This window comes from Euprymna scolopes, chromosome 27 (genome assembly GCF_053919585.1).
Source record: "Euprymna scolopes isolate OS-2025 chromosome 27, ASM5391958v1, whole genome shotgun sequence".
NCBI classification, from domain to species: Eukaryota; Metazoa; Mollusca; class Cephalopoda; order Sepiida; family Sepiolidae; genus Euprymna; species Euprymna scolopes.
In genome coordinates this window covers 51,402,496-51,690,853 of record NC_136508.1, presented here as the reverse complement: position 1 = coordinate 51,690,853, position 288,358 = coordinate 51,402,496, and the positions used below count along the sequence as shown (strand labels likewise).

General features: G+C 34.1%; 2 protein-coding genes across 2 annotated transcripts; both read right to left on the bottom strand.

Moving 5' to 3' along the window:
• Positions 1–4,997: 4,997 nt before the first annotated feature.
• On the bottom strand, positions 4,998–77,222 carry LOC145248857 (coiled-coil domain-containing protein 191-like). Its single transcript, XM_080110581.1, has 19 exons — positions 76,951–77,222; positions 71,715–71,753; positions 66,211–66,361; positions 59,304–59,426; positions 55,005–55,171; positions 51,897–52,001; positions 49,230–49,348; positions 37,506–37,680; positions 32,530–32,720; positions 30,476–30,701; positions 28,777–28,952; positions 27,764–28,093; positions 24,389–24,486; positions 21,618–21,700; positions 19,995–20,096; positions 17,838–18,016; positions 15,636–15,753; positions 7,935–8,089; positions 4,998–5,440 (listed from the first exon to the last, which is right to left on the bottom strand). The coding sequence occupies exons 1-19, from the start codon at positions 77,080–77,082 to the stop codon at positions 5,311–5,313; spliced, it is 2,799 nt and encodes a 932-aa protein (XP_079966707.1). The 5' UTR covers positions 77,083–77,222; the 3' UTR covers positions 4,998–5,310.
• Positions 77,223–86,288: 9,066 nt separating this feature from the next.
• LOC145248856 (DNA polymerase epsilon catalytic subunit A-like) lies at positions 86,289–278,012 on the bottom strand. The gene is made up of 53 exons (XM_080110580.1): positions 277,918–278,012; positions 264,385–264,511; positions 262,165–262,245; positions 256,695–256,832; positions 255,316–255,470; positions 254,402–254,476; positions 253,612–253,744; positions 245,833–245,940; positions 244,017–244,127; positions 240,677–240,762; positions 234,067–234,186; positions 229,788–229,848; positions 227,170–227,241; positions 223,406–223,519; positions 218,597–218,809; positions 216,282–216,518; positions 212,306–212,408; positions 211,103–211,249; positions 209,023–209,317; positions 207,233–207,325; positions 205,190–205,334; positions 200,271–200,471; positions 194,836–194,988; positions 190,094–190,219; positions 184,020–184,108; positions 180,220–180,319; positions 178,728–178,808; positions 175,939–176,061; positions 173,767–173,985; positions 168,054–168,248; positions 158,784–158,916; positions 157,132–157,228; positions 148,174–148,312; positions 144,771–144,877; positions 141,615–141,743; positions 138,853–139,022; positions 135,605–135,677; positions 130,957–131,220; positions 127,820–127,934; positions 126,117–126,265; positions 123,998–124,087; positions 122,440–122,524; positions 118,573–118,776; positions 115,565–115,729; positions 113,658–113,729; positions 108,801–108,908; positions 103,780–103,865; positions 101,252–101,384; positions 97,552–97,686; positions 95,949–96,025; positions 91,245–91,377; positions 88,177–88,286; positions 86,289–86,522 (listed from the first exon to the last, which is right to left on the bottom strand). Exons 1-53 carry the CDS (start codon positions 277,971–277,973, stop codon positions 86,462–86,464), a joined length of 6,792 nt encoding a protein of 2,263 aa, XP_079966706.1. The 5' UTR covers positions 277,974–278,012; the 3' UTR covers positions 86,289–86,461.
• Between the last annotated feature and the right edge of the window lie 10,346 nt (positions 278,013–288,358).

Sequence of the window (288,358 nt, the reverse complement as noted above, 5' to 3'; positions counted from 1 at the left end):
GATGTAAGTATTTTTATTATACACAATTTTTTTTACACACTGAAAAGGATCTCATTTTGAAATGAAGTGAACTTTAAATTCCAATCTTTTCCCTTTTTTTTTTTCTTCAATAAAATTGTAATTATTTTTCTTTAAATTGCATTGTTTTTATTTTTTATCCCTCGTTAAGCCGAGTTAAAGGCAAAAGTTTTACGTACGTCGATATTAGCTGTTACAAAGTTAATTTGCGACAGAATGTTTGTTGGGGGAATTTTTTGTGCTTTACAATCATCACAACAAGAGGGAGTAGAGGCTCTTTTTGCCATTTAGGAAAACAATTCTGCGCGGAAAGACTTGTATGTTAAGTCGAAGAATTGAGCATTTTACAACGTTGAAAATGTCTGATTTTATTTTTTTATAAAACTTTTATAGTTATTCAAATTTTTATCAATAAATACATCTTTGTTAACCGGCAGGATCAAGAACCGTCGGGAATATCAAAAAAAAAAATTATAATAACATTTATAATTTACATGGTTTTATATTTTGCATGAGGCTTCTTTTTTATTTATTTTTTTTTTTTTTTTTTTTTTTTTTGGATAAATGCAACAAAAAAAAAATCATTTTATGGCATATCAACCTTTTTTCAGGCTAATAATTTTGGAAAATAGTTTTCATTCTTCAAGTTCTTTATATCTTCAAATATTTATTCATGGTGGTTGATTGTTTTTGTCGGTTAAAATTGTTTTTGTTTTTGACTTTGCAAAACATGATTGAGTTTTGCAACAGGACAGGAAACAAAACTATAACATCAATATATATATATATGAGTCCATCTATGAATTCTGATGATGCTAGTTGGATTTTTCCTCTCTTTGAGGATTTTCCTCTAGTTGAAACAATTTGTAAACTCATTCTGGACTCACAGTAATAAATTTCCTATATATATATATATATATATATATATATATATATATATATATGCGTTTTATTTTTTATTACCGTATCTTTCTGTTAAGTTACATTATTGTTTCAGCTACCCGGCCGTTTTTTTTTTTTTTTTTGCCGTCTGTAGCTTCCTCAGACTTTTACAGAAATATTCGTTATTATGGGATGAAAGAGTGAAACCTTTCACTCTTTCATCCCATAATAACGAACATTTCTGTAAAAGTCTGAGGAAGCTACAGACGGCCAAAAAAAAACGGCCGGGTAACTGTAACTTATCAGAAAGATACGGTAATAAAAAATAAAACGCATATATATATATATATATATATATGAGTAGGTTGTAGTTTGCTTGAAGCATTGTTGAAGAAAATTATAAGGAAAAATTAAAAGCCAAGAACAATGCGAGATTTTTTTTTATAGAGTAAAATTAAATGAAAACAAAAGAAATAAATTTCTTTTTTTTTGTTTGTTTGTTTTTTCTTTTTCACACAAATTTTAACTCTAAACAACAGTACTTTTTTTTTTCTGTTGTATTCAATGGTGTTATAATCTCAATATATTTCAGACTTATTAGTCCTTTTTCAAGAGAAGACAGCGGGAGAGTGTTCAAAATTGAACACTCTTGTTGTTTAGAGTTAAAATTTGTGTGAAAAAGAAAAAACAAACAACAACAAAAAAAAGAAATTTATTTCTTTTGTTTTCATTTAATTTTACTCTATAAAAAAAAAATCTCGCATTGTTCTTGGCTTTTAATTTTCCTTATAATATATATATATATATATATATATATATATATATATATATATATATATATATATATATATATATATAAAGCTTTCGATTCCTCATCCAATCATGATCAGGTGAAAAAGTAAATAAAGAAAATAAAAAATAAATTTTTTTAAAATTAAAAAAAAAAAATTTTTAACTGGAGAAAGTAAAAACTGCAAAAAGCAGCAGAGAAATAAGTTCATTAAGACATACGACAGAAAACGTTTTTATTCTGTTCTCAGAAAGATTTTGAAAATTTTAAAATCCATGATGCCAGAATCAGCATCATGGGAAAAATTCGCGTTATGCCAACCATTTTAAGATATTATTATTGGTCTTGTATGCGATATTATTAACTGTTGGTCATTGGGTTTTCGTATTTTTAATTTTTTTGAATATGTTTCAAAATATTTTAGTTTTAGTTTTTTAACACAAAAAGATCGTTCTTGAATTGAAAAATACATTATTTTTGTAAAATTAAACAGAAAATTTCTCTTATTTTCAATAATATTTTCTTAAATATATATATATATATATATATATATATAAATATATATATATATATATATATATATATATATATATATATATATATATATATATATATATATAGACATAACAGAAAAGAATAGACACCCATCAAACAGTTTACTTTAGTAAACATATAATTTATAGAAAAAAATTAAAAATAAATGGTCACAAATTTAATAACTAATACTTGGTTGACATTCCCACTGCTATTTTTAATGCTAGGACCCATCTAGACATGGCATTGATCAGTTGACGAATATCATCTTGAGGAATTTCTTGTGATGTCTGATGCTATTAATGCTAAAAATTCAGACTTACAAGATGGCTTCCTTTTCTTTTTGTGAAGGTTCCTGTCTAATATGCCCCAAAGGTTTTCAATTGGGTTCATATCCGGGGACTGACTTGACCATGGAGTTTATTAGTCCCATTTTGGCTCAACCAATATTGTGTCGCCCTAGCAGAGTGACAAGGAGCTCCGTCCTCCATAAATAGGGAGTTAACTTGGTTCATTGTATCACTTGAGAATATTGGTAGGAGTCCTTCATCTAATTTTGAAGCATATTTAGCAGAAATTTTAAAATGAAATACGTATGATGTACGTTTCTAAGTAAAATTAAGCAATATTCTGATAAAGAATAATAATTGTTAGTCATGAATCAGTTTCAAAAGGATAAAACAAAACAAAATCAAATTGGGTGTATGATCGTTTTGAAAACGATATTCATTTTATTAATATTGACAAATAATATTGACAATATTAATATTGACAATATTAATGTTGACAAATAATATTGACAAATAATATTGACAATATTAATATTGACAAATAATATTGACAAATAATATTGACAATATATATATTGACAAATGATATTGACAAATAATATTGACAATATTAATATTGACAAATAATATTGACAAATAATATTGAGAATATTAATATTGACAAACAATATTGACAAATAATATTGACAATATTAATATTGACAAATAATATTGACAAATAATATTGACAATATATATACTGACAAATAATATTGACAATATTAATATTGACAAATAATATTGACAAATAATATTGACAAATAATATTGACAATATTAATATTGACAATATTAATATTGACAAATAATATTGACAAATAATATTGACAAATAATATTGACAATATTAATATTGCCAAATAATATTGACAATATTAATATTGACAATATTAATATTGACAATATTAATATTGACAAATAATATTGACAAACAATATTGACAAATAATATTGACAATATTAATATTGACAAATAATATTGACAAATAATATTGACAAATAATATTGACAAATAATATTGCAAATAATATTGACAATATTAATATTGACAAGTAATATTGACAAATAATATTGACAATATTAATATTGACAAATAATATTGACAAATAATATTGACAAATAATATTGACAATATTAATATTGACAAATAATATTGACAAATAATATTGACAATATTAATATTGACAATATTAATATTGACAAATAATATTGACAAATAATATTGACAAATAATATTGACAAATAATATTGACAATATTAATATTGACAAATAATATTGACAAATAATATTGACAAATAATATTGACAAATAATATTGCAAATAATATTGACAATATTAATATTGACAAGTAATATTGACAAATAATATTGACAAATAATATTAACAAATAATATTGACAATATTAATATTGACAAATAATATTGACAATATTAATATTGACAAATAATATTGACAAATAATATTGTCAAAGAATGTTTTTTGAATATTGTCTCCTCATCAGTACTAAAACATTTAAAAAAATAAACAATAATTATTTACTTCAATCATTTGTTGCCAAAAATACAAATATAATAACATGTCTATACATATATAGTGACAAACTTTAAGACAAATATCCATGTACTATTCAACAAAAAAAACTTATCCACCTTACTTATTACAGAAATGCTAGTTTATTTTGGTGACTTAACCTTTTCCTCACCCCACTCCGTTTGTGCTGATGAGGAGACAATATTAAAAAAAAACATTAATTGTCAATTATTGTCAATATTATTTGTCAATATTAATAAAATGAATAGCGTTTCCGAAACGACCGTACACCGAATTTGATTTTGTTTTTGCTTTCTCCGTAAGAAACTGATTCATAACTAACAATTATTAATTTTCATCCTCAATATTAATATAGCTCTAGAATAAATATACCTATTGAACTTACTATATATCTACAGTACAATGAGCACTATATATATATATATATATATATATATATATATATATATATATATATATATATATATATATATTGATAACCATTTTTCCCTCCAAACTTCTGAGATTATAGAAAAACGATGAGGCAATTCCTATGCAAATCTTCAGCACTAACCATTCCAAACTCATACTGTAGCAGTAAAATTTTGAAACATCGATATTATAAACATTGCCATTTTTTGCACTCAAATGTTAATATATCTATCATATATCACCATTTAGGCATCAAAATTTACATAGTTTCAAAGGAACTTAGAATTAATTAATTAACCAGTATCAAATCGTTGCAAATCTCGGAATTCCACTTTTCACTGTTAGTATACAGTTTGGGGGGAGGGGCTTAGGAAGGCCCTGAAACCATGCCTATTCTCTCCTGATGATCCGACATTATTTGGTTACCAGAATGAAATACCTTACAAGTGAAAATAGCCAATAAACACGATCATATACAAGTCTATAAGGTAAGCTGTTCTGTCAAAACAACAATATCTTCTGTTGATCGTTTGCTTTATTACAAGTTTCTGCTACTCTTCCGGTAGCAAATATCATTCTGTATTAATTCGGTGCTTTTCCAAATCATTAGAAAGGGTCAATAATCAATATTATCTCACCGAAGTCTCTGACAGCAGTCTTCATTATTAATGATAATAAGTGTCTATTTACTTCATTAATGTGCGTGTAAGATTTGAGATCTATTAAATCGTATAAGAAATTATTAAATACATTAAATAGGCACTATTCTCGTTGAAATCTGTCAGGAGATGGGGATCTTATTCAAAGTCCGGTAAAAGCATGGATACTTTCTGCCGCATTTTTTCTTTCCTTTGCTGGCGTTCCAATTCTTTCTTCTTCATTTCTGGAAATGTCCGCCATATGCAAAATATTCTTCGTTGCAGTTGCCTTTCGAAAAGAAAGAAATGGTGAGAAAAATGTTTGAATGAAGAAAGAACGAAAAGGCAGATAAATGCAAGAGAAAAATCAAGGAGAAAGAGAAACGGCGGAAAAAAGAAACTGTAACTGAAATAAAAAGAAACTGCAAGAAAAAATAAAAGAAAACTTGCATGAAAAAGGAAGAGACTCTATAAGGAAGAGAAAGAAAAAGAGTAAGAAAAGGAAGAAGAAACTGTAAGAAAAATGAAGAAGAGAAAAGAAAAATGAATAGAAAGAAAACAATAGTGGAACTTTGAAAAATATTAAAGGAAAGAAAAAGAAAAACATTTATATTTACGAGAAAAGAAGAAAAAAAGATAAATATTGGTATTTTTTATGTTTGCAAAAATATATGCACATATTACATGGGTTTTTATGGTAATCCGAAAAATAAAAATTAATAAAAGAAAACTACGCTCCAATGCCTCTATTCAATCTTGAAAAACAAAGGATACCCCCCAAAGGGGCATGTGCGTGTGTAATTATGTAGCAAGGGTTGCATAATCTCCAACCACATTTCTCCTGATTCGACACTGTCTGAGTCCAGTGGCAAGGAAAAGTCCAGGACGACTGAAAACAATGCCAAGATAAGTGGAGAGCACATACAGCACCTGAAAGTTCCAAATGGTCACCCATTTAGTACTGACCAGGTTCAACGTTGCTTTACTACGGTGGTCTAACAGGAACCGGTGTGTCAACGTGATTATGCCACTATAGCTAAATATTTATAGGGTTTAAAATAATCACACTCGGAGTCAATAATTTTTTGGAATCTGGAATTTAGAACAGAATTGATCATTGTATTGGAATAACACTATTTTTATGAACCGGGCAGTGCCAAATTACCTTGCTTATGGGCTAAGAGTTAGGTGTGGTTGGGAGTGTTGACACCAAAAATGTCTCATATGCTCAGAGAAAAGATAGAATGTGTTTTTGTTGAGCTATCATGGAGAAAAATTAATTCCTCAAAGTAAAATGACACAGTGTTTGGATTAACATACACAAAAATTTCGGCGGTAAGCCATGTTTTGAGTCAAGCGAAAAGACTACCAAAAAAGGCAGAAAATCTACTTATTCTGTAAAAAAAGAAACAAAATTAAAGGGAGATATGAATTTAGAGAGAGAGAGAGAGAGAAAGAAAGGATTTCAAAGGAAAGAAAGAAAAAGGGGAAAAGATTACGAAGAAAGAGAGGATAAAAGAGAATACAGAAGGTTCTGGTCTAATATGCTCCAAAGGTTTTTAATTGGGTTCATATCCGGGGACTGACTTGACCATGGAAGTTTATTAGTCCCATTTTGGGTCAATCAATATTGTGTCGCCCTAGCAGAGTGACAAGGAGCTTCGTCCTCCATAAATAGGGAGTTAACTTGGTTCATTGTATCACTTGAGAATATTGGTAGGAGTTCTTCATCTAATTTTGAAGCATATTTAGCAGAAATTTTAAAATGAAATACATATGATATACGTTTCTAAGTAAAATTACAAAGAAAGAGGACAAATCAGCTTTTCGAGCTGGAAGCTCTGAGACTGAGATAGCTCCCTGAAGTAGCTAAATGGAAAAACCCTTTCTGCCCCTTCCAACCGAGAAACCATCTGAAAGAATTTAAATTGAAAAATCCTGCATCTTGAAACAGTTTATGTTGATGAAGTCCAAAAAAAACCTGAGTAGTTTAACTTGCCGTCTTCAAGACCAACATAATTTTGATGAGCTGTCCTCTTACAATCAAACACATGAGGATATTTAAAATATCAACGATGGTGAATTTTTAATGCTGGAAAGTTGTCTCTCTTTGATCCTTATTTTCAATAATGTAGGCGGCTTGGAGTTGCCCCCCCCCACTTTGTCTGATTAACTGATGACATGTATCTTAAATCAGGTAACTCTGAGTTGTCTCCCCTTTATTGACAATTTTTGTATAAAAAGCATGTAATGCAACATGCATTTCTCTTTTCGTGTACAGATGTAAAAAATAAACAGATATGTCTTTATGCGTCTCTGTGTGTGCTGAGAAAATGTTATGTTGTTAATTGATTTGTTTCTTTTGTCATCATCGATATACCTTCCATGATGAATCTATTTAAAGAACAAAGATACGTTTTTCTTTATTCACTTTGTAATTAATTTAACTTTTTTAAGGTTATTAATTAGCATAACAAAGGGTATTAATCAAACCAACTGAGGAAGGGTAATAAAAACTGAAATATCATATAATACAGAACTTCCACCTGGCAATACTGACACAAGTAAGATCACGATGCAAGTATAAAATATGTATAAAAAAGTACATATTAATAAAAGGTGAATCTGCATAGCTTATTTCACCGTTATATGTATTGTTTTGTTTCATTTTGTGTTGATCCGTTACACTTTTGCATTTTATTGTCCTCTATGAATTTCCTTTGTAAATTCTGATAAAAAAGTTCATGTTTATTTTATTGTTGACAGTTAAAAACATAACAAACCTTGTGTAATGTTTCTCTGCAATTTCCTCTTTTTCCCAAGACGCCATTGTCTGTTCACTCGAATAACTCAGCCAAGCTTTAAAGAATTTCACACACAGGTTGCTGAGATAGAAACGGTCTGCTTTCTCCTCCAAAATCGTAGTATAATTTTTGTACTAAAATTAAAGAAATGAAACCATTATTTTCAAAAGACATGCAACACAACAAAAAAAATTTTCTAATGAACACAACATTAGCCTTTTGGCTAGGAACAAAGTGTAGTATCTGTTTGCTACTACACTTCACCTTTTTTGTCCTCGGTCAGTGGAGGAGAAATCCTTTCAGACTGAGACAATTTTTTTATTTTTTTCCTATCCAGAGTGCCCCTTTTTGGGAAGCTGGATTTACACTGCATTAAAAACCGACCTTGTATCTAACTCTGCCCTCGTGGGGAGGCAAGTAAATAGGAACATGTTTGTTTGTTTGTTTGTTTGTTTGTTTGTTTAACCAGCATATCAACCTTCTTTGGGTCATTTAATGCTGTATACAAGATTTAAAATTTTGATATTTTCAGAATCGACTTTCGCTGGGTATATTCGGCCAATGTTTTGGTGTAGTTTGTTATTTGATGGTTTTTATATTTTATGGTAAAGATTTGCTTGTTTTAAGAAATTTAGAATGGTTTTAGGATTTTCTTTATCAAAGAGTTCTTTTAAACTTGTAGCCTTGTAGTAGTGTTGACGAATTCGTGTGAGATCATGACAGTCAAGTAAAAAGTGTTTCACTGTGTAAGGTTCGTGACATGGTATACATTTGGGGGGTTCTTCACTTTCTAGTAGGTGGGAGTGAGTTATGTGTGTCCTATCCGGATACGTGATAAGACTACTTCTTCTTTACGTGATTTTCTGATATCTAGAGGGTTCATTTTAAGTATAGGAGTAATTTGGAAGAGTTTGTTGTTTTGGCAATTGTTCCAATTTTCTTGCCATTTCTTTGTGATAAAACTGTTTATTGAATGTTTGTAATCCGTATATGGGACCTTTATGTCGTTTATTTGTACCTATTTACTATGCCTCCCCACGGGACAGAGTTCGACACCAGGGTCGTTTTTTAACGTGGAGAAAAGGTACAAAAATAAAAATTGTCTCAGTCGTGAAGGATTTCTCCTCCACCGAAAGAGAACAAGAAATAGAAGTGCAGCATCTGAAGAACAGATACTACACTTTCTTTCTTGTCGTTTATTTGTAGCTTTAAGGAATTTTTGGCCACCATGTCAGCTTTATCATTTCCACGGAAACCGTAGTGACTGGGAATCCAACAAAAGAAGAAAGTTTTGTGTTGCAGGATAGAATGGATCTTTTGTAACAGTTTGATGAGTAGGGGATTGTTTAATTTTTTATTTTTTATTGCTTCTAATACTGATAATGAGTCTACAAATATTATAAATTTTTTTGAGTTTTGGTTGATGATAATATCTAGAGCCAGGTTTATGGCTGTAATTTCTGCACTATAGATAGAGGAGTTATTTGGTAACCTTTTCTGCTGAATAGTGTTTTCTGAAATAGCGGCACATCCCACTTTGTTTTGATCTTTGGAACCATCAGTGTAAATGTGTGTCCAATTTGGGTAAGTATCTAGAATGTTGCTTAGTTTTTCTCTATAGTCTGCAGGGTGAGTATAGGATATATTGTCAAGTCTAGTATGACTTTAGGTTGATTTAACAGCCAGGGTGGGAGTTCTGGGAGATTTTCCTCGTGGATTCTGGTTTGATCTATTGAGTTGTCTGTAAGTGGTTTTATTGTTTCTTCCATGTAGAGACCAAAGGGTTTAATTGCATTTTCTTTTTGTTTGAATAGATGTGTGTAGTTGGGATTGAAGGTGCATTGATAGGCAGAATTTTTGGGGTTTGATTTTAGTTTTAGATAATATTGTAAGCCTAATTTGTCACGTCTCAATTTTAGTGGAGGTTCATAGGCTTCAGCATATAAGCTTTCTGTCGGAGAGGTTTTGAATGCGCCCAGGGCAAGTCTTAATCCTTTGTGATGGATAGAATCTAGAGTTTTAAGGTAACTTTTTCTGGTTAAACCATATATGAAGCTTCCATAATCTAGTTTGGTTCTTATCAGAGTTCTTTATAATTTTAAGAGTGATGAGCAATCTGATCCCCACTCAGTATTTGCTATAACCCTTAATAGTTGTAGAGTCTTGAAACATTTTTGTTTTAAATATTTTAAGTGAGGGATGAAAGAGAGTTTTTTATCAAAAATAAGTCCCAAAAATTCATGTTGATCAGCTATTTCAATTTTTGATCCTTTTAGATTGAGAACAGGGTCATTGTGCATTTTTCTATGATTACAGAAATGGACACATTTAGTTTTAGTTGTTGAAAATTTAAAGCCATTTTCTGTCGTCCATTGTGTTAGTTTGTTTATGCACATTTGTAGTTGGCGTTCTGAAGTATGAATATTTTTGGATCTATGGCAGATTACAAGGTCATCCACACATAAGGAAGCATTTATCCCATTGTTTAGACAATTTACGATATTATTAATTTTTATATTAAATAGCGTAACTGATAAAATGCATCCTTGTGAGACTCCTTCTTCCTGTATTTTTGTGTCTGATAGGGTGGGTCCGATTCTTACTTTAAAACTTCTATCAGATAGAAAATCTTTTATCAGTATGGGTAGTCTGCCCTTTAATCCAAGGTTGTAAAGGTCTTTAATTATACCCTGTCGCCATGTTGTATCATATGCCTTTTCTAAATCAAAAAAGACAGCTATTGCATGTTCTTTTTTAATGAATGCTTCTTTGATAAAGGTCTCCAATCGGACTATGTTGTCCATTGTTCCTCTTTTGTTCCTAAAACCACTTTGTAGGTTGGCAATTGAGTCGTTCGTTTCCAGATACCAATTCAGTCGTTTATTTATCGTTCTTTCAAATGTTTTGCAGAGACAACTTGTCAATGCAATTGGTCTGAAATTTTGTGGATCTGAATTGTCTTTCTCTCGTTTAGGGATGGGGATCATGATAGCATGTTTCCAACTATTGGGTAGTTTTCCCTTGAACCATATTTTGTTGAGCATGTTTAAAAGATGTGTTATAGATTTGGAAGGAAGTTGTTTCAGAAACTCATAATGTATCTCATCCGCCCCAGTAGCTGTATTATGTGCTTCGTTTATGGCTTTTAAGAGTTCATTTTTAGTAAAAGGATAGCTGCATTCTTCTTTGTTGTTTGAGTTGAAATTAAATTTATTTATCTTTTTTTCTGTATCTTGTTTTATCTTTTGGAAGGATTGACTGTAATTTTTGCTGGAGAAATTGCTTTGAAAGGTTTCAGCAAGAAGATTCGCAATATTTTTTGTCTCCGTTATTTTGATGTTTTTTTTGTAGGAGATGATTTAGAGGGGAGGGTGAGTTTTTACCCGAAATTTTCCTTACCATGTTCCACACTTGTTTGGGGTTTGTATTCGAGTTTATTTTATTTATATAATCTTTCCATGATGTTCTTTTTGCTTCTCTAATAACTTTACGAGCCACTGCTTTTTTTTGCTTTTAGATTTGTTAAAATCACTGGAAAATGGTCTCTACCCCATGAATCTTCTAGAACCTTCCAGTTATAGTCCATGAGGATAGTATGGTCACACAAAGATAAATCTAATGCTGAGTAGGTGCCTGAAGCGGGATGAAGGTATGTGTTGGATTTATTGTTTAATATACACAAGTCATTGTTGTTAATAATTTTTTCAAGATTCTTCCCTTTCTTATCCAAGTATGCAGATCCCCATATATCGTTGTGACTATTGAAATCACCTAACAGTAAGAATGGTTTGGGTAACTGATTTATTATTTTGTTCATCTCTGCTTCGTCTATTGGATCTTGGGGGTGGAATGTAGATAGTGCAGATATTTATAGTTCTGTGTAGTGTGGCTGATGCAGCAATGGCTTGAATATTAGTGTTTAGATCTATTTTGCTTTGTGGGATATTATTTCTAATAAGTATAGATACTCCTACAGAGGCTCTCTGTTAGATATTGTGGATGTGGTTGTATTGTTTGTAGTTTTTTATATTTATTTTATCTTCAACTTTTAAAAATGTTTCTTGGAGACATATGATGGCTCGTTGATGGTTTGTTATAAGAAGTAATAAGTCATTTATGTTGGGTTTTAGGCCCCGGCAGTTCCATTGGATGATTTTTTGGGTCATGATTAGATTTTATGTATTTGTTTTTGACTTTTGTTAGTCGTTGGTGTCTGATCTTCAATCTTCCGTGTCCATTTTCTCAAATCTGTTTTGGATTGAGTCTCTTGGTCTGGAAGATGAACATGGTCTGTTTATTTTGGTTTTAGCTTCTTTGTTGGTTGGTGGTTTGTTTCCTTTTCCTTCATGGGCACTTTTTGGTGTCTGTTTTTTTTTTTCCAGTTAGAGGGGTTGTTTCTGTGGATGTTGTAGCACTTTGGAGTTTTGTGGGTCTTTTGGGTTGAGTTTTGGTTTGGGAGTTTTGTTCAGTTTTGTAATCTTTATTTTCATTGTTTATTTGTTTTATAGCTTTTTTGAATTCTTCCATTAGTTCCCTTACTTCATTGAGTAATTTAATGATGTCTTCTGGTTTGATGTTTAATAGGTTTGCTTTTGTTGTTTGGTTATTTGGTCCGGTGGTATGTTGTATGTTTTTTTGTTTATTTCTGAGTATTTTATATTTCCAGCTAGGTTACGAGCTTCTTGGAAGGTTATATTTTTTGTATATTTTATTTTAATTTATTTTTCTTACTTCCATTTGTCGCATTCTTTTGAATTTGCACTATGGCCTTTTTGGCAGTTAATACATTTTGGATCTTTTTGGCAATCTGTATGGATCTCGTTTTCTCCACACCTCACACCGGTCTCGATGATGTCCGTACCTTTGACAGTTGTAGCATCTGAGAGGGTTTGGTGTGTACGGTTCTATATTTATTTTTTCATATCCTATTTTGATGTTACTTGGGATTTGATGGGTATTAAAGGTTAGAATATAAGAGTTTGTATCAATGGTTTCACCATATTTTTTAATTTGGATCCTTTTTACATCGGTAACGTTTTGATTTTTTAGGTTAGTTTTAATTTCTTCCAAGGAGCACAGTGATAGTTCTGAACTCCTGATTACTCCTTTACTAGTATTCAACGTTTTATGGGGATAGATTTTTACTTTTTGGTTATTAAAAAGTCTCCATTTAAAGATTTCTGTTATTATCTTTTAGCTTTCTACTTCCACTAGTAGTGTGCCGTTATTTTAGGGGTTTTTTTTTTACCATTTTTGGTTTGATACTCGAGAAAATTTTCTCTATTTTTAAGGGGGAACACTTTTGTTATTGGTTCTCCTTCGGTTGCTTCAATGATTATAAAAAAAAAGGTAGATTTTGCACAAGATTTTGGTTTTATGATTCTGTTTCTGAATCTGAACTAGATTTGTCTGAAACTTCACAATGGTTTCTTTTCTGAGGCTTTTTATTTGCCATTTAAATATTTTGAATTTTTCATTTCTCCAGCTCCCCACTTGCCTTGGAGCCCTATTTGGGAAGTGTTGGGGGGGAAACCCATTCGCCCCAACACAACAAGGATACAGGAGAAGTATACTCTTCCTGCTGATGGACTCAAGCACCCGTGTTTCCTTCGTCCTTTCTAATGGCCTCATTTCTAGAAAAGATGTTGGTTTTCCAGCCGTGTTTTATCCATTCTTCAACAAGTTGATTGACCCTCCAGCCACCGCTTACTAAATCAGTTTTTGCCTAATGTGGGGAGTGTGAGCGTATTTTCTTGTTGTGTTTGTCTGATTTAGTGCTAGTCATGACCAACCGATTGATTGGATTGGGCCTATCCAACCACCTGTCTTAACCCAAGTAAGGGCCAAAGTGGTGTGTTGCACCTCATGTTCTAATAGGACCTTGAACATGATCTGCTCAACCACCAGGATCCCGTCCTTAGGCATTACAGGTTGCCACCCACGGTCAACAGGTTGCCCCATTGAGAGACTTTTACTCTCTGCAGGGGGGCAGTCGGTGTATTCTAATGCCCCACCGACAGGGCCGGTTGGGAAGTAGGGGAAGAAAAAAAAAGGCGGGGAGGGAAGGGAAAAGGGCTGTTGTTTTTGTTTTTGTTTTTGTAGAACACAATTAAGTTTTACAAAAGAGAATAGGAAACAAAAACGGAAAATCGATGTAGGTGCATTTCGTCTCAGGAAGCCAATAGATAGCCTGATCTGGTAGCACCAGTAAATAGGAACAGAAATACATTACACATAGACACATTACAACAATACCCGGCATGTTTTCAGTCACCTACAACCCTATCTGTGATCTCGTCTCAAGATAACAACGGGCACAAAAGTCAGGATTTATCAGGTTCTTGTTTAGATGATCCTTGTGTTTGGCTGCGAGCCCTTCGAGCCGATGAGAGCTGAGGATCTCAAAACGTTCATAGTGTTTGACACTATTTACTGGTCTGCTGGCACTATTTTGCCTCCAATATACAACTCTGAACGCAATGCAGAATCCTCCTCCTTAACCAAGTGCTTTTGAAGAGACCTTTTAAGTATAAATTGCGAGCGCAAAGAAAAAAAAGTGGTAGTAGGCAGGCAGGCTCAAATCCGTACCATGAAGGAGGAAAAGGAAGTGAAAAACAAAAAAAATGTGACGCGTTAACTGTTGTGTCCATCGCCAAACCAAAAGTGACGTAGGTTTAAATTAAGGCTAAACAATCGAAAAGAGGCAATGACTTTCGAAAAAAGTGACCCTCCCTGTAGAAAAGTGCCCACTCGAGGGTGAAGGCATTAATGTTTTTGGCCAATTTTTCGATATTTATCGTCCGAAGGATCGAGCTTCAAAATGATCCCTATCTTGTGAAAATCTATCGCCTCTGTCAAAAGTTTTAGGCAGACATACATACATACATACATACATGCATACATCCATGAATTAAAAAAGACAGGTGAGATTTATATTATAGACTAGCGGGGGGGTACCCGGCGTTGCCCGGATGTTTAGAGGTGTGTGTGCTCGGGCGGGGGGGGATGTTAATCAAAGCATAAGAATAAGCGAAGTAAATATTTAAGACAAAGTAAATGTTAAAACTTTAAAAAATCGAAAAAAAGCACAAAAAAAGACTAACGTAAGGCAAAAAAAATGATGTTAAATGTAAAAATGGGAAAAACAAAAAAGAAAACGCGAATGTGATGGAAAAATAAAACGGAAAAACGAACGCTAAAACTTCTTTAAAAAATCTGAAAAATAAAAACCAAACCCTGTTTCAATATTAAAATCTAAAAAATCGAAAAAAAAGACACCTTACACCACGATTCGAACCCAAAACCTTTAGATAATGAGGCCATGGTCTAAGCAACTGACCTAAGATGACGTTGACTAAATTGTGTTGGCTTTTTAAAGTATTTAAAATAAATCATGTTCCGACGTCATTTGCGCATGCGTAGAAGCGAACTTGTCATGAGAGGACGGTTTTTGCTGTCCCCTCCCTGTAGAAAACTGATGATTTTAGGGTGAAGAAATTAATGTTTTTTAGCCAATTTTTCGATATTTGTCGGGCGAAGGTTGGAACTTTAAAATGATACCAATCTCGTGAAAATCCGTGACCCGTGTCAAAAGTTTTTGCGAGACATACAAACACACATACATACATACAAACATACATACACATATTTTCGTTTTTATATATATAGAAGATGACTTACATTTTTCCAGCCGTTAAATAAACGTACAACTATGAGTTGTTTGTATTTAGTGTCAGCCATTTCATTCCTAGATTTATTCGTCTCCTGAACGTAAAGAGACCAGGCTGTCATATATTTCCTGAAAAGAAGATTTGAGAAAGAGAATTAATATTTTTCACAAAAAATAAATCCGATTTCAACGCAAGCTTCAAACCAAAAAATTCTAAAAAGTCTCTTTTGGATAATTTTATTAAATGAAAGAATGTTTAAAGGAAACAAATGTTATTCTTATAAATTTATTATTCTCTTAATTTTAAATTGATATTTGTAAAAATAAAATTATTTAGAATTTCAAATTGTACGATTTTACTCACTATATTGATATAAGTCAATGTAAGCCAAATGTTTAGACACAAATGCACTTACATAATTATAAATTCTTTGTTTTCTGAATTTATATATGACTATAACGCTCTCTATCTTGGGTTGAGCATCTTGGGAAGTGATATACAAATTACCATTAGCATATGAAGCGATGTTCTTTGTGTAAACGAATTGAGCTTAGGTATTTGGACAATGTCAGAACATTGTTAATTCACTGCCCACATAGCAGCAGCCGTATAGCGCAACAGTTAGAAGCTCCGAATGTCATATGGGTGGTCAGGTTTCAATCCTGGCTTGAGGTAGTTGCTTGTCTAGCCGCACTGATGAGCTGTGAAACAGCAAAACAGTACTGTATGTGGATGACTATATATATATATATATATATATATATATATATATATAGTCATCCACGTATATATATATATATATATATATTAGACTAGCAAGGAGTACCCGGCGTTGCCCGAGTGTTTGGAGGTGTGTGTGTGGGGGGGGAGTAAGTATGAGGATCGAACCCGTACTGTTGAGGGAAAGTTGTAAATTAAAGTGTGAAAAAAAAAAGTGCGACGTTAACCATTGCCTCACCGCGAGATGCTAATGGAAACACGTTTGAATTTATTTAATTACTTGGATTTAGCAGGTGCCCGTTTTAATGAGTTAATGAGGTCAAGTTTGACTGTGGGATTTCATTTACTGCTGAACGCTTTTTTTTTCCCCCAAGATGTTATAGGAAAAAGACTAACCCACATGTGGCGAGCGACAAATGTTGAATATTTATCTTCCCGAAATCGAGCAAATTAAATAGACAGGTGAGCTTCGTTGTTAACTGTGAGATATTACGATTTATATGTGATATAAACAGTTTTAAAAAGTTGTGAAGCGAGTGACCGCTTATCCGAAAGAAGCCTTTTGTAGACACACAGAAAAAACGAACATACATACATACATACATACATACATACATACATACATTTTCGCTTTTGTATTTATAGATGTTTCAGCCCATTAAAAATGAGCAAGAATTATAGCTGTTGGCTTAGAATGAGTACTTTATGCCAAACGTCGGAGTAAATGTGACATTGTGATGACTAATGTTTATTAATCCCAAACTGTGCATAGAATGGATGCCATAATATTTACTTTGCTGCATATAACAAAGATCCATACAAAGTTTCAACCAGATCGGTCCAGTAGTTTCTGAAAAAAAGTGGAATCTACAAACAGACTAAGAAAAATAGAATACAAATAAGCAATGTAAGATTTCACATTTTGTTAAATTTTTGCTCTCAAGTATCGTAATGACTCGTATCGTAATGGCTAGTATCGTAATGACTAGTATCGTAATGACTAGTATCGTAATGGCTAGTATCGTAATGGCTAGTATCGTAATGACTAGTATCGTAATGACTAGTATCGTAATGGCTAGTATCGTAATGGCTAGTATCGTAATGACTAGTATCGTAATGGCTAGTATCGTAATGACTAGTATCGTAATGGCTAGTATCGTAATGACTAGTATCGTAATGACTAGTATCGTAATGGCAGATATTTATGCAGGTGACTAGGAAATCTAGTATCGTAATGACTAGTATCGTAATGGCAGATATTTATGCAGGTGACTAGGAAATTTAGTATCGTAATGACTAGTATCGTAATGGCAGATATTTATGCAGGTGACTAGGAAATCTAGTATCGTAATGACTAGTATCGTAATGGAAGATATTTATGCAGACGACTAGGAAATTTGGCTGAAATTTTGTATGGAACTTTGTTATGATAAGGTCCAGCGAACTAAGTAGTGGGGGAGGGATAACAGGAAGTAAAAAAAACTGTTCTGACCTTAACAATGTTGATGTATGATGCTCTACAGCTCGGATGTGATTGTCACGATTAATAGCAACAAATTGTTTCCATGGGAGAATTCCTTGATATTTCAGCAGCAGATATTTGCGGAAATCATCTGCCTTTTCATTTTGCTTCTGCATTTCGGAAAGTTTCTGTTGACGTTCGGCTTCTCGCTGACAAATGAAATGACAAAATATGATCGTAGGTTTCAGATTACTAAATGCACATATAAAATGCATATATTTTATTGTGAAATGGTTTTTTTTTTTTCTTTTAAGAGGCACACTCTAAAGTTCATGTTGCATAGACAAGGATGAATTTTTGACCCTGCATGACATGAGAGTTCCCAACCAAAATTTCATGTTTAATGAGATTTGGAAGATAAATGCTTTTTTTCATTTTTTACCAAAGGGAGATCAATCTAGCTTAAAATACGAGTTTCTGCTCAAGGGAAATAACTCTGCTCTTGCTAAACCTTTTTCAACACTTCAAAATTTATTTATAAACTAGCAGGACCATGATGTGCGGCAACGTCGCGTAGACAGCAGTAGCCGCAATAAAATAGAGAGAGTAACAGGACTGATGACGTCCTGTTAAAAATAGCAGCAGTAGCAGGATGACAGAGTGAGTGGAGTGGGAAAGTCGCGATGGCATGAACAGAAGGAGAAAGAGAGCAGACGACAATGATTCCCCGCTAGCCAGTGACAGCTCGGTCAAAATTTGTTATGTATAATAGGAAGCACAGACAGGAAATAAAAATGTCTCTAAAAAAAAAAAAAAAAAAAGTGAGTTCAAAGTATTTCTTTTATTCGGCACTTTGATGGGGTCGACAGAAGAGAGGAAAAACGAAATGAGAACGCCTTCCATAACATTACACCATGGAAATTCTGCAGAATGAGAAATATATTTAATCAACAAATATGTTTTTGATGAAGCTGATCTTTTTCTGGAAAGCTAAAAAAAAAAAAATAGTTTTTTAGACAGAAAACCCAATAACACGCAGCAAATATGAGTTTATTAACATTTTTATGAAAATAATATCCATTTTATTTTAAATATAAAACTGGCTGCTTGGTTTGGTTTGGTTTGGTTTGGTTTGGTTTGGTTTTACGGCATATCAACCTTTTTTTTTGGGGGGGGGTTATTTAATGCCGAGTTCCAATTTTTTTTTTTTGTGGAATAGATATTTTAATTTAATCAGTGAGTCAAATCAGACTTTTTGTATCATTAGGTGATATGCTTCCTTTCTTTTTTTTAGGGGGGGTGTAAAGTTGGATTGAATTAAAGTTATATTCTTTTATATAAATTTACTTTTTTTCAGAAATGTTAGTATTTTGTTGGAGTTTATTTTTTTTTTAAATAGTTCTTTCATATTGTTGACATTGTAATAATTTTGCCGGATATGCGCGAGATCGCCACAATCCAAAAGAAAGTGTTTTACTGTAAAAGGTTCTTGGCATGCAAAACATTCTGGAAGGTCTTCTTTTTTTAGCAGGAAGGAGTGGGTTATGTGCGTGTGTCCTATGCGAATACGGGACAAAATCACTTCCTCTCTACGTGATCTTCTGGCATCTGGTAATCGTTCTTCTATTGTGGGTTTGATCTTGAAAACTGGCCCAAATGAGATAAATTAATAATTACTAATAAATACTCAGAAAGTAATATTGTGCTACATAGTTCAATATAAATAATAAAATCACATTGTATGAGACAATGTTTAAATTATTCCTTCACTCCAGCACCTCATGACAATGTTCGTCCTTTGTTTGGACCATTTTTTTTATTTTGGTGTTCTTTTTTTAATGTTCCCTTTTTTTACATAATACTTTGCTAATGTCTTTCTTCGGCGAAGAACCACAGCAAGTCGAAATTACTATAAGTTCCTTTCTCACACCATTGCAACAATGATCATATATTATTGTTATCATGATATTCGAAAATGAAGCTAGATCAAAGGGAAGTTACTCTCATATTCTTGTCCAAAGTTGCCATGTTAGCTTTTTTAAAATAAAATTTCGTGAATTTGGCTTGTTTTGAAGTAGTTTGACCTTCAGAAATTCTATTTGACCATTTCCAAAGTGTAACGTACGGACTAACTAAGGATGAAACAAACAAATTGTGAAAAGAAACAAAAGCTAAAATAGGATTTACCTGTTTTTCCAAACGCTTTTGTTCCTGGCGTGTTTTAATTCTTTCTTTTCTTTCTTCCTCTTCTTCTTTAAGACGTTGTTCCTCCGCTGCCTTCATAAAAGCCTGAAAACGTTTATGAGAATAACATTCATGATGAGGACTGTAGTCTGAATAATCCAAATAATCAATCTTCATCCAAGAAATTTTGAAAGATAATTTCATTTTGAGTTGCTTCTGCATTTACCGACCTGTGATTTCCACAAAGTTTGCTTAGGCTTGCTCAGCAGCTGATGAAAATAACTGGAAAAGGTCAGTCGAACATTTGAGGGAATTGAAATTCCCGGGCTAACTCGATTATCGCCCTTTAACACTGGTAACCAGAAAGAGATACAGCTACGTCACTTCCTGTTCTGTATATTTCTATCTCTTTTCGCAGAACTCTCGAGGAATCAAGATTTGACGAAAGCAAGCTCTGGTTGGCATGGCCAGTCAACCAGCCTCCTGACCTATCGTTAGCCTCTCACCAAATCTATATATCTATAAAAGTGAAAGTGTCTGTCTGTCGGTGTGTGTGTCTGTCTGTCTGTGTACATTTCCTACGCAATAACTCTGTCAATCTTCAGTCTACAGACTTGAAATTTGATATACAGGGTATGGAGATTTGGGAAAATCTTTGCAATCCGTTTTCGGCCAGAAATTTGTCTGTTAAGGGGTCCAAGTTCAACGATTTGACCTTTGAGAACTCTACCAAACTCATCCCACAATTTTTGGGTATAAACACTTGAAATTTTAGATATAGGTTCCTTGGACATGGATTAAACTTAATAACTTGATTTGAGCCCAGAACAATAAATGTTAAGGGGTTATAATAGGGGTTAAAGTTTTAAAAAATTGCCCTCTGCGGTCTCTACCAAATTACTCAGACAACTTCTAGTCTAAACATTTGAAGCCTGCCTTCCTACTACCACTTTTTATTTATTTATTTATTTTCTTTGCTCAACATACACCTCCGAACACCCGGGCAATGCTAAGCTGAAATGCTAGTTCTAAACACAAGTAACGTTACTTAATCCTCTCTTCTCAATGAACTCTTGTTCTTACTGTCTCATGTATTTATTCCTTCTCATGTATTTTTATGTAAATGAATCTACATTCTTTCACTATCATCTATTGGTATGTTTCGTCTCTTCCTTATGGGACCTTTGCTTCTCAATCACTTACCACCCATTAACCACAAAAGAGTATGGGATCACCAATTATATAACCAGAGCATCCTGTCCTCTACACATTCCTCAATTTTTCACATACATGCTGCGAATATAAATCTCTGAAGGCTACTTTTTACAAATTGAAAGAAATAAAAATTCAATTTTAAGCGTGCAAGTTAGGGTTTAGGATTAGGATTACGGTTAGGGTTAAATGCATCTTTGCAATTTTATTAATTGTATTTCCATATTTTTCTGTTTATCAATATAATTTTCTCGTAGCAGTTTAACATTTCACAATCGACCGCTTTCAGTTACTCCTGTCAGTGGCCAAGCACACTCGAAAAACTTTGTGGAAACGGCGCTTCGGTAAATGCAGAAGTCCCTCATTTTGTAGTTTTAAACAAAACAAAAATAAAAATCATATTCTTGTTCTTACCAATTTTTCGTCTTCTTTTTGTTGTTTTCGAATTTCTCTTTCTTCTTTTAGTCTTTTCCTTTCAGCAGCTCTTGCTTCCATATCTTAACAAAAAAGAAAATTCATTTAGCAATTGAACATGCAATTTTTTTTTTCCTTTGAGAAAAGGGGATCACATATTGTTTTATTGATTATCTATAATAAAAATCTCACCTGTTTGTTTAAATGTATGTATGTTTGTATGCATGTATATAGATATGTATGTATATATATATATGTCTACCTAAAACTTTCGACGGAGGCGACGGATTTTCATGAGATCGGTATCGTTTTGAAGCTCGACCTTTCGGACAACAAATATCAAAACATTGGTCAAAACCATTAATTCCTTCACCCTCAACTGGGCACTTTTCTACAAGGAGGGGTCGCTTTTTTCGCTCATATTTTCGAAAATCATCCCCTCTTTTTGATTGAGTAGCCTTAATTTAAAACTTTGCCACTTCCGGTTTGGCGATGGATGCAACGGTAAAGACGTCACATGTTTTTTTTTTTTTTTTCACGTTATTTTCCTCCTTCGCGGTACGGGTTTGAGCCTGCCTACTACCACTTTTTTTCTTTGCTTAACACACAGCTCCAAAACACCCGGGCAATGCCGGGCACCCAGGCTAATTAGTAAATAAACAGTGAATTTCCTTGCAAAAAAATAAGTAATCTTAAATGATCGTTATTACTTGACTTACGTGCAATAAAAGCTTCATGTTTCTCTGGTTTAATGGATAACGTCATCTTTTTGTTACTTCATCATTTATGACGTCATAAAGGATCACTCCCCTCCTCCTAATATCTTCCATCCTCTCTCTCTCTCTCTCTCTCTCTCTCTCTCTCTCTCTCTCTCTGTGTTTTACTGGATTACGTCACAAAACGATATCGTCATAAAGAATCTTCCCCATATATCTCATCCCTTCTTTTATGGATGACAGAACGAGTTTTCCACCTATTTTAGTGAATGACGTCATTTCTTTGTGACATCATAAAGCATACACAGAAACAAACAAAATATCACAACAAGCCCCACAGCAGTGATTCCCAACCTTTTTTACATGATGTGCATCACTAATCATCATCATCAAGTGGTGTCCTGCCTGATTCAACGGCTATGCTTCGCCATCTCTCTCTCTCGAGGCATTCATGAATTCATTGTTGCTCATCATTTTTTATGTTGCCTAGGTGTTCACAGTCAACTATTATTTCTCGCTGTTGTTCTCTGCTTCTTCTACCCATGAGCTTTCCTGTTAAGCTAATCTGTTCTATTCTGCTTTTTCCATAGATATGGCCCACGAATCTCCTTGGTCTTTTTCATACTTGTTCTTATTAGAGACCTTTCTGTGTTTGCAATTTCTAATACCTCTTGGTTTGTTTTCTTTTCTTCAAAATTCTCCTCAAGAACCAAGTTTCAATTGCCTCTAGTCTTTCCCCCGTGCTGTTAGTTATTGTCTAGCATTCACAACCATATAATAGAACAGACCATACATACTTTCGGAGTGTTCTGAATTTGGTGTCTGTTTTAATGTTTCTGTAGGTTATGACTGATGACAGTCTCTTGAAGATGACTTTGGCAGCGGCTATACGACTTTGTATTGCAATCATGTACCATCCATCAGATGTGATCCAGTATCACATATATTTGAATTTATCAACTTGTTTAACTGGTACATTGCGACACTAATATAAACCATAAAAAGGCTTGCCAATTAATGTGCGCAAAACGTTTATGTTTCAGAAATTTTGAATTGACCAATGTCATCAGGATTAGGAAATTAAAGGTATTTAAAAAAAAAAATGAAATTAAATGTATTAAAAAAAAATGAAATTAAATGTATTTAAAAAAAGTGAAATTAAATGTATTTAAAAAAATGAAATTAAATGTATTTTAAAAAAATGAAATTAAATGTATTTTACAAAAATGAAATTAAATGTATTTTACAAAAATTAAATTAAATGTATTTTACAAAAATGAAATTAAATGTATTTAAAAAAAATGAAATTAAATGTATTTAAAAAAAATGAAATTAAATGTATTAAAAAAAATGAAATTAAATGTATTTAAAAAAATGAAATTAAATGTATTTAAAAAAAATGAAATTAAATGTATTTTAAAAAAATTAAATTAAATGTATTTCAAAAAAATGAAATTAAATGTATTTCAAAAAAATGAAATTAAATGTATTTCAAAAAAATGAAATTAAATGTAATTAAACAAAAATGAAATTAAATGTATTTTAAAAAAAAATGAAATTAAATGTATTTAAAAAAAAATGAAATTAAATGTATTTTAAAAAAAAATGAAATTAAATGTATTTAAAAAAAAATGAAATTAAATGTATTTTAAAAAAAATGAAATTAAATAGCTTCTAGCTATTAGCTCTTCTAAGGGGTCCACTTTCTCAGGCTTTTCTTCTCTTTAATAGGAGATTAGATTATTGCTAATCACCTGAGGCGCCCCGACTGGGAAATGCTTTCCACTTCTCATCGTTCAACCGTGTTTAGTATATTCCCATTGTGGAAGAGAGGTAAATATCTATTATGCTTTTTCATTCACATATTCTCTGTTTTCCTTTACAAAACAACCAAACCAAACGCCATGAATAAATATTTAAAGATATAAAGAACTTGAAACATAAAAAATTTTTAAAAAATGGATTCAGCATTAAAAAACCCAAAAAGGCTTATATGCCACAAAACAACCTCATCTAAAAAAATATGCAAAACTTTTTGTAAAAATGTTAACTCACTTTTCAGGATCCTCTGATCTTTTGTGTGTATGAAGTCGACACTTTGAGAACGACGTAAGACAAAGGTTGTTTGCTGATCGCAGGTTTTTCTCTTGTTTCTGATTTACAAAGAAAAAGAAATGACAACTGTGACTGCTCATTCTCTTTATGTGTGATACTTAGGCACAACAAATTTAGGCACAACAAATTTAGGCACAACAAATTTAAGCACAACAAATTTAAATACAAGAAATTTAATCACAACAAATTTAAGCACAACAAATTTAGGCACAACAAATTTAGGCACAACAAATTTAGGAAAAAGAATTTAAGACAACAAATTTAGGAAAAAAAAATAAGGACAACAAATTTAGGCCAAATAAATTTAGGCAAAACAAATTTAAGCACAACAAAATTAGGAAAATAAAATTTAGGACAAATAAATTTACGCACAAAAAATTTAGGCAAAATAATTTAAAGCAAAACAATTTTAGACACAACAAATTTAAGCACAACAAATTTAAGCACAACAAATTTAGGCAAAACAAATTTAGGAAAAAAAATTTAAGACAACAAATTAAGGAAAAAAAAATAAGGACAACAAATTTAGGCCAAATAGATTTAGGCAAAACAAATTTAAGCGCAACAAAATTAGGAAAATAAAATTTAGGACAAATAAATTTAGGCACAAAAAATTTAGGCAAAATAATTTCAAGCAAAACAAATTTAGGCACAAAATGTTCAAGCATAAGAAATTTAAGCAGAACAAATTTAAGTACAACAAATTTAAGCACAACAAATTTAAGCACAACAAATTTAGGCACAACAAATTTAAGCATAACAATGTAAGTACAACAAATTTAAGTACAACAAATTTAGGCACAACAAATTTAAGCACAACAAATTTAGGCACAACAAATTTAGGCACAACAAATTTAGGAAAAAAAATTTAAGACAACAAATTAAGGAAAAAAAAAAGGATAACAAATTTAGGCCAAATAGATTTAGGCAAAACAAATTTAAGCACAACAAAATTAGGAAAATAAAATTTAGGACAAATAAATTTAGGCACAAAAAATTTAGGCAAAATAATTTCAAGCAAAACAAATTTAGGCACAAAATGTTTAAGCATAACAAATTTAAGCAGAACAAATGTAAGTACAACAAATTTAAGTACAACAAATTTAAGTGCAACAAATTTAAGCACAACAAATTTATGTACAACAAATTAAATCATATAAATTTAGGTATAAAAAATTTAGGTACAAAAAATTTAGGCACAAAAAATTTAGGCCCGAAAAATTTAAGCACAACAAATTTAGGTTCAATAAATTTAGGCAAAATGAATTTAGGTTCAATAAATTTAGGCAAAATGAATTGCTCTTGATGTTTTATTTTATTTTATTTACCTATTTTGGTTTCTGATTTACAAAGAAAAAAATTAAATTAAACAATGAAATCGTCCAAGAACACATTTTCATTTCCGAAACGGTTTTACTATTTATGCATGACAAAGCAAAGCATGACAAATGTACGACAACTTTTGATTCTCTGTTTGTGTAATATTTGAGCATAATTTTATTATTTTGTACTACTATTTCACCCGAGACAAGTCACGGTGTCACTTAGATGGAAGGGGTTACTATTTGAGACCATATCTACAGAGTTGTGACCCAACCAACTATGATGGTCGAAAACTGCCCAAGAGGGAGGGGGCTAGAGAGAGCTGAATTAGAGCTTTTTATTCATATGACGATTCCCGGGGTATTGCTAAGCAACCCTGCTAGTTGAAAAGGAAAGAGAAAACTACTTGAATGTTGACATGAAATACATTTTCTTTGTAAAGGAAAGAGAAATAATTTTACGAACTTTAACAATATTGTTTGAGAATGATGTTTTGAGTATTTAATATTATGTTTTGTCTAGGAGGTAAGCTTACAAGGACACAGCCGAGAGGTTGGTTGGTATGTGAGAAATAGTTGGTGGAAATGTTTGTTGCTAACGGAAAAATCATCTAATGAATATACGTAGGTGAGATAACCAATTATCCAATCAGAGCAAAGCAGAGTATGACATAGTGGCCACGTATTGGTTGGATAGAACCCCTAGACCGGCTAGACCTTACTCAAACCCTCCATTTAAAAGATACTGCAGAGCCAGGAAAAATCAGTTCAGTTTAGTTGAGTTGAGTTGTTGTGAGTTGGGAGTTGTTTTTGTTGATCATCGTTCTTGAGAACCCGTGTTACTATTCATCACCCACCCCCCTCCTGTGTAAGAACACCCGTTCACTGACTGACCGTAAGCAAGGAAAAATGGGTAATTGTTAAAAACAAAAAAGGCCCCATTTGAATGACTATCGAGAGACTGCCAGAACAAAAGAATATAACATATTACTTAATTTTCAATTCACCATTTTCAAAAGCAGGAAACTAATCAAATATTCCTTTCGGCACATGCCAAGTGCATTCCTGGACTTAAAAAAAACTAAAAAAAAAAAAAAACCGTTGAACAACACCAAATGGAGTTATCCCACCTAACAGTGTCACCATGCGGCATAAGAAGAAAAAAAAACTTGATAAAGGCGAGTTTCCACTAAAATATATTGATTAAAATTCGATAAACATTCTTTTGTATTGTTTATTTAATAATCTTTGCGTTGGATGGCTTCCTAAACGTATTTTACATACGTCTTTCTACTTATAACATATTTTTATTTTTATTTTTTTCTTGTTGAGAACTGTACCATTTCCTTCTTTGTATTCAGACTCGTTAACAATTAATATTTACAACGAAAATCAAAACTAACATTCGTGTCGATTATTCATCGTTGCCAAATTGCGAATTAACTACAGAGGCATGAAATTATATTGAAGTGATCTTTTTCAGCGAACAGTAAGCAAAAGAGAAGATCGCCAACCTACCACATCCAGCATCTGACTCGCAGCGTCATATCAACTCTGTCATCGTAGAAGCAGCTGAGACTGTGCCATTGGACTTCTATGCATGTTCGAATTGAACCACTTGTAACCGGTGGACATCACAGTATTCCTTGTGTTGTATATTCACTGAAGGAGGCCAGGCATCCCCCTCCCACTATGTTATAGGGATACTATGTAGGAAGTTCAGCAGTGAGATGTCTGTTCACATTACATTTAAACTTTTGCATGTCAGTACAGTCAGGTAAGGTGGATCCCAGGAAGGAGTTCTAAAGTCTAGTAGTTCAAGGGAAGAAACTATTAGAATAGAAGGCTTTTCAGCATCTATGGATTTCTACAATGTAGAGGTGGGATTTTGCTGCTTATTGAGTTAGTCAGGAGTATTCATGTCGAGGTGGTACACGCGAATAAAATGGTAAAAATGAAAGCAATAAAAAAAAAGAAGAAGAAAAATCCTAACCTTTTTGGAGATGACGGAGAAGAATTTGTTTCTGAGATACTGTGTCTTTTCTTAAATGGCTGGCTGTGATGATGAGGCCAGTCTTTTTCAGTCTTTTCTGGATTTGGATGGATGACTTCACTGTGTGGAAGTCTGCAGCTGTAAACTTCTTGCTGCCTTTTTAGTTGCTCTTTTAACTGCTGGCGCCGATGGTCAGACTGAAGCTGCTCAATCATTTTCCTTTGTTCTTTAAGCTGTTTCTGTTGGTCTTTCACTAACATCTTTTGCGATTGCAATTGCCGTTCAATTGTGTTCATTGCCACTGGAGTGACGCTTACGCTACGAGAAGAACTGAAAATAATAAAAGACAGAACCATATTGTAAACCTAAAATAGAAATAAGTCTAAAGAGAAACAACGATATGACTGACAAAATAATAAAATGAAGAAATTGTACGTGCTGGACTATCAGTGTGCCGCCATTACTGATCATAACGGTGTTGTCTCCCCTGATACTCATTAATCCTTTTCCTCGAATGGTCTTTGGGCTTTGATAAGCAGTGCTCCCCGATTATTAAACAAGCTGAGCCTGCAGAGTCCCTTTCCATGGTTGGTTGGTTATTTTTGTTTTACGGCATATCAACCCTTTCCAGGTTATTTAATGCAGAATCCGGTTATTTTGAAGAAATTTTTTTTAATAGAATATATTTGTTTTTTGCAAGTCGGTTTCTATTTAACCCATAGTTGGGACCCTAACAGGTATTACCACTCCGGGTCAGAGTGGACCTGGGAGCAATGGCAATTAAAGGGTGGCTCCACACTCTCCAAAGCCCACAAGCTGGGGCCTCACCATCGGATATAGTTTTAGGTCATATTCAGGACCCCCCTCCATGAGTGAAAAATTTACTTTCACCATGACTAATGTTTGTGCCAATTTTTGAGAAAAGTGCAAACAAACAAATGGAAGTGAATGAATAGGTCCAATCCCTCCTTTGTCGGGGATCAATAAAATGAATAAAAAGTATACGGATTTACCTTTTTTGAGAGTTTTTAGCAGTTGGATAATCAGCACGAAACATAGCAGCCATTCTCGATGGTTTCACGTGGACGACACTTTTTCTGATTTTCCAATGTTCAGTTAGCATTACATTTGGTTTCAATCCGTTGATAGAGTTTGCATTCGTTGGAGATTTTTCACACCTTGTTGAGTTCTAAAAAGCAAAAAAAAAAAACCCAGAAAATAATCTGTATTATCTTAAGTGTTATTCTCACAACGTTTCGGCTGATGAAACCTCCGACCTTCTTCGGGTGTGTCTTCGCAATAGATGTTATTTGTGAATGGTGGAAAGACTGTTTTTGTTCCTTTTTCTTTTTTCGATGAACCATAGTTGTTAGAATTTGAAATATGTGATGTGTTTATGAAATGGAATTTGGTACAGCAGAGCACGAACGTGCGTATGGCAGCTGGACACAAATGACCTAGCTGTGTGCGAGGTGATGACACGGAAAGGAAGAAGAAAAAAGAAAAATGTGTACACAGATCGAGAATCACATCACAGAATCATGTTATAGAAAGACGGAGATAGACGTGTTACACATGATGCTGTTTACATGTTAAAATGTATGTAAATCGTGTGTAACGTTACAACGGACCCAAATTAATACGAAAATGGAAACGACCCAACACTTTTTCCATTTCATAAACGCAACACACACTTTAAATTCCAACAATTATAGTTTGTTGAAAAAAAAAGAAGAAAGCCATTCTTCTCACCACTCAGCAATAAGAACCATCGTCAAGATATATGGAGGTCATTACACCTGGAGAAGGTTGGAGGTTACATCGGCTAAAACATTGTGATAATAACAACGAAGATAAGAACAGTAATCCAAAGAATTCAAATAATACAAACAATCAATCCTCATCTCAAAAATTACAAAACAACCAAACCAAACACTATGAATAAATATTTGAAGATACAAAGAACTTGAAACATAAAAACTTTTTCCCAAAATTACTGCATTCGGCATTAAGTAACCCTAAAACGGTTGATATACCATAAAACAGAACAACTACATCAAACTCTATGAATAAATATTCGAAGATATAAATAACTTGAAGCCAAAGTCGAATTACATCATAAATAATTGGAAAATATTCACAAATTGATGTTTTAATATTTTTACAAAAATTAACAGAATCAAATATCGACTAAATAAAAAAAAAGTAAATAACAGACAAATCTGTGACAAAAGAAAAAATACCAAGAGCATGATCAATCAGATAAGTGTTGATATCGGTATGCTGCTCCTGATAGCTGAAAAACTAGCTCAAAACCATAATGTGGTGGAATTATTGTTTCTAAGCATGTGGTGAAGCTCTCTAGCGTATGCACATGAGCTAATGTAAGTCAAATTATTTAATAAATTATCAGAAAATATTAAGGAATTGATGCAGTTAAAACTTTATATAGGGCCCGAAAAAGGTTGATATGTCATGAAACAAAACCACCAAACCAAACAACATGGATAAATATTTGAAGCATAAAAACTTTTTCCAAAATTAATGGATTCGACATTAAATAACCCTAAAACGGTTAATATGCCATAAAACAAAACAACTACATCAAACTTCATGAATAAATATTTGTAGATCTAAAAACTTGAAGCAGAAGCCAAATTACATCATAAATAATTAGAAAATATTCAGAAATTGATGCGTTAACATTTTTACCAAAATGTCTTCCTGTTTATCTGGTGCCTTTTCGACAGTGTTTTCAGGGGGAGGTAACTTTCTTGATAGAGCAGCATCCAAAAGATCCTGCATCTTTTTCTTCGTTGCTCGTTTTGATTCCTCCAGTTGACGTCGTTCTTTTTCTCCGTACACAAACAATTCCCATGCGAGAAAGTATTTTTGTAATAAATGCCCAGAATAATGGAGGCTGGCTTTTTTATCTTTCCTGAAATTATTATATAAAAAAGAATTATTTTAACTACAAACAAAAAATAAATAATAATAACAATAATCACGTTGACACACTGGTTCTCATTAAATCACCAAAGTTAAGCAATGTTGAATTTAGTCAGCACTAGATGGGTGATTATACCAGGCGCTGTATGTAGGAGAACGTTGACACCTCCATGTAAGCACTGCAAAAGCCTAATGTCGTGATCTCGCTTGACGGGGGATATAAAAACGACTGGAACTGCTTGTGAATTTAATAGTCCCATGAAACTTTCTCCTTTGGAGGAAGTAGTTTTGACCCAATTAGGATGAGTGACACTTCGGTATCAAAAAAATCAACAAAACATCTTGTTAAGCATAAATCTATACTGTCTAGATATAATCTTCCTCTGAGGGCATCAGATCTAAGCCTGTCTTTAAGACTCACATATACATCATATCATTCTCATATCATTTCTCTTCATGTAACGCATATCTTCAAACAACCCTCACTGGCCAGGTTTCCCTTCCATATCATTATTATCATTATACTATCATTCAAACACTACCGTGTTTGAATATATGGTTACGTGGCAGTTTTAGTAATTTAGAACTGCTTTAAAGCTTCACCGCCCACTCATTTTTTTTACCAAATTTCAAACAATTATTACCCTTTATTGATCACGTTCTCAGCTATATTGTGAAAAACAATATTTCAATTTTCGTTCAGTAAAACAAAAGTTAGGATGAATTTTCTGGTGTTCAAAATCGTAAAAATATGTAAGGAGGTGAGCGGCGCTTTTTATGACAGGTTTCCATGGCAACTACATTGCTCCAATGACTACTGTTGCTACTAATTCACTGCTGTTGCGGAAAGAGAAGTAACAAGTGAAACAGACAGAATGAAAGCATGAAAGGGAGATAATGGGGGGATTTTATTGAAAGCAGACGAGTGCCGTACATCTACCCCCCCCTCGCCAAACTTTCACAAGAAACACTCGTCTAGCTGAAAACACTATCAATAATTTCCCCTTCCCTTTATCTGTGCCTAAACCTAAACGTAGATTCCATGAACAAAGCTTCTTTCTTAGAACTGCACGCCTGTGGAACTGTCTCCCGTTTTCCTGCTTTCCAGCTAACTACAATATGGTTGTCTTCAAGTCCAATGTAAACAAGTTCTTGATGAGTCGTTCCCCTTAAGTTAACAAATTTACTGAATTTCCATTACTGACAATTACTATATTATTCAATTGACTACTGTACACTTTTTAACCCTTATCCTTGAGTGGCCCCTGTGCCTTGATAAGTGATGATGCCTATGTAAAAAAAAAAATGTATTTTGGGGGACAAAAAATAAGACTGAATTTAAACAATAAACAAGTGAATTTATTGGAAGCCTGGAAAAATCATGGATTACAATAGAAAAATATGAGCATGAAAAGGAATATGGTTAAGCTTAAACATGGAAAAGTAAAGGACTAGTTGCTAAACTAGTAAAGAAACGGACAAGATATTCTAGTAAAAATATAATAAATTTATAACTTAAAATATTGCAGTATTAAAAATTTTTTAAATTCAATGTAACACCATTAATCAATTCTTAATGCTGCAATATTTTAAGTTATAAATTTATTATATTTTTACTAGAATATCTTGTCCGTTTCTTTACTAGTTTAGCAACTAGTCCTTTACTTTTCCATGTTTAAGCTTAACCATATTACTTTTAATGCTCACATTTTTCTATCATAATGAACACATGCCTAATAGATTTTTCCTTTGGTCGACAGCGGTGCCAAACCGTTTTTTTTTTTTGTTGTTTTTTTTTTTTTTCCTATTGAAATCACCTTTGATTATCTTTCAAATCCTCATGATGTATTTGTAATTCTTTGTTAATTTGATTCCGGCTTGTTATAGACCTCCATGTGTTCCAACAGCGCATAAGTAGTTTCCAGTCAGCCAAAGCACAGGCTTTTCCAACTCGAAGTCGTTGTTGTAGCACCAAACCATACCAAGACGAAAAATGGCGGTGTAATGTCTACAAAAAAAAAAGAGAGAAAAAAGCATAAATAAGTCTCTAAATTTTTTATTTAATTTTTATTTTTACTTTTATTCTTGTATTTTTTTTTTTACTGTAGTTTATATGCATTTTTTTAATTTTTATATGTCTCTCCCTCTGCATCTTCCCTACTATTTTATATATATATATATATATATATATATATATATTACATAGTAGTTTATATATATTCAGTAGTTTATATATATCATTCATTGTAGTTTATATATATATATTACATTGTAGTTTATATATATATATTACATAGTAGTTTATATATATATTACATAGTTTATATATATATATATATATTACATAGTAGTTTATATCATTCATTGTTTATATATATATTACATAGTATTTTATATATATATATTACATAGTAGTTTATATATATATATTACATAGTAGTTTATATATATATATATTACATAGTAGTTTATATATATATATTACATAGTAGTTTATATATATATATTACATATTTATATATATATTACATAGTATTTTATATATATATATATTACATAGTAGTTTATATATATATTACATAGTAGTTTATATATATATATTACATAGTAGTTTATATATATATTACATAGTAGTTTATATATATATATTACATAGTTTATATATATATTACATAGTAGTTTATATATATATATTACATAGTTTATATATATATATTACATAGTAGTTTATGTATATATATTACATAGTAGTTTATATGCATTTTTTTTTAATTTTTATATGTCTCTCCCTCTGCATCTTCCCTATTATTTTATATATACATATATATATATATATATATATATTACCATATATGCTATATTTACTTTATCTATTAGCACCACCTTTCTTGCTTCTGTATACATATTGTATACCTTCCATTTATAAGCTAATGCCTTTAAGCCAGCTTTTTATTGCATGTTTAAACCTGGCTTTGTTTTTCCTCTTCTGATGAAAAGCATTAGGCTTCAAAATGCCACGGCCTAAAGAGGTTTTCTTCTTTTTTTCCTTATTGATTTGATGATGTAATAAAGTGTTATTAAAGTTTGAATTCTCATCCTTTATTTTTTATAAATTAATCTCTTTATATATTCATATAAAAGTCAAAAATTGTCTATAATATTTCTAAATTTTTTAGATGAGGATTGATAATATATATCCTTTGGATGCATACTATAAATCCTCATTTAAAAAAAAATCAGAAACATTATATCAAATCGTTACAGACCTGAATAATTAGGAAATGGAAATGTCTCGATGCTATTTCCATTTCGTAAAAACATCACACAATTTGAATTCTAACAACTATGATTTGTTGGAAATAATAACAAAGACATTCATTCCACCATTCAACAATAAAAAAAATATTGTCAAAATACACCTGAAGAAGGTCGGTGGTTGCATCGGCCAAAACTTTGTGAAAATAACACCTGTAATTAAAACAGTAGTCGAAACAATCCAAATAATACAAAAATTTTTTTCAGTTTTTCATGCTTTGCTTATCCTCTTTTCTATTTTCCACTTACAAATCGTTGTATAAATCGATTATTCATCGATTGTTGTGAAGCCAGGTTCTTTTTATCCCTTCCCTATATATATATATAAAATGAACTCATTTTTCCCTATGATTTTGACTTTAATAGGATTAAAAATCAAGATATTTCATGCAAATGTAATAGGCACAAACTGCAGCACAATATCTGAGGTGTGTTATAGGCATATTACCTCTCCACTTCCTCGATAATCATAGATTCCTATATTTTTTCTGCTGAAAGTTAACTGCCACAATCGGTTAAAATAAATTGAAGTAGGTAAAATCTTTTCTCTCTAATTAATTTCTCCTTCCCCTACCACCACTTACACCGTTTCCAGATCGTTCACAAGGGACAGTTACGAAGGAACACTGGCTTGGGTTTTCTTTACTTCGTAGTTGCTTTAAAAAACTGGAATGGAATTTTAACGTTCCTTTTCGTTCTATGCTTTCTACCGGGTGAAACGCACCATAGAATCGAAGGGTTATTTATGCCATATTTTTTCGCTTTTCGCCGTGTTTGTTTGATTTTGTTTTTCTGACCACGTTCATCATATTTTTCCCTTATTTTTGTTTTTTGTTCTTCCGATTTCTTTTTTAAAGAAGTTTTACGTTTGTTTGCTGTTTTTTTTGTATTAGTTTTTCAGATTTTTTAAAGAAGTTTAACATCGTTTTTTTTTAATATCTAAACAGGATTATTACTTCGCTTATTCTTTATTTTACCCCCCCCCCCTTACACACACACCTCCAAACATCAGACACTGAGGTTTATATAAAACGTTCTTTTTTTAAAAAAGATAGAAAAACATCAGAGAAACAATGTGAATAGATTGGGAAATAAAGACAAATATGGTGCCCCCTGTCCGGACTTTCACAAAAAAGACACGTCTAGCTGAAACCACTATCAATAATTTCCTCCACTCTTTATCTGTGCCTAAACCTAAATGTAGATTCCATGAACAAAGCTTCTTTCTTAGAACTGCACGCCTTTGGAACTCTCCTCCGTTTTCCTGCTTTCCAACTGACTACAATATGGTTGTCTATGAGTCCAACATGAACAAATTGTTTATGAACCATCCCCTTAAATAATCCAATTTACCAAATTTCCACTACTAATGATCACTATGACATTGTCCCTTTGAACACTGTACACTCATTAACCTTCATCCTCGAGTGGCCTCCGGGCCTTCATAAGTGGTGGCTCCTTTGTAAAAAAAAAAGATAAATAGAGAAACAGATAGATAGAATAGAGAAAGAAAAAAAAAACAGATATGTGTGTATATATATATATATATATATATATATATATATATTGTTTTTAAATATATATATGTGTGTGTGTGTGCGTGTGTGTGTGTGTGTGTGTGTGTGTGTGTGTGTGTGTGCGTGTTTTTATTACTATTTTTTGGTTTGTTTAGTTATATATGTTTCCACTACCAGAATCGAATTAACGATCCAATAGTTTCTTCAGTTCAGACTTGGCAGACTCATTAATTAATTAAGTAAATATATATATATATATATATATATATATATATATATATATATATATGATGATGATTGCAACGTCTTGTCAGACGAGTGCCACTCCCTCAGACACTTAAAGTCCATGAGCCCAAATGCCTGAGGGAGTATCTCCACAAAGATGATGCTACAGAGTCTTAGCTTTGTACAACAGCTAAGTCTCTCTCTCGGTTCAAAATGTTGAGATCCAGCAACAAGCAAGAGCAAGATAGCCAGCAACAAATTAAAGTGCAGACCAGCTTAATGCGGGTACTGGTCTTCCGCTTTATGGTTTTTTAAATCAGAGGTTTGCTTCTCCTAGAAAGGTTGCCTTCACCACGGCTTACGGGAGCCCTCTCTACCCCAATACACATATACACACACACAAATATACACGGTGTTAGTTGGCCGTTGACCCAGAAAAAGAGTTCATTCGCCCTTTGGAAGGTCTTGTTTTTAATCCTTCAGGGAGACTAGCCGCCCTCTTCACCAAACAAGTCTGGTGGGGGAACCAGTTTAGTCGCCGGTGACCCGACCATGAGGCAGGTAGTACTGGGTTACATGGTACCAGTAGCATATGACATGACCTGACCACAATATATAAATATATATACACACGTGGTTTTGTTGTTGATTTTTTAAACCATATATTAAGGTTAACATCTCCGCCTCGGAGAACCGCTGTTTTTCTTAGAAAGTCGCTAATTTTTTATTTGGATGTATTTTTTATTTATTTATCTATTATTTTTTTAAAACAGTAATCTACGGACACATGTGTTTCGGAGCCCTACTCCTCTTCAGCGTAGCTTGACTGTTGTTAGGATTCGAACCTTGGAACATGTATTTCAGTCCAGCACCCTAATCTATTACGCTATGATGCCATAGACGATTTACTGTTTTGGCGCTGGACTGAAATACATAAGGTCCAAGGTTTGAATCCTAACAACAGTCAAATACGCTGAAAAGGAGTAGGGTTCCGAAACACGCATGTCCATAGATTACTGTTTTTAAAGATAATAGATAAATAAATAAAAAATACTTCCAAATTAAAAATTGGCGACTTTCTAAGAAAAACATTAGTTTTCTGAGGCAGAGACGTTAACCTTAATATATTGTTTAAAAAATCAACAACAAAACCACGTAAACAGATAAACAATAAAAACGAAGCAGTAAATCGTCTATGGCATCATAGCATAATAGATTATGGCGCTGGACTGAAATACATAAGGTCCAAGGTTCGAATCCTAACAACAGTCAAGCTACACTGAAGAGGAATAGGGCTCCGAAACACGCGTGTCCATAGATTACTGCTTTTAAAAATAGATATATATATATATATATATATATATATTTGGTAAAACTGGTAATTAGTAAAACCCTCAAGAGAGTGCTCAATACTCTTGCAGAGCAAATATGTGTTTTATTTTTTTATCACCGTTTTATCTGTTTGTTACATATGTTGGACCATGTTTACGATCTAACAGCCTCGTCAGACCTTACAGAAACAGATAAAACGGTAATAAAAAAAATAAAACATATATACAAGAGAAAGAGACATGAATGTGAAAAATATATTAGCTTTGAAACCACTCTCTTTCTTTTTTTTGTTCGTTTGGCTTACTCTGTCTTCTTTCCTTTTCACTTCTTTCTTTGTCTGCTCTGGTTGGAAATTTGATGCATTAATATCAATCGTTTTCTCATATTATAATTGGCATCTTTACCTGTAATTCGAGTGTTTTCTGCCGCATCTTCAACATCTCCATCTTGGCTTCCTGTTGTCGTCGCTGCTCTTCTTTCTGTCTACACGCCTCGACTGTTTCTTTGACTTCCGCCCATTTCTCTCGCTGAATCTCTGATCTTGACTCTTCGGATGCTTTCTCTGCAAGATGCTGTTCTCTAAAGAATAAACGTATGAGCTTGGTCAGTTTAAAGCAGGTCCCACTACTCCGCGATGTTAGGAAGATCAAAGAAATCAGTAGGTGTAGCATGGCATCAAAGACAAAACATAATTTTTGAGATTTGACAAAATCTACTTTTTATGCTAATAAGTCACCATTTAGCAAGGCCAAAAGCCAATTGAGGATAAGGGTTTTTTATTTACTTCCTTCCCACTGCAGAAAGATGTGACACAAGGTCGGAAGGTGGAGGAGAGTCAAGCCAGTGCCTCTAAAGGGGGAGTTTTCTGGCGTTTTAAAAATTGCCTGGGCAGACCCATCAGTATTCCTTAATCAAGGGTGCCTCAAGTTGTAAACTCTCCAAAAACCGAGTGGCAATGGCCTAAGAGAGTGATCCTCCTAGAACTGTACATGACATCACCCATAACTCAGTCAACAGAGAAAAAGCCATTTCATCAATATCCTAGATTCTCTTGGGCTTGGTGTCGAGGGAAAACCTTAGGCTGAGTTAAGAGTTAATGAGATTATCAGTTAAATGATGAACAATACAATGAGAGGATTGAAAACTATGACTGAAATCGATAACATTTGGTTACTTAAGAGAATGGCTCGATAAGCATTTGTTTACATTAGAGTTTAAGAAGACCAAATTGTATTAGGTTTCTGAATTTTTGAGATGAGGATAGATTATTCACATTATTTGGATTCTTTGGACTACTATTCTCACCTTGAGTGTCATTTTCACAATGTTTCGGTCAATGTAACCTCTGACCTTATTTCAATGTATCTTGTTGAATTCAAGAATCTTTCTGTTGAACTCGGGAATCTGCACAAAATTTTGAACAGACCCCTTTATTTAATCCATGGTGGTAGCATGTTCTTATTCTGTTCTCATGAATCGGTAGAAATTCTAAAAAATTTTCCATTGTATTTTTAGTGTCGTCTGCGCTGAGGATTGAACCTTCAGCACATGACGATTAACAAACGGAAACTGAAAAAACTCATTTTAGAAAGAAAAAAAAGAATTAAACCTTTATTTACTTCAAAAAAGGGTATATTGCCACTGAAGTGTTGGGGGGTTACTATGATAGGGACCATATTTATAGGGTGTACAGTAAGGCATCAAGATGTTTTGTTTACATTGCATTTAAATTTCTTGCATGTTGGTACTGCCGGGGAAATAGGGAGCAAGAAGAGAATTCCAGAAGTAAACGGTCCAAGGAAATAAGTGATCAGAATAGAGGATTTTCCAGCATCTATGACCCTCTTTAGTGAAGAGGTGGAATTCAACAGCTAGTTGGGAGTATTTTTGTTGAAGGGTTACAAGTGCAGCAAGTTCATCATATTGTGTTACTGTAAAAATGTTTTTGATTAATAATGAGGGTATGACCCCCAACGATGTCGACAATCTTATTTTTAACTAAAAGTTAGGACAATCAACCAATCAGAAGCTTCCAACTTTATTATAAAAATATCGAATTTTGGATTCAATTCAATTTGCTATCAACCTCCGTCTTGAAACGACTGAATCATGACTGCATTGATTCTTTGCCGCTATTTTTGTTATTAAGAATTACTCAACATTCGAGATCGTGACTACATTGATTCTTCGCCGCCATCTTTTTTTTTTTTTTTTTTATACAGTGATCACCACTTATCAAGGCCCGGAAGCCAGGGATAAGGGTTATTGCATGTACAATACGTTAGTGTGGAGATTTAATAAAAATGTCTACTTAAGGGGGCGGTTCATCAGGAATTTGTTTACGTTGGACTTGAAGACATCCAGGTTGTAGTCAGGTGGGAAGCAGGCAGACGGAACAGAGTTCCACAGGCGTGCAGTTCTAAGAAAGAAGCTTTGTTCATGGAATCTACGTTTTGATTTAGGCACAGATAAAGAGTGGGGAAAATTTTTGACAGTGGTTTCAGCTAGACGTGTGTTTTTCGTAAAAGGTTTGCGAGGGGGGGACTAGAGATTGGAGCTCAGACGATTATTAAGAATTACTCAACACTCGAAATCATGACTACAATGATTTTTTGCCGCTATCTTTGTTATTAAGAATTACTCAACATTTGAGATCGTGGCTACATTGATTCTTCGCCGCCATCTTTATTATTAAGAATTACTCAACACTCAGTTTCGTGACTGCATTGATTCTTTGCCGATTTGATTTACTATCGCCATCTTTGCTCAACATAATGTTTCCACACTAACTGCTGAGTTTAAAAATAATAACAACACATTAATATATGTTCGCATCATATTTTATATTATTGTATATATAACTAGCAATCGGTGCCCGGCGTTGCCCAGGTGTTTTGAAGTGTATGCTGAGGAAAAAAAAACGGTCAATTTTTTTTAAATTTCGACCCCTATTATGACCTCTTAACATTTATTGTTTAGGGATCAAGTAAAGTTAATAAGTTAGATCCATGTCCAAGGAATCTATATATAAAATATCATGTGTTCAGACCTTAAATTGTAGGAGGAGTTTGGTAGAGTTCTCAAAGGTCTAATTGTTGAATATTGACCACTTAATCGCCAAATTTCTGTCGAAAACCTATCACATCGATTTACCCAAATCTCAGTACCCTGTATATCAAATTTCGAATCTGTAGGCTTAAAATTGACAGAGTTTTAGCGTAGGGAAATGCACACAAACACACACAGACACTATCACCTATACATATATATAAACATAAACATCATATATATAAGGATAATAGTACGCCATATATATATAACAAAAGACCATTATTTACTGAAGTGAAAGGAAAACCCGGGGGAACTTTACCCAAAAATAAATCTATATTTTTTTGTGTGTATTGATAGTCTGGTACTTATACAGTTTAGTGACGACATTAAAAAATGGAAATATTGAAAAAAAAATTTATTGTACGTAACTGTTATAGACTGAAGTTCTCCGAAAAAAAATTTCACTTCATTTGATCAAGTAGTTTTTTTTTTACAGCGAAAAACAATGATTTATCACGGCTACGTCAACGTGGCCATTTTGGAAATGTTATTGCAGGCCCAGGAATTCCCCAAGGGCAGGTAACTGCCGCACATAGCAGAATACCTCCATTTTAGGCCAATCTAGCCCTTCCCCCCCCCACCAGAATGAGATTTTTTTTTTTTTTTTTGCGAAGACAGATGCCATGTTTGGAGTGTTTTTTGTTTTTTTTAATTTGTAACAGAAGTAAATAAACGAAGTTTCGAAGTTATCCATGCGTGTCCAACTGGGCATGTTTCGAAAATAATCTCGTATAAAAATTCTTCAATTCTTTGCATTCTTAAATTTCTTTGCATATTCAATAGTATTCTTATTTAAAAAAAAAAAATACGCAAAAAAATTCCAGATTTAAAAAAAAAAAAAACGTAAAAAAATTGCAGATGTGTTGTGCGCATCTCAATATGGCGAGAAAAAAAAGGCTAGATTGCGAAATTTGGCATAAAATGGAGGTATTCTGCTAGGTACATTTCCAAAATGGCCACGTTGACGTCGTCGTGATAAATAATTGTTTTTCGCTGTAAGAACAAACTACTTGATCAAATGAAGTGAAATTTTTTCTCGGAGAACTTCAGTCTATAACAGTTACGTACAATAAAATGTTTGTTTCAATATTTCCATTTTTTAATGTCGTCACTAAACTGTATAAGTATCGATAGTCTTATCAACACCCCTTTTTTCTATTTATTTAAAAAGAAAATACAACTTTATACAAATTCCCTATTAGTTTTTTTTTTCGGTTCTCTTATACGATGATCATCTTTATTTAACTATTACGTGTAATTATATTCATACAGATATTCTATATGATTTACATTTGCGTAATATTTGCGTAGAAATGAAGAAAATAAAATTTACTGTGTATTTATCGTGTTGCCATAACAACGTGACGTAGCCAAGGACGGTAGTGGACGTGAGTGTGTGTGCGTGTGTGCGCGTGTTTTTGTGCTGTATTGTTTGTAGTAGTAGTAGTACTAATAATCTGTCCAGCGTTTGCTTTCTGAATGGCGGACGTTGAGTCGGAGGTTCGATTTTTAGATTGTAAGTTAGTTTCGTATTTTTCTAATTTGTAAATGGCAAGTTAGGAAAAAATTAAACCCTTCCAAGATGGACAATAAATAAAGCCATAATATTTTATGGTATCGTTAAAAGCCTACGAACCATAGTTTTTTAGGAGATGTGATTATTGGATTAACCAATCAGAAATCGTCTGTGGCACACACATCCCTGTTTTTATAGATATACTAGCAATCGGTGCCCGGCGTTGCCCAGGTGTTTTGAGGTTAATGCTGAGAAAAAAAAACGGTCAATTTTTTAAACTTTGACCCCTATTATGACTTCTTAACATTTATTGTTTAGGGATCAAGTAAAGGTAATAAGTTAGATCCATGTCCAAGGAATCTATATCTAAAATATCACGTGTTTAGACCCAAAATTGTAGGAGGAGTTTGGTAGAGTTCTCAAAGGTCAAATCGTTTGATAGCGAGGCCAAATTTCGCGAATTTGGCCTTTTTTTAAAGCAGTTTGGCCTTCAAAATTTATGTTTGGCCTTTTTCTTCACCGATGAAATCTGGGGACGCAACGGAAATTTTCGGCTAAAAAATGTTGTTACTATGCACATCTATGTATTGAAATACAATTTGTGGCAAAATTTCAGGAAAAACTAATGGATGGTTCTCTCGCAATAGTCCGGACAATTCGCTAAATTATCTCGTCAAAACCTTAAATCTCGAATTTTTGTGCATTTTTTTTCGGGGGGGGGGGCTAATTTGGCATAATAGTGTCCATTTAATAGTATTATCTTGAAAAAAATAAAAAAATAAGGAAAATTACCAAAAAAAAACCAAACAAGAACAACAAAAGTGTGCCGTATTTTTAAAAGTTTTATTGCGTTGTTTTTATTTGCTTTTTTTATTTCATCGGTGAAGAAAAAGGCCAAACAGAAATTTGAAGGCCAAACTGCTTTAAAAAAAGGCCAAATTCGCGAAATTTGGCCTCGCTATAAAAAAAAAAATGGGGAAATCCCCCTACTTGAACTTTCTGTTTAATTAATAATGACTCGCTTGTAGCGTTGATTTTTTTCTTTTTTCGCTATAAAAAAATAACTACTTGATGAAATTACGTGATTTTTTCTGTAGGAAAACTTTATCCCATGACGAGTACGTACAATATATATATATTTTTTTAAATATTTCCATTTTTTAATGTCAATGGAAAACTGCACAAGTACCCAAACCCGAAATGTAAAGACCACGAGTGAAGGCGCTTTTTTTTTTTTTTTTTTGGTTTAGTTTCATAATGGCGGCCGTGATGTCGGAGGTTCGATTGTTAGATTGTCAGTTTCGTATTTTTTTAATTTGTAAATCGCAAGTTAGGAAAAAATTAAACCCTTCCAAGATGGACAATAAATCAAGCCATAATATTTTATGGTAAAGGTAAGAGCCTACGAACCATAGTTTTTTAGGAGATGTGATTATTGGATTAACCAATCAGAAATCGTCTGTGGCACACACATCTCTGTTTTTATAGATATATAGATATAGATATAGATAGATATAGATAGAAGATTTTATATTATTGTACATATATTTTATATTATTGTACATATATTTTATATTATTGTATATATATTTTATGTTATTGTATATATTTTATATTATTGTATATATAATTTTATATCATTGTATATATTTTATATTATTGTATATATTTTATATTATTGTATATATAGTTTTATATTATTGTGTATATAATTTTATATTATTGTATATAATTTTATATTATTGTATATAATTTTATATTATTGTATATAATTTTATATTATTGTATAGATATAAGTTTATATCATTGTACATATATTTTATATTATTGTATATATAATTTTATATTATTGTACATATATTTTATATTATTGTACATATATTTTATATTATTGTACATATATTTTATATTATTGTATATATAATTTTATATTATTGTATATATAATTTTATGTTATTGTATATATAATTTTATATTATTGTACATATAATTTTATATTATTGTATATATAATTTTATATTATTGTATATATAATTTTATATTATTGTATATATAATTTTATATTATTGTATATATAATTTTATATTATTGTATATATATTTTATATTATTGTACATATATTTTATATTATTGTATATATAATTTTATATTATTGTATATATAATTTTATGCTATTGTATATATAATTTTATATTATTGTATACTAGCGGGGGTACCCGGCGTTGCCCGAGTGTTTGTTTCCGGGACGGGGGGGGGAGTTTTAAAAAATGTTATGGTAGGTAAGTAGGAAGGATCAAACCCGGAGTCATGAGTAAAAGTAGGGAAATAAAGTGTGAAAAAAAAAAAAAAAAAAACATCTGCAACGTTAACAGTTCGGCCACCAAGAAAAGTCCATTCCAGTTGTTTAGGGGAAAAAAAAAAAAAAAACGACTACGGTAGGTCGGCGCGAACGGGAAAATATAATGTGAATTGTCCAGCACGCTAACCACTACGCCACAGAGCACTGCAGCTTAGTTTAGTGATTTTAAATAACTTCACATGAAAGAACTACGAAGCCAAACCGGTGTTCTCTTCTCAACTGTTCCTTGTGAACGATCCCCAAACGGTGTTAAGTGGTGGCAGGGGGAGGAGGAATTTATTAGAGAGAAAATATTTTACCACTTCCATTGATCTTAACCGATTTTGGCCCTGACTTCTCGGCAGAAAAAGTATAGAAATCTAAGATTATCGAGGAATTTGAGAAATAATAAGCCTATAACACACCTCAGATATTGTTCTGCCGTTTGTGCATATTATATTTGCATGAAATATCTTGATTTTTAATCCTATTAATGTCAAAATCAGACGGAAAAAAATGAGTTCATTTTATTTATATAGAGATATAATTTTATATTAATGTACATATAATTTTATATTATTGTACATATAATTTTATATTATTGTATATATAATTTTATGTTATTGTATATATAATTTTATATAATTGTATATATAATTTTATATTATTGTCCATATATTTTATATTATTGTATATATAATTTTATATTATTGTATATATAAGTTTATGTTAGTGTATATATAATTTTATATTATTGTATATATAATTTTATATTATTGTACATATATTTTATATTATTGTACATATAATTTTATATTATTGTACATATAATTTTATATTATTGTATATATAATTTTATAATATTGTATATATAATTTTATGTTATTGTATATATAATTTTATATTATTGTATATATAATTTTATATTATTGTACATATATTTTATATTATTGTATATATAATTTTATATTATTGTATATATAATTTTATATTATTGTACATATATTTTATATTATTGTATATATATTTTTATATTATTGTATATATAATTTTATATTATTGTATATATATTTTTATATTATTGTATATATATTTTTATATTATTGTATATATAATTTATATTATTGTATATATAGTTTTATATTATTGCATATATACGTTTATATTATTGTACATATATTTTATATTATTGTATATATAATTTTATATTATTGTATATATAGTTTTATATTATTGCATATATAAGTTTATATTATTGTACATATATTTTATATTATTGTATATATAATTTTATATTATTGTATATATAAGTTTATATTATTGTACATATATTTTATATTATTGTATATATATTTTTATATTATTGTATATATAATTTATATTATTGTATATATATTTTTATATTATTGTATATATAATTTTATATTATTGTATATATATTTTTATATTATTGTACATATATTTTATATTATTATATATATATTTTTATATCATTGTATATATAATTTTATATTATTGTATAATTTTATATTATTGTATATATATTTTATATTATTGTACATATATTTTATATTATTGTATATATAATTTTATATTGTTGTATATATAATTTTATATTATTGTATAATTTTATATTATTGCATATATATTTTATAATATGTACATATATTTTATATTATTGTATATATAATTTTATATCATTGTATATATAATTTTATGTTATTGTATATATAATTTTATATTATTGTATATATAATTCCCATGAATTCCTATTCGCCTTTTCTTCCTTTTTTTTTCTTTTTTTACTCGTATATCTCCAAGTATTTGCTCTTGCATGACAATTTAATTCGTTTTTGCATCTTTTGAATAATCAACGATTAATTCCTGATCAGTTTGTTGGTGAAAGAGGGCCCCTAGGGTTTGTTCATATATTATTTTTAAAGTACCGTATAGTTTTTGTACCATTAAAAAAGTTAATATATGAATATATAGCAACGTATCTTTATTGTCAGTGACGATGAGAGATGGAGGGTTGTTAGGAGAAAGATGCATGCATAGGAATTTGACAGTTAATTTTTCTTATCCCAAATCACTAACCAACTCCTAATATCAATTTTGGGCTGTTATTATATAACAATTCAACCTATCTGTTCTTTTTTTCCTTTTTTTTTCTCAGTGCAACCCGATTTCATTTGCACATACTTTTCGTCAAATGACCTTTTCTACATCCAACATTTATCTTATCTTTTGACAATAGGTCATGTTTATGTTGTCTCTTCCCATGCAAGTAATCCTTGATGTTACGTACATTATTTTTATTCAAGTTAGCTTTTCGTACATCCGTCAATTATTTTATTTTTTTGACAATTGATCATGTTATGTTGTTTCTTGCATCCTATTGCCAGATGCACCTCTTCTTGTTGTCAAAACGATTTTTTGGTCCACACAGTCCAGAGCACATTCCATGTTAATACTTATAAAATAGACACAGAGATGCAACTCCGCAGCGATTTGCAAGGCACTAGAACTTAGCAACTTATAAACATGACAGGATTTATTTAAATTAAACAACAATGCACTAAAAATGCACTAAAAATGCACACATGCTTCTTCATACAAGTGCAGGTTCTGCAGCACAGAAGTAGAGAGTATGAGCCACCTGACATGCAGCTGCAAGGTTCTGCTGGGGGACGGCTACTATACAATGCAACACAATGGAGTCTGTAAATATCTTCTTTTTTTTTACATAGGCATCACCACTTATCAAGGCCAAGTGTCCACGAGAGGATAAGGGTTAAAGAGTGTACAGTAGAAATTCGACAATATAGTAATCATTAGTAATGGAACTTAGGTAAAATTTTTAACTTATATGGAACGGCTCTTCAGAAACTTGTTTACATTAGACTTGAAGACACCATATTGTAGTCAGCTGGAAAGCAGGAAAACGGAAGACAATTCCACAGGCGTGCAGTTCTAAGAAAAAACCTTTGCTCATCGAATCTACGTTTAGGTTTAGGCACAGATAAAGAGTGGGGGAATTATTGATAATGTTTTCAGATAGACGTGTGTTTCTTGTGAAAGTTTGGCGAGGGGGGGGGGGCATAGATTGCAACTCAGCCAAGCACTTGCCATGAGAATAATGATAAAGCAGAGACAAACTTGCAACATCTCTTCTGCGAGAAAGAGGTTGCAGGAAAGAGAAAAGGACATCCCTCACAAGGCTACAAAGTCTATTTTGAACTCTATCAAGGCAGGATAAGTCCTTTCTAGCAGCTCCTGCCCAAATGTGGCAACAGTACTCCATCCTTGGAGGTACCTGGCTCTTATATAGATAGAGAATTGCATCAGCAGTGAGATATCTACTGGATCGATAGAAGGATCCCATCATTTTTCCAGCAGCCTTGGCAACAGATTTAATGCATGTGTTCCATTTAAGATCAGGAGTAAAGGTCAAACCCAGAAGCTTTTCAAAACATGAGGCCTCCCCAAGATAAGAGCCATTCATTTCAATTGATGCCAGATAGGGATCAGAGCATTGATGATGTAAAGATAAAAGCTTGGTTTTAGATGCATTTAAAGTAACAAGCCACCTCTTTCCCCATTGTACCACTTGCTCAAAATCAGAAGAGAGAGAATCAGAGAGAACTTGGTCGTTTATGGTCTTAGATGTGCTACTATAAATAGTAGTGTCATCAGCATAAATGTCTACGAATGATGTAAGGATGTGATTTGGAAGATCATTAATGTAGATCAGGAAGAGAGTTGGGCCCAGGATGGACCCCTGAGGGACTCCAGCATTAATACTGAGAGCTTCTGATTTCTGCCCATCAGCCACTACTCTTATGAACCTATCAGAAAGAAATGATTTAATAATTGAGAAGACATTTCCAGCTATACCGTAGCTGGAGATCTTGTGAAGTAAACCTTTATGCCATACTCTATCAAAGGCCTGTAAATATCTCCATTGGACCATCTGTAAAAAAGTTGAATATCAAATGTAGCAGCAAGTTTTGGGGACATGTTTACCAGAAATAACAGTTGGAAATAAGTTATACACCATCCATTATGACTATGCAATCCCTACAGCTATGTACCCTGAAACCAGAACTATTAAATCTGATATTGTGATATGTAACAAGAAGAAAAAGTAGAAGTGAGTATACTGCCTAAGCGAGTGCTAATGTACGAGATGTGTGCAAGGAGAAGTGAGGGAGAGAAACAAGGCCATCACACACACTTTTTTTTTCTTGGGTTAAGAGAACAAATGTTGTATAAACTGACAAGTCTTTCTGTTTCATTCATAACCAATAACAATAAAATATAATTTATAATACACTAGCCTGGGTGCCCGGCGTTGCCCGGGTGTTTAAAGGTGTGTGTGTTGAGCAAAAAAAGAAAAATGGTAGTAGGCAGGCAGGCTCGAACCCGTATCGCAAAGGATGAGAAGAACGTGAAAAAAAAAAAAAAAAACCTGACATCTTTGCCATTGCGTCCATCGCCAAAACCGGAAGTGGTGAGGGTTTAAATTAAGGCTAGTCAATTGAAAAGAGGGAATGACTTTCGAAAATATCGGCGAAAAAAGCGACCCCCTCCTTGTAGAAAAGTGCCCAGTTGAAGGTAAAGGGATACATATTTTTAACCAATATTTCGATATTTGTCATCCGAAGGGTCGAGCTTCAAAACGATACCAATCTCATGAAAATCCGTCGTCTCTGTCGAAAGTTTTAGGCAGGCAGACATACATACATACATACATACATACATACATACATTTAAACAGACAGGTGAGATTTATATTACAGATAACAATAAATTATAATTTATAGTACATGAACATGATGTTGGGTTGAACAGAGGTGAGAGAGAAAAGATAATAAAATATTAAAATTATCAGTAGGAGGAAAACAATCAGTAGGAAGAGAGTTACATAAGCCTGCGATTCTTGGAAAGAAGCTTCTAGACTAGAAATCTGTATTACAATGAAGTATAAAAACAGTGAATTGATGCAGAGTCAAACGAGCTGGAACAAAGGAGGCGGGGAATAAATTATACAATTCTAAAGAATACATGTCATAATAATAGTATCTATAGAAAAGACTGAGACTAGCAACATCACGTCTCTGAGATAGAGGTTGCAAAGAAGAAAGGGTGGGGGTCACAAACTTTTTTCGTTTTTCTTCCATTCTTTTTTTCTCTTCTTTCATTTGTTTTCGGATCAGCGCCATTTCTTTCTGAATCTCATATTCTTCCTGCCGTCTTTTAATTTCTTTTATTTTTTCCTCCTAAATAAAAGAATATAAATGTAGAAAGAAAACTTCGTGTTTATATCAGCTAAACATAATGAACATTATGTGTTTGTAATTGCAATCAATCATGTTTTAATAGAGTAGCGTTTCATTACTGACATCGTTCTAGCCAATAAGATGCTGTAATATTTTATTTAATTCATTCCATGACCGCCGACGTATCTTGAAAAAATTGATATCTCAAAATAATTATTCCCATCTGAATTAAAAGAAACAATTAATTCCAAGAGTAAGAAATATATCAAAAACAAGCTCAAATTACACACTGACGATTCTTTGTGTTTTATTCATAACCAATAATGATAAAATATGATTTATGGTACATAAAAACGGTAACTAATCTAGAGAAAAATGTTGCTACACGAGGGAGAGAGAGCGCCAGAAAAAAAAATGTATATATATATATATATATATATATATATATATATATATATATATATAAATTTTTTAATTTTTTATTGAGCCCTTAATAAATTTACATTACTGTTTCCATTGGATTTTCACCCCAGGAGATGAGGTAGAGTACCAATTTCATCGGAATTTATAGAGTTCACCTATAAATTCCGATGAAATTGGTACTCTACCTCATCTCCTGGGGTGAAAATCCAATGGAAACAGTAATGTAAATTTATTAAGGGCTCAATAAAAAATTTAAAAAATTTATATACCGCTCTATTAACATATCGAGCACTTTTATCGGTTGTTTTTTACCTTATTTCCCTTGAAAAGATATATATATATATATATATATATATATATATATATATATATATATATATATATATATATGGCGATTAAGCTACACTGAATATTCCACGTTTCATCCACTCTAGGACTCTTCAGGCTTATTACTAACTAGCTCTACCTACGTATTGAGCACTTTTGAAGTAAATACTTAAAGTTTACGCATAAATCTATACTTTCGTATATTAATTTTATGTGAGTAAATTAAGTAGTTATATATATATATATATATGTTTTCACAAGTGATAGCACGATCCTTAACAAATGCGTCCACTCAATTCTAAACACCACTGACGAATCGACACGCAACACCACGAACAAATACTGTTGAATTGACACAGATGTTCCAAAGCAGCACCGAGCAATCTTGCTGAATCTACACGCCACAATACAAAAATGTGATAACGCGAGACACGTTACCAAAGCAGTGTATTTCAAAACCCTCGAATCACTTATCGGCTTGTTCTTTTTATAGCCGTTGAGCGAAACTAAATCATCACTTTTGGGTAAGATGGGTGTAGTTCATTAGTGGACCTGATTTGTAATCGAAAGGTCCTGGGTTCGCTTTTCACCGCAGATAGGCTCGACTTATATGCTTGTGCGCTTCCGCGCATGCTCGGCACAAAATAAAGGTCAGATTTAATGTCAGGATATTTTTCTTACACTGAAACAGGTCTTATGTGACATGTATTTGTTTAAACCTGAAATTTGTTGCACAGTGTTATTAATCCTCAAGCGATTAGTAGTAAACTAACCTCTTCTGAAAGAGAGATGGTAAAGCCTGGGAGGGTGCACCTCCTAGAACTGCACAGGACTAGCAACATACTACAGTAAACAGGGATAAGATCATTTCAGAAATGGTCTAAACTCTGTTAACTTTGGTACTGAGAGGGGGAAAAAGCGCTGAGTTGGTTATGGTAGAGGTATGCATTCTTCTCAGTATTTTTTTCCAATTAATATATGCATGCTAGCTGTACGTACCCGGCGTTGCCCACGTCACAGTCATTTTAATTTTTTAAAGTTTTGTTTGCTTGCATAATTTTAGTTGTAAAGGAGACAACTATTTTATATTCTTCAATTAAAATTAAAAAAACTTTGCTGATGTAGGATTTTTAGTGATTCATCAAGAATATTTTTTAATACAGATTGTATGGTTAAGGTGAGTAAATTTTTTAAATAAAATTTACTGCAGGATGTTCTTATATTGCCAATAACATGGTACAACAATAACAAATTACAATATGCTACTCAGAAACAGAACTTGATTTGTCAGCTCAAATGCTATTGGAGTTTGACTTTTAAAATTCGACATGATATCTTTATATACACTTATTTTATTTAAGCAAAAAATATACATTCATAAGTTGTTGTTTTTTTGTTTGTTTTTTTTAAGCAAACACAATCAAAAGGTTCTTAAAACTCCAATCGTTTTTCTTTATTTTGGGGGAGGGTCGAAGGTCATCCAATTTTGTCAAAAACTGTTGGGCTTACCTTACGCTAGACACTCTCACCAAAATACCACGGTCATTTTGTGGCTTCGTCTTACTTAGATGATCCCCAGTTTGTTTTAAAAAAGATTTTATTTACAAAAAAATTAATCATGGAGAGCAAGACAACATTCACAGATATTCATTTTTTTTTCAATGTAGGGTAACCACTGTTTTCCGGGTGCTCAGAAAACAAGTATAGCAGTCTCTAGATGGAAGTGTAAGTTATCATTCAATAGATAGATAAAAGAAGATACTTTCGAACTCACAGGCTAAATACTTGAATTTCTCACCTCCATAACTTTTTGATGCGCTTTCAGGCGAGCTTCTTTTTTCAACTGTATTTCTTGTCGCCTTTTGTCTGCTTCTCTTTCTCTTCTCAAGCGATTCTCTCTCACCTAAATTATGAAGAAACGGTTTTTGCTTTTGAAAATAATATACAAAATTTTCGATTTCAGATTTTTTTTATATATATATATATTCATAGCCTGTTATGTAACAACGAAAGATACCAGAAGTAGGGGGAAAGGGCTGATTTACTGGCTTAGTTTTGAATATCTTGGATGGAGAAATAACGTCCATTTAGACAATGCAAAGACACCTAAACTAACTGAAGGAATAATATCTATCTCCACCAAAAACAAAAAAAAATTAGAATTTAAAAAAAAAAAAAAAAGAGCAAGGTGAAAATTGTTGGAAATTATCAATGCAAATAGAGGTTTTTAACTGTGAAAATTGTAAGAGTTGTCTCCCTTGGACCATGAAAGATTAGTTCCCTTTCTTTATATGATACTTTGATGGCGTGCAAAGGTGATATACAAAGAAGTGAGTTGACGTTTTTCTCTCTCTTCTTTTCAGAATGTAAATAAAAGCCGACGTGCCTCTCTTCGTGTCTGTGTGTTAAACGAAAACATGCTTACGGTTTTCCTTTTTGTTGACGTCGTTTGCCTTCTACACGGTATGTTTTATTTGATTATTAACTTTAAAAATTTTAGAAGTAGAAAGTAAGGCAATAATCAAAAGAAAAATGTAAAATGTTTTTGATGGGGTTATGAGACGAATGGATTCGCCAATCATTTTTATAACAAACGGCTGTGCTAAACAACCAATCAAAACGTCGCAAAATTATTATAAAAACTGTCGAATTTTGGATTCAATCCGTTTGCCATTTGCTATGTCACGGACCGCATTTAATTCTTCGCCGCCATCTTGGTTACTGATCTGAACTACGCCGCCATCTTTGTTCAACACAATGTCTCAAAACTTAACAAAAATGTGTAACGTTGTTATTCTCTCAAACAAACCCAAACGTCATATGTAGAGACGGTCGCAAAGGAAATTAGAACTTCAACACAAATTTCACAAGAAAAAGATATTTATTTTCTTCGTATACTACACTAGCCGCCGACAAGTATTTAACATCAATATGTTTTCTCTTTCTAACCACCACATCGGCCGGCTGTCAATACATGCTACCAGACGCAGCTGGCTGTCAATACACGGCACCAGATACAGCAAAAACATAGGTGAGAATTTTCCAAGCAGTGCCAACAATAAGGTAATATAAAAAATAAAAGTAAAAAAGTCTATCCATACAAAAACATATAAATTTTTTATGTTGAAGAGTTTTATTATAGTGAATGTTTTTCTTTATACTTTGGAGGTCACCACTTATCAAGGCGTAGATGCCATTCTAGGATAAGGGTTAAGTGTTAGGTTGATAGTGAGACAACATGATCAATTATGGAGGAATGAGTAGGAGTAGATTATTTAAGAGGAGGAGGGCTCAATAGGAATTTATTCACATTAGGTTTAAAGACGACCATGTTATAGTCAGCCGGGAAGCAGGTACACAGTACTGAGTTCCATGGACGGATAGTTCTAAGAAAGAAACTCTGCTCATGGAATTTCCATTTAGTTTTAGTTAGTAAGTGAGAGTAGTGAATGCAAGTTGAGAGTGCAACTTTCCAATTGAAGATACATAGAATTTGAGCAGCCATGTTTATTCTGCTGTCATCATACAATTTTAGAGAATGCTTGTAGGCACCCCCTAATTAAATAGGTAATTATTAAACACAAACAACTGAATAAAGAAACAAAATATCTTTTATAAACGAAACAATGGAAAGATTTATCCAGACCAGGTTGAAATCTTTGAAGGAATAGGATGTTCAGCTATGTGGAGTCAAGCATGGGGTTCCCTCATGGATTTTGGTCGGTTCCTTCGTGGTGTCAATCGATGCCAGCAGATGAAAGAAAAGAGAGGCAGTATTTCCATTTTTGCTGGTGGTTGGTTTCTCTCTCTTAGTCAAACTCTGGGCCTGAAGGCCGGGTGAGTTCTAATGAGTCCCAAGAGAGTTGGTGACAAGTCTGTGTCACTTGGAGATGTCTTTAGTCCAAGACCGAGAGAGAGAGAGAGAGAGAGAGAGAGAGAGAGAGAGAGAGAGTTGCCATGATTTAAGCTTTATAAATTTGGTCACATGACTGAGAGCTGACTTTTGGTTGGACGAACTAGAAAGGGAATATGTTCAAAATTTCCAGCTGCGAGAATTCGTTTGTGCTTGTGTTTGTTGCAATCTCGTCTGCTACACAAGTTCATATGTAACAGTGTATAAGTTCAGTAGACTACGAGACAGTGTGTGTATGTACGCTTGTCTTTGTGAGAGTATATGCATTAACTTGCTGCATGTGCCACAACATGTGTGTTCCTCAAGTATCCATTTTTTTGGTTGTGTCTTCATGGTGCTGGTTCTTTTCTTTATTCTTGCTCAAATAAAATTGGTCATGGTGCCAAAAACTAGTGTGTTATATATTCACTGCAGCCAGTCATCCAATATGTTTTCAGTCTATATAATTTCTAAAAAGCAACTTTTGTCATTGTCTTGATATATACACTTGGCAGCAAAATAAAACACACGCAGCTTATATAATATATGGTTATAAAATATTTTGTTTATTCAAATCAACCTTTTCAATTTCAGAGACATCAGTGAAGGTGTGTGGTGAGGTATGTGTATGAGGTATTAGCAGTGGAGAAAAATGTGTTGCTTGTCCTGCCTGTAGTCGCTGCTCTCTGCTCTTCTCATTGTCTGTTGCCCCTATTTTATTTGCACAGATGAGGTCAAAGACACATTGTCTTGAAATGTCAGTCAGTCCCGCTGACCTAATCTCCAGGGATTCTACGTCCCCCATTTTGACTTCTTTGTCCTCATTCCAAGAGCATCTGGATCCAGGATCTGAACAACTTTCCTTTGACGTCATCCCTGGGGTGCTTGCCAAATATCCAACACCTTATCCTCAGATTGCTTCTGGGCCTTGATAAACGGTGACTTCCTTGTAAAATAAGTACATTGTCTTCTTCAAGCAAAAACAAAAAGGTAAATATGCAAAAGCTACAAAACCTGTTTACGACGTAGTTCCATTTTCACTCTTGGATCAACCTCTTTTGCTTTTGAATCGAGCCCCAAATCACCGCGCACTTTCACAGGAACAACTTTTTTCTGCAGCATCTTTTGAATTACATCATCCACAGCAGCATCTTCATCAAAATCCACAGAAAGGGAAAATTCTGAAATGAAATTCAATCTTGCATTCTTGAAAAGTTACCATTTTTTGGAAAGATAAAGTTCCTGTCTTTGAAATAAAAACCTAATTTATTGTTTCATTAAAGGAAGACCTTGAACTTACTCTCAGCTTGACAAACCAGTAGGATATCCAACATAATTTTCTGATGTCCTGAAGTTTGGAAATTGAAAAGTAAATGTGTATACAAACTTTTAAATAGGCAGAATTTGATTATCAAAGAGGAGGGCTCAGCAAGTATTTGTTAACATTAGACTTGAAGACGACCATGTTGTAGTCAGTTGCAAGACAGTCTTATGGCATTTTGTTCCACAGTTATATAGATAGATAGATAGACAGATAGATAGATGAATAAATGGATGGATAGATAGATAGATAGATAGATAGATAGATGGCTGAATAAATAAATTGATGGATAGATAAACAGATAGATAGATGGAGAGATGGATAGATAGATGGATGAATGGATGTGCAGATAAATAGATATATACATACATACATAGAATTTCATTTTTTATATTTACAAGGAAGTAACCAATTATCAAGGCCTGAAGGTCACTCGAGAATAAGGGTTAATGAAGGTAAGGTGGTCACTAAGACAACAGCGTAATGATCGTTAGTGATGGTAATTTGGTAGAATTTAATTATTTAAGGGAGCAAGACAGCAAAAACTTGTTTATATTAGACTTGAAAACAACCATGTTGTAGTCAGCTGGGAAGCAGGCTGATGGAACAGAGTTCCACAGATCGACAGTTCTAGAAAGGAAACTTTGTTCATGGAACTGGCGTTTAGAGTTGGACACAGATAGAGAGTAGGGGAATTGTTGGTAGTGGTTTTAGCTTGATGAGTGTTTTTGTGAAAGTTTGGTGGGGATGGGGACCATAGATTGAAGTTCAGATGAGCACTTGCCATGAAAATACCGGTTAGAGCAAAAAAAGGCTCGCAACGTCTCTTCTGTGCGATAACAATTGCAGTTAAAAGAAAAAGGCATTGCCTACCAGGTTTCGAAGCCGGTTTTGAACTCTGTCAAGGCAGGATGGGGTGCTCCGAGCAGCTCCTCCCCAGATGTGGCAAAGTAATTAATTTTAGAGCGTATTTGGCTCTTATACATGAAGAGGACTGCATCGGAAGTGAGATACTTTCTGGGGCGGTACAAAGATGGCGACCATTTTTCTATTGGCAACAGATTCGATGTAAGTCCTCCATTTTAAGTTAGGGTTGAAGGTCAGTCCCAAAAGCTTGTTGAAGCGGAGTGCGTCTTTGAGACAAGAACCATTCACATCAAGTGTGGCCAAGTGGTGATCCAAATACTGCTGGTGAAAAGATATAAGCTTAGTTTTGGATGTGTTAAAATTAACCAGCCACCTTTTGCCCCATTACACCACGTGCTTACGGTCGGAGAAGAGAGACTCAGAGATCTTGGTCATTGCTGACCTTTGAAGTGTTACCATAGCTGGTCATGTCGACAAATGAATTTACAATGTGATTTGGGAGATTATTGATAAAGATAAGAAAGCGAGTTAGACCCAGGATCGATCGCTCAGGCACACTTACATCGAATCTGTTACCAAGTTGTTGCCTCCTTGTACTACTCCAGAAGGCATCTCACTTCCGATGCAGTCCCCTATCTGTATAAGAGCCAACACACCAGCATTGATACTTTGAACTTTGGACTTCTGCTCATCAACGACTACTTGTATAAACCTATCACAGAGGAGGATTTAATGGTTGAGAAGACATTTCTGGATATTCCATAGCTGAAGGTCTTGTGAAGTAAAGCTTTACACTAAACCGTATCAGATGCCTTTGACATGTTAAGAGCTATTGTTCTAGAAAGGAAGATAGATTCACTGATCTTATGTGAAATTATAGTCAGTACATCAGCTGTAGATCTAATAGGATGGAAACCATAATACTTGTCACTGAGTAGGTTGTTTTTATCAAAATGGTTGACAATTTCTCTATTTAGCACGGATTCAAGCAACTTGTTTGATAATGTACAGAAGGCTAATTGGTGTGTACAGAAATGCTGAAGACTAATCTCCAGTATTTTTAAATGCTGACCAAACTAACAAGGTTTCCCAAGGTATTGGGAAGCAATTCTCCTTTAGGGTTCGATTGAACAGCTTTGCAAGAATGGGTACTAGTTCCAGTTGCAGTTTTTTTAGTACTATTACTGGAATATTGTCAGGATGAGTTGCTTTTCTGTCATCAAGATTGTTTATGAGTGTGGCAACATCTCAAATAGATATATGGATGTCGCTCTAATTATTTTTGGTCTTTTGAGGAAATTCAGGAGATAGGTGGTTCTGATTGCATAGGGTTGAGTTTGATGCAAAGTTCTTGGCAAAGAGTTTGGCTTTGTCAGATGATGACAAAATCACCTGGTAGTCATGATCTTGTTAGTTATTTGCTAAAACTCACATGAGCCAAGCCTCTGTTTTACTTTGAACTTGATGGGCTGAACATATGATTTTCTTGTGTTTTCTATAATTCTTTTACAGTGCAATTTAAAAACATTATCTTTCAGCTAGCAATTAATGATATAGATATAAAATTTTCAATGATTTTTTTTTAAAGTGCAACAGAATGTACATTACATAAAATAAATCCAAGGTAATTTTTTGATTCAATTTAAATTAAATTTTTATACCTTACTTTGTGAAATTTATAAAAGTGCACTTTGGAGAAATAAATTTCAAATTGAATCTTGTACTTTATTTTTAAAGCCTATAGTAAAAACATTTTGTTTAACAATTTTCATGTCTTGGATGAAATGCTTTTCCAACTTGTAGACAATTACTCCTAGACTATTACTCCATCATTATGAGGACGGTAGAGAGCAAATATAAATCCTGTGCAGTAAATGTTACTCTAAAACACATGTAAGGAGGTTTGGGATTTTCTTTGGAAATGTTTCTACCACAACGTCAGCTAATGCAGGTACATACTCCATATTGAGGGTAGGGTTTGGATACAAAGTTAGATGATCCTTTGATGGAAAAATCAGTTAAGGAAGCAGTTTCATACAATAACAACCAGTCAGGTTTGTTCTCCTGTAATTGGAGTTCAGCCTTTAGAAAGTTAAAACACAGACCCCTAATGGTAGAGAAGGAAACTTTGTAGTGGGGGGGGGGTCTACATTGGAAGTTAGGGCTCTGGATTTTCTCTTGTTTCGTTTATTATTATTCATAGTTATATCAGGAGGAGTGGAAGTCGGGTGAGCAGAATTGTTTAGAGCAAGGCTGGGGGAAAGTGAGAGAGAATAGGGACAAAGAGAAAGTGAAGAAGAAAAACTTTTGTAGACCAATGGAAAGAAAAAGTCATAGCAGTTCCCACCAATATGGCATCGAGAGGCCCTACTGGAAACTACTGCATGGTCCAAACTCCATCCACCAAATGGCAATTCAGCAGCACCGATATTATGCATCTTCTGATAGCACAGCCTCTTTGAGAGTTAATCCAAGGTTTGGGTCACTGACTATCAGGTGGATAAAGTCAGCCCAGGAAAACATTTACCTCCAGTAGTGGCATGGCAATAAGCACAGAATAAGATAGAAAGAGAATTTAGTCATCTCTAGCTACTGCTCATTTAAAACTACTAATTGATATTACAGCATGTTCTTCCTCCTTTGTCAGAAACATCATTATTATTCATTGAAGATGAGGACTGAAGGACAAAACAGGAGAAGCAAAAGTTTTTTGGCTGCCGAAAATGCATCAAAAATGCCTTTTTTACTCTCCCTTAAAAAAAAAAAAAAAGAAAAAAGTCTTGTACTTCAAAACGACTTTTAAAAGGAAGTTTAAAGATAAGTTCTCCTCCTGTGGGGTCAAGTAGACGAGAGTAGAAAAAAGGCGTAAGTCATGCGTTATCTTTAGCCTAGATTCGCTAATCAAGACCAAAATCTGCTGAACATGTCAGATATATGGGTCATTGCGCACATACGTGCTACAGGACCGGCAGGAGGTCACGATTAACTTTTTTTTTCTTAAGAATTAAAGAGTTTAAACTTCCATTTATAAATACAAAAAAAAAAAAAAAAATAAGTACAAAACAAATAAGAAGTATATTCTTAAAGATATAAGGAGAGTAGAAAATAATGTGAAAAGCAAATACCTGGAGATTGCCTTCTGGGGCTTTTTATTCCATTTGCCCTGTCTAGAAACTCATCCAATTTGTCATTCAAAATGTTTGGTTCGTATAACTTTTTTTGGACCCAATCATTGAGCAACTCTTCAGCTGGAAAAAAAAAAGAAACCAAGAAATAAATGAAGATTTAGCAATTTTAAAACTAGTCTATTTTTTTTTTTTTTTACATAGGCATCACCACTTGTCAAGGCCCAGAGACCACTCGAGGATAAGGGTTAAGAGTGTACAGTAGTCAGTTGGACAATATAGTAATCGTTAGTAATGGAAATTTGGTAAATTTGTTAACTTAAGTGGAACGGCTCATCAAGAACTTGTTTATGTTGGACTTGAAGAAAATCAGATTGTAGTCAGCTGGAAAGCAGGAAAATGGAAGACAGTTCTGCTGGCATGCAGTTCTAAGAAAAAAGCTTTGCTCATGGAATCTACGTTTAGGTTTAGGCAAAGATAAAGAGTGGGGAGAATTATTGATAGTGTTTTCAGCTAGGCGAGTGTTTCTTATGAAAGTTTGGTGAGGGGAAGCTCAGTCGAGCACTTACCATGAAAATAACGATAAAGCAGAGATAAACTCGCAACATCTCTTCTGTGAGAAAGAGGTTGCAGGGAAGAGAAAAGGACATCTCCAACAACGCTACAAAGTCTATTTTGAACTCTATTAAGGCAGGATAAGTCCTTTCTAGTAGCTCCTGCCCAGATGTGGCAACAGTACTCCATCCTTGGAGGTACCTGGCTCTTATATAGATAGAGAATTGCATCAGCAGTGAGATTAAGACAATTTCAATTAAAGTGTGTCCAAATAATCAGATGTAAGATAAAAAAAAATTATCAAAGAAAAGCAATCACAGGTCCAACATTTGGGAGGTTGAGGGAAAGGTCAACATAAAAATCAAGAAAAATAAATGGAAAAAGATTAAGACTTTTTGGGTTTTTTTTTGGTTTTTTTACACAGTGATCACCACTTATCAAGGCCCAGAAGCCACTCAGGGATAAGGGCTATTGCAAGTACATTACGTTAGTGTGGAGATTTGATGAAGTGTTTACTTAAGGGGGCGGTTCATTAGGAATTTGTTAACGTTGGACTTGAAGACATCCAAGTTGTAGTCCGGTGGGAAGCAGGCAGACGGAACAGAGTTCCACAGGCGTGCAGTTCTGGTTGTGGTGATGTTGTGTCCGATCTGACCTGGTATATCAGCGCTAATACTGTGTTGTGTGTATCTCTAAAAAAAAACCCAGTATAAAGTCAGTCTCAATGTGGATATCAATGAACCGTGAATAAACATATATGCTTTGGCCTAGTGGATAATATAAAATATCCAATGTGTGATGCAAGATGCATTTGTTTACCTCACCAAACTATCATAACAAGTTTTCTCTTTCTCAAGAGCGATATTTCTCCATTCTTCGGTTCAATGGAAACAAGTCTATTATTTTTAAGCTGTACATAACGGATATGTTCCCAAAGAACAAATTATATGAATATCAACCAACTGTTGGAAGAGAAAACGAGGAACTTCTACCTGACCAAAGACAAGACATAGCACAAGGGCATTCCAAAAGTAATGCCTCCTATTTTTATTCCGCCTGAATGAATCAAAGGGTGATTGCAAATTACATTGTGATGATGGCTGAACTTATGCATCCATGACCTGAAAGTCTCATCTCTCTGTTGCAGATATTGACGGTTGGAGACTCTAAGAAAGCAATCCCTGTCATGGACGTGTGTCAGAAGCAGAGATGCATCATTGAATTCCTGGCAAAAATGCATTTAGAATAGTGGTAACTATGTAGAAAAATAAATTATAGAGCACAAAAGGTCGTTTGTTATAATGGTACTACTCTCGCCTTTGTAGCTCTTCAACTTTTTGAGTCAAAAAATCGAAGGATTTACTTTTGGAACAAAGTGCACTCTGGATGCCCATGCACAGCCATTGTTCATTGCTAGCAAAAATGCATTGAGAATGATGATGACTATGTAGAAACATAAATTCTGGAGCACAAAAGATTACTTGTTATAAAGGGGCCACTCTTGTCTTTGTAGCTTTTCAACATTTTTAGTTAAGAAAAAGAGAAGGCTTTACTTTTTGAATGAGCCTTGTATTAATCAGAGTTGAATCGGACATGTATGTATCATGTCTTCAGTTATCCATCAATTAATGATGAAACATTGAAAAATATCATGCATCACAATGTTTATTCACTCATTACGACGAGCAGCTCCAATCTCTAAAAGCCAGTGACCTTCTTCAGAAGAGTATTGATTATAATTAGGGCTATGACAACAGCATATTCTTTTCCTTGTTTTAATTCTCAAGTATATATCCATTGATATTTTATATGTTTTTATGCCGAGTGATGTGGTTGTCAGTTGATTAATTGTGTCTGTGTGGAATATATACTCGAGAGTAAAAACAATGAAAAGAATATGCTGTTGTCCTAGCCTTAATTATGATATGAAGCCTTCCAATCCATCACTAGCCTCTCCAGTGTTTCCCAACCTTTTTTTTTTTTTTTTTTTTTACGTTTGTGGAACCTTTCGTAGTATAACAGTGATGTCCCAAACAACCCCTACATATAAAAAAAAATATTTTACAATCTTATTTATTTATTTTTCCTTCATAATGCAAACAATATTTTTTTCTTTTTATAATCAGTTATCTTTTTCAAATTTATTGACAATTTTGAAGAAAAAATAATCCATATTTTTTTTTTCTAATAAATAGTTAAAACACATAACTGCATTATTTTTCCAGTTTATTCAAAAGTAGCAGGGAGACTCAACGTTACTCGGGATTGAATGATGATCAACGAATGTTTCACACACCCATATTTTTATTGTTATCAAAATTAGTAGAATCGGCCATTTTTCAATCAAATCACTTGATTGCCTGCTTTAGTTGAGGACTGATCGCAATGTACCAGCAGGAAGATTTACATGCCTTTCTGCAATGAATTAGTCCACAATACATTGTAGTATACATTGCACTATAGAGAACCTACTGTTGAATTTATAAAATTATTATTTATATATAAGCGCTTGAGTTAAAGTTTAAAATGTAAAAGTCAAGTATCATAAGTTCAATTGTCATCTAAACAGAAGCATTTATTTTGAAGACGCCCTATTATATCAAAGAACCTACTGTTGATTTTATATGCCTGGCCTTTCTGCTTGTACAGTGATAATGACTTAATTTTAAGTTTAAAATGAAAAGGTCAAGTATTATAGTTCAATTGTGCTTTAAACCGAAACATTTATTTCGAACACGCCTCTATCATATCAAAGAACTGTTGATTTTTGCATGCCGGGCCTTTCTACTTGTGTAATAATAAAACTTTACAAAATGCACTTGTGATGTTAGGCTATATAAGGAGTTTACTTTAGTCAAAATTGCCTGTTTATATTCATAAGATTTTTCGATTATCAATACTTATCGAAGATATTCCTATACAAAACCTATCTAAGAACACTGTCAGATACATAAAGTACAATTGCGTGAAAATTTATAAAAATCGGCCCAGCTGTTTTGGAGTGTCCCAAGTTCGAACCTATTTTGTTCCACAAAAATCACAGATGTTGCCAATCTTCATATGGTCCCCACCCCCGTAAGTACTTGTCTTTCTAGAAATAATCCAATTGCGAATATTAAATGTAGTTGTCCCAAGCAAAATTTAGTAGCATCAATTCATTTAGAGAAGCTTTGAATTGTAAAGAATTCTAGGTAAAAAACGAAAACGGTAATTTTAATCTAGTCAGAATCAGCAAAGCGTACCTCGTTTCTTATGTCAAGACGAAAAGCTATAACTGAAAAAATCCAAGAGATTTAATATATTTTATACAATTCTGGTACCTGATTGGTTCATTCTTATCACCCCTGGCTATATAAATATAACCGTTCAAATTTTTGTGATCATACCCTCGTGTTATGCCAAAAAATGTAGCAAAAATAAGGATTATATTTTACAAAGAAAGTTTCTAAAAAAAAAATTACCTGCAATCTGTTGGTAAGAATGATGTTGGTAAGAATGATGTTGGTAAGAATGGCACTGACCTCCATATGGTAAATAATTGTTTTCTCTAAATGGTTTGGCCAGCTTTTCAGTTCTCCAAGACATTTTATCATAATAAGATATAAATCTTGAATTTAAAAAAAAAATTTTAATTCAATTTTCACCCCAAACAAGGCACAGTGCCACTTTGAAGTAGAGGGCTACTATCGGGGACATAAGTTGCAGGGGTTATTATGAAGGGAGATGTGTAGCAAGATGTCTGTTCACATTACATTTGAACTTCTGCATGTCAGTACAGTTGGGAAAGCAGAATCCCATAAAGGAAATTCCAAAGACTTGCAGTTCTGGGGAGGAAACTATTGTAGTAGAAGGCTTTCTTACACCTAGGGATCTCTACTGTGACGGGATGGGATTTAGCTGCTTGTTGGGTTTGTCGGGGGTATTCATGTCGAGGGAGTACAAGTGCTTGTAGTTTTTCAGAGCATTCACCATTAAAGTACTTGTAGAACAACAGAGGGATGCAACATTTCTTCAATGGGAAAGAGGCTGAAGCCTAGATAACAGTTCAGGACTTATCAGGTTGGCGACTCTTTTTTAAATTCTGTCCAGGAGCGAGAGACATGTAGCAGATGCATCAGCCCAAATATGGCAACAATACTCCATACATGGGTGAATGGTGGCCTTATAGAGGTACAGGATACTTTCAGGTGTAAGTAGCTTTCTATCACGGTAGAGAGAGAGCCCACTTTTTTTGCAGCAGCCTTGGCAATGCTCTCAATGTGTCTATTCCAGTTCATGTTCCCTGTAAACGTTAGCCTGAGGAGTTTAAAGGAAATACTTTCGGGTAATGTATTCTTGGCCATTGTTATTGCTGATAGAGAAGGTTTCTTGTAATTACTGAAGGAAACAAGCTTAGTCTTGGCAGCATTGAATGTGACCATCCCTTTTTGTCCCCATACCACTACAGATTGGAGGTCATCCTTTAGTGTTTCAGCCATTTCCTTAGATATGTGTTCATTTGTTTTCCCCTCGTGCCTGTTATAGAGAGTGGTGTCATCAGCAATATACCCATCTCAGAAACAATTTTATCAGGGAAGTCATTTATGAATATCAGGAATAATAAAGGTCCAAGGATAGACCTCTGAGGTACTCTCGAATTTATATCATATTGTTTAAATGTACGACCGTCAAGGACAACCCGGATAGTTCTCTTACTTAAGAAGGATTTAATTACCTTATATATTCTTCCAGTGATACCATATGATCAAATTTTCCTTAGAAGACCATTGTGCCATATCCTGTCAAAAGCCTTAGATATATCAAGGGCTACTGCTCTACCCTCTCCTGTTTTGTCCAGTGAACGGAATATACATTCAGCGATTACAGTTAGGATATCTGCTGTGGAACGGACTTGCCTAAATCCATATTGATTGTCGGTCAGGAGTTTAGCAGCTGTAAGGCGATGGACTAGAGCTTGATTAATTAAGGACTCAAATATTTTGGCGCAAAGCCTTTGAGATGTCTAGGTTTTTTATGATACCATGTACTTGAGAAGGGATGATTTTTAAATCATCTAGTGTGGTGTCTGTCCGCAAAGGAAAGTCAGGGAGGAGTGGTGTGCCAGATCCAATGTGGAGTTTGAGGCAAACTGACTGGCAAAGCAGTTTAGTCTTCTAGGTTGCCGTGCAAACAACCTCATGATTGTTTGATAGTAGGGGAATCATTGACTGACCATTATTTACTACATTATTGTAGATTTTCCAAAAATGACAGGTTCCTAATTTCTGTGCTTCGATGCATTTTTTGGTGGTTTTAGTGTATTCTTAGTTGTCACTATTTCTCTCTTACAATTACTTCTAGCTTCTATATACTTCTGTCTATTTAAACTGGACTTATGTCAGTTGAATCTGTGGTATGCATGCTGCCTTTGAGCAATGGCAGCTGCACAAGTAGAAGTAAACCATTGGGGAGAGTGGGACTTGCTATAGAATGAAGAGCCATACTTGTAATAGAAAAATGATCCAAAAAGGAATGGTAAAAGAAATAATTCTATCATAGAGAAAAGAAAACTATTCAATTTCAGATATTAAATGTACTTGTCGTAAGGAAGAACTGGTAGTATTAATCAAGTTAGAGAAGGTTTGAATTATAAAAAAATTCCAGGAAAAAAATGGTGGTATTTATCCAGATTTCAATTAAAGTGTGTCCAAATAATATACGGCACAATCACGTTGACACACCGGTTCTCGCCAGATCACCAAAGTTAAGCAATGTTAAGCATGGCCAGTACCAGATGGGTGACCACTTGGGAAGGCGAGGTGCTGTATGTACCGCGAGATAAAATACCAGGTTTAGAAACTGGCGTGGTTTATCTTTCTCTCGAGGGTATATGGGATTCTCTTAAGCTATGGTAGGCATCCCATCTAGTGATGACGTCACGATAAAAAATTCCTTTGATAGCCCTGGCGAAGCATCAAGTATTCAGCTACCAACAAGATTTGAATTACACTATAAACTCATGTAGTGAGTTCAATCTCAGTTACGGCCATGCTGAATGGATGGATGGATTAATCCAGTCAGGATCAGCAGAACATAGTTCTCTTCTTGTGTCAAGATGAAAAGCTTTGAGTGAAAAAAAGTCAGAGGGATTCAGTATATTTTTTATACAGCGATTTTGGTACTTCATTTGTTCATTCTCATCACCTCTAGCTATAAAGATAACTGCCCTAATATTGTTCCAAAAGTATTACAATGCAAGCAAGGCCAATAAGATGGACACAGGCACAATTACCCTAAAACAAAATGTCAATCTCCAACAAGCTTCTCCAACACCTTCTCCTCCTCCACCTCTACAAGTCTTCCAAATACTAACCTTCTTGTTGTGCTTCATCGTGATGCCGTAACTGGTCGAGGGTCATCTGTGCCAAACTCTTTCGGCTGAACGTTGGTTGAGAAGGCAACTGCCTTTCTGCACACAGCACTTTACCAACTGTACCATCGCTAAAGACTGACTTTTCCACATTCTTAGAACAAAACAAAAAAAAAAAAGAAAAAAGAAAAAACAAACAAGATTGGTTATCGTTTCATTTCTCAGAAAGAACACCAATAATGGACATTTTAAAAATGTTATGTTTTGGAATTTTTTAGATGAGGATTGATAATTTGTATTATTCGGACTACTGTTCTCATTTTGGATGATATTCTCACAACATTTCAGCCAATGCAACTGTTTTAATGTATCCAGCCTATGGATAATAATGACCTCTTCCACTTTCTATAAACATCAGTAGAATATGTCTGTTTGTATTAGCCCACAATTATGCTCAAGTCATGCATACATAGCAGCCATACTGACGTATAACCACACTCTTTACTTGTTGTATTTGCTTTTCTATTCGGTATAAAACAGTTGATGTATGTGTGTGTAAATATTTAACCAATAAACTGGTCACTCTTTCTCTCTCTTTGACAGAATGGTCATTACTGACCATCCGTGGCATTCTTCACGAATTGTCGCCATTGACTCCAGTTCTGCGTCATTCTGAGCAACTCAGCCATGCTAATGTCTGTGATGTCCTACTGGTCACATAACACTGAAATTAACAGGAAATACACTGAGGATGGTTTATAATGAGTAAAATCTTTGTTTCGACGGATAAATAATGCGTACAGACATATCAGCAAGTTGAAATGCAAACTGTTCATTTCAACTTGCTGTCATAGTTTTACTTCTTTCTGTGCATGCCCAAATTCAACTCATTTCAAGTCGTTTAATATTAAATCGTTTTTACCTATCTCTCGATAGCTACATCAGTAAGAAATGCGGCTGGAATGCCATTGGAATGTTTTCATTTCGATTCAAGCTGATGGCATCAAGTCATTTTTTTCTGAACTTTTGAAATCACTACTATATATTAGGTACAATATAATAATCAATAGAGAAGTGGTTCTGTAATAATAAATACGAAATTTGCATTAATTAAAATACATTTAAGCACATTTTATGACCCAGCAAGGCTGAGCATTCACCACCACACACCACCTGCAATAGTCCATTCAATATATTTTGTTTTCACTAATTACTGATTTATGTCTTTAAGTATGTCTTGTTGACCTTGCGAATCTTTATATTTATTTTGGGAATCTATATGGAATTTTGAAATTAATCTATTATTTAATCCACGGAGGTAGATTGTTCTCGTTCTATTAGCCATGGCTGGGTATTTTTTTATCATTCACAATTAGTATCACCAAAAAATGAAGCCCACTCCAGCCAGACAAAATTTCTCAACAGAAAACAGAGGAATTAAAAACACAGAGACAAGAAAAGTTTTTCTTTTTGCGGTGCAGTTGTGCCTCAGTGAAAACTGGTTGGGTCGGTCAAAAGCTTAATCTAAATAAATCACAGTGTGGTGATTATTCTACTAAGTACAACATCCCAAGCCTGAATTAAAATGGTCTATGAGCGATCCTTCATCTCATACTCCACAAGGATTTGAAACAGGATAACGACAGCAACATCCCACTAATTGACGTAGCATAACAATTGGAACAAACATATTAAGGACATTGCCAAGGCTGCTGCAAAGAAGGCGCGTTTTCTCCCCCATGCTAAAAGATTACTCACACCTCAAAATATCCTGCACCTCTATAAAACCACCATTCTCTCATGCATGGAGTATTACTGGTGCATTTGCCACTAATCTCTCGCTCCTAGACAATGTTCAACAAAGAATTATCAACCTGACAGGACCTGCACTATCAATCAAACTCCAACCTCTGTTCCATCACACAGATGTTGCATCCCTGTGTCTGTTTTACAAGTATCTTAGTGAAATATGCTCCGACGAACTCAAAGAACTTGTACCCCTTCAATATAAATACCCCCAACTAACCTGATAAACAGCAAAATCACTCCCCTACACTGTAGAGATCTTTAGATACCTGAAAACCTTTTACTCAATGTTTCTTTCCTCAGACTACTAGACTTTGGAATTCCCTCCCGGGTGCCTGCTTCTTTGAATGTACTAACATGCAGAAGTTTGAGCGTAATTTGAACACACATCTCACTGCTCAACTATCTACATAGTATCCTTGTAAATTTGATTCCAAATAGTAGCTCCTTTATATCAAAATGGCACAGTGCTTTATTTGGGATGAAAAAAAACGATTAAAAGAATGATGCCAGTGGCATTCTGAAGAGGACTGCCGTTAAGAACCACTAGTGATGACACTAGCTATGGCAGACTTCAACGAAACAGAAAAAGATATCTTTTGTAATACAAATCGGCTGCTATTCTAGCCTATATTGCAGGGGTAGCATGGCACAGGAATAAAAACTGTTACTTTGATCTCACAGTTTATATCATACTAGATAGAATAGTCATGATCATGGCCCATGTGTTGATCAGCAGGATAAAAATAACCTAGCTCATATTCCCTGTCAATAAGTAAACCAATGCAACACTTGTCAAATTTTGCTTTATAATATAAGGAAGAGCCCACACCAAAGAATCAAAAAGTAACATCACCGTGAACGCTTGGCTGACACAAGTTATCCCCATGGTAACTTCTTTGATACTATTTGTCAGAATGGAGATCTTTGCTCAGAAAGGATTGATAGGCCATGCTTTTGCAGTCTGTATTTTATACTGAGAGTCAAGATCAAACGATCTTGTTGCCCTTTTGCTTTATGCAAAGTTTCCATCCTCACTGAACTGGCCGTAGGACACCTACATTATTGCCCAGTCAAACTCCCCCACTCTTTATCTGTGCCTAAACCTAAACGTAGATTCCATGAACAAAGCTTGTTTCTTAGAACTGCATGCCGGTGGAAATCTGTTCCATTTTCCTGCTTTCCAACTCACTAGTATCTGTTCTTCAGATGCTGCACTTCTATTTCTTGTTCTCTTTCGGTGGAGGAGAAATCCTTCACGACTGAGACAATTTTTATTTTTGTACCTTTTCTCCACGTTAAAAAACGACCCTGGTGTCTAACTCTGTCTCGTGGGGAGGTATAGTAAATAGGTACAATATCGATCGATGCCTCCGTTCAATCTTGAAAGACAAAGGATACCCCCTGTAGGGGCAGTTGCGCATGTAACTGTGAGGCAAGGGTCACGCAATCCCTAACCACACCTCTCCTGAATCGACACTGTTTGGGTCTAGTGCCAAGGAGAAGACCAGGATGACTGGAAACAATGCCGAGATAAGCGGAGAGCACATACAGCACCTGGAAGTTCCAAATAGTCACCTATTTAGTACTGACCAGGCTCAACTGGGCTTAACTTCGGTGATCCAGCGGGAACCGGTGTGTCAACATGATTATACCGTATGACTACAATATGGTTGTCTTCAAGTTCAATATGAACAAATTCTTGATGAGCCGTCCCCTCAAGTAATCCAATTTACCAAATTTCCACTACTAACGATTACTACATGTTCCCTTTAACCACTGGACGCTCATTAACCCTTATCCTCGATTTGCCTCTAGGCCTTGATAAGTAGTGACTCCTTTGTAAGAAAAAAAATGGGAGCTCATGCCTTTAGTACTAGCAAGGGGTGGGGGCACTGAGCAACCCATTCATTTTCTGACGGGGAGCTGCTTAAAGTACCCTTTTCTGTCTAGAAAGGTTTCAAAATTGGCTTTGAAATTGGGAAAGCAAAGGTAGCAGACCCTACAGTCCTAAATAGATATAACAATATTATTGATGTTAGTAAATTAAAAATATAATGTATTTCCTTTTTATAAATGTGAAGCAGATCCCACAATATTATTGGTATGAATAAATTATGAGTAAAAGTAAAATTATTGATTCTAAAAAGTATACATTGACACACTATTTTTTTTTTTTTTTATGCATTCATTTATAAATGCGTAGTCCCAAATAAGTTTATTTCATGGCTAATTGGCCTTTTGGCTAAAAGGTTCAATAAAACTTTTTTTAAATTTGGGTTCATTTTAAGTAGGACAGCCCTGAAGTGAATACGGTATTGTGGTGACAGATATATTTCTAGTTAAGGGTAGGATAGGCAATTTTAAGTAAGATATTGTCCACCTATATGAAACGAATTAAGATGCCATACTCACTCATTGAGCCCACAGAAAATTGTCTATAATATTAACATAATGTTCGAATTTCTACAAGTTTATACAAACGGAAACATTGATAAAAGTTAATATAAAAAATATATACATTGATTGTACAAAAGACATCTCTAAAATCGTGTAGAGTTGTTATGCCGACCACTGCCCAAGCAACAATGACTAATTGTACACGTTTTTCTTTGCAAACATTTGACTCTGCTCAACAAATCAGATAGTTTTAGTATCTTTAATCTCCCTCTCCCCTCACTATTTAATACCGGTCCACTGAACAGCGGAAGTCATATGACATTTGTTATTAATGAGTTATCCTCTTATCAAGACTAAAAGTCACTTAAGAATAAGGTTAATGAGATGGCTGGATTGTCAATTGAATGATTAAAAAATAGTATGAGAGGATTTAAACTGATGAAGTGAATAAGCAAACTTGATGAAGCTCTATGACATATCTGATTGGCCTAGTGTGTAACCCCACATGTGTCTCCCTCGTCAGATCGCCGGCTCCCAACGTCGTGTACCGTGGATTTTTCGTTCGACTGTTCTTCTTTTGGCCGGATTATCCTTTTTCCGTTGGTGACTGTCGATGAGAACACACGCAGTTCAAAAAATAGAAATACGAACAAACAAAGGAAAAACACAAATGCCAATGTTCACATATAAATTGACTGTTGGACTTGTGAGTGTGTGTGTCTTCCCCTGTTCTATTGATGTTACATTTGTTTATCTCTGGTTCACAATCAACTCCAAATGTCAAACTGTAGTCGTTATGAACTCCCATACGACGTCTAGCGCATCTAGATCTCAACTGACTGTTCAATTTCCATTCGCTCTCGAGTGCATCTCGATCTCAACTGACTGTCCCCTCTACGTTGGTATCACTGGTCGCCCACCCCATCCTGGTTACCGGAAGCTGCCCTTCCCTGTTTTATCAGTCGGTTTCTATTGTTATGGTTGATTGTAGGATATTTCCTCTTTCTTTGTTTTTCTAAGCCATTTCCTATCCCTTTGTCTATTGTAGGATATTTCCGATTTCTTTGTCTATTCCCCCCCCCCTCTAAGCACTTAGTGGCTCAAATTCACCCCAGGGCCACTTTATAGTATCACAAGTGCATAAATTGTTCAAATTGTAATTTTTTATATTTTGGGCAAATAAATATTTCGAAAGTTTAGTACCAGAAGTTTTCATGTGATTATCTCCCTTAAAAATTTCAAAATATGAACAGCCATACAAACAGAGGAAGTACCACATTACAGTATAAGTAAATTCTTACCTCAATCCAGCTCTGAATGTTGCTTTTGGGAATTTGATGCTGAAAATATAAAACGGATAATTTTCTTCTGTATTTCATTTACAATGTTTTGATTTGGTTTGTCTGTTTCATGACGTCTTAGAATTAATGTTGAATTAAAATACACATTTTAAACAATTAACTGAACACAAGCTGTTAGTTTATCCGTTGCTGGAAGAAAATTGTTGGTTAATGCATTTTCCCAACTATATTAGTACATAATCAAACACAAAAGTTTTAACAAAGTTTGAACTTGGCATCGCCAATTCCATAGTCTGTGATAGTTGTTTTGTGGAAATCGCTTCAGACAAGGCATGAAGCCATTTAATGTAAGGAGCTTATAAGAACGAAAGATGATATGCAAAGACAAGAGATGTTTAGTGACCTTAGTCTTAGGAGGAAAACAGTCAGTTGGTTTGGTTTGGTTGTTTTTGTTTTACGGCATATCAACCCTTTTCAGGTTATTTAATGCCGAATCCAAAGATTTTGAAGAAAAATATTTTAATATAATATATTTGTTGTTTTCAAGCCGGTTTCTATTTAACCCATAGTTGGGACCCTAACAGGTACTACCACTCCGGGTCAGAGTGGACCTGGGAGCAATGGCAATTAAAGGGTGGCTCCAGACTCCCTAAAGCCCGTAAGCTGGGGCCTTACCATTGGATATAGTTTAAGGTCATATCCAGGACCAAACAGTCAGTTGGAAAAAGTTCTGTGGTTCTTATTGAAGCTTAGAAAGAAGCTATTGGAATAATAAGCTGCATTATAATGATGTATTAGTGCAAATTGATTGAGACTGATAGACCAACGAGTCAAATGAGCTGGAACAGAGAAGTCAGGGAACAGATCAGATAATTCTGAAGAATAAATGCCATGATCTAATATATAAAAGGCTATATGTCTGTCTGTCTCCATATTTTCAAACTCTATCTCCTCCAAAACTAATAGTCGTAGAGCAGCGCTAGGGGCCTGAAATGATTGGATTTTTTTACGCACCGTTCTTTTATGGGTCTATAGCTGATTAAAATTGTTTTTAAGGGAATCAAAAATTGGTCAAAAATTGGTCAAAATTGAAAAAAAATCATTATATATTTTGTACATTCATCTTAGTTTATTTTTAATCAGTTCATATGCGTGTCATGTTGGTACAGTGGTAACGTCACCAGTTTGGAATGCTACAGTTTCGATTCTAGCTGATGGCACCCAAATACGTTTTTTTGTTTTTTTTTTACTTTTGAAATCATAACTCTTTAATAATATATACGAAATCTGGACAAATTAAAATATCATATTTAAGCATATTTTATGCCCAGGCAAAACCGGGCTCCCCCCCTGCTAGTAATATTCATAAAAAAAATACCAAAACTAGCAAGACCACGTCTGTGAGAGAGCGCACAGAGAATAAGAAAGTGTGAGGGTCAATCAAATTACAGATACATTTCTGCACTTCATCTAGAACCCTCAAATGGGACAGAGATTCACCAGACCAAATATGACTACAGTCCTCCATACATGATCTGATAGTAAATTGTAGAGATAGAGATTAACCTTAGAGCCGAGAAAGTGTTTCGGGCGATAGAAAGAACCAATTTTATGAGACACAGAAAGAGCAATAAAATATACAGATAAAAAATAAAACAATTAGTCTTCACTTGCTCTTTTAATAACAAAATAAAAGTTTCTATTTCATTTGAAATTTTATAAGAAATATATTGTTTATGAAATGATAAAAATACGTTTTGTTTATTTTAAAAATAAAAGTTTTTATTTGAATTTATATAATAAATATATGTTTATGAGAATATAAAAAAAAAAATTCTTGAAATCAAAATAACAAATGAAATTATTCAAATCAAAATAACAAAATTTCAAACATAATACACAGAACGTATCCAATACATAATATTCCCAAAATAGTTTTAAACGATTTTAAAAAGTGTTTTCAATAATTCTTTAAAAAAAAAAAAAGAAGTGCAAAAAGTGTTTTCAATAATTTAAAAAAAAAAAACAAAAAAAAAAAACTAATTTCAATAATTCTTGATTAAAATAAGATCCGAAAAACTTTTCATTTATTATTAAATAAAAAAAGAACGATCGGAAAGAGTACATGAACAGGGAGGATATAGGCGTGAGAGGAAAAAAGTGAAAGAACTGATTTGCTTTGTCATCGCATCCAACAGCAGCTATGCCGGAAGTTAGGAGGTACGTTAGCTGACTATAACTCAATGGTTTTTTAATGTCAAAATAGCACTGGTATAACTTATAAATAAAACCATATAAAGTGTGGTGGACTAGTGGATTAATTATACATATTCCTCAGTCGTACAAAATAGGAAAAATTAATTGTTTTGAGGAAAAAACGAACAACGTGCTAAATTGAATTAAACGAACTAGAATTTATTTCGTGAAGAAACAAATGAAAGAAAGGGGTACAGCACGTTTTTAGTTTGGCGTGCATCTCTCGCTGTTAACTGGTGAGAAGGAAAGTCTATTGTTGTAGAGAGAGAGAGAGTGAAAAAGTTAATCCAGTTTGGCGCGCGTCTCTCACTGTTAGCTGGTGAGAGGGAAAGTCTATTGTTGTAGAGACAGAGAGAGATAGAAAGTCAATCCTGGCCATGGAGATAGAAAGTGTGTAAGGTGTACACACTGTCAGTTGGCTCTTGCCCCACACATAGTAGCAGGGGACGTGAGGCGCGCGAGCGCGTGCCCCGAAAGGGAACGATTGGTCCGTCGACCGCCCAGGTCAGAAGCCAAATCGAAAAAAAGGAAACAGCTCAGGTCTCTTGCTTTTGTAGTTTTTTCCGGTGGTCCTTTGCACATGTGTGGATTTCCTTTAAAGGGAAGTGACGTTGTCCATGTGTGCATACGTGTGCGTGCATGTGTGTATGTTAGCGTGTGTGTGTGTGTGTATGTGAACATGAATATATGTATGTGTGTGTACGTGTGCACGTATGTTTGTGTGCGCGTATGTGGATGACAAGAAAAGTGGTTTGAGATGTGAACACGTGTTTTGTGTGAGACTAGAAAGGGCTTGCACAAAAGAAGAACACATGTTTGGAGTCGGGAGAGATTCTATAAGATTTCTAATTAAATGAGAGGGCTATGAATTATTAAAAATACTCGAGCTGAGATCGAAACCAAAACCTAAAGACAGTGAGTCAAGAACGATAACCATAAGACCAGGTAGACATGATGTTTAAAAAGTGTTTTCAAACCAACTTTTACTTAGCATAAGGACACTGTCATGTTTCATGACCGTGCATGCGCAGTCGAGGGACAGTTGAAAACAGATAAAAATCCGATCACCCACATGTACCAATTTTTCAATCATAACCCCCTTATCATTTTTATTTTCCAAATGAAAACCGATTAAAAAATATTCTACATATCTGAATACTCTATATACCAAATTTCAAGTTTGTAGATTAAAAATCCGTTGAGTATATGGGTTGAGAAGTGTCCTCACGCGCTTACACACACATTCTCACTTTTATATATAGATTATCATCATAACTTTTGCACCATTTTAAAGAAGCTTCAAATAAACTAGCAATATATATTTTTTTAGATTTTACAGCATACAAAGGTAATGAAAATGCGAGATTAAAATCGTGTTTAGATTATCAACACCTTAAAACAACATTCGGTACTAGTGCACATATTGATCCATTCTTAAATAATAGCGTTATTTAGAAAGCCATTCTTAACATGGGGAGGGTGTTTTGTACCTATTCATAATGACCATACAAATGACTAAAAACAGATATCATAAACCTTTAATTAAATTTGAAAATACTATTTAAAAAATAGCGCGGATCAATAAGTTCACTAGCACCCAACGTTCTTATGAGGTGATCATTTTGAAAGTCTAAATACACTTGTTTAAAAAATCTAGCAAAAATCAACTAATGATCAGATTTTTATGAAATTTTCAACACTTACTCATTTATAAATTAAAAGCAGTTTTCGTTAAATATCTGAGAGAAATTCTTTTAGGCCCCCGCCCATATTTCATGTTATGAAAACAAAGCAAAATAAATTTGGTTGATAAAAATTGCAACATTTTATAAAGCTGAAGAGTTTAAATTTAAAAAAAATGAAAATAAAATCAATGTTGCCTATTTTTTATTTACAACCTCAAGTAAAATAAATAATGATTTTATATATATATATATATATATATATATATATATATATATATATATATATATTTTAAAAAAATTAAACTTTATAAAATGTGGGAATTTTTATCAATCTAAATTTATTTTGTTTTGTTTTTGTAACACAAAATATAGGGGAGGGGAAACCACACACACACAAAAAAAATCCTCTAATATATAAATGAATAAGTATCGAAAATTTAATGAAAATCTGACCATTAGTTGATTTTTGCTGGATTTTTTGGTGAAAGTGCACGGAGGGACCACCTGAAGATTTACTTTTAAGAAGTTGATTACGGGAAGGTTGAAAATAAAATGCATTTCGAAATAAACACCCCCAACCTCCCTATATTAAAAACGTCTTTCGGAATAACCCCTTCTCCCAACCTCACCATGTTAAGAATGGCTTTCGGAATAAACACCCTTTGGAGGTTGGATAAGCAGTGCACACTGACTGATGTTTTAAATGCGCATATGTTTACACTTTCAAAATAATCACTACATAAGAACTTTTTTTTTTTTAGGGCAATAATGTACCTATTTACTATGCCTCCCCACGGGACAGAGTTAGACACCAGGGTCGTTTTTTAACGTGGAGAAAAGGTACAAAAATAAAAATTGTCTCAGTCGTGAAGGATTTCTCCTCCACCGAAAGAGAACAAGAAAATGAAGTGCAGCATCTGAAGAACAGATACTACACTTTGATAAACACAATTTTGGTTTCCCCTAATTTTATTGTTTTCGTAAGCTGTAAGAAACGGTTTAAAAATATTACTAATTCATTTGAAGCTTCTTTAAAATGGTACAAAAGTCAAGATTATAATATTAGCTACATCGTGTTACATATAGGGGGTTTAATATGTCAAGTGCATCGGAGGTACCTATTGAACAAAGCCAAATTTACAAAGATTCGTGATATTTGTTTTTATTTATTTATTTATTTAAAATAAGTTGTTTGGCAACAAATCCGGAACACGTCATTCTAAATAATTTACGTGACTGAAATAGGAATAAACCGTAAAGTCATTGGATGTAATATGAAAGCCGACGCTACTTACCCGTGATCGGCTGTAGACACGCCTTCCGAAATGATTTTCTTTCTTGTAATCATCGCTTTTGCTCTGACTATTAATCCAGTGAAATGATTTTCTCTGGAAGTTAGCAGCGGGCGTGAAATCGTAAGATTCCATTAAGAAATTGCAAAAAGAAAAAGAAAAAAAAACAAGCTCCTCTATTTTATTGCTTTGTTTAAAATACCATTTCTTCTTTAATATTTCGTAAAGCTTCCAAGAGGAGATTTCTCTTGGCAGTGTGCGTTTTCTTGTTACGTTGCCATAACAACCAAGGAGTAAAGAGTTATCCCCCTTGTTAATTTATATCTATATATTTAGTACAGAATTATTTCCCTTAGTTTTACACATATAGTTATTTCCCTTGTTTCAATCAATTCTATCTATTGTCCAAGAGTATTCGATTGATAAGTTTCCGATGCTTGCATTCTAATATAATCAACATTTGATCTTGATAGAGTTTTTGTTCATCTTTTTATCAAGTGGATTTTTTTTGTTTATTATTATTTTTTTTAATTTTAAGGAATTCAATTTTTGTTTTATGGAAATATCTCCAGACAGAGCATGAAGCCACTTAATGTAAGGAGCTAACAAGAATGAAAGATGATTATCACAATTATAGAGATGGCTATTAGCTTTAGTCTTAAAAAGAGGTAAATGGGAAACAGTCAGCAGGAAGAGAGTTCCACAAGCCTGCAATTCTTGGAAAGAAGCTACTGGAATAGGAAGGTGTATTTGCAGCGTCAATGTTTACACATCGACGTACAAAAGCAAAATGTATAAACGCCTATGTATGCATATCGTTTGCGTATATATTATCTATGATATAAATCTCACCTGTCTGTTTAAATGTGTGTATGTATGTATGTTTGTATGTTTTGCAAAAACTTTTGACAGAGGTGACGGATCCTGACAGATCCGTATCATTTTGAAGCTTGCATCTCGGATGACAAATATCGAAAAATTGACCAAAAACATTAATTCCCTGAACTCGGTCGTTTGTACAAGGAGGGGTCGATTTTTTTCACCAACATTTTAGAAAGTCATCGGATTTACTTTGGTTAATTTCAATGCTTTTGACTTCCGGTCACGTCATGGAGACATTGGCTAAGACGTCAGATTTTCTTTCACTTTCTTTTCCACCTTCGCAGCATGGGTTCAAGCCTGCCTACCTACTACCACTTTTTTTTTTTTCTTTTTTGCTCAACACATACCTTCAAACATCCGAGCAACGCCAGGCACCCAGGCTAGTCCTAAATAAAAACAAATGATTATATTTTGGACCAATCAGAAAACTTTTTGAATTTATTTGAAATGGTCTTTGTGGGAACTGTCTACACTCTTTAAAAGGGCCAGAATTTCTTTCAATAAACCAGTGAAACCAGACAGAACATGAAGCCACTTAATGTAACAAGCTAACAAGAATGAAAGATGATTATCACAATGATAGAGATGGCTATTAGATTTAGTTTTAAGAAGTGGTAAATGAGAAACAGTCAGCAGGAAGACAGTTCCACAAGCCATAACATGGACCAGTGTCACTTGCTCCACTCTGTGCACCTATCACTACAACACCTCTCTCCACTCACATGTACATTAGGGCAGGTCGATTTTGGAACACTGGTGAGGCAATGGTGATGATAGTTGGGGTTTGACATAGAAAAGACCTACACGAAATATTTTTCTCAAAATCGTTATCTTTGCTTGAGGAAATGACTTTAAAAGTTGAAAAATTCAAGCGACTAAAAGTTTTTCGGTGAATTGTTAAGAACGTCCCGTCATCCAAACAGTCCATATGGTTAAGAAAATGGAATCATTATTTAGAATATATTTTAAACTACATTTTTAAATAAAATGAGTGAGGATAATGAATTAATAAAATAAATATTAAGTGTAAAGGCAAAATTATGTTTTTTAAATAATAACGACCAAAGTTCGCTTTTTCATTTCATGAACTTTTTTTGTGGGGGAAACATTTTAGATTTCACCGTCGCAAAACACGCTCGTTATTGATATTGAAAATTAACGTTTGTTTATTATTTAATTTGAAAACATTACGATTTAGGCTTAATTATTTTGAAAGGAAAAACGAAAAAGACATGTTTAAAATATATATTATTATATTTCAAGTGTCTGCAGTGAATTCAAACATATTTGTTTTATCTTTTTTAATTCGTTTTTCTATTAGGTTGGTGTAAAAATAATGGCATTTTTTGGACGTTTAAACAAACATCAAAAACATTATTTTTGCACAAACTTAATATTTCACATCAAATTCTATTTGAGATTTTTATTAAAATATGGTAATACTCCAGTTTTATATTAAAGCAAAAAAAAAAAAAAAATAGTCCATACAATTTTATTCTACACATTCTTTACAAAACATAACCACATAAATTTTCAAGTTTTTCTACTTAATAAAAAATACTTTGCAGAAAATTAGTGTCAAATTCTAATTTCTTTTATTTTTAGGGAGTAATTGTTTTTAAGCAGTGTTTTTCTTCTAAAATTATAGTTTTAAAATCGGATAACCTACAAAGATTAATACGAGTTAATAAAGAAACTCCTTTAAAGGTTTTTCGTTATTTGTGCATCTATGTTATTGTGCTAAAATAACTTTGTTATTTAGAAAGCCATTCTTAATATGGGAAGGAGGTTGCATTATAGCTATTCTGTACTTTCACCTAAAAATTTAATAAACAGAAATTTCATAAAAATTAAATTTAACTTGAAAATACTTTTTAAAATAGCATGGTAACATAGATGCACAAGCACAGGTTTTTCAAACTCTAAACACTAAACACTCATTTAAAATGGCACAGCTACATCAAGGATGAATCTCTTTATGGATAAATTCATGTTATCGAATGAGGAGCTAAAATCTGCTTAAAATGTCTAAACTAAACACTACTATGTCTCTGATTTGGTTTGATTCTCTTTCTTCAATACATCTAATTCATCTCTACAAAGTTTTTCATTATTTCTTATAACTAGCACTTATTTTTTTACGTATGAGACTGAAAGATAGCCTAATACAGTTTCCTTCAGTTATAATTAATTTATTTATTTTACTTTTCAGATTAGAATGTCAGTAAAAGCATGACGTTCAGTTTTAACCTGTGGTTCACAAAATTTGCTGGTCCACCTTGTCATTTGGATGAAACAGCGCCCCCAACTTCACGACAAGCCATCCAGTTTAGTTATTTTCTCGAAAACAGTTATCCCCACTTAAAAAATAGTGAGATTTCTAAGTTAATTGCCAAGGAAATAATTAGTATTCGGCAAGCAGTCAATCCACAATTGCCCTTGTTAAGGTAACATTATATAGGACAGAAGGTCAATATATTTTGCTATAAGAGGGCCAAACAGATTTACAGGAAATCTCTTGCAGCAATCAAAGTGAAAAGAATGAAGGAACAGATACACAGACTGTTTGATATATCTTCTTGTAGCTGTAAACTTTCTGTCTTGAGATGTGATGACTTTGCAGTAAAGTGCAAGACTGAAAATTGTCAAACAAGGCACATAGTCTGCACTTGTCCTAACAAGGAGGTAAAATTAATTCTATAGATTCACCTGCAATTATGTTCCTTTTTTGTGGAAAATAAAATAATATATTCGTATTTATTATGTAATCTGGCTCTATTATTAAACATGCAAATTTTCCAATTTTTAGGTTCCACTAGAAGAACTGCCATTTACAGCAATTTTTAAATTAATTGATGGAACAACAAAAAGCCTAACAACATTTATTGGTCCTTTGGGGAAACTTTGTATCAATAATTATCAAGATCTGCCTCAAGTAGAATTCTAAAAAATTAGTGTCCCTCCCGATCATCATTATCTGACAGCAGAAGAAACGAATAATTTAAGTGTGAAGACCAAAGGCTACTTTTTGAGTATGCTGTTGGCATTTTAAGTTAAGTTAGAAAATTGGGCCCTTGAATCCAGGAAGATGGCTAACATAAGCCACAAGGTGAATGTGTTTATGGACCAGAGGTGTCTATCCTCAAACACTATGATAAATTAAACATTTTGGTCAAATTTATCATCCAAGTGTATGCAGTCAGTGTATGCAGATTCAAACCAACAATATTTTTTTTTTAAACAACGACAGTATATTTTATTATGATTCAGAGAACAAAACAGTTAATTGAAATCCAAATTACTGTTTTAAACTGTTCAAAATATAGTGCTTCTGCACTACTTCCGAAAAATATAATATTGATGATAAACTCAGATGAATTGGATGTGAGAGAAGAGGGCATTCAAACGATTTTGTCCATTAGGTAAATAAATATTTATCCATTAAATTTTATTAGTTTTCTTAATTTACCCAAACAATAGTTAGTTTTATTCATATTACATCGCAAAAATATAAAAATAAGTGTTTTCAAATAATTGTTTGTTTGTTTTTTTGTGTTGTTTTTTCCACAGATAGTGAACAACTCAAAAAAAAAAAAAAAATGAAAAAGATTACTGCTATCAATTTTGCAGCCACACACTGGTCAAATTTGACTGATTTTTCTCAAAAATTTGTATATGGGCAGGAAGCAAGACATAGACACATTACTACAAAGTCATCATGCCAGCAAATTAGACCTTCATTTTCCTCAAAAGGAAATTATACAGAACAATTTAGTTCTATTATAAGTTTATATTATTGCCTCTAATAAAAAATTGAAATACATGGTTCTGTAACTTGTATCAAGTTGTTACATTGTGTAATACATCTCCACATATCTTTTTGAATTGTGAAATTTAAAAGACTTAGTTGCTAATTAGCTTTTTTTTTTACAATTTTTGTTTAATCAATGCAGTAAAAGTTGAGATATTTTGCTAGTTGTGATTCATAATTAAAATTATAATTCATGTATTTATTTTTCTTTCAATGTATTCCATATAAATATATCAATTTTAATTGGATTTTTTATAAAAATAGTGAAATTTCAAAGTCAGTGTTGCAAAAAATGCTATGAAAATGAAGGATTTTTCAGCATTTTCCTACACGATTTTTAAAATTAAATGCTCAATTTTCTGTTCAAGATGGGAATTTAATTTTTGGTATATGTTTTTATCACATCAAATCCCAACTATCATCATCAGTGCCATGTTGATTTTCTGAAAAAAGTTGCAAATCGACCTGCCCTAATGTACATGAACATCAACAAACACACATGCATGCAACTCATTGACTTATTGTTGTCTGGCAATCTAAATAAACTTTATTCATTGAAATATTCCAATATTTTCACTGGACTCCAATTATAATATAAAAACAAAATAACATAAACTCTTATAAACAACTTTCATTGAATTATAATTTATTAAATTGAGCAAAGAAATTTTGAATACGATTTTCTCCACCCGTGAAACTCACGGCTTTTAATTAATCGATTCAGACTTCCTTTAATATCTCAGCTAATGAATCCCTTGTTTTTACAAGAACTTAAAATATATTCATGAACATTCTGTTTTCCTATTTTAAAGATATATGAATTATCTCTTTTGTGAATATGTCTTCTTAACTCATTATTTTGTTTTGTTTATTGTATGATAATATCTCGTTTTCTCATAATCTATATATATAAAAGCGAAAATGTGTGTTAGTGTGTGTGTGCATTTTTTTCTGTATGTCCACCAAAGGCTTTTTTCGCCGGGATTCTCGGGAGGGGGGGGTACTATTTCTTATAACTTTTTATATGCTATCTAGATCATAATATGTAACAATTTCAAAACAACGTTGTAAAAGTCTTTTATTTCAGCGACTTTTATCTGCTACTACTGCTGCTATGGCGTGACATTTGACCAAGAAAATCACCTGAGTTTTTAAACGTTTATTTTTGACTCTTTCCAAGTCCCTAGCTTCTTGGTGTCATGCTTATGTCATCAGGCTCAAGGTTTTGGGGTCGAGCTTATCTCCCTCCTAAAACTTTTTTTGCTGTTTATTTATTTTTTGTTCGATTTTTTTTTAAATATTTAAACAGGGTTATTACTTTTAGTTTCTATCTACCCCCCCCCCACACACACACCTACAGTTTTAATATTGAAACAGTGTTGTTTTTTTTATTTTTAAGATTTTTTAAAGAAGTTTTATCATCGTTCGTTTTGCATCATGTTCGCGTTTTCTTTTTTAGTTTGTAACAAGTTAACGAACTATTTACTATAAGCGGATCAATGCCCTGTGCCAAAGTGATTCGGCCGCACTGATCAATCAGTTGGCAGGGCGCATTGATTTGAGCTGTCCCTTTAAGAACTATTTTTAGCCCTTTGGGATCTCAGCTGCGATCGACAGAGGAACGCAAGCAAGCCACCTATACAGACCTCTCTCACTCACTCCTCCCACTGCTACTTGTTGAGGACTGCAGTCTGATGGCAGACAACACTTTAAAACAAACATTTATACTTTCTTTCTTTCTCTCCAAGAAATGTCGTTTGGCCTTGTGTTTAAGCAATTATCCTCCTATAATTTTGTGTTTTTCTGATTTTAAGAAATTTTAACATCGTTCATTTGCATCACGTTCGTTTGTTTTTTTTATATTTAAATTTCCACTACTAACGATTACTACAACATTATCCCATTGACTACTGTACACTCAATAACCCTTATCCTTAAGTGACCTCCGGGCCTTGATAAGTGGTGACTTCTATGTAAAAAAAAAAAAAAGAAAAAAAAATGTGTTCATGACTTGTGGAACACCCTGTATATCTTATAAATTTTAAAAATAAATTTTTTGATTTTCTATTTAAAGAACAGTGGGACGTAACGAAAAAAAAAAAAGTGTTAAAGAGTTAAAACGTGTTTGTATGCAAGCGTTGGTGTTTTTTTCTTTTGTTTGTTTTTTTAATTTTTAAAAATTTTCTTAGAATTTTTTTCAAGCTGAGGATGGGACATCCTACTAGACACCAAACATTTACTTGCCACCTTATATATTCAAACTAATAGATCTTTTTTAGATTCTAACCGTCTGTTTAAGTGCAATTGTTTGTATCTCTCTTGCACTGGGTTCACCAGGTATATTTGCGAAGTAGTTTTTGAAATTCTTTATTATGAGTTCAGTTACTCTTACTGGAATGATAGAGATCTTCCTATGATTCCAGTTTCTTTTCATGGTGTACATAAGACTTTGTTGTTTCATTATCTCTTCCCCCTCATTAAGTCAGCATCATTGGGGACATTAACTTTTTCTAAGGCTGCTTCTTTCACTTTCTTCTCCCATACCACTATGTAAGGTTTAATAGCTCCGTTTTCAGGTATGCAGCTGTAGGGATTGCATTACCGTACTGAATGGTGTAAGACTTGCTCACATTTTTTTTACCTCACGTTCACCCCTAACTAGGCATATCATCACTTGGACGTAAACGGCTACTATTCTGGACCATGCCTAGGAAAAACTAACAAGATGTCGGTTTAAGTTACATTAAAACTTTTGCATGTCAGTACAGCCAGAGAATCAGGTAGCAGGAAGGGAATTCCAAAGTCTAGCTGTTCGAGGTAAGAAACTATTACTAGAGCAGAAAGCTTTCTGGCATTTAAGAACCTCAACAGTGAAGGAGTGAGATTTTGTTGCTAAGCATGTTTGTCGGGGATATGTACGTCAAGGGGGCACAAGTGCAACGAGTTCATCAGAACACATTCCATTAAAATATTTGCAAAAAAAGGCATAGAGATGCAACATTGTGGCCATGGGGTAGAGATTAGAGCTTAGTAGACAAAGTGGGACCTGTTAGATTGAAAACTCTTTTTTGGACCCTATCCAAGAGGGAGTGACCAGTGGTAGATGCACAAGCCCAGATGTGGCAACAATACTCCATGCATGGGTGAATGGTGGCCTTGTACAGGTACAGGATACTCTCAGGTGTGAGTAGTCTTCTAGCTTGTTAGAAAGAACCCACCTTTTTTGCAGCAGCCTTTGCAATGTCTTCAATGTATTTGTTCCAATTGATATTGCTTATGAATGTTAAGCCGAGGAGTTTGCAGGAAGAATTCTCAGGTTGGGTGTTATTTTTCATGGATATCGGTGGTTGGAGAAAGCGTCTTGTAATTGTTAAAGGAGAGCAGTTAAGTCTTACTGGCATTAAACGTTACCATCCAGTTGCAGCTCCATTCCACTATGGTTTGGAGGTCATTTTTTTTAATGATTCTGCCATTGTCTTAGATTTATATACATCCATTCTTCACTCATGCATGTTATAGAGCATTGTATCATCAGCAAATATACTCATCTCGGACCCAATATTGTTAGGGAGGTCGTTTATGAATATCAGGAATAATAGTGGCTCAAGGATCAACCCCTGAAACACTCCCACAATTATGTTATGCTGCTTGGATGTACATCCATCAATGACAACCTGGATGGTGATCTAAGAAGGATCTAATTATATTTAGTATACGTCAACATTGTCTAAATCCATACTGTTTGTCAGAAAGAAGATTTGCTTTTGCAAAGTGGTGAATTAGTGCTTGATTAATTAACGTCTCAAAGATTTTAGCGAAGAGGGGGAGGAAACTAATAGGGTGATAATTGAGAGGGTCAGTTTTTTCACCAGAATTCTTGTACACTGGTACCACAGAGGCCATCTTCCAGTTATTAGGGAAGCAAGATTCAGCAAGGCATTTATTGTAGAGCTTGCAAAGTATGGGAGCTAACTCAGTTAAGTATTTCTGAATTAGTATAGCAAGGATGAGATCAAGCCTACACGCCTTGGAGGTGTCTAAGTTTTTTAAGATATCGCAGACATGAGAAGGGGTGATCTAGAAATCATCTAGTGTGGCTTCAGTCCGCATATGGAAATTTAGGAGGAAGTTGCTTATTGACTCCAACGTGAGTTTGGAGGCGAATCGCCGGGCAAGTAGTTTTGCCTTCTTGGTTGCTGTGCATGCGACCTTTTGGTTGTTGGATAGTGGAGGAATTATGATTGCCCTTTATTCACTAGACTATTATAGGTTTTATAATATATGCCATGAAAATAGCAATAGAGCAGAGACAAGTTCGCAATATCTCTTCTGTAGGGAAAGAGGTTGCAGAGAAGAGAAAAGGGCATCACCTATTAGATTACAAAATCTATTTTAAACTCTGTCACGGCAGGATAAGTATTTTGAGAAGCTCCTGCTTAGAACATTTTAACTTTAATCTTTGTAAAAGGCAAAAACATGGTGCAATGATGTTCTATTTTGGGGAATTACCTTGAATTGTCTAGGAATATGTCTTCTTCTAGTTAAACATATATTCAATTAAGGTCAATCACACACTAACCTAAAATTGTTGAGGAAATTCTTTGCAGAAAAAGAAAAATCAATGATGATTGAAACAATAAAATGAGTACAAGAAAAAGGACAAGTTTTAATTAAATTTTTTCGTAAAAAAAAAAAAAATGTGTCTCTTAAAATATTTTACAAAACAGATCAACATGTTTCATTAAACATGGCCGTTTTCAAAAAAAAACAAATTTTTTTTTATTCCAGTGTCTTTTTTTTAAAATTTATTTTACAATTTTTTTAGTTGTTCATTTTAAGTACCCAGTCTACAGTCTCCAAGAGAAGTCGCATCTTGTAGTGACTAAAAAAGAAAAAAAATATATATATATACATAAACATCAATATATATTTGTAAGTTTTAAGAAGCTAAAACAATGCATATATATATTTTTAAATAAATATTTATTAATTTAAAATCAATTTTATTTCTTCAGGACTAGAAATACATTGTCTTTTCTTTGCTTTCTTCATGTCATTAGAAAATTCTGTATGGTTTTTCAATGATGACTTCTTTTTTAAATGTTTTCATCAGATGGATCGAGATGACACGCACGAATTGTATTAGTTAATTCAGTTAAATATTATAAATATAACCTTTGTTGTTATTTTTTTAAACGATAATATGATTAATAAACGTCTTCGACCTTGAAGATCTTTTTCCTTAGAAAATCATCAATATTTTGTTGGAACGTAAATATTATTTATTATTGTATTGCTTTATAAGTAAAATAAAATAATAAATAAATATAATCTACTTATAAGTGAGATTATTCACAGATTAGAGATCAAGTGAATTATCCTGTCAGATATTACATTGAGGTAATACTTTCAAGATGGTCCTAGCCAAAAAGATAAAGCTCAATATTTAAAACAATAGAGCAATATATAAGCTTAACAATCAAAGTTAAATTCTGTAAATCAACATATTTAACATATATTTAAGTTAAGAATTTATTGTTTGAAACAAGGAATATATAGAGAAAAATCCATGGTTAAGAAAATAAACATAATTTTTCTCTATACATTTGTTTCAAGCAATAAATTCTTAAATTATATGTGTATATATTTTGATTTACAGAATTTAACTTTAATCATTAAACTTATAATCTACTTATATATAAACGAGTGTGTGTGTTCCCTATGGACTCCAAAACAGTTGGATCAATTTTTTTTTTCTTTCTTTTTTTAATTTGACACAAATGTCGTTTATGTGTTTGAGAGTGTTATTAGATAAGTTCAGTATTGGAATGCCACTGATAAATGTCAATAATCGATAATCAAAAAATTAACATTAAAGAAGGAACAGTCCAATTTTGACCAAAGTTAAAACTTTTATACAGTCTAACATTACGAGTGCACTTGAGAAGATTTTTCACCGCACAAGCAGGGCATTGTGTATAAAATCAACACTAGGTTCTTTTGGTAGGATAGGGGCGCATTCTAAATGAATGTTTCTGTTTAGAGTGCAATTGAACCATGATACTTGACTTTTGCATTTTAAACTTTAATTCAAGCAAATAAAAATATTTTTATAAAATCGACAGTAGATTGTCTAGAGTGCAATGTAGACTATAACGTATTGTGGACTAAACCACTGTGGGGAGGTACATGAATGAAACTTCCTTCCTGTGCACCGCAGTTGGTCTCCAACCAGAGTAGGCAATCAATCAATTTGATTGAAAAATGGGCGATTTCACCGATTTCGATTATAATAAAAGTATTGGGGAACAAATATTATCTGAACATTTATTGAATTAACAGAATTTCAAAATAAATTACAGACACTTTTGTATTTATATAAAAATGTACAACTTAAAAAAAATAATTTTTGAAAATATATGACTTTCTTCAACTAATATTTTAATTCACAGTCTTATTAAGGAAAGAAAATTCTGAAGTGTATGACAGTGGTCATCGCATGAAAATGTATGACTTGTAGAATGAAACATACAAACCTCGCGATGCTGTGGAAGGTTTTCATGTGTAGAAGAAAATTATCACGTGACATACTGTTCTCAAAATTACAAGCACACGAGCAATAAGACTGCATATTATTATCCTTTACCTGAAATCACAAGCAGAAAATATATTTAACCTCCAAAAAGAATTATCAATAGCTATTCTTTTGCATGCAATACTAAGGGAGGTAATTCAGTATATATTCATTTTCAATATAATAGAATACATCTCTATTTTTATATTGGACTTTGCCTATGATACTAAGAGAGGTAATTCAGTATATGTTCATTTTCAATATAATAATAAACGTCCTATTTCAATATGCATAAGTAGCTATTCCTGGTACTTGTACAGTTTAATCAAGACATTAAAAAAATGAAAATATCGAAAAAAGTTTATATTGTACATATGCGTTATGGAATGAAGTTCTTCAAAAAAATATTCCACTTAATTTCATGAAGTAGTTTTTTTTTGTTTTGTTTTTTACAGCGAAAAAACAATTTGTTATGATACCGAGCAAAAGGTTTGATTTTTACGAAGAAAAGCTAGTATTAAAGATGGGGAGGGAGTGTCGCCGCTTAAAAACTGAATTTTTTCCTCGTGGCATGTTCAAAAACTTCAAAGATGGCTACCTTCAACATGGTGTCAGAAAAACATGTTTTTCTGCCGTAAAAAAAACAAAAAAACTACTCAATCAAATTAAGTGAAATTTTGGGTTTGTATTACTGTACACATAGATTTGAAAAAGTTGTCAAAAAAACAAATATATAACAAATAAATGTTATCAAAAGCAAGATAAGTTACTTTTCTACCAAACTGGATATATTTTTTGTGTTTTTATTTAATGTAACATGTTTATTCAGCTCGAAAAACATACAGTGTTTACCGATGTATTGGAAAATTCAAGATGGCGTCTGATTCTCTCTTTAACACGGTAAGTTTGGGAAAAGGTGTTATAAATAAAAACCCAGATAAAATACTGTTAAAAACTCGCTCAATATATGTTACCGTGACATAGCTTGACATATATTCGGCAGGTTTTTAATAGTATTTTGTATTGTTTTTTATATATAACACCTTTTCCCAAACTTACCGTGTTAAAGAGAGAATCAGATGCCATCTTGAATTTTCCAATACATCGGTAAACACTGTATGTTTTTCGAGCTGAATAAATATGTTACATTGAATAAAAACATGAAAAATATATCCAGTTTGGTAGAAAAGTAACTTATCTTGCCTTTGATAACATTTATTTGTTATATATTTGTTTTTAGACAACTTTTTCGAATCTATGTGTACAGTAATACAAACCCGAAATTTTTTTTCAGAGATCTTCAGTTCAAAACAGATATGTACATTACAACCCTTTTTGATATTTTCATTTTAAATGTCTTGATTAAACTGCACAAGTACCCTATTCCTTTGTATGTAGTACTAAGGAAGGTAAGTCATTATGTATTCACTTTCAATATATATTATTTAATATTAAGGTAAGTAAGTATTCAAGCAAATATTTTATTAAATACAACTCGCTATTTATGTCTGCATCTTTTTGCCTTCATCATTTGTAATTTCCTTGTTTCAAGCAGGAACTGGTTGATGTATCTGCCATATTCATCCTTACCCCTAATACTTTTGGATCCATCTGAATCCATCTTCAGAGGTAGTTATCAAGTAAAAAATATACCTAAGTATTTATGGCTACACCACACACTGAGAATCATTAATAAATTACTTGTATTAGCATAATAGGTATTCTAATGTTGTCACTATTATTGAAATTTATTTTGTTCATGTTTAGCACCTTTGTTTAAATGTCTAGGGCTTCTAACATATGCAGTTTTTATTTGTTAGTTGTGTGTTCTAAAGTCAAGGTCTTAACTACAAGAAATTTTTGGAATTGAGTGCAGTGGTAAGAATGTTGGGTGCTAATTTACAGTTACACGTATTAAACAAAAATACAGAAGTCTTTATTTGTCATGGAATGAAGATGTCATATTTCAGAAATTGTGTAAATTGATCAAGTAATTTTTTTTTACTAAGAAAATCAAATTTTATGACCAAGTGAAATTTAAGAGATTTTTCGTCAGCCATGTTTTTGATCTAATAAGGGAGAGGCAACTCAATTCAAAGCATCAAATTAACCTTTTCGTATTAGAATCACTAAAAATCGTAAACTTTTATTTTCTTAGTTAAAAAAAAAAAAAAAGAAGCTACTTGATCAGTTTACATGATTTTTGGAATATGACAAACATACATCATAAATATTTTTATTCTTGTCTAGGGTTGCAAGATTGACCTTTTTAAAGCCAAATTTTACAAATTTGTAACCAGTTTTGAAACAGTTCGTACTTCAAAAATTGTATTTGGGCTTTTTACACGACATAAAACTAGTCAGGCCGGCGAGTCTTTTTTCTTTTACGATATGAACTGAAAAACACAGGGTCACATTCTCCGGACCAAAAGTTAAGCAATTTTTCTATTTATTTTCTATTTTGAAATCTATGTGTCTTAATATCGCAAACAGTTGTACATCGCAATTATTTTTCCTTATTCCAACTTTGACTTAAACTCTGAACATTTTAATTGTACTCATTTTGCAGTCTTTTAAATCTTTTCTTGTCAAATGTGCTGTTATTAGCCAGTACTGTTTCTCTTTTTCTTATATCGAAAATGAAAAAAAAAAAAAAAATGAAAAAAAAAAACGTCACCCATGAAGTAATAAAAGAAGGAACAAGTTGAATATTATATAGATTAATTAATAATAATATAAATTAACAATATATCACAAAAAACAAAACAAAAAAATGTTTAATACCTATGCAGAGGGAAGTGACCTGTGGTTTAGTGATTAACGACACAGACTGGCAAACCTGGGTGTTCCAAGTTCCGAATCCTGTTCGTTCCACAAAAATCACTTCCACTTCTAGAAAAAATTCTAACTAAAAAAATATCGGGAAACCAATGCCAACAATAGAATCTTTGGATTCATACAATGATGATGACCAATGCAAGATTTTTTATCGTGTTCTTCTCTGAACGCGACGTTTAAACATTTACTCACCCCTCCACATTTGACACATTTCAAATCCTGCAACGTGTACGCCATGGACTTGCGGTTAACAACCTCGATAAGACTGTGCTCTATGTCTAAAACATCATACTCTGTCTCACACTGTATGCAAGCCCAAGTAGCTCTGTAAAAACAAACAAAAAATATGACAATCTGTTAGAGATTTAAGGGCTCATAGCTATAAAACTGTGATTGGTTAAGCAAATCATGTGATGGTACAGACAATTAGTTCCAAACCTTTTTTTTTTTTTTTTTTTGCCAATGATTATATTTCCAACAAATTATCAACATTTCACGTGTAATCTGTCACACGCTGCTAATCAGACAAATTTATTTAGTTATAAAAATAAACATACTGGATCAAAGTAAAAACAAGAACAGTGAAAAAAAAAAAAGAGAAAAACTTGCAAAATGCACATTGAAGGCGGTTATTAGAGAAAAAATTTCCTCCCTCCCAATAGTAATCATAACAATGATCACTTCAAACCGCCATATTGAAATCTACAAATAGAGACAGGACTCTTTATAACTATTTAAAACTAAAAAATAGAAAAACACTCACTAAAATTTGAAATTGTGGTTGATATAATTGTTTTACCTGAAGGTCAGTTATGATGATCATGAAATGTTAGATTGTCTGGCACAGCTGAATACAAAAATCAGGTTAGTTTAAAAGGTTTCTTTACAATAAACTAACATCAAGGCCATCACTCTAAACAATGGCACACATTTGCGTCTTTTTAATTTTCATGGCACACAGGTTTTCATTTCGTCACAAGTACAAACATCATACAGTGATATATCCTGCGGTGGGTGGCCGTAATAAAAGGATATTCAAGAGAGGTATTCTACAAGGAAAATAAATGGATAAGTTGACGTTAACGTCAACTCTTTGGGAGTTTAAAAAGAGAAAAACGGAGTTTAACTTGTCAATAATATAAAAATTATTTTTTACTTGCATAAATTTGTGGCAGACCAGTCTTTCGCTTTCTAAGAAGCTTTTTCTTAAATTAAAAGTGAACTTTGTGAACAACAATTTTCAGAATGTTACCACATTTTTTTTTTTTTTTTTTTAGATAAATTTACAGTTCGTATCTCATCTTCGTCGCCAGATATTCAAAAAAGGTATTCCACAAGGAAAATAAATGGATAAAGAGGTTCTGAAGTAATAAAGAAATAGAGAAGTTTATTGAGAATATTTACAGAGACAGCATGTTACGTTTTTTAAGTGTTCCCGTCCAGGGAAGGCTCTCACAACCGGTGACAACGTTCTTTCGATAAAAAGTTCCGGCGGTGAATTGCTCATCTCGCCATAACAGAGTTTTCTTGATTTTTCTTTTTTAATATGGGAAAATTCTGGACAAGAACCTGAGTTTTTATGCTTCAAATTATGTATATCTTCAAATGCTTATTCATGGGGGTTGCCTTGACTGCTGACCTTTTTTTTTCTTCATATTAACTCCTTTGGGTTATTTAATGCCAAATTCAGTCATTGTTAAAATGTTTTTGGCTACTAATGAGGGTAGGACTCCAATGATTTTGACGATCCTTTTTATAACTACAGTTATAACAACCAATCAGAAGCTTAAAAAATTATTATAAAAAATGTCGAATTTTGGATTCAATCAGTTCGCCGTCTCTGTCTCAAAACGACTCAAGATTGGGAGTGCATTGATTCTTCACTGCCATCTTTGTTATTTTGTTGTTTTTTTTAACTTACTGAACAACGGTGGTCAATAATGGATTATGGCCAACTATCTGACCAACCAAATTCAAACATATATTACTTTAAAAATCATTCTTTCTTTGCTTTTTAACACTAGATTCAACCAAATTCCTGTGAATGTCAGTTTTGAAATCCAATTTAAAATGCAATTATCCTATTATGTGTTCAATCAAAATAAAATAAAAAGTCCTTTTTATGATATCCATCATCATCAAGAATTAGATGGTAGATTCCGACCCAGAAAACAGCTATTCTTTTCTTTTTGTCAGTAACACTGTTCATGGAATGTGAGGACTAAAGGACAAGAGAAGGGAATAGAGGGTTAAAATGCTGCTAAAAGTTAAGGCCCATTTTCTACTCTCTTTAAATTTAAAGAGTTAAAAAAATGAAAAAAATAATGTACAATGAAAACATGACGATAAAGTCTGTAGTTAAAAATGATTGACACATGTTTCTTTTTTTGCCACCGACAAAAAAAAACTCATCTGAACAAAATATACATATAAATAACATGGATAAAAGTAAATATATTTCCTTTCATCTTTTTTTTTTTTTATTACATTTTCACCCCTGAGTGGCTTCCGGGCCTTGATAAGTGGTGACCACTGTGTAAAAAAAAAAAAAAAAAACCCCAAACAAGACACATTGCCACTTTGGTGTAGGGGGCTACTATCAGGGGCAACAACTACTGGGGTACTATGTAGGGATTTGGGCAGCAATATGTTGGTTCACGTTGCACTTGAACTTCTGCACATCAGTACAGTTGGGGAAGCAGGGACCTGGAATGGAATTCCAAAGTCTTGCAGTTCTGGGGAAGAAACTACTGGAGTAGAAAAATTTTTTACATCTAGGGATCTCTACAGTGTGAGGGTGGGATTTTGCAGCCTGTCGGGGGTGTTCACGTCGTGGGGGCACAAGTGCTTGCAGTTCGTCAGAGCAATGTATCGTTTGATAGGATTTCATAGGTTGATAGCAATTTTATGAGTATTTTTTTTCCGCTGTAAATTATAATCTTAACCCTCCTATCATTGTATGAACTCACCCGTCAGATATTTTTTGCTTGTTAGGCCCAAGACTATTTAATGTCTATTATTTGTTGTAGCTTTCTTTTGTAATTAAAAATTTTATCAAACATATTCTGGTCTTTTATTATCCGCTTCACTATTGATATGTAATCTATCCCGGGTTATGCCAGCATGTTGAAAATTGTGATTTTGCTGCGAAGGTTGATTAGTACAAAAAGAGTCTAAACTCTAGCTGGGGTCAACGATAGAACCTGAAATGGGTCATTCAGATTTGTGTGAAAGAGAATGTGAAAAGAAAGAAAGAAAGAGGGAGAGCATGAAAGAAAAAGAGGAAGATATGTTTTCTCTCACATGCAAGTCAGTCTGATTTCCGATTTTGGACGGAACAGACACGTCGAGATTGGTGCAAAAATGCATCGGAAAAAGAAACGTGAAAAAGAACTCAGGACGGCCAACAGGAAAGAATGTTGAACCACCAAGATTGAGAAAGAAATAAACCAAGCATCAATTAATGGAAACCTCCGACTTGTTATTTTGTGCAAGCAGTTCCCTTCTGCAGTTACGAGCGATGAAGCCAAGAAGCAGAAAAAAGGTATGTCAACGTTTGGTTATACACACATGTGACTTTATGAAACGGCCATATAAAGACACTAGATGTATCGCGATTACATATATAGACACTAGATGTATCGCGATTACATATATAGACACTAGATGTATCGCGATTACATATATAGACACTAGATGTATCGCGATTACATATATAGACACTAGATGTATCGCGATTACATATATAGACACTAGATGTATCGCGATTACATATATAGACACTAGATGTATCGCGATTACATATATAGACACTAGATGTATCGCGATTACATATATAGACACTAGATGTATCGCGATTACATATATAGACACTAGATGTATCGCGATTACATATATAGACACTAGATGTATCGCGATTACATATATAGACACTAGATGTATCGCGATTACATATATAGACACTAGATGTATCGCGATTACATATATAGACACTAGATGTATCGCGATTACATATATAGACACTAGATGTATCGCGATTACACATAGATACAGATACACGGAATGAGACAAAATTCGCTTTCCTCCTACACTACTAGCTAACAATTTATATATTAATAGAATAGCGTGTTATTTATTTTCTGTGTCACGTCTACATCTGAGTGACTATCATTTAATTATGGACTTCTATTTCTTGTAATAAATAATTTTACCAAGAATTCTTCATAAGTTTTGCTTTTCATTATAGTTGATGGCACTTAAGTCATCTATTTTTTCTATAAATAATTTTACCAAGAATTCTTCATAAGTTTTGGTTTCGGTTATAGCTGAAGAAACATAAGTTATATATATATATATATATATATATATATATATATATATACAAAATCAGCAAGAATTAAAATATCATATTAAAGTATACTTTACGACTGGGCTACATCCAGCGTCCTTGCTAGCTTAGATAAATATTTTTGCAGTTTTAACAAAAAGGCTACAATAACATCAAAGCATCTCCATTTACACTGAACATCTACAGAATGCTAACATGAATATATTACATATGAACGAGTCCCCTGTGGAATTTTGACAGGTCCCACTAGTAAATATTAAATGATAGATTCAGACCGACAAAACAGCAATTCTTTCCCTGCTGTCAGTAACATTGCTCATGAAATGCGAGTACTAAAGGGCAAGATAAGGTAAGAGAGACTTACACGGTTGACAAAAGTAAACCCAAGGTCCACTTTCTGCTCTCCTTTAATTTAAAGAATTAAATTTTAAAAAAAAAAAGGAATGGTGGACAATGGAAACATGTAGAAAAAATGCTTGACTCTCATTCCTTGAATGGTACAAGGTACACCAGCCACATTTTTAAATCAAAACAAAGAATCAACATACCCAGGTGTATCGTTGGAAAGATAAGGATCTCTACAGAGATCGACATCACGTACATGGTTGCAGGTTTTGCATATAACCTGAAACATGGAAAATGAAATAAGTACAAAAATAAATAAAGATTTTTTTTTTTCCATGATATAAGCATTGTTTGAATTGAATTTGTAAGTTTAGAAATTATAAACAAATACAATGTAAATATAAAAAAAAAAAGAATAAAAAACATTTATTACAGGGTGGAATGATAAAACTGGCGCCCTAGAAAAGGCAACATGATTCAATTTCCGTTTGATGAAAACTGTTTCTTTTTTTTTGTTTCAGGCCATCTACTAGTTGGCCAGTTGTGTACAAATCCCAAGAGTGATAGGAGCCTGCTACCATGCCTTAAAAGTGACACAAGCAAGATTGGAGATGCGCCGCTGTACAACGTCTTCTCTCTACCGATCCAAGTTATTACAACAGGACCATTGCCAACACCCTCAAAATGTATCGTTGGATTGCCATGAATAACAGGAACATGCCGAGGATGATGAAAACAGTTTTTGGCCACGGTTATGCTTTTTGTTGAAGTTTCAAGTGAAGGCCACATCATGCCACCTCACATCTTCGAAGTCAGCCTGAAAGTCAACACCAAAGTGTATGCTGAAGAGTATGGTGATCCCTTGGTGCAACCAAGTGGCTGTTGGCAGACCCTGGGTGTGGCAGCAGAACTCGGCATTGGTCCATAAGTCCAAAGAGACTCAGGTTTGGCTTCAGGAGTGCTATAACTTTGTACCCTTCTCTCACTGCCCCCCCCCCCAATCCTACCCGACCTGAACTCGCTGGACTACATTATTTAGTCATATGTCGAGAACATCACCAACATGCCCTCCCACAACACCAAAGCCAGCATGATCGCCGCCATTTGTCAAGCTTTTTTTTTTTTTTTTTTTTTTTTACATAGGCATCACAACTTATCAAGGCCAAGAGGCCACTCAAGGATAAGGGTTAAAGAGTGTACAGTAGACATTGGACAATATAGTAATCATTAGTAATGAAAATTTGGTAAATTTGAAAACTTTTATAGAACGGCTCATCAAGAACTTATTTACGTTAGACTTGAACACAACCATATTGTAGTCAGCCGGAAAGCAGGAAAACGGAAGACAATTCGACAGGCGTGCAGTTCTAAGAAAGAAGCTTTGTTCATGGAATCTACGTTTAGGTTTAGGCACAGATGGGGGGAATTATTAATAGTGTTTACAGCTAGACGAGTGTTTCTTGTGAAAATTGCCAGAACTTGTGGAAAAGGCATGCTCGGAGTTCTGGACTTTGTATTGAAACGGCGATTGAGGCTGAAGGTGGCTACATTAAATAGATGTCAGCTCTACTACATAATCAAGTTACCTGAATTGATTTTTTTAATAAATGTTTTGAATAAAGCTGTAGTGTTGTTTTTATTTAAGGTGACAAATTTATCGTTTCACTAGGTATTTCATGCTTTGTTTTAATTGTACGTAGACAACAAATCTTCATTATAATATGATTAAAAAAAAAAACATTAATATGATCAATATATAAATTCTTACTTATAAATGAATAAGAAAATCAAATTCTTAATTGTTACCTCTGGAAGGACGTACGACAGGCACGGATCTTTGAAATGTGAACAGGGAGAAAACTCTCCAAAACCAATCAGACGTAAAAGATCTCTTTTTAATTTATTTGTTTGGAGAGTAACATTAGAATCAAGGGAGATAACCTAGAAAAAGAAAAGAGTGGTAGAATATAAAAATTAGTATTTACTTTAAAAGAAAAAAAGTGCTTGTATATTATAATTGGATATCAAAACAATGCATTTTAAAGAAAAAAACTATTATTGTTATGTTGTGTCAAAGTTAGCCAAAATTTTCCAAATTTCCACAAAAATGATCAAGTGGAAAAATAATTAAAAGGAAAAATTAAATTTATCAAATAATGCAGTTTTATTGGTTTCTTCTATCGCGGACAATCCTGTATGACAAATTGATTTATCTCCCTTGTTTTAAGTTTAGTTTGGCTAGTTCAAATTAGAAAAAGGCAGATTAAGAATATAGAATAGCGTTTTAAATCTAGCAGATCTTCTATTAGATCATTTTTCGTAATTTTTATCTATTTTTTTTTTACCAATTTTCCCATAACACATCAGTATGTAGTAGTGTTTTTACTTATAATGCATTTTTTATATCTGATTATTATGCATAAGCACCAAAACATATACACCCATCATATCATTCTCATAGGTTTTATTATATTTTTGTTTTGTTCTTATGTTTGTTTTGTTATATATTTTTTATTATTATTATTATTATTCTCATACGTTTTATTGTGTATGGAGTTTCACATGATAAATAGGTTATTATTTTCTTTACGTGTAAATATGTGACCTTTGAAAAGTGTGGATAATATTTTTTTCCTTTCAGAGTTTTTTTTTACATCTTTGTTTTCATGTTTTCTTATATTTTAAAATTAGGTTCCAGCAATCGCCCCTAGAAAGCACATAGAAATGCCTTGAGGAAATGAGGATTGATCCTGGCCCTCGTTTTGTAGATCCGAACATTCTTAAACTGAGAAAATTTCAGCTATCAAAAATAATCTTTTGTATCATCAATTTTTAAAAAAAATAAAAACAAACAAAAAAACAAGTGTAAGTGTTAGGTGACCACACACCACTTAATACTTTTATTATTTTATATTTAAAGAGAGATTTAATATTTTTATATTTAAAGGGAAATAACTTTGTATAAAAAATTATCTCCCTTGCCCAGAAGGCATTTGGAAGCATAAGTTACCTGGTTTTGATTTTAACCGGACGATAACAAGCAGAAACAGAAGAGAACTCAAAATGGAAAGTAATTCCTTTCAGTTGTATATCATATTAAACGATACAATTATAATTATTCATGAAACCATTTTCATCCAGTTCATATTGTCTTTTTATTCACAAACCACTTTATAACAAGAGAGTTTGAATTACCTACTAGACACTAGTGATGGGACGATTCAAATATTTTTTTTTCGATTCCGATACCATTACCGATTCCGATTCTTTACAAATCTCTAAAATATTTAACTATAAATTTGTTATTTTTCCTCAGTTACCATAAACACGCATGTTAAATGTGTAGATATTTTCGTAAACGTAATGGGGGGGGGGGCTCTCTTGATTTTAATTTTACTGGTAGTTTAAAATCAATAAATATTTACTGTTTTATTAGCAATGGAAGTGTTTGAGGTTTGCTTTTAACAAAATCAAGCAAAAGAAAAGACAATTCAAAGAATCGTTTTGGCATCGGACAATAGACACAATATTTTTATATTTTTTTGATCCCTATACCCTCAAATGTTCCGATTCTTCCAATTTCCGATTAACCGTCCCAACACTACTAGACATCCTCTTTGAGTGTCTTCGATCTCTCTGTGCAAGTGTTTGACAGGACAACCTGACATGAGGATACTCTACAAGTAAACACTCGCTAAATATTAAAACTAACATCATAGTCAAACTCCAAAAATCACCTTGACATAGTTATACACTTCCTCATATGAAAAACACTGCACTTTCTCCTAGAGATTTAATCAAGTATCGGCCTTTGGCTGGGCCGAACATGGAATAAGGTAATAGGTACGCCACTCAATATGAGTTGGGGTAGGAGGATACAGAATTAAACCACGTGATATTGCAACTCTGATAGAATAATTAAAGAATAAAAGCCTATGAAATCACCAACTATGGCTGGCGTTGTTAAGAGATGCTGTTTGTTGTATATGTAAAAGACACCTCCACACAATGCCTACTAGACATTGGCATGAGGATACATTTCCCTAGAAGTAAGCCCTGACCAAATATTCAAAATCACATAGTATTCGCTGCGCAAATAAGATCTCCTTTCTTTGGCTAACTCACATTAGCTTTTATGAGGAATGGTGCACCTACTCTGTGATCTTACCTCAAGTAATAGCACGAAACTGGATACTCTACCAGACTAGATCAATTTTTGTCCCGGAATCTAGTAAGACCAAGAGACCAAAACGAAAGATGTACAACATATGAAAATGGTTAATTAGGGAGAGGAAAATTATGTTCTCAATTTCTTAAACTTAAATGAAACATTCGAATATCTATGTATCTTATATAGAGTTCAAGTGTTTGCCCTAGGTAGTTGGCCCCTTGATTTCTGAGGACTTTGACTGAAGTAAAATAAAACAAAAAAAGGAGACAATCAAGAACTTATGTACGCCAAATATTTTGTTACAAATACATGTAAAGACACTGTAGAACATTATATATATATATATATATATATATATATATAAAAATAAAATTATTTGTTCTTCTGATCAGTTTTCTTAATTTAATTCTGGGACTTTCAAGCTGACCTAATTATTAACGCTAACTTTAGCGCTTTTTGTCTGGGTCAGTTTGACCTTGCTTTTCAAATTTCAACTGTCACCGTTTTTTTTTTTTTTTTTTTTTTTTTTTTTAAGCCTTAATTTTTTTTATTCATCCAGCCTTGACAGACGTGTTTTAAATATTATCTCTAGTGCTTTTCTTTTAATGATTTGGAATTCATTCCATTTGCGCTTTTTTCCAAGGAACTCTGCCTTTTGGATTATTTTGAACCATTTGGAATTTACCCATTGGATTGAAATTTTAAATTCGACCGTTTTGGATTTTACCATTTTTGGATTTTTACCCTTCACCGGACTATCCATTCATGTGAAATCTTTTTATTATTTTTCTTTTGCCTCCTGTTCCCTTTACCTCACCCTTTTTTTAACCAAGTAAGATCTTTGACTTACTTGTAGTTTCATTAAATACTTTTATATGCAAAATCCGATCCTGCATTTTGCTAATTCCTGCCCTCTGATGAGAAGGAGTATTTCTTCGAAACTCCGCGGATTAAGGACTATCCACTTATCTTGTGCTTCCTTTTTTAAAATTAAATATGTTTTTAACTCTTTTTCAAGATGTCTTTTAACATGTTTTATTAATCATTTGTTCATATACATATATATATATACATATATATATATATATATATATTATATATATGATTTACATGCCCCCCCCCCAACTATATTACAGTTAACTGGTCAATTGAGGAGAGAAAAATTTATGTTCTCACCTTCTTTACTAACTCAAAATTTGAGAGGTAATGGAGACTATTTTGAGAATATTCATATAGAGATAATGTGTTAGCCCCAGGAAAGGGACCCTTGAGCCCCTGATTGCTAAGACTTTACATTTAAGTAAAAAAAAAAAAAAAAACGCAAATGAAATTTACCTTGATAACACTTTTGACAAATTCTAGGGCTGGACTCGTGAGAGGCAAATGTGATCCTGGCGGATGTGGGAAATCACTAGATTCACCTCCGTGGTGTTTCCCGCTCAGCTTTTTTTGTATTTTTTGCGTCAATCTACAATTAAAGTCATTTTTATGAAAAATAAAATGTAAAAATTGTCACTCAGTAAAGTACACAACATTAAAAATAAAATTGTTTAATTTTGTCGGCTTTATGGCATATCAACACATTTGGGGTGATTAAAAGCTAAAAGAATGATCACAGTTTGGTGTGTTAGAAGCAGAGACATGAGTGGCCAATAGCAAACAATCGGAAACCGTGGTGAACTTCCCAACCTGGAAGGCCACAACCCCCAACTACCAAATTCCTACACGCACACACAAAATTAAGATAGAATGACCACCTTTTCTAGGTCATTCTAGCTTTTTGGGCAGGTAATCAAAAAAAAAAATGTTTTGCCATGGGAGATAAATTCTGTTCAATTTTTTTTTTTTTGGGGGGGGGGTATTTTCTCAAGTTGAAAAGTTATCAAGAAAAAAAAGGAAAAGAAAAAGAAACTGATTTACCCTACTATAAATGCGAGTGGTAAGGCCTCCAAAAACTCTTTTTTTAATCCTAAATTTGAGTGAAATCCCACCCCAACTCCACACAAAAAAAAAAAATGCAAAGTTACCTCTGCGTATATGCATGCCTTTATTAAGGTGTGTGTATACGCAGCAGTAACATTTCAAGCCAATCAGATGAATTTCTCTAAATTTGTCACATTTGCCATTTTCATCCACCTAAAGTGCATACAAAGCGAGATTGAGCCAAAAGTCACGGCAGAGCTAATATCTAGTTTATGCTAGCTCCCTTCGCCGTTTCCCATCAATTTACATAATTTTTGAAATATGATATCTTAGTGCAAGTTCAGATTGGCACTTATGCCGATAAACAAAAATGAAGAAAAACTTTTATCGTGTACCTAGTTTTTACAGAACGAAGATATCATATTCCAAAAATCATATAAACCGATTAATTATTTTTATTTTTAAACTAAGAAAATCAAAATTTACGATTTTACTTCTAAACTGTATTGAATCTGAAGCTTATATTTTACTCAGTACACTTCGATTTGAGTTGTCTCCCTTTATTTCATTGGATTTAGTAATGACTGATAAAAACACTACGACTTGCTTAGTCATATAATTTAATTTGCCTGAATAAAAAAATAAATTTACTTGATAAAATTACATGCATTTTTGGAATAGTTCATCTTTGTTCCGTGAGAAGTAATGTACATTATAAAGATTTTTCTGCATTTTTCAAAAAAGTATAATTCCAAATAAGAACCGCCAAACTTAACATTTCTAAAGAAAGGGGAAAGAGAGCAAGACAACATTGAATATTATATATCACGAGGAATAATTTGCCTGGTGGACTAATTCGCGGAAAGTTTTAAAAAAATAATGATTATGTCGTTCATCAAATTCCATCCGTGTTTGTTTACAATATCATGTCAGCTGATATTTGGGCTTGACGATCTTAAAAATAGTCTTTCTTCGTTTATAAAAATAATTTTTACAGGGGGAATATTTTACGTTACACTGGCCAAGGTTACACCGGTGTAGCATAAAATATTCCCCTGTAAAAATTCTTTTTTTTGACTATAAGAGAAGAAAGACTATTTTTAAGATCAGATTTTTTATACTTATTGGATGAATTTCAATACAAAACATATCTAAGAACACTGCCAGACATATAAATTACCTTTGTATGAAATTTGCAAGAGATAGGCTCAGCTGTTTTAGACATATAAGGAAGAAACTCACACACACTCACACAAAGTGACTTTTATATAATAGTAAAGATAATATTTCTAATGTGAGGTATTCTTGTTATTTAAATTGAGATTGTTTGTCATTTTTTACATTACATCTAATATATAAAGTAAAGTTAGTAACTATTGTTTCTTTATCATCGATAACTTTCTCTCTTTAAAATCAATATTTCAGATCAATTTGTACAAATCAAATATATAAAGTAAAGCCAGTGTCTTTATTGTTTCTTTGTCATCAATAACTTTCTTCCTACAAAATCAATATCTCAGATGAAAACAATCAAAACTAATGTACCAGAAACAAAAATAAAAATCTGTATAATGCATCAACCAGTTTCAAAACGAATATATCATATTCCAAAAATCATGAAAATAAATCATGTAGTTTTATTTTAAAGAAAATTAAATTTTATGAGTAACACAAGAGTGACTATCTTGTTTGTCATTTTGAAAACAATCTAAACAAAAAAACAAATGGAAATAACCCAATAATTCAAACTTGCGAGATTAATACAAATTCGAATTATTCACTTAAAAAATTTTTTTCTTTATAAAAATAAAACTACTTGATCAATTTACATGATTTTTGGTGTACGATATTTACTTTCTGTCATGGGTACATCATACAGATGATTCTTTTATTTTGTTTTTTAATATAATAATCAGCATAATTAATGTTTTAATACTTACGTAAACATTTGTTGGGCAAGTTCTCCTTGGATCAGGTTTTGAGCAAAAGTTACAATACATGGCGCTGTCGAATAATCCGTAATGGTCTGTGAAAACCAAATAGAAAATAAATTAATAAGGAAATTAACTTTGAATAGTAAAAATTTTATATCCTCTTGAATTGATGACAACAATCAACAACAATAAAAGTATTACTCGGCCTTTTGGCTAGGAGTAGAGTGTAGTATCTGTTCTAATACACTTCACCTTTTCTGACCTTGATCATTGGAGGAGAAATCCTTCTAGATTGAGACAATTTCTATTTTTGTTCCTATCCAGAGTGACCTTTCTTGTGGAGCCGGATTTTCCCCATATTAAAAACCGTTCTTGTGTCTATCTCTGGCCTTGCGGGGAGGCAAGTAAATAGGAACAATCAACAACACCAGTCATATCCTTTCCACAAAGAAATGACCCCCTCGGGATTAATACCACCAGAAAAATGAAGAGAGAAAAAAAAAAAAAAAAAAAAAAAAAAAACTAAAAAAGTTCAAGTCTTCTTTGAAAAAGGTATATGACACCAAAAGTCTCAGAAAAAAAAATTCATTTTAATCATTTAATAAAAAAATAATTCATTTGCATTATTATTAAAATTTGCATTATTATTATTATGCTGTTGAATGGTCTGGTAAAACAAAGTAGAAAATTAATAAGGAAACTGTAACTTTGAATAGAAGGAAATTAACGTTTCTGAATTTTTGAGATGAGGATTGGTTATTCGTATTTAAGGCTCCTAAAATTCATACTAGAATTGTCCGCAAGAACTCGTGGCACAGTGGTTAGAGTACTGAGAAAATCAATTGTAAAAAGTGATATTCTCCTGAAGGTTGGAGGTTTAATCTTCAGTGTGGGTGACCAAAATCTACATGTAGCAAATTACTTGTAGATTTCGGTCACCCACACTGAGGATTGAACCTCCAACCTTCAGGAGAATATCACTTTTTACAATTGATTTTTATGTAGCGAATTACTTAGGACCTCTATCCAGTCATGGCTGACGGAACAAAAGCATGCTACCCCCGTGAAGTAAATAAAGGGTTCTGCTTGAAATTCCGTCCAAATTCCCGAGTTCGACAAGATACACCTGAAGAAGGTCGGAGGTTATATCGACCGAAACATTGTGAAAATCACATTCAAGATGAGAACAGTAGTCCGATGAATCCAAATACGAAGAAGAAATATGTCTTTCTCTATTTTGAGTTATCTCCTCTTGAATTGAGAACTCTTGATAAGAGTTGCAGTTGTACGTTGACTATAGTTTCACAAAGTTACTTTCTCCATGAAACTGTAAAACTGAGCAGAGTTGTCAGTTTATGGATACTTCAAGATAGGGTATGACTATTGCAGTTGATATTTTGAAGGCATTTGACAAAGTACGACAATCTAGTCTTCTACGTAAAGTTATTAGGTCTTTTCTTACTGATCGAAGCTTGCAAGCAAATCTGAATGGTGTCTCTTCATTCTGTTTTACTATCAATGCTGGGAAAACAAAATAGAAAAAACTTGGTTCTTCTACAGTATTAGTCACAATTGAAAATCACATTTTAAGTAAAAAACACTTAGATGTACTTGCGTTTCATGCTAAAGTATCCTCGCCAAATATTAGGGAAAAAAATGATTAAGTAGAAGATTATCTTGCATCTGTATAATTATAAAACTCTGTGGACCATACGGGCTTGCTTGAATCTTGTCTTCGACACTCAGGTGATTCCATCTTTTAAAAAGGATGACAAGTGTGTGTATATGTGTGTGTGTGTGGGGGGAGGGGGCTAGGCTAAGAGGCTAGGGAATGAGGATGGAGAGTTATATGTCATAGTTTTGATTCTAGCTGATGGCATCCAAGATATATATATATATATATATATATATACTTTTAGTTTTGATCTCACTACTATATATTAGATATGATATAATAATCAATAGAGAATTGTCTCTATAATAAATACGGAATCTGTATGAATTAAAATATATTTAAGCATATTTTACGACTGGGCAATGCCAGGCAACCTGCTAGTATTTTACTAAAAATAAAAAACGGTTTTATCATATTCTGTTTTTAAGTTATTTTCCAAGACCCCAACTCTCGATTGGAATGTAGGTTGATATCATCGCTCAGCAATTGGCTGATTCCTAGCGTTTGGTGTGTGCACCATCTAATATTTTCCGGCGTCGCTCATCATCTATCGAACAAAGGTATTTACACTTATAAAATGAGAAGAGAGTCATTCTTTTCCTAAAGATTCCTTTAGAACGTAAAAACAATCTGTGTTCCAAAAAAAAAAAAAAAAAAAAATCTAATCTTAAATATACTGGTTTGATGTCTATTTTACATGATGGCATGTGTTGGATGGCTTTTAGAAATTAATTTCCAGACAAAGCTATCTCTGGCCAAGTCTTTATTCATCCCTCTTTACAATAAACTTGATGTTACACAACAAAACTTTTTAAGTGTATCACAATGTAGCGTAATGAAATTTGGCACATTGTTTATTTTAAAAGGAAGAGGGTTTTGCCTGGGCATAAAATACGCTTAAATATGATATTTTGATTCGTCCACATTTTGCATATATTATTATTGAGTCGTGATTTCAAAAGTAAAAAAAAGCAGTTGGGTGCCATCAGCTAGAATCGAAACTGAAAGCAAAACTGTAGCATTCAAAGCTGGTGATGTTACCACTGTATCAACGTGATGCGCATATGAACATATAAACTAAGATGAATATACAAAATTTATGAGTTTTTCCATTTTGACTCCTTAGCTTCTTTCTTAGAACTGCACGCCTATCGGATTGTCTTCCGTTTTCCTGCTTTCCAGCTGACTACAATACGTCTTCAAGTCTGACGTAAACAAGTTTTTGATGAGCCGTTCCATTTAAGTTAACAAATATACCGAATTTCCATTACTAACGATTACTTTATTGCCCAATTGCCTGCTGTACACTCTTTAACCCTTATCCTCGAATGGCTTCTGGGCCTTGATAGGTGGTGATGCCTTAGTAAAAAAAAAAAAAAAAAAAAAAAAAAAAAACTTAAAATTTATTTTAACCGGCTAAAGACCCATAAAATAACAGTCGACACAAAATCCAATCATTTAAAGCCCCTAGCGTCGTTCTACGACATTTAGTTTCGGAAGATATCTATAAATATAAACGTGAAAATGTATGTATGTGTGTTCGCTTTTTCTGTGTGTCTACAACAGCCTTCTTTCAGAGAAGCGGTCGGTCGGTTCACAACTTTTTAAAACTTTTTATATCACATACAAATCGTAATATCTCACAGTTAACAACGAAGCTCGCCTGTCTATTTAATTTGCTCGATTTCGGGAAGATAAATATTCAATATTTGTCGCTTGCCGCATGTGGGTTAGTCTTTTTCCTATAACATCTTCGGGGGGAAAAAAAAAGCTTTCAGCAGTAAATGAATACTATCCCGCAGTTAAAACTTGACCTCATTTAAAACGGGCACCTGCTAAATCCAACTAATTAAATAAATTCAAACGTGTTTCCGTTAGCATCTCGCGGTGGGCCAATGGTTAACATCGCACTTTTTTTTTTTTCACACTTTAATTTACAACTTTGCCACAAGGGTTCGGGTTCGATCCTCATACTTACTTTTTTTTTAACCCCCCCCCCCAACACCCAGGCAACGCCGGGTACCCCTCGCTAGTAGAGTTTGAAAATATGGAGACAGGCAGACACGCAGACAGACATGGTGTCTTTTATAAATTAGATTAAAAATTTTTTAAAGACACTTCTTACTTTGGCTAAATCTTATTAGATTATTGTGACCACACGCGTTAAAAAATGCGGTGCTTCTTCGCTATTAGAGCGAAAATCGAAATATTGAATTTCAAGTAAAACGAATGGTATCTACTTAATTGTCAGGTCACAGTAATGAACATATCCAAAAATTACAAAACATGATAAGGTAGAAAATTATTTATTAACGAAAACAGCTTCCAGAGACAATCAGCAAAAACTGAGCTTTGCTAAATTGTCTTAAGACTACAAAAAAATTATTACCTCCCTTGTTACAATTAGAACTCTTGCGCGAGTCTTTTCTAGTCTCGCACAGGGACACGCGTTCACATTTCAAGCTATATTACTTGTCATATACATGCGCGCGCACAAGCATACGCGCCCACGTCCACACACGTACATATATTCACGTTCGCGTACATACACACACACGCTAGCGTACGCACATGTAATCATGCATGGACAACGTCACTTCCCCTTTCAAAGGAAATCCACACATGCGCAAAAGACCACCGGAAACAAGTATAAAAGAAAGAGCAATAAGCAGCTTCTTCCTTTTTAGGACCAGCTTTCAAGCTGGTCGGTCTACGGACCGACCGCGTGCCTCACACACTTGCTACTATGTGGGACAAAAAGCTAACAGACCGTATGTACACCTTCACACTCTTTCTCTCTCTATCTACTACTTGTGCCAGAGAACACCACCACGTGGCTGACGGCTAACATGGCGCACAGTTTAACTGATTTCAACCCTCTATTCTTTTCTTTGTCTACACGCTGGACTATCATTCTCATTTCTACGACTCACTTCTCTTCCCAGGCGCGAACAAACGATAGTGAGATGAACACACATTTCCTTTTCTTTCTACACCACCAGTCATGCAACAAACGATGGTTACACCCGCGCGGACATGAACACATGTTATATCTAAAACATTCATTCTTTCAACAGTAAATAAACGACACGTTTATCTTATCCATCAATTGAGTTTTTGTTTCCTTCAATTCCATTCGTTTCATTATTTTCTTGTAGCGAGTTAGGGTATTATATCCTGGTCCGCAACACTCTCCAGTTTATATTTTTTAGCAAAACTCAATTTTTGTTAATTGCCTTCAAAAACTATTTTCAGTAATAATTAATTTTCTACCTCATCGTTTTTAATGATTTTTGGATATGTTCATTACTGTGACATAACAATTAAGCATTTTCTCAATGTTTACACTCACCTGAGTTTGACTTGGTCGTCTTCGTATCGGCGTGTTGCCAGGAGTTCTGCGCCGATATTCTTGTTGGATTTGGTTATACATTGACAAGATATAACCAGCGACAATCATCTGAAATATTCAGACATCAAAAAAGTAATTGAAAATCAAGAGAAATTAGAAACATAGTGCATATGAGTGCACGGGAAAGAATCAGCAGCAGCAAAGGATAGCTTGTTTGCAAAGAGATTAGCAGCAGCAGCCGAAAAACTACATACGCAAATTAGGAATTGTACATGAGAAAAGAAAAAAAAAAAAAGGAGAGAAAAATGCACCACGACATGGAACAGAAGCAAAGTGCGTATCAAAGAAAATGGACATGTAAAGTTGAAGGCAAGAAATGGCTGGCTACGGCCGGCGTGGGGTCAGAGAAGAAGGGTGTACACCATTCAAGATGGACGCTAGTGAGAGCCCTTTAATGGTAATAAAAACTTTTGTTAAAAAAAAAAAAAAGGGCGACCTGGATTTTTATCTATTTATTTATTTCCTTTGCTCGTTTATATTGAGTTGCATGTTTTAGTGGTGTCTTCAAATGGTAGACGTCACAGGTGATAGATGCTCAGTAAAGGGAAAAAAAGGGAGGTAGGGTGACAAAGAATTGAAAATATATGGTTTGAGTCCGGCCATGTTTTCTTGGTTTGGAATAAAATAAGCACGTGATTAAATGGGGAATTAAGCTGAGACTGACTTATTAGAGAGAAAAAGTAATGTTCCTAGATTGGCTCCAGATTAGCCGATTTTTGAATCGATACTTTGTAGCCATTCAAATTCAAAGATTGGCTCCAGATTAGCCGATTTTTGAATCGATACTTTGTAGCCATTCAAATTCCAAGATTGGCTCCAGATTAGCCGATTTTTGAATCGATACTTTGTAGCCATTCAAATTCCTAGATTGGCTCCAGATTAGCTGATTTTTGAATCGATACTTTGTAGCCATTCAAATTCCAAGATTGGCTCCAGATTAGCCGATTTTTGAATCGATACTTTGTAGCCATTCAAATTCCTAGATTGGCTCCAGATTAGCCGATTTTTGAATCGATACTTTGTAGCCATTCAAATTCCAAGATTGGCTCAAGATTAGCCGATTTTTGAATCGATACTTAGTAGCCATTCAAATTCCAAGATTGGCTCCAGATTAGCCGATTTTTGAATCGATACTTTGTAGCCATTCAAATTCCTAGATTGGCTCCAGATTAGCCGATTTTTGAATCGATACTTTGTAGCCATTCAAATTCCTAGATTGGCTCCAGATTAGCCGATTTTTGAATCGATACTTTGTAGCCATTCAAATTCCAAGATTGGCTCCAGATTAGCCGATTTTTGAATCGATACTTTGTAGCCATTCAAATTCCTAGATTGGCTCCAGATTAGCCGATTTTTGAATCGATACTTTGTAGCCATTCAAATTCCTAGATTGGCTCCAGATTAGCCGATTTTTGAATCGATACTTTGTAGCCATTCAAATTCCTAGATTGGCTCCAGATTAGCCGATTTTTGAATCGATACTTTGTAGCCATTCAAATTCCTAGATTGGCTCCAGATTAGCCGATTTTTGAATCGATACTTTGTAGCCATTCAAATTCCAAGATTGGCTCCAGATTAGCCGATTTTTGAATCGATACTTTGTAGCCATTCAAATTCCTAGATTGGCTCCAGATTAGCCGATTTTTGAATCGATACTTTGTAGCCATTCAAATTCCTAGATTGGCTCCAGATTAGCCGATTTTTGAATCGATACTTTGTAGCCATTCAAATTCCTAGATTGGCTCCAGATTAGCCGATTTTTTAATCGATACTTTGTAGCCATTCAAATTCCAAGATTGGCTCCAGATTAGCCGATTTTTGAATCGAAACTTTGTAGCCATTCAAATTCCTAGATTGGCTCCAGATTAGCCGATTTTTGAATTGATACTTTGTAGCCATTCAAATTCCAAGATTGGCTCCAGATTAGCCGATTTTTGAATCGATACTTTGTAGCCATTCAAATTCCTAGATTGGCTCCAGATTAGCCGATTTTTGAATCGATACTTTGTAGCCATTCAAATTCCAAGATTGGCTCCAGATTAGCCGATTTTTGAATCGATACTTTGTAGCCATTCAAATTCCAAGATTGGCTTCTGTTGTCCATTTCAGATAATCCAGATCTATCTAAGTTCCACCATGACTGATTTTATTGTCCCACTATCTATTTAGCCCTTATCCTAGAATGGCCTCTGGGCTTTGATAAATGATGACCTCTCCAAGTAATAAAGAAAGAAAAAAAAAAGAGAGAGAGAGAAAAAAGGTGCTTTTTGAATGAAAACTTATAAGCTGTTATTTTCAGTGAATATTAACACTACTAAAGGCCAGAATCTGGTCAGGATGAGGAGAGTGAGAGATTCTAGGAAATAGGGGAGGCAGTCAGAGCTGGTCCATTGAGTGTAAGGCAGTCAGTTGGAGTTAGATGTTCAAGAAGGCAACAGAACATATATTCCAGTCAATGGGCAGAGAGAAACAGTCAGAGACGGGGTCGAGGCAGTCACTTGAAGTCGGATGTTTCAGGAGGCAGTTAATTTTCAGTAATCCTCAGAAACAGATGGTCTGTTGTGTCCAGATCTCATTCAGTAAGTCAACATTCAACTTAAGAAAACGAGCCCCACCATGGTCTACTAATATATTAGAAGACCATGGTACCATGCTTAGGATGGGGATTGTTTTTTACAGAAAAAAAGAAACTTAGAGCCAAAAAAGTTCACAAACTGTCTGCTGCTAAGATTTTGCTCTCAGTTATAAAGAAAGTCCTTTGTGTGGTAACAATCATGAAAGATAGAAAGAAAGACGAGTTGAGAAAGCCTTTTCTTACTTACTGCTGTGGTATGAGAGTTCGACTAACATAGGATTCTTTTTTTTTGAAAGGTTGAAATACTTTATCAAAGTTTAAAAGTGTTTGCTCCCTTTGTTTGCAATTTAAGCTTACAGTTTGCAATTTCATCTATTTTAAATTAAAAGTCCTCTCGTGTAGAGTAGTTGAAATATCTGCGGACAAAGATAACTTATTATCTGAAATAATGTTTCGATAGTGTTCTTTTAGAACAAATAACTTTCCCCTCCATAGATAATAGACATCTTACACACCGATAAAATAGATTTACAAAACATATACTATATACACTTAAGACTATGATAAAGACACTATACACCTTTCTACATTACACTATATTATACGCTCCTCGTTAATTTAGAATTTGATAAAACTTCCCCCAACATCATCTATAATTTTAATTGATCTATTGTGTTCCTAATGAATCCCATGCTAGACGCCGCATCCCCACTATGTTACCTAGCATCTTCTCTACTCTTCTGATGAGAAGCATTAGGCTTCAAAATGCCTTGGCATAAAGAGTCCCTTCTATCCCCCAACTAATTGTTTGTATTCCCTTATTTAATAAATGCACCAATCTATATTTACTAATATATAGTTTTTGTGACTTCATTTCCCATCCTATTTGTACTCCTATATATATATATATATATATATATAAAATATTCAATAAAAAAAAAATTGAGTCTGTAATCTATAAATATAAAAGCAAAAATGTATGTATGTTTGTATGTGTGTTCGCTTTTTCTGTATGTCTACAAAAGGCTTTTTAAAACTTTTTATATCACATGTAAATCATAATATCTCACAGTTAACAACGAAGCTCGCCTGTCTATTTAATTTGCTCGACTTTGGGAAGATAAATATTGAACATTTGTCACTCGCCGCATGTGGGTTAGTCTTTTTCCTATAAAATCTTGGGAAGCGTTCCTGCAGTAAATGAAATACTATCCCGCAGTCAAACTTGACCTCATTAAGTCATTAAAACGGGCACCTGCCAAATCCAAGTAATTAAATAAATTCAAACGTGTTTCATGGTGGGGCAATCGTTAACGTTGCACGTTTTTTTTTTTTTTCACACTTTAATTTACAACTTTGCCTCAAGGGTTCGGGTTCGATCCTCATACTTACCTACCAAAACATTTTTTTTTAACCCCCCCCACCTCACCCCCGGTGTTTCCACACACACCTCCAAACACCTGGGCAACGCCAGGTACCCCTTGCTAGTAATAAATATGAATTAAAATATATTTAAATGTGCTTTACAATCCGGTAGGCCAGGTGCCCCCCCCCACACCTACTAATTAAATAAATAAAAAGTGTAAACTATCTTGTCAGCCAACCCTGTGACCTCTTTCCTTCTCTTTCTTTTGACTAGTTTTATTTTTTTTTTTTTTATATAGAAATTGCTCTAGAGGGAAAAAAATTATACATACAAGATAAACATGAAATATACAAAGAAAAAAATTGGTGTTAGTATAAAGACCCTCACCTGATTACTAAACTATGACAGATACACAGATTTGCCAATAGAAAGAGTGATGCGAGCCTGGATGTCTTATTTACCTGGCACCTCTTATGAAGTATTGAAAGGTGACCTACATCTCCGGCAAATCAAGTGATCTGTCATCTGATGGGATAGAGATTAAAAATCTAAAATAGAATATTAAAAAAAAAAAAATGGCAAAGAATAGAAAGGGGTGAACTAAAAACGAGGCCTAATGATAATCACACACTAGCTAAATTATAAGCTTAAGATACCTAAATGTTTCAATGGCATTTACTGGATAAACACCCATATCAAGATGCATCAAGATGAGTCTGAAAGTCCTAGGGTTACAAGTGAGTATGACAGATACATCAGCCAGTTTTATCTTAGTATGGATTTTCGAATTTGAACTCTGGTTGTGAAAACACATGGAAACTATTGAATAGTATATTCTTAAATTTAAAGCACTTACGTTAAAATTGGTTTGACAGGCAGCAGATTGTGGCAAAAAATGTACAATGTTCCAATTCATTTCAATTTCAGGCTACAAAGAAAAAGAAAGATAAAAACATTTGTAGAAACAAGAATAGTAGAATCAGGGATGGTATAGGGGTATGTGTTGAACAGGAGACATTGTTGGTATGGTCATGTTGAAGGAATGGATGAAAGGTCTTGCAGATAATAAATGTAGAAGGATTAAAGTAGCAGGATCAGTTCATAGAAGACAGACAAGGAAAATATGGGAAAAAGAGGGATGAATAAAGACCCGTCCAGAGATAGTTTTAAAAGTCTATTTCTAAAAGCTGTGTAACACATGCCAGCATGTAAAACAGATATTAAACTGATGATGATAGCACTAAGTTTTAAGATTAGATTTATTTTTGAACATGGACCATTTTTACATATCAAAAGAATCAAGAGGAAAAGAATGACACTTTTCTCAATGTGTAACAGAGATACACACACACACACTCAATAGCATCATTACATCATTACAAAATGCACACACACAATATAAATACATATATATACACAAATATATATATATGTGTGTGTGTATTTATATATATATATATATATATATATATATATATATATATATATATATATATAAGTAAAATGATTGATAATTTATAATTAAAATTAAAAATTGGTTTCACAAGGAAGAACAAACAAAATCAATAAATTGTATGATCGTTTCCAATATTTTTATTGATACAGACAATACGATTTGGGCAATAATTTCATCATTTGATTTTATAAAACAAAGTCTCTCTCTCTCTATATATATATATATATATATATATATATATATATATAGTCCGAATTGCATGTTGTATCCATGTGTATTCCTTTTTAATATATTTTAATATGTATGAATAAAAAATCAATATGAAAAATATATAAATGTTTATATCTTTTCTGTATTTATTTCCTGTGTGTTGACGTGTAGGAATACAAAAAAGTCTTTTGAAAAAAACAAGAATGTTTCCTTCAAAAGCACATAATTTTCGACCGATCCTTTGATCTTCCTTCGGATTCACACTGAGGAAGATCGAAGGATCGGTTGAAAATATGTGCTTTTGAAGGAAACATTCTTGTTTTTATCAAAAGACTTTTTGTATTCCTGCACGTCAACACACAAGAAATAAATACAGAAAAGATATAAACATTTATATATTTTTCGTATTGATTTTTTATTCATTGTTAGCTCCGTCGATCTCGAGAGATCATGAAATTCCACGTCCTGATTCAGTCGAGGGATTACAGCTTGTGGTGTGGCTCTTCAGGCCGATACGGGAGCCACAGGACCTGCCACAGTTGCTGCAGATGTAGCTTTTCTTTCTTTAATATATATATATATATATATATATATATATATATATATATATATATACTTTTATATGTGTATTCTTTAGCATAAAAAAGTTTGCCTGTTTTCTCTCTATGTGTGTGTGTGTGTATATTTTTTAGTTACCAACCCCAATCGCCCCTTTTTGTGTTATTGTCTCAACTCTCCATCCCGATATCAAATGTATGTGTGTGTTTGACCAGTAAACTCTGAAACTACTGGTCACATGACTGAAATTAACAGAAAATACTAATCATACACCAAGGATGGTTCATAGCAAGAAAAATCTTTGCTAGGATCGATGTTGGCAAAACGTTCATTTCAAATTGCCGAAATGTTTCTAGTTTTGCGCATACGCAAATTCAATCATAGCTAGAATTCATTCAATTTTAAATCTTTCTTACAAGTATTTTGAGTTCATCAGAGCACGTTCCATTAAAGTACTTGTTTCAACTTCAAGCTGCTTACGTCATGTGGCTTAATGCTTTGTACTGAGCACGTTCCATTAAAAGAAAAAAGTTTCTAACCTCTTCATCATCGGACTGATTGAGAACTTCTTCTGGCTCCTTCTGATGCAGTTCTAAATCTTCATCTTCAGAATTCTGAGCAGTTTCTTCTTCATTTGGAGCAGCATCACCATTTTCAGGTTGTTCGAGCAAAGGGAACTTGCCTTTGACACCACCATGGTTGGCCTAAATCAGAGTATAAAAAAGAAAAATTATTATTATGGTCTGATAAATCTAATAAATAAAGTAAAATCAGTCTTTATTGTTTCTTTGTCATCGATAGCTTTCTTCCTACAAAATCTAATATTTAATTCTGATTCATCAGTTCTTACAGTGGATCCTTTCATCATATTTTTTCAAAACAAAACTTTCAAGTCATTTTTCAAAAACAATTCCGATGGCCAATTCCTACAAAATCTGTTGATACAAACTTACAGAAAAAGTAAAATAAGTAATCAGAGTTTAACTTTATGCAAAAAATCCTGGAAACAATATATCACTTATCTCGCCTCCTTTCAACATTCCACGGACTTAGTTACAATAAGATTGTCTCTCTTATTGTTTTTTCCTCATTGATAACTTTCTTCCTAACAAAACCAATATTTCAGATCAATATTTATTTGTACAACAAAGTCGAGTCAGTTTATTATTTTCTCTGTTATTGATAGCTTTCTTCCTACAAAATCAATATTTCAAATCAATATTAATTTGTACAACAAAGTCGAGTTAGTTTATTATTTCTGTTATTGATAGCTTTCTTTCTAAAAAAAATCAATATTTCAGATCAATATTTATTTATACAACAAAGTTGAGTCAGTCTATCATTTCTGTTATTGATAGCTTTCTTCCTATAAAATCAATATTTAGTTTTGGTCCATCAATTTTTTTTGTTTTTTCTTTGCATATTTCTTCAGCATGTTAAACATAAAATGTAATTCTTGGATATATGTATATCATTTATCTTCCACCATCCAAGTTTTATTTAAATAATAAGATAGTCTAACACTGTGGTCATAAACATGGTTGCTTTGATCTCCGCTTGCAGCATTAATTTTGCTGAACAACTGTGATATAATTAAACAGTCTGTCTGTGGATGAGTATATTAGTAATGGTACAATTCCAATATTTTTTTCCGATTCCATTCTAAATTCCAAATTCCAATTCTTTACAAATCTCTGAATATTTTTTTGTTAATAGTTGTTTTCCAATTACTGTAAAATACAAATTCAGTAAACAGATATTTTCTTGAACAGAAAACACACACTTGTGAACGATAATATATAGCTTTTAGTTTTACATCAATAAATATTTATTATTTTATCATTATTATCAGCAGTGGAAGATTTTATTTTAAGCAAAAAAAAAAAAAAAAAAAAAAAAAAAAAAGAAAATAGTGGGATCCTTCTACCGCTCCAGAAGATATCTCACTACTGATGCAATTCTCTATCTATATAAAAGCCAAGTACATTCAAGGATGGAGTACTGCTGCCACATCTGGGTAGGAGCTGCTAAAAAAAGCCTATCCTGCCTTGACAGAGTACAAAATAGACTTCGTGGCATAGTGGGGGATGCCCTTTTCTCTTCCCTGCAACCTCTCTCCCACAGAAGAGACGTTGCGAGCCTGTCTTTGTTTTATCATTATTTCCATGGCAAGTGCTTGTCTTAGCTCCAATCCCTGGTCCCTCCTCGCCAATCTTTCACGATAAACACCGTCTAGCTGAAACCACTGTCAAAAATTTTCCCCACTCTTTATCTATGCCTAAACCAAAACGTAGATTCCATGAACAAAGCTTCTTTCTTAGAACTGCACACCTGTGGAACTCTCTTCCATTTTCCTCCTACTGACTACAATATGGTTAACTTCAAGTTCGACATAAACAAATTCTTGATGAGCCGTTCCTCTTAAGTAATCCAATTGACCAAATTTCCACTATTAACAATTACTATAATATTGTCCCATTGACTACGGTATACACATTAACCCTTATCCTCAAGTGGCATCTGGGCCTTGATAAGTGATGACTCCTTTGTAAAAGAAAAACTGAAAGCGTTTTGTCTTTTTGCCAAACGAAAATTACAAATATGGGGTCCCCCTCCACAAATGAATGTTTGTGCAAAATGTAAAAAAAAAAAATCCAATGTGTGATTATTGAGAAAAATAAAAACGAACAGGAGTGAATTACTAGGTTCAATCTTTCCTTTGAAGGAAGACCAATAAGGACGAAGAAAACAAAGATTTAACACCAAAATAAAAAAAAAAAATAAACCTTATGACATATGTTTTAAACAAGGAAACAATTCAAGTACATCCTAAAATGGAGTACCATTGCCACATCTGGGCAGGAGATGCTCGGCACGTCTTATCTTGCCGTGACAGAATTCAAAACTGCCTTCGAAACCTAATGGATGATGCCCTTTTCTTTTCCCTGCAACCTCTTTCCCACAGAAGAGATGTTGTGGGTCTGTCTCTGCTCTATCGATATTTTCATGGCAAGTGCTCATCTGATTTCCCCCCTCGCCTGACTCTCACAAAAAAAAAAAAAAAAAAAAAAATACTTGACTAGCTACCTATCAACAATTTTCCCTACTCTTTATTTGTGCCTAAATCTTAACGCAGATTCCATGAACAAAGCTTCTTCCCTAGAGCTGCCTGCATGTTAAACACTGTTTCACTAGCTTTGTGGAACACTGTTCCACTGGCTTACTTCCTGACCGATTCCAATATTGTAGCCTTCAAGTCCAATGTAAACAAGTTCTTGTTGAGACGCCCCCTTTACATAATCAAATTGTACCCAAATTACACCATTAAAGATTACTACACTAACACCTTACATTTATTGACCTTTATCTCGAATGACCTTCGGAACTTTGAAAGAAAAAAAAAAAAAAAAAAAAACACTTTCAGAAGAGTTTCATTTATAACTCAATTTTACCAAATCCATGTTTTAATATTTGCAAAGAGAAATTCATTAATGGAAACAAAATTGATCATGCGGTCTACATTATTGGTAATTTCATCTCTACTTACAGGATCCATCCAGAGTAGATATTCCCAACATTGTTCCGGCGTGAATTCAATCAGGTGGAAGAGATTTCGGGACTTTATACTGTTGCTTATATAGTCGACATAACCGACTGCGTCATCGATGGCTTGTTTCTTTGTGCAGAGCAAAATGCGGTTGAAATTAGCGTAAACAATTACAGAGCCCAAACGTTGGAATTCAGAAATGAGCTGAAAAACAAAACAAAACAATTTAGTAAAAAAAAATAAAAACAAACTTCAATTGTTATGTAGTGAAAACCTGGTAGAAATTCACATGAAAGAGGATCTTGTCTAAATGCATTGTTGGTATATTTGTTACCTCTCTCTTGAGGTTTGAAAGAGAGAAACAGACAAAATATAAAGGGCAAAAATCTGTTTGTATGTATGCATGTATGTATGTATGTATGTATGTATGTCTGCCTAAAACTTTTGACAGAGGCGTTGGATTTTTATGAGATGAGCATCATTTTGAAGCTCGTCCCTTTGGACGAAAAATATCAAAAAATTGGCTAAAAAAATTAATTCCTTCGCTCTCAACTGGGCATTTCCCTACAGGGAGGGGTAGGTTTCTTCATGACAATTTAGCCGAACACACATGTGCAAAAAATGTTCTTTCTTGAATTAGTTTAAATATAAAAAAAACTTACCTAACTTCGCTCACGTAATCATAGACCAGTCGTTATAGTGGCAACATCGTTATCTTAAGATTGCACGTTCGAGCCGAGATATTAGATTTTTTTTTTTTTTTTGGATTTTTAAAGTTTTAATGTTGAAACAAGGTTATTTATGCCATTTTTTTTTATTAAGTATTTTTTCATCACGTTCGTTTTTTTTTTTTTTTTTTTTTAAAAGAAGTTTTAACATTCAAACAAGGTTATTTACGCCATTTACTTTTCGTTCACTCATTCTTTATTTTGTATCACTTTCCTATTTTTTTTTGTTTTGTTTTTCCGATTTAAAAAAAAGTTATATTTAAACAGGTTAACCCCCCCCCCACACACACACACCTCACCTGGGCAATGCTGGGTACCCCCGCTAGTGTATGATATGAAAAGAAACTGGAATGTTCGGGAAATATCAATCATACAAGTTAATGTAGGTGCCATAGGACTTATGAAGAAGAACCTGAAGTCCTACTTAACTAATATACCTGGTGAACCAAGTGCAAGAGAGATCCAGACAATTCTACTTAAGGGAACAGCTAGGATACTAAAAAGACCTCCTGGTTGGTTTCAATAAAAAGCAGGGGAATGTTGGCAGCTGGTTTAGCTGCCTCATACCCAGCATTACAATCTTCAAAAAAAAAAAAAAAAAAAAAAAAAAAGACAGAAAGCAATTATCCTCCGGTTCAATCAAAATTGACAGTGAAATAGTTTCTTGTAGTGTCTACATCTATCTCTTGTGCACGAGTGAATAATAGGTCCTGAGATATATCATAATGACCAGAAATTGTCGGCGAAAATGAGATCACTGTGTAATTGTTGGCACTCAAGGGAGAAACGGTTAAACTACTTGACGCATTAAAGCAAAATCGAATAAAAATCTCTCCGAAATAAATCTACGATATAAAAAGTCTGTGTGTGTGTGGGAGTTTCTTTCTCATACGTTCCGAAACGACTGAGCCTTTTTTCTTTTCCTAACAAATTTCACACATTTTGGCAGTGTTCTTAGATATGTTTTGTACGAAAATTTATCCGAATTGATGCACTAAATCAAAATTGAATAAAAATAACAAAGATAAAAATAAAACGGATATTCTTAAAATGAAACAATTCAAATTATGCCCTAATCACTAAAATGCTAATTAAATTTGATTGATTGATTGATTTTATTGTTGTTTTACGGCATATCAACTGTCTCTGAGATTATTTAATGCCGAATTTGCACATTTTGTTAAATGTATTTATGTTTTAAGTTCTTTATAACTTCAAATATTTATTCATGATGTTTGGTTTGATTGTTTTGTTTTATCAGATATCATCCAGTTCGAGTTATTTATTAGAATCTAATAATTTTTTAAGAACTGTTTAAGTTTACAGTTCTTTATATCTTCAAATATATTCATGGTGTTTGGTTTGGTCACTTTGTAGCGAAAAAACAATTGTTTTTATTTTGACTTTGCAGAACATGATTGAGTTTTGTAAGGAGAAAGGAAAAAAAGAAATAACATCAATGTTTGGTGCATTTTGGGTCAGGATGCCAGTAGCCAGTGTTACATATATAATGTGATCATCAGTTTCTCTCAGTCGTATAACAAAAAAAGTTATTTTTGTTTTAAAATGAATACGAGACACTTTTTATGATTTCAATATAGGCTTCTTTATTTACACATCAAAATAAAAGTGACAATTAAACATCAGTGCGGTGGAGGTTACATGGAGTAGGGTGGGTTTCAGAACTCTGTCGACCTGTATTTGTCGCTCTGTGCCTCCTCCCTCCTCCCTTTCGACTATGTTGTTTGTTGTTTTATTATTCAACTCTGACCTCCTAACCTTATTCTCGCCAGCTTTGTGTATTGTTCTTTTGATCTAACCAATTTTAATATCGGTTAGCTTTCCCCAGGCAGACTGACATCATCTTGATGCATTTCTTTTTGGTGATCCTGGGTTCCAGGCACCAGGCCATGATTATAGGTTAGCTTCATTTATTGTTTTACTGAACTTCTCTGGGTCAGAGTTCCTGTGTCGATTGACGTCATCATGATGCATTTTTCCGATGGCCCCAGTTTATTTCCGGGATCATGAATTATACGTCACCTTATTCCTGGGAGTGACTCATTATGTTCTGGCAACTTTCTGTAACTTTAGACAGACTGATCTGGTAGCACAAGAATTAATGGTGTTTGGTTTGGTCACTTTGTAGAGAAAAAAAAATTGTTTTTATTTTTGACTTTGCAGAACATGATTGAGTTTTGCAAAGAAAACGGAAAAAAAGAAATAACATCAATGTTTGGTGCATTTTAGGTCAGGATGCCAGTAGCCAGTGTTACATATGTAATGAGTTATAATCATCAGTTTCTCTCAGCCGTATAACTGAAAAGTTCTTTATCGTGATTCGCTAAGGAGAACTCTAAGTGCAGAAGGACCATTGTTATTCTAGAATTTTCCTTCACTTAAATAAGTTGCTCTATCAAAGTTTTGAGAGTCTACTCGACGATTTCATTCATGGCTGGCGGAAAGAAAGGTATGGATTCGTATCTTTCTTTTCAATTATCAGAAAGAGAAATATTACACCAACTTGCACTCATAGCATCTTGTATTTCTAAATAGTCACCCATCTAAGTATTTACCAGGTTCAATGTTACTTAACTTCAGTGATCAAGCAAGTGAATCAATGATTTTAACAAATAGAAAATATTTGTGGCTTAGTGGGGGATGCCCTTTTCTCTATCCTGCAACCTCTCTCCCACAGAAGTGACGTTGCGAGCCTATCCTTGTTTTATCGTTATTTCCATGGCCGATGATCGTCTGAACTCCAATCTCTGGTCCCCCCTCGCCAATCTTTTACGAAAAACACCCGTCTAGCTGAATCCATTGTGAAAAATTTCCCCCACTCTTTATCTGTGCCTAAATCAAAACGTGGATTCCATGAACACAGCTTCTTTCTTAGAACTGCACGCCTGTGGAACTCTGTTCCGTCTGCCTGCTTCCCACCTGACTACAACTAGGGTGTGTTCAAGTCCAACGTTAACAAATTTCTAATGAACCCCCCCTTAAGTAAACACTTCATCAAATCTCCACACTAACGTAATGTACTTGCAATAACCCTTATCCCTGAGTGGCTTCCGGGCCTTGATAAGTGGTGACCACTGTGTAAAAAAAAAAAAAAAAAAAAAAAAAAAGAAAACATTACCTGCATGAAAATCTTTTTCATCATTCCACTCAGCGTTCGTCTTAATGCTGGGTCATACATGAGAGCCGTTGGAGATCGCAGCCACCTGAAACAAAGGGAATCACAAATGAGTAAATAGAGGAAAGAGACACATACGATTATCGCCCCTCTTACATGTTTCAGCCGATCGATGGTAATATCAATTTTCTCTCTTTCTTTCTCCTTCCTTTTTTTCTTAAGTAGCTCGCGATTAGGACACATACACCATGCGCTCCGAGTGTGGCTTACAAATGCAAACTGATGCTGTAATGCAATGAACTTTCGCGTACATCCCAACTTTATCGAGGTAAGCCTACACATTGTAAATCATGAACACACAAACTCTACAATCAGAAATTACCTCGGTAACAACCGTAAACAAAATATTTAATTTCAGTCCACACCTGATTGGCAAAGATCAACCACATGCATATACGCATGCACACACATATCTTATGCATTTTTCACAAAAGTTATTGTCTATAAAAGATGTGTAAATGTTCTTTGTTGTTTAAATAAAGTCTACAGTTATATATATATATATATATATATATATATATATATATATATATAAACTCGGTACATATTTTCATTATGTTGATGAACACGCAAGCTTACCACAAAATGTCTATTTTTGGTTTCATTGATCAGGGTTTTCTAAATGGCAACAGTTAAAATTACAGCAATTTTCTTTTCAAATGAAAACGGGGAGGCAAGGTCTCTCTTGGTTAGATATTAAGATTTTAGACTTAATTTCCTTGGTATTTTGTTGATCCCATGAACAACACTGTTCTGCTGGCCTGCTTCCCTGTTGAATACAACATGGTAGCCTTCAAATCCTATGTAAAGAAGTTCTTGTTAAACTGTCCCCCATAAATAATCAAATTCTACCCAATTTACACTATTAACAATTACTATACTACCACCTTACATTCATTAACCCTTATCGTCGAGTGGCCTTTGGGCCTTCATAAGTGGTGACTACCAAGTAAAAAAAAAATTTTTTTTTTAAAATCAGGATTCATATGAGTATTTTTTTAAAAATTAAATTTAAGAACTTTTCAAATAACCCCCCCCCCCCAAAAAAAAAACTTTACCAAAATATATCATTGAAGAATAATGACTAGTTGAGGATGCATCAACAATCAGTCTGGTTGTGACTTGGTTGCTGCCCTGCTGATGGATGGTCTTTTGCAGGAGTTCTGAGACGCTACCAAGGAGGCTCCTCGGGCATTTTTTGCACAGCAGAGTGTACTAATCTTAAAGCACTGGCTTTTTACCTTAATACCTGACCTTGAAAGGTAAATAAAATAAGTAAATTACGCTGAAAAAAGTTAAACAATTCCTTCTCCATGCCATAAGTAATTTTCGTTTTTATCATCCGTTATTTGCATCAGTTACTTTTCTTTTTTCTTGCAAAATTTATTTGTACAGAATTAAATAACAGAGGAATACTAGAATGCATACCAACACAAAAAAAAATGCCAGAATTCATATTAGTGATTAGGGAAACAAAAAGCAAATAAAAAAAAATAGATACCTGTAAAAGTGTACAATTTGGTTGTCTGCAAAAACATTTCTGTAGGTTGTCACATCTCTTACCCAGCCTTGAACCATTGTCTTCAAAACTCTACATTTAAAAAAAAAAAAAAAAAAAAAAAAAAAAAAAAAAAATACATGTCAATGAAGACAGAACATGAATATAGTAAAGAAACAAATTCAAATCTAATGTTGTTTGATGTTTGCCGGCAGCAGCTGGTTTGTCATATTCAAGAATTTCAATCTCTCCTTCTTTTAGTGTTTGGCTTGCAGATGGCTTCTCAGACCAATCTAAGCAGGCAGAGAAGACAAGCAAAGGTGTATGTGTGTGATGGGGGGGGGGGGTCTGCTCAGTTTTTTTCTAGCCTGCCTCTTATCTCCACCAGTCCTCCCTCTTCTCCTTTCTGTTTCCTATTGTTTGGTACCGGACATGATGGATCCACGTCACAGGTGCTACTCCTGAGCTGTTGTTTCTCAGGTGTGAAAGTCAAATAATGTGTTTTCCAGAGCAGTTTTGAGTTAATTTTTGTATCATTGTAGAACGCGGTCGATGGATCTTTTTCCTGCAGCTAGTTCTGAGTACAGTGTTTGTTGAGGGGAGCCTGTTCTCATCCATTTTGAGGATGTGCCCCAACCTACGGAGCCTGAGCTTTACAATGGTGACCTCAATACTGCAGCTGTTTGCTCTCTCAAAGACGTCTGTGTTGGTCCGGTAGTCATAACATTTGATGTTCAGTATATCTCAAAGTTTTGCTGATGTAATCTTTCTAGTTTGAGATCACACTGGTATATAATCCAGGTCTCATACCCACACAAAAGCGTTGAGATAACAATCGCGTGGTATACTATAAGTTTAATTTTTATTGAGAGATTTTTATTTTTGAAGATGCCGTTTATTAGTTTGCGAATGTTCTAAAGACAGAGACAATTCTGTTTTCAATTTCTTTCTCAATTGAATATTTTTCTGATATTTTTACTTCAGAGATATGGAAAATTATCTACTTGATATGCAGAGGAGTGTCATTTATATGAATGTTTTATGTTAATACGCCAGCAAATAGAACAAAATTTTAATTATTTTATCTATTTATTTGTTACTTAATGTTTTTATATGCACGTTATCTATTTAATATTTATTATGTAACTAGCGGGGATACTCAGTGTTGCCCGGGTGTTTGGAGGTGTTAGTAGACAGGCAGGCTCGAACTTGTGACGCATGTTGCCCGGGTATTAAAAAAAAGGGAGGTTATTTATTTAATATTTATTATGTAACTAGCGGGGATACTCAGTGTTGCCCGGGTGTTTGGAGGTGTTAGTAGACAGGCAGGCTCGAACTTGTGACGCATGTTGCCCGGGTATTAAAAAAAAGGGAGGTTAGTAGGCAGGCTGGAACCCATGACGCAAAGGCAGAAAAGTGAAAAAAAAAAAAAAAAGAAAAGAAAATGAACTTTTACCGCTACACTACAAAGCCATAGGAAGTGGAAAGCGTTGAAATTTAGCGACGGCAATCAAAAAGTTGACTTGTTAAGTGAATGCAGAAATGAACGTTGGCTGAAGGCCAATTCAGTTTTCCGCTGTTTCATTAATATGTTTCCTCACGATGTTGGGGAAACCCAGCTCCCCCCAAGAAGGGGGAGTTCTCCAAATGAATAGCAATTGTTTGATATGAAGGGTTTTCCCCACATTGATCAAAGCTAATTGCTTGGCCGATAAGGCCGGCGAATGATGTTCGCTTTCGATTCAGTTTCGCTTTTATACGAAAAACACGAACAAACATGCAAGAGGATGGAATAGCGTGAATTTTATAAAAGTTAATCAAAATAAATATAGAGACAACGTCCTTTCGCAAATTGTAGATATTATAATCTAGGGAGTATTTAAAAAGTTGTAAAAAATAGTAATCCTTTCGGAGAAAAGCCTTTCTTGGACATAAAAACGTGCACGCCACTTTTGCCTTTTATATAAATAAATGTCAAAAGGTATGCATGCCTTACGCTAGAAACTTCTGCTTTGACTACGATACTTGTTCCAGGATAATATCAAATTACTTAATGCATTAATTGTTTTAGACTATTATGGAAGAGAAGAGTGTAGAAACAGTTTGCTTCAAATCTTCTTACCTAAATGTAACAGAGGACAAAGCAGTTTCATCGTAACTGCTTAGCATCATAGCAGCTCCTTGACCTTGCATCATGTCTTCAAGAGAAGTTTGTGGTAACAAGTCAAAACTCACAGCACTGGCACCTTCTTGGTCATTCACATGGGAAGACTGAAAACAAAACATTTTAAAATAAATAATGGCTTCTTTTATGGCATACTAGCCTGGGTGCCCGGCGTTGCCCGGGTGTTTGTAGGTTTGGGTTGAGCAAAAGAAAAAAAAAAAGTCGTAGCAGGCAGGCTCAAACCAGTGGCGCAAAGGCAGAAAAGAAAGTGGAGGTGTATGTAAGGGTGTTGGTTGAGCAAAAAAAATAAATAAAATAAAAGTTGTAGTAGGCAGGCAGGTTAGAACCCGTACCGCGAACAAGAAAAAGAAAGTGAAAAAAAAATATGACGTGTTAGCTGATGTGCTTTTCGTCAAACCGGAAGTGACGTAGGTTGAAATTAAGGCTAAACAATCAAAAAGAGGCGATGACTTTCGAAAATATAAATTTCACCTGTCTGTTTGAATGTATGTATGTTTGTATGTCTGCCTAAAACTTTCCACAGAGGCGACGGAAATCAGTATCGTTTTGAAGATCAACCCTTTGGACAACAAATATCGAAAAATTGGCTAAAAACATTAATTCCTTCATTTTTCAACTGGGCAATTTTCTACAGGGAGGGATCTCTTTTTTGCTGATATTTTTGAAAGTCACCCCCTCATTTCGATTGACTAGCCTTAATTTAAACCTACGTCACTTCCTGTTTGATAAGGGTCGCAACAGCAAAGATGTCACTTTTTTTTCACATTCTTTTCCTCATTGGTGGTACGAGCTCGAGCCTGCCTGCCTACTACCATTTTTTTTTTTTTGCTTAAAACACACCTCTAAACACCCGGGCAACACCGGGCAGGCAGGCTAGTTATAAATATAGGGGAAAAAAATAAGTATAAATATATTATATCTTGTAAAAGTTTTTATTCAATCATTATTCAAGTGAAATATAATGGTTAAAGTCTTACCTTTGGCTTGAAATATTATGAAAAAGATATATATAGATTGGATATCAAGAAAAAAAATCATATTTTAGCAGACAAGAAAACAATTAACTTCACATTTGATATGGAGGCTGTTAACTGACAGACTTTCCATTATTTTTAATTTTCAAAATAATGAACAAAAAAAACAAACTTTTTTTTGTATATTATTTTATTTCACTTTATATACAGTTCAGCCTTTTTTTAAAATAAGCCTGTAAAAAAAATTAACGAAATTGATCAATTATTTGATTTTTTGAGATAATTAAAAAAAATTGTGCTGCTTTCATTGTTTCTGTCAAAATATGTAGAAATAACATCCAGCACTAATTTTCCCCGTTTTTAGATTTTCGAGGAGTTTTTTTTTTTGAAAATTCACCAGTTTTACAGAGAGTAAAAGAAAAATAAATAATTTAAAAAAGAGATTTTATTTTAAAAAATTTTTCTTCTTGAAAATACTGCAAAAATTACAATGAATCAATTTTATTTTACAAGTTTTTTACTAATATTACTTGTTATAAGGGGTCAAAAATTCTGCCTTTATTATGGTCATACCTAAACTCTATTATTAATAAGTGCTAGTCAATTATTATTGACATTATTCTTACAAGATCACTGCATTTAGTTGTGAAAAGAAGACCAACCTACCTCAATAACAGTATTTACAGCTAAACTGGACATGTCCATTTCTATGCAGACGGTTGAATACGCACCCGGATTATTCACTTCAATTGTCGTCTTTTCTTCAATCTCCATACATAATCTTTAAAAGAAATGAAATTATCATGTATAAAGCAAAATAACTTCTTTTTTTTAAATAAGATCATTTATGAATATGTTTTCTCTTCTCACGGTTAAATATATTTCACTCACAACAAGTCAGATACTCGGATACATTGCAAATGTGCAATGCATGATGGGAAAAAAATCTGTCATTTAAATTGATCGGGTAGTTTTATTTTTGTAAAGATCAAATTTTATGGTAAAAGTATAAGAGACGATCTCACAACGTCATTTGGAAAATAGTAAAGGAAGAAGGGAGATAATTCAAAATAATTCAGATTGGATTTTAAAAAGTCATTCTTAACATTTGGGGGGGGGGGAGAGCATTGGAAAAAAACTCAAATTTGTTTCCAAAATGATTTTCTTTATAAAATAAAAAACTACTTGATCAGTTTATATGATTTTTGGAATATGGTATTTTTGTCTTGAGATATCCCCCCCCCCAAAAAAAATTTAAATATAAAATATTATTCGAGTTCGACAGTTACATTTCCAAGTTCGACAAGATACACCTGAAGAAGGTCGGAGGTTATATCGACCAAAACGGTGTGAAAAATCACACTCAAAATGAGAACAGTAGTCCGATGAATAATAATACAAATAACCAATTCTCATCTCAAAAATTCAGAAACGTCATAAATACACATATTAAAATAAGTTCAAACACAAAACTTATCTTAATTTTTCCGTTTTGTTGGCTGTAACAGGAAAATGCCAAAATTCTGAACTAAAATATTTTAGTTTTCACGTGCTAAAACTATACAGACCGGTAGAGAATTTAATTCCACCTTTGCTATAAATTATTTTTTATCATGTAAACTTTATCCTCGAATAGTTTTTGTTCTGAATAAGAGGTAGCCTATTAGTAAAAAAAAAAAAAAAAAAAAAAAAAATTTGAAATGAAATACGTAAGAATATATTGTTTTGGTTAATCTATGCTTTTAACCCAACTTTTCTCGGAGGAGTATTTTATCCTTAAAAAAAAAATTCAGAAATGTCACTAATACTTTTTTAATGCCTGAATATTTCAGATGAGTGTCATTGGTTATATTTTGTCAATGTACAACCAAATAAAACAGTTTTGACTTCAACTTTCTGTCTAGCAGAAATTATGCCAGTGTATAACAACTACCTTCTAATAAATGGTTACACAATTCTTTCCAGTTTCGTTACAACTGAAAATTTCACGTTTTTTTTTTCTTCAGATTTTTTGTTAAAATAAAATACTTTCATCTAACAGTTCTGAATTTTTTTAGATGAGGTATGAACGTTTGTATTAATCGGACAATTGTTCTCATTTTGAGGGTTATCTGCACATTTCTAAACACAATAATATCTAATGAAACTGTCAAACAAGCAAATCGTATTTTAGGACTGATTAAAAGAATGTTCGTTAGTTGTACCAAGATAATCTATAATATAAATTGAAAAGAGGTGATGACTTTCGAAAATATAAATCTTACCTTAAATGTATGTACGCCTGCCTAAAACTTTTGACAGAGGCTACGAATTTTCATGAGATCGGTATTGTTTTAAAGCTTCATCCTTCGGACGACAAATATTGAAAAATTGGCTAAAAACATTAATTCCTTCACCCTCAACTGGGCACTTTTCTACGGGATGGGGGGGGGGTCGCTTATTTTGCTGATATTTGTCGAAAGTCATCCTCCTTTTTTGATTGACTAGCCTCAATTTAAACCTACGTCACCTTCGGTTTGGCGATGGACACAACAGCAAAGATGTCACTTTTTTTTTGTTGATTTTTTTTTTTCACATTCATTCCTCTTTCATGGTACGGGGTCGAGCCTTTCTGCCTACTACCACATTTTTTTTTTGTTTTTTTGCTCGACACACACCTTTTCAAAGTAAAGACTATTTTTTAAATGTAGAATTACAAAATTAAACTAAAATTACATAAGCAATTATCAGAAAAGACTTTTTTATACTTATTTTCACTCCAACAAGGCATATTGCCACTTGGAATGTAAGGTGCTACTATTTGTGATAGTTTCTGACTGAAGACTTAAGCGGCTAAATGTTTGTTCACATTACATTTGAACTTCTGCAGGTTAGTACAGTCAGAAAAGCAAGAAACAGGGAGGGAATTTCAAAGTCAAGCAGTCTGAGAGAATAAACTATTAGAATAGAAGACTTTCTGGCATCTAGGGACCTGAACATTGAAGGGGTGGGATTTTGTTGCTTGTCGGGTTAGTCTGGACTATGTATGTCGAGAGGGCACAACTGCTATGAATTCATCAGAGCACATTCCATTAAAATACTGGTAAAACAGACACTGGGATGCAACATTGCATCAATGAAACAGAGGTTGGAATTTAGTTCATAATGCAAGACCTATTAAATTTAAACCATTTTGAAAAAAAAAAAAAAAAAAAAAGACATTTCAAAGTAAATACTAAAAATGTATATTTTGATTATAAGATATTTTGGTATTTTTTTTTCGATCTAACTCAGCACAGTTTTACTAATGTCGCCTAGTCTCACTGAAGACTTACCTGCAAAGGGTGTTTATTCTGAAAGCCATTCTTAACATGGGAAGGTTTGGGGTGTTTATTCTGAAAGCCATTTTTAACATGGGAACGTTGGGGGGGGTTATTCTGAAAGCTATTCTTAACATGGGAAGGTTGGGGTGTTTATTCTGAAAGCCATTCTTAACATGGCAAGGTTGGGGTGTTTATTCTGAAAGCCATTCTTAACATGGCATGGTTGGAGGTGTTTATACTACGCTGGGTTAGGTTGTAACAAAAATACTGATATTTTTTTAAAAATAAAACCATTCCAAAAAAGAAACATTTCAAGATAAAGACTATTTTTTTATGTAAATTTTAAAAATTAAACTGGAATTATGTAAACATTATCAGAAATAGTTTCCTTGGTATGCCCACCAGTATTGCTTCCGTGTTTCTTTTTAACCATGATCATAGTTAGAGATCATACCATGTTAATTGACAACTACTGAAGTTAAGGTTAAAAATTATTCTTACCTGTGGTCATCTGCTTCTTTTCCTCCGAGATCAGGTCTGTCGGTCGGAGAACACCAAAGTAAGTGATTGTGTTTCTGAAGATGACGGGCAAAGAACAGGTCGCAGCCGAACATCATGATATCTTTCGGCATGTTGCCAAGTGGAATGTGGAAATAACGGCACTGTTCCAGCATCACTTGCAGAATCAGTTGAACATTCATGTAATGTTGAAACATTCTTCGGCTCGCCACTCTCTGCCAATCGAGCACGTTGTACAAGTTTTCACTGGAAAGAAAAACAAATAGTAAAAGAAATTAAATATTCACATAAGAAAATTGTGTCTCTCAAGTTGAAAAAAAATTGAATATCTTAATAAAAATACAATTTATATCTTAAATAATGATAATAATAATAATAAATGGACTAAATATACTTTAAGCACCCCAAAATGGTTGGAAAGAAAATAAATAGTAAAGAAAAAAAAAACTTCACATATAAATAAGAAAATTACATCTCACAATCAAATTACTAAGTCAAAGAAAAAAATTTGAATATCTTAAATAATAAGAATAATAAAAAATGGATTGATTATAGTTGAAGCATCCCAAAATTGGCAGAAAGAAAACAAATAGTAAGAAAAAAAATATCTCCACATATAAGTAAGAAAGTTGCCTCTCCCAACTTAAATACCAAGTTGAAGAAAAAAAAAAAAAAGAAGAAAATATGGATCAATAATGCTTGAAGTGCCCAGAATTAAGACTTACCAAAAACACACATTTTTAATTTGATACAGATTTCTTAAACTTTTATTTCCGGTTGAATCATAAATAAAACAATACATTTATAACTCATCTTTACAGATTTCTTATTTAAAAAAAAGAAAAAAAAAAACACAGGGGGGAGGAGGTATATTAAATATTTGGTACTTATCCATAACTACCTCTCTCTTCCATGAAAAAATAAAAATAAAGAAAAAATCGATACTTGTTTAATTTAATCAAAATATGGAAAATAAATTATACTGTACGTACGTTTAGACCACGAAAATTATACTGTACGTACGTTTTAGACCACGAGGAAGAGGAGGAGGGTGTCTTGTAATGTGTCACTTTTTCAATGGTCAACAACGCTTGGTATGTGAAAGACTGAGTTATCTCCCTGTTGTGGCGTCCTTGTGGCACATCTCCCTCTCTTCCTCATGATCTAAAAATCCAAACATGTCTACTTCTGTTCACTGTCATAAGAAATTGTTTTTCCGCTGTATATAAAAAAAAACTACTTGATCAAATTAAGTGAAATTTTTTTTTGAGAACTTAATTCTATAACAGGTCTGTACAATCTAATCTTTTTTTTTTTCAATATTTTCATTTTTTAATGCCTTTATTAAACTAAGTGAGTACCGAAAAATCCATATGATGTACGTACCGTGAGAGAAAGAAAATATTATACACTAAAAATTATGGGTTCTTCCTCATTATTGTACCAAAATTTGAATTATCTATTGAATTGTCATGTCACAGTAATAAAAATATCCAAAAATTACGATAAATAATAGGATAGAAAGTTAATTATTAATGAAAACATTTTTCAAAGACAATGAGCGAAAATTTATTTTTGTTAAATTTCTCTAAAATTTTCAGCTTTCAGAAAAGATTTACCTCCCTTTTGTCATGATTCGAACTCTCCGGTTTCTTTTTTCTTTTTACACTAATTGTTTTCAAAAACTAATTTCATTAATAATTTATTTTCCACCTTATCGTTTTTCATAATTTTTGGATACATTCATCACTGTGACATGACAATTCAATAAATACCATGGATTTCATTTGAAACTTTTGGCCTTTTGGCCAAGATCAAAGTGTAGTATCTGTTCTTCGGATGCTGCACTTCCATTTCTTGTTCTCTTTCGGTGGAGGAGCAGTCCTTCACGACTGAGACAATTTTTATTTTTGTACCTTTTCTCCACGTTAAAAAACGACCCTGGTGTCTAACTCTGTCCCGTGGGGAGGCATTGTAAATAGGTACAACAACGAAAAAGAATCAAATCATATAAATTAATTAATTTTATTTTAAAATAAGAAAATCAGGTTTTATGTCTAAACGATGAGTAGTGAGCGTGTGAGACCATCTTGAAAATAGTCTGAAGGAATAAAAGATAACTCCAAATAATTCAAACTTTTGCGATATTTTAGAAAGCCATTCTTAACGGTGGGGAGGGGATTATAAACTAAAATTCGCTTAAAAATGATTTTCTTTGTAAAAATAAAACTACTTGATCAATTTACGCGATTTTTGGTGTACGATATTTTCTATCCATCAAATTATGTTTACGTACATCATACAGATTTTTCTTCATTTTGTTTTTTTCGGGGTAGAAGGGGTGAGGGCTTGATAAGTGTGAAATATTTATTTGCGAACATAAAATTTAAAAAAATCTCAGTACTCCTTCTTCAAACTCCTTGGCTTAATATTCACAAGCAACATGAACTAGAATGAATACATTGAAGACATTATCAAGGCTGGTGTAAAGAAGTTGGGCTCCCTCTACCGTGCTAGAAAACTACTTATGCTTGACTGTCCTGCAAAAATTTTGGTGCTTGTTAAGATACAGTTGATAGATCGATTTTTTAAAAAAAATATGTTGTTTTAAGCAAAAACAATGTTACGTAGTTAATTGTCATGCCAAAAATAGTAATATATCAAAAAATTATGAAAGATCATTGAGTAGAAAGTTACTTCTCGTTAAAGGTAATTTTTATAGAAAATTAGGTAAAATCGCATTTTTCTTAGACGTTATAAAGTAGGCAGTATGGGGGCTAGACACAGGGGACATAACTCTGAACGGAATATTTTAGATTACTTGTGTCATGGTTGAAATATTTGTTGTCTAGAGCGATGGCCTTTTTTTCTTTTTTTTTTAAAACTAAAAACACAACAATAGCAGTTGTTTTACTCAGCGAATTTTCGTAATTTTTGCATATATTACGATTTCCGGCATGACAATATGTACGCAATATTGTTTTTGCTTAACACGATATATATAATAAAATCGATTTGTTGACTATATCTTAACAAGCAGCAAATTTTTAAGCTTAAAATTCTTTATATCTTCAAATATTTACTCATGGAGTTTGGTTTGTTTTGTTTTGTTTTATGGCATATCAACCTTCTTCAGGTTATTTAGTATCGAGTCTAGTAATATGGGGGAAAAAAAAAGGTACTTGTACAGTTTAGTCAAGACATTAAAAAATGAAAATATCGAAAAAAAAAAAGGTTATATTTCACGTATTCGTTATGAAATGAAGTTCTCCGAAAAAAAAATTTCACTTAATTTCATCAAGTAGTTTTTTTTTTACAGCGAAAAAACAATTTATGATACCGAGCAAAAGGTTTGATTTTTAGGAAGAAAAGCTAGAATTAAAGATGGGGAGGGGGTGTCGGCACTTTACATGGAGTTATCTCCCTGTGGCATGTTGTTCAACTTCAGCAAATTTCACAATGGCTGACTTCAACATGCTCTCATAAGAAGGTGTTTTTCCGCTGTAAAAAAAAACAAAAAAACTAGTCGATCAAATTAAATTAAATTTTTTTTCGGAGATCTTCAGTCCAAAATGGATATGAACAATATAACCTTTTTTTTCGATATTTTCATTTTTTAATGTCTTGACTAAACTGTACAAGTGCCAAAAAAAAATTTAGGCTTCAAGTTCTTTATATCTTCCAATATTTATTCATGGTGTTTGGTTTGATTGTTTTGTTTTTTGGCATATTAACCCTTTTTTGGTTATTTAATACTGAATCTAACGATTTTGGAAAAAAGTGTTTATGCTTCAAGTTCGTTATATCTTCAACATGACGTTTAGTTTGGTTGTTTTGCCGAGGAAATATGAACTGGAACAAATGCATTGAGGACATTGCAAAGGCTGCTGCAAAGAAGGTGGGTTCTTTCTATCAAGCTAGAAGACTATTCACACCTGAGATTATCCTATACCGCTACAAGGCCATCATTTGCCCATGCAGACTGGTGTATCTACCATTAGCCTCTCCCTCTTGGATAGGGTTCAGGAAAGTGTTGTCACTGTCCCATGGTTGCAATGTTGCAGCTCTGTGCCTATTTTACAAGTATTTTGATGGAATGTGAATTGATAAACTTGTTGCACTTGTGCCCCCTCGACATACATATCCCCGACAAACACGGTCAGCAACAAAAAATCACTCCTTCACCGTTGAAGTCTCTAAATGCCAAAAAGCTTTCTACTCTAATAGTTTCTTTCCTCAAACAGCTAAACTTTGGAATTCCCTTCCTGCTACGTGCTTCCCTGAATATGCAGAAGTTTAAATGTAACATAAACCATCATCTTGTTAATCTTTTTTTAGGCATGGTCCCAAATAGTAGCCCTTTACATCCAAGCGGCGATATGTCTTGTTAGGGGTGAACGTGAGTTACAAAAAAAAAAAAAAAGAAAGGAAAATAGTTTTTGTTTTTTTTTACTTTGCAGAACATGATTGAGTTTTCCAAGGAAAAAAGAGAAAAAATAATAACATCAATGTTTGATGCATTTTAGGCCAGGAAACCAGTATCTTCAGACAGCCTGATTTGGTATTACCAGAACATCAATAAATATTATGGCAAAGAGCCCCCCCCCCCCCAAAAAAAAAAATATCTTACCTATCAGGTGCATAGATGGGTACCACAGGAAAATTTGTTAACTCTGGCATAGAATTGCAAAGTTCAGAAGTATCTATAAAAAGAAAAATTTCCATTAAAAATGACAACAAATATATGTACAACTCTTCTTTGTATAAATATTTAATAGCAGTCCTTATCCAGAACTCCACCCCTTATTTAAAAAAAAAAGAAGAAAATCTGCATGACGTACATATCCATGACGAAACAAAAATATCAGATTCCAAAAATAACCTAAACTAGTTTTATTTTTAAAGAAAATAAAATTTTTTGATTATCCAGAAAGTGATTGTCTTGCCTCCCATTTTGAGAGGAAAAAAGACAAAAAGGCAGATAACTGAACAACAATTCCAAACTCGCAAGATTTCTATCGTAGTGCCTATGAATTACATTAATCGCTTAAAAGTGATTTTCTTTAAGAAAATAAAACTACTTGATCAATTCATACGAATTTTGGAATATATTTTCTTTTTGTCATGGGTATGTATATTATACAGATTTTTATGTTGAGCTTCAAAATGATACTGATTTCATGAAAATCCATCGCCTTTGTCGAAAGTTTTAGGCAGACATACAAACATACATACATACATACATACATTTAAACAGACAGGTGAGATTTATATTATAGATTATTACAAAGTTATGTTCTATCAATTTTTATATATTGTAAAGTTGGGATTTCAAAAGTAAAAAAATATATCCATGACTTGGGTGCATCAGCTTGAATCGAAACCAAAACCAAAACTTATGAAAAGTGTGTGTTTGTATATATAACTTGAGTTCCTTCATATATAATCAAAACCGAAACCAAAACTTATGAAGAATTCTTGGAAAAATTATTTATTACAAGAAACGGAAGTCCATAACAATCAAATGACAGTCACTCGGATGTAATCGTAACACATAAAATAAATAACATACAGGTTATCCTATTCATATATAGATAATTGAATAAAATTGATAACACCAGTATGAGGTGTCAACTTCTTTTTTCTTTCATGACTGGCAAATAGTTACAGCTTTAACCGCCAGAAGACTGTCAATTTAGAACTTACGATTTAGCACTTTATGCGTGGCTCCATGACTCAATAATTAAAGATTCGGTCCTCAGCACAGATGATAAAAATATCTCAAGATTTCTACCCAGTTATGAGAACAATCTATCCCTGTAAAGATTGTTGAGTTTGACAAGACTCACATAAAGGCTGGAGGTTACATTGACAGAAATGTGATTTCAACCCAGTCATGGCTGACAGAACGAGAACAGTCTTACACTTGATCATCCTACATCTCTACAAAGCTACTATCCACCTCTGCATAGAATATTGTTGTCACATCTGGGTTGGTGTATCTACGACTAGTCTCTCTTTCAGAGTTTCAAACCTAATGAATCCTGCACTATCAACCAAGTTCCACTCCGTCCTATTGTTGTAATGTTGCATCTCTGTAGATATTTTACAAGTATTTTTATAGAATATGCTGTGACAAACTCATGTTTATGTTTTGCAAAGATCAATATACCAACATTAAAAATTATGACATTTAACAATAGATATAAGACATCTATCATATAAATCTCACCTGTCTGTTTACATGTATGTATGTATGTATGTTTGTTTGTATGTCTGCCTAAAACTTTCGACAGAGGCAACGGATTTTCACCAGATCAGTATCATTTTGAAGCTCGCCCCTTCGGCCGACAAATATAAAAAAAATGATTAAAAACATTAATTCCTTAACCCACAACTGGGCACTCTTCTACCGAGAGGAGTCGCTTTTTTCGACGATATTTCCAAAAGTCATTGCCACTTTTCGATTGTCTAGCCTTAATTTTAACCTACGTCACTTCCAGTTTGGCAATATGTGCAACAGCAAACACATCACATTCTTTTCCTCCTTTGTGGTATGAGTTCAAGCCAGACTGTCTACTTGCACCTTTTTTTTTTTTTGCTCAACACACACCTCCAAACACCCGGGCAATCTATCATATAAAGAGTAAATGACTGTTAGTGTGACTGTACATATGTATGTGTGTTTGTCCAGCTAAAAAGTTCAAAACTAAAAAACAAAGACCCACAGAATTGATATTTTCTTAATTGGTGTTGCACTAGATTTATAATATTCAAAATTTCAAACCTAATGGACTATCAACCAAGCTCCAATTTGTCCTATTGTAACGTTGCATCTCTGTAGCTATTTGACAAGTGCTTTTTGGAATATGCTGTGACGTACTCGTAGCACTTTTGCCTCGTCAACATAAATTCTTCTAACTAATCCGACAAGCAGCAAAATCCCATTCTTTTATTTATTGCTCGACTTCGGAATTCCCTCCCTGATTCCTACTTCCCTGCATGCTTCCTAACATGCAGAAATTTAAAATGTAATGCGAACAGACATCTTGCTTCTCTATTCCCTCCATAATGCTCCCTGTAGATACGATCCCAAATAGTAGCCCTTGTTTGGTGTGAATAAGAGTAAGTTTGAAATACTGTATAGATTGCCGAGTTCGACAAAGGTAAAGGTCGGAGGTTACGTTGATTGAAATGTAAAAATAACATTCAAGCTGCCTCAGGCAGTAAGCAATGAATTTGCACCACCTGAAAGACATGAGACAACAACCTAGGAAGGTAGATCTCCTAGGACTAGCCAGAACTATACCTGAGCCTGACAGATGCAAGGTCAACCCTACTTGAGTGCCAAGGACATATACTTGACTGGCATGAACATAACCTACTCAGGTTGTGACAGGTAAGTATTTCTAATAATATAACAATTGTAATATGGAATAAAAATTAGTGATGGGACGATTCCAATATTTTTCTTCGATTCCGATACAATTACTGATTCTGATTCTTTATAAATCTCTAAATATTTAACTATAGAGTTGTTATTTTCACTAATTTCTGTAAAAAAAAAAACACATCTTAAATATGCAGATATGTTCCTAAACATAAATTTACACTTGTGGGGATGATCTATCGATTTTAGTTTTACTGGTATTTTAAAATCAATAAATATTTATTTTATCATTATTACCAGCAATGGAAGATTTTGCTTTAAACAAAATCAAATAAAAAGACAATTGAAAGAATCGTTTTGGCATCGGGAAATAGGAACCAATCTTTTGAATTTCGATACCGATTCCCCTAAATTTGTTGATTTTTCTGATTCCCGATTCCAATTAATTGTCCAAACACTCGTAAAAATATTAAAGGGAGACAACTTACCCATGCAAGACTGGATGACCAGAAAAGTTGGTCCTCGTTTTTCTTCTTTGTAAGCTGCCAAAAGTCTTTGGATGCTTCTGTAGACTTGATGTTTCTGAGTCTCAAAATTAATATCAAAAGTTTGCGTTCCACCTGGAGGTAAAAGGTCTGGATCGGTACCTTTGGTTATTCTGTAAAAATCAAAATAAAGAATTCACATTTTGTCGAGTTTATACAGTTAGCCAAACCAATCTAAGAAGTCGAAGAGAATGTATATAGATTGAAACACATTCACCGTTTTACTATTTATGTCTGTTGGCCTAATGTGTACTTGTCAGCATTTACTGATTGTTATTTATTTATTTTTTTACAAGGGACTCATCATTTATCAAAGCCTGAAGGCCACTCAAGAATAAGGGTTAACGAATGTAAGGTGGTGGTGTAATAATCGTTAATGGTGTAGATTGGGTAGAATTTGATTTATTTAAAGGGACAGCTCAACAAGAATTTGTTTACATTGGACTTAAAAGCTGTGTTATAATCAACCGGGAAGCACACCAGCAAAAAAGTTCTAGGAAAAAAGCTTTGTTCATGGAATCAACGCTTAAATTTAGGCACAAATAGAGAGTGCAGAAAATTGTATATAGTGGTTATAGCTAGTAGAGTGTTTTTTTTTATGTGAAAGTTTGGTAAGGGGAGGAAACTACCATAGATTCTAAGCTCAGACGAGCACCTGCCATGAAAATAACAATAGCTTACAACGTCTCTTCTGTGGGAAAGAGGTTGCAGGGAAGAGAAAAAGGCATCACCTACTAGGTTTCGAAGCCGGTTTTGTTGCTATCATTGGTGAGTATCATTCATTCATTTCATATAAATCAGATGATTATTGTTGGCATTCATTTCTCTGATATCTTTCTAGTTAGAATTCTTTCTAAAAAGTCACTAGATACTTGTAGGAGAAACCACGCGAATGTTACCAATGTCCTTAATTGAAAGTGTTTCTGTGGAACAAACTTGATTCAAACTTGGCACACCTGAGTTGTCAGTCCATGTCACCAACATAACCTCCCTGTTATTGTCGTTGTTAAGCATCATTCATTCCGTATGCATCAGATGATTCTATTGAAGGCATTGGTTTCCCCGATATTTGTCTAGCTAATTAGAATTCTTTTTAAAAGGAAAAATTGGGTACTAAAGGGCGGGACCACATTATGGTTGCTAACATCCATAAATGAAGTTTTTTTTTCTATGGAACAAACTGGATTTGAACTTGGGACAACCAGGTTGTCAGTCCGTGTCATTAACCACTTAGCCACTGTCACCTTCCAATTTGTCTGTATGGCCTCACTTTGAAATATCATTTTTAACGTTTAAACACACAGATTGAACTTATTTTACTTGAGTTTCACTTGTATCAATGAGGTGCCCGGCGTTGCCCGGGTGTTTGGAGGTGTGTGTTGAGCAAAAAAAAATAAAAATGTGGTAGTAGGAAGGCAGGCTTGAACCCGTACCGTGAAGGAGGAAAAGAATGTGAAAAAAAAAAAAAAAAAAAAAAAAAAAAAAAAAAAAAAACGTGACGTCTTTGCTGTCACGCCTATCACCAAATCGGAAGTGGCAAAGGTTTAAATTAAGGCTAATCAATTGAAAATAATATAAATCTCACCTGTCTTAAATGTATGTATACCAATGACCAGCTTCAGTGTCATGTCTGCTTGATAGTGTGAAAGTCGCTGGCAGGACTAAAAAGTCATCCGGGCACATGGACTTTCACTGAGGGAGTGGCACTCGTCTGACAAGATGTTGCAATCATCATATATGTTTGTATGTCTGCTTAAAACTTTTGACAGAGGCGACGGATTTTCACAAGATCGGTATCGTCGTTTTGAAGCTTTTTTTTTTTTTTTTTTTTTTTTACACAGTGATCACCACTTATCAAGGCCCGGAAGCCACTCAGGGATAAGGGTTATTGCAAGTACATTACGTTAGTGTGGAGATTTGATGGAGTGTTTACTTAAGGGGGCGGTTCATTAGGAATTTGTTAACATTAGACTGGAAGACATCCAAGTTGTAGTCCGGAGGGAAGCAGGCAGACGGAACAGAGTTCCACAGGCGTGCAGTTCTAAGAAAGAAGCTTTGTTCATGGAATCCACGTTTTGATTTAGGCACAGATAAAGAGTGGGGGAAATTTTTCACAGTGGATTCAGCTAGACGGGTGTTTTTCGTGAAAGATTGGCGAGGGGGGGACCAGGGATTGGAGTTCAGACGAGCACCTGCCATGAAAGTAACGATAAAACAAGGATAGGCTCGCAACGTCTCTTCTGTGAGAGAGGGGTTGCAGGGTAGAGAAAAGGGCATCCCCCACTAAGCCACGAAGTCTATTTTGTACTCTGTCAAGGCATGATAGGCTGTTTTTGGCAGCTCCTGCCCAGATATGGCAACAGTATTCCATCCTTGGACGTACTATCGAAAAATTGGCTAAAAACAATAATTCCTTCACTCTCAACTGGCCACTTTTCTACGAGGAGGAGTTGCTTTTTTTCGCCAATATTTTCAAAAGTCATCCCCTCTTTTCAATTGACTAGCCTTAATTCAAACCTTTTCCACTTCCGATTTGGCGATGGATGCAACAGCAAAGACATCACGTTTTTTTTTTTTCTCACATTCTTTTCTACCTTCGCAGTATGGGTATTATGCCTACTAACACTTTTTTTCTTCTTTTTTTTTTGCCCAACACACACATCCAAAGAACCAGGCTAATAATTTAAAAGGCAAGAAATACTTACTTTGAATTTCTCTCAGAATTATATAAAGCTGTCATATTCGGCATTTGATCACTTTGAACTGTGTCAAGGACGAATACGTTGGCCTTTTTTGACATTGGGAAAAATAAACCATACATCATCTTGGATCCACTGGAAGGATAATGAGAAATTGTGTATAATAAGAATGATATATCATGTATGCCTATCTTCCTATCTTTCCATCTCACTAGAAATAGAAGGCAAATTTTTCGGGTTTTACTCAAAATGTACAACCAAAATTATTCCCAATCAATGTATGACTGACTGCTTCTGCTGTTTGTCATATAGAAACAATGTGCAAAGTTGCCTGAATTAGAAGGAGCCGAATTGGACATGTCAGATTTTAATCGTACATAAAGCGCTTTCCTAAAAATGTACGACTAAAGAATATATGATTATTTGCTCTTGCTGATTTGCTATTAAAGCAACTTCGATACGAACGAACTACTGGGTTTGTTAGCGCAAAAAAAATCATAAAAATCTGTTGTAGTATTATTAAAATAAACAAAATTAATTTATTCACAAGTTCCAGTCGAAGTTATTTTTTGGCAAATATATTTTTAAATTCATATAAAAAGTATTTACAAAAATGAATTACTTTTTAAAATATTCTCTCTTAATACAAAAAGTAAATAGATACATAAGTATTTACATAATGAACTCCTTAAAATCTGAAACAATTTTTTTTACCAATTCTGTATGCCATTTTTAATGGGTTTTTTTTTTTGCATTAAAAGTCTTTGTAAAAAAATTAACAAGTTTATTTTTTAGATTTTTAAAATTTTACTAAATTAAAAATTAAAACACGATTTTATGTACGTCTAATTAAATCCTAAAAGATTGAGACAATTATTTGGCACACTGTATTGGAAAAATATAATTCTCAGTCATTAAGGGTTTAATTAGTCAATAGCAATTTCAACAGTTTCAAGTTTAATTCAAAAAACAAAACAAAACAAAAAAATAAGCAATAATAATAAGGATTTCTTTTATGAAGATTTCTAACAAAGATTTTCTAGTGTACCAACATTGTTATTGTGTTACAAAATTAAAATTTTAAATAAAAGGTTACTTGTAAAATTTAATTTGCAAAAAAAAAAAAAAAAAAAAAAAAAAAAAAATTGGTGATTAAATTCATTTCGTTTTTTGTTTCAATAATAAAGAACTAAAATTGTTTATTTATTTATGTTTCACAAAGATTAAAAAATAAAAAAAAGTAGCACACTAGGTGGAAAAAAAAAATCTCAGTCTTTAAGGAGTTGTCGAAAATAATCATGACTGTGACTACAGTTGTTCTATTTATTTTAATAAAACAAAATCTTTTGCGCTAACGGACTCAGTAGATCACCTGTGTAAGACGGAATATTTAATAAAAATCAGGAATTTTCTTTAGTAAATGTTTTTTTAGGTATAGACTTAAAAAATATTTGCCAAAAATAACCTCCCAAAACTTCTGAATAAAATTTGTTTTATTATAAGATTGTTTTACGATTTTTTACGCTGACGGACCCATTTGATGGCTTGTGTCGAAGTTGCTTTAATCAGTAGCAGCGGCAATAAGTCATACATAATTTTTAGTCATACATTTTTAATAAAACTGCAAAATTTTCCTTTGACTAAAACTAAATTAAAGAGTATGTCCTTTTTTTTTCGTTTTGATACCTCAGAAGTTCAAATAAATTTTTTCAAAGATTGAAATAGCGACGGATAGGAACTTTGAATCTCCTAACTGCATTCTCAGCCATCACTGCCATCCGTAGTTGTCGTCTCACCACATTTTGGCCAATTACCTCTGGCACGCTTTGGGTGGGATTGAAACCGCTATCTTCAGACAATGTTCATCTGGAACTGTAGAGATTCAACGTCTCTATCAACTGCGCCACGAAGTAATTGGCCAAAATGTGGTAAGACAACAACAACTACGGATGGCAGTGATGGCTGAGAATGCAGTTAGGAGATTCGAAGTTCCTATCCGTCGCGGTTACCACCTGACGAAGGCCAGAGGAATAGTTGGCCGAAACGTTGTGAATAAACAAAACCAATAAAAGATCAAAAACAACAATTAATAAAGATAACAATAATAGTCCGAAATAAAAATAAATTAATTGTAGATGTATGTACACGTTGGTAAGAGGACCACAATTTTCACATTTTTTTTATGTTTTTGTCTGTTTTTCTCATTTTTTTTATGGAAATTATTCCAGACAAGGTATGATGTCACTTGATATAAGGAGCTAGAAAAAAAATACTACTTCTAGGTCAAAAACTTGCCAATGATAAGTGTTAGATGGATAATTCTAACTTATAAAACTGCAATTTTTCCTCCTTTGTCAGAAACATCACTCATGGAATGTGAGAACTAAAGGATAAAATAAGTGAAACGAGTGTTATAAAGTTATCGAAAAAGGTTCATTTTCTACTCTTTTTTTTCTCTGCTACATTTTATTATGAAGAATAATTTAATTAGGTAGAAGAATGCTTTATATACAAACTCCAACTCCATTTAATCTTTGTATATATTTGTTATTAAAAAATTATTAAATACTACTATACCATGCTCAAAGGGGGGGGGTAAGAGTCGTTCTGATCTTACTGGGTCGTAAAATACGCTTAAATATATTTTAATTCATGCAGATTTTGTATTTATTATTACATATCCAATTCTTTATTGAATATTATATTGTACCTAATATATAGCAGTGATTTCAAAAGTTAAAAAAAAAAGGAGTTAGGTGCCTAAGTCATCAATTAGAATCAAAACGTAAACATTTAGCACTTTAGCCTTGTCTCCTACCGATGTAGTAATCAAGAGTTAGGCAAAAAAGATTTAATATTAAATGACTTGAAGGAACGAATTGAATTTAAGCATGTGCAGAAAAAAAGTAAAATTATGTCAGCAAGTTGCATTTTATCAAGTTTCAATGCTTAAAATAAAATAAATTTAAACTCTGAATGCAATAATATTTACCTCCCCCCCCACCACCACAAAAAAAACCCCAACCTTTTTAATGCCTACATGGAATTATTTTCTCTCAATTAACTCAATAAGCTCATTAGTGACGTCGCCGCCGCTGCCGCTGCTGCCGCCGACAACAACAACAACAGCAGCAGCCAAAGAAATATCAAGCAAATGCTTACCAAGCATGATGGTAAAGATAAATATGTTTCATAGAGTCAGTTTCCAGGTAAGGATATTGAGCAAGCGTTCGGAATTCCAATACGTCCATATCAAATGTATCCGTTTCCTGAAAAATAAAAAAAGATGAAATCAGCTTATTAAATTACAGTTAATAAGTTGTCTATGATCTTCCAAACCACATCCTTACATCATTCGTAGCCATTTATGCTGACGACACTACCGTCTATGGTAGTACATCAAAGACCGTAAACGACCAAGTTCTCTCTGACTCTCTCTCCTCTGATCTTGAGCACGTGGTACAATGGGGAAAAAAGTGGCTGGTTAATTTTAATGCATCTAAAACCAAGCTTCTATCTTCACATCATCAACACTCTGCTCCCTTTCTGGCATCAACTGAAATGAATAGCTCTCATCTTATAGAGGCTCCATGTTTTGACAAGCTTTTGGGTCTGACCTTTACTTCTGATCTGAAATGGAACATGTACATCAAATCTGTTGTCAAGGTCGCTGGAAAAATGATGGAATCATTCTACTGCTCCAGTAGATATCTCACTGATAATGCAATTCTCTCCCTGTATAAGAGTCAAGTATGTTCAAGGATGGAGTACTGTTGCCACAGCTAGAAGCAGCTAATCCTGCCTTGACAGAGTTCAAAATAGACTTTGTAGCCTAGTGGACAATGCCCTTTTCTCTTCACTGCAATCTCATTCTCACAGAATAGACCTTGTGAGCTTGTCTCTGCTTTATCATTATTTTCATGGCAAGTGCTTGTCTGAGCTCCAATCTATGGTCCTCCTCCGCCAAACTTTCACGAAAAACACTCGTCTAGCTGAAACCATTATCAATAATTTCCTTCACGCTTTGTCTGTGCCTAAACCTAAATGTACATTCCATGAACAAAGGTTCTTTCTTAGAACTGCACACCTATGGAACTTTGTTCCATTTCCCTGCTTTCCAGTTGACTACAATATGGTTGTCTTCAAGTCCAACATAAACAAATTCTTGATGAGCCGTCCCCTTAAGTAATCCAATTTACTAAATTTCCATGACTAACGATTACTATGATATTGTCCCATTGACTACTGTACACTCATTAACCCTTATCCTTGAGTGATCGCCGAGCCTTGATAAGTGGTGTCTCCTTTATAAAAAAAACAAAAAAAAAACTTAACACTTAAAAAAGCTGTTAAGTTTTTAAGTTGTTAGTGTAAGTTGATAATAAAAAGCTGAGAATATTTCAAAGTGAATAGTTGAAAACCAAAATACGCTTTTTTTTAAAGCCAACTGCACACAATGTTTAATTAAAACCGAAATTTAATATATAATACAAAATATATATTTTTTTATTCTTTACTTTGAAAATTTGGTGTTTGTACAAAAAGAGGCAACTGATCAGCTTTTTTTAAAAATACGTCCTTTTAAGCAAAAACAATATGACTTACTCCACTGTCATGTTGAAAATAGTAATACATCCAAAAATTATGAAAATTTGAGTAGAAAGTTATTTATAGTTAAAAGTAATTTTTATGTAAAATTGCATTTTTCATAGATGTTTGAGACAATGAATACTGCAGAAGAAGGGGCATAACTCTGATCATTTTTTTTTTTGTTTTTGCCATTATAAAGCAACCATACTGCTTAGCCAACATTGATAGACTTTTTGTTTTGCAACACAATAGCAGTTGTTCTACTCAAAGAATTTTCGTAATTTTTTTATATATATTACTATTTTTGACGTAACAACTGAGTAATATTAAGAACATATTTAAAAAAATTTTTTTACATTTTCTTTTGTTTTAATTCTAAATTTCAAGATAAAGACTATTTTTTATTATATAAAACCTTTCACAAAATATATTTCAATTTTCTTAAAAAATAAAACTAGAAACTAACCCGAAAAAGTATTTCCAAGTAAAAACTTTTTTTAAAGTAAAGTTTAAAAAAAAATTAAACTAGAATTTATGTAAGTATTAATCAGGAAGGACTTTTTCTTGGTATTCACTGGCAAGAAGTTTGCTAAAAAGATGAAATTAAAAAAAAAACTGTTTTAGTAAAAATAACGTTGTCCCCCTACCTCCAGAAAAAAAAAATATTCTGTCTCATTTGAAAATGCAAGTTCCTCATTATCTGTTTGTTTATGCTTAACAACCTATGGTCATTTAAGGTCATGCAGACCTTTTGGAAAGCTATTTTGCATGCGTTTCCAAGTGTTAACAGTGTAAGCTGGATATAAGAGACCCGAACATAAGAAACTGATATAAGAGAGATTTTCTCTGGTCCCAAATTAGAGCCTGTGTTAATGTACAGTGGGAAGTCATTTTGTATGTTTCCAAGTTTTAATATTTTTAGTTTATTGAGACAGTTGGTTGTCTTATATAGTTCTGCACCTGCTGGTGGATAGTGTACTGGTTGTTGTGGTTTATTCAATTCAGTGTCAGTCAGTCGTTATGTTCTTGGTTTGTTTGTTCTGGTTCTATATTATAGTTTTGGCGTGATATTATGTGCACCAATTTTGGGAGATTGGTTTTTATTTTGGTGAATAAGTTTATTTCTTTTAGAAATTCTATTATTTTGGGTGCTTCTGTTTTGTTGAAGAGATCTTTATTTTGGTATGGAATAAAGTCAACACGCTAGTAATATACACTTGACGGTGAGTTTCTCCTGGTATAATAGTGTTCTCTTGATGTAAAGAACTTTCATTTGAAAGTAAGAAAACTACATACTGAACAGGCAAAATACTCATCCCAGAGTGATTATAACAAATTTGTATAGTACTAGTTTTTAATAATTCCATCTTATTTAGGGGAGGGGGGGGTAATAGTGTACAAATTTGGGGCACCCCCACCCCACCACAATTGATAAAGTCTACAATTTTTATTTTTCCAAACAAAACAGTTGTTAGAATTTTTTAAAAAATGTGATACAACGAAAAATTGTTTTCACATCACAAACGCACCAGATATTTACAAATACTTTGTTATTTTTTCAAATCAATCATCCTTAGAAAGTTTCGAAATCAAAGACAGAAGCTTAATGAATATATAAATCATTTTGATTTTTCCTTTTCATAATTTTGGCAACACATACACACATAAAAAAAAGTATATATTTTCATTTTACATAAGCATTATACCTTTTTTTGTTCGACGGTCTCTATTTTGTATAAGTAATATCGTTTGAAGAGGTCTCTAGTTACTTGTAACTGGCTGATCGAAACATGCTCATGAATGTGTAGCAACATATTAATGCTTATGTAAAACAAAAAAGTATATCTTCCTCTACTTCGGCATTGAGCACTCTTGCATTAACCTCGTTAAAATTCATTGGTTGCTTACTTCTTGAAAAAAATTTATATATATATATATATTAGAAATGTCCTTATTCATTAATGAATGTATTTACCTTGCCAGCCAAAAGTCGAGCATAATCTCGGTTGACAGTCACCATGGAACCACACTGAACCAAAACACGGAACATTAAAGGTACCTGTGTTTCGTATACCCCTTCAATGTCAGGAGATGAAAGGTCGGCATTAATTTCACTGTAATCAAGAAAGAAGAATATTTACTTTACTTGTTTCATTGTTAGGGTTATATATGCAGGTTGGTTGTAATCAATACAAAATAGATTTACACAAAAATAGGAACGGAACCTGTATCTCGGTGTTGCATATGGAATGGCAGAGAAGAAAGGTGGTGGGGAAGAAGAGGAGGGAAAATGGGACTGATAGAGAGGATAAAGAGATAGAAGAGTTTTCTCCAGGCAAAGCCAAAGAGCATTACTTGTTCTAAATAAACCTACATACTATATAACTTTGTACAAAGAAAAGCAACAGATGAAACAAGGGAGATAAATCGTGAAACAAGGGAGATAAATCGTGAAATCAGGGAAATTTTTTTTAGGTTGACTTACAATATTAAGCTCATTAAATTTAGAAGATATAAGAATATTTAGCAGTAAAGAGATCCGATTAGTGTAAATGGGTTTACTAAGGATGTTAGTAAATGAATATTAATAATATAACACAAAGTGAGTAGAAAATATCTGTTGTGGGGGGAAAGAAATCTAAAAAATAACTTTTATACTGGAAGGATTTAAACACTTACATTCAATAATCTGACTAATATTGAAACAAGGATATATGCATAGCTAAACACTAATTAAATATAACAAGCAGCACATGTGTGGTCCCCTCTGGTGCTGCATGTGAGATAACAACAAAAAATAGTGAAGAAATGATGAATGTGAGAAATGTGAAGGGCCAACGTTCCCTTCACATTTTCGCCAAGTTTCAGAAAAATCTAATGTATGGAGGAAAAGTTATGGGGTAAAAAGTGTCATTTTTTTTTGCAATTTTGGAGCATTTGTGACCCCTTTTGAGCACCTGGGAACGCTGAATCCCACTGAAAACGGACAAATGATGTAGTTTCACGCCTTAAGACATGTGTATTTGAATTCAACACCATGGACAAACTACTACGTAGACATATATATCAAGTTCTTGAGTAATATAAAAAAAAAAAAAGAGTTCCAAAAAGGCATGTTTTTTAGCCCTAAAAGTTTCAGAGGGATATGAACCAGAATTTTGCTAGGGTTACCCATACTGAATTTATATTAAGAACAATGGCTTCCACATTTTAGCCAAGTTTCAGGAAAATCTAATGGATGGATCAAACGCTATGGGGCAAAATGTGTTATTTTAGGACATTTTAGGGCATTTTTGACCTCTTTTGAGCCCCTAGGGATGCCGAATCCCAGTGTAAATGAATAACAGTGCAGTTTTAGGCTTCAACACATGTATATTTAAGTTGACCACCGTGAAAAACCACTATATGTTCAGACATATCAAGTTTTTGTTTAGAAGGAGACGGAAAGACACCAATATTCTGCTTATATATTTTGAATAGATTTTGAACGTCGTCACATTTAGATTTAACAACATTTACTTAGTCAGGCATGAATTAAATTAAAAACTGAGTAATGGTAATTAGGCTGAAAAGAAAGATTAGGAGCAATACGCAATCTGAAATCAAGACAATTTCATGGCTGAAATATTTACCAGTTAGAAGGCCCGTGCGTCTTTTTCTTTTATCGACTACAAAGCATTTTAAGCGATACATGGTTAACAATTCGGGTTTATATATTTCAAGCGGTCGACTTCATATTTAAAATAATCTATTTCAATGAGAGTAGATATGCATAAATTCAATGCATGGATAGAGAATTGAGGTTTAAAAAGTTCTTCTCTCATCTAAATAAGCTAATAGGGATTTCCCCTCCCCGCTACTACCTCGATGTGACATGGTAAAAAGAAAGAAAAAAATTAGTCAGGAAGTTGTTGAAAAGAGAGCCACAAAAAGAGGTGTTTTAGCACTGAAAGCCCTCAGGGACGTGGACCAGAATTTTGCCAGGGTTACCCATACTGGACTTATAGTAAGAACAATGGGCTCCACATTTTGGCAAAGTTTTAAAAAAAATCTAATGGATGAATAAAAAAAAACGATGTGGAGTTTCAAATTTAAGTTAACTAACCGGAAAATAAATTATAAGTATAGTAATGAATATAACTTAAAAACCTAATTCAGCGTAGTATAAATACTCCCCTAACCTCGAAAACTATACTACATACTATAACATCCTATAAAAATTAAGTGTGTGTGTGGGGGGGGGGGGGGGATTCTCATTCAAGTCTGCTGATTTTTCTTTATGGCAACTTCATTCCATAATGAGCATATACATCATATTTTTCTTTTTCTTTGTTTTTTTTTTAATATATTTGCTAAACTGCATAAACACTAAAAAAATCTCTTTTCCTCATATTAAGAATCATCATCATGACGGGTACCTTGCCCGAACCAATGTGACTCTTCCTCTCCAGAGTTTCTTGTCTTCCATCAGTTGCCTCAGATCTTCAGGTTCACAGTTGGCATCGTGTGCTATTTGTTGGATGTACGTGGATCTAGGTTGTCGTCTGCTTGCGCGTCCGTGTCATGGAGTTCATAGCAATACATCACTCACCAATTCATGCTTGCTCCTCAGACAATGACCGGCAAATCGTAGGTGTCTTTCTCTGATGGTATTAGATATGGCAGGTAGATTGCCATAAAGTTGCTACTTCGTGGGATGATTTTGCCAAGATATATTTAATATTGTTCTTAGCATACGGGTGTATGTGCCGTCTAGTTTTCTTTCCAATCTTTTGGTGAGTGTCCAGGTTGTAGCACCGTAAACAAGGACAGACTCTACAACTGCCCTGAAGAACTGCCTTTTCAGCTTGTCAGCCAGTCTCAAAGTCTATACTGAATGTAGCCCATCCAATGCGGTCCATGCTTTTGAGATGTGAATTCCGATATCTCTCTCTGTAGAAACTATGTTGCTGCCCAGATACATAAACTCAGCAACTTCTTCCAGTGTTGATCCAACCAAAGCCCTGATCTCTCCCTTCACATTGAAAGTCATAAACCTTGTCTTATCCGCATTTATGTGAAGACCAATATCATTTGCAGACTTTTCTAGCTTACGTAACAGTGTTTGCGCATCAGTAGTGTTGTTTGCGAACAAAGCCATATCATCTGCGTAATCTGCATCAGTTATGTGTGCTAACTGATTACGTCTGTTTCTGGATTCATTTAGAGTGAAGCCTAGCATGTTGTGTATATCAACAGATGTGCGAAGTACAAAGTCAAGACAGACAATGAAAAGAAAAGAGGCAAGAGTATCTCCTTGTAGAACCCCCATGCGGATGTCGAAAAATTCAGTGTCCCCATCTGGCGACCTGGCCATTGCTCAAGTGTGCTCATATAGCATCATGATAGCATTAATGACTTCATTTGGAATACCATATGCTTTTAATATGCTGGCCATTTTTCCTCTATGTACAAAGTCGAATGCTTTGGAGAAATCTACAAAGATCGTGACTGCCTCAATGTTTTTTGCTTTGACTCCTTCAATCAGTCTCCTAACAGTAAGTATTTGACTAGTAGAAGAGCGATTCTTTCTAAGTCCATTTTGGTTCTTCCTGAGCACTTCTTCGGTCTTTGGTCGGATATGGTTGAGAAGCATGGCATTGTAGATTTTTGCTGCAATTGGAGTGAGTGTTATTCCTCTGTAGTTGCTTGGTATGCTTAGGTCATCTTTCTTCGGGGAAGGAAGCATGCATCCTTCCCTCCATATATTAATAATTTTTGGATTATATACAAAATTGCATGAATTAAGAAGTATGTCATTAAAACCACCTGTCTTCCATACTTCAGGAGGTATGTTATCTAAGCCTGCAGCTTTACGATTCTTGGTCTTCTTTAGTACATTTAGAAGTTTCTCGATTGTAAAATCACCTTCTCAATATCGAGTTCCTGTACAACAATCGGCTGAATTGGTTGGTCTGTTACTTCTGGTTTGTTTCCGAGTAGTTTTCAAAATGTGCTTTCCATTTCGAACATGCATTTTCAGGAGTGTTTGCCTTTAACCTAGCTTTGGCAGGTCGTTTGTGCCCAGATATCTCATTTACTACTTGCCAAGCCAGATAGGATTGTTTGCTTTCTGCTGCATTCTGGATTCGATCTATTTGTTCTTGAACATACTTCTGTTGTTCTGATAGGTACATCATACTAAGTTCTTGAAGTACCTGCTTCCTTAATTTTGTATTCTGTCGAGTGGGGTATTTATGTTGCTTTTTGATTCTGTTTTTTAACTTTTCTTGTTTTAATATTATTTTATCATTTTCCCACGGTACTTTTCACTTTACCTTGGCCTTCAGAGGTATACACTTCTTTGCAGCTTCTTGGTGTAGTATTAGCAGTTGGTTCCTGCTCTTGTGCTTGTAAAGCATCAAATCTGTTTCGCAGTTCGAAGATAAATCTCTGTTTGATCTGATTGTCACGTGACAACGTTGACCAGTTGTAGGGCTGTCTAGATGATTTTTTTAGTTTTGTTCGCTCGTAGGCTTAACTTCAACTTAGAGGTTACAATCCTATGATCAGTAGACACACCATAGAAACTGCTATAAGCTTCACAGTTATGACAGCTATTGATCCACTTCTTACTCATAAAAAGATAGTCCAGTTGTGCCTTGTCTCCATTTGGGGATTGATGGGTCCAGAGCTTACTGGGTCTTTTCCGAAAACGGGTATTCATGCATTGTAGGTTGTTTTCAAGGAGAAAAGTTAATAGATACTCTCCATTTCGGTTTGTTCCATCATAGAAAGAGAACTTATGCTTGTTGTCTTTCCGTCCTATATGTGCATTCATGTCACCTCCGATAACCAATAAATTATGTTTGGGGATTGAGCGCACTATTGTTGAGAGTTCATCGGAGAAATTCAGGATCTCTTGCTTGTCACTGACGTTGGTAGGGCTGTAGCAACAAATAACAGTAGTAGCAGGATTACCACTGAAGGAAGCAAGAATTATCCTTTGTGTTATCTTCTCAGCACTTTTCAATGATTTCAATGCTCAAGGGCTAAGCAGAAGTCCTACTCCCCCAATGGTACTATTTGTTGAATTTTTCCATGATGACGCTGATACTAGTGTCCAGCTGTTACCAATTTCATAGTACTTTATGTCCATGTCGTTGTGGAAGAGACGGTGCTCTTGAATACACACAATATCAATATCGTGTTCTTTGGATGAAGCAACAAGTTCTGATATTTGAGATGTGAGTTTAAGTGTCCATACATTAAAGGTGGATATTTTGATGGTATGTCTACATTTTGCTAGCTTAGGTTTTGATGCTGTAGTAAACTTGTCGATAGCTGTGGTCATTGCCGGCACACAAAGTAGCGACCCTTGGTGGGTATCCATGTGGCAGTCGATGGGGTATGGAATTCTGGTTTGATTTAGAGTCATATTGAATTTTTCGATAGCTCGGATAATATCACCTGTGTGAGCTACGTCTACTTAAGAATGGATTTCTAAATAATAACTTTATTCAGCATAGGAACAGTATATTGTTCCCATTTCATGTTAATTTGTTATTTTTTATTATCGCTTGCAGTATAAAACGAACCTTTAACTCTAGGTGATTGTCGTCAATTTAAATCCAAGTTTTACGACATCTTTTTGATTTAAGTGTTGGGTAAAAGTACAGAATAATGACAAAAACACCCTCCTCTGCCCCATGTTAAGAATGGCTTTCCAAATAATATTATTTCAGCATGGTAACATAAGTGCATAAGTACGTTAATAGTTAATCAATATGTTATGCCACGAGTTCGACTGAAATTCTGCACGAGCTTAAGTTAGATAAAATGCATCTGTAGAAGGTCGAGGGTTACATCAGCCGAAACATTGCAAATATAACAATCAGTATAAGAATAGTAGTTCAGGGAGAATAATACAATGCGTTCCTGTTATCCGCTAGAATGTTTGATTCAAGTGATCGGGCAATATCGATTATTTGCATTATATATATATATATTATTTTTAAAATATACTGATACGTGTTTTGTTGTCTACGACTCATCAGTGGCTGAATCTAGCGAGATTCGAAATCAGGACCCCGTGATAAGAAGCCTAAGCCTTTTCCATGCGAGTTCAGAATAATTTTCCCTTTGAACCAGTTTGGTAAAACAAACAAACAATATCTCTCTCTCTCTCTCTATATATATATATATATATATGCATTATATAACAACTGACAATTTACAATTTGTTTCTTTCGTGATTGTCAAGGATTTTCAACAATAAATATTGTGATGAAAAAAAAAAGGGTAAGTTTTTACTTACATTCCAGCTTAGCAATTACCTTTAAAATGACGACTTTTATATGTTTGAGTATGCTGTTCTGTTGGTTTTAGCGTTGTAAATTATGACATGAAAACAGAAACGATTCTCTTAATAATCGTCACGTAAAGACTACATTTTTTTTATTATTAGTGTTATCAACTTTGTTACATAAAAAAAAATTCATCGCAGCTTTCTTTTTTTAATGTTTTAATAAAAAATATTGCCGGTTTGAGCGTCCTTAATTATGAAATGAAAAAATGAACAGATCTCTTAGTAAGAGGTAGTTGTCTTCCTCAGAACAATGACAAATTGTAAAACAGCGCCGGCTCAGTGTTGCTTAACTTTGTTGATCTGCCGAGAACCGGTGTGTCAACGTGATTGTGCCATATTACTTGAATAAACAGAACACACTGATATTATCAACCATCCAGATGACATAAATGTACTCTTCGAGGTACGCTTCTATACCAGAAAGTCTTAAACACAATATACGCTTGTAAATAAAAACAACAGAACAAAATCTTGCAAATTATTTTCAATGGCTGTCTGGGTAAAGAGTCACATACTTCTCAAGATAACCTGATTAGTTAAGATTTCATAGACAGAACACAGCTGATCTAGAGAAAGAAATTTTAACCTCAAATCATGCTGTAACGTGGCAGGGACAAACAAAGGAAATAAATAAATAAAAATCCAGGTCGGCACTTTTTCTTTTTTAGCAAAAAGCATTTACTATCATTATTTTCCAAACAATGCCTGTTTCTTTTTCTTTTTTTTACAGTTCATTTTGTCTTCTGCCATTAAATTAACAAATCCCCACGGTCTCCACACCAGCTTAAAAGTCTCTTGCTGCCACCGCAGGATGGCCATCTCACCCAGCGCACACTTTTCTTCTTCCGACGTCATGCTCGCCATAGCTAACCATTTCTACACATCTATCTTGCCCGGTGCGCACTTTACTTCTCTCTTGCTGTCCTTTATTTTACTCCTTTTTTTTTCGATGCAAGCCCACACACACACACTTGCTAATTTGCATACGAGCTCAAAAGCTGCTACTGCTAATACCTTTGCTAGTCATCTATTGCTGTTGATAATTTCATACACGCTCTGTTACAATGCTATTCCACAAATACTAACTCATCAACAAATTGAACATCAGGTTGTGAGAACAGCATGACTTTGCATATGGTCATATATATATATTTTTGACAATGGGAAGGCATCATCTATAACATTAATGGGAGTTGTCTGTGTGTATTGTATGGCCAAAACTCAAAAACAACAAAACAAACACACACAAAGTTGATATTTTCTTGATCAGCGTTGGAGATTAGGAAAGTAGAAAGTGGATCCTAGGTTTACTTTTGGCAGCATTCTAATTCTCACGTCTGTTATTTTGTCCTTTAGTCCTCACATTCCATGAGCAATAAGGAAGAATTGCTATTTTCTGGGTTGGAATCCATCCACCTAATACTTATCATTTGCTAGTCTTTTTACCTTGAAATAATAAGTTCTCTTCTTAGCTCTTTACGTACATTAAGTGGCTTAATGCCCTGTCTGGAGTATCACAAACTATACGCAGATTTGACCTGCTGCATATACAATAAACATCAGGAAAATAAAGCAAAAATGACTGTTTCACCATTAATTGACGAAATGGATGAACCAAGAAAATAAGAAACTCTTTTTCTACCTACTGCACTAAAAACAGTCTCGGAATTTTTTTTCATTGTCATTATGAACAAAGACAAATAATAAAGAACTAGCGGTACCTGTGGAAATTCCTCTGGGGACCCATTCATATGTAATATATTGATGTTAGCATTCTGTTGATATTTAAAGTAAATGGAGACGTTCTGATATTATTGTAGCTTTTTTGTTAAAACTGCAAAAGTATTTATCTAAACTAGCAGGGATACCCGGTGTAGCCAGGTCGTAAAATACGCTTAAATATGATATTTCAATTCTTGCAGATTTTGTATATATTATTATAGAGTTAATGTTCTATCGATTTTTATATATTATAAAGCTGCAATTTCAAAAATAAAAAATAAAAAATATATATACATATATATATATATATATATATATGACTTGGGTTAATCAACTTGAATCAAAATCGAATCCCAAACTTATGAATAAATATATATATATATATATATATATATATATATATATATATAGAGAGAGAGAGAGAGAGAGAGAGAGAGAGAGAGACATATAACCTTAATTCCTTCAGCTTTAATCGAAACTGAAACCAAAACTTATGAGGAATTCTTGATAAAATTATTTATAAAAAAAATAGATTACTAAGGTGCCATCAGCTAAAATCGAAACCAAAACCAAGACTTATGAAGAATTCTTGATAAAATTATTTTTAAAAAATAGATTATTGGAGTGCCATTAGCTATTATTGAAATTGAAACCGAAACCAAAACTTATGAGGAATTCTTAGTAAAATTATTTATAAAAAAATTAAATGACTTGAGTGCCATCAGCTATAATCGAAACCAAAACTTATGAAGTAAAATTATTTATTACAAGAAATGAAAGTACATAACAATTAAACGACCCCGGATGTAAGCGTGACACAGAAAATAACACACACGCTATCGTATTAATATATAGATTTCTTACTTGCAATGTTCCAAATAAACAGTTTCTGGAACCGAATATTGGTACAAATTTAATACGGGGTGAGACCGGGGCAAGGTTTTCATGACTTTCTTCCACACTGAAAAATAAAAAGTAAAGACTTATTTCAAAAATAGAAAGCATTTAAATCTTACAATACCTGAACGAGTTTACCACCATATTGAACAGTAGATACGAACAATCAATCGACCAATCTTAAAATTATACTATAAGTGCTGTTTTTTATTTTTTTGTAAAAAGCATTCACAAGCAGTCCACAATCATATGCATATCCTGGTTAGGAGAGATAAAAATAGTTTTTGCAGGAAGGTGTCGACGTTCTTCCACATACAGCACCTGGTATTCCTAAATAGTCACTCAACCTGTGATCTAACAAGAATCGGTGTATCAATGTGATTATGCTGTGTATATAAGCGCTGGTCAAGAAGACATTCTCATCTAAATTCTACCTAATGGTTGTAAGGTGACATTGGCAAAGTGGTTACTGATGCAGATTAACAGCTGAGCATATAATATGTTTTTCTGAAGAGTATATGCATGAAAAGAGATGGTATTGACATAATAATAACTCTTTGTTTCTGCATAACGAAACGGATCTGTAAAAATACCTCAGGTGGTTTTCCATTATCTTATTACGAACCTCATTTCCTATATTTAGATTCTGCTAATGAATTATTTTCTCCCATTCTTATAGTCTTTCCTCTTTTTTTAAATGAATTACTTCCTTACACTCTGGGGAAAGAAAGGCGCCCATGGTATCACAAGATAAGTTTTCTGCAGGAAGGTATCACCGTGCTTCCACATACAGTGCCTGGTATACCTAAATGGTCACCCATTTGATACTGATCAGGCTCAACATTTCTTAACTTTCGTGATTTAAAAAGTGTCAACGTAATTATGCAGCATATATATGCATTGGTTAAGATATTCAAAAATGAATTCTACCTAGAAGTTAAGAGGTGACACTGATGAAGTGATTACTGACACAGATTGACAGCTGAGCATACCATCTTCAAGTCATTTACCTATACTTGTAAGAGCAACAACACCCCCTCCCCCAACATGTTTTGCCGTTATTGTGGTTCATTAGTGTGGTTGAATATGACAGGAGTCAAACCCTTAATCACAAACTTCTTTTCTAAAACCAAAGCGCTTTTCGATCCAGTGTCTATCCCCAGTCTTATAATGTTATGCTTCACATATTGTCATAATCTCTCATGACATGAGAGAAATCGGTGTGTGACCGCGATTTTATCTAAATTTGATTACAGTATCTGAACATTTTACGTTATTAGTTGCTTTTAATTTTCTGATAGAATCTCACGTCTGTCTGTGAGGTTGAGCTGGCTTCTTCTCTGGCATGAATTGTATTCTGAATTACGTCTGTGAAGGGTTAGGAATTAAAAAAAAAAAAAAAAAAGTAAACTTGGGTTAACTAGAATAGAAAGAGATGAGAAAAGCGTGTTTGTCATATAAAGAAATAAAAGCATGTGAATTATGTCCTTAGCAACCACTGTGGAAAAACTAATGACTCTGTAATAAAAGAGTTGAGCACTCCATTCTTCCAGATCTGTTTACTCTTCTTGTACATTCTTCAGTGATGAACGGTGCCAATAACTGAGAAAAGTACTTACTGACTCCTTCTCCTTCTTTTGGCGTTTTTTGATTGACATAAAATATTCGAGGAACATTCAGTTTCATCATATGAAGATCAGGCCCTATAAGAGCCCACAATCGGAACTGACCAGGAATGTTGGTCTCAGCATACTACAAAAACAACAACAACAACAACAACAGTCATTAGTAACAAGAACAAAAACCACTTAAATTTATTTAATGTATACAAGGAAAATTATTGTTTTTTTGTTTTTGGCTTTGCAGAGCATGATTGAGTTTTGTAAAGGGAAAAACAACAACACTCATTTGTAACAAAAACAAAAACCAATTCAAAGACCACCTCTGGACAGAGTTCTAAAGAGTCACCAAACTGATAGGTCCTGAACTGTCATCTAGGCTTCAGCCTCTGCCCCATCGACAAAATGTTGCATCCCTCTGCCTGTTCTACAAGTATTTTAATGGTTAATGCTCTGATGAACTACAAGCACTTGTAACCCCTCGACGTGAATACCCCCGACAAGTAGCTAAATCTCACCGTAGAGATCCCTAGATGTAAGGAAGCCTTCTACTCTAATAGTTTTTTCCCCAGAACTTTTTTTTTTTTTTTTTTTTACAAAGGCATCACCACATTATCAAGGCCCAAACGCCACTCAAGGATAAGGGTTAAAGAGTGTACAGTAGAAATTGGTCAATATAGTAATCATTAGTAATGAAAATTTGGTAAATTTAATAACTTATATAGAACGGCTCATCAAGAACTTATTTACTTTAGACTTGAACACAACCATATTGTAGTCAGCCGAAAAGCAGGAAAAAGGAAGACAATTCCACAGGCGTGCAGTTCTAAGAAAGAAGCTTTGTTCATGGAATCTACGTTTAGGTTTAGGCACAGATAAAGAGTGGGGGAAATTATTGATAGTGTTTACAGCTAGACGAGTGTTTCTTGTGAAAGTTTGGCGAGGGGGGACCATAGATTGAAGCTCAGTTGAACACTTTCCATGAAAATAACGATACATCAGAGACAAACTCGCAACATCTCTTCTGTGAGATAGAGGTTGCAAGGAGGAGAAAAGGACATCTCCTACGAGGCTACGAAGTCTATTTTGAACTCTATCAAGGCAGGACAAGTCCTTTCTAGCAGCTCCTGCCCAGATGTGGCAACAGTATTCCATCCTTGGACGTACCTGGCTCTTATATAGATAGAGAATAGCATCAGCAGTGAGATATCTACTGGATCGATAGAAAGATCCCACCATTTTTCCAGCGGCCTTGGCAACAGATTTGATATACGTGTTCCATTTAAGATCAGGAGTAATGGTCAAGCCCAGAAGCTTGTCAAAACTTGAGGCCTCCTGAAGACAAGAGCCATTCATTTCAATTGATGACAAATGTGAATTAGAATGTTGATGATGTAAAGAGAGAAGCTTGGTTTTAGATGACTTAAATGCACCAAGCATTTTGTTTTTTCTCCTTTCCCTTTGCAAAAGTGAAACAAAAACATATTTTTCATATACAATAAGCTAGACTCTGGAACTCCCTTCCTGGATTCTGCTTTCCCAACTGTACTGACATGCAGAAGTTCAAGTGTAATGCAAACAGACATATTGCTGCCTATCTCCCTTCTTAATATCCCTGCAACTTATGTCCCTCATAGTAGCCTCCTACTTGAAAGTGACACTTTGCCTTGTTTGAAGTGAAAATTGAATTTAAAAAAAAAAAAAAAAAAAAAAAAAAAAAAAAAAAAAACACAATTTACTTCAGTTATACGAGAAAAATTATCATTTATTGTTTTTGGCTTCGCAGAACATGATTGAGTTTTGCAAAGGGGAAAACCAACACCACTCATTTGTAACAAAAACAAAAACTAATTCAATTTACTTAGTGTATATGAGGAAAATTATTGTTTTCTTTACATTAGCTTATTGTATATGAAAAATATGTTTTTGTTTCACTTTTGCAAAGGGAAAGGAGAAAAAACAAAATGCTTGGTGCATTTAAGTCAAGAAGTTGATATTTTTTCACAAAGATATTTTAAAATACAATCATTAGTAACAAGAAAAATTTAAAAAACAGAAAACAATTTACTTGAAACTTGAAAAACTGAATTTACTTAAATGTGACTGACTGAAGAAATTAAACAATTTATTAAAATTCAAAAGACTTACAAATTGCATTAATATTTAAAGATTATGTAAGCATGAAATTAAAGTAAACAATAAATATTAAAAAAAAAAAGGAATAATAATTGTTGTTGTGTGCCCACCCTACAGATAATAAATTCTTCAACTTACAATAAAGACTGGGAGAATATGTCTCCTGGCATTAGCACAACAGTCATGCACAAATAACAGTCATACTCGTTATTTGTTGTACTTGCTTTTCAATTCAATATATTTTGTTTTCACAGGGGTGATCCGTTTGTCTGTGGTTCAGTACGATGTGGTTTTGATCAATATTTTTCATTGTGAGGCGATCGATGAGACTGTTGCGAAAGAGTGAAACAGGCTAGACTTACAAAACTCTTACTATCTATGGTTTGCACGACAAAGTGTATTTGAGACTGCCAGCAATGTTTCCTGACATTCAGCTCTTAAGAAATAATTGTATTTCTCAATATTTTATGAGAAGCATTTTCAGGTTACTTCGCAAGATCAAAGATGGTAGACATGGTTTAGATAATTTCAAGTCCTAAACGATGCGAATACAGAGTTAAATATGTTAGCCAAGATCTTCACAAATTTTCTACATGCTGTCCAGTCACAGACTAATTTGCCAGGTATGTCCTACCCATCATATATGCGTTTGTGTTGGGACCATTGCTTTAACGTTTAGAATGTCTTCTATATATATAAAAGCGAAAATGTATGTGTGTATGTATGTACGCTTTTCCTCAATGTCCACAAAAGGCTTCTTTCAGAGAAGCGCTTGCTCGGTTCACAACTTCTTAAAACTTTTTATATCATCTATAAATTGTAATATCTAAGAGTTACCCATGGAGCTCGCCTGTCTATTTAATTTTATTGACTTTCAAACGTTAATTATTCGACATTTCCCACATCGGCACGCGTTTCATTCGGTTTTCGGTATAAAAAAAAGCAAAACTCGACTCTAATCACAGGCCGAAAGCCAGTTATCTCAAGAGAGCTAAGTAACGTTTGTTCAATGTTGACTTCGTCATATCAGACAGTAGCTTTCATTTCGCTCCTCCTAATAAACAGGGAGCGGGTTTTTAAAAACAAACAAACCGATTTATTCACCTCATTCAAAACTGTCCCACAAAAAATGCTAACGGCTGAATACCTATCGCCGTCACGTCAATCAAAAACGCGCACCTGTTTTTTTTTAAACACTTTATGATTTTCCAACTGCGCGTCGTGAAGGCTTCGTTTTTTTTTTTCACATTTTCGGGGTTTTTTCACATAAAAACACCCAGGCAACGCCGGGTATCCCTCGCTAGTCTATAAATATAAAAGCGAAAATGTATGTATGTTTGTATGTGTGTTTGTATGTCCGCTAAAAACTTTCGACAGACAACGAAAATTCACAAACTCGGTATCATATTGAAGCTCTATCCTTTGCTCGAAAAATATCGAAAAATTGGCCAGAAACGTTCATTTTTTCACCCCGAAATCATCAATTTTCGAGGGGGGGGGGCAACAAAAACGATCCTCTCTTGACGACGACCAGTTCTACGCCTGTGTCAGAGTACGTCATGACCTGATTTACTTTAAATAGTTGAAAAACTGACTAAAGTTCATGTACGTTGTGTTAGCGTGTTGGTTCGTTATCTAAACGTTTTGGGTTCACATTGTGGTGTGAGATGTCTTTTGTTTTTCGATTTTTTTAAATTTAAATATTGAACCAGTATTATTTAAGCTATTTTTCACGTAACGTTCGTTTTTCTGTTTTCTTTTGTTTTTTTACTTCGCTTATCCACCCCCAACCATACACCCAAAAACACCCAGGTACCCACCGATTTTTTAAATTTTAATATCGAAACAGGCTTATTTAAGCCATTTTTCACGTGTTCGTTTTTCTGTTTTCTTTTTTACAATTTTTACATTTAACATCATTCGTTTGCCTTACGTTAGTTTTTTTTGTGTTTGTTTTCAATGTTTTGATTACCCCCCCCCCCCGACCGCTTAAGTTTTAACCTTCGTTTTTATGTTTTCTTTTTTTTTACTTTCCTTATAACAAACAAACCTGGTCATTGACCTGATTTGCTGAATAGCTATTGCTTACATCGTCATCGTAACGCTCAACGACTTCTGTGCGCGCACCTGTCAATTTGGTTCAGGTTCAATCCTACCGGTTTCTTTTTTATTTAACAGCACATACACCTCCAAACACCCGGGCAACACCGGGTACCCCCGCTAGTTATAATTTAAAGGCTGCCTTTGGTTGTCTCTTTTTGTTCATAAGTAAGGATTCTTCCACATCCTGGTAATCATACATTGCAACCATTTTTCTTAAACAGTTACATAGATTAAGAAACGTTAAGCAAAATAGTATTTTCCTTATCATATACAAAATACGGCAATATACGGCACAACCAGTTCTCACCAAATCACCGAAGCTAAGCAACATCAAACCCGGCCAGTACCAGATGGATTACCATTTTAGAAGGCAAGGTGGTGTATGTACCACGAGGTAAAATACCAGGTTGGGAAACTAGCGCAGTTTATCCTTCTCTCTAGGGTAGCTGGGCCTCTCTTAAGTCATGGTAGGCAACCCATCTAGTGATGGCGCCATCATAAAAAGTACCCTTGAAGCTCTGGTGAAGCATCAAGTATTCAGCTACGAACAAGATTTGAATTACACAACAAACTCATGAGTTCAATCTCGACTCCGACCGCATGTTATGTTTTTTTATCATATACAAATATATTAGCTGAAGTACTCATTTGTGGAACACAATACTGTGGGGCTACTTCCCAGCTGGCTATAACATGGTCACTTTTGAGTCTTATGTAAATTATTTCTTGTTGAGCCATCCTCTTAAATGATAATGATTCAAAAAGGCTGATTGGAAATCCATCAGAGAACAGATTGGAGATTCTCTATAGATCAATGGTTTCTTAACTAATGTGCCGCGGAATGATTACTGGTGTGCCGTGAAGAGATAATAGCTAGAAGCCATTTAATTTCTTAATCATGATGACACCAACTTTAAGTAAAAAAGCCATCAAAATCTTAAAATATTGAAAAAAGAGTTAAGAGTGTGTCTTTCTCAAAATTCACCCACATATTGTAGCAGTAGTTAAAAAACACCAGGCACAAACAGTCCCACTGACATTCACCATTATTATTCTATACGAGATATTGAATTTGAGATATGTTGATTTATGCGAATAAAGATTCGTCCTATATAATCTTTTTTGTTTTTATTTTATTGCAAAAAGACTTTATGAGTAGAAAATACTAACATTTTATGATAGGTGTGCCGCTAAAATTTAAATAAACTCAATAGTGTGCCGCTATGTAAAAAAAGTTGGGAACCACTACTATAGACCAAAATATTTTCTCTTCCAGCTGAACAGAAGACAACCAAATGATGCAAAACAGACATTTAAGCACATATTCCACAAGGAATTCTTTATCTGTGCCTAAATCAAAACGTAGATTCCATGAACAAAGCTTCTTTCTTAGAACTGCACACCTGTAGAACTCTCTTCCGTCTGCCTGTTTCCCACCTGACTACAACTTGGATGTCTTCAAGTCCAACATAAACAAATTCCTGATGAATCGCCCTCTTAAGTAAGACACTTTATCAAATCTCCAATATTAACGATTACTACGATACTATCCCATTGTACATGCAATAACCCTTATCCCAGAGTGGCTTCCGGGCCTTGATAAGTGGTGACCCCCATGTAAAAAAAAGGAAGTACTATAGTGAGCCCTACTCTTCCCAGTGGTTCACTACAAATTGTGTAGTTGCCATTGCACAAAGGCAGCATGTATTTGTCTGATACAAGCCATATATAAGTAGACCAAAATTAATAGAAGCTAAAAGTAATTGTAAAAGTGAAAGAGCTGCAGCTAAGAGAAGACATACCAAAGTATCGAGTTGCAAAAAATAGGAACTCATGATTTCTGGAAAATTTATAATAGTGTGATGAATAATAAAAAAAAAAAAATCACATTTGTAGATCTGAAAATCACGCATTCTCATGTCCGTATAAAAACCTAGACATCTCTAGAGCATGTGGGCCTGATCTCATCCCTATCGCACTAACTAATGCTCATATCTTCTCTAAACTCTTCAGCAAATACCTAGTTGAGTCTTGTATCCTTAATAGTTGGAAAACTGCCTCCATTATACTAGTATTCAAGAACTGAGCTAAGTTATTGCCCCCATCAGTTTCCTGTCCCTCTTTGCTAATATTTTTTAATTTTTAATTAATCAAGCACTAGTTTACGATCCTGGCCGTGGTGAGAATGGTTATTTGGACGTTGCGTCTGCAAGGTTGCCGGGGGGGTGGGGTGGGGTGTCTTTTTCTGATCAAGATCTGATCGGTTTTTTTAAACACCAACTACGGGTGAAAATCAGATGTGATAGAAGAACGCGGCATTTGACAGAAGATAGATAGATGTGGCAAGTCTGTGTGTATAAAGAGGAGCCAAATTTGAATACGTGTTCCCCGCCTAGGTGTGGAACGCGCAGTTCTGTAAAGTAAAATTAAACAAGTAGCCTCTCAGCTAGCCGAGTGTGTGTTCCATCCCTCCTTGAATAGGAAGCCTCCAAGATCCCCATCCCTTCTTACTTGCAATTTTTGTTTTAACCCCTTTCTCTAAATTTTACCCATCTTGGAGAGAAAGAAACACAAACTAACCTCCATCCCTTACCCACAAAATTTTCTTTTCTCCATTCACCCCCATCTAGAGGGCATCCCCACCTAGAGACTGACCCGCAGAAGCGAGGTTCTTTTTACAAACCTAGTGGAACGGGCTGTATATCAACTAGACAGGGTTGGGAGGGTCCTACTAATCACCTTTTGTTTTTTCTTCCCCCGCCCTCGACACAAATGAATTATTGTACCATTTTATTATTATCTTTTTTGTTTTTACACATCAATAAAAAATGTTTTAAAAATTGGGAGTTAAGTAGGACGTCCCCCAATATGAAAGGGTGAATGCGGTATTATGGTGAAAGAAGATACTAGCTGGGAGAAACTTTTGATTTTGTCTAGTTCTGGAGTGACAAGGATGACCAACGCCCCCCAGAATCCCCCCTTTTTAGTTGGCCATGTGCCTAAGTTTTTTGTTCATCGTTGATTTTGACTGTATTTTTAACATGAATAAAAGATTTAATATCTCAAGCACTAGTCTATCATCTTGTAAATGCTAAGCTTCTTTCTGATCAACAATATGGATTTAGGCGTTCATTCTATAGCAGATATTTTAACCATCATCTGAACTCATGCACTATACACAAGATAAGAAAAGCGAAAGTTAGAACTGTAGCCTTGGATATATCCAAAAGTCTGGCACAAAGGGCTTCTCACAAAAATTAAATCCTATGGTATTTCTGGTCGAATACTCAACATAATCGGGTCCTTCTTAGAAAAGGCAGGTTACCCTCGATGCCTGTACATCTAAAAAAAAAAAAAAATGAGCATGCGGGGTCCCTCTTCACAACTGAAAAATTTACTTTCACCATGACTAATGTTTGTGCAAAAATTTTTTAAAAAACCCAAGGCGTGGTTATTGAGAAAAGTGCGAACAAATGAACAGATGAACGATTTTGTGGAAATTTTACCCCTATAATGGGCCTTGGGGGAACCAGAATTATCCTGGAAAATCCATTCTGGCAAAAATTTACTTTCACCATGACTAATGCTTGTGCAAAAATTTCCAAAAAAAATCCAAGGGGTGATTATTGAGAAAAGTGCAAACAAACAAATGGGAGTGAATTACTAGATCCAATTCCTCCTTTGTCGGGGACCAACAACATGATATCAACCCAGGTGTGCTTGGACTTTATTACTGGATTATTTCTGAAAATAGTAAATAACCTCATTGATGAAATTGTGTCCAAGATGAATGCATTTGATGAAGACCTCACGTTCCATAATAGAAACGAATGTACACATTCTTAATATCACCTGAGAGCCCACCTTTCAAACTCTTCGGCTTAATATTCTCAGGTAACATGAATTAGAACAATATTGCCAAGGTAGCTGCAAAGAAGGTAGGCTACCTCTACCATACTAGAAAATTACTCACACTTGACAGCATCCTATCTGTGCCTAAATCAAAACGTAGATTCCATGAACAAAGCTTCTTTCTTAGAACTGCATGCCTGTGGAACTCTGTTCCGTCTGCCTGCTTCCCACCTGACTACAACCTGGATGTCTTCAAGTCCAACATTAACAAATTCCTAATGAACCGCCCCCCCCTTAAGTAAACACTTCATTAAATCTCCACACTAACGTACTGTACTTGCAATAACTCTTATCCCTGAGTGGCTTCCGGGCCTTGATAAGTGGTGACGACCGTGTAAAAAAAAAAAAAAAAAAAAAAATCCTATATCTCTACGAATCCAAAATTCACCCATGCATGGAGTATTGTTGCCACATCTGAGCTGGAACATCTACCACTAGTCTCTCACTTTTAAACAGAGCCCCAAAAAGTTTCAAATCGAAAGGTCTCACATCAGCCAGACTCCAACCCTTGCCTCATCATGCTTCTACTCTAACAATTTCTTCCCTCCGACTGCTAGATTTTAGAAAACCCTGTTTCCTGCATTCTTAACTGTACTGAGATGCAGAAGTCTAAATACATGTAATGTGAACAGACATAACTAGTGAAATCCCCACAATACCCTGTTACATATGATCCCAAATAATAGCCTTTTACATCCAAGTGTCAATACGCCTTGTGGAAAAAAAAAAAGAAAAAAGAAAAGAAAGAGTAAACAAAAAAAAAAAAATGAATTTTGGCTTAATTTCTTTATTAGATGGATATATGGCACCTAAAAATACTTTTAAATATTTTATATCAGCTTTTGGATTTAGCCAGACAGCAAAATAAAAAGGCAAAATACAAATTAAGGAACACTTACTAAAATAAGCTTAGCCCAGAAAATTAAAACCTCACTATCATAGTAATTATTTCAGTTTTAAATTGTTAATTAATCATTTATATAGCTAATCTTTATAGAATCTTTTTCATCCAATTTATTTCTTCATATTTGTCTCTCACCACTCACAAATCATATTACAAGTCTTATTTAGTATATTACTGCCAGTGTAGGAATAACACAACAAATAGAAAATGATTACCTGAATTACTTGCCATGGCAAGTCCAATATGCTGCGAGCTGTTTTTCGCAGAAAACTACTGAGACCTAGGCGGCCTACAATTGGTTTGGCACCAATTTCCACGTGATCTAAACGCTGCCGTTTCTGGAGCTGACGATTTTTGGCTTGAATCTCCCATTTTTTCTTTTGATACTGCAACCACTCTCGAATTTCATCCTGGAAAAGAAATTTCAACCTCAGTACATATTAAAAAAGTATAAAAATAAACTTATGTAAACTGCTGGGGTTCATGATGTTAGTGGTCAAAAAGTAGTTGGACATTAAATGATAATATATACAGGATAGAATGATAAAGTTATTGCCCTAAAGAAAACGACACTAGTTTTATTTTAAAACTCTCAGGTAATTTGATTTTGTAGTAGAGCTGATATCTATTCAATGTAGCTGCCTTCAGCCTCAATCACCGCCTTGATACAAGTCTGGAATTGGGAGCATGCCTTTTCCACATGTGCCAACGGGAGCTTGGTGAATACTCAGTGGATGGTGGCGATCAGGCTGGCTTTGGTGTTGTGGGAGCTCATGTTGGTGATGTTCCCAATGTATGACCAAATAAAGTAGTCCAGTGGGTTCAGGTTGGGGGAGGAAGGGGGCCAGTGAGAGAACAGTACAAAGTTGTAGCACTCCTTCTGAAGACAAGCCTGGGTGTCTTTGGACTTGTGGGGTGGCACTGAGTCCTGCTGCCACACCCATGGTCTGCCAGCAGCCACCTGATTGCACCAGGGGATCACCACACTCTTGAGCACATCCAGGTATACTTTGGTGTTGACTTTCAAACTGACTTTGAAGACGTGAGGTGGCATGATGTGGTCGTCACTTGAAACCACACCAAAGACCATAACCGCTGCCAGAAACTTTTTTCATCACCCTGGGAACATCTGTTATTTGTGGCAATCCAGTGATGTATTTTGAGGGTGCTGGCAATGGTCCTGCTATCATAACTTGGATCGGTAGAGAGCATGAGTTGTACAGCGGCGCAATTTCAATCTCTCTTGTTGAACTTTCAGTGGATTGTGTCACTTTCAGACACGATAGAAGGCTCCTAGAAAACCGGTTTTCATCAAACGGAAATGGAATCATGTCATCTTTTCTAGGGCGACAATTTTATCATTCCATCTTGTATTTTGAGATTTCATATGCATATTTATTTACTAACACAATTTTTACATTGACAATTAAATTTCTTTTGCAAACAATAAAAAAAAAAAAAGCCCTCAAAATTTATGGACCCAGGCGTCCAAAATGTTTTCATCAAATTTTATACAGCTTCAAAGTTTGCCCTTACACCTCAACAAACATTTTTGCACCATCTGAGTACTGATTTCTTTAAATGCATCTCATGTAATTTTTCAACTGTCCTAAAGAAAAAAAAAACATCGAGATCAAGTTTCATGAATATGCCAGTTAATTGAACCTCCTCACCCAATCAATATCTCAGGAAACTGTCCTTGAATAATGTGGTGATACCCCCCCCCCTTATAATATTACCTAATTCACTAGCAGGGCCTGTGGAAATTCCACAGGAGACTCATTCATATGTAATATACTGATGTTAGCATTCTGTAGATGTTCAGTGTAAATGGAGACTCTGATATTATTATAGCTTTTTTGTTAAAACTGCAAAAGTATTTATCTAAGCTAGCACGAACGCCCAGCAAAGCCCGGTTGTAAAGTACGCTTAAAGATGATATTTTAATTCTTGCAGATTTTTTATATATTTCTATAGAGTTAATACTCTATCAATTTTTATATATTATAAAGTTGCGATTTCAAAAATAAAATAATATATCCATATGACTTGGGTGCATTAGCTTGAGTCAAAACAGAAATAAAAACTTACGAAAAAAAAAAAAAAAATATATATATATATATATATATATATATATAACTTGAGTTCCTTCAGCCGAAACCAAAACCAAAACTTATTAAGAATTCTTGATAGAATTATTTATAAAAAAAAAATAGATGACTTAAGTGCCATCAGCTATAATCGAAACCGAAACCAAAACTTATGAAGAATTCTTAGTAAAATTATTTATAACAAGAAATGGAAGTTCATAACAATTAAACGACCCGGATGTAAGCTATCATATTAATATATAGATTGTTTTGATAACCATTTCCAATAGCTTCTTTCCAAGAACTGCAGAATTATGGAACTCTTTCCCCGTTGACTGTTTTCCTACAATTTATGACTTCCAAGACTAATGTCAATAATCTGTTTTGTTCTTTTTAGCTCCTTACATCAAGTGGCCTCATAACTTGCTTGGAATGACCCCCCCCCCCCAATCTCCAATGAAGCTTGGTTCCCACCAGTTTTGGCAAATAGCAAACAGAATCCTGAACAGAAGCGTGTGCTCTATCCTAATTATCATCAATGGACCTGAGACAATCTCGTCAGCATCAGACAAAACCAAACTCTTTGCCAAGAACTTTGCAGCTAATTCTACCCTTTACGACCAAGGCCGCCAACCCCCAATATTTCCTCCTGTATCAGAAAACACGCTATGTGATATACATATATCTGTACATGATGTTGCCAAGCTAATTAAAAACCTTGATTCCAGTAAAGCAACCGGCCCTGACGGTATTCCAATTATAGTACTCAAAAAACTTCAACCAGAACTAGCGCCCATACTTACAAAACTGTTTAAACGTTCTTAAGGAGAATTGCTTCCCATCACCCTGGAAAATCTCATCAGTATGCCCTGTATTTAAGAATTCAGGTGATCGTTCATCTCCCTCTCAGTACAGGCCAATAAGTCTCCTGTGCGTCATGAGTAAGTTGCTGGAATCTGTGTTAAATACAGAAGTAATCAACCATCTCAGCAAAAATAACCTTCTTAGTGACACACAACATGGTTTCCGTTCTGCTAGATCTACAGCAGATGTGCTTACAGTTATATCTCATAGGATTTGCGAATCTCTCGACGGAGGTAACCTTTCTAGGGCAATTGCTCTTGACATATCTAAGGCCTTTGATAGGGTACGGCATAAAGGTTTACTTCACAAGATCTCCAGCTATACCATAGCTGGAAATGTCTTCTCGATTATTAAATCATTTCTTTTTGATAGGTTCATAGTAGTAGTTGATGGGCAAAAATCAGAAGCTCACAGTATCAATGCTGAAGTCCTTCAGAGTTCCATCCTCGGCCCAACTCTTTTCCTGATCTACATTAATGATCTTCCAGATCACATCCTTACATCATTTGTAGACATTTATGCTGATGACACTACCATCTATGGTAGCACATCTAAGACAGTAAACAACCAAATTCTCTTCGATTCTCTCTCCTCTGATCTTGAGCACGTGGTACAATGGGGAAAGGAGTGGCTGGTTACTTTTAATGCATCTAAAACCAAGCTTCTCTCTTTACATCATCAACATTCTGATCCCCATTTGGCATCAGTTGAAATGAATGGCTCTCATCTTGAGGAGGCCTCAAGTTTTGACAAGCTTCTGGGCTTGACCTTTACTCGTAATCTTAAATGGAACACGTACATCAAATCTGTTGCCAAGGCCACTGGAAAAATGGTGGGATCCTCTCAATCCAGTAGATATCTTACTGCTGATGCAATTCTCTATCTATATAAGAGCCAGGTTCGTCCAAGGATGGAATACTGTTGCCACATCTGGGAAGGAGCTACTAGATAGGACTTGTCCTGCCTTGATAGAGTTCAAAATAGACTTTGTAGCCTCGTAGGAGATGTCCTTTTCTCTTCCCTGCAGCCTCTATCTCACAGAAGAGATGTTGCGAGTTTGTCTCTGATGTATCGTTATTTTCATGGAAAGTGTTTGACTGAGCTTCAATCTATGGTCCCCCCTTGCCAAACTTTCACAAGAAACACTTGTCTAGCTGAAAACACTATCAATAATTTCCCCTCACTCGTTATCTGTGCCTAAACCTAAATATAGATTCCATGAACAAAGCTTCTTTCTTAGAACTGCATGCCTGTGGAATTGTCTTCCATTTTCCTGCTTTCCAGCTAACTACAATATGGTTGTCTTCAAGTCTAACATAAACAAGTTCTTGATGAGCTGTTCCACTTGTTAACAAATTCACTGAATTTCCATTACTAACGATTACTATATTGTCTAATTTCTACTGTACACTCTTTAACCCTTATCCTCGAGTAGCCTCTTGGCCTACATAAGTGGTGATGCCTTTGTGAAAGTTAATGATAATATCAGTAGTTCCAGAAATTAATTTATATTGAAGTCATTATTATGGACTATAAAAAATTAATTTTTTTTTATTTATTATAATTTATGATGCTTTATTTTCATTAAAAAAAAAAGCAAAAATAAATTCATTCATTTTTTTTTTACTACTGAAAATCAGAAATTTAGTAAAGGTATTTTTTGTTTAAACAAAATAATACATTTCCAGTAAGATTTAAATAAAAATAATGGGTTCATTATATTCTGTGATCATTATTTGATAAATACTGAAAATTTCATTAAAATTGGTTAATTTCCTGATATTTGGTAAATTTTCAAGTAAAACATTTATACATTTTGCACGTACCTAATAAGACCCTAACAGGTACTACTATTCTGGGTAAAAATTTGCTTGGGCATATTAGTGACTCAACCCTTCTAAAAGCCTAACCAATGAATACACCATAATAAAAAAAATCACTGCAGGATCCTCACCCTGCACACAGAAAAACCCTGATAACAATTTTAAAATTTAAAACTCATCAATATATACTAAAATCGATTTCTAATTAAAACAGTTTTTTTTGTTTTTTTTACGAAAAATATTTCATCTATTTTCAAAAAAATAGCTAACTCTACAAAGTACAAATTAGACGGCTTTACATAACTTTTCCCTTATTTTGTCCTGTAGTCCTCATATTCCATGTTCGATGTTTCTGACAAAAGGGGAAGAATTGCTGTTTTCTTGGTTGGAATCCATTCATTTAACACTTTTTTTTGGGGGGGGGGGTAGATTTTGACCTTTAAGTATTATGAGTTTTTTTTCAAGCTCCTTACAACAAGTGGTTTCATGTACTGTCTGGAGCAATTTCCATATTTATTTATGGAAATCACTCCAGACAAGACATAAAACTACTTGGTGTAAAAAATAAATCTATAAATATAAAAGCGAAAATGTATGTATGTATGTATGTATGCGTGTTTGCTTTTTCTGTGTGTCTACAAAAGGCTTCTTTCAGAGAAGCGGTCGGTCGGTTCACAACTTTTTAAAACTTTTTATATCACATAGAAATCGTAATATCTCACAGTTAACAACGAAGCTCGCCTGTCTATTTAATTTGCTTGATTTCAGGAAGATAAATATTCAACATTTGTCGCTCGCCGCATGTGGGTTAGTCTTTTTCCTATAACATCTTGGGGGGAAAAAAAAGCATTCAGCAGTAAATGATTACTATCCCGCAGTCAACCTTGACCTCATTAACTCATTAAAACGGGCACCTGCTAAATCCAACTAATTAAATAAATTCAAACACGTTTCCATTAGCCTCTCGTGGTGGGGCAATGGTTAACATCGCACTTCTTTTTTTTTCACACTTTAATTTACAACTTTGCCTCAACTGTTCGGGTTCGATCCTCATACTTACTTTTTTTTTAACCCCCCCCCCAAACACCCGGGCAACGCCGGGTACCCCTCGCTAGTAAATAAATAAAATAAAAAAGAAGCAAAATGTGTACCTTCGTCCGACCCATAGGTGGTGGCGGCCCTAATATATCCCTCCAGGTTTGGATCTTGGAGTCATTCTGTGAATCAGAGCCTTTACCGTCTGTATTTTCACTGGACAATTCTCTTTTTCTCTTGGTCACTCTTGAGCACAGGGGTCCCTGAGTTTTGGGGCTGCTACCAATGTCTTCTATGTCTTTCACAGCTGGTGATGCTGCTGAAGTATCTTCTATCTACAAAAATATCATCAAAAAAAATGTTTGAATATTTGAGTTCGGATTTAACTTATAAACCGATTCATATCTGGGGTTGAATTATGTGACCAGCTAAACAGTTACCTTCACACTGATTATTCTAGAAAAGATGAAACACATGTCTGTGGATAATAACGAAGAAATATTTATCTCTACTATAATTAAATAATAACGATTTTTCCCCCTCTACAAAACATGACCTTATAGCTTTGAAAATACAGACGACACATAAAAATTCAATATGTTCACACAGGCTCCCTACATTTGGTGCAAGTTTTCTGGATATTACGCTTCCCTTTTAACCAGTATCGTTTCTTCCTATATAAATTTCGGCAAAATTCATTCTCCCAAACAACACACATAGAGAGGGGGTAGCACAATACTTACTCCCTCAAGACTTTCTCCTTACACATTCCCATCATACACTGAGGCCATTATTTCATAGTAATACCTTGTCACCAACGCCCGGAATTATTTCATTTTATTTGTTACTGTTTTCCTCTTTCCACCACACCTTATTTTTCAACTTGACTTTTCCTGCAATTTCTATGTTTGCTTTCTTTCATTCCGTTATTCCAATATTCTCTCGATGTTCAACAATTTCTAAACGGTTAGATATCGGATCAACTGAATTCAAATATGGTGCCATGCTAACCGAAAATCGTTTAACATGTTTTGGTCTAATCGCTGAATGACCCCCCCCCCTCCCAAGTTCCATACAAACAATCATGCATCGACAACAATGACACCAACAGCATTCATGTGCTTCTCATGATAGTACAGTCACACTTTTGTTTTTCCTAACATTACATTCCTTCGTTTGCATTTCAACAGTTGTTGATTAGCCAGTACTTGCATTTTTTCACCCGCTAAAACAATTACAGCAATAAATATTTACGATTTGATACATGTAACTCGCATTGTCGTAGACAATACTCGTTTATACAAAACTAATTAAACCCAAAAATACCCACAAGGTCTGCATCTGTTTTATTTTATTCAGTTCTGTTCCATAACACATAATATTTTTGTCTGATAAAGTCACTGTTTTACTAACTATTGCAATAGACAACACAGCATATAGACAAAACACACAGAAATGTCCTGGACTGTTTGACTAAGACCAAAGTGTACTATCTGTTTTTACATTAAACTTGATCTTTCCATTCCTTGGTTTCTAAAAAAAATACACAATACATTAGAAAATAAACATTCATATATATATATATTCCGCATAAGCCTGAAGAAGTGGATGAAATGCGAAATATTCAGTGTAGCTTAATCGCCATATATATTTTATAAATTACTAACTAGCTCTACCTACGTATTGAGCACTTTGAAGTAAATACTTAAAGTTTACGCATAAATTTATGCTTTCATATATTAATTTTATGTGAGTAAATGAAGTAGTTATATATATATATATATATATATATATATATATATATATATAGAGAGATAGATAGAGATATAGATATATATATATATATCTTTCTGGACTGAGGTTAATTTACATTTCATACCCATTCTTTTTTTCATGGAGGCTAAAAGTCTGTAATTTTTTTTTTTTTTTTATTGTGGACTAGACAACCAAATTAAATGACAACCAAATGAAATCTCGCCATTACAACATTGATTTCTAGTATGAACAGATTTCGCTGACAAGTAGTTCTTATTAACACCTTCATTATCCAATGTACTCTTTATTGTTTTTACCGGTCGACGTTGGTACATTGCTACTACATAATAACGTTACCTGAATTGAGTTTTAAAATAAAGCTGTAGTGTTGCTTTCTTTAGGCCGACACTTTTATCGTTCCACCCACCCCGTCGGAAAAATTCTGAATAGTCCAGATTTTTTTTTTTTTTTTTTTAATTCCACATTCCTCGCATGATTTTTGTGTGACTATAAATGTTATTAAGTTCCGATACCTGTGGTTTCTCTTGAGGTAAAAAAAGTTCACTGATTTTTCTTTGTTTGAAAACATCATATCTTTCCAACAGCTTCTTTTGCAACCAATCCGGATGAGGCATTCGTGGTACAGGATTTGATACCTAAAAAGAGAACAGAATAGCATTTTAAAAAAAAAAAGAAGAAGTTTTTCAAGTACTTTAACATGCTGTGATGAACTCATAGTACTTTTGCACCTTTCACCCCTCGACATACATACTTCTATCTAATCCAACAAGCAGCAAAATTCCACCCCTTCACTATTGCAGTCCATATGCACATGCCTATTGATTTAATAACACTCAAAATGAGAACAGTAGCCTGGCTTGTTTCCACCTAGGAGGACTGAAAAAAATGCAAAAATTTCAATGTTTCAGTAATATCTAAAAATAGATTCCTTAGTTTTTTTACCAAATTAAACAATTGATTCAAATCAACTTTATTTGTCAAAAACTATCTTGTCAAATTCGGGAATCTTTCTGTCAAACTTTCCTGTAGTCAGCAGTATTTGTTTTTACGATGAATCCTAACTATTGATATTTTTTTTAATTTAAAAAAAAAATTTTTTTTTTAAATTAAAAAAAAAAATTTTTTTTTTTTATTTTAAAAATTTTTTTATCACAAACCTGGATTTATTTTTTCCCACATTAGAAAAGGATAGGACTTTATCTACCTCCCCTTCTACCAAAAAAAGTAAAAAACTTAACAGCATAATGAAGAATATTCTTCTATAAATAGATAGACGTGCACACAATATCCGGTTAAATAGAGATTACCCTTCCACCTCTAAAAAATATGGTCAAATTCTCTTTCGAAGCAGGAAATAATAAATGAAACTTTGGGAGGGAGATTGTTGAAGAGTTGATTGCCAGAGAAAGATATTTTGTGACTGTATCTGACTGAAATGAAGACACAGGTACACAAAAATGTACAGCAAGTTGGTTTGGCAGGCAATTTTAACTAATGATAGAAATACTGGAGTTCCATCTTTCGACAAGGAGATAATTTTAACGTCTCATCTCCACAGTTCAGGAACTACATTATATTTTTATGTCTAATTGCCACCATATCTGTTCAGGAATTGGATGGTATTTTTGTATAAACAATAAATGGAAAGATAAGCATGCTCAGAAGTGTTCAAATTGATTCTACGCGAGTTTTACCATGACAGTTTCCCTCAACGGAACCACAATTAATCACCACGGAAAACACAAAAGAAAATAGATGAAGATCATGAAACTACCGCCAGACATTTGCCAATCATTTTTTATGCATTTTGTGGCAAATTTGTAAATGTGTGCGTCTTTTTCAGTTCCAATATTTTATGCCACTGTCAGCTTGAATTTCATACTAGACTATTGTTTTTTTATTTATTTTTTGCTATAATGTTCCAGTTATTTACTGTATGTGAATATAAATAGCTTCCACCTGTCTTTTTAAACGGCTTGTTGCACGATACCATTTTTGGTACTTATGCAGAACACAGACTGTGCTAGCAGCATATTTCAGCAGCTATATAAACTGTTGGCAAGTGTAAAAACATTTTGTCAATAAAATAGCAGCAGGTGACAACTGACAAACATGATAAAAATATCCTTTTTTTTTTTCTGGCATATCAACCCTTTTCAGGTTATTTAATGCCGAATCCAGCAATTCTGAAAAAGGTTCTATTCTTCAATTTGTTTATATCTTTAAATAGTTACTCATTGATTGAGCCTTGCAAAGGTTATAATGTTATTATTTGGTGCGTTTTGAGTCAGGAAGCTAATGGGGAAGTGGGGAAGGAAGAAGAAAAAAAAATTTTAAACGGGAGGGAAGAGAAGGGGGCTTTGCAGGACATGGTTGACTTGTACAAAAGAGAAGGAAAAACAATAACATTTATGAGCATTTTAGTCAGGAAGTCACTGTTTTTTTCAGACAGCCTGATCTAGTAGCACCAGAGATAAAAATATTCAATAAAAAATATTGGTTAAATTCAGCATGAATCTATTAGAGTTGGGAAGAGGCTTCAGTCTCAGGAAGCAAATATTGAAATTTGTCAAAAAAGAAAGACCGTTATCATAAACCTCTCTCTCTCTTCCTCTCATTAGTGAGGTCACATTTTCTTTTCTATTGTTTTCAAATTCAATTAAATAAAATGTAAGTTGAAAAAGGATTTCCACCTCACACTATCACTCAAGTAAATTAACTTCAAAATTTTTTTTTTATTCCTTCACAGTAAAAGTAGCAAACTTTACAAGGTGATTTTTAATAATTCTCAAAAAACATAGTTTCTCAATTGAAATTTATAAATTTCTTTCTTTCTTTTTTTTTTTGTTCTATCAATTAAAAAACATTTTCTTGATTAAAAAAAAAAAAATACAAAAAAAAAAACAACTTTTTTCTGCAAATTTAATTTTGGTGTTAACTGATTTTCGGGATACAGATAAACAAATATTAACTTGGGAAGCTACAGTTTAACATTACTATTTATTAACTTTAGTTGGGACTTTCTTTGTTTTGCTCAATAAATAAATAAAATAAATGAATAAATAAATAATAAATAAATAAATTAGAAAAGATAAATAAAACAGAAATACATTGTATTGATTATCACATAATTCAGTGAAATATCTAAAACTTACCTACTGAAGAAAAAAAATAAATAAAAAGAAAAGAAATAAAAAGAAATCAATAAAAATAAAAGAAATAAAAAAAAATGAATAAAAAATAAATAAATAGAATAGAAAATTTGAGTTTTACAAAATTTGGTAAAATATCTAAAACTTACCTGCTGAAGAGCAGCCGGAATTGTAATAATTTTCTGAATTGCAGCTCCAAGACGATCAATGTAGTACTGCCAATCCAATATCTAAAAATCAACAAAATTCCCTTTGAACTTTACTAAATTACATGCGTGACTCATCTTCTTACACTGTAATCTTCAATATAATAATATCTACTGTTTTTATTTTAATGTTTTTTTTAGAGGTGGTGAACTTTAAATTAAAATAAATCACAGAAAAATATTTTTATTATACAAATATGTGGTTTATTCCAAAGATTAATATTTGACATTTAAGAGATGCCCTTGATAAGTTTTGAGACTTTTTTTTGTACAGGCATTTAAAATAGTCACTTGTGAACTAAGTCACTGCAGAGAGACATGTGAAAGTCCTCTCGGTACACTGTGGATGAGGGAGGGGAGGAGGTCCCTATCTAGAGCAGGCAATTAATCGATTTGATTAAAAACTGATTTTGATGAGAATAAACGAATAAAGTATGAGGGTGGAACGTTTATTGATCCTCATTCAATCTTGGGTCTTCCTGCTAGTCTATTATACTAAAGCTGAGTGTATATATATATATATATATATATATATATTCAAAATGGCGTAATGGAAACATTAAAGGTATATACAGCTTCTCTTTCAATTTTCGGATTTTAATCATGTCAAATCACACTTCATTTCCTTTTGACGGATGGACTGTTGCTATTTCTTCTGATGAGTTAAAGGCATAATAGATTCACTGCTTGATGATAATAATTAAGTGATTGATTTTGCGCTACGAAACAGATACTGTGAACAATTATAAAAGTCAACTGAATTAAAGGAATAAATTATAAGAGGATCAACATCACGAATTTTGGAATATAGTTTTTTGTCATTTATTCTCTCTCTCTCTCTCTCTATATATATATATATATATACATATATATATATATATATATATAGGGAGAGAGAGTTCGTTGACCTTTCCCTAGCCGAGGATTGAACTTAGAATCATCACGTCTTAAATTAAAATAAATCACAGAAAAATATTTTTTATCATACAAATATGTGGTTTATTTCAAAGATTAACTTTTGGCGTTTATAATTTAAATACAATTTCAGGCATATGGGCTCGCGTAAAATATAGCATAATCTAGGTCCAATTTTCACTAACTCTACGTATTAAATTAGGCTATATTTCTGTAATAACTCGTCAAATTATGTCTTCCAAGTGGTCTATTGTGTTTGGTTGAAGCTAATGTTATCTACTGAACTGTCATGTCATAGTAATGAAAACATCCAAAAATTATGAAAAACGATGAGGTAGAAAATTAATAATTAATGAAAACAGTTTTTGAAGACAATTAGTGAAAATTAAGTTCAACTAAAAAAAGATTTTCAGTTTTCAGAAAAGATTTACCTCCCTTTTCGTTACAATTTCAAGTTTTTTTGTTTTTTTTGGGTTTTTTTTTTTTTGCAAAGCTCATATATATTTATACAGACACTTACATCTCTAATATCAAAATCACTGTGAGAACTTTTCAGCCACTTCTTCAAAAAATGTTTTCTAACGCCTGGCTCAGCCTGGAAAATTGCCATAGGAATAGCTCTACAAAATAAAATAAAATATTATGAATGAAAACATGATGTAAATAGTATTTGAATTCGTTATGATAAGGATTTGTAATTTACTTTGGAATATATATATATATATATATATATATATATATATATATATATATATATATATATATATATATTAGCCTGGGTGCCCGACGTTGCCCGGGTGTTCAGGTGTGTGTAGAGCAACAAAAAAAAAAAAAAAATGTAGTAGCAAGCAGACAGGCTTGAACCCATGACCTGAAGGCGGAAAAGAAAGTGACAGAAAATCTGACATCTTACCGCTACTCCATGACGCGACCGAAAGTCTAAAGCGTTCAAATTTAACGTAGTCAATCAAAAACAAAAGATGACTTGCAAAAATGTCATTGATTTTAAACCTCCCACAAAATCAAATTAGACATAAGGTCGTTTTTAATGTCTGTGTGTGTTGGGGGGGGGGGCAGCTCCCCCAACAAGGGGGCACTCTGGCAGTATCCAAATAAAATAGTAATTGTCTCAGTATGAAGGGTTACACCTACATTGAACAAGGACCAATTACAGAACAGATACTACCCGGCCCGCAGGCCAGGCGGTTGCGTTCCAATAGTTTTTGCTTTGTTTATACGAAAAAGAAAAACAAACACTGGCGACGACGGTTCCAAGGCTAGGCGGTTGTGTTCCAATAGTTTTGCTTTATTTATACGAGAAAAAAAAACTGGCGACGATGGAACGTGGGAATTCTGTCCGTTTGCGAATGCGAGATATTAAGATCTGGGAAGTATGCGAAAACTTCTCACGGAATCTAACCAACGCGAGAAACACATTTTAAAAGCCTTTCATATATATATATATATATATACATAAAGTTTCGTGTTTAAGTTTTAAATTCTGAAAAAACAACATATAGAGGCATATATTCGATTTAAGAATTTATTGCTTGACAAAGGAATATAGAGAAGGGGTTATTTTTACTTCCTTAATCCATGGACTTTTTGGCTAGGATCTCCTTGAAAGTATTACTTCAAGTAATATCTATCAGGATTTTCATCTGAATTCTATCAGTGTCTTATATATATATATATATATATATATATATATATATATATATATATAGAGAGAGAGAGAGAGAGAGAGAGAGAGATAAGGCATTTTTATCTTATCTATCTCTATAATGAATTGCCAAACCAAGCTGAATTCAAAATAACTGATATTTTTCAAATTTACAATTAAAGAAAATAGAGTTGTCCATTTAAAGTTTGCCACCTCTAAAAAATACTCTCTTTCTCTCTATATATATATACATACACACACATACATACATATACATGTGTGTACTGCTGTTGATGTGATGGGATATAAAGAGCGAGGGGTTGGATAGGAAAGAAAGGCAGGAAGAGATAGAGAGAAAAAATAGACAGGTGGGAAAGAGAGAGAGTGGTCGGTTTTGTGACAGCTCTCCATTCCAGGTTAGTGAATGATTTACCTATTTACAATGCCTCCCCATGGGGCAGAGTTAAACACCAAGGTCGTTTTTTAACGTGGAGAAAAGGTAAAAAAAAATTAAAAATTGTTTCAGTCATGAAGGATTGCTCCTCCACTGAAAGAGAACAAGAAATGGAAGTGCAGCATCTGAAGAACAGATACTACACTTTGATCTTGGCCAAAAATGCCAATGTATACTGTATATTCGATAACAATAAAACCATTGGAAACTTTATCATTTTGATCTGTCATTAAATAAGAGGGAAGAAAATAAATAGGGAAAGGAAGAGATACACTCAAATTAATAAGCGACTTCAAATTAAGAAAACAGGATCAGAATTTGACAAAAGCTGAATTTAAAATTAAATAACAGTAAAAAAATACATGAAATCAAACAGCCCAGTTCACACTTGACCAACATTCAAGATGGAGATTGAAGTTTACATGACAAGAATAATATCACTCCACTATGTAACACGAGAAATTTTTAATCCAGCTTTGTAGATCAACAAAGACTTTAATATTGTGTTTCTGATTTTTGAGATGAGGATTAATTATTCATACGATTTGGATTAATTGGACTATTCTTCTCATCTTGAGCGTTATTTTCACGTTTCAGTCGATGAAACCTTCTTCAGGTGTATCTTGAACTCAGGAATCTGTACAGAGTTTTAAATGTATGGAATTGAAGGTCGGAGGTTACATTGGCCAAAACGTTACGAGAATGGTACTCGAGATGCTATACTTGTTATGCAAGATAATTATTCAGCATGCGTAATTTGATCAAGAAATGTAGATTTCCATCGTTAGAGTCTCCAGAATTCCAAATGGAGCTAATATTTGTCTTGGAGAAAAAAATATGAAAGTCAGGAAAAACCAAAGTCTTCAGTTATTTCAGATGATGATAGGATTGTTTGTTTTATTTGGATTCTTCAAACTACTGTTCTGTTTATATATTACTCCTTAATTGGAATTCATTTTTGAGATGAGCATTATGTATATTAATTTATTTTTTTTTTCGGACTACTAGTCCCATCTTTATTAGTTGTTGTTTTTTCATCTTTTATTGGATTGGTTATTCACCTGACGAAGGCCAGAGGAATTAGTTGGCCGAAACGTTGTGAATAAACAAACCAATAAAAGATGAAAAACAACAACTAATAAAGATGAAACTAGTAGTCCGAAAATAAATTATTATTTTCACATTTCACTTGATGTAACCTCTGACCTTCTTCAGATGTATCTTGCAAAACTCTGGAATCTTTCTCTCAAACTGGAATCTCCACAGAATTTCAAACAGAACCCTTTATTAACACACGAGCATAGCATGCTCTTGTTCCGTCAGTCAGGACTGGCTAGAAATCCTAAGTAATTAGCGATTGTATTTTGAGTGTCGCCCCGCACCAAAAGATTGAACCTTGAATCTTAAGAAGAGTGTAGCATTACAACTGAATTTTACCAAGTGCTTTATCCACTCCACCACGGTTCCACAAGTAATCCAAAGAATTCAAATAATACGAAAGACTAATGTACAAGAATAAAGTAAAAAAAAAATCTTGTCATCTTTCTCCATCGTTAGAGTCTCCAGAATTCTAAACGTAGCTAATAATTGTCTTTGAAAAAAAAATCATAGACTAAACAATCGTTTAATGATAAAATGAAAGTCAAGAAATACAATGTAAGAATTGTTGATGCAAAGTCTTCAGTCGTTTGAGATGATGAGGATGAGGATGATGATGAGGATGATGAGGAGGCTGAGGAGCAGGATGATGATGAGGATACTGATCTTATCTTTAGTGTTATTTTCACAACGCTTTGGTCAATATAACCTCCAACCTTCTTCAGGTGTATCTTATCAAGCTCTGGAATTTTTCTATTGAACTCAGCAATCGGCATGGAATTTCAAACGGAACCCTTTATTTAATATTTTGTGCTCTCATTCTGTCAGCCATGACTGAGTAGAAATCCTAAATAATCAATTGTATTTTGGGTGTCACCTATACCGAGGATTGAACCTTGAATCTCCAGAAGTGTATCACTTACAACTGAATTTTACCTAGTAATTTATCCGAGTTTGACAAAAAGATTCCCAAGTTTGACCCGATACACTTGAAGTACTTCATGCACTGCACCATGGTCTTGCAAAGAATCTAAATAATATGAAAAAAACTAATGTACGAGAATAATAAAGTAAAAAAAAATTTATTTTTTTTAAATCTCCTTACCGTTCTGTGACTGGAGCACCTTCTGGTTTCTTAGAAATAACATAACGACAACTCAACCCAGCATCTTTTACCATTTGATCACCTAAAAACTAAGGAGAAACACAAAAAAAACAAGAGATGATAAAACATCACAGATCATCTTAATACAATAATGCGTGTTCTATATATTTATATATATTAGTAGTTGTAATAGTGTTGCACTACGGTCCACCAATTGTAAATATAATAACAATATTGCTTTCATTTTTTTTTTGTTCTTTAGTCCTCACATTCCATTTATGATGTTTCTGATATCACAAATCTTAACAATCCAATAATGTGTTATATATATTTATATTTTTTCTTTAGTAGTTATTGTATAGTGTATCACTACAGTGCACCAATTCTTTTTGCTACTGTAAATATAATAATAACTAGCAAGGGACTCATTCATATGTAATATATTGATGTTGGCATTCTGTGGACGTTCAGCGTAAATGGAGATGCTCTGATGTTATTGTAGCTCTTTTGTTAAAACTACAAAAGTATTTATCTAAGTTAGCAGGGAAGGCCAGCATAGCCCAGTTATAAAGTACGCTAAAATATATTTTAATTCTTGCAGATTTTGTATATATTATTATAGAGTTAATGTTCTATCGATTTTTATATATTATAAAGTTGTGATTTCCAAAATAAAAAAATATATTCATATGACTTGGGTGCATCAACTTGAATTGAAATCGAAACCAAAACTTATGAAAAACAATATCTATATCTGTCTATCTATCTATCTATATATATATATATATATATATATATATATATACTAGACTACCTGTGACCCGTTGGGTCAGTATTTTATATTAGCTCTGGAAATTATGTATGAGCATGACACTTGTAACGTAAAGAAAATAATTTTTGTGACATAACAGAAACATTTCTATGAAAGTATATTGAAATGAAAAAAGAATATAGATAGATTTATATGAGTTGTTCGGTTTATAATTGTTTATTTTTGAAAAAAAAAAAAACTTACAGCCATTGAATTATAAGTGGTTTGCCATAGTTATAGGTAAATGTGCACTGTAACGCAATTTAAAAAAAAAAAACATTTTCGGGGTTATTTATGTTGGTAGTGTAGAAGAAAATGTATGAATGTTTAAGAAAGGTGTATTAAAAAATGGAGAATAAATTTAAAAAAAAAAAAAAGGAAGGCAGTGGATAAATCCCTGTTGTAAAATACTCTTATGGTTGTCAACGGGTCAAAGTAGATTTATTTGTAAGAAAATTGCATTAAAATAACTTAAACGTAATATGGAAATGAACGATGTAAAAAAAAAAAATAAAGCAGGAAGTATTAACAATCGTTTATTTGGATAATTTAAACACGAAAAAAAAATTGGGACGCTGAAAACATACACAGTAAAACAATACATTTTATTGTCGCGTTAATTATTTAGTATAATATATATCATATATATGAAACAGGTCGATGATTATGCATATTTGTAATCATGTTTTGCGTTTGCTTCCCATATCTTGAAGTTTTTATTCAATAAATTTAAGATATTCGCTTTTCTAAGGACGTCCGTTTGTTCGAATCAAACCGGTTCAGCAATTTGTGATTATTTGTTTACACTGTTATGGGTTTATGTTTATGTACGCATACGCAACCGGAAGTCGTAAACCGGATGTTGGGTTACAACACCCGTTACATTTGAGTTTTATATATCTATAGAGATACACAACTTGAGTTCCTTCAGCTATAATCAAAACCAAAACTTATGAAGAATTCTTGATAAAATTATAAAAAAAATAGATGACTTAAGTGCCATCAGCTATAATCGAAATCGAAACCAAAACTTATGAAGAATTCTTGGAAAAATTATTTATTACAAGAAATGGATTGGTTGGTTGGTTGTTTTTGTTTTACGGCATATCAACACTTTTTGGGTTATTTAATGCTGAATCCAAAGATTTTGAAGAAAATTTTTTTAATAGAATATATTTGTTGTTTTCAAATCAGTTTCTATTCAACTCATAGTTGGGACCCTAACAAGTACTACCACTCCGAGTCAAAGTGAACCTGGGAGCAATGGTAATTAAAGGATGGCTCCACACTCCCCAAAGCCCGCAAGCTGGTGCCTTACCACTGGATATAGTTTAAGGTCATATTCAGGACCACAAGAAATGGAAGTCCATAACAATTAAATGACAGTCACTCGGATGTAAGTGTGACACACAAAAGAACACAAACGCTATCCTATTAATATATAGACGAATTGCATGGAGAGAAATCATACGAGAATGATGTGATGGATGTGTAATGTGAATCAGGCTTAGTTCTGATAACCTCAAAGCAAGATTAATCTGGACAGTATAGGATGATGTGTGCAAAACAGAAAACTTTGATGGTATAGTCACATTGAAAAAAATGAACGAGTACTCTTCAGTTAGTATATGTAGAACAGTTGAGTTAGCAGCATCAGTCAGTAGAGAAAGCCCAAGGAAAACATGGACGGAAGTGATAAGAATGGTTTGAAAGAAATACCTGGTCAGAGATCCAGGTTAGTTTGGAAGTCAATTTCTAAAAACTGTCCAACACATGCCAGTATGTTTGATTTTTTTTTTTTTTAAATAAGGATAGATAATTTGTATCATTGTGACTCTTCGTACTACTGCTCTCATCTTGAGTGTTATTTGCACAACGTTCAATCCCATACAATTGAAATACCGTACAGATTTCAGAATTCGATAGAAAGATTTACAAATTCAGCAAGATACACCTGAAGAAGGTCAGAGGTTACACTGGCCAAAACATTGTGAAAATGACACTTAACATGAGAACAATAATCAAAATAATACAAATCTCAATCCATAAAACAGATATTAAACTTAATGAAGTCATGAAGACTGGAATAGTGTTTAGAAGAGCTGGAGGAACACAAGTTTATAGGGTGCTTGTCTAGAATTAAATCAAAATAATTAACTAAAAAGAAAAAAATCTTTATGATGTATGTACCCATCACAGAACGAAAATGCCATATTCCAAAAATCATATCAATTATTCAAGAATTTTTTTTTTAAACTATGAACATCAAAATTTATGATTTTTAGCGATTAATGTGAAATTGTTAGCATTACAAATCAAGTAGTCTTTTGTAAAGAAAATCGTTTTGAAGTGATTAATGTGAAATCATTAGCATTACAAGGCTGATCTTGCAAGTTTTAATTATTGTGGAGTTATCTTCCCTAAAATATGATATTTTAATTCATGCAGAATACATATTTATTGTTACGTATGAACATTCTAGTAGCAATACTACATCATTTTTTTCTTTAGATTGAATAAACTCAAATCAAGCATTATTGAAAAGAGCATAAAAAACAAATAATGTCTTTAGTTTTTTTTTAAATCGGCCGATTAGAACTGGAGTTGTGATCATTCAAAGTATTAAAATATATCTGGTTCACTGGACATTTTGCCTTAAGTCAGTCCTATTCAAATGCATATAAGCTTGTGACTGAAAATGGTAGAAAATTTGCACAATTTACAGACTCTTTAAAAAGCTGTATCTTCAGATCTTTTTAAGATATTATGATGAAATTTTCAACACATTAACATAATACCATGAAGGCTCAGTTGGCATTATTTACAACCATCTCACTTGGTAAGTTACGAATTAATTAGCATACTAACTAGCATATTCCAGTTTCATTTTAACAACTTTAAGAAGAAACATCATAAAAACAGTTAAGAAAAATGGTAAGTAAGGCTTTATCATCATAGGAAGTATTATTTCCAGTACATTATACTAATTAGCATAATTAAGTTTCATTTTAACGGCTTCCAGTAGAAGCATCATAAAAAAAAACGTTTAAAAAATGGGAGGTAAGACTTTATCATCATTCGAAATATTATTCTGATGAACTTTATAATTTGTCATCATTACACCATGAAAAATCCAAGATGGCAACCAGGAAATCCAAGATGGCCACCACGACACATTCAAAGGAATTATTAACAAAATATAGCTTGTAGCATATCAAATTAAAGGAAATTTTGTACAGATTACGGGTTTGTATTACTGTACACATAGATTCGAAAAAGTTGTCAAAAAACAAATATAGAACAAATAAATGTTATCAAAGGCAAGATAAGTTACTTTTCTACCTAACTGGATATATTTTTTGTGTTTTTATTCAGTGTAACATGTTTATTCAGCTCGAAAAACATGCAGTGTTTACCGATGTATTGGAAAATTCAAAATGGCAGCCGACTCTCTCTCGGAGAGGGTACGTTTGGGAAAAGGTATTATAAATAATAAACTAGACAAAATATTGTTAGAAATTCGCTCAATATATGTTACCGTGACATAAGTTGACATATATTCGGTTGTTTTCTAACAGTATTTTGTCTAGTTTATTATTTATAATACCTTTTCCCAAACGTACCCTCTCTGAGAGAGAGAGTCGGCTGCCATTTTGAATTTTCCAATACATCGGTAAACACTGCATGTTTTTCGAGCTGAATAAACATGTTACACTGAATAAAAACACAAAAAATATATCCAGTTAGGTAGAAAAGTAACTTATCTTGCCTTTGATAACATTTATTTGTTCTATATTTGTTTTTTGATAACTTTTTCGAATCTATGTGTACAGTAATACAAACCCCAGATTACAATTATGTTTTCAAGTTCATTAAACTAATTAGGATGATTAACTTTTATTTTTAACGGCTTCAAGTTACAGTTACAATTATTGGGTGAGTTTCTACCAATAAAACTTCAAATGACATCATGGCCGTTTTTTTTCTTCTTGTTTTCATGTAATGCTCGACAGTACTTGCCTTTGGCAACATTTATTTGTTATGTATTTGTTTTTTGGTTTGGTTTGGTTTGGTTTTACGGCATATCAACCTTCTTTTTTTTTTTTTGGTTATTTAATGCCGAATTCAGTTTTTTTTTTTTTGGAATAGATATTTTAATTTAATCAGTGAGTCAAATCAGACTTTTTGTATCATTAGGTGATGTGCTTCCTTCCTTTTTTGGGGGTGGGGTGTAAAGTTGGATTGAATTAAAGTTATATTCTTTTATATAGATTTACTTTTTTCAGAAATGTTAGTATTTTGTTGGAGTTTATTTTTTTAAATAGTTCTTTCATATTGTTTTTTGGCCACTTTTTCATACCTCTGTGGATTGTAAAACAAACCCAATAAAAGTTACTCTTTTACTTAACTGGATAAGTGGTTTGTGTTTTAACTCATTTAAAAATGTGGTGATTGTCGGTCATTCTTTTTCAAATAATTTATTTTTTTTAAATATTCTTTTGCTTTCCATAATTAAAAAAAAAAAAAAAATAAAATGAATACTTTGTTTGTACGTTAGTTGACAAACGCATGTTTACAGATATCTTTTGTGTGTGCGACGACACATCAAAATTCTCATGTTTATAAGCGCTTGTCAGTATTTCTAACGACTCCAGCATAAAAATTTTTATCCAATTTTTTTAAATTTTAGGACAAAAGAAATTAATATTTTCACTATTATATAGCGTTTGAACAGTTTCTATCTTTACTTATTTTTGTACTACAAAGCATCAACTTTGAGATAGTCTAACTTTTGATTGGAAAGACTATGTGTGTGTTCAAATTCTGTAGCAAAGAAAATTATTTTCCCTTATTAGCTAAAACAACTAAAATCGTTGTCAATGGGTACAACTTCTGCTACAAGTATTTATGTGAACACACCCCGACCACTTATTTGCAAATAGTGATCTACCGCCAGCAGGCATGTTATGCTGACAGGTTTCATCATTAATAGTCGGATTTAAATACTGATTTCTTTGAATATACAAATCACAACAAAGATATTAAAATACCATTTAAAAGTAAATTTTATTGTGAATCCAGTTATATAGGTTTTATTTTGATGGAGGTAGGGGAAATGTACTTATTACTGATTTAAAAACTATGAGTGTCAAATTAAGTAGCAGTGTGCGCCTCGTCCAGCGCTGAACGTTATGGTGTCTGGTATTGCTAATTTTAGATAAGCGTTTAAAATAATTGACACGTTTTATTATAAATTACAAACCTCGGCCAATCGCTTTGCTGTGCTAATGGATGTAGACTTTTGTTGACCATAATCCTCAAGTTTTCGAGACATACTCCTGTTCTCAGCAATCAGTTCAAACAGTTCAGAGTCTGGCATATTTGCTGCCTACAAGTTAGAGCAAACGAAAGACAGATTAACGAATAAAAATTTGATTTAATTACGTCAAAAATATACTTTGTCCAGGTTGGAATAATTTTCAAATGGCCACAATATTTAAAAATAAAACAAACAAATAAATAAATAAAGAGGGCATAAATCTGTATTAATCCATTTTCTTTTTCTTACATGGGAGTCACCACTTATCAAGGCCCAAAAGCCACTCGAGAATAAGGGTTAATGAGTGTACACTAATCACTGAGACAACAGTGTATTAATTAGTTGGTGGTGGAAATGGGGGTAGAAATGGATAATTAGAGGTGGGAGGCTCGACAAGAACTTGCTTATTACATTGAACTTGAAGATGACTATATTGTAGTCAGCTGGAAAACAGGCCAGCAGAACAGATTTCCATATGCAGGAAAGAAGCTTTGAGGCACAGATAGAGAGTAGGGAAAACTGTTGATAATCGTTACAGCTACACAAATGTTTTGTGTGCAAGTTTTACAAGGGGGAACCATAGACGAGCACTTGCCATGAAAATAATGATAAAGCACAAACAGGCTAGCAACGTCTCTACTGTGAGGAAGAGTTTACAGGGAAGAAAAAAGGGCATCATCTGTTAGGTTTCAAAACCTAGTATGAACTTTGTCCAGGTAGGATACAGTGTTCCAAGCAGCTCCCGCTCAGATATGGCAACAGTACTCCAATTCAGGATATATCTGGCTCTTATACATGTAGAGAATTGTGTCGGGGGTTAGATACCTTCTGGAGCGGTAAACGATGCAACCATTTTTCTGACAACCTTGGCAACAGATTTGATGCAAGACATCCATTTTAGATCAGGAACAAAGGTAAGAACGAATCCATACAGAATTATTTAACTTTGAAAAAAAATTTAAAAATAAATCGGTACTAGTGCATCCTTTGAACCCGACATATCTCAGCATTTGCTCGGCATTCCCTGGAGCATGATGTCAACAGCAGATTATGTCGAGTCTTGTTGATGAAATCATAACAACACTACGTAAAAGAAAATAGCAAACAGTTAAAGGTAGAAACATTGAAAAATAAAAAAAACAAAAAAACCTATAAGAAGCAAATAGTAAAAAAAGTAAATTCTTTATTACAAGTGATTTTTCAAGGAATTTAATGAGTAATTTTTTTTTTTTTTTTCAAATAAATAATTTTAAGCAAATGTTTTCAAGAAAAAGTTCAAAAGAAAAAGATTTTTGTTTTTTTATAAAAACATATTTGCTTCTTTTGTTTCCAAGTATTTTTTTTTTGTTTATAAAGGAAAATTGGAACAAACCTTTTCTTTTAAAGTCACACAGGATCACTGAAAAAAAGGTTATGCATCAAAAAAATGCACCAAAATATGATACCTGTCTCCATGTTTTTTCTTCAATTAAATCTTCCTTTAAATTAAAAACCCTGGTTGTTTACAGGTCAACTGGAAGAAATCGTGTAGATCCAGAGCTGTCTTGTTTATTTGGCTTATTTTCTGGGACCCTTGAACCCTAATTGATCTGCTTTAACTATGTATGGCATAAAAAAAAATTTAATAACTATTATGTACTATCAGGTGGGTGCCCGGCATTAGCTGTGCACTGGAACACCCTTCCCAAATAAATCAAAACAACTTTTTTTTTCAATCAAATTAGCAGGGAGTACCAGTGGGACTGGAAAAAAAAAGAAAATGAGCTGCAGTAGCTGGGCTTGAACGTGAAAGAGGAGAAGAGAGCAAAAACTTATGGACAAATGATTTTGCCTTCACAGCCATGAGTGCTTATGATGTCATAACCAGGGTTGCAGAGTCGGAGAGAGTCGTAGGTTTTAGCTGGAGTCAGAGTCAGATTTCTAAAAGTACTAGGCGTTGGAGTTGGAGTCGGAATTTTTGATCCGACTCTAACTTCCTAAGTCCAATAAATTTATTTGTTTTTACATGGTTTTTCTGTTTGGTTTTACCAGTTGCAAAATTTAGCAGTTTTTGCATGGTTTTACCAGTTGCAAAATTTAGCAGTTTTTGCATGGTTTTACCAGTTGCAAAATTTAGCAGTTTTTGCATGGTTTTACCAGTTGCAAAATTTAGCAGTTTTTGCATGGTTTTACCAGTTGCAAAATTTAGCAGTTTTTGCATGGTTTTACCAGTTGCAAAATTTAGCAGTTTTTGCATGGTTTTACCAGTTGCAAAATTTAGCAGTTTTTGCATGGTTTTACCAGTTGCAAAATTTAGCAGTTTTTGCATGGTTTTACCAGTTGCAAAATTTAGCAGTTTTTGCATGTTTTACCAGTTGCAAAATTTAGCAGTTTTTGCATGGTTTTACAAGTTGCAAAATTTAGCAGTTTTTGCATGGTTTTACCAGTTGCAAAATTTAGCAGTTTTTGCATGGTTTTACCAGTTGCAAAATTTAGCAGTTTTTGCATGGTTTTACCAGTTGCAAAATTTAGCAGTTTTTGCATGGTTTTACCAGTTGCAAAATTTAGCAGTTTTTGCATGGTTTTACCAGTTGCAAAATTTAGCAGTTTTTGCATGGTTTTGCTTTTATTATTGGAGATATGTCATATTTTGTATTGTACTGCAATGCTTCCACTTCAACAAGATATTTCAGTCCATTGGATCACTGTAAATCCTGTCTGGACAGCTGTTTTCGTTGTGACGTCACACAGGATCAATGAAAATTCTGCCTTTGAGTGGGATCACTGTGGATTACATGGGATAACAATCGGATTGTAATCCGAAAGTTATCCAGTTCCTGAATCAAATGGAATTGGATCTGGAATTACAATATTATAATTAAAAAAAAAAAAAAAAAAAAAAAAAAAAAAAAACGGCATTAATCAATAAGAAGCAACACATGCTACTATAGCCCTTTATATATTTATACCCTAGGATAAGAGTTAATGAGTGTACAGACGTAAATGGGACAATATCGTAGTAATTGTTAGGAGTGGAAATTTGGATTACTTAAGGGGATGGCTCATCAAGAATTTGTTTACATTCGACTTGAAGATGACCAAATTGTAGTCAGCTGGAAAGCAGGCAAACCGAAGAGTTCCACAGGCGTGTAGTTCTAAGAAAGAAGCTTTGTTCATGGAATGTACATTTAGGTTAAGGCACGGATAAAGTGTGGAGGAAATTATTGAGAGTGGTTTCAGCTAGACAAGTCGTGAAAGTTTGGCGAGGGAGGATCATAGATTAGAACTCAAACGAGCACTTCCATGAAAAATAATGATAAAGCAGAGACAGGCTCGCAAAATCTCTTCTGTGGAAAAGAGGTTAACAGGAAAAGAAAAGAGCATCTCCCACTAGACTACGAAGTTTATTTTTGAACTCTGTCAAGGCAGGATAAAATATTCTAGCAGCTCCTACCCAAATGTGGCAAAAATATTACTTGAACATACTTTACTTTTGTACAGGTAGAGAACTGCATCGGCAGTAAGATATCTACTGAAGCGGTAAAAGGATCCCATCATTTTTCCAGTGACTTTGCAATGGATTTGATGTACATGTTTCATTTCAGATCAGGAGTAAAGGTCAGACCCAGAAGCTTGCCAAAACATGGAGCCTCCCCAAGATGAGAGCCATTTATTTCAATTGATGCCAGATGGGGATCAGAGCATTGATGATGTAAAGAAAGAAGCTTAAACATAGAAGCTTGGTTTTAGATGGATTAAAATTAACCAGCCACCTCTTTCCCCATGCTACCTGCTCAAGATCAGAGGAGAGAGAATCAGAGAGAACTTGGTCATTTACGGCCTTTGACATGTTGCCATAGATGTTAGTGTCGTCAGCATAAATGTTTACAAATGATCTTAGGATGTGATTTGGGAGATCATTGATGTAGACCAAGAAGAGAGTTGAGCCCAGGATGGACATCTGAGGGGCTCCAGCATTAATACTATGAGATTCTGATTTCTGCCCATCAACCACTACTCTTATGAACCTATCAGAGAGAAACGCTATAATAATTGAAAAGACATTTTCAGCTATGCAATAGCTAGAGATCTTGTGGAGTAGACCTTTATGCCATACTCTATCAAAGGCCTTTGATATATCAAGAGCAATTGCCCTAGAAAAGAAGCCTCTGTCAAGAAATTTGTTAATCCTATGAGATATAACTGTTAGCACATCTGCTGTAGATCTAAAAGAACAAAAACCATACTGCATGTTACTGAGGAGGTTATTTTTGCTGAGGTGGTTGACTACTTCTTTATTTAACAGATTCCAGCAACTTACTCATAACGGACAGGACAGTTATTAGTCTGTACTGAGAAGGGGGATGACCGATCACCTGAATTTTAAAACACGGGCCATACTGATGAGGTTTTCCAAGGGTTGGGAAGCAATTCTTTTTAAGACAACACTTAAACAGCTTTGTAAGTATGGGAGCTAGTTCTGGTTGGCTAGTTTTTGACCTTGAAGTAGTAATTTTTTTAAAGTTCCTTAAATCAGGTGGCTTCATGCTTTGTCTGGAGTGAGAAAAAAGAAGAAACACTAATCATTATATCACATGGGTCGATTAATATCATACTGGTAAGTAAATCTGTTAACACCTACCATGGCTAAAACCATAAAGGCAACTATAAAACATCATAGATTTGTGGTCAACTGGTCAACTTACTTTGCTGTAGAGAACATCCAGCCAGTAATCGGCCACCTTGGCCACTGCATCGTAACATTCTTCTAAAGTTGAACCTTTTAAAAAGGCTTCAAATACAGATGATTGGAAAATCTTAATAAGCTGGAGTTCTCCTCTTCTTTTGATTTCAAAACCCTGAAAAAAGAAAATGGTTTTAAAAGTTAGGTTTGGTGGTTTTATTTTATGGCATATCAACCGTTTTCGAGTAATTCAATGCCGAATCCAATAATTTTGAAAAAAGTTTTTAGGCACTTCTATATCATACAGACGAAAAAAAATATTGAATTTTAAGTGAAACAAATGGTACCTAATTATCAGGTCTTAAATAGTAACATATCCAAAAATTACGAAAAACGATGAGGTAGAAAAATAATTATTAATGAGAAAGGAAATTTGTGAAATAAAGCAAAATCACTGTTATCTATATATATAAAAGCGAAAATGTGTGTATGTATGTTCGCTTTTTGTGTATGTCCAAGAAAGGCTTTTTTCAGAGAAGCGGTCGGTCAGCTCATAATTTCTTAAAACTTTTTATATCACATAGAAATTCAAGTTAACAACGGAGCTCGCCTGTCTATTTAATTTGCTCGACTTTGGGAAGATAAATATTCAACATTTGTCGCTCGCTGCATGTGGATTAGTCTTTTTCCTATATTAAAGCGACACTAATTTTGGCAGTATTTTCCGTCTATCGGCGGAAATGTCTGAAAGCAATCAGATTTGATCAAGGTGGAAATATTTTCCTTATATCAAACAATTGCTATTCAAATTGGACAAGGGTAGCTGTCTCCTCCCCCTACCAACATCTTGGGGAAACAAAAATAAAAAAAGCTTTCTGCAGTAAATGAAATACTATCCTGCAGTCAAAGTTGACCTCATTAAGTCATTAAAACGTGCACCTGCCAAATCTAAGTAATTAAATAAATTCAAACGTGTTTCCGTTAGTATCTCACGGTGGGTCAATGGTTAAAGCCGCACACTGTTTTTTTTCACACTTTAATTTCCAACTTCGCCTCAAGGGTTTGGGTTCAATCCTTACACTCACCTACCAAAACTTTTTTTTTTAATTTTACCCCCCCCCTTCGGAGTTTTGATTTACCCAAAACCATACACACCTCCAAACACCCGGGCAACGCCGGGTACCCCTCGCTAGTGCTTACTAAAAAAAAGATCAGTTGACAGGGGAGATAATTAAGTTCTATAGCTTACGTCATGTAATGAACGTAATTCAAAATGTCAAACTTATTTTAATTTTCATCTAAACTTTATCGAAAACTGTTTTTCATTAGTAACTATTTTCCTACCTTATCGTTTGTCATAATTTTTGCGACATGACAATTACGTAGGTACCATTTGTTCTATGTGAAATTCAATATTTTTTTCGTTATTATAATATAGAAGCACCAGTTTTTAATGCTTCAAGTTCTTTATATCTTCAAATATTTATTCATGGAGCTTGATTTGATTTAGTTGTTTTGTAGAGGAAAAATGTTTTTGTTTTTGGCTTTCCAGAACAGAATTGATTTTTGCAAAGGAAAAGGGACAACAAAAAACAATAGCAGCAATGTTTGGTGCATTTTAGACCAGGATTGATTGGTTGGTTGTTTTACGGCATATCAACCTTTTTCAGGTTATTTAATGCCGAATCTAGTTATTTTGAGGAACGATTTTTAATGGAGTATATTTTTTTTTTAAGTCAGATTCTATTTAACCCATAGTTGGGACCCTAACAGGTACTACCACTCCGGGTCAGAGTGGACCTGGGAGCAATGGCAATTAAACGGTGGCTCCACACTCCCTAAGGTTCGCAAGGTGGGGCCTCACCATCGGATATAGTTTTAGGTCATTTTAGGCCAGGAAACCAGTATCTCCAGACAGCCTGATTTGGTAGTACAAATTTTAAAAGTTAGGAAATATCTAAAGTTTTCTTTTTTTTATGTGAACTTTTGAAGATAAATACTTTTTTATTGTGTTGTTTTCAGAATTGAAGGTTGACAAACTTAAAGCAAATCTGTCCTCTTCCAGTCACTTTTTTCAGGAATTAAAAAAAAGAAAAGAAGCTGACAAGAGCAGCGGACTGCCTAAACTACTACAACTAGTACTATTATAAAAGCTAATCTTTGCATGAATTACAATAATTTGTAATAAAAGGATCGCTTAAATGAAAACAACAAATTATATGAAAAGGATATAATTTGCTTGAAACATTATGCGTAGTGCATAAAGACTTGTGTTTAAAGACTATGACAATGCTGTTGTTGGATAGCATTCACCCTAGGTGGGTTGAACTGGCTTCTTCCAAAGGAGGAAGTGTCAAGAGAATATTAAATTCACAGGGAGTCCTCAGTCGCTTATATATGCATTTTATGTCTTTTGCTGTTTTTTTCAAACAGCCTGATCTGGCAGCACCAACTCGTGTTAGTTTGGAGATCATGACAAAGCAGTTTTGTAGAAAAACACTGTTAGATACAAGACAAGGTAAAAATAAATGACAATGCTGAAATAGTTCAATAATTTTCAATGATTAATTTATTTATTAACCAACGTAATGTGAGAGTCTAGGGTTGTATCAGTGGAGTTATGCTCTTTGAATTTTCCAAGTAAATCTCCTCTTCAGAAAGAAGAAAGAAAATTATGTACAACCATTCAGTTGGGTGGGGTTTTTATTCAAAATTGTTGTACAAATTTTTTATTCAGCTTGAGAATAAAAATAATAAGGATAGACAAAAAAACATTGAATTCACATTAAAATCACAAGTATGTATATATGTAATTAAAAGTTGAAATACACACACACATATATATGCAATTTAAAATTGAAATACACACACACACATATATATGCAATTTAAAGTTGAAATACACACACACACACACACATATATATATATATGCAATTTAAAGTTGAAATACACACACACACACACACACATATATATATGCAATTTAAAATTGAAATACACACACACACACACACACACATATATATATATATATGCAATTTAAAATTGAAATACACACACACATATATGCAATTTAAAGTTGAAATACACACACACACACATATATATATGCAATTTAAAATTGAAATACACACACACACATATATATATGCAATTTAAAGTTGAAATACACACACACACACATATATATATATGCAATTTAAAATTGAAATACATACACACACACAAACACACATATATATATATGCAATTTAAAATTGAAATACACACACACACACACACACATATATATATATGGAATTAAAAGTTGAAATACACACACACATTATATATATATATATATATATATATATAATTTAAAGGAGATTAGAATAATAGTCTAAAGAGCTAAGTGTATTTTAATGTAATAGTGAAATTACTAGTTTAATTAAAATACAGGAAATGCTCGTTGTAATTTAGATATATAATAAGCTCGATAGTTAAATGTCCTAGAGCTAATTCAATATTAAGTAATGTGATTTAAAATTTAAAAAAAATTTTTTAGATTTAAAAATCAAATTTTAATTAAATTAAAAATCAGTTTCATAAGAAGGAACAACAAAGTCAATTATCTGTACGATCGTTTCGGAAATCCGTGCTTTTTATTTGTGGTATACATGAAGTCACGTAGAACAATTATACATAGTTTTTTTGGTAAGCACGGTCTCCTCATCAGCAAATTTAGGAGGATTTCTATTGAATTTAAAAGACACCAAAAATAAACCTAGCATTAAAAGTAAGGCAGATGAATCTGAAAAATTGAAATAAAAGGTTTGGATTTAAAATTTATAAGAAAATAAGTATAGGTTAGAGATAGAAATGAGTAGAAAAAATATATATTTTTTGAATTTACATAATAAATTTGATTTAAAAATATATAGAGATAGTTACCTTTTAGTTTTTCTTTTTTTGAAATCAGGAACTGTGTTTAAAGTAGTCATTTAGATGTTTGCTATAGCTTTTTATTTTATTGAATGATGAATTTTAAAAGGGCGACGCTCGTGCAGTAAATTGTTTCCGTTAGCGTATTTTGATTTAAAGACGTTACAGTTAATATATATAGAGAATATTTATTTTGCAAGTTTTTAAGGGGAGATAATTGTCATGTGTTATTGGCTTTATTTATTATTTGATTTATGGGTCTAAGGGCGGTAAAAAACTATGTATAATTGTTCTACGTGACTTCATGTATACCACAAATAAAAAGCACGGATTTCCGAAACGATCGTACAGATAATTGACTTTGTTGTTGTTCCTTCTTATGAAACTGATTTTTAATTTAATTAAAATTTGATTTTTAAATTTAAAAAATTTTTTTAAAATTTTTAAATTATCAAAAAAGGTTACATTGTGCGTATCTGTTTTGGACTGAAGATCTCTGAAAAAAAATTTCATTTAATTTGATCAAGTAGTTTGTTTTTTTTACAGCGAAAAAACACGTTCTTATGAGAGCGCGTTGAAGTCAGCCATTGTGAAATTTGCTGAAGTTGAACAACATGCCATGGGGGAATAACTCAATGTAAAGTGCCGACACTCCCTCCCCATCTTTAATTCTAGCTTTTCTTCCTAAAAATCGAACCTTTTGCTCGGTATCATAACAAATTGTTTTTTCCATGTAAAAAAAAAAAAAAATTACTTGATGAAATAAAGTGAAATTTTTTTCGGAGAACTTCGTTTCATAACGGATACGTGAAATATAACCTTTTTTCGATATTTTCATGTTTTAATGTCTTGACTAAACTGTACAAGTACCATATATGCAATTAAAAGTTAAAATACACAAATATATGCAATTAAAAATTGAAATGCATATATATACAATTAAAAATTGAAATGCATATATATACAATTAAAAATTGAAATGCATATATATGCAATTAAAAATTGAAATGCATATATATACAATTAATAATTGAAATGCATATATATGCAATTAAAAATTGAAATGCATATATATATGCAATTAAAAATTGAAATGCATATATATATGCAATTAAAAATTGAAATGCATATATATATGCAATTAAAAATTAAAATGCATATATATGCAATCAAAAGTTTAAATGCATATATATATATACAATTAAAAATTGAAATGCATATATGTGCAATTAAAAATTGAAATGCATATATATGCAATTAAAAATTGAAATGCATATATATGCAATTAAAAGTTTAAATGCATATATATATATATACAATTAAAAATTGAAATGCATATATATATATATATATATATATATATATATGCAATTAAAATTTAAATGCATATGTATAAATGCAATTAATAGTTAAAATACACAAATATGCAATTAAAGGTTAATATATATATATATATATTGATTAAACTCAGACAAGTCACAATGTTAAAAAAAAGGGGGGAAAAAAAGAAAGGAAGAAAAATTCTAAACAAACCTTCAGCTCTGCAAGGGAACCATCAAAATTAAAGACAGCGTAACGTTTTTTCAACTTCTTGCCTTCCTCTTTGGAAGCAGGTAAAATCATGGCTAGGTAAGGTCCATCAACTTCAAAGAAAATGGAATTCTCGCTGCGAACCTCGTATTGAAGCGAAGTCGAGTTTACCAACTCCTGATATTGATGATTTGTGAATTCGTCCTAAAGTAAATAAAATTTTTAAAAGTAACCATAAAAACATAGTCCGAGTGGGATTTAGAGTACTTTCCAGATAATTCTGGTTAGACAACCCTAACCCGACAAAGCAATATTGACAAAGTTGTAAGTAAAAACTGATATCGCGTTTCAGTTGTAAAGTTACACTTTCCTGGAGGTTGAAGGTTTAATCTTTAGTGCAGGCTAACCTTAAAAAATATAATTGCAAATTACTCAAAACTTCTATCCAGTCATGGCTGATGGAACGACAGCATGCTACCCCCATGGATGAAATGATGAAATAAAGGGTTTTATTTATTACTGTGTATAGATTCCCGAGTTTCTCAGAAAGATCCCCCCCCCAGGTTCAACAAAATAAAAAATGAAAAAAATGAAAAAAAGTTGAAGATTACATTGGCTGAAACACTGTATGAATAAAAACTTCTATCCAATAATGGCTGATAGGATGAGAGCATGCCACCTCCGTGGATTAAATAAAAGGTTCTATTCAAAATTCTGTGAAAATACAAAAGTCCAACAAGATAAACCTGAAGAAGGTTGGAGGTTACATCGACTGAAATGTTGTGAAAATAACACCCAAGATGAGAACAGTAGTCTGAAGAATCCAAACAATACGGAAAAACTGATATTGCATATTAGGGACCCCACGTCAATAGCAATTACGTTAACTAGTTAGTATTTTGACAAGGGTCACACCGAGTGCATGACAATGACCCAGATCTGCAAAACAGAATCGTTCCCAGAAACAAGTGACATAAAGTTGAGACAGGTCAAATGCTGTAGACAAAACAGAGTGATATGACCTCGGGTTTTTTGAACTGGCAGAAACAAACATTTTCAAATCAGTCTCTCTGTGGAAGCCGTGCAAATGAGACACTGCGAATATCGTAGAAAACTTTGTAATCTAAGATGAACATTACTTCAATGTTTTTGTCCAGATGTGCGTCACTCATTTTAGTTCAGTTAAGAAGTTTAGTTAAAAAGGAAATAATCAGCTAAGGGAACATCTATTTCTCTCTCTCTTTCTCCCGAGTCAATTCTCTAAAAATAAATCAATTTATGAAAACTCTCAGCAAACGTCTCCTTATGTCTTCTTCCTTCATAAAAAGAAGCTTATTTCTATAGCAACCACTAGACGAAATAGTTTCAATGAAAAGAAATGGAAAGCATGAAAAAGCTCCCCCCCCCCCACATACATATGCACAAAGACATTTTTTTATTGAAAATGTTACACTGAAACCATTGTTAATCAGTTATTTCTACTTATATATAAAAGGCACTGTGTCTGTGCGGAAGTTTGTCTCCTATGGATTCCAAAACGGCTGGGTTGATTTTTTTTTTTTTTAATTTCATACAGATGTACTTTTTATGTCTGTATCGAAATGCCTCCAATAAGTATCAAAAATCGATAATTGAAAAAAAACTCAGTTAAAGAAGGAACAGTCAAATTTTGACCAAAGTTAACACCCTTATACATCCTAACATCACAAGTGCATTTGAGAAGTTTTATCACCGCACAAGCAGAAGGGCCCAGCATATAAAAGCAACAGTAAGTTCTTTGACAAGGCGAAATCATGATGTTTGAATTTTGCATTTTAAACATTAATTCAAGCTATTATTTGAAAATCTAATATATAAAGAGTTATGTCAGTCTGTCTGTCAGTCTCCTTATTTTCAAACTCTATCTCCTCCGAAAGAAAAAGTCACAGAGCGACGTTATGGACCTCAAATGATTGAATTTTTTACAGGCTGTTATTTAGCTAGTTAAAATTGTTTTTAAGGGGGGGGGGTCAAAAATGAAAAAAAAAATCATTAAACGTTTTGTACATTCATCTTAGTTTATTTTTAATCGGTTTACATGCATGTTACATTGGTACAGTGATAACATCACCAGCTTTGAATGATTAGTTTAGGTTTCAATTCTAACTGATGACACCTAAATATTTTTTTATCTCACATTTGAAACTACAACTCGATAACAATATATATAAAATCTGGACAAATTAAGATATCATATTTAAGCGTAGTAATTGTCTGTATTTTTGAGATGAGGTGTTTTCATTGATTGAGATTGTCGGACTGACTTCCTCATCTTGGTTGTTATCATCACAACGTTTCGGCCGTTTTGCCCTCCGGCCTTCATCAGGTGTTTTGTATCGAACTGGGGAACCGTTCGTTAGGAGTCTCGAACCCAACCCTTTATTATTATTACGGGGGTACCGTGTTCGGACTCCAGCTAGGCTCTGGAACATAGTTGCTGATTCTCTGTTGTGAATGTTACTTTTTACTGCCTTCGTTCAGGATTGAACTCAGCACCTTTAGGTAACTGTAAACTTTGATACAACGTCTAGGACCACTCGGCCATATGTCACTAGGACAATTCTTTAACAAAAACCAACTAACCATACTAATTTCATAAAATGAACATTAGGTTCTCTACAGTGGAATGTAGTTTGCGTGGAGCATGTAAAGCCACCCCTTGGTGGACCACGGTGAGTCCCCAACTAAAACAAGGAGACAATCACTTTGATTGAAAAATGGCCGATTTTACCGATTTCAACGATAATGAAAGTATTAGAAGTGTGGAACAGTCATTGACGCTTATTCAATCCCGGGCAATGTCGGGTCTCCCTGCTAATATGTAACAATTTATTTCAATCGGCCTTACAGCAGAATCTTCAAAGTTCTGAATTTTTTTAGGTGAGGGCTGACTGTTTACATTAATTGTTTTGATCGGACTACTGTTCTCATCTTCAGTGTTATTTGTGCAACGTTTTGGTCAGTTTGGCCTTTGACTTTTTCAAACAACTAACATGCCTGAGGAAGGTTGAAGGCCAATCTGTCCGAAACGTTGCACAAATAACACTCAAGATGAGAACAATAATCCAATCAACATACGTAATATAAAACCTGAACAATTTGATTTTATTTTCGATAAAAAAATAAAAAATGTTCACATCTGAGTTTCCAAATATTTGCTTCCCAAGTAGAATAAGGTGTGTTATATATTGGGATCCTATGTAGGTAGGTAGAGATTATGTTAACTAGTGTGAATTTCAGGAGGGTTACATTAAATACATGTTGGAACAGACTGACAGCGAACAGAGATGAACCCAGTGAATCTGGTGTGATTAATGCGGAGGTTGAGAGATCAGCTCCCTAGGCAAAACACTAGAGGTAGGTGTCGATGATTACATCATCATCATCATATTGTATGAATCCAAAGATTCTATTGTTAGCATTGGTTTCCCTGATATTTTTCTCGTCAGAATTCTTTCAGGTATTTATAGGAGGAATCATGTGAAGGTTGTCAACATCCTAAGTGTATTGATTTTTGTGGAACTAATTGGATTTGAACTTGAAACACCCAGGTTGTCAGTCCGTGTAATTAACCCTTTGACCACCTCACTTCCCCTTAACCACTTCACCTCCCGATGAAAACATAAGAAACACATGCTTGAGGATTGGAACAAAGTTTTAGGCAGTTTGCATTGGGGGAAATTGAGAGACAAGACATGCCCGAAAATTTTGTTAAGGCAAAGTAAGAAAATTAAATAAGGAATTAATCTTAGCCTTTATTTTATAAGGAACTAGCATTTCAGCTTGGCGTTGCCCGGGTGTTTGGAGGTGTATGTTGAGCAAAAAAAAAAAAAAAAAAAAAGAAAAAAAAAGGGATGGTCAATTTTTTTTTAACTTTGACCTCTATTATAACCCCTTAACATTTATTGTTTTGGGCTCAAATCCAGTTATTAAGTTAGATCCATGTCCAAGGAACCTATATCTAAAATTTCAAGTGTTTAGACCCAAAATTGTCAGAGGAGTTTGGTAGAATTCTCACAGGTCAAATCGTTGAACTTTGACCCCTTAAACGTCAAATTTCTAGCCGAAAACCGATCACAAAGATTTTCCCAAATCTCAGTACCCTGTATATCAAATTTCGAGTCTGTAGACTTAAAATTGACAGAGTTATTGCATAGGGAAATGTACACAGACACGTTCACTTTTTTAGATATATAATCCAATTTCACTCACCAACCTTTGAAACCACAACAAGTTTCCATTATTCCTTGCATGAATTTGTCTTGAGTAAATCAACTCTGGATGCATTAAAAAAACGTTAAATTAAAACAAAATACAGAAAAATATATTTTTTATACGAATATCTGGTTTGTTCCAAAGATTAATTTTTCACATTTATAATTTAAATACAATTTCAGACAGACAGCTCTGCGGCTCGTGCATACATGACGTAATCTAGCGGTCAAATTTTCACAAACTCTGCACAATAAATTAGGCTGTATTTCTGCAATAATGCATTGTATGTTGTATTCCAAGTGGTTTACTGTCTGGTTTATCAGTGTAGACATGGGACTTTATATATCCCCAGAGAAAAAAAATAATCTAATGGGGTTAAATAGCATAAACAATGTGGCCGGCTGACAAGTCCATTTTGTGAAATAATTTATTCATCAAATGTTTCTTTTAGTAAATTGATCGTATCATTTGCAAATTGTAAACGCTGCGTGAGTGTCAGTCTGTTCACAATGAATTGCCAAATCAAGCTTATCTACTCATACAAGGAACAATGAAGACTTGTGGTTTTAAGCTGAACTCAAAATAACAGACAGTTGCTAAATCTGCAATTCAAGAAAAGAGAGTTGTTTCCAAAAAAAAAAAAAAAAAAAGTACAAGACATTACATACCTGCACCATGACATTCAACATGGCACCAGGATAGGAAATAGTCAGTTTGGATTTCTTTGGATTACTCGTTTTAATCACATAATTTTCAGGAAATGTTGCTGGTAATACACACCAAATACCATCCGTGTCCAACTCCAAAGGTCGGCTGAAAAAAAAAAAAGAAGATGGGTTTACTTATATTATTGGATTTAAGGTGACAGTGGCCAAGTGATTAACAACAAGGACTAATCACTTGGATGTTTCAAATTCAAATCTAGTTTGTTCCACAAAAATCACTTTCACTTAGGATGTTGACAACCTTCACATTGGCCCTCCCATAAATACCCCGTGTCTTTCGAGAAAGAATTCTGAATAGAAAAATATCAGCAAAATCAATGCCAATGATAAAATCTTCAGATTCTTACGAAATGATGCTGATGCTGATGATCTCTTGTTTATCCTATGTTTCGTTGTGATATGTGGATGATACATTCATACTCTGGTCCCACCAGGATTGGTTGGTTGGTTGTTTTTGTTTTACGGCATATCAACCTTTTTCAGGTTATTTAATGCTGAATCTAGTTATTTTGAGGAACGATTTTTAATGGAGTATATTTGTTTTTTAAGTCGGATTCTATTTAACCCATAGTTGGGACCCTAACAGGTACTAACACTCCGGGTCACAGTGGACCTGGGAGCAATGGCAATTAAAGGGTGGCTCCACACTCCCCAAGGCCCGCAAGGTGGGGCCTCACCATCGGATATAATTTTAGGTCATATCCAGGACCGGTCCCACCAGGAAGATGTTTAAACATTACTGGACCACATGAACTCAATCCGTTCATCACAATGGAAAAAGAATATAATAACAAACTAGTGTTCCTAGATGTGCTGATAGCTTGCACTGGTGATCTATATATCGAAAGTCAAGTTTCAATGAACCGTACCTAAACTTGAACTCCCATCATCTATATAATATAAAGAAAGGAATCGTTTGTTGCCTACGACACCAGGCAAAAACAATATGTAGTAACAGCAATGCATATCAAAAGGAGATGGACAGTTTAAGAGAAACTATCTACCAAAACAACTATCCAGAGAGCATGAAATCAGCTCCATGAAATCTGGACCAAACACTAAAAGACATTACCAAAAACTCTCAGTACATGAAGGGCCTGTTTGAAAACTTTCAAAGAATATGTAATCCATGACATCAGGACAGTGTTCAACAGTGACTTGACTCTCCAGAAACCATCTTGTGCAAGCCAAGCTCCCTATGGAAAAAATTATGATTAAGAACGACATGTGTGTTATTCCATGTAAATGTGGAAAACTATACACAGATGAGACATGTTGTCCACTGAAAGTAAGGTTGGAAGAATATCGAAAAGCCGGAATACAGGGAGAGATAGAAAAGTCAAGTATGGCTGACTACATATGAAGGGAACAGGGAAACAAACTATTAAATTTATAGACAGAGAAAAATGTTGGACATTATTGGGTAGCAATTTGTAGCAGCTATGGCCCCAGAATCATGACATGTACTTCTGTAACATGCTTTTGCTAATACTTTTTATTAAACATATTAGTACTTGTCTTTATTATTACTGCCCATAACAATTAACTCTGAATAACGATCGCCTGAAAGACTCCGACCAAAGAATGGTGAGAGATTTGTTAATGGCTATTTTTATCTATATAACGTAAAGAAAGGAATCGTTTGTTACCTACAATTTTGGTCAAGATCAAAGTGTAGTATCTGTTCTTCAGATGCTGCACTTCATTTTCTTGTTCTCTTTCGGTGGAGGAGAAATCCTTCACGACTGAGACAATTTTTATTTTTGTACCTTTTCTCCACGTTAAAAAACGACCCTGGTGTCTAACTCTGTCCCGTGGGGAGGCATAGTAAATAGGTACAATACCAGTCATAAAGTCAGAGTCCACCTCCTCCTATCTTCCTGCCTCATCCCTGTGGAAATAAATACTATCTAATACGTTGATTTAAATTTTCCAATTTCTAACAATATGCCAAGAAAAAAGGTCTCAAAAATATTAAAAACTTACCCAATTCTCTCAACAATTTCTCGTGCCTTTGTGATAATATTCGCACCAGTGTAGCATACAATTCCAGCCATTTCCATGCTGTACCAACGAGCTCTATTAGAAAGAGGAAAACAATGTTGGTATAGTTTTTATGGTGTGTGTGATGTCTGAAGTGCGACTGAAGAGGGCAGTGTGCAAGTCTATAAACTCTTCTCCTCCACCAAGAAAAAACAAAAATGGAAAAAACAAAAATGAAAAAAAAAAAAAAAAAATGTACAAATACTCTTTTTTTAGATAAAAATAAGCGGAGAACTTGCAATCCTGTTAAAATTTACAAAAAAAAAAAATTTCCTGTTCAGAATACTCCCTACATTAAAAAAAATAAAGAAAATCTGTATTTATGTACGAGGGGCGTTCAATAAGTAATGCTCCTAACTCACTTCCTATAGGAGTAGAGCAACGAAACTTGGCACAGTTATTAGTCTTTCTCTACATAGGAACCACTCAGAGTTATGCGTTTCTCCCATCGTTTGATGCAACTCTGGAGACCGTTTTCGTAGAACACCCCAGGTTGGTCCTCCAACCATGACGTGACTTCAGAAATCAAGGCTGCATCATCTGGAAAACGCTTTCCTTTCAAAAACAACTTCATGGCTGAGAAGAGGTGAAAGTCAGAGGGTGAAAGGTCAGGAGAGTAGGGAGGATGGGGGAGGATTTCATAACCACAAACCTGTGCTTCTGATATGGCGACATGCGAGTTGTCAACCAGAGCGTTTTCCTGCAGGAGGAAGGTACCTTTGCTGATCTTGCCCCGCCTAGATTCCCTTAATTTCCTCAAAAGTGAAGCATAATAGGCTCCTGTAATTGTGGTACCCTTTGCCAGGAAATCTGTCATCATTACTCCGTCCTGGTTCCAGAAGACTGTAAGCATGACCTTGCTAGCGGAGAGCTGCGTCCTTGCCTTCTTTGGAGGTGGTGAGTCCAAGTGCTTCCACTGCATTGACTGGGCTTTCGTCTCTGGATCATAGTGATGGACCCTGGTTTCATTCTGTATAATCAGTCTTTTGAAAAACTTTGACTCATCTTTTTGGCACATCTCCAAATTCATCCTCGAGCACTAGACGCATTCTCGCTTCTAGAAATGTGTGAGCAACCTGGGAATCCATCTGGCAGACACCTTATGCATATGCAAATGGTCATGAATGATAGTTTCCACAGACCCTGTACTAATCTTGACATCTTGGGCTATTTGGCGAATAGTAATGCGCCAATCTTCCAAAATGGCAGCCTCAACTTGACGGACAGATGCCTCATCAATGCAGAAGGGGGGAGGAACCAGGTCTGGGAGCTGTTTTATTTTGGCAGTCGCCATAAAAAATTATAAAATCAAAATTATAAATGGGAACAAAAATAGACGGAAATTTCAATCTTTATCATGAAAATACCTGAGATAATTTTGTGATAAAGGGACAAAACTTTTGTATCCACAACACAATGCATATTCAGAACAATGTATTTGGATTTTATGTTCAATATTTAAAAAAATATTTTTATGGTATTTTTATTAATACTTAAAAAATAATTTAATAGTATTTACTTCGATTTTATTTTTGAAATTTCGACACAAATTTTTACTGGACATAAAGAACACAATTTTCAAGGCGTTTTCAAGAAATTTTCCAGGAATTTTCAAGGAAATAATAGAAATAAGGCCTTTTCAAGGTAAAATTCAAAATTCAAGTACTTTTCAAATCTGTACGAACCCTGAAGAACACATTTAAAATGAATTGAATAAAACAGGAGTTACTTACCCTTTCCTCATTACATAACCATAAAAGGAATTAAGAATGCATTTATGAGCCAGCTGTAGAGAGTCGTACAAAACCACCATGCCGTTTGCTCGTTTGATTTCTGTGGCATCCTTCGAAGCCTCGGCTTCAGATAGTTTGCGTTTCCACACTTTCACCAAACCTTTAAACTCGTAACGTCTGTCACGAAACGCACGGACAGTGTCCACATAAAAAGAATTCTCGCGCTGGCAAATCGTGGCCACCTTTTTACCAAGTCGGGTCGTATGAACTTTTTTGTACGCTTTCCTGCAGTATTCTACAATGGAAGATTATAATTCAATTAAGTGAGACGACATGTCTTGTACATATTCACCTATATAATTAAATGACTGCAGAAATTTCCCCCTGGACCAAAGTATCATAGGTGTGCAACAACAGATGCCACATACAAATTCAATACATTTAGCCCAATAACCACTATCTTATGTAGCATTCGAACACCATTTTAGACACATTCAGTCATTAAAATAAAATTCTACATTGCATCCGACGAGCAACACTATCACAATCGCAACATCTTTAGAGGAAGGAGTCCATATTTTTCTCTCTAAATATTTAGTCCTACCACTGCTACCAGTTGTCACAAAGACCAATTCTACATGTTCCACAGATACTGTGATTACACCCACCATACTGGCTCATAGATACATAGACATAACATAATCTTTCCAATTTCTGATTCATAAATAATAAAGTCTCCCATTCCAAATTCCATGCATTCTGATTGGCTGAGCTCTAAAAACATTAAAATATGACGTCCCTAAGAGACATTTTTGCTCGGTTGGTTGTTTTTGTTTTACGGCATATCAACCCTTTTCAGGTTATTTAATGCCGAATCCAAAGATTTTGAAGAAAAATTTTTTAATAGAATATATTTGTTTTCTTCAAGTCGGTTTCTATTTAACTCATAGTTGGGACTCTAACAGGTACTACCACTCTGGGTCAGTGTGGACCTGGGAGCAATGGTAATTAAAGGGTGGCTCCACACACTCCAAAGCCCGCAAACTGGGGCCTCACCACTGGATATAGTTTAAGGTCATATCCAGGACCCTTTTTTGCTCGGAGTCAAGTTCATTTAATGCATCAGCCATTTCAGACATGTAAGATGGAAAAATAAAAATCGTTAAATGAACGTTAAATAACTCATTTACGTGCTTTCTTTTACAAAGTTTACTTCGTCGTTATCGATTTACGCCGACGTCTACATCAAAACATCAACAAAATTAAGTTCTTTTACCATTAAACACTGATGTTTCAAAACGACGCATTAGATATACATTTATATATTGAAGAGTTTAGCTCCCAAATATTTGCTACTATTATATTAAGACTTTTCCTAAAAACAAAATAAAAAATACGGCTTTTCATAACTAAATTGAAGAGATTAGCTCCCGAATATTTGCGTTTTTTTTTATTATTGCGCTAAAACAAAATACAGAAGTTTATTGAAAAAAATTATTAATATTTATATATGTATACATACACACTTGAGTTCCTTCAGCTATAATAGAAACTGAAACCGAAACTTATGAAGAAATCTTGGTAAAATGATTTATTACAAAAAAATGGAAGGTCATAATTAAACAATCACTCGGAAGAAAAAGATGTAAGCGTTAAACACAAAATAACACACGCTATTGTATTAATATATAGATTTATTTATGGTGTTTGGTTTGGTTGTTTTGTTTTTATTTTTGGCTTTGCAGAACATTAAGTTTTGCAAAGGGAAAGAGGAAAATAATAACATCTTTGGTGCATTTTAGGTCAGATATTAGGTCAATATTTTTAGTCAGTCATATCAACCCTTTTATAGTTATTTAAAGCAGAATCCAGTCATGATCCTGATCTTGAGGCACCAGTAAAAACAAACATTGAATCAATTTTGTTATCATAACATTAAATACAGATTGAAAATTTCAATAAACATACATACATCAAGTAAACAAAACAAAAACAAAACTTTATTTTGTAGAGGCTTCATAAAGATTCTGTGGACCCCGGTTGGGAATCCCTGCATTAGATGAATAAAGAATCAACTTACCGCCTAATCGTTTTTTCTCAATCGCTGCTTGTTCTACCACAGGAAGTTCATGAAATGCTCGCATGGGTCCATCAGCAAAAGCTGAAGGAAATTTCTCATTTTCTAATTGTTGTTGGATTCTCTGAAATTCGTTTCTTGTAGCAGGCACTGTGAAAAAAATTAAATAAAAACATTAATACGATTTAACCGATATTTATAAACTGATAATAATGCCAAGACAACCAAATAAAATTCATCTGAAATTTAAATGTAAAAAAAAGGTGCTTCCTTATTATATTGGGAAAATTCGTAATATTGAATTGCAAGTAAAACCAATTGTTTCTGAATTTTTTAGATGAGGATCAGTTATTCGTATTATCCATTTGACTACTGTTCTCATCTTGAGTGTGATTTGCACAACGTTTTGGTCAACCGACCTCCTTCTTGTCGAACTCGGGAATTTGGATGGAATTTCGAGCAAAACCCTTTATTTACTTCACGGGGGTAGTATGCTCTTGTACTGTCGATTTTTATGAAATTTCACACAAAGATACTTCATGTGTCTGGCAGTGTTCTTAGATAGGTGCTGTATCGGAATGTTTTCAATAAGTATTGCTAATCAATAATCAGAAAAATCCAATGGAAGAAGGAACAGGCGATTTTGACCAAAGTTAATATCTTACACAGCCCAACATCACAAGTGCATTTGAAAGGTTTTGTTACCACACAAGTTGAAAGGGTCAACATATAAAATCAACAGTAGGTTCTCTACAGTGCAATGTAGAATATATTGTGAACTTAATCACTGCCAGAGGCATGTGAAAGTTTTTCCAGGTGCATCGTGATGGGTCCCCAATTAGAGCAGGCAATCAATCGATTTGATTAATGGGCTATTTCACCGATTTCGATAACAATAAAAATATGGGAGTGTGAAACATTTCTGGATCATCATTTAATCCCAGGTAATGTCGGGTCACCCTGCTAGCACATACATAAAACCAATACTTATCATTTTGGATACTATTTGGCATGAAATGTCATTAATCATCAAATCATGATGGGTTTCTCCAACTGAGGATCATCTTTTCCTTCTCCAATCCACAAAAAAAAAAAAAAATGAAAAAATAAAAAAAAAATAATAAAAAAATAATAAAAAACAAAAAAATAATAAAAAAAAAATAATAATAAAAAACAAAAAATAAAATAAAAAAACAAAAAACTCACTGTGCTCTCCTCGCCACATCCACGTCATATGTCGTTGACAGTTTGCTCCAGGTTTGTTAAAATCACAGGCTGCACAAGTCTCTTCATCAACCATTGCAGATGGCTTTAAAGAAAAAGATGTAACAATTACTGGTATACTTAAGCTAAATTACAGTGATCTTGTAAGATTTTAAAAGTTGGACCCAAATAGCATATAAGTTGACAAACCTCAATTCTCCCAAGCTAACCTTCATTTTTTTTTTATTGTTGTATTATGTTATTGGCACTGTAACATATTATTTAGTTATAGTTTTTTTTTCTTTAAATTATGTCATCTCGCTAGGACAACTGACAACATTCTAGAATTATGATTGAAAAATTAGACTCAGGAAGAAAAATAAATCATTTTTAATTGCATTATGTCATACAATTGGCATTCCTCAATTATGACCTAAAGAAAATTACACTCAACAAGGGGAATAACTCATATTTAATTGAAGAATACCAAAAGAATTAAAATTTTATTTCTTTTTATGTACAAGTTTTAAATAATAAGGAATTAAAAACTAAAACGACGACTGCATCAGGGATATCACTGATTAAATATAGTTTTATTTATATATGTAAAGTTCAGGCTTAGACTAAGATTCAAAGAGATTTAGAAAAAATTTAAACTTGATGACTTTCATGAAACAGTCATTATAATGATTTATAAGAAAGGCTAAAAGCATTGCAAGATAGATAATCCAGATCCCTGAGAGTGATGTCAAAGAAAGTCAGTCAAAAGCCTGAATGAGGCTATCTTGGAATGACGTTAAAGAGGTCAAAATGTGAGACGTTGAATCCCCAGAGATTGGATCAGTGAGACCCATATTTTAAGACAGTGCATGTTCGAATGTTGACGTCAGTTGTGCCAATATAAAATAGATGTGCAAACAATGGGAAAACGGAGAGAGAGCAACCACGATGGTTAAGCTAGGCAGCACTTTTTCTCCATTACAAGAACACATGGACCCCACCCACACGTCGTCATTAATGTCAAAATTGTCATTCGGAAACTGTGAATGTTTTCGTTATGCTGCAGAGTGTATATATCAAGACGATTAGAAAGGTTGATTTTTTTTAGAAATTATATAGACTGAAAAACACCAGCTGTAGCAAATATATATCACAATAATAAAAAATATGGTGCAAATCAATGCACCCTTCCTATGAAAAAGTGAAAATTACAAAAATAAATAAAAACATTTATGGTGTACTTAACCATGAGAGAAAGAAGATATTAAACACATACTCACATAAATTTATCAAGTAATTTTAGTTGTAAAAAAAAAAAAAAAAAAAAAAAAAAAAAATCAAAACGTATGGATAAACAATTATCTCTCAACACCATTTTGCTAAATGACGATTTTTAGACACCATTTTGTAGAACAAGGGAGATTATTCCAAATAATTAAAACCTTTACCAGATTTTAGAAAGCCATTCTTAACATGAGAAAGGGGAAAGAGGGGGGGGGGGCTATGAATTATCATTAATCACTTAAAAATGATTTTTTCATAAAAATGAAATAAATCAATTTACAGGGGTTGGTGTTATACGATATTATTGTCACAGGTACATTATTATAGGATTTTTTCTGTATTTTTGTCTTTTCTCTAAAAGTACCATTAGACTGCTTACTGACATTTTAAAATTACTTGGTACAAAATAATTTACTTAAATAAAGCCTGAATTCTTACATAAAAATGTATATTCAATCCATATAATAAAATAAGTCCATTTGGTTCTTGCCCAAAATTTCTGCTATATACAGGGTAGAACAATAAGTGTCACCCTGAAGAAAACAACACTACAATTTTATTTTAAAACTTTTATTGAAAAAAGCAATTCAGGTAACTTGATTATGTACTAGAGCTGACATTTATTCAATGTAGCCACCTTCAGCCTCAATCACCACCTTGATACGGGTCCGGAACTGGGAACATGCCTTTTCCACAAGTGCCAGCTGGAGCTCAGAAAATACTTGACGGATGGTGGCAATCAGGCTGGCTTTGGTGTTGTGAGAGGTCATGTTGGTGATGCCCTCTATGTATGACAAAACGAAGTAGTCCAGCAGGTTCAGGTCGGGAGATGAGGGGGGAGGGGCAAGTGAGAGAAGGGTACAAAGCTGTAGCACTTCTTCTGAAACCAAGCCCGGGTCTCTTTGATCTTGTGGGCAAAGACCTGCTGCCAGACCCAGGGTCTGCCAGCAGCCATCTGATTGCACTAGGGAATCACTACACTCAGCACATCCAGGTATACTTTGGTATCGACTTTCAAGCCAACTTCGAAGATGTGAGGTGGCATCATGTGGCTCTCACTTGTAACAACACCAAAGACCAGAACTGTGGCTCGATATTTTTCATCACTCTGGGCACGTCCCTGTTATTCGTCGCAATCCAGTGATGCATTTTGAGAGCGCTGGCAATGGTCCTGTTGTCATAACTTGGCTTGGTAGTAAGCATGAGATATATAGCAGCATATCTCCGATCTCACTCATTGAACATTTTTCAGACATGCTCCTATCACTCTTGGGATCTGTACACAACTGGTCAACTAGTCGATGGTATACAACAAAAAAAAAGAAAACCAGTTTTCATCAAACGGAAATGGAATCATGTTGTCTTTTCTATGGTGACAATTTTACTGTTCTACCCTTCCATTATAAGTCTGGAATGTATGATAGTAATAGTAAAATGATCCAAAAAGGGCAAAAGAAATGATTATCGTAGAGAAAAGAAAACTATCCAATTACAAATATTAAATGTAGTTGTCCAAAGTGGCCATCTAGTGAGAGAAACTTTGATCTTAAAAAATTTCAGGAAAAAAAAAAATAGTAATATTAATCCAGTCAAAATAAGCAGAGCAAGACGAATGAATAATAAAAAAAAAATTAAAGATACATTATTTTACATGCCGATTTTGGTACCTGATTGTTTTGTTCTTTTTAATCCTGGCTATAAATCATTAAAGATACATTATTTTATACGCCGATTTTGGTATCTGATTGTTTTGTTCTTTTTAATCCTGGCTATAAATCATTGTCATCTTTGTAATTATACCCTGATCTTATGCTAAAAATATCACAACATTAGGAATTGTATTTTATTCCCTTGAGATTACGTTCTTGCATGCAGTTACGATCATGTACCACTTCCCAAACCTTGGAAGTCACCTTTCATCTCATGCTGATATCCAAGACGAAGTCTAATACCGCTTAAAATGCACCAGAGTCGCCTATGGCTGTCTTCAAACCCATGTATTTCAAGACACAAACATCCAGACAGACACCAAAATGGCTGTATAAAAAGCTATCATGCTCCCGATGCTTCTCTATATCTCACTTAGACGACATTGGAGAAGTTTCACTAACGTTGCCTGTGGAGCATCCAGGACATCTGAGAGCACTATCGTACCAATCTCAGCATCCTCCAGGATGTCAACACTACCAGTGTTGAAGCCATCATGTTGGATTTTCGGCTGCCGTAACTCCTCTTCTATGTGCAGCTAAAAGAAGGAAAGCGCAGTCAAGGAGGCCCTAAGATGCGACACAAGGATCTTTTAAAAGCAAATTTAAAGTGTGGCATCAATACGGGCGCATGGAAGATCCTGACCAAGGATAAGCAAACCTGGAGGTAAATCACTGCCGAAGGCACAGCTACCGATGTAGAGACCTCAAGGAGAAGAGAAAGCGAAGGAGGGAGAATGAAAACATCTTCAAGTCAATCCTCCAAATGGAAATGGAACTACCTGCCCTTATTGCACTATATTCCTAATAAAATCTCTAGATTTATCAGGAACACTGTTAAACTGGCAACACTGTTTACTGAGCACTTATTTTATGATCTTATACCAGCATATGATGCGATAGGATTAAGAGTGTATGGGGAAATGCAAACAGGTGAAGGTATATTGTAGACCTTTAAAAAATAAAAAAATATACATCATGAAAATTACCTGCAATCTGTTGGTAAGAATGATATTGGGGTACATGGCACCGACATCCAAATGGTAAATAATTGGGTTCTCTAAACGGTTTGGACAGCTTTTCAGTTCTCCTAGACGTTCCTTTATATCAGCACAGACGTCATCAAAGTTTGATACTTGCTCCATCGGCACTTTCTCTTCGACTTCGATTGCATGTTTCATCGTACGCTCAACTGAATTGATCAGCATATCAAAAGCATCAGGTACCTGTAAAAAAATAAAAGGAAAAGGACTTTCTTGGAGAAATATCAATCTTCTTCCTCTAGGTAGTTGTCTGCATGTATGTAAAGCGAAAAGTCAAAAACTACATAAGAAACACGCACAAAGTCAGAATATTCTTGATCAGCCTTGGATCAATATTTAAAATTTAGAAAAAAAAAATATTCTTTGTCACAGATTTTGTTGTTTTATGCATTAACTAAAGCAAGATGACTAATTTTTTGTTTAATCAAGGAGTTATTTCTCTTATTCCTCAGGGAATCTATAAAAAAAAAAAAGAGTTGTTGGTGCGTGTGTGTGTGTGTTTACAGAGAGAGGAATGGACTGGGCATAGAAAAAGAGGGAGGAGGAAAAACAGAGGAGAGGTAAAAATAAAAAGATGGAGAAACTAATAAAGACATGGAAGTTTTAATAGAAATATGTAACACTTTTGACTAGGGCAACATCTGCTAGTCTACTATAAATTGGAAATGATAAGAAAAAAAATTCAACTCCATGATGCTGGCTAGAAAAACATGAAATTAGAGAAATTATTTTGTTAAAATTTTATTGCATCTGGCTTATTCCCTGCTCCAATTTTGATACATATGAATGGAGGCTGCAGAAAACTGCAATAGAAGAAACTACTCACAAAAAGCAGCTACACTTGTTTGGCATGACAAGTGCAGGTATCGCAGAAAGAAAAATAAGCAAAAAAAATAAAACTAGTGTTTGTAGCAGGATTTCTTTTATATGTAGAATTCATTTGCATATGAGGAGAATAGCTGCTGGGAAAGACAGAGAGTTGAATGTTTGACAGCCGAGAGAAAACATTACAGCTTATACGAAATGGGGAGGATAGGCAGTTGAGTGTTTGAATATTGAAAGAAAATATCAGAGCTGAGATTCATTGGTATGAATTGCGATGTCGGTGAAGAGAAGTTCCATCAGGTTTCCTTTCAGGATTTCAAATACAACATTCATACAGATGTTCACATGCAGGTAAATTATTCTTTCAAAAGTGAATATCCGACTTGATGACCGATAAAATGTGTTACCAAATATTTTCATTTTAATGACTACAAAACATCCTCAAACAGCTGTTACTTGTCAAAAAAGAATGGGTTGAAGAAAACATGCATTTCAAACTTTCGTAAAAAATAAATTAACATTCAACAAATTTCCGGTTAGTGTCCACTAGGGTTATTAAAAAAGTTTTTTTTTTATTTTTTTTATTCAAGTAAAATTTCAGCTTAATTATTTTTCAACTGAATAAAGTTTGACATGTTTTATCCACTACAATCCCAAGAAAACAAAATTCACATTAAAATAAATTTTAAAAATTTGTTCAGAATGGCCCTATATTTAAAAACAAAACTAAACAAAAAAAAACTGTATGATGCATGAACTCATAACAAAACAGAAATATTATATTCCAAAAATCACCTAAATTGATCAAGTAGCTTTAATTTTTATAAAAGAAAATCATTTTTAAGCAATTAATGAGGTAGGGGAAGCAGCAACTTTATGGCAACCTACCTGCCATATCTACTACCATCAGGGAGCGACGTCTACGATTTGCCAATCAGTGCCAGAGGAGCAAACAAGAGCTGGTGAGAAATTTATTGTTGTGGACTCCATGGCACGGGCACACAAGCATAAGACAACCTAGATCAACGTACATCCAGCAAATTGCACATGACGTTAACTGTGATCGTGAAGATCTGAGGCAGCTGATGGAAGACAAGGAAATCTGGAGAGAGAAAGTCACTTTGGTCTGGCCAAGGAGCCCGACCAGATAGATAAGGAGGTAGGCATTACAACATGAATCTAATAAGTATGAATTATTGTTGAGTTATCTCTGTCTTTCTAGAATTTTTTTTTCTTTTCAAAATGATGGATCAAACAGTGGGATACTCATAAAATTTTATTTTCTGATTTAAAAATAAAACTACTTGACAGGATTTTTGGAATATGATATTTTCATTTTATCATAAATACGTACATCATACTGATTTATCTTAATTTTCGTTTTTTAATATAAGGGATGTTCTGGACAAGAACTAAAAATGTAATAACTACTTTACCATTCTGAATCGACAAGGAATGTCTGCTCTAAAAACGCCAGATTCCAGAGCCTCGACGTGACCACCGACATAGGTTTCTGAATCAAGTAAATGACCATCTTCAGTCAGTTTGTTCAGCACTGCTTCTTGCTTATTTGGAAAAACAATGTTTGCATGGTAAGCCTGCACCATAAGCAAGGCTTCGCAAAGAGTACCAGAACCTTTACGTAAAACCTGAAATGAAAAGTTAAAATTATATAAAATAGCTAGTTTTGGCCGGTCATAAAATATGATATTTTAATCCGTCCAGATTTTATATCTATTATTACAGGGTCCTGATTTAGGTGCCATCAGCTAGAATCGAAATTAAAACTGTAGCATTCAAAACTGGTGACGTAACCACTGTAACAATGTGACACGCATATGAACTGATTAAAAATAAACTAAGATGAATGGACAAAATGTTTAACAATTTTTTAAATTTTCGCCTCATTTTGACGGCTTAAAAACTATTTTAACCAGCTAAAGACCCAAAAAAGTGGAGTCCATAAAAAATCCAATTATTTGAGGACCCTAGCGTTGCTCTGCAACTTTTAGTTTCGGAGGAGACAAGAGTTTGAAAATATGGAGACAGACAGACAGACAGACGTGGTGAGTTTTATATATTAGATTATTATGACGGCAGTAGTTAACCAATTGTAGCAAAAAAAAATAAAACAACAAAAAAAGCAATGTAACAAAGATAAAGGTTGGACAGGAAGTGCAAAATGCTACAGATACGATGTTCCATGCTGTGCTTATTATGCATTCAGAGTCTTTCAAATTTAATGACTGTCCAGTCAAGGGAAATGTCGAGACAGTTGCATTTTTTTTATTGTAATGTTCATAGATTGACAGAAGACTGACCTTTTTAAGTGGATACTGGCTAGCCATTAATTATCCCAAATGCAACTGCTGCTGAATAACATTATATATACGAGGTGCCTTAATTAAGTTTCCAAACTTTTTCGTACAAGCATTTAAAAATTGTTGTAAACTCTTGAAAGTTCACTATGTCCATGTTATACACCTTATGAGATGACTGACCAATTTTCATGATTTCAGGTTCAAATGAACAGCTCAGGGCTCTTCGGACAAATTTATCTTTAGTTGACCTTTGACAATTAAATGTTTCCGTTTACTAGCCAAATAGAAAAGTTACTAGCCAAACTACATGATTTTTAGAATATGACGTTTTCGTTCTGTGACGAGTATGTACACCATAAAGATTTTTCTGTGTTGTTTTTAACAAGTGTAATTCTAAACATACAACAAATTTTATGTCGATATGTAGATAATTTCTTTAGATATTTTTTAAACAACCTTCGTAAAAAAAAAAGATAAAAAAGAGTATAGTGTTCTATAAAACTTTTATTACTAAAATAATTTAACTCTGTTCGTTTTATTAAAAAAAAAAGTTAAAAAGATAATTTTCACTCAATATCGTCAGTGAAAGAAATACAAATTGCCAAAAGATAAGCGTTTCATTACTTCTAGTGGCCACTTTGAAAAATCACTCGCAAATGTGACTATTCCACTCGCAATGTTGAGCCCTGCAGCTACAGCAGGAATTAGAATACACCCTACTAAAGCCTAATTGTCAGAACTGGTGAATTTCAAAAATCCAATCTGGACGTGAGGACAATTTAGAGGAATGATATGCAATAAAATTCTGTTTTAAACTTGGAAAAAAATGACACAGAAACGTATGGAATGCTTCAGACGGCTTTTGGACCATCTTGCATGAATCGAGTATCAGTTTTTGAGCAGCATAAGAGATTTAAGGAAGGCAAGGAAACTGAGGGATGACGAGAGGTATGGGAGGAATAAGGAAGTCAGAACATCATCAGAGTTGATTGGCCAAATAAAGAATTTCATGGGTAAAAACCATCCTGTGTCTATAGAAACAATCAGTGCACAATTTGATGTCAGTGTGGGAACTGTACACACTATTATTCGCAAGGAACTGAAGATGTGGAAGATTTGCGCAAAGTTTGTCCCAAGAGTGCTCAGAGAAAATCAGAAAGAAAGATGTTGTAATGGGCATCAGGACAGTTCCTCACCCTCCCTATTCTCCAGATCTTGCTCCCTGTGACTTTTGGTTATCCCTAAGCTGAAGGAAAACATTAGAGGCTGTCGTTATGAGACAATTGAGGAGATGAAACATTGACACACTTACACAAGAGGAATTCCCTAGGGTCTTCCAGAAGTTCTTGGAATGGTACAACAAGTGCACTGCAGCCGGAGAAGATTACTTCAAAAGGGCCTAGAGTTTCATGTATGTACTATCAATAAAGAGTCCATAGGAAAAATAGTCTGGAAACTTATTGAAGGCACCTTGTAAATCATCTAATCAAAACGTTTGTCATGTGTTTATTCGTCATAACTAAGTTTATTTGCAAAAGGCTTGTTTAAATTAGTGACTTTTAAACCAATGTATTTCAAGTGAAAAACGATCTATGCTAGATGTATTCTTAACAAAAAAAATAAAAATCATTAACAATTACATTTTGTTTAAAAATGGTGAACTTATAATTTTAGTAAATCTAATCAAAGGTTATTTCCCTTGTTTGTCATACTGAATTGATCGCACAACTCATACACATTAAAACACAATAACACTTGATAATTCGATAAACTCTATTTTTCACTTGTAATTACCTGCAACCTCTCTCCCACAGAAGAGACGTTGCGAGCCTATCCTTGTTTTATCGTTATTTCCATGGCAGGTGTTCGTCTGAACTCCAATCTCTGGTCCCCCCTCGCCAATCTTTCACGAAAAACACCCGTCTAGCTGAATCCACTGTGAAAAATTTCCCCCACTCTTTATCTGTGCCTAAATCAAAACGTGGATTCCATGAACAAAGCTTCTTTCTTAGAACTGCACGCCTGTGGAACTCTGTTCCATCTGCCTGCTTCCCACCTGACTACAACTTGGATGTCTTCACGTCCAACGTTAACAAATTCCTAATGAACCGCCCCCTTAAGTAAACACTTCAGCAAATCTCCACACTAACGTACTGTACTTAGTGGCTTCCGGGCCTTGATAAGTGGTGACCACCGTGTAAAAAAAAAAAAAAAAAAATTATTTTTCAACTAGATTATTTTCCGTAATTTTTAGAATTTTATACTTATTTCGACATGACACGTAAGTACGTGATAATGTTTTCACCTGAAATGCGTTGGTATAAAATATCAATGATACAAACAAACAACTAAAATGTTTCTCTACCTCACTGAATTACATTTCAAAGATCAATTTACCTTCACAATTCATTAAGGGTATAAATACATAAGCGAATAAACACAATACAACATCATGGGTTTGCTAATCTATATAAACAAAACAATAAATGTGCGTGTGTCTGTATGAAAATACTTAACTGATAAACACTTAAACACTGAAATTAACAAGAAATAGCAATCATACACCAAGGATGGTTTATAACAAGTAAAATCTTTGTTTGGATGGATGAATAACGCGTACAGAAATATGTCAGCAAGTCGAAATGCAAAAACGTTCATTTCAACAAGTGGTTTAAGTTTAAATCTTTCTTATCTAGCTGTCCGTAGCTCAAATGGTAGGGAACGTAGCTGGAACACTAAATGTTTTGGTTTCAAAGGCAATCAAATCATTTGTTTTTTAAACTTTTGAAAGCAGTACTATATATTAGGTACAATATAATATTCAATAGAGAATTGGCTCTGTAATAATAAATACAAAATCTGCATGAAATGAAATATATCTAAGTGTATTTTACAACCGGGGAAGACCCCCCCCCCCCCCGCCAGTAATGTATAAAAATAAGAAGGTACTTGTTAAGATGGAGTTGACAGATCAAATTTTTAAAATATGCGGTTTTAAGCAAAGATACCAGTACTTACTTATCATGCTGAAAATTGTAATATATCCAAAAAATTATGAAAATTCATTGAGTAGGAAATTACTTATAATTAAAAGTAATTTTTATGGAAAATTGTGGGAAATGGCATTTTCCATACATGTGAACACCTTGAAGATTGCGCTACAAGGGACATACTTATCTCTCTTTTAGTCACTTTATGGCCATCATAACCGATAGCAATAGACTTTTTTCAACTAAAAACACAATAGTAATTGTTCTATTCTATGAATTCTTTGTAATTTTTGGATATATTACTATTTTCGACATGACAATTAAGTAAGTACTGTTGTTTTGACTTATTTAAACATTTAAATTTTTAACATATTTAAAAAATTGATCTATCAACTATCTTAGCAAACATCTTATTTTCATACATTACTGAGAAGAGGTCTTGCCCGGTTGTAAAATACACTTAAGATATATTTCAATTCATGCAAATTTCGTATTTATTATTACAGAGCCAATTCTCTATCGAATATATTAACAAGCACTGGTCCCCCCTCGCCAATCTTTCACGAAAAACACCCATCTAGCTGAATCCACTGTGAAAAATTTTCCCCACTCTATATCTGTGCCTAAATCAAAACGCGGATTCCATGAACAAAGCTTCTTTCTTAGAACTGCACGCCTGTGGAACTCTGTTCCGTCTGCCTGCTTCCCACCAGACTACAACTTGGATGTCTTCAAGTCCAATGTTAACAAATTCCTAATGAACCGCCCCCTTAAGTAAACACTTCATCAAATCTCCACACTAACGTAATGTACTTGCAATAACCCTTATCCCTGAGTGGCTTCCGGGCCTTTATAAGTGGTGATCACTGTGTGAAGAAAAAAAAAAAAAAAAAAACGCACTAATATGAATTAAAAATGGGAGATAATCACTTACCTCGTCCGGTTCAAGGGGGATAATTGTGCACAAAGCAAAGATGAATGGATGCACGTATTTCATGTACAAATAATAAGTGGCCACTGCATCAGATACAGAATAGTTGGATAACATCTACGAAAACATTAAACAAAAAAAGGGAAGCAGTTATATAACATAATAAAATAAAAATACATACAGAACAAAAACGTAAATAAAATATATCCTTGGCATAAATAGATTTATTTAGACAACAAACCAATTTAAAATGTGAGTTAATTTGAATCTACTGAGTATATACCATCCTACTCATATGCAAATATGGTGCTTGTATAGCTCAGCATCAGCAGCAGCCCTGCTGTTTTAACAGCGTTGACGACCAGGGCTCTCCAAATTTTAGAGCCATGGTAATCTCGGGAAGACAAGTAAAGACAGTAGTTTCCCGTTGCTTTCCGTCTTGATTCGGGGGTGCATCTTGCCCAGTAAGATAAATGCGCCCTCAGATAACAACCTGGAAATTTCTATGACTCTGCGTGATACATACAGCGCCTAGCCTTCCCAATGGTCACTCATCTGGTACTTAGTAGGCTCATCGTTGCTTAAATTCAGTGATTTGGCGGGAACCAGTGTGTCAATGTGATTGTGCTATATATATATATATATATATATATATATATAAGAATTCCGCTTTTGCATATAAGCGTTGTTGCCTAAAGAGGTCTCTAGTTACTAAATACTAGAAGACTGAAACATGCTCATGACTGTGTAGCAACACATTACTACTAATGTAAAGACAAATTGAAAGTGTAACTTGTTCTACCCTGGTATTGAGCACTCTTGTATTAACCTCATTATATTTCACTGGTTACCTTACCTTTGAAAAATAGCAACCTCAAATTTTTATATATATATATATATATATATATAATAATATATATATATATATATATATGGACTGAAGAGAAAGAAAATTAAAACTGTAAGTTGAACTTTACAATCAAAATTTATATTAGATTGAAGTTTACCATGGCATATATCAGGTAAACACTACATCCTTTTGATTTCATTACTATATATATATATATATATATATATATATATATATATATATATATATATAAGAGCAAATAGTTAATAAAACATGTTAAAAAACACTTTGAAAAAGAATTAAAAAGTATTTAATCTGAAAAGGAAACACACACATATATATATATATACAGTGATGATCATATTTATTGGCACGGTAAAATAAAAGTTAAATTTTGTCTAATAAATTCTAAAAAAGGGATTAAATTAAAGAAAATAAAAAAGTATATTATGTATTTTTAACTGGCCTTTCCGATGCAGCAATCGGATTTTAGAAAAAATAAATAACAAAGGAACAACAAACATAATTGCAAAAAACCCTTGTTCAAAATTATTGGCACGGCTTTGTTTTTCTTTTAGTATTAGTATAATATCAATCAATTTCCGGTTTACGTGCTTTCTCAACTTTTTTATAGCCATATTATGCTTGTTTAACGCTAATTCAGTGAATAATTTTTTTCAGATAATTTTTAGATAGCGATTTATTTAAACTATTATAAGTGACTAAATTATAATTTTCAATCGCCATGGTTAAAACTAAGGAACACAGCGACGACGTCAGGAAGCTTGTTGTAGCATGCCATACCAATGGGGAGGGCTATGATAAGATTTCAAAGAAGCTAAACCTTCCCAAATCCACTGTTAGAGCCATAATAAACAAGTTCAAATCGTAAGGCCACGTTATGAGTTTAGAGGGTAGAGGGAGAAAAAGGATTCTTTCCCCAAGAGATGAACGGAAAATTGTTCGACAAGTAAAACAAAACCCAAGGATCTCTGTTGGGGAGATTGTTGATGAACAGAGCACCTCTGGAGTGAATGTATCTCGACATACAGTTGGTAGAGTTTTGAAGAGAGCTGGTTTAAAAGCATGTCGTCCGAGAAAGACTCCCTTATTGAAGCCTATGCACCTGAAAGCAAGGCTAGCCTTTGCAAAACGTCATATTGATAAAGATGTTGCATTCTGGAAACGTGTTCTATGGACTGACGAAACGAAAATAGAGTTATTTGGCCATAATAAAGTGTCTTATATTTACAGAAAATCTGGCGAAGCTTTCCTGCCTAAGAACACCATACCCACAGTGAAGCACGGTGGAGGCAGTTTGATGTTTTGGGGATCCTTTGCTGCCTCTGGACCAGGGCGACTTGTTAAGGTCACAGGTAGCATGAAAAAGGAAGATTATGTTAAAATATTGGATGAAAACCTGAAAGACTCTGCTAAAGAGCTCTCACTTGGTCGTCGTTGGTGGTTCATGCAAGATAATGACCCAAACCATTCGGCTAAACTGACTAAGAAATGGCTTGAGGACAATCATATTAATGTTTTGGAGTGGCCATCACAAAGCCCAGACCTTAATCCAATTGAAAATTTATGGAGAACATTAAAATTGAGGGTAATGCAAAGGAAGCCTAAGAATCTTATTCAATTGGAGGATTATTGTCAGGAAGAGTAGGCTAAAATTACTACTGAAGAGTGCAACAACTTGGTTGTAAACTATGAAAAGCGACTGAGGAAGGTAATCAAGGCCAAAGGCTATACAATTGATTATTAAATAAATCGTGCCAATAATTTTGAACAAGGGTTTTTTGCAATTATGTTTGTTGTTCCTTTGTTATTTATTTTTTCTAAAATCCGATTGCTGCATCGGAAAGGCCAGTTAAAAATACATAATATACTTTGTTATTTTCTTTAATTTAATCCCTTTTTTAGAATTTATTAGACAAAATTTAACTTTTATTTTACCGTGCCAATAAATATGATCATCACTGTATATATATATATATATATATATATATATATGTGTGTGTGTTTCCTTTTCAGATTAAATACGTTTTTAATTCTTTTTCAAAGTGTTTTTTAACATGTTTTATTAACTATTTGCTCTTTAGTAATTTATAAAATATATATGGCGATTAAGCTACACTGAATATTCGGCATTTCATCCATTCTAGGATTCGTCAGGCTTATGCGCCTGACGAATCCTAGAGTGGATGAAACGCCGAATATTCAGTTTAGCTTAATCGCCATATATATTTTATAAATTACTAACTAGCTCTACCTACGTATTGAGCACTTTTGAAGTAAATACTTGAAGTTTATGCATAAATCTATACTTTCGTATATTAATTTTATGTGAGTAAATGTAGTTTATATATATATATATATTGTTTCCTTTTCAGATTAATTCTTTATTATATAATTATTTACTATGATAATTATTAAATTTATATATATATATATATATATATATATATACATAGTGTTTCCTTTTCAGATTAAATACGTTTTTAATTCTTTATTATATAATTATTTACTATGATAATTATTAAATTTATATATATATATATATATATATATATAGTGTTTCCTTTTCAGATTAAATATGTTTTTAATTCTTTATTATATAATTATTTACTATGATAATTATATATATATATATATATATATAGCACTAGCAGGGGCAAAAAGAACTAATTTTTATTAAAACTTCTATCTCTCTACTTTTATTTTTCTCTCTTTCCCCCTCCTGTTATGTATGGTAGTGTAGAAAGTGCACATTGGAAGCCCATTTTTATCTTCTTGATCCACTATATTTAGTAAGTGGTATGTAAGCATTTTCAATCATCTCATATTATTCATCATCATTAACCTTGATCCTTGATAAGTATCAATTCATTAATTAAAAAAAATAAAATCTTACCTGTGGTTCTTCACTGGCCATACGGCACATATCCTCTGGGTCCAACTCAACAGGATCGTATCGTAATTTGGCCTAGATCAATGGAAATGAATACCTTTACCCGTTTTGCATAAAAAGGAAATTATATTTCTGAATTTTTTAGATAAACATTTATCATTCGTATTATTTCGTTTGTTCAGACTACTATTCTCATCGAGTGTTTACTCACAATGTTTCGGCTGAAGAAGGTCAGAATTACATCGAACGAAATATTGTGAGAATAACTGACAGGATCTAATGTTGCTGTTCCTATTTACTTGCCTCCCCATGAGGGCAGAGTTAGACACAATATCGGTTTTTAATGTGGGGGAAAATCCAGTTCCCCAAAAAGGGGCATTTTGGATAAGAACAAAAATAAAAATTGTCTCGGTTATGAAGGATTTTTTTTCCACTGATCAAGGTCAGAAAAGGCGAAGTGCAACATCAGGACAGATACTACACTGTGATCTTGCCAATAAGGCCAATTGTTGCTGCTGAATGGCATTTACCCTACGTGGGTTGAACTGGCCTCTTCCAAAGGAGGAAGTGTCAAGAGAATATTAAATTCACAGGCAGCCCCCGGTCACCTGTAATGTTTGGTGCATTTTTTGGTTAGGAAGCCAGTATCTCCTGACAGCCTGGTCTGATAACACCTGATGCCCTAACAGGTATTACCAGTCTGAGTTAAAGTGGACCGGGGAGTAATGGTAATTAAGAGTCAACTCCATGTTCCCCACAGTCCCCCAAATAGGGCTTAATCACTGGATGTCTTTTAAAGTCATACTCAGATAAACCGACAACATAGGTGTGCCAAGTTCAAATCCAATTTGTTCCATGGAGACCCTTTCATTAAACTCAAATTTGACCTTGTATCTAACCTCCTGAGAAGGCAGTAAATAAAATAGCACTAAAGATGAGAACAGTAGTCTGAACAATCCAAATAATATTAAAAAATATATGTATAAATAAAGATATTTAATCCCATGCCAATATTTACTTTTGTTGTTGTCCTGTAAGGGCTCAGCAAAAAAACAAAAAAAAAACAAACTTAGTGAAAACAAAATGTGTGTGTGTGTGTGTGTGTGTGTGTGTGTGTGTGTGTGTGTGTGAAACAGCACTAACTATTTGGGTTTAACCAGCTTTCTCCGAGGGAGGAAGTTCTATGAAAGTATGAAATTTACAAGCGATCCCCAGTCGCATGTATATTCCCGTTAGGTTTTTACAACACTTGCAGGGAGGTGTCGATGTCCTCCTACATACAGTGCCTGGAATTCCCAAATTGGTCACCCATTTCATGCGTTTTGTAAATATATTTTTAAAAAATCTTGCTCACGAACATTTGACCATGTCTGCTATTTGACGTGTTTACAAGTAACCAACGGCAATGTCAAGGTCGAACAACCGGTATCACTTGAAATATGCGCCAGTTTTTGTCTTCTGCTACAGGGTATCCATTCTTTACTTGGTCTGGCAGATAATTTAGAATCTTCTAGTGATTGACTTCTTGAATTTATTTATCACAGAATGGTAGAAGAGTCTTTTTCCTATGAAAAAAATATTGGTTTAAGTTCCCTCCTCTCTCCCCAAAAAAACAAAAATAAAAAAACAAAAATCTTTCTGATGTATGTACTCATGACAGAGATAAAATATTGCACACAAAAGAAGCACGTAAATTGATAGTTTTGTTTAAAAAATAATAAAAGAAAAGAAAATTTCATGGCTAAATGACAATCAAAAATCTCTCTACATCATTTTGTAAATAGTTCAAGACAAGGGAGATGGTTCCAAATAATTCAAATTTTGCAAGATTTTAGAAAGCCATTCTTAACATGTGCAAATTGGAGACATTCAACTATCACTACCTATGCCGCATCCTTTGTGTCTGCTATACAATTCGCACTCGCTGCAGGATCTACTTCCTCCCAAAATGTCTCCTTAGCAGACACCTTCATTGGTTTGGCAATACCCTTTGAAGATATCCAGATGACTTCATCTGTGAAGTCATCAATTGAGTACCACCACCAGGCTAGAAGAAATGTTGCGAGGATTAACTTTAAACTTAGATCAGGATAGTGAAATGATTCTGCACCCTTACCTTTATGAGGTCCGTCGCTGGAACCGTGATTAGCTTGCACTCATAACAGAAGCAGCCTTGAATTGCTTGGTCAAGCAACGATCAAGATGTGATGAACTTGTTGAAAAGAGCCAGCCCAACCAACCCAAGGTGTATGCCACAACCATAACCATGACAAGCGGGAAGGGGTGAAGCATTAGTAAAACTCAAATTTATCACTGGTTTAACTACCACTTAAAATAGCTCTTCAAAAAATAGAGTTTATAATCAGCTTTGTGTGTCATCGTAATGCCTACAAACTCCTATCAATCATTTCGGAATGACTTTTTTAATGAAAATAAAATTAATTCATCAATTTACGTGACTTTTGGTATAAGATATTTTCTTTTCATCATGGACACATACATCATAAAGCTGGTTCTTTACTTTTTTCTTGGGGATGAGAAATTATGGAAAGCATGAAATGTTCAAGATTTTCTTGCAATTAATAAAAGTAAAAAAAAAAAAATTGAAAGTTTCCACTCACCTTTGCTACTGCTTTTAAGTTCTGACTGCCGACAGGCAAATAACTGTCTCTTTTCACCCATCTAAAATATACAAAGTTTAAATCGTTATACACAAGATGTACGTAGAGAAACAATATGTGATCAAGACACATGCTAGAATTAAGTTGGTCATGAGATAACCTAGGCCAGAGGTTTACATACTACGGCCCACGGATCAAATCCGGTCCGACAAAGTTTTTAATCTGGCCTATGGAACTCTAATGAAAAACGTAAAAATATTCAGGAAAAATTTAAAAAAAAGAAAAAAAAAAAGAAATGTGTGAAAAATGTAGTGAGTTTTCTTTTTTGTTCAGAAAATGATTAAAAGAATGAGGTTTGGGAGAACCAGTTTCAATAAAAAGCAAAGCTAATAAGCAAATCAGTATAAAACACGTCCAGGTCACTTTTTTTTTTTTTTCGCCCCCTGCATAGTTCTAAAAAAAAAAAAAAAAAAAAAGTCAACGATATGCCCCCCACCCTCCTCCAAAACTTTGGAGACCCCTGTTCTAGACAGCCTGGAATCCTGCTCATCATTTAGTTGAATTCATATTGTTGCAATTCTCTTTTTACTAGCTAAATTTTACACCAAGTGTAACTTCCTGTTCTTAACAGCAATTTTAATACACTTCAAGGGTGTATATGATTGCCTAACAAGAGTCTAGTCATCCAGAATCATACCAAGTGACCCTCACTATAATAGCTATTATCCGAGTCTGTTATTGTATTAAGTTGGTAACAAGACAGCGTTATTTTTTTTTTATTTTGTTGTTTGCAATTTGCAATGCTTATAAAAATCAGTTCAAACTTAAAACTGTTGTTTGTCTATACAAAATCTATCAAAAAACAATTGACTTAACACATACATCAAATCTGTTGCCAGCACTGCTGGAAAAATGGTGGGATCATCCTATCGCTCCAGTAAATATCTCATTGTTGATGCAATTCTCTACCTGTATAAGAGCCAGGTACGTCCAAGGATGGATCGCTGTCCCCACATCTGGGCAGGAGCTGCTGGTCAAATAGACTTTGTAGCCTAGTGGGGGATGCCCTTTTCTCTTTCCTACAACCTTTCCCACAGAAGAGATGTCGCGAGCCTGTCTTTGCTTTAGCGTTATTTTCATGGCAGGTGCTCATCTGAATTCCAATCTATAGCCCCCCCCCCGGCCTAACGAAAAACACTCATCTACCTGAAACAACTATCAATAATTTCCCTCACTCTTTATCTGTGCCGAAACGTAGATTCCATGAACAAAGCTTCTTTCTTAGAATTGCACGCCTGTGGCACTCTTTCGTTTTCCTGTTTTCCAACTGACTACAATATGGTCGTCTTCAAGTCCAACGCAAACAAATTCTTGTTGAGTCGTCCCCTTAAGTAACCAATTTACCAAATTTCAACTACTAACAATTACTATGACCTTTTACCATTGACTACTGTACACGCATTAACCCTTATCCTCGAGTGGCCCTCATAGGACCAGTGTTGCAACTTTCCAAGAAAAAACACTCTGGAATAAAAAGTTGCTGAAAATAAACCCTTAGGCTCTGTTGTTCTTGGAGAGAATTTTCATTGCAGCCAAGATGAACAAGATATGTTCCTAATCGGCCAGTGGTTGAAACGTCAAATAAGTGTTAATCGTCCTTTGTGTTGTAAAGGCATTTATGTATATCATTGTTCTTGACGGAACAATGATGGACATCTGTCGAATACTTGTGTACATACGTGTATTTATCTATAAGTGTCTAGCGTTATGATCATCTAATCTAGAATTTGTTGTGTGTGTAAGTACATTTAAATAAAGTTCTTGACGAAAATGTATTTATATTGTGACATAATCCTTAAATAGATTATGTATTTGAATGAAAATTGAAATATTTAATTTTAGACCAACGAGAAATGTATCGTTTTTTTTTTGTTATTTTTTTATATTTTATCACCGAGGCAAAATGAGCATAGTTTCCAAGAGAGAGAGAGAGAAAGAGACAGTATAGAAGAAACGTTGTATAGTATTATTATTAGAAGTACCAAATACGGCACCAAATATTCGTATATGTTATGTAATTCTTATTAGAAAAGGACTGATGCTATTTGTTGTTGTTCATATTTGTGACAGTCTTAGGAGTGTTCATGTGTCTTAAGATGTTCATGTTGTAAGAGATAGCATATTGGAGACATAAACAGGAATATATAAAGAGAGAGACAGTTCTGTATGAACGGGAGTGTTTCTATAAATATTGATACATATATTTCTTACCTATTTTTGAGATGATGATTTTCACAAAGTTCTTAGAACATAAATGGACAATACCTTTTCTGTTGAATAACAACACGAAGAAGCAGATACACAAAGATGATGACGTCCGTTATTTCATGACCGGTCCATGATTTCGCTTGAGGAATTCAAAGTTTCTTTACATGGTTATTTCTAAAACCCTCTCACTTCTAGAGGGTGTCTTGATTCTAACGGAGAATTGGTCTTAACCTCTCTGCTTCTCTCTGACTCTTCTTCAAGACTCTCAGACTGCATCTAAAAACTGTACCTATATTGAGAACTCGTCATGTCATTGCATGATTAAACATGTGCTCATAAAGCACGTTAGATGACATGCGTCACGTTGCCAAACTTGACATGACCCCGAGTTCAGTAACCTATTTTTCAAATAACATTTTTACGAAATATGTTTACAATTTCAATTGACGATTAAATTCCTTATTTTAATTTTCATTTTTATAACAGAAACAAATTTCATCATTACATTCCTTTCCAATAACTGATATGTAAGCTAAACAAATGCGATTCCACATTCCTTATTTCAATAACATTCTGTATTTATTTTAACTTAGGATTAGAATTTTCAATTCCAAATCCAGCTTCGCAAGTTCGAATCCTTGACTATCCTATTTCATATTTACATTTAACTAATTCCCTATTTTTTTACTTACATGAAAATGGGCCAGCCCTTTATCATGTAACAGAAAGAGGGAGATGTTAAACCTAAAAAGAGAGAGAGAGAGAGAGAAAAAAATAGTATAGGAGTAGGAGAGAGAGGTGAGAAAAGCCTTTTAACACGCAAGTTGGCAAATGACCCGGTCAGCGACATACTTTTCGACCTAACTCCTGCTAGTTGCTAAGCAACAAAGAAAGAAAAGAGAGGGATAAGACATGTATAGAGAAGAGAGAGAGAGAGAGAGAGGGAAAAAGAGGAAAAGAGACCTTTTGGGTACAGAAGAGATCCCTGCCGAGCAGAGGTGGTAAATTTTCCACCACTCTACCAAACGACAGAGAACGCCCCCCCCCACTCCCCATCAACAACGAAAGGAAAGAGATAATGTCTGGGAGAACAAAATCGGCGTCGTCATCGAAATACAGAATGTTAATTCCATGAATACAAGAGACATGATACCGTAAGAATAACCAAAACATTGGATGGATACTATATTAAGAATATCGTATGTTACGAACTGTCATCCGAAGCGAACAAAACGGTGGTAAAATTCCCATTAAAGCAAAAAAAAAAAGAGGAAAACAAATTTTAAAAAAAACTATAAGTGTATTTATGAACATCTCTCTCATATATTGAGTTAATGAGTTCCTTTTGCCATGGTATCTGTTGATATTAATGTGTTTTTGTATCGTTTCATTTTTCGTCAGCATTTGTACATAGTATATGAAGATACTCCTTCCCCATCTTTATGTTTTTTTTTATTTTTATTTAATCTCATCCCTGCCTCCCTACCACAGTTTATTGTTTTGTAATAAAATTTAACACTGAACGTTACCATTGTGTGTCGTGTCGTCGTTATTTTCATACACTGTTCATTTGTCTATACTTTCTTATTTCAGCAAGATGTATCAAACCCAGGGAACATGTGTTTTAATGTTCAGTTGTAACTCATGAATGTGTTGTTGTCATTTTTGTTTGCATTCGTAATAAGAATTCGTAATAATATGTACATACACATACAATGAACTCTAGACTATCACAATGCTAGATGTCATGGACGAACATACCTACATAGACACAGGTGTATACACCTGTATATATAGAATGCATTTCTCACCACCAGAGCTTATAAATATATATAAGAGATACAACCTCCACCAGACGATAATAAAAGCTTATAAATATATATAAGATATACAACCTCCCCTTATGATATACAGACGTCCACAACACAACATGTAGAAAAGAACTGCATCGGAACCAGGATAAATATCGAAATCATTCCATTACTACAAATTAAGCATGATGACGACTTACTTGAAACAGTCCATATGTGAAGCTGCTCGAGACTTATATTCCCCCTGGGAATCTCGCTGAAATCCTATTTCTCTAAACATGTCAAGTCCATAGACAGCGGCACGTGTTTCGACAAACGGCCTAAAAATCAAAATTAAAATTGAGCAAAGGTTAAAAAAAAAAAAAAGAAGTTGAGATAAAAAATAACACACAAATAATTAAACATTTCATCAAGCATTAATTAATTTCCTTTAATCAATTTCCTTTAATTAATTTCCTCTTTCAAACAAAGTACAGGGTGTCCAAAAAGTCATTGAAGGGTTGAAAATCGTTGTCATTTTACTATTAATGATTATTTTTTTTTTTTTTTTACTCTATTTCAGATATTTTACAGAAAATATTTTGGAAATTAATTATGGATAAGCATAGCATTGAACAACGTACGCAATGCTTTGGTGACAACATTATCTCTTGCTATGGCAATGACAAATTGCCACCACGTTCCCCAGACTTGACTAGCCCTAATTTTTTTTTTTGCGGAGATATCTTAAAGAAAGAGTCTATGTTAACAAAGTTTCGAGGTCTGGCGGCTCGTGGAACAAACTAAGGGAGTTAAATCGCAATCCAGAGATTCTGCAATCTGTCCTGAATAATGTTTTGGAAAGAGCACAAATATGCAAAGCTGAAAATGGGTAACATTTAAAAGACATTTAAAAATAATTTTTTTTTTAATTTCCTAATATTTTAGTCAGATTGTGTTAAAATTACAGAAATATATCATCAAAAATAAAGACACTATTTAAGTTAAAACCCCTTCAGTGACTTTTTGAACATCCCGTAGATATAACATGCGAGCAGTGTAACAGCTATTCTAATAATTACCTTTTTCAAACAAAGTAGTTATAACATGAGAGCTATGTAACAGTCATTCTATAGTCAGTTATCCAATATATCACAACTCCCAAATAAGAAATTGGCACAATTTCAGTTGATATAAGGGAGATAACTAATCTTGATTGTGTTCTTTGTTATTGCAACGAAATTCGAAAATTAAAATATATCTTTTAAGTGAAACCAATGGAATACTCATGTCGCGGTAATGAAAATATCCAAAAGTTACTAAAAACGATAAGGTAGAACATCAATTATTAAAGAAAATAGTTTTCAAAGAAATTAGCAATGTTTGCTCACATAATAACTGAAGAGTGCATATATTAGCAGGGGAGGTAATTCATTTTTGAAAACTGTCAAAAACTTAAGCCAATTCAAATTATGAGCTGTTTCCCTTTTGTTTACGTCACGCATGACAAAACGAACATAGCAAAATGATTTCTTTTGTAGAATTATGGAAATATGTGTTTTATGTAATATTCCAGAAATATTTAACTTAATGTGGCATGACAATTAAGTAAATAAGATTATAAGTAGTTCTTTTTTTTTTTTTTAAATGAAAATTAACTTTTTTGGTTGTTGGATTTTGCTACAATAACGAAGAGGAACTCTTGATTGCATATTTTTGCACTTCTTCATAGTGAAATTCAAAGATTGAAATATTGAATTCAGTTTTGAAAAAAAAAAAAAAAAGAAAGAAACTGGAGGGTTCGAATCATAATAAAGGGAAATAACTTTAAAAGTTTAGCAAAACTCAATTTTTCACTGTCTTTGAAAATTGTTTTCATCAATAATCATTTTAATACCCTATCATCTTTTGTAATTTTTTGGATATGTTTATCACTGCGATATGACAAATAAATCCCATTAGTTACTGGTTTTACTTTTTTTATTTCTATTTTTGCTATTATAACAAAAAAGTGTCTATATTTTATAATATAGCTTCGTTCTTAGTTTTATTTCATTAATTTTTTGTTTCTGTAAAAACAAAATTCATATTCATATACAATCATTATCCCTTGGTTTCATTTTACTTCAAAGTTCTCCGAGATCAAAAGGTCCTGGGGGTTAACACTTGATCTTTATACGAGATACATAGATATTCGAATATTCCATTAAAGTTCTTCATTACCTTTCAAATGTTGAGTTAGTAAAGTAGTTAAAAACATTAATTTTCCTCTCCCCAATTGACCAGTTTACTATGTGTTGTGGTTTAAATGTTGAAAGAAGAACAAGAAACAGTGAAATGAGATATATATTAACAAAAAATACAGACTGCACTCAACTGAAAGGACAAAGTAAGGCCCAGACTGCTAGATAGTAGAAACTGGTTACCAGAAGTGACATTAGGAATAGTCCATCATCAGAATCTGTAGAGGTGTCACCCTAACACTATGTTATAATATATCTTTCTTGTGGTCTCATAGACTTATTGGATTCCAGGACAAAAATTCAGCTACTCTGGTGGAGTATCCAGCTTAGTGATATTAGCTGAGGTAACATTACTAGAGGAAGGTGCACTATCACTTGTATAAATCATTGTATAACCAAATGTCTTGCGTTGATAGAGTTCAAAATAGACTTCATAGCCTCGTAGGAGATGTCCTTTTCTCTTCTCTGCAACCTCTATCTCACAGAAGAGATGTTAAGAGTTTGTCTCTGCTTTTTTTATCGTTATTTTCATGGCAAGTACGCGACTGAGCTTCAATCTACGGACCTCCCCCTCGCCAAACTTTCACAAGAAACACTCGTCTAGCTGAAAACACTATCAATAATTCCCCCCCCCCCGCTCTTTATCTGTACCTAAACCTAAATGTAGATTCCATGAAAAAAAGCTTCTTTCTTAGAACTGCATGCCTGTGGAACTGTCTTCTGTTCTCCTGCTTTCCAGCTGCCCACAATCTGTCTTCAAGTCTAACGTAAACAAGTTCTTGATGAGTCGTTCCACTTAAGTTAACAAATTTACCGAATTTCTATTACTAACGATTACTATAGTGTTCAATTGCTACTGTACACTCTTAACCCTTATCCTCAAGTGGTCTCTGGGCCTTGATAAGTGGTGAGTCCTATGTAAAAAAAAAAAAAAAAAAAAAAATGATGGGCATATTATATGGGCTATTGTATTTTGATATTTGGCCAGGGTTTACTTGTCGAGTGAAGTATCTTCAGTCCAGGTTTTTCTGACAAACCTTCATAGCGCGAGAGACCAAAGACTCAAGTAATCATTTTGTTCTAGCTGGGGATGGGGCATTCTACCAGATGCTAGACATTCACCTGCTAGTTTTTTTTCATGTTATACATAAAACCTTACTATTTCGTTATCTTTTCCTTCTCAGCTCTGTTTGACGCAGCATTATCGGGGACACTAATTTTAACTAAGGTTGCTTTTTTCTCCTTATCCCATATCATGTTTTTTACGTACATATGTAGTATTGGGAATCCCAGATTAAATGCTATATAAGTAGTTTTTAGAAATAGAAAGATATAAGCATATTTGATTTCCCATCAGCGATTTAGTAGGGTCAGAGAAGGTTAGATTTGACAGCCATCAAACTCAAGTCACCTTTTGACGACCTAGATAGAATGCACTGGAAATTATGGGGTGACACGGGAATTACTGTCGTAGTCTTCCGGTTGACGATCACATGGGCAGAGAGTGGTTTTAGGCAGCAGATGAAGCAGACTGGAATTTGGGTCCCTTCCCGACAACCAGGGTTCGAGATATTGCCTTGAATAAAAGACTGAAACTTCAAATCCCATCTTGTGTCATTAATGAATCTGTCTGCAGTACCACTCCCTACAAAATGGCAGACCAGCAGCGACCAGAATATATCATCTGCTGGCCAAGGAAAGCAGGTATGTTCACATTACATTGTGTATACACGTCTCTGAGACTTTTAAGGCGAAAGAAACTGTGTAAGATAAGAACACATACACACATATAACAGTGAACTGTACGTAAGAGCATACACACCCACACAAGTGTAAGAACACAGACTCTTAAAAGTACCCTTAGTAGTAAAAGTAACAAGAAACAGTAAAATGAAAACGAAGTAAATGATTAAATAAATAAATAATAAATAAACACGAAAACACCATCTTTAACACATAGCTGTAGGAATTGCATAGTCATAGTGGATTGTGTACGCCTTATTGTCAGCTGTTCTTCCAAGTATATGTTCCCAGAACTTGCTGCTACATTTGATATTAAACTTTTTGTGGATGATTATTGTTTTTGATTGTTGAAATAAAAAAAAAAAAAGATTCCTTATTTTAATAAAAAAAAAAAAAAAATTTAATGAAATAAAAGTCTTTTAATAAATTATTTTTTTTTAATTCCTTATTTGAATGGAATTCTTGTTTTCTGAAAAAAAAAAAAAAAAAGATTCAAAAAGAAAAAAAAAATTTCTTTTTTTTTGTAAATATAAAATTTTATATTGTGGAAATCTCAAAAAATAAAAATACATAAATAAAAATCCCTCATTAATTTTTTTTTTTTTTTTTTTTTTTAGGAATTGCATAGAAATAGTGTACGCCTTATTGCCAACTGTTCTTCCAAGTATTATGTTCCCAGAACTTGCTGCTACATTTGATATTAAACTTTTTGTGGATGATTCTTGTTTTTGATTGTTGAAATAAAAAAATTAAAAAAAGATTCCTTATCTTAATAAAAAAAAAATTTAATGAAATAAAAGTCTTTTAATAAATCTTTTTTTTTTAAATTCCTTATTTGAATCGAATCCTTGTTTTCTGAAAAAAAAAAATTTATTTTTTTTGTAAACAAAAAATTTTATGTTGTGGAAATCTCACAAAAATAAAAATACATAAATAAATAAATAAAATTCCTCATTAAAATTTTATTTAAAAAAAGAAAAAAAAAAAAAAAAAAAAATCCAAATTGATACAAGTTATCTTCCTTACATCATCCACAACTAAAAATTGTGCCAAGAAAGAAATAATTGTAAAAACCATGTACACAGATGAAATAGGATGAATAGCGGTTGTAACAATAACAAAAATTTATTGGGTGAAAAAGAAAAGAGAAGAGATATGTAGGAAAAGTATTCATAAACTTGCTGCACATAAGTTAATTAGCAAAAATATATGAACATCAAAATTGCTTTAGCAGTTTGCTTGTTGAAAGTCAGGGTTAATTTTATTAGGAGAGTAGAAAGTGGGCCGTAGGTTATATTTCAGCAGCCTCATAACCCCTCCCCCCCTCACCAATCCACTTAGTTTGTCCTTTAGTCATCACTAGGGCTATGACAACAGTATGTTATCATTATTTTGACTCTCGAGTATATATCTGACACAGTTAATCAACCGAAAACCATATCACTCTATATAAAAGCATATAAGATATCAACGGATACACACTCGAGAGTCAAAATGGTGAAAAGAATATGCTGTTGTCCTAGCTCAAGTCATCACATTCCATGAACACAATCATTTTCTATTAGTTTACTAAATTGCTCAATAACATTTTAGTTTTTTGCTGAGGATGACAATATAGTCCAAGTGGATAATGGAACAAACACATCCAACTTGCACGTCAGCTAAGTCCATCATGAAACGTGAAATCAAGCATCTGTTTCAATAGCTCAACATTCAGTGTTTTTAAATGTTGAAACTCCAACTGGTATCAAGCATGAAAATCAAGTTAATTGAAATTTTTTGTGTGTAATTATATTAAAGTGTTAAATTGGTTTCTCGTCCAGAATTTCCCCTATAATAAAAAGCAAAAATATAGAAAAATCTATATGATGCGCATACATATACATGATGAAACAAAAATATCATATTCCAAAAATCACATAAAGTGATCAAATACTTACATTTTTTATAAAGAAAATCATACTTAAGCGATTAATGGGAATTTGTAGGCATTACAACAAAAATCTTGCAAGTTTTAATTATAATGAGGCGGAGTCATCTCCGTTTGTTTTATTCTTTAGAGTTTTTTTTTTTTTCAAGATGGTTTGTAAGAGAGTTGCTCTTTGGTTATACAAAAAATTTGATTTTTTATTTAAAAATAAAACTATTAGATCAATTTATGAGATTTTTGGAATATGATATTTTTAACGTAGTTTAGACAAGAAATTGTTAAATTATATTAAGATGGTAAATTACATACAATGTGTTAAGAAAGAGAAAGAAATAAGAATAATTGGTGCAACCACATTATAATAGTAAAATTCAGAAAACGAAAAGAATTGATAAAAAAAAAAAATACAAAAGTATCTACTAACTTTTTTAAGTCAATTTCAACTAAAAGACAATATCTACTTTATTGGTAGGTCAGAATATTACTGCATTATTAAAAAAAAAAAAAAAACATGAGTTTTTGATCTTTACCATCAAAAATCTTGCCATATTTCTTTGGAAATATGTGACATAATAACAAGGGAAATAACTCAGTTATGCTAAAAACAAGGCAGATAACTCATATTTATTATTGGTTATGTACAATTTATTAAAAAATTGACAATAGTTACATGTACTTTCCCTTGGAACTCTCCAGTTTCTTTTTAGCCAAACATTTTAATTTTTCTAATTTTTGACAAAAGTATTTTCTCTAATATTTTTCTACCTTATCGTTTTTTATAATTTTTGGATATTTTCATTACTGTGACTTGACAATTAAGTAGAGACTATTGGTTTGCCTTGAAATTCAATATTAAAAATTTTGAATTTAACAATTATAGTGTAGTTGCACTGAATAATTTTTAGAAAGCCATACCAATCAAAGAAATCTCCATTGTAAGTGACAAATATATGCGGCTTCACCTCCAATATGTGGTCAAAGAATCGTTGAATTAGACTCAACTGAAATTGCAAAACAACTATGTAAAAAATAAGCAAGAATAAAAATGTATTTTTTATCAGATTAATCGTGATTTGTTGGTTGTTTTACGGCATATCAACCCTTTTTAGGTTATTTAATGCCGAATCCAGTGATTTTGAAGAAAAATTGTTTAATAGAATATATTTGTTTTTTTTCAAGTCGGTTTCTATTTAACCCATAGTTGGGACCCTACTCTGGGTCAGAGTGGACCTGGGAGCAATGGCAATTAAAGGCTGCCTCCAGACTCCCCAAAGTTCACAAGCTGGGGCTTCACCATCAGATATAGTTTAAGGTCATATCCAGCACCATGTGACCTGTTGGGTTAGTATTTAGTTTATTATATTTAAATGAATAAATGCAAAAGTTCTTCTTGTTATTTTGCTGCCAATCCTGACCATACTAATATCAAAATGGCTTATACTAATCTAATTCTATTATTCAACATAGCATTTTGAAATACCATATATATAGGTAACTGCAAAGACCAAGGGCGTAGCCAGCTGTAGTGCTTTTTTTAACCTCCCACCACCACCACCTCAGAGAAGTCAACAAAAATTTTTTCCCCTATCTTAAAGCACCAGAAAGTAGCCTTGTAAATAATTTGCCTACTAATGGGAGGATTATTAACTGCATGCGAATTGATTTTGCCTGCCATTTCACAATAACGCCTCAAAAGTTTACCAATCTATAGGGAATTTTGTAAAGTTGGATTTGTTTGGTTTCATTAAAATATTTACTATTTTTATTTTTTGTATAAAACTAAACGTTTCCTATCGTTTCGTTCATTTTTCTCTTTGCTTTATACATCTCTTAAGTATTTAATTACAACCAGAATGTGGCAAAGGTATCAAGGCTCCACAAAAAACTATGAACTATGAAAAGTTATAATTAGGGCATCACACAAATTGCATTTATTAAATCAAGTTGAGTAATTTGACAAAGTAATTACAGAAAAATTTTATAAATCAATCAAAATATTTAAATTTCATGATATAAGAACATTCAATGAGCATTAATTGCGATTTTTACGTTGCCCTAATCATAATAAAAAAAGAAACCGACAAAACGAAACTTTACTAAAACAAAACAAATGAAATATTATATTTTGTAAAATTTTTGCTGCGAAAATTTGGACCCCCCCCCCTCCGATCCTTCCTGGCTACACCCTTGGCAAATACCAACAATTAACTTTGGGTCTTCTTGAAACAATGCCGAGGTAAGCAGAGAGCACATACAGCACCTGGAAGTCCAAATGGTTACCCATCTGATACTGGCCAGGCTCATCGTTGCTTAACTTTGGTGATCTAACGGGAACTGGTGTGTCAAACGTGATTATGCCGAATAATAAAATATTTGTTCTGTTGTCATGAGACCATACCAACATGCATTACCATCTCCTTTTATTACTGCTGCTATTTTTTAAAAAGAGGGTATTGTAGTTTCCAATCCGTTATCAAATCTTTCTCTCAGTCGTTGCTTCCTCCTTTGTGGGTCGGTGTACTAAACATTCACCAAGATATTATCCTCCCAGGCTAACAATAATCTGCTTACAAAGTAAAATTAGTTTAAAAACAAGCCAAGTGTGCAAAGTCCCCCTCCATGAGTGAAAAATTTACTTACACCAAATGAACGGGCAAACGATAGTGAGGCAACCAGAATTCCAATTTACTTGCCTCCCCCACAAGGGCAGAGTTAGACACAAGCTCAATTTGTAAAATGGGGAAAATCCAGTTCCAAAAAGGGTCACTCTGGATAGGAACAAAAATAAAAATTGCCTCAGTCATGAAGAATTTCTCCTCCACTGACCGAGGACAGAAAAGGTGAAGGGTAACATCAGAACAGATACTACACTGTGATCTTGGCCCGAAGGGGCATCCAGAGTTATCCCGTTCTGGTAAAAATTTACTTTCACCATGACTAATATTTGTGCAAAATTTCCCCAAAAAATTCAAGGCTTGATTATTAAGAAAAGTGCAAACATACGAACTGACAAATGGGAATGAATTACTAGGTCCAATTCCTCCTTTTCGTTGGGGGACCAAAAAACGGTGCTTATGCAGTGTAGGGATCATGACGTCATCAGCATGTTATGTTACGTAAACCACTGGAAGATGCCAAAATGCTAATGAAATCGCAGCAGCCAACAATTGGCAAATGATATCTATTGTTTATTGAATTTTTTTATAGTATCTTTTGCCTACTAAATTGTTAGATGAAAGTACAGAATAATTAAAAAGCCACCTCTTCCCCCTTTCACTATGTTAAGAATGGCTTATTAAATAATAACCTTATTATTTCGCCCTTTGGATTATTCATATTATTTGGATTCTTCGGACTACGGTTCTCATCCTGAGTGTTATTTTCTCAACGTTTTGGTCGATGTAACATCCAATCTTTGTTTCTGAATTTTTAAATAATTGGTTAATTGTATTATTTTGATTCTTTGGATTACTGTTCTCATCGACTGAAACATTATAAAAATAACACTCAAGATGGGAACAGTAGTCCGAAAAATCCAATATAATCAATCCTTATCTCAAAAATTTAGAAGCATACTTTTTTTTTTCATTGAAATTACCATATAATAACGTTTTTCAACTATAATTATATTAGCCTGAGTGCCCGGCATTGCCAGGGTATTTGGAGGTGTGTGTTGAGCAAAAAAAAAAAAAAAAGTGGTAGTAGGCAGGCAGGCTCGAACCCGTACTGCGAAGAAGGAAAAAACAAACTGACGTGTTTGCCATTGCGTCCATCGCCAAACTAGAAATAACGAAGGTTTAAATTAAGGCTAGTCAATCAAAATGAAGAGATGATTTTTGAAAATATCGGCGAAAAAAGTGACCTGTCCTTGTAGAAAAGTGCCCAGTTGAGGGTGAAGAAATTAATGTTTTTAGCGAATTTTTCAATATTTGTCGTCCGAAGGGTCGAGCCTCAAAACGATATCGATCTCATGAAAATCCGTCACCTCTGTCGAAAGTTTTAGGCAGATATACATGCATATATATATATATATATATATTTAAACAAACAGGTTAGATTTATATTAAAGATGTTTTTTCCTTAATTTTTAACTGTTTGCTAGAATTTTAAACACTAGTCATCATTTTCAGTAAAAAAAACAAAAAAAAAACAATTTATTCGTTCAGCACCTTCCAGCAATTGATATAATGCTGACAATAACAGGGTTCATATTTTTAGCATAAGTATCAACAAAATGAGAACTAAATGACCATACCTCATCAGGCTCATTAAAAACTGTAAACGGGCCTTCAAATTCTGGACGGGGCGTGTATTCAAAGTCCTCAACATCTTGCGACACGATTTCCCTGTTTGTTATTAAATATCCCTAAAATGATGAAAAACAAAAAGAGAAACAAAAATTTACAAATAAATAAATTACCGACATGAATTAGGATATGGAGTATTGTTGTCACATTTGGGCTGGTGCATCTGCTACTAGTCTCTCGCTCCTGGACAGGATTCAAAAGAGTCGCCAACTTGATAGGTTCTGAACTGTCATCTAAGCTTCAACCTGTCCCATCAATGTAATGTTGCATCCCTTTGCCTGTTCTACAAGTATTTTAATGGTGAATACTCCGACGAACTACAAGCACTTGTACCCCCTCGACGTAAATACCCCGGACAAACAGCAAAAGCCCACACTCACACAGTAGAGATCCCTTGATGTAAGAAAGGTGTCTATTCTAATAGTTTCTTCCTCAGAACTGCTAGACTTTGGAACTCTCTTCTGAGTTCCTGTATTAGTTATTTTTGCAAAATATATTTGAAAAAATAAAACTGTGTACAAAAGTTTCTCATATTTTCTTCCATGTCAATTTGTTCGTTTATTTTAAACTAAATACGGAAGTCCGGTTTGGTAAGCGGAATATTTTTACATCAAGGCAAAGTTTTCGCCTAATACTGGTATGGGCAGACTTAGAGTCGCTTATACTTCTGAACTGCATTTTTTTTTTTTTTTTTATTAGACTTTTATTGGAATCCACAGTGCTTATGGATTTTTGTTACTGTGTTATTTTTTTAAATAGTATTTTCAAGTTAAATTCAAGTTTTACGATATCTTTTTTTTATTAAATTGTTAAGTGAAAGTAGAGAATAGTTAGAAAACACCCTACCCTCCCTATGATAAGAATGGTTTTCTAAATAACATTATTATTTCAGCTACGGTAACAAAAGTGCATGAGTACCGAATCCACTTAAATCATAAAAGACTTTGTAACATGTGTTTAAAAAAATTTTTACAGCATTAGTCACTTTTCATTTTAATCTTATAAAACAATGCTTTCAAAGGATGTGGCTAACTCCAATTCAATGTTCGTTTATAATTTTGAAGTCCAGAATAAGTGGGGTTTATTAGCTGTGATATCGAGGAAGTTCGAGGCTATAATTTAAGGTTTGTGGGTTATAGTCAGCTAACGTACTTCCTAACTTCCGGCGTAGCTGCTAGCGGAAGCGGTGACAAGGTAAATTAGTTCTTTTGCGTTTTTTTTCTTTCTCATGTCTATATCTAATATTCATAATCATACCCTATTTCCAAAAGAGGGGGGATATAACATATGAGAAATATTTGGAATCAAGTCTCCTTTTGCTGTTATTTCAGATCATTTCAAATTGTAGCAGAAAGTCTTAGCCTCCCCTCCATCAAAGCTGGAGGTTTTGGAAAAATATAAGGAGAGTAGAAAGTGGACCATGGTTTACTTTCAGCAGCCTCATAATTCTCACTTCCTTTATTTTGTTCTTTAGTCCTCACATTCCATAAACATTGTTTCTGACAAAAGAGGAAGAATTGCTGTTTTCTGAGACAGAATCTATTATCCATCTAACACCCGTTGTTGCTTAGTTTTGACCTTAAAGTAATATTATTTTATTTCTTCTAACTTTTAACTTCTTAAGTGGCTTCATGCCATGTCTGGAGTGATTTCCGGGGGTGGGGTGGAGTGGGGTGGGGTGGGGTTACGTTACAATTCTCTTTTTTTACTGGTAAAAATACGAACCAAAAAACAAGAAATAAACAAAGAAAAATATATTCTTACCTGAGCGTCAATCATATAAGAAATCATCATAATTTGGTCAGTCTGCGGATCTGGAAACTTCAGTGGCAGCTTTGTCGTTTCTATATCATAAGCAAATACTACTGGATCCTACAATAATCATAAGAACACAAAATACATAACATATCTAAGAAACTAAGTGTAATATGAATTCTGGGAGCGATTCATAATATTTAGGCATTCTTGGACCCTTTGATAACTGTACATGTTGGATCATAAGATAATTAGGTTTTCTTTACGATTACTGTTTCGACTCCACATCCAGTTGCCTTTTTCACATGTTAAGAATATTTTTTCTACATAACATTATTATTTAGAAAAGCCCTTCTTAACATGGGGAGGGAAGGCTTCCTTTACTTATTCTGTACTTTCACCTAACAATTTAATATACAAAATATACTGTAAAGAAATCAGGATCTGTGTTTGAAGGCTATGATAACGCAGTTTTGTAGAAGGACACTGTTCGGTACAAGACAAGTAAATGGCATCTTTCAAATAAAATACCAAGTCAAAAGAAAACATGTAATAACTTAAATAAAGATTGTTTTATCACAAGGATGTACGAGGTGCCTTCAATAAGTTTCCAGACGTTTTTGTAAAAGGCATTAAAAATTGTTGTAGACTCTTGGGAATTCAATATGTTATTGCTATACATCTTATGAGGTGACTGACCGATTTTTATGATTTCAGGTTCAAAAGAACAGTTACACCAGGAACTGGAATAAACCCAAAGCCTGACTGTAACAGTTGGTGAATTTTCAAAAATGCAATCTGGACAGAAGGATAATTTAGAAGAATGATATGCAATAAAATTGTTTTAAAGATGGAAAAAATGGCACAGAAACATATGGAATGCTTCAGACTGAATTTGGATCATCTTGCATGAATCGAGCATCAGTTTTGGAGTGGCATAAGAGATTCCAGAAAGGGATGATGAGAAGGGTGGGAGGAGTAAGCCATTCAAAACACCAGAATTGATTGGCCAAATAAACAATTTCATGGATAAGGACTGCCACGTGTCTATAGAAACAATCAGTGCACAGTTTGATGTCAGTGTGGGAACTGTGCCCGCTATTATTCATGAGGAACTGAAAATGCAGAAGATTTGTACAAAGTTTGTCCTAAAGGTGCTCAGAGAAAATTAAGAAGACTATTTGATTAAGATGAGTATCAAGACAGTTCCACGCCCTCCTTAGTCCAGACCTTTCTCCCTGTGACTTAATTATTCTTTAAGCTCAAGAGAAACCTTAGAGGATATCATTATGAGACAATTGCAGAGATGAAAGCGGCTATAACGAAGGTCATTGACATGCTCACACAAAAGGACTTCCGCGAGGCCTTCAAGAAATTGTTGGAATGGTACAAGTGCATTGCGGCCAGAGGAGATTACTTTAGAAGGGGACTAGAGTTTCATGTGTGTACTATCATTAAAAGTGCCCATACGTAAAAAGTCTAGAAACTTGTTGAAGGATCCTTGTATTTCTTAAAATGAGAATTTTATTTAGTATACGAATATACTTTAATCAAACATGATAACAATACTTTTCTCCACGTTAAAAAACGACCCTGGTGTCTAACTCTATCCCGTGGGGAGGCATTGTAAATAGGAACAATATTAAATTTCAATGATTTTTCAATAATCATTTATTTACCAACATAATGTGATGCCCCAAGATGATAATTTTGTAAAGTTCCCAAATTTTCAAGGTATACCTCTTTGTCAAGTGAAGAAAAAAAAATGTACAATCATGCGTAGAGATTTTCATGTTTATTTGCCCTGAGAGTCAGAAATAGATATCAGTTCAGCAGTCAGATAAGTTCGCATAATTGTCAAATTAATTTCGGAAATATGGGTTGAGATTAATGCTAGATATTGTTAAAAATTATAACATTTTCTATTCATAATTTTTTAGTACAATTAAAAAAGAAACTACGTTTGAAGGCTATGAAAATGCAATCTTGTAGGCGTACACCGTTTAGTACGAAACAGAAAGTACAAGAATAACGATAACAATGTTGACTGTCTCCAATAATTTTCAATGGCAAATTATTTATTTACCAACGAAATATGTTGCACAAGATTGTAATTAGTGCAAACTTCCCAAATTTTTGAGGTGTACCTCTTTGTCACGCAAAGAAAAAGAAAAATGGGTACAATGATTCATAGGCGTTTTGTAAAAAAAAAAAAGTCAATTAAAAATAAAGGTTTGGTTTAGTTTGGTTTTACGGCATACCAACGTTTTTTGTTTGTTTTTTTTTTGTCGTGGGTTAGATACTTTTTAAGTGTGAGGATGCACTTCTGGAATCTACGTTTGGATATAGGCACAGATAAAGAGTGGGGAAAATTATTGACAGTAGTTTCAGCCAGACGGGTGTTTCTCGTGAAAGATTGGCAAGGGAGGATCAGAGATTAGAGCTCAGATGAGCACTTGCCATGGAAATAACGATAAAACAAAGACAGGTTTGCAATGTCTCTTCTGTGGGAGAGAGGTTGCAGGGAAGAGAAAAGGGCATCCCAACCAAACCACGAACTCTATTTTGTACTCTGTCAAGGCAGGATAGGTTGTTTTTAACAGCTCCTGCACAGATGTGGCAACAGTACTCCATCCTTGAACGTACTTGGCTTTTATACAGATAGAGAATTGCATCAGTAGTGAGATATCTTCTGGAGCGGTAGAAGGATCCTACCATTTTCCCAGCGTCCCTGGCAACAGGTTTGATGTACGTGTTCAATTTCAGATCAGGAGTAAAGGTCAAACCCAGAAGCTTGTCAAAACATGGAGCCTCCCCAAGATGAGAGCCATCCATTTTAATTGTAAATAATTCATGAAATGGTAAAAACGTAAAAGTAAAACTAAAATCTATAGACCCCCCCTCCCTCACAAATGTATGTACATATTTAATTGGGTTTCTAAAGTAATCAAAAAATCAAAACGGCAAGGACTCTATAGCTAAATATTAAGAGATTTAAAAAGAATCAGAATCAATAATTGTATTCAAATCAGGATTTTGGAATCGAATCGGGGTAAAAATACATTATCTCATCATTAATATTTACTGGAGAGTGTCATGTCAAAACGTGACTAAAAATCTCTTTCCGAAATTCTAATCAATCATATGGAATTGATGCTTACGTCTAAAAACAAAAATAAATATTGTTTAAAGTCATAATATTAATGAATAATGACATAAGATAATGCTAATCATACTGATAGTCTTCTATATAATAAAGTAATCTCAATTTTTATCCTGCGTCTACAGTTCCAATAGGATAATGCTACTCAATGGTTTTATATATATATATATATATATATATATATTTATATTTCTGTGGAAATCTATATATATAAAAGCGAAAATGTATGTGTGTGTGTGTGTTTGTGTGTATGTATGTATGTTTGTGTGTCTGCTAAAAACTTTCGACACACGCGATGAAAATTCACAAACTCGGTATCATATCGAAGCCCCATCCTTCGCTTGAAAAATATCGAAAAATTGGCCAAAAACGCTAACTTTTTCACCCCGAAATCGACAATTTTCCACAGGGGGGGGGGGGCAACAAAAACGGGTTTCTCGTAACGATGCCCGATTCTACGCATGCATCAGATGACGTCATGACCTGATTTACTTTAAATAGTTGAAAAACCAAACACATTTCATCTCCGTCACTTTAGCGCAGTTGGTTAGCCTGTTTGTTCATTATCTAAACGTTTTGGGTTCGAATCGTGGTGTGAGATGTTTTTTTGTTTTTTTTCGATTTTTTAAATTTAAATATTGAACCCTGTATTATTTAAGCCATTTTTCACGTAACATTCGTTTTCCTGGTTTTTTCTTTTTTTTTTTTTTACTTCGCTTATTCTTAGCGACACCCGGGTATCCACCGATTTTTTAAATTTTAATATCGAAACAGGCTTATTTAAGCCATTTTTCACGTGTTCGTTTGCTTTACGTTAGATTTTTTTGTGTTTTTTTTTTTGACGTTTTGATTACCCCCCCCCCACCCCCGCTTAATTAAAACGTTGTCTTCTTTTCTTACTTCGCTTATAACAATGCTTCCATCGTCATCGTCGTCGTAACGCTCAACGACTTTCAAACATTTGTCACTAACTCATTCTGGCTGGCCGATTTTATTTTCAAACTTCGCCTCAGGGCTTCAGGTTCCATCCTACCCCCCCCACCAGGTTTCTTTTTTATTTAACACCACACACACCTCCAAACACCCGGGCAACGCAGGGTACCCCTCGCTAGTATACTTTATTTCCTTACAGCATTGCCCGGGTGTTTGGAGGTGTGTGTTGAGAAAAAAAAAAGAAGTGGTAGTAGGAAGACAGGCTCAAACTTGTACCACGAAGGAGGAAAAGAACGGGAAAAAAAACTGACATTTTTGCCTTTACGACCACTGCCAAACCGGAAGTGACGTAGGTTTAAATTAAGGCTAGACAATCAAAAAGAGGGGATGACTTTTGAAAATATCAGCGAAAAAAGTAACCCATCCCTGTAGAAAAGTGCCCAGTTGAGGGTGAAGAAATTTATGATTTTAGCCAATTTTTCGGTATTTGTCATCTGAAGGGTCGAACTTCAAAACGATACTGATCTTGTGAAAATCGGTCGCCTCTGTCGAAAGTTTTAGGCAGACATGCAAACATACATTTATATATTGGTAGCTCAAATTTTCGACCCAAACCGATTAAAAAGCTTGCCCTATCTCTGAATACCATTTATGTAAAATTTCAAATATTTAGACCAGAAATTATCTGAGTAATTTGGTAGAGACTGAAGCGGTCAATTTCTGGCCGAAAAAGGATTACAAAGATTTTCCAAAATCTCAGTATATCAAATTTCGAGTCTGTAGACTGAAAATTGACAGTTATTGCGGTGGAAAATGTATACAGACACACAAACACGTTCACTTTTATATATATAGATAGAGATATATATATAGTCCGTTTATTATCTCCATTGCACCCTCTTTAATAATCACATGGGTCCGTTGAATTTACTTCTAGGAAACCAATCTATACAACCATACTTTCCTTTTTTTTTTTTTTTACATAGGCATCACCACTTATCAAGGCCAAGAGGCCACTACAGGATAAGGATAAAAGAGTAGAAATTGGACAATATAGTAATCGTTAGTACTGGAAATTCGGTAAATTTGTTAACAAGTGGAACGGCTCATAAAGAATTTGTTTACGTTAGACTTGAAGACAACCATATTGTAGTCAGCTGGAAAGCAGGAAAACGGAAGACAATTCCACAGGTGTGCAGTTCTAAGAAAGAAGCTTTGTTCATGGAATCTACGTTTGGGTTTAGGCACAGATAACGAATAGGAGGAATTATTGATAGTGTTTTCAGCTAGACGAGTGTTTCTTGTGAAAGTTTGGCGAGGGGGGGGGGCATAGACTGAAGCTCAGTCTAACACTTTCCATGAAAATAATGATACAGCAGAAACAAACTCGCAACATCTCTTTTGTGAGATAAAGGTTGCAGGGAAGAGAAAAGGATATCTCCTATGAGACTACAAAGTCTATTTTGAACTCTATCAAGGCAGGACAAGTCCTTTCTAGCAGCTCTTGCCCAGATGTGGCTACAGTATTCCATCCTTGGATGTACCTGGCTCTTATATAGATAGAGAATTGCATCAGTAGTGAGATATCTACTGGATCGATAGAAGGATCCCACCATTTTTCCAGCAGCCTTGGCAACAGATTTGATGTACGTGTTCCATTTAAGATTAGGAGTAAAGGTCAAGCTCAGAAGCTTGTCAAAACTTGAGGCCTCCTCAAGATGAGAGCCATTCATTTCAACTGATGCCAGATGGGGATCAGAACGTTGATTATGTAAAGACAGAAGCTTGGTTTTAGATGCATTAAAAGTAACCAGCCACTCCTTTCCCCATTGTACCACGTGCTCAAGATCAGAGGAGAGAGAATCGGAGAGAACTTGGTCGTTTACTGACTTAGATGTGCTACCATAGATGGTAGTGTCATCAGCATAAATGTCTACAAATGATATAAGGATGTGATTTGGAAGATCATTAATGTAGATCAGGAAAAGAGTTGATCCCAAAATGAACCCCTGAAGGACTCCAGCATTAATACTGTGAGCTTCTGATTTTTTCCCATCAACTACTACTCTTATGAACCTGTCAGAAAGAAATGATTTAATAATTGAGAAGACATTTCCAGCTATACCATAGCTAGAGATCTTGTGAAGTAAACCTTCATGCCATATCCTATCAAAGGCCTTAGATATGTTAAGAGCAATTGCCCTAGAAAGGTTGCCTCCATCGAGGGATTCACTAGTCTTATGAGATATAACTAGAAGCACATCTGCTGTAGATCTAGCAGAACGGAAACCATATTGTGTGTCACTAAGAAGGTTATTTTTGCTGAGATGGTTGATTACTTCTGTATTTAACACAGATTCCAGCAACTTACTCATGACGCACAGGAGATTTCTTGGTCTGTACTGAGAGGGGGATGAGCGATCACCTGAATTCTTAAATACAGGGCATACTGATGAGATTTTCCAGGGTGATGGGAAGCAATTCTCCTTAAGACAACGTTTAAACAGTTTTGTAAGTATGGGCGCTAGTTCTGGTTGTAGATTTTTGAGTACTACAATTGGAATACCGTCAGGGCCGGTTGCTTTACTGAAATCAAGGTTTTTGATTAGCTTGGCAACATCACGTACAGATATATGTATATCACATAGCGTGTTTTCTGATACAGGATGAAATATTGGAGGTTGGCACCCTTAATCGCAAAGGGTAGAATTAGCTGCAAAGTTCTTGGCAAAGAGTTTGGCTTTGTCTGATACTGATGATATTACCTCAGGTCCATTGATGATAGTTATACTTATATATTACATTGATGATAGATATACTTATATATAAAAATGACTTTATCTATGTGAGGAATGGTCTCTAACAAATTCCTCTGCCAATGTTTGGTCTACAGATTTGAAATTTAATATATAAGGGATTTGGACCTTGGAAACAAATTCAATTTCGTCTTTAGCCAGTAAAAGTAACTGCTAAGGGGTAAAAATTGGAACTTAGCAGACCCAAGTCAACCAAACATGTTATTTATACATATGTGTAAATATACATTTATATCTTTAACAGCATTATTTTTAGGTGAGATGATAAAGAGTAAGGTTGGAGAGCTATATGTTTTGATTATGATTCTAACTGATGGCGTCCAAGTCATTTGTTTTTTTTTTTACTTTAATGGATTTTTAACCAATAAAAATAGCTGCTAAGGGGACAAAGTTGAAAAAAAAATTGAAACTTGGCAGGTATAACTCAACTTAAAATGCTCTTGTACGCATGCGCAAATATACATTCATGTATTATAGTTGGTTCATTTTATTATTTATTTATTTTTTTTACTATTTCTTATTTATCTGATGATAACTGAAATGGTAACGACTAAGGCTGGAGCACTATATGTTTTGGTTTTGATTCTAACTGATGGCATCCAAGTCATTTTTTTACTTTTGAAATCACTATATATTGGGTACTACATAAATTAAAATATTTTATTTAAGCATATTTTATGAACGGGTTACGCCGAGTAGCCTGCTAATTTTCCATATAATAAAGTAATCTTGATTTTTTTCCCCCTGCATCAACAGTTCCAATAGGAAAATAAACAAACACTTCCTAAAGCATTTCTTACACTAGTAATTGGTAAAGTCAATTATTACTTTGATAAAAATCTTAAAGGATTATAAAGTCATAAAAAAATTACTCACAGGTCTGTCGACCAAATCATCTCGAAGTCGAATTTCAGGAGAAGCAGAACCACGTCCTTTTACTGAATACCAATGGCCGACAAATATTTTCAAATCAATCGACACACGGACATGATAAGGAACATCATATTCTCTAAAAAAAAATAAATAAATAAATAAATAAAATAAATGAATAAATAAAATATATAAATTTGAAAAAAAAAAACATACATTATATTATTGATTGCATTTTTATGGATATATCGTTGGGGGATAATAAATTTAGAAGAGTGCAATATAACCTTTTTTCGATATTTTCATTTTTTAATATCTTGATTCAACTGTACAAGTACCTAAAAATGAATATCGTTTTGGGGCGTTCTTAAATTTCTAATAACATCTAAAATTTCAAAAGTAACAATATAGCTATGCGGAGCACAAACACCAACCATCAGACTTTTCACAATCAACATCTACACTGACTTCCATCCTTGAGAGATCTTTATATCTCCGACAGAAAAATGATCAAAAAAAAAAAAATTAAAAATTAAATAAACAGAACAGTTATGTTGCACACAATGTTTTGAAAATTTTATCGTATTCATCCACTCATGCAATGTTGGGGAAGAAGTCAGTTTGTTTTTATTACAGCAAAACAGTGTCTATGAATAAGTGCACAGACACATATTCATCTGCTAAATTCTAAGGGAGATAACTCTTTCAATGATTTTAGTAATTACTTCCCTTTGGTAACAAGTAGGATAACTAATACAGCATTTCAAATTTTTTTTATTTTTGGCACTTTGCTCACCTTATGTCAAGAATATTATCCATTTGCTCAGCTATTTTCTTGGACACACGACCACCTTCTTCGCTGCCATGCTGCCTGTAAATAGAGAATAAAAACGAAGCATATATAGAAAGTAAATACTTGTACTAAGTATTGCACTAATACAGTGCACAGCAGGTTTTTATATCAGTTTCCTTCTTCCAGATGCACGTCCTAACGAAGACTGGGGGTCCATCTCTTCCAGCGAATTAATGCACCCCACCCTCATACCAACCTGGAAATTTCTACGACTCAGCACGGTATATACAGTGCCTAGCCTTCCCAAATAGTAACCCATCTGGTACTGGCCAGGCTCAAAGTTGCTTAACTTCAGTGATCTGGCGAAAACCTGTGTGTCAACAGGATTATATATATGTACTTGTATAGTTTAATCAAGACATTAAAAAAATGAAAATATCGAAAAAGGTTACGTTGTACGTATCAGTTTTGGACTGAAGATCTCTTTCATTGAATTTGATTGAGTAGTTTTGTTTTTTTTTACAGCGGAAAAACACTTTCTTATGAGAGCGCGTTGAAGTCAGCCATTATGGAGATTTTCAACACGCCACGGGGAGATAACTCCATGTAAAGCGCCGACACTCCCTCCCCATCTTTATTACTAGTTTTTCTTCCTAAAAATCGGACCTTTTTCTCGGTATCATAACAAATTGTTTTCTTGCTGTAAAAAAAAAAAAAACTACTTGATGAAATTAAATTTTTTTTTTTTCAGAGAACTTCATTCCATAACGGATATGTACAATATAACCCTTTTTCGATATTTTCATTTTTTAATGTCTTGATTGAACTATACAAATACATATACATATATATATATATATATATATATATGTATTTTTTTTACATCAGATTAAATAAAAAAAATTAAAAAAACTCACATGCTCAACATGGCAGCATAATTATCCATTGATTTCTCTCGTTCCTTATTTTTTTTCACTGATGGCATGATTTCACGTTTTACTTTTGTAAGTTCTTCAGTTGTAAGGAAACTCAATTTCAGGTATGTCCTTTTTAAGCCCACCAAATGATTATGCTAAGAAGAAAAAGAAGAAAAAAAAACATCAGCATATCCTGTTTAGGCAATAGCAACTCTAAAAGATTGCTTTTTTTTAGCCAGGCAATACTAATAACTTCTTAAATATATAAATGAAAGAAGATCGTAGTTTGAGGATTAGAACAGATAAAACCAAACAAGGGCATTTTCAACAACACAAAAAAAAAAGTACAGGACATCTGTGACTATTTTTATCAACACAATGGCATGGAAAATCCATTTCTCGTCTTTTTTCTCGAATATGGTACAATTTTTGCAAAATTGTCACTTTCAAGAACTTTGCGGAGAATCTTAGTAATGCGTTTGATGAACATGGCCATCAGTATATTTCATTGATGGAGAAACGTTTTAAAGGAAAATGGAACCCTGGCATGTTGGCAGACTACTGCTGGAATATAAAAAGGGAAGATAACACTTAACACAAAAGGGTTAAGAGGACAAATATCGTTTAAACTGACGATTTTGTGTTTTTCATTTGTAACCAATAATATAATATGATCTATAGTACATGAAAATGGTGTCTAATCTCCAGAAATAAAGGTCAGATTTAGTATCAGGATAATTTTCTTGCATCCAAATAGGTGTTATGTGGCATGTATTGAAAAGGACAGTGGTTTGTCTTAAGGAAGAAAGAGAGATGACAAGTGATGTACTTTTGGGGATTGTTTTGAAAATGACAGAGAATATCCCAAGAATTATCAATGGATTGGTCATGGAACCTGAAATGTGTTGCAGGCGTAATATCTTTTAATATTAAGAATGTTCTTGTGATCTGTTTTTTTTCCTTGCTTCCATACATTGTCATTCTCAAACACTGACAATTTTCTGAAACAAATCCAAAATCCTGACTTTGGATTAAAAAAAAAAAAAAAAAAAATTTTTTTATTTTTTAATATTGGGGGAATTCTGGACAAAGTGTTAGGCAGATATACAAACATAGATGCATGCATACATACATACATACATTTAAACAGACAGGTAAGATTTATATTAAAGATGGTATATATTTCTTGTGGTCTATTGCTCTTACTGGATTCCAGGACAAAAATTCATTCTAGTCTAGTGGATTATTCAGCTTCTTGCTTTATTAGACATTAAAGTTTAAAGAACTGGTTTTTGTTTTTTTTTTCTATTTTTATTATGTGATAAAAAAAAGAAAAAGATTTTTATTCAAAACTTTAAAATTTCACAAATAATACTTACCAGATCAAGATCTTCTTTTGAGACAGTTTCTACAGAAGCAATCTTTCCAGAAAATCGTTTGGTGAGATACGACGCCACTTCTCTTTCACAGTTAGCTTTTGTGGCAACATAGAAATACGGTCGAAAAAGTAAAGTGGCCTGAATTAAAAACAAAATTTATATTGATCATTATTAAAATTCATCCCAATTATAATTAACGACTTGTGCTGTTTCTTATTTTATTTTTCTAAGACACTGTTATGGTGTTAAATGGTAATAAAACAAAAGAAACACAGGACTTTTAGAAACAAACATGCAATCACATATATTACAGGCAAGGCGGGTTGAGCAATACCATTCCTCAACTGTTGGGCGTTTGCACACAACCTCCTTGTGTGCGTACTAATCTCTGACTGCCGGGCACCGGTACTCGTTACTGGAAGTGACGTTACCAGAGGAAATGACGTCATGAGATAGTCCATTAATCCCATGGAGGGGCGTCTCCAACAGACACACACACACACATTAAAATTTATACATTCATTTGCGCGAGCATTACAGTATTCACCCACACGCAACAACTTGGGCCAAAAAAACAAGACGCTTGAGAAATGGCCGACACGGTTGAAAACATGTTTCTTTGTTAGAAATATGAAATACTTTAATTAATGGTGAATGCTCTGACGAACTGCAAACACTTGTACCTCCTCGACATAACTACCCCTGACAAACCCGACAAGCTAGTAAGTCTCATCCCTCTACAGTAGAGATCCCTAGGTGCAAGAAAGCCTTTTACTCCAATAGTTTCTCCCCCAGAACTGCAGGTCTTTGGAACTCCCTTCCGGGATTCTGCTTTCCCTACTGTACTGATATGCAGAAGTTCAAGTGTAATGTGAACAAACATCTTTCTACTCATCTCCCTTCATAATGCCCCTGCAAATTAAGTCCCTGATAGTAGCCCCCTGCTTCAAAGTGGCACTGTGCCTTGTTTGGGGTGAAAATTAGATTAACAAAAAAAAAAAAAATTTTTTTTGACCAATCAGGGCTCAATTTAAAAAACTTACTTTTTACAAACCTCTGGGAGCATCTAAAAAAATTTAAAAAGGCAAGAAGAACTCTCATCAGAAAGGGACAACAGACACCACCAGAAATACAAGTTGCAAGCCAAATGCTCGCCGAGTGAATTCAATAGCTAAGTTGACAGTTTGTCTCACACATCAAGGCACATTGCTTGACTTTATCTTTCTCTCACTTCGCCACAACACGTAGTCGGACTCTTTCTCTCACCTTTTTCCTCCCTTCCTTCTTTCATACAGACTACCACCTTTGCGCACACACAAAAAAATTTCTTTTTTTTAAACGAAAATAAACAAAAGTTTATTTTACATTATTATTTATTTTTATTTATTTGATTTATGCAACTCCCTAACAAGCTCTACGATAAAAATCACCTGCTACCCACTTGACGACATCGCCAACCCAAACACCATTTCTATAGTTTTCTTCTCCTTCGTCTTCTCTTCTGGCAATGTTGTCGTCTCTCAAATTGGCGGTTGTTGAGGGAGTGCACACGGGTTCACAAGTAAAAAATTAAAATAAAACAAAAACACAAACTGACACTTTCTGCAAATATCAGTTGCACCCTGTGTGTGTGTGTGTGTGTGTGTGTGTGTGTGTGTGTGTGTGTGTGTGTGTGTGTGAAAAAACACCAGCTACCCTCTGAATGCTAAAGTTTGCATCTTAATCTTAGAAGGGTCTGGCATATGAAATAAGAATAGGTTCTTTGGTAGGACAGGGATGCCTCTGAAACAAATGTTCCTGTTTTGAACCATGATATTTGACTTTTGTATTTCAAACTTTAATTCAATCAAATAAACAAATAAGTTCTCTACAGTGCAATGTAGACTACAATGCATTTTAGTGCAACATGGGGGGGGGGTCTCTGACTAGAGCTGGCAATTAATAGATTTGATTGAAAAGGGGGCAATTGCAGATTTCAAGGGCAATAAAAGTATTGGAAGTGTGGAATAATCCTGGGCAACATCGGGTCTCCCTGCTAGTCTCATATAGAAGTCAAGTATAAGCCCCAGGAAAGAGACTCTTTATTTTCGATAACTTTGGTTGAAATAAAAATGAAACAAAACAAAAAAATGATGACATTTTTTTTTTTTACAAGGTGGTCACCACTTATCAAGGCCCGGAAGCCACTCGGGGATAAGGGTTATTGCATGTTCAGTACGTTAGTGTGGATACTTAATAAAGTGTTTACTTAAGGGGGAGTGGTTCATCAGGAATTTGTTTACATTGGACTTGAAAACATCAAGGTTGTAGTCAGGTGGGAAGAAGGCAGACGGAACAGAGTTCCACAGGCATGCAGTTCTAAGAAAGAAGCTTTGTTCAGGGAATCTACGTTTTGATTTAGGCACAGATAAAGAGTGGGGAAAATTTTTGACAGTGGTTTCAGCTAGAGGGATGTTTTTCATAAAAGATTGGTGAGGGATAATCAGAGATTGGAGCTCAGACGAGCACTTGCCATGGAAATAACGATAAAACAAAGATAGGCTCGCAACATCTCTTCTGTGGGAGAGAGGTTGCAGGGAAGATAAAAGGGCATACCCCACTAAGCCATGAAGTCTATTTTGTACTCTCTCACAGCAGGATAGGCTGTTTTTAGCAGCTCCTGCACAGATATGGCAGCAGTATTCCATCCTTGGACATACTTGGCTTTTATATAGATAGAGAATTGCATCAGTAGTGAGATATCTTCTGGAGCGGTAGAAGGATCCCACTATCTTTTCAGCGACCTTAGCAACAGACTTGATGTACGTGTTCCATTTCAGATCAGGAGTAAAGGTCAAGCCCAGAAGCTTGTCAAAACATGGAGCTTCTCCTAGACGAGAGCCATTCATTACAATTGATGCCAGATGGGGATCAGAGCGTTGATGATGTAAAGATAGGAGTTTGGTTTTAGATGCATTAAAGGTAACCAGCCACGTCTTCCCCCACTGAACCACGCGCTCGAGATCAGAAGAGAGAGAATCAGAGAGAACTTTGTCATTCACAGCCTTTGATGTGTTGCCATAGATGGTCGTGTCATCAGCAGAGATGTCAACGAACGATTTAAGTATGTGTTTAGGGAGATCATTGATGTAGATCAGGAAGAGAGTTGGGCCTAGGATTGACCCCTGAGGGACTCCAGCATTTATAGTGCAGGCCTCTGATTTTTGTCCATCGACCACTATTCTTATGAGCCTGTCAGAGAGAAATGATTTAATGATTGAGAAAACATTTCCAGCTATACCGTAGCTGGAAATCTTGTGAAGTAGGACTTTATGCCATACCTTGTTGAAGGCCTTTGATATGTCAAGAGCAATTGCCCTAGAAAAGAAGCCTTTGTCAAGAGATTCGCTAATCCTATGAGATATAACCATTAGCACATCTGCGGTAGATCTTGCAGAACGGAAACCATATTGCGTGTCACTAAGGTTATTTCTGTTGAGGTGGTTGACTATTTTTTTATTTAATATGGATTCCAGCAACTTACTCATGACACACAGGAGACTTATTGGTCTGTACTGAGAGGGAGACGACTTATCACCTGAATTCTTAAATACAGGGCATACAGATGAGGTTTTCCAGGGTGTTGGAAAGCACTTCTCCTTCAGGTAACGCTTAAACAGTTTCGTAAGTATGGGAGCAAGTTCTGGTTGAAGCTTTTTTAACACTATAATTGGGATGCTGTCAGGGCCAGTTGCTTTACTGGAATCAAGGTTCTTGATTAGCTTGGCGACCTCATGCACAGATATTTGTATGTTACCTAGCGTGTTTTTTGTTATAGGAGGAAATATGGGGAGTTGATGGCCTTCATCGCATAGGGTAGAATTAGCTGCAAAGTTCTTGGCAAATAGTTTGGCCTTGTCTGATGCTGACGAGATCACCTCTGGTCCATTGATAATGGTTGGGATAGAACGCACACTTCTGTTCAGGATCCTATTTGTTATTTGCCAAAACTGGTGGGAACCAAGCCACTGATCAGCTACTTTGGATTTAACAGACTGAGCATATAGCTCTCTTGCATTTTTTATTACTCTTTTACAGTGGTTGCTGGCGTTCCTGAAATCAGCTTTAGTCTCAGTGCATCTATTACGTTGGTAGCTATGGAAAAAGTGGTGGGCTCACAAACAATCTGAGTGAGGTCATAAGCAATGGCAAAATCATGACAGAGCCTCCCCTCATCGCCTGTCTTATTTGAGTGGGTCAGCCATTCCACGTTATGGACGTTGAAGTCACCACAGATGTGAATGTTAGCCGAGGGATGTGTAGACAGGATGTGGTCTATTTTCTCAGATATACTCATAAATATAGTAACTCCGCTGTTATGGGGCCGATAGAGGGCAAATATAAATGCAGTGGTGTAAGCAAGTGCAACCCGGAAGCACATATAAGGTAAATTAGGATCTTCTCTAGAGATATCTCTGCCACATGGGAAGCCATCTTAAATGTACGCATATATTCCATGCCCATGGCGATCTTGGGGATCAGATTTAGATGTTAAGTTAGAGTATCCTGTAATTGGTAATATTGAACTCATCTAGGGAAGTGGTCGGTCCTATTCCAGTTTATATCCAGTTTCGTCTCCTGTAATTGTTTCAACCTCTGGAAGGTTGGAACGTAGATCCCTGATGTTGGAGAAGGAGACATGGTAGTAGGGGTCTACGTTAAAGGATGAGGTTCTAGGTTTATTTGTGTTGTTTTTTTTCTGGAGATATTTCATGTTGAGGTTTTGGGATTTGTGGAACAGGTCGGCATACTTGGTTAGAGCAGGATAGAGAGGGAAAGTAAGAGAGAAAAGGACAGGAAAATTCTTTTCTTTTTTTTTTTTTTAGTAGCACATGATAAGGTTAAGCCGTAACAATTACCCACTAGTATGGCATCGAGAGGCCCCACCAGAGACTACTGCATGGTCCAGAATCCATTCACCAAATGGCAATACAGCAGCTCCAGTACTTTGCATCTGCTGATAGGACAGCCTCCTTTGTGGTTAATCCAAGGTTCGGGTTCCTGACTATCAGTCGGATAACGTCAGCCCAGACAAAAGGTTTACTTCCAGCACCCTTACTAGTGACATGGCCACAAGGATAGGCATAGAAACAGAAAATTTCCAACATCTCAGGTTACTGTTCACAAAGTACTACCGACCTTGAAAGCAGCTTTTTCTTCACCCTTTGTCAGAAAAATCACTCATTTGAATGAAGACTGAGGGACAAAAAAGGAAAAGCGAGAGTTACTGGAGCTACTGATAACACATCCACTGCATTATCTACTTTCCATAAAAAAAAAAAAGGGAATAGGTACGAGGGACTTATTAATATCTACTTAGTAAAGTCCGGTGTTCAATTATCAATTCAGAACGCTGTTTGAAGATAATCTCCCCTCCCATATTAATGACATGGTTCCAAAAGACAGGCAAATAAGCAAAAATCATCCAAACCTTAAACCTTCCGCCATCTTCTTCAACAAAGTAATAATCCACAGCGCTGACAAGACGTTTTTCATCATCCAAAACATCAGCCTAAAAAAAAAAAAAAAAAAAAAAAAAATTTTTTTTAATTATTCATTTACAATTAATAAAATGAAAGATTTTATTATACAAATGCATTTTCACTTAACTCCTCAGAGTCGGAACAGATCCTGCATACAAAAAGGACTCAATACCCTTTCGAATAGAGCTTTATAATAAAAATAATATTAGGTTTCATAAATCCACCTGTGCAGTGTGTGAAAATGTCTAAATTTTTTCAGTTTCAACTAGTGATCCCTCATCTGCCCCCATTTTTGGGGTTTTTTTTTTGTAATTTGATAAAATTTTGACAAAAACGAAATTTTATTTTTTTCCTCCGTACAATTTTATCTGTTTTTGATCGATGTGACCTTTGACCTTCTTCAAATGTATCTTGTTGCCATGTCTGGACACAAAAGTTAGACTAACCTTAGCTCTCGACGTAAGAGGGTTCGTTTGTTTCTGGCGTGCAGGGCAATAATTGATGCTAAGGAAGAAACACCACCATTACAGTGAGTAGGTCTTATGGGAAACGCAATCTCGTAGCTGCAAGGATTGGCAAGAGGTGAACTTGGCCATATGCAAATATGATAACATTTGCTGGCATAAAGGTGGGAGAGACCACTTGGGAGATGGTGCGTAGTGAACTTCGAGGCAGTATTGATATTGAGTGCGAAGATCAGTGGAGTTTTGAGGCAATTGTTTCTGTAATGAACTAAAAAACTTGTGAGAAGTGGGTTTTCCTTCTCCGTTTTTTTTTTTTTTTACTGAAGCCCAGACTTTGGTGTGTTGCCTTCTTACCGAGAACTGAGACTTTTTGTATCTAACATAACATGATTCCATTGACCTGTTCAGCACTCTATATGTTGAAACTAGATTGTTTTGAGAAACCTGTTTTAGAGCTGGGGAGTCTCTCTCTCCTCTCCCAGTCCCCTTCCTATTGTTTGTTCCTGATTTTACTTCGCCATGCTCTCATAGAAGTCTTAAGTAATTCGTAATTATATCCTTAGTATCACCCATACTAAGGATTGAACTCTCAACCTCCATTTTCATTCAAAACTGCATTTTTACTTAGTACTTTACCTGTTATGTTATGGGTTTTTGAGGAAAATTCTAGTATGAATTTTGGGAGCCTTAAAACTACTTAAAACGACCAATAAGTCTCCTGTGTGTCATGAGTAAGTTACTGGAATCCATATTAAAAAGTTATAGGTGCACAATCTTACTGCTTATTACTATAGACCATTAATATATATATATATATATATATATATATATATATATATATGCATAGATCATCATATAACGATTAGATCACTGTCTGACTGACGTAAAGAACATTTAAAATTAAAATGTTTAAATTCAACGTTATTTCACGCGATTAATGCTAGCCGAATGGATACGGTCTCTGCTAATCGAGCCAGATGGTTTGTGTTGCCGGGTTCGAATGGTTCGACTGGTGTTAATCGTGACACCCTGCACTGAAGATTCCCGAAAGGATGAAACACTAGTGTCTGTAGGTATTTAATTATTATAGTAAAAAATAATTTACATATATATAACAGTATTACCCAGCCTTGCCCAGGAGTTGCTTTGATCCTGTTTTTATGCTTATTTTGATATGTATCTTTGGTAATTCCTATATTTACTTTTTTTTTTTTTTTGTGATCCTAAAATTATTTTAGTAAATTTTGTTATATTGACACCTTACTGATCAATGTAACCCCCACTACAGAATGCCGGTCCTGGATATGACTCTAAACTATATCCGATGGTGAGGCCCCAGCTTGTGGGCTTTGGGGAGTGTGGAGCCACCCTTTAATTGCCATTGCTCTCAGGTCCACTCTGACTCAGAGTGGTAGTACCTGTTAGGGTCCCAACTATGGGTTAAATAGAAACCGATTAAAAAAAAACAAATATATTCTATTAAAAAATTGTTCTTCAAAATCACTGGATTCGGCATTAAATAACCTGAAAAGGGTTGATATGCCGTAAAACAAAAACAAACAAAAACACTACAGAATGCCAACATCAATATATTACATATGAATGAGTCCCCTGCGGAATTTCCACAGGTCCCACTAGTTAAGGTTAGTTTTCTTAAGCAAGTGCCAAAAACAGAAAAAAAAAAAAAAAAAATATTCAACTTACTGGGTGCATATTGATAAGCCAACCTGTTCGTTCTGGTAGATCTTTGTAGCGTTCGTATGAAAACCGAGAATCAATTTCGTCATTTTGCTGGCTTCTTTGAAGACGCTTCTCACTGCTATCTTCTCGTCTAAGAAAATAAAAATGAATAAATAATAAATAAAATGATAAATGTGTGTGTGTGTGTGTGTGCATGTGTCTGTAATAATAAATACTGTAGAAATGGAACCTTTCTCATCATCATCATCATCATGACGGGCTCCTTGCCCGGACCAATGTGACTCTTCCTCTCCAGAGTTTCCTGTCTTCCATCAGTTGCCTCAGACCTTCAGGTTCACACCATGTGCTATTTGTTGGATGTACGTGGATCTAGGTCGTCCTCTGCTTGCGCGTCCGTGAACCTTCCTCACTCGTTCCAATGCACTGAGTAACCATCTTGTAACGTTCCCTTTTTAATGTCTATACTGCGAAAACTCATCCACTTCTCCAAGTGACCTGCTTTTTTATTACATTCACCCTCGCGAGATCACATGAGACGCCATCTAGGTTTCTCCTTTTCCTGTTCAACACGCATGACAGGCAGACACATGGGCGCTTCACAGGTAGGTCATTTGTATTTTCGTTTCTATTTTCCCCACATCCCCCCCTGATCTCATGATCACAGAGATGGCAGGGAGGTGGCGCTCTCTTCCGTCGGGTGCTTCTTCAAAGGGGGACTGTGCAGGCCTCTTGTTCACTTGCACTTCCATCCGCAGTCTGAGGGTCGAAGAACACTGCCTCCCCTGGGGGGCTATTAATATCAAATTCACTGCTTCATGAGGAAGATGGTGCAAAACAGAACAATGGCCCACAGGCCTCAGACCCAAAGTCACTTCCGTCATCCAGTGGTGGTTGCAACTGTGTCGCTGGCCTCAGGTTCCTAACATGACGAGGCACACCTACAACCATGACTGACTGCTGACTCACCACATCAGTTACTAAGCCCCGTTTATATCTGTCAGTGCACCGGCTTCCCAGCAGCTTCACTCAGATAGGATTCCCTAGTGCGTACAACCCCGTCCTTCCTCGTTGACAACTTCAGAAACTGCCTGACCTGCTGGCTGCAGAAGGCTGAATCATTGTTCGTCAGTACTCTTCGGGCGCGCCTTTTTCAAAGAACACAGATGACAGCCGGCGAATAATGTAGGGGGAGTCCTGATGCCTGAGTGGTCTCCAGACTGTGAAGCGTCGTAGGTCTACAATCGATGAGGGTAAAGAAGTGATTGCCACCATAATATATGATATCCATTCCCACTCTCTGCCACGTGCTGCTCACTCCCAATTGCCTGTTTTCCACTGTATCGGAGCCAGGTCGATTGAGTGACATGCCTGGCAACTTTCCACTGTTCTTTTGACATCTGCCTTTCTTACTTCTGAGTCAAACATATTGGCAAAATATAGTGTCCACTTAACCCCTGGGTGTCCACATTGCCGATGAATCTCAATGATGCGATCCGCATTCATATTACACGTGACGGCTGCACACGGCCATTGCAGCGTCTCAGAGCCTCTCCGGATTTCAGCCAGCAGCCACCGTTGTGGTACTTGTGTCAGCGCATCTACTCTGTTGCTTGCAGACCTAGTCAATGTTAGGTCTACAGTCAGGTTGTACTCTTTGATCATATCGACCAGGGTGGCAAGCCGCCTTTGTATCAACATCTCACTCGCTGCGCATGTGGTTAGCCGTGCTCTTTGGTCAATGTATTGGTTATCCACTAATGAGTGCACGCAGAGTCCATGATAATATGGAGTACCCTGGCTTGCAACTGAAGTGCCAAAGTAACTTCCTTCAATGTGGCATCAAGTTCGGCCAGATTTATGTGCCTAGAATCATTCTCTGGGCGAAGCCAACAGGCGTCTTCGATAATGCCATCATCAACTGCAAGGGCTAGTGAACTAGCGTCCACCCAGACCGTGAACTCATTCTTGTTAACGCACAAGTTCCCTCGCACAAGGTTGTCACGAGTCACCCTGGCCACAGTTGGCAGCAGGATGTTCAGGAGCATGGCATCATGCACTTTATAATCCCAATAATATGGATGTGGCACGTTTTATGGCTGCCACTGCCACACTGAATCAACCACACACAGGGAAGTGGCCCACCAGCATTCCACAAACAGAAAAAACGCTCCAACGAGTGATGTTGGATGGGACTTCCAGAATGTCACCACCTCTCTTCCAGTAGAGTCCCTCCTTACTACCGCTCACGTGCAGGCCAAGTAATTTTGCTCCGTCTCACAGACGCTCCGGTTTCTTGCATGTCAATCTGAAGTTCTCAAAGTGCTCTTTGACCGATTGGGCGAACATATGGCTCTCATTTACAAAGATATCATCAAAACGATGTTGCATGGCACACAGCCTCATCCTGTTGCTGGATCATGTGCATAATTGTTGTCATAATGCCTGGTGCCATGTAGAGACCGAACCCTAGCCTAGTCAAACAATAGTAAGTTGCTTTAACTTCCACAGTTTGAAATGGCCACAGCGCTTTTTCAATGCGTATCTGCAGGTAGGCCTAACACAGGTCCAGAATTGCCACGTCTGACCTTTGTTGCCGCCACCCCCTTAATTTGAGCGCACAAAGATCTGCCCCTGACATGTATGGATCGACATGTTCATTAAGCTAACGGTAGCCCAGGATGGGTTAAACCTTCTGTTTGCTGGCCATCAGGGGAATCAGTCCTCAGTGGGGTCCAAGCTCATCCTTTGAGTATGGAAGCAGGCAGCCATTGTTGATCCGTCTGCAGTTCTTCTTCATACTGCCCCCTGAGCCTCATTGGAGGGGGGGGGTACTCTGATAGTCAGTTCCGTTGGGATATTGGTGGTTCATCGCCTGACCACTTTCAAGATGCTGTCCACGCATTGGTTTCCCTGTTGTACTCCGCATGAAAGTCAGGCTCGTCCAAAGTAATCGTGGCGCAAACGTGTTTCTCATGTCGGAAAAACTCTATTTTGCCGGCGCAGTCCAAAGTGATTCCACCCAGCTGTGTAATCAAATCCAACCCTAGAAGAAGGTCATACCCAAGCAGCTCCCCGTCCACCACCAGGGCTCGCATGGCTACTGCAGACCCATCGCCGATGCTTGTGCTAATGACGCTCACCCCGCAAGAGGCCAGTGACCCTCTACCCAGAGTTAGCACCGGAATTCTCTCCTTGTACCAAGTATCGCAGCATGCCTTGCGCAGCAGGGTCTGTGTGCATCCAGTGTCTACAAGGGCGAGCCATTCGCGTCTGTTAACGTGCACGCTCACTACAGGCAGCGCCTTGTTCAGTGACGATCTGGGAGAAGACTGGCGCTGTAGTTTCCTTCCCTTGTCCGTTTCCTGAACAGGCACGGGCCAAGTGTCCCCGGTTTTTACACTTGTAGCACTGAGGCCCGCTAAGCCTTTGAGTCAGTGAGCCTGACGAGAGACAATTATGGGCCAAATGGTTGGACCCACCACACTTGTAGCAGCTTGTAACTGCGTCGAGGTCCTGAGATTCACCCTGTGATGGCTGCACGGCTGCCGTGTGGTCTACAGTCTCTGGGGTCTTTTTTAGTATCACTCGTGCTCACGCTAATACTTCTAAGATATCCATCTCATCTACTTGGGACGAGGCTCGGAGCAGACCTTCCACACTAGCAAGCAATCCTGCAATAAATGCGTACACAAGGTCTTTGTCTTACATTCCTCTGAACAGGACTGCAAGCTTCTTCAGTTCTGCCAGATAAACATCAACCGTCTCCCCCGAATGTAACTTGCGTGCCATAAAATCCTTCCAAGCAGCAACCGGATCTAGTGCAAATGCTGTGTAGAGGACATTTTTGATGCAGGTGAAATCTGCCTTCTTTTCATCCATTAGTTGCTGGTATACAGCGTATGCGTCCCCAGCGAAGGGGATTCCAGACGCTTCACACCGCTGAGCTGGCATATCAATTCTGCCTTTTCCACCCATTCCTGGACTGACTGCTCAGCGCTGCTGCCATCAAACAGTGGAATCAGCTTGGGATCAAATCCTGACATCATGCCGAAAATAGCTTGTAGAAATGGAACCTTCCTCACTCGTTCCAATGCACTGAGTGATTTTTTTTATTATTGATATTTATCGAAGACATTCCGTTATAAAACCTATCTAAGAACACTGCCAGATATATAAAGTACATTTGTGTAAGATTTTATAAAAATCGACCTGGCCATTTTGGAGTTCATAGAGAACGAACTCACACACACAAAATTCTTTATATAAACATAGAAATTTGTCAGTCTCTAAGACCAATCTTTTTTTTTTTTTTTTTTTGAGTAGAGGCAATAAGTATTGTCTAAGGAACATTGAAGTATTCTTTAACCTTGGTAGGCAATTGTCTAGAGATGGTGTCTTTATCAAGCACTGATCCCCAATCACATCACTGGGTTAATATCAAAATCTGTTGCACTTCAGGTTATGTAGTTTGAATAATAACCTGGCCAGAGATAGGTTAGTTTGGTTGGTTGGTTGGTTGGTTGGTTGGTTGGTTAGTTTAATTGTTTTGTTTTACGGTATATTATCCCTTTATGTGGTTATTTAATGATGAATCGAGTAATTTTGGAAAAAGTTTTTATGCTTCAAGTCTTTTATATATCTCCAATTATTTATTCATGAAGTTTGGTTTGATTGTTTTGTAGAAGAAAATTGTTGTTTTTGTTTTTGACTATGCAGAACATGATTGAGTTTTACAAAGGAAAAGGAAAAAGAAACAATAACATCAATGTTTGATGTATTTTTCTTAGGAAGCTAGTGCCTTCAGACAGAAATAATTATTTCATTTCATGTAGGGGGGAGAGAGGGGGGCCATTTTCATAATATATTATGATTTTAAGTCAGTTACGTTGGTTTATATGCAGGATAATCACCTTGTCAGATCACTGAAGTTAAGCGATATTGTGCCTGGCCAATACCAGATGGGTGACGATTTGGGAATATTAGCGAGTATATATAATGCCTCATGAAGATGAACGCACAGTTCCAAGTCACTTTCAAGTAAAGTGTAGAACCTATTAGTTTCACTTTGATATTCCCATATTGGTCACAATTTCATCAGAAGTTATTTACTCCTGAATCTGCTTTCAATACCACTGCCACATTTCCCAACTTCATTATCAAAAGTTCAAAAGCTTCTCGTTTGTGGAACACAATACCATGGAACTGCTTCTCAGCTGGCTATAACATGGTCATTTTCAAGTCCAATGTGAACAAGTTCTTGTTGTGATATCTTAATTAATTTGTACCCAATTTCCACTATCATCTACCTGACATTTATTATCCTTGAGTAGCCTCTAGGCTTTGATAAACCGTGACTCTAAAGTATAAAAAAAAAACACACACAGAGCCTCAACACGGGTTCAAACTGTCATCTTTTCCAAAATTGAAAACAAGGCTAGAATTTGGGACCTCATCTGTCGACTTATAATAGAGATAAATCCTTTTTTGTTTTGTTTTTTTGTTAATTTTTTTTAGGGAGAAAATCTTTTTGTAAGTGATTACTTGTTGTTTGACCTTACCACTCCAATTAAAGGTTTGTGGTAAAAAAAAAAAAAAAAAATAGTTAACTGCTCTTAAATTTAGCATGACCCAGAAATGGAGGATCATTTTGCATTAAATTTATATACGAAATTGATCCCCTGACTCTAAATTCTAATATTTTTCTGTTGTTTTTCACACATAATCTCTTTATTTTATAGCAAGAGGAGGTTCAGCAGAGAAGGATATTAATGCACAAATTTTTCAGATAGCAACTATATTTTGGGGGTTGAAGTTGTTTGAACGCAATACAAAATTCCATTTCACTCTAAATAATTTACATGACTGAAATAGCAGTTAACCGATTCAGGTAGAAAAATACACACACACACAATATCATTTTAACATCTCCATGTATAATAAAATGAATGCAGAAATCCCCATCCGGACCAAAGTATCATAGGTTTGCAACAACAGATGCCACAAACAAATTCAATACATCTAGGTTACTAGCCACTATCTTATGTAGCTTACGAACACAATTTTTGTCACATTCAGTCACGATAATAAAATGCTACACTGCAGCTTACGAGCAACACCACCACATTATCTTTAGGGGAAGGAGTCCCTATTTTTCATTTTGCATTATGGCAACTGTATGAAAATGATAGAGCTGTGTGCGAAAAAGTTATAAAAATAACGTGTGTGCAGATCAATAAGGTTAGAGAGATGGACAGGGATCACGTTTGAGAGGATCGTGATTACGTTAGAGACATGGGTGACGTCACAGCCGTAAGAAGAAATCACACATGGCGGGAGAATGAGGAATGAAGCTCTTTTCTTAAAATTTGAAACAGTGAGTTGGATTTCTTTCCTATTCCTTGTCTTTGTTTCCTTTGCAACGGAGTCGACAATGTATTGGGTCGCTATGTATTGACATGAGTGTAACTCTGTACGACATTACATACCCACAGATTAGCATTCCTAGGAATTCATACTCCTGTGAATTCTTTTTAATCCCCTTAGTGGGGAGCTTGAATTAATTCCCTGATTGGGACTTGTAAGAATAAAGAACCAATTTGGCATATTCTTCTGTCATGAACTGTATTGAACTTTTCAACTTTATGACGATATATTTAATCGCTAATCTATTAAATCCTCAACCTGAGAGGCCACTAAACAGCTAATGAAGCACCCTAAATGCGATGTTTTTGCGGCACAAACTGAATCGAGGAATCCATTCAAGGTAAGTGTTCTAGCTTTGCGAACTTAAAGAATCTTTTACTGTCGTGTGATTAAAGTTCCATATAAGACTCGATGAAACATGTACCCGATCAAGTTACATGATTTTCAGAATATAAAATTTTCATTCCGTGACGGATACGTACAATTATGTAGATTTTTCTGTATTTTTGTTTTTATAATTCAGTTGAATTTTGGATAAGGACCAAATTGAGTTATTGATCAAGTCATCGCCCTTGGCAGTTTCTGCGTTGATAAACAATGATTGTGAGTAAACTCCTATTTCATACCATCTCTACCGTGTTTACTTGTCCCAGGACTGTACCCTAATCAACCAGGTCTCTGACAGCATAGATGCAGCATTCTCCCTAGATACTAGTGTCCAAGTACATATATTTGGTGACTTTAATGTCTGCCACAGTAATTGAATTGGTTTCTCTAATTACACGTATGAAGTGTTGACACATTATGTTGAACAAAGATGGCGATAGTAAATCAAATCAGTCACGATCTCAAGTGCTGAGTAATTTTTAGTAACAAAGATGGCGGCAAAGAATCAATGCAGTCACAATCTCAAGTGTTGAGTAATTTTTAATAACAAAGATGGCGGCGAAGAATCAATGCAGCCATGATTCAGTCGTTTGAAGACGGAGGTTGACGGCGAACTGATTTGAATCCAAAATTCAATATTTTTATAATAAGGTTGGAGGCTTCTCATTGGTTGATTGCCCTAACCGTAGTTATAAATAAGATTGTCGAAATCATTGGGGTTATATCCTCATTAACAACACGGACACAGCTTGTAGCATCATACATATCTTTTCTATACCTCATTCCCTGACACCAACAGTAACGTTCCTGATTTGTCTCCCAGATTGACAGGATCAGCAAGTCTTACTGCTAGACCTATTTCTAACCCCAGTTCCCAAAAATTGTGTAACAAATGCCCATTACCCACTCGAGAATGCTGATCACCACATCGTAGTAATGATAGACATCACCGTAAATTCTTGACTTCAAGTTGAAGAGCCATTGCTCATTACGACAAGGTACTACTAGAAGGCTGACTGAGAAGCCATCAGGGATCACATTAGAGATACCCCATGGGGAAATACCTTTTCTCTTTCTCCGGAATAGTGCACATGAGACCTCTGAATGGTTCAAACCAGCAAGTGAAGCACATGTTCCCACATGAAAGTTCCATAACAAACCTAACCCTTCCCAATGGTTTACTTCTACTTGTGCAGCTGCTATTGCTCAAAGGCAGCATGCATACCGACGATTTAATCGACATAAGTCCATTACAAACAGATAAAAGTGTATAGAAGCTAGAAATAATTATAAGAAAGAAATAGCCACAGCTAAAAGAGATTATACCGAAACCACCAGAAAACGAATCAAAGCACAGAAATTAGGAACCCATGATTTCTGGAAAATCTACAACAGTATAGTAAATAATAGGCAATCAACAATTCACCCACTATCTAATAATCATGAGGTTGTTTGCACAGCAACCGAGAAGGCTAATATACTTGCCAGTCGGTTTGCCTCAAACTCCACATTGTACCCAGCAAAACACTTCCTCCCTGACTTTCCTTTACAGACAGATGCTACACTGGATGATCTGAAAATTACCCCTTCTCAGGTGCATGCTATCATAAAAAACCTAGACACCTCAAAAGCATGTGGACCTGATCTCATCACGATTGTACTATTAAAAAAATGCTCTGCTGAGGTTGCTCCAGTCCTCTCCAAACTATACAACAAATGCCTTGAAGAACGTTGCTTTCCTGACTGCTGAAAAACTGCTTCTGTGGTACCAGTTTACAGGAATTTTGGCCAAAGAACTGACCCATTAAATTATCACCCCTTTAGACTCCATTACTTCTACTTGTGCAGCTGCCATTGCTCAAAAGCAGCATGCATACCGCAGATTTATCCAACATAAGTCCAGAACAAAAAGACGCTAGAAATAATTGTAAGAGCGAAATAGTCGCAGCTAAGAGAAGATATACCGAAACCATCAGAAAACGCATTGAGTCACAGAAATTAGGACCTTGTGATTTCTGGAAAATTTATAACAGTGTAGTAAATAATGGACAATTAATAATTCCGCCACTATCCAACAACCTTGAAGTCGTTTACATGGCAATCTAAAAGGCTAACCTGCTTGCTCAACGGTTTGTCTCTAACTACACTTTGAACCTAGCTAACCACTACTTCACAGATTTTCCTTTGCAGAAGCCACACTCAATACTCTGAAAATCAACCCTTCTCAAGTTCTTCATATCATAAAAAACCTAGACACCTTAAAAGCATGTGAATCTGATCTGATCCCTGCTATACTGTCAAAAAAAAAAATATATATATATATATATATATATATATATATATATATATATATATACACTCCTCTGAGATTGTCCAAGTTTTCTTCAAACTCTACAATAAATGCCTTACCAAATCTTTTTCATCTTGCTTTCCTGATTGCTGGAAAATTACTTCGGTGGTACCAGTTTACAAAACTTCTGACCCACTAAATTATCGCCTCATTAGCCTCCTCCCTCTTTTCAAAACTTTTTGAGTCCTTAATCAATCAAGCACTAGTCCATCACCTCACAGATACTAAATATCTTTTCAAGCCCGTTCTACTGCAGATATCCCAACTGTAATCTCTGATTACTTAATGGGACAGTTCAACAAGAACTTGTTTACATTGGTCTTGAAGATGATCATATTGGACTCCAGATGAGCACTTGTCATGAAAATAATGATAAAGCAGAGACAGGTTAGCAATGTCTCATCTGTGGGAAACACATTGTAGAAAGGAGCATCCCCTACTAGATTACAAAGTCAGTTTTGAACTCCATCATGGCAGAATATGTAGCTTGGAGCAGCTCTTGGCCAAATGTGGCAACAGTGCTCCATCCTAGGACGTAGTTGGCTCTTATACAGGTAGAGGATTGTATCAACAGTGAGATATCTACTTGATCAGTAGAATGATCCAACCATTTTTCCAGCAACCTTGGCAACAGATTTGATGCATGTGCTCCATTTCAGATCAGGAGTGAAGGTCAAACCAAGAAGTTTGTCAAAACATAGAGCTTTTCCAAGAGGGCCAGACTGATTGAAATAGATAAGCTTGCTTTTAGATGCATTAAAATTGACCAGCCACTTTTTTCCCCATTGCATCACATGCTCAAGATCAGACAAGAGAGAATCAGAGAAATCTTGGTCATTTCCGGTCCTGGAGTGTTGCCATAGATGGTCGTGTTGATTGCATAAATATCTACGAATGATCTAAGAATGTGATTTGGGAGATCATTGATGTAAATCAGAAAGAGAGTTGGGCTCAGGATGGATATCTGAGGGATTCCCGTGTTAATACTGTGAGTTTCTGATCATCAATCAATACTCTATTAGAGAGAAATGATTTAATAATTGAGAAGAAATTTCCAGCTATACCATGGTTGGAGATCTTGAGAAGTAGGCCTTTATGTCATACCCTATCAAAAGCCTTTGATATGTCAAGAGCAACTGCCCTAGAAATAAAGTCCTCCATCAAGAGATTCACTAATCCTGTGAGATATTACAGTTAGCACCTCAGTTGTAGATCTAACAGAACGGAAATCATATAGCAGGTCACCGAGTAAGTTGTTTTTGTTGAGGTGGTTGCCCACTTCTCTATTAAATACAGGTTCCAACAACTTACTCATAACACATAGGAGACTGATTGGTCTGTACGGAGAGGGAATGACCGATCACCTGAATTTTTAAATATGGGGCAGACTAATGAAGTTTTCCAGGGTGTTGGGAAGCATTTCTCCTTAAGACATTTAAACAGCTTTGTAAGTATGGGAGCTAGTTCTGATCAAAGCTTTTTGAGCACTATAATTGGAATGCCGTCATTGGCATCAAGATCTTTTAGTAGCTTGGCAACATCACGCACAGATATTTGTATGCCGCATAGCATGCTTTCAGACACAGGGGGAAGTGCATAAGGGTTGGCGGCCCCAATCACATAAAGTAGAATTTGCTGCAAAGTTCTTGGCAAAAAGTTTGGCTTTGTCTGATACTAACAAGATTACCTCAGGTGAATTGCTGATAGTTGGGATACAGCACACACTTCTGCTGTTTATTCACCAAAACTTATGAAACCCAAGCCGCTGCTCAGCTAATTTGGACTTGACGGACTGAGCATACAACTCTCTCACGTTCTTTATTATTCCTTTACAGTGGTTGCTGGCAGTCTCAGTACATTTATTTCGTTGAAAGCAATGGAAAAAAGGTTTCTGTGTGCAATGGTAGTGGCACATTCTGGCTGGCTGTTAGGTTTTTGCTGGAATATTTTGGAGGGTCTAAAGGGGTCTATATCTACAATTAACCATTCTATTAGGTTTGATATCATTTAATATAAAGGACATACTCATTTTAAACATGGTGTGCAAATTTATATGATATAAATGTATCGAAGCTATCCCAGTCAGCCATAGAGTATTGATATACTGTACGATGGGGAGGTACATCTGAGGACTTATTACATTTTGTTTTTATCCTAACTGAGACAACCAAGTGGTTGGAGGATCCCAGTGGAAACAGAAAGAAGGATGAACAGAGCTCTGAGCAAGTTGTAAGAAAAAGATCTAGGAGACTTGCATACTGACTGTAAGTGTCGGGCGCATGGGTGGTTTCGTGAATAATCTGAGTTAGGTCGTAAGCAGTGAAGAAATCATGACAGAATATTCTCTCATCATCTATTGAATGGGCTAGCCATTCAGCATTGGAGTCTCTACAGATTTGAATGTTAGCCGAGAGATGAGCAGACAGATGTGACCAATTTTTTCAGAGGTTCTCTTAAAGATAGTAACTCTGCTGTTGTGGAGGCAATAAAGGGCAAATATGAACACGGTGCTGTTGTGAGCAAGTGCTACTCAGAAGCACATGTAGGGCAATTTAGGGTCTTCTCTGGAGATGTCCCTACCACATGGGAAGCCATCTCTAATGTAGGCATATATTCCATGCCCATGGCAAACTTGGGGATCAGATTTTGATGTAAAGTTAGAGTTTACTTTAATCGTAGACTCATCTCAGCTGGTTCAACGCTAGTTTCGCACAGGAACAATAGGCCTGGTTTGGATTTCAAGCTCTGGAAGGTTGGACTGTAGACCTCTGATGTTGGAGAAGGCGACATGATAGTGGGGAGTTAACATTGGAAGTTGGAGTTCTGGGTTTAATCTTGTATTGCTTCTGGAGACTTTTCATGAAGGAATATGGGGATTTATCATAGCGGCCAGTAAGGTTGGTTGGAGCAGGGTAGAGAGGAAAAGTAAGAGAAACGAAGAATGATTTATTGTAGACCATGATAAGGTAAAGTTGTAATATTAGCCACTAATATAGCATCAAAGAAGCCTCACCGGAAGTTACTGCATGCTCCAAAATCCATTCACCAAATGGCAATACAGCAGCCCCAGTAGTTTACACCTGCTGATAGGACGGCCTCTTTAGAGGCTAATCCAAAGTTCGGATCCCCGCCTGCGTGCGTGCGATAAACAAGTCTACTTACCTGTGAAGTAGACTTGTTTATCACGCATAAAAACATGGCCGCCAGAGAATTACAGTGCATAATACAGGTCTTTATATTTCGATAACTACTAGTCTCTGCAAAATTTAAATGTGATTTTCGTATTCAGCATAGTCGAACACCTGGAAAAGTCATTTAAAAAAAAATTGTGGAGGTGGGACTAATAAAAAAAAAAAAAAATACAGGTAAATTTTTACCCAGTTTCCACCTTAACATTTTCCTTTAAAAAGACGAGGCAGGCCTAAACAAGAATCACCCCCCCCCCCCCGGTCGGCTTTCGGAATAAAAAAACACAATATCCCCATGTTAAGAACGGCTTTCAGAATAAACACCCCCAACCTCCTCATGTTAAGAACGGTTTTCGGGGGGGGGGGCAATTTTTTCAGTGAATTATTAATGATTGGACACTAATATATAGGGCGGGTGATTATTCTCGTTCAGGTCCGCCAAAGACAACTTTTACAGATTTTCGGGCATGCTGAAAATGAACATAGCATTTAAATTTTTCGGATATTAAGCAATGTCATTTCTTCATATCCAAATCTACTTATTTGCGAAAAATCTTAATGTGATATTCGTTTTCAGCATACCTGAAAACCTTCGAAGTCGTCTTTTTTAAAAGAAAATGCTAAGGTGGAAACCAGGTAAAAATTTACCGCACCTTTTTATATAAAAAAATCATTTACGATTTTCAGCGATTTTAATAGGAAATCGTAAGCACTATGAGACTGATTTTGATCTTGATAGTTCGGATTGAGTTGTATTTATTAAACATGGCAGATCAAAACATTATTTCTCGCTTCGTCATAAATGTGATTTTCTTAGTTAAAAACAAATTACTTGGTCAATTTACGTGAGTTTTTGGAATATGATATCTTTGTTCCGTGACGAGTACGTACGTGATAAAGTTGCTTGTGTTTTTTTTATTTTATTGTTTTTTGTTTGTTTGTTTTTGTCAGGTTTTTCTGTAGCTTTGTTTCGAAAATAAATAAGCACTCATTAAAATCGTACTTATACAGTTTAAGTTCGGAAGATCTTTATTTTCTTTTAATGTTTTTGTTTCAAGTTTCATTAGGGTAGTTTAAGTAAACATTATGTCGAAAATATGTAGATAAACAAATTAAATCTAGACGGATAGGATTCGTATTAAATTTACGTTTATCAAAAATCAGTTTGATAATTTTATTAACACTTACCCAGCATTTTCTCCATCGTATTCTGCTTTGTGTTTACCAGAATTTTGTAAGACCATTTTACAAAAACAAGGTCTATTAGATTTGGCGCCAAATTTAATCACATGGCATTAGATCTATACAAAAAATAGGAATTTCGTAAAACTGAAACGAAACGAAACGAAACCATATTGTTTAAAAAGTTCTACTTCTAATAAAAATATTTTTTGTTTACTTTTTTAAATTGTGTTAAATGTAAAGGTTGAGAAAATACTCTTAATTCTTTTTATTTAGTTTCATCATTTTAAATTTACTTTGATATAACTGAATACAAATGTAAAATTCGTAAAACCGAAATGCCATACCAAACGAAACTATATAAATCGATACGCAATACGTTTAGAAACTCACAACTTTTATTTATTTAGCTTTGGTTTATTTAACTTATTAGTAATCTTGGGAACTGTAAAATTCTAAAACAACAAAAATAAAGAAATAATATATTTAAAACTGGCCACTGTGGCTGAAAGGTTTTTTAATTCATGTTTGTTTCGCTTTTACGTCACTTTTTTTTTTTTTTAAATATAGGGCATTTTGCAGTATAGACAACAAAACGAAATCTGGTAATGGTCATTGACTAATAAAACAATTTTAAGTAAAAAAAAAAAAAAAAAAAAAAAAAAAAAGACCTCATCTTCACCAGCATCAAATGAAGTGAGTCTAGGAAATTGCCAAAGCAGTTTACGAAAAAATAAAAAAAAAATCCAACAACAAACTAAAAATTAAACAAGTCGCGGAAAATTTTAGCAACATCAACAAATTCATTCAGTTTAATCAAGACTAAAAAATGAAACTATCGAAAAAAAATTGTATGTATCCGTTTTGGACTGAAGAGTGAAGATCTCCGAAAAAAAAAATTTCACTTAATTTGATCGAGTAGTTTTTGCTTTGTTTTGTTTTTTGTTTTGTTTTTTTTACAGTGGAAAAAAAAACATTTTTATGAGAGCGAGTTGAAGTAACCATTATGGAAATTTTTAACACGCCACGGGGAGATAACTCAATGTAAAGCGCCGAGACTCTCTCTCCATCTTTATTACTAGCTTTTCTTCCTAAAAATCGAACCTTTTGCTCGGAATCATAACAAATTGTTTTTTTTTTTTTTTCGCTGTAAAAAAAAAAAAAATTAAAAAAACTACTTGATGAAATTAAGTGAAATTTTTTTTTCGGAGAACTTCGTACAATATAACCCTTTTTCGATATTTTCATTTTTTTTTTAAATGTCTTGATTAAACTGTACAAGTACCCATTCATATTTTATTTCACAATTATTAGCCGATTTGGGTTTGTTTTACTGTATTTATTTGCTTCCCCACCAAAGCAAATTAGGCACAAGGCCGTTTTTAATATGGGGTAAAAACCAGCTTCCCTAAAAGTAGGTAAACAGGGGACACTCTGGTTACCAAAAATAATAATTGTCCCAGTATAGAGCGTTTCCCCTCCATTGACTGGTACAAATTATCTTACGTGCAGCATCGGCATACACTTTGATCCCGGCCCGAAGGCCAAGAACAACAAAAAAAAAGGCAAGCCTCTTTTCTACTTATTTTACACATAGATCCGAAAAAGTTGTCAAAAACAAATATATAACAAATAAATGTTATCAAAGGCAAAATAAGTTACTTTTCTACCTAACTGGATAATTTTTTAGCGTTTTTATTTAATGTAACGTGTTTATTCAGTTCGAAAAACACAGTGTTTACTGATATATTTGAAAAATGCAAATGGCGGCATGCTCGCCGTTGAGCACGGTAAGCTTGGGAAAACGAGTTTAAACAAAAAAAATATACAAAATACTGTTAGAAACTCGCTCAATATATGTTACCGTGACATAGGCGGACATATATTCGGTGGGTTTCTAACATTATTTTGCATAATTTGTTTGTTTGAACTCATTTTCCCAAACTAACCGTGTTCAACAGCGAGCAGTCCGCCATTTTTCTTTTTAAAATATATCGATAAACACTGTATTGATTTTCTAGGGTTATAATCAGGATTCAGTTCTGGGGTTCGGGAAGGAGTGAGTCACTCTCTCGACAACAGCACGTTTCTGCCCTCTTCTTTTCCAATCAACCACACCTGGCCTCTCGCCACCAATGTCACACTGTACGATCCGAACGTCAGCAATACAAAATTCTTTTCAAGAGAAGATGTTCACGACTCTTTTCTCTCTACTCCCCCAGGGAATTTTTCCCTGCTTTTATATCCTCCTATTTAGAAAAAAAAAAGGAAGAGACAGGAAAAAGAAATAGCTTCTCCCATCATGCTCTGCCTTCCGAAGATGCCCTTTGCATATACAAATGAGTGGCCATCCTTTCCTTCTTCTTTCCCAAAAAGCGATGCAGATACGCCTGGTACGTTTCTTTTTTTTTTTCTTCTTTTCTAACCATATACCCCACAGATTTTCGAACAGATTACACGTTTTAAAGTGAGTAAAACCACTAAAACCTTTTCTAGGTAGGTAGAAGAGTAACTTGTCTTGCCTTTGTTATATATTTGTTTTTTACCACTTTTTCGAATCTATGTTATAGAACCATAAACCCGCCGATTTAATATTCTCCCCCAAATTGATAAACTGTTCCCATTTTCTATTAAGAAGTATATTCCATCTTAAATTTGATAATTTTTTAAAATATTAATATTTTTTTTAGATTTAACGGATGGCGAAAATGAAACGCAAAGTTGTAATTTTATTTTATAAATTGCAGAATTTTACCCAAATCCTCAGGATTTTCCGTCAATTATGGTTCGGACTCGACCGGCAGTCACCGAATTAAGTCGAGCAAAGTAACAGACGCAGACAAATTCGAAACAAACAAACCGGGGAGGGGGGGATAAATAAATAAAAGAAATACAATAAATAAAAAATGACAAAAATTTACTTTGGTGCTTGTGCACTTTCGTTACCGCGCTATTTTTAAATAGCCTTTTTCAGGTTAAATTCAAATTTCACAATATCTTTTTTATTAAATTATGAGGTGGAAGCACAGAATGGTTACAAAACAGGTCGACTAGTAGATGGCACGAAAAGAGCAAGAATTGAAAGACACACATTCTAGATGAGTTCTTGCAAAGCACGTTTTCACAAATCTTTTCGGTACAGTTAACATTTTCTTGTATCATCCATTGTTCACCCAGTGAAATTGCTTTAAATATTGTACACACTTGTCGTGTCCCTTTTCACATCTCTCAACCATCACGATATTGTGAGAATTAAACTTTTTGCAAGGATAAAATTAATTCCAATATAATCGCCAAATGACAACCTTGTGTTTGGGAATTATATGTCCGAAAATGTAAAAAACTAGGATGTAAAATGTTATAATAAATTACTGTAACTCTTCAGGAAATGAATCATAGTTATTCCCCTTGGCCGGAACTAAGGATTCCGCCATATTGATTTTGTCAAACACATGTATATATTTTAAGCTGATAAAACCTTTACGAAAGTTATTCTTATTCATTCTTCTTTTATCATTTCATAAAATACTTTTTAGCTTCAACAGTACAGCGTGAAACGATAAAATTTTCGCCTTAGAAATGATGGCATGATTCCATTTTTATTTGATGAAAATTGGATTTATTTTTTTGTTGCAGACCATCTACTGGTTGGCCAGTTGTGTACAAATACCAAGAGCGATAGGAGCCTTTTATCATGTTTGAAAATGGCGCAATGTTCAACAAGCGAGATCAGAGATGTGCCACTGTACAACTCATGCTCTCTAATGATCCAAGCTATGACAACAGAAACATTGCTAGCACCCTCAAAATGCACTGCTGGATTACCATGAATAAGAGGGACGTGCATTAGGGTGAGGAAAGCAAAGTTTCCAGCTACGGTTATGGTCCTTGGTGCGGTTTCAAGTGAAGGCAATATTATGCTACCTCACATCAAAGTGTACCTGGATGTTCTGAAAAGTGTGGTGATCCCTGGTGCAATCAGGTGGTTGCTGGCAGACCCTAGCTATGGCAGCAGGACTTGGCACAAAGACACCCAGGCTTGGCTTCAGAAGGAGTGCTATCACTTAGTACCATTCTCTTACTGCCCCTCCTCCTCCTCCTCTGACCTGAATTCACTGGATTACTTTGTTTGGTCATACATCGAGAACATCACCAACATGACCTCCCACAACTCCAAAGCCACTGTAATGTCTTCATCAAAGGGAAATAATTCCCAAAACATTTACCTCCTCTTGACAGTCTATAAAGAAAAATAAAACAAGCATGCAACAGTTATAAGATGGCAACCGTTTCATAAAAAAAACCTTTCTGCGTCCCTGTTATTCTTTTCTTCGAAGCACCACACCTGAAATCCGGGTATACCTTTCAACAGTACAGCTGCCATCTGCCAAGTATTCGCTGAGCTCCTGCTAGCACTTGTGAAAAAGGCATGCTCCCAGTTCTGCACCCGTATCGAGACGGTGATTGAGGCTGAAGGCAGCTACATTGAATAGATGTCAGCTCTACAACATAATCAAGTTACCTGAATTGATTTTTTTCAATAAAACTTATAGGGAAGTACTTTTTTATTCCACTCTGTATTATTTGGTTAATATTGTTTGATTCGTTTCCATCAACTAATTATAAATGAATATCGACTGATGTCACAAATTCCCCCTCCCACATTTAACAATACTAACAACAACAACAATTTTGACCATATTTATCACGGTTAGAGATAAGTAAAATTTCCAATATATTCTTTTGCTCTAAAAATCTATACTCTGTAAGAAAAAAAGTTTGGTAACGGGAGAAAAAAAAATATTTTTATGCTGTTATATATGTTTAAGTGAGGAATCATCTATATTTAAAGTCCAGTTAGTATTATGCATGTAAAATTGATGACAAACACCATTCAAACGTCTCCACATCGTGTGGATGACTTAAATCAAAACAAAATGGCAACCAAATTTGAACTGATATCGTGTTTATCTAAAAGTGGCACCCAAATTTTTACGTAAAATGATTCCTTCTATAATATACTAGACTATCCATGACCTGTTGGGTCAGTATGTTATCTTAGCTATGGAATTAATATATAAGCGTGACACTTGTGACGTAAAAAAAATAGTTTTTTGTGACATAACAAAAACATTTCTATGAAAGTATATTAAAATGAAAAAGAATATAGATAGATTTCTACGAGTCGTTCTGTTTATAATTGTTTATTTTTGAAAAAAAACTTACAGCCATTGAATTATAAGTGGTTTGCCATACTTATAGGTAAATGTCTAATGAAGAGATACCATAATACTTAAAGTTAAATTCAAGTTTTGATATATCTTTTAATTTAAACGCGAAAATAAAAACAAAAAAACAATTGGGATGTTGAAAACGTACACAGTAAAACAATATGTTTTATTGTCATGTTGATTATTTATTTGTAATGGAATTTAAAAAAAGCATTTTCGGGGTTATCTATTTATGTTGGCAGTGTAGAAGAAAATGTATGAATGTTTTTAAGAAATGTGTTTTAAAAAATGGAGAATAAATTTTAAAAAATAAGGTGGTTTATGTTATGTATGCATGCACAACTGGAAGTCGTAAACTGGATGTTGGGTTACAACATCCGTTACAAGGTCTTTTGAGTTTTATAATTATATAGATTATATTAATAATATAAATATGTAATGTTTATTAATAATGGTATAAATCAATAATATTTATTAATAATGATATGATTTAAAAAAATATTTATTAACTAGCTATACCCGGCCATGTGTTGCTGTGGCTCAGTTTGTGTAAATGGAAATCCCCACGACCAAAAGAAAAAATAAAGGAATTAGTGTGGCAAACTGTTTTTTTTTTTTTCCATTATAGAAAAATATCCGTAAGGCAATTAATAAAGAAAATGTATTTATTATTTGTGAACTGTGATCCTCATCTCCTATAATAGTCAGAGTGAGAGAAGCGCGAGCTAGAGAGAGAGAGAGAGAGAGAGAGAGAGAGAGAGAGAGAGAGAGAAAGAGAGAGAAGGAGAGTTGGGATGAATATATACAGAAAGGGAGAGAGAGAGACAAGGAGAGAGAAGCGATAAAAACTGTTGTAAATAGTGTTAACACCACTGTAAAACTTTTTTTTTTCGGTATAAGAAGAAATGTAAAAAGCACAAGAAAGAGAGAGAGAGGGGGGGGGAACAAAAACTTTTGTAGATAATGTTGAAGCTATAAAATGTTTGTTTATTTTTTCATCAGAAAAAGAAATGTAAAAAGCAAGTGAGAGACAGGAAAAAAGATGTAAAAAGCGAGCAAGCATGAGAGAAAGAGAGAGAGAGAGAGAGAGAGAGAGAGAGAGCAAGCGTGAGAGAAAGAGTGAGGGAGAGAGAGAGACGAAATAAACTGTTGCAGGTAGTGTTGACGCCATAAAATGTATGTTTTTTTCAGCACAAAAAGAAATGTACAAAGTGAGCAAAAGAGCAAGAAAATATAAATTGGTGTAGATACCGTTGATGCCATAAAATGTTGTTTTTTTTGTTTTTCAGCATAAAAAGAAATGTAAAACGCGAGTGAGCAATAAAGAGCAAGAGAGAGAGAAAATAAAAATTGTTGTAGGTAGTGTTGAAGCTGTAAAATGTTTTTTTTTTTTTTTGGCATAATAAGAAATGTACAAAGTGAGCAAGCAAGAGAGAGAGGAAAGAAATGCTTTTGTAGATAATGTTGACGCCGTGAAATTTTTGTTGTGTTTTCTGCGGCATTGTTGTGAAATATCTTTTTTTCTTTGGCATAAAAAGAAATGTAAAAAGCGAGAGAGAGAGAGAGAGAGATAGAGAGACAGAGAGAGAAAGAGAGCAAGAGTGAAAGAGAGAGAGAGTTGAGAAGAATATATACAGGAAGAGAAGCAGAGAGAGAGAGAGAGAGAGAGAGGGAAATGAAAACGAAAACTGGCGTAGATATTGTTGATGCCATAAAATATAAGAAAATGAATGCAGCAATTTACTCAGAGGGCAAAAGTAGGTACATTGCGACGCCATATTTAGAAATATTTATTAATAATAATATAAGTTAATAATTATTAATATAGTGAAATTGATAAATATTTATCAATAATAATATAAATTAATATTTATTAATAATGATATAAAATAAAAATATTTATTATTAATAATATATAATAATTATATTTATTGATAATAAAATAATAATATTTATTGATAATATTATGATTATAAAATTATTATAATGAATATTTATTTATTTATTTTTACAAAGGAGTTACCACTTATCAAGACACAGAGGCCACTCGAGGATAAGGGTTAATTAGTGTACAGCGGTCAAAGGGAACATGTAATAATCGTTAGTAGTGGAAATTTAAAAAATTGTTTCATGCTGGACTTGAAGACAATCATTGTAGTCAGTTGGAGAGCAGGAAAATGGTTCCACAGGTGTGTAGTTCTAAGAAAGAAACTTTGCTTATGGAATCTACATTTAGGTTTAGGCACAGATAAAGAGTGGGAGAAATTATTAATAGTGGTTTCAACCAGATGAATGTTTTTAGTTAAAGTCAGGACAGTGGGGACCATAGATTGGAGCTCAGATGAGCACTTGCCATGAAAATAATGATAAAGAAGATAAGCTCGCAACGTCTCTTCTGTGGGAAGAGAAAAGGGCATCCCCACTTTGCTACAAAGTCTATTTTGAACTCTGCTAAGGCAGGATAAGTTGCATCTAGCAGCTCCTGCCCAAATGTGGCCATAATTGGCTCTTATTCACCTAGAGAATTGCATCAGCAGTGAGATATCTACTGGAGCGGTAGAAAGAGCTCACCATTTTTCCTTCTTGATGTATACACTGAACATCTTTCTTTCTCCTTCAACAGTTATCATGTGTTTGCATAGACTTGATTTTTCCAAACAAGTATATTCACACACTTCACAAGAATGTGACTTCCCGCTATTTTAAGTGTCTCATTTTGGGGTTATAAGCTGGCTATCGGGCAGTCACATCAGCTCACAACAATCACCTACTTTTTTTTTACTCCAGTCTAGAGCTCTTTTCAGGACCCTCATTGTCTCCTTAAGTGCAATTGTCTGGATCTCTCTTGCACTTTGTCTAGATTTTGTATAACTTAATATTGAGTTGTGATTTCAAAAGTAAAAACAAAATATTTGGGTGCCATCAGCTAAAATCAAATTTTTGTAAGATATGCTTTAAAGTACTTCTTCATAAGCCCTGTGGCAGCTATAATCACTGGGATGATTTGTATCTCTCTAAGATTCCAGTTTCTCTTCATATCATACATTCGACCTTGATATTTCGTCTATTTCTCTTTTTCAGCTCTGTTCAAACCTCCATCATTAGGGACACTCACTTTAACTAAGATTGCATTGTCTCTGTCTTATTCTAATATCTAATCTTCATATCCACATCGGGAACTCTTTTCACAAATACTATAAAGACTATGAACACTCTTCTTATCTTCAACAAAATCAATCTTTACACACAAGGACACTTACAGATACTAACCCGTTTCTCTCTTGTACACGCTACTAATGAAGATGACAAATAAAGTTGGTTTTGAATATAGAGTGACCATCACCAGCTTTGAATGCTAGTTTTGCTTTCGGTTTTGATTTTAGCTGATGGCATTCAAATATTTTGTTTTTACTTTTGAAATCACAACTCTATAATAATGTATACAAAATCTAGACAAATTAAAATATCATATTTAAGCATATTTTATGACTGGCCAAAACTGGGCAGTCCCACCTCCGCTAGTATGAGATATATATATATATATAATATATATATATATATATATATATATATATATATATATATATATATATATATAAACTAACATAGTAATAAAAGAAATAAAAATAGATAAAAATAAAAAAAACGCACACACATTTAACTATACCTAGGTTTAAAATAGGTCAAATCATTAGATATCTATGCTTCCCGCTAAAAATGCACATACAAAGGAAGGGGTGAACCCAAGGTCAACTGGGCCTTTGTCCTGTAAGTGCCTGCCCATTGGCTGATTAGGAAAGGAGCGGTGGAAACTAGGAATCTGATTGGCTAACTAAAAACTCAATAGAAGGTGCCTATATAAAAACGCGAGACAAGCACAACTCTTTGCATAAGTCTGACAAATCCTAGCGTGGATGAAACGCGGAATATTCTGTGTAGCTTCATTGCCATATATATTTTTATAACTTACTATATATACACTTTATTTTTTCCGAACCTAAAAGTCACAGAATGGTGCTAGGGGCCTCAAATGATTAGATTTTTTTATAGACGATTCTTTTATGGGTCTTTAGCAGGTTAAAATAGTTTTTAAAGTGTCAAAATTGAAAAAAAAATCGATATACATTTTGTACATTCATCTTAGTTTATTTTTAATCAGTTCATATGCGTGTCACCTTGGTATGTTTTTTTTTTTTACTTTTGAAATCACGATTTTATAATTATACATACGAAATCTGGACAAATTAAAATATACTTCTGTGTATTTTACAGATAAACGCAGTTATGAAGTGTCATCTTCCCTCCTTTTACGTAACAAGAACAACCACCCCCGCTAGTATATATATATATATATATATATATATATATATATATATATATATATATATTATATAGAAAAATATACAAATGCAAAAAAAAAAAGAAAAAAAGATATTCAAATTGATGATGTAGTTGGGCAATAAAAAAATCCAATCAATGAAGCGGGTTGAAGATCCATAAAATTGGTAATTCTATTGCTGGTATGCATATCTGTATAAGAATATCCGTATCATATAGATCTGTAGTTCTTTGGAGAATTAAATTGAAAGTTCTGCTAGAAAAACCGTGAATGTAATTATTGTAGGTTGAAACTCCTCATTCCTAAGATTTGACCTTAATAATATGCATGCGTATATGTATAGGTGTAATTTTTTTTTTTTTTTTTTTTTTTTTTTTTTTTTTTTTTTATTACATTTTCACCCCAAAACAAGGCGCATTGCCACTTTGGTGTACTATCAGGGCCAGCAACTACTGGGGCACTATGTTGAGATTTGGCCAGCAAGATGTCGGTTCACGTTGCACTTGAACTTCTGCATGTCAGTACAGTTAGGGAAGCAGGAACCTGGAATGGAATTCCAGAGTCTAGCGGTTCTGGGGGAGAAACTACTGGAGTAGAAAGATCTTTTACATCTTGGGATCTCTACTGTGTGGGGGTGGGATTTAGCTGCCTGTCGGGTTTGTCGAGGGTGTCTACGTCGTGGGGGCACAAGTGTCTGCAGTTCGTCAGAGCATTCACCATTAAAATACTTGTAGAACAGGCAGAGGGATGCAACGTTTCGTCGATGGGACAGAGGCTGAAGATTAGATGCCAGTTCAGGGCTTATCAGATTGGTGACTCTTTTTTTAACCTTCTCTAGGAGCGAGAGACTAGTAGCAGATGCACCAGCCCAAATGTG

What these genes read in the sequence shown, in the direction of transcription:
- LOC145248856 (XM_080110580.1), bottom strand. Translation starts at nt 277,973, where the DNA reads ATGGTCTTACAAAATTCTGGTAAACACAAAGCAGAATACGATGGAGAA. An exon ending in CTTATATGATTGACGCTCAG is followed by an intron (nt 244,128 to 245,832) that starts GTAAGAATATAT and finishes TCATCATTTTAG; the next exon opens with GGATATTTAATAACAAACAG. An exon ending in CAGCAAAGCGATTGGCCGAG is followed by an intron (nt 184,109 to 190,093) that starts GTTTGTAATTTA and finishes GTTTCTCCTTAG; the next exon opens with TTTTTAGGTGATCAAATGGT.
- LOC145248857 (XM_080110581.1), bottom strand. Translation starts at nt 77,082, where the DNA reads ATGGAATCTTACGATTTCACGCCCGCTGCTAACTTCCAGAGAAAATCA. An exon ending in GTGTCTACAGCCGATCACGG is followed by an intron (nt 71,754 to 76,950) that starts GTAAGTAGCGTC and finishes TTATATTTTCAG; the next exon opens with CATCAAATTCCCAAAAGCAA. An exon ending in TATTTAACGGCTGGAAAAAT is followed by an intron (nt 8,090 to 15,635) that starts GTAAGTCATCTT and finishes CTTTAATTTTAG; the next exon opens with TACAAAAATTATACTACGAT.